At 39.4% G+C, this 229400-nt stretch overlaps 2 protein-coding genes across 6 annotated transcripts; one reads left to right on the top strand and one right to left on the bottom strand.

The window, feature by feature from the left end:
- Window positions 1-5471: 5471 nt before the first annotated feature.
- On the top strand, window positions 5472-106772 carry MFSD6 (major facilitator superfamily domain containing 6). 5 transcript variants are annotated; one of them, XM_057503715.1, is made up of 8 exons: window positions 5472-5684; window positions 26529-28140; window positions 58180-58277; window positions 85390-85551; window positions 86403-86501; window positions 87664-87944; window positions 89669-89693; window positions 89854-91892. In XM_057503715.1, the coding sequence occupies exons 2-8, from the start codon at window positions 26582-26584 to the stop codon at window positions 89862-89864; spliced, it is 2235 nt and encodes a 744-aa protein (XP_057359698.1). In that variant the 5' UTR covers window positions 5472-5684; window positions 26529-26581; the 3' UTR covers window positions 89865-91892. The 5 variants fall into 5 exon arrangements, 3 of the variants coding, with proteins under 3 accessions (XP_057359698.1, XP_036784062.2, XP_057359699.1); XR_005033189.2 differs by lacking the exon at window positions 89669-89693 and adding an exon at window positions 106598-106772 and having other exon boundaries at window positions 5483-5684; window positions 89854-90378; XR_005033190.2 differs by lacking the exon at window positions 89669-89693 and adding an exon at window positions 106598-106772 and having other exon boundaries at window positions 5483-5684; window positions 89854-90244.
- On the bottom strand, window positions 100270-123104 carry NEMP2 (nuclear envelope integral membrane protein 2). The gene is made up of 9 exons (XM_057503717.1): window positions 122730-123104; window positions 114097-114212; window positions 109215-109446; window positions 109006-109078; window positions 107511-107604; window positions 106567-106681; window positions 104768-104993; window positions 101939-102115; window positions 100270-101217 (listed from the first exon to the last, which is right to left on the bottom strand). Exons 1-9 carry the CDS (start codon window positions 122836-122838, stop codon window positions 101079-101081), a joined length of 1281 nt encoding a protein of 426 aa, XP_057359700.1. The 5' UTR covers window positions 122839-123104; the 3' UTR covers window positions 100270-101078.
- Window positions 123105-229400: the final 106296 nt, after the last annotated feature.

Here is a 229400-nt window from a genome sequence, read left to right on the forward strand (position 1 = left end):
TCAATTCACTTCTGCTTGAAAACCGCTTCTCTAGGCTTTAGCGACAACACCCTCCTGAGGTTCCCTTACGTCTATGACTGGTCCTTCCCAGTTCCTCCTCCTGTACCAACTGGTAAATGTTGGCCTTCTCAGGGCTTTCGCAGTATATTCTCTGGATGGTCCCCTTCATTCCCATGATTGCAAATGGCACCTGAGTGCTGGTGACTGCCACATGCAGCACTCTCTGTGGGCTTCGGACTCATATACTTACTCGCTCAGCTTCACTGGCACGTCTCAGCGGCATCCCCGAATTCCTATGCCAAAATGTGAACTCTTCCTTCTTCCCTCCAACCTGCTCCTCCCACAGACTTCTCCTGCTCAGGAAAGATGATCACAATCCACCCAGTTGCTTGAGCCAGAAACTTGTGAGTCATTCTTAACACCTCCTTTCCCTTGCCTCCCACACCCAATATATCACCAAGTGTGCTGATGTATTTCCAAAAACTCTCTCAAATCCATCTACTTCTCTTCATCCCACCAGTGTGGTCCAAGCCACTGTGAATCTCTCCTCTCACCAGTGGTTACTTTTAAATGAGTCTCACTTCCACTTTTGCCCTTTCTGTGCCATTCTCCACACAGAAGTCAAAGCGACCTTAAAGACACAAATCAAATCTCCTCAACATCTCTGGATGGATCGCAATGAATGTAAGTTAAAACGTGTCACATGACACAGTTTTCTGCCTGGTGTAGCTCCTGCCTACTTCTCCAACCTTATCTCTTGATATCTCCCCTTAGGTCGCACCTATTCTGCATCAATCACCAAAGCTTAGCTCTTTGCTGCCTCAAGGCTGTTCCTTCTGAGGAGAGGGATCTTTCTAGAGCCCCCCGCCATCTGCTACTTATGCCTCAGGGCGCAGTTCACTGTGACTTCTTCAAAGGGGCCTTCCCCAGCCTCCAACCTAAATTACTGTCCTTTATTTCTCTGTTGTATAGCACCTTGTTTTCTTCCTGAGGAAGACTGCTGGTTGACTCACCAACTCCACTCTCCCTTTCTTTTGTAGTAATAGAATTTAGCTGAGCATAGGGTCACATAGCTAGAGATCCTTCCTCTGCTCCCAGATGAGGACACGAGATTGTTGTTGTTAAGGGGATCTGAATGGATGTCATGTGTGCAAACACTAGGGCTTCCCTTTACGTCCTTAGGCTTATTCTCTTCCCATCCTGTGTGCTGGTAATGGCAAACCTGAAGAGGCCACCGAGGACCAGAGATGGAATCCATGTGCTGACTGGATGGTGGGGCCACACTATCAGCCTTGGACTGTCTACATGTAGACTATTATATGAGCAAAAATTTTTTTAATCATTTTTAACTGCTGGACTCTTAAATCTCTCTGTTCCAGTAACAGGGGTCTTAGCTGGGTTTTAAGTAGAGGAGTAAGGTCTACTGGTAGCACAACCAGGAGGCGCAACACGATGTGAATGGTGCCTATGGTCCTGTGCAATTCTGTGTGTCTGCAAATAAGTAACACGGTGACATGTTTTTAAACATTACTTCAGTAGCAACAGGGAAAATTAATTGGATGAGAAAACACATAGAGACAGAGAGAGGCCCTAGAAATGGTTGTCCTAAGGCAGAGCACAGATTAGATTAGCACAGAGCATGGATTAGCAGACCACAGATACAGAGAGAAGAGGCAAATTCCAGAGGTACTTTGAATGGTGGATTCCAGAGGGCGTGGCATTTGACTGGGTGTGGTAGACAAACTCATTGCTTCCTAGAGATACCCATGTCCCAATCCCAGGAATCTGTGAATATTTTACCTTACATGGCAAAAAGGACTTTGCAGATGTGATTAAGTTAAGTGCTTGAAGGGAGGATTATTAGGGGGAGCCCAATTTAATCACAAGTGCCCCTATAACAGGCAGGCAGCAGGGTCAGTCAGAAAATACAATGAGATGACTGATGCAGAGGATAGAGTGACATGCTGTAGACGGAGGAAGGGGCCATGAGCCAAGGAAGGTGAGTAGCCTCCAGGAACTGGGGAAGGCAAGGAAATGGATTCTCCTCTGAAGCTTATAGATGGAAGGCAGCCCTGTAGACAACTTGATTTTAGCCCAGTGAAACCCACTGTGGATATCAGGACTTGTAAGAATAAATCTGTGTTGTTTTAATCTGCTAGGTTTGTGGTAACTCGGTGAAGCAGCAATAAAAAACTAATACATTGGGGCAGAGGGTGAAAGGAGCGTGAAGTGCAAGGGCTTTGTAAGACTGGGTGGATGACAGTTTGGAAACCCTGAAGAGCAAGTCAGGGAGGGGCAGAAGCGAATGAAGTGCCGATGTGGCCCTTGGCTGGGTTTTAGTGGGGCTGGAGTGCCTGTGACCCCCTACTGGACACTTGTCTATATGGACCTGGCCCCCAGGAGAGAAGGTGCCCCAGAGACAGGCATCAGGGGGCATCCTCAAATCTTCTGTGACCAAAGCCGAGGGAGTGGTGAGAGCAATTACAGAAGAAAGAAAGTCCCAGAACAAAACCCAAGTGGAGCATACAAAGGGGAGAGACCAGAGAGGAAGAGAAAACCCCAAGGCTTGTGGGTCGTGGAAGTCAGAGGAAAGAAGAGTATCAGGAGGGCACATTAATAGTGTCCAAAGTTGATGACAGATCGAGAGAGGAGAGAGAATGATACTATTTGCATAAAAATTAATCCCCCAACCCTGCAAATGTGAATATACATGTTTGTGAGTATTTACATTAGCAAGGAGGAAGTGCTGGTTAAGAGCAAGGACTCTGAAGCCAGACCATCTCGGTTCCAATCTGGGTTCTATCACTTAGTTGTGGTGTGACCTTGGTCAAGTTACTTCATATGCACAAGTTTCCTCATTTGTAAAATAGGATAATAACAGTACCTATTTATATGATTTTTGTGAGGATTAAATAAATATCTGGAACATGACCTGAACTGTGCTTGGCACAGACAGGGTAAGTCCTATGTGTCAGCTGCTGTTACTATTATTATTACCTACTATAACTTGTTTGCTTTGTTATTTAAAAATAATCAATTCTGCCAAAGAAAATAAGAGAAACAAATGTTCTAAGGAGGAGAAAGGAAATCAGAGTAGAAGCATGTAGTTTGTGAAATGAAGTAAGCAGTGCATATGTGAACTGAACATAGAGAGGAAGGGCTGGAAGGTATAATTATCCACCAAATATTCTTGGTACAGTAAATACTCATGAAGCACACAAGACATTTGGTATTCAGGAAGGCTTAAAATGACAACACCAGGTGACACCTACACAGCCTCCATTTGTTCTTCACCTGAGAAATGCAAATAAAATCCATAGCTTCTTATCAGGCTCACTGGTGAGCTAGAACTATGGCCAACATACTTGCTCCTGTGTCTCTCAACAGAGAAGGCACCAGGCATCTTCAGTCTGCCGAGTCCCTCGCCTCACCTCAGCTCTGGTCCTGGCAACCACAGTGTCAGCACAGGAAAGGTGTGGTGATGCAGGTTTGGGAGAGCGTGGCAGGAGGGAGAGGAAGAGAGAAAGAGGGAGGCACAGGTTCCATGCATTCTTCATGAACTATACTGCCTGTTTGTACCCTAGCCTAGGTGTGTTAATCTACTCTTTTTCTCCCTGCTTCTAACTCTGCATTTTAAACTGACTCAATAAGCCATGTAATTTCAATATCTTAATTGTGTTTGAGCCTTTCTGTGCAATGGCCTCTGGGGTAGCCTGCCTGGCAGTACACCTGGAAGCTAATTCCCCACACCACACCCACTAGTTACCTCACAGTGCTAGGGAGATGTGGGAGGAGTGGCAGGGAACTTTCTTTATGCATGTTTGCATCTTCTTCTTAGTTACACTGAAAAGGGAAGGTGGCTGCCAGGAAAAAATGCCTGCCCGAACAAGGCCAAGCAAAACATTTTCTGCCATGTTGGCAGAAACACCAGTTTTAATCTCTAGGATGCTTGGGCTTCACTGTTGAAAGTGGTACTGCCTTTGAGCAGCTGTAGGTCAAGAATGATGCACCCCCTCCTCCCTAGTTCTTGAACTCCAAGTCAGACCTGAAGTCTGTTCACTTTCTTCCTTTCCTTTTTCTTTCTTTTTTAAAAGGTAGCTTCTTTAATAGCTGGGTTAGAAGAATGAAAATTCTGACAGTTACACGTAGGTGCTTTATGAACTGTTCAGTTCCAGATAAGGCAGTAGGAAGCTGTGCAAAGGCCACACCAGATTAAAATCTGTCATTCTCTGGGTGGGACCACCTTGATCTCTTTCATTTGAAACCAGCACTCATTGCCTTTAGCTGTTTTGGTTTTATGCATCCGTATTGCAAGTGGATTTATCAGGAGGCTAAGACAGCTTATGCTTCAGGGACCCTTCCTAGACTCTAGAAGGGCCCTACCAACTTAGTATTTGTAATTTTGTTTTCTTCTTCCTAAAGAGGGACCTCAAATCTTAAAGTTTCATGGCCTATAAAATTCTCAGAGTAAGATTTAGTGGTTAAGAGCTTAAACCCTGGGGATAAAAGACTTCTCTTCTTTTTACTATGTAGTAATTTTGTACAGGTCGCATTAAATTTCAGCCTCGATTTCCTCAGTTGCAAAGTGGGCATAATATTGCCTTTAGAATTACGACAGGCTTAAATGGTATTTAAGCAGTGCTTCAAAAAGAAATGTTCATAAATGTTAGTTGCCATTATTATTGTTGTCATTACCAGAACAAAACCATAAGCTCCATGAGAACAGGATCTGGCACTTCCAGAGCCCACCAGAGGCACACAAAAATAACTGAAGGAATAACACCTTTTACAACCAGCTCCATGCTCCCACGCTATATGCGCGTCTAAGCAGAAATACAACTTTACGTTCTTAGTGCGACACACATGACTACCTCTTCAGCAAGGTACCAGATGCTCAGTAGCACCCTCCCAATTTGAAAGGGCGCGTTAGTCTCTCCGTATCCCTCCATAGTGGGTCCCGAAATCTGTTATTTGCCTCCGGTCCCCCCGCCCCGGTCAACTGAGGGCAATCTGCCAAGTCCGGGATTAGAGACCCAGAGATAACGCATTTATAGCTTTAGCATTGTGCTTGCGCTTAATAAGCGCTCAAGAAAGGAAGGCTATTATTGTTGTTATTATCATCATTATTATTACAATTCCCACCAGGGCGGCCATCTACTCCCCTCCTCCTCGCCCGGGAGGTAGGCCTGCATCCTATGTCCGGGCGGTGGGGTCGGGGGGATGAGGATAGGGTCAGGACCTCGGCGTCTGCTTTCTCCTCCTCTGCCTCGTCCCCAGCAGGGCTGGTCCGGGGCTCCCCCGGGGCCGCCAGGGCGGGCGGGAGGCCGGGAGGAGCGGCCGCCGACGCATCCGCCGCCGCCGCCGCAGGAGGCGGAGCGCTGCACCTGGCGCCGGGTGCTCGGCGCTCTGCCCTGAAACGGGTCCAGCCGGTAGCGAGCTGCGGAGGCCCCGGCCCGGGGGGAGGAGGAGGAGGAGGAGGGCAGGTCGCGCCGGCGGGGGCGCAGGGCTTGCCCCACCCGGCTCGCATCCCTCCGCCGCGCCCCGCCCCGCCCCGCCCGCCGCAGCCCGCGAGGAGCGAGGGCCGCCCGAGATGGTGCGCGACGCCAGGACTGCCGCCGCCCCGCGCCGGGGGGAGATGGCCTCCCGCGCCCCGCGCAGCTGAGCGCCGCCGCAGCCCGCAGCAGGTGAGCCGGGGCCCGGCGCGCAGGGAGGGGGCGCGCTCGGCGGGGACGGTCGGGCCGCCCCCCCTGGCCTCCTCAGCAGGGGACCGGCTGCGCCGGGCCAGGGAGTCCCCTTCCGGCGCGCACACCTGCTGTCGGGGAACGGGGGCTTCAGAGCATCGGCCCAAAGGGAGGGCTTGTGTGGGTGTCTCCGCTCCCGGCCCCGGGCGCCCTCCTCCCTGCCTTCCCCCTTCCTCTCGGCTTCTGTGTCGACTGTCATCTTTGTGGGGCGCTGGGGGGTGACTGTAGCTGGCACCCCTGGCGCGCCCGGCGCGGGCAGCACTTCCGCAAACGTTTCTGGAGTAGGGAAAACAAAGGCGCTGCCCTAGGGAGCCCTCGCCCGGCGCGGGCAGCAGCCAGGAGTGGGCAACGCGGGGGTGGGAGGTTTAGAGTTGGGCCCGCGCCCTCTCTGCCCAGCTCCACTGCTGCCCTGTCATAAACATCCCCTAGAGGAGGGGAAGGCGAGAACCTCGGGACAGCTCCAGTGACAAGGACTTGGCCACTTAAGTGGTAAGAGGAGGAAATTGACAGCATCTGATTTCCCAGGTGAATAAATACGAAAAACAAAACCAACTCTCCCCAGGCCCCCCGCCCCACCCGCCTTCTGCCTTCCTAGGAGAAATTCCCCATCTTGTACTTTAACTTGTCCCTAGAGCTCTTTTGAGACAATAATGGAGTTACTGGCCCTCCTAGGTCCCATATATTCCCTACACAGCCCCCTGGAAGTTTAGACAGGGTGGTGAAAAATTCCAAATGCAACTTCCTCCCTTATTTGTTCCATCTCTCCACATGGACAGACAGGTGGATTGCTTACCCTTAAATGCCAGTTCATGGTGCATTTTGCCTCTCCCACACACAGTCAGAACCATAAACATTTCCTTTCACCCAAAAATATTTAATAAATATCTTACAGAGCTCCCCGAACAGATAAAATCTTGCCTATTAGTCACAGGAAACAACCTTAAAGAGTTGAGGTTCTAATTCCAACTGGTATTTAAATAATTGTCACATTTCCTGAGCCTCACATGTAAAAGGAGGTGGTTGGATAGTACAGTGGCCTAGTTTCCCCTAATTGTTCTAGAAGTTTAGGATTTTTATGGAAATCTAACCTCTTCAGTATAGGTGAATGTAAAGGGTGGGTGGATGTACAGTTGACTGAGAACATGTGATGAAAGCAGACATGTATTTATTAGATCCCTGGTATCTGCAGACCATCCCTTCCCTAAACCATGGGGAAGTAGCCAGCTAAAGGTGTATGTGTCATTGACGGCCTTGTGAAGTGAAAGGACAGGATAGGAGGCCTCTTCACTGGGAAGGTCAGCTTGTGGTACTTTTAAGCTGCTGATCCTTAACAGACATGGAAGATATTTTCAGTCATTTCGTGGTAGTCAGATGGCTTGTGTTTATGACAAGTGGTAAATAAGGTGTAGGTTGCTTAGGATGAGCCTTGGAACATTGCTACTGAGCCCGATGCAAGACACTCTGGGGGAGCAGGAGGACAGCGGATGATATTTCAGTAACGCATTAAGCTACCAGGCACGTTTGCAGTAATTTATTTCTAAAGCATTTGCTACGTCTATACAAATAAAGTAAACATAAAAACATGAGGGCAAACCAAAACACAAAGATACACAAACAGCAACGTTTGCAGGTGTTTGGTGGTATGAAGTACTGGACCACCAAGTCTACCATACATAGTTTCTGCATTGACAGTAATAAGGCATTTTTTGAGCATTTACTATATTCAAGACACCATCTTAAACACTTACTTCCTAAGTCTCTGTAGGGTAAGTCTTTTCCCCAGTTCTGTGGATAATGAAAAGGAAGCTCAGAAGGGCTAAGAACTTACACAAACCACATAATTAGTAAAAGGTGAAGCAAGATTTGACCCCTGTGTCTCTTGCTCCAAAGCCCCGGAAATCTCCACACAATGTTCCTCTCTATTCTGAGCCCATTAAACCTCACCACCTACACTGGTTTCTCTCTTTGTTTCTTGCCTTTGATGATTAACTTCCTACCAGTGTACATATATTACATATGTTATCATTATCTATGTAAAATAATCTATATATTGTGCACATGTATTAATGCTTATATATTTATCCATTTGTTCTCACCAGATGTGTCATTTTTTAGGTTGAAGGTTGAGTGCAAAAACTAAGAGAACCGAAGATATATTTAGTACTAGGCTGACAGGTTTTTTGTTAGACTTCTTTTGATATTCAGCACATCTTGATGGAGTAATCCCACTGTAGGAAAAGGGAGGAATGCAGTAAATGTAAATGTGTCTGTTTAGCTGCTCTGGTACATTGGTCTGGGGAAAAATCAGGAGATAGGAAGTAAAAAAAGAAAATGGCACAAGAGACTTGCATTCATATACTTCAGTCTGCTTGTGCATCCGTCTACCTTGTTGTCTCCAAACTGTTGACAGTGGCTACCTGAATGAAGTGGGGTGGGCTGAAGAGATGACTCTCCTTTTCCTTTATAAAGTTATGTTTGGGCTTTTAAAAAATTGCAACAAACGTGTTCTTTTATTACATAAACTAAAAAGGGAAATGAAAAGCATAGAATTGATTCACTTCATAAAAATCCAAAATAAGAAAGAAATTGAATGTGACTGAACTCTCTAATGTCAGAGAACTGAAAGGAGACTTGGGACCAAACAGAAAGGTGGGGTTCCGGAGACTGCAGAAGTAGGAGCAGAGGCTGATTGTCTTGATGGCTGGGTCTGGCCTTTTCTAGTAGATAGCATGTTCTGCAGCACCCCATTTTTCCTCAGTAAGAATACTTTGACACACACCCCAGTTTATTTGCTAAGCTAGAGCAGTAAGAATGTCTTCCTGGTCTTGCTGGTTAGTGGAGGCTGTCTTTGGAACTACGACTGTTTTTTACAAGGAAGGTAGGAGTAGGAGAAGTTAATTTACCTGCTGTGTCATCCTGGATGATTTTAGGTGTAATTATTTTTAGTAACAATTTGAGGAACAGCAGATTATCATGAAGTTAATCTAGTCTGATACAGATATGGTATATATTTATTATATACAATTCTGCTCATTGTTTTATGTAATATTTTAAAAAGTCATTGCTTAGAATCCTTAAAAATTAATACATTTCCCTGCTCAGACTTAGAAATCCAGGGGCAAATACATTCAGACTTTTCAAAACAAGAAAACATATGCTTCTTGTGTTTGGTACATGAAGGAAATCTGAACAAGATTGGTTCAGAATTAATGTGGTAGGCAATCCTGAGAAAAAGGTAATTATAAAATTATTTTTAAGAGAGATTCTGACAATTTTAGGTGTCATCTAACATTTCATTTAGAGTTCTAACTATGTTTTAGATAGAGGGAAATCTCAGTCTTTTGATTTAGGAAGCTCTGATGCTCAATAGGTTCTCTTTAAACCCAAATATCAAATGCAAAATCCTACCCTAGTACAAAGCCACTTTGGGCAAAACTTCTTTGCTCAAAGTTAAACTGAAGTGGCATTTTCCAGGGCACAGCATTTTGGATGCCTGGGAAAAGCAAACATATACATCTGATGTGAAATTTGTGTGGGGCAGTGAAAACACCTAATGTGTCCATCAGGAACATTCTGTTTGTGTGCTGTCTATGGCCACTTACTGTATTTCACTACCATTTTGGAGGGTGAGAAGGTCCTGTGTCATCCTGATTTGTTGTCCTAAATCCTGAATGACATGTTTTTTAGTACTTGGCCCTATTGTTGATTTTCAGTAACATTTGCTTTGTAGCTGTTTTTTGTTCTCCATATTTAGAAAATATTTACTATTTTGTAACATGGCATTGTCTAAATTAAGTTAGTTGGCAGAGTGGTTTTTGGAAACTATCAGTCATTTGCTATGACTTATTTATTGGTGCCAAGTCCAAAACAGAAAACCAAATCAAAACAAAACAAGTTTAAAAAAGGGCAATACCTACACCTTGAGCCTATGTATTAATATGTGTCTGCTGTAGATACTGCAACTCTGGTTGCTAGTTTGTGGCTCTACGTAGCATACAAGCACATACACACCCCTACCTTGGTGCCAACAAAAACTATCCCAAGTGTTGTGTGTGTTGAAAGTACCCTCTGTCTGCCTTAGTCCAGTGTCGTGCATGTGGCCGAGCCGGGGATGTGCTGATGATTGTGTTGATGGCGCTCTATTACATAATGACCTGGTGTCCTGCTGCATTTAGTATGTGGGGGATGGACCGGGAGAGAATAGGGCAGATGGGACAAAATCAAGGGTCTTAGAAAAACCGTATTTCAGAAGTATGAAAGAGGATTGAGAGGAGGGCTGAGACACCTTTTTTTTTAAACTTCGATGTTTGAGAAGGGGAGACAAAACCAGGGAACATTCTTCAAGTAGAAAACAGGAAAGTCCAACTTTGAAAGACTCTAAGGAAATGTTTTGATCTGAGACCAAGAGTAGGACTGTGGGGAGATGAGGAGATGGGGACATCATGAATCAGCAGTGGTGGGAGGGAGCTCTGGTGTAGCTTTGTGGAGGATAAAAGGAGACCTAGAAACAGGAACTGGTGTCTAATAAGCCCTATTTGTGTCAAGGGAAAGTGAGCCAGGAGCCTAGGCTGGTAGTTAGCTGCCTGTGTGGCTATGTACAGAGACCTCTACTGTGCTGCTGGGTCCCCTCTGCTCTCCATGAGGCCGCCTCAGCGTGGGCCCTGCTGCACCCTCGGAAAGAGCGGCGGCGTGGCCAGTGGACCCAGCGCTCCCACAGGAACTCTGAGCCCAGAACAGTGGAGGCGTGCGTCCCTACTGGCGAATTCTTCTCTTATAACTGCTCTGGGCACTTTTTACATGGTTAAGGCAGAACACACTTGGACTCAAGGTGAACAAGGCCTCTTTCAACAGAGAAATCCCAAAGCAAAAACCCAAACTCACACTAAATGTAAAGCAGAACCATAGGAAGTGACAGGCACACTGTCCATGACTTTAAAGAAATGCACTGGTCTGCTCCAGCCTAGTCACCTTCTATGTGCCTTCCAAATTCAACTTCAAGATAAATTCTGTGGGATTGTGTTTAACTAATGAACAAATGGAACCCATCACCTTTATGAGGGAGTTGGGATAAAAGACTTTTCGTGTTATCAAAAGGGTAAAAAGACACACATTTTCTTTCCTCAAACCGAGGTTCCCGGTCCTGTGTTTTGAAGGTGTGGTATATTTGAAGTGTGTCTCAGAGCCCTTTCTGTTGTTTCTCCTGGTACGCAGGATAAGGAGACAATTCAGCAACTTCTCAGGACCTTTTAGGAAGTCCAGGATCAAGGGTGTCCCAGTTGTCACTCAAGTACCTTGTATTTAAAATAACACCTTTTAAATATGTATTTTAACATTGATAAGTGCTCACTGAAGAAAATGCAGGCAAAGTACAAGAAAAAAATTTAAAGTAACTTCTCAGAGAAAATACCTGGTAGCATTGTGGCATTATTTTCCCTACGTCTTTTTCTAAAATGTATTTTGAATGCAGTGCCTACATGTACAAATATAAACTGTTATAATACATAGAGGTTTATGTCCTGCTTTTGTTCACTTAATGTGATGCATAGATCATGACATTTTCCCATATTCCATTTTATTTAATTTCTGTTAAATTCTATTAATTTTAACTTCTCCATTTTATGGATATAAGGTTCTATTTTTCTCTCATATGGATAGACTATAACTGCTCCCATTACTGATTACTTACTTTGTTTCAGTTTTGATTATTAAGAAAACTGCTGAGATAAACATCCTTACACTTAAGTCTTTGTCTTCTAGACAGGTTGGTTATACTTCTACTCCTAGTTAAGGAGAGTGCCTGTCAATCTTCATCCTTACCATTGAATATTTTCCTTTTCAAAAGTATTGGTGTGGCATGTATATTGAATTATTCATGGGCTATGTAATAAATCTTTTTCTGGAAGACTGAAATAGTAAATTGATAATAGAGATAGTTTTTCAAATGTTAATGTCGACTGACTGTGGCTCCCAGTTTCACTGCGGCCTCTGCTGGTGCTGACCTGGTCCCATCCTTTCCTCTCTCTCTCCTCTTCTACAGAAGGAGTTTGAAGACACCATTTCAATAGATTGAATCTGATAAATTTCCCAGGCTCCCACATGAAAATATTTGTGCTTATAGAGTCTCCCATCTGAGAAAGTACATGATGATAGCTAATGAGGATTACATTAACATTTATTAGCCAAAGAATGTATGATGGCAGCATCAATATACATTTGAAAATGAATGGAATGCTTGTGTCTGACACATTTATTCAGTGCTTTCAAAGACTGCTGGCAGTGATTCCATGACTCCCACAGGTTGCAATTTATTGCTCTGGAGGAGCATGTGCCGTGTGATTCCATGGCCACTGCTGTGCTTCCCTGGCTGAACAGGGGTGTGAGGGAAGCTCTGGGAAGACCTCTCTCTTGGGAGACTTGTTCTTGGCATTCCAGAGTGAAAAGTAGGAAGAATATCCCCTAATTGAACAGGTATGCACTCTCTAATGCGTAGGTTCTTTCAGCACTCTTGGTTCAATATCTGGGTACTGACCATTATTTGTAATATTATTTCAGTGGGGAAATGTTGTCTAAGCTTCAGCAGTTAAAGTACAATGAATGTTGGAAACCCAGTCTGTTTACTAACTTGGTTAACCTAAACATTTTCTTTGCCCTATCTGCCTCTTGACCTTTGTTAAGGAGAAATGACTATGCACTGGTTCTACTTTTACAAAGTTTCTGGGACCCCCTTAAATCCCTGCATTGCTTTCCTTCTTGACAAATAAATGCAGAGTATCAGTAACAGCATATTCAGTTAATTTCATTTCCTATTTTGAACATCTACTGGATTTTTTTTGTTGGAGAAACTCAAAAGATAGAAATTGAAAAAATGTTCTTTTTCATGCCATAATATATGAACTATTCCTCATACTGGGCTTGTTTTAAGACAGGAAGTTTATATGAAAGGTGGCTTTTGAGGCGTGCTTCAAATTTATACTAAAAGCTGTTGATTGGTACAGTATTTCATCAAAAGCCTAAAACAAATAAATAGCAATCTGTTTCTATGATGGCTGATATGGTCTAAGGACCTAAATTACAAAATTTGTATTGATGTTTCACTGTGTCTTCACAAAGTCAAAATGGAAATCCAATTGGCTTTTATTAATAAAGCCCCATTTAGGGCTAATGGCTATTGTCCATATACACACTCTTAAGAGATGAAAATGATTTGTTCCTTTTACCCTCTTAGCAGTTTTCAGGGAAATATGTTAGGATCTCAGGTCCTTTTTTCACATTTATTAATTTATAAATATAATTAAAATGTTCCTACAGGGGACTGTATTTTAAATGAATAGTTATTTATGGCCTGGAGATACTTAATTATCGTTCCAATCCATAATCCAACAGTGTTCTCCAGTGAGCCAGCGCGCTGCACAGCCCTCCCCCTGCCCTAGTTAGGCTGTGAAAGTGGAAGTGGATGTGAACACAATTTCACGAGCTTTGATGGGTAAAATGTTAACCTGATTCAGGGGTGGTGCCAAAGAATTCTAGAACACTCTCTTGGGAAGAATACTTTTGGAATAATTGCAAAATAAGGCCTAGCAAATTTTTTGAACTATACCTGGGGAATAAGATCACCACCACCACCACCACACCACCACCACCATCACCACCAAATGTTCATATGTTGCTTTTGAATTACTAAAATGCTTTTTCATACCTTATTTCATTTAAGTCCCAGAACCACTCTGTGAGTTGGTTGACTTGGGTATGTGTTTTTTTCCCTGTTTACAATGAGGAAAGGGATGCTCAGAGAGGCACTGATTTGCCAAAGCCAGGAAAGCAATCAGAACATCTCTCTGCACTTCCTAAAGTTAATCTCTCTCACATTACACTTTAGTAAAATATTTTATGTGATATTGCCATCAGGTGATTGTCAACAATAACTAAAATGAACTGGAAGCTTATAAGAGTGAAAGGCAGTATTCTAAGAACTCTTCTCTCAAGAAGTTTATAGGCTAGTTGGGCAAACAGAAAAAATCTATAAAAAAAGCAATAAAATTACCCATAAGCCCTATAACAGCTTAGGTGTTAGAGCCATCTCCAGACGAAGGGGAAGGAGGGAAATATTGCACGTTAATTCTATTTACAGATGTTATAAAAGATTGCATTAGATAAAATTAATAAAGTATTGTTTAAAATGATTCAGTTGCAGGCTCTTAGTACTTATAATTAGTGTTAAGACCAGGATACTGTAATAAAAGGTAAAATGTTAGGAAATCCTTAGTAGAGGTTGCAGAAGCAAAACCCTGCTAATCTGTTTTCCACACTGAAGCTGTAATGACCTTTGTGAAACACAGCCGTGACCAGTGTAGTCTTCTGTTTGATTCTCTTCGGTGGCTCTCCATTGCACTTAAAGTAGTACCTACAAGTTTTTATTATGTATCAGGCACTGTGCTAAGAGTTCAACATGCATTGTACTTTTTCATCCTCACAGCTACCCTAATGGAAAAGAGTTATGTTCCTCATTCTGTACATGAGGAGACTAAGACTCAGAGAAGTCAGTAGTTTACCCCAGGCCACAGAGCTAGGCAGTGACAGAGCTGTGGGTCTCTCATCCCCTACTCAGTAACCCCTTAACAGTGTGTAGGAGGCCCTTCTTGATGGGGCCTTCACCTGCTCCTCCCCTGTCAGTTGCTCTTACTCATCCTTTAAGACTCCCACAAGGCCCCACCTCAGAGATGCCTGTGTCACCTGTGCTTGCACCTGTCTGAACACAGAGCAAAGCATGTTGTCTCTTTTTCACCCATTGGACTTTGAGAGCAGGGACTGCATCTCATCATCATCAGAATTATTGATCACCAAGCATGCATCCCATCCAGTTGTTGGTGCTAAATTTGTATCTGTTGGATTAAAAAAAAGGAATGTCTTGTCTTTCCAGTATAACTCTAACGTGGTGTCTCTGCTCTTGCCTGTTGCCCCTCTGCTGCGTAGAGCGCTGTGTGCTCTGTGGCCCTCTTCCAGCCACAGGCCCTTTAGCCCCAGCATAACCTTTTAAGGATTGCTTACTCACTTTTCTTTTCCCCCATCCTGGAATAGTTTTCCCGTTCATCTTTTTACCTAAGGCAGATCCTACATATCTTTCAAGGTTCAAGTTAAGTCCCTCATCCTTTTGACAACCCCTATATGAAGCTTGGGCTCTCTACTCAGAACTCTGGAGGCACCCCATTGTCTGTAACTTTTTTGTTAATTCCAACAGACCTTTTTTCAATAAGGGTTGCTTTAGAATCTGCTAGACATTTAGCCAATGTTATGAAAAATAAATATAAGGTGAATTTTGTAACAGCTATACATACTGTAAGGGCATTAAGGTGTACACAGTTGAATGATTACTTTGGATTCTTCCTCTTCCTTTTGGAACATTCTGACATGGCTCCTTTGTGACTAAGCCAAATTATGAAAGAGTCAAAACTGGTTCTAGACTTCTCTTCCGTTTTTCATCTGACTTGGAATTTAAATCTTCTTTGTGTTTTGGGCACATCTCATCAACTATAAAGCAAGTCTTTGAGGCCCAAGACCAAGTTTTGACATCCCTGTCTAGTAGCTGCACAATACATTGGACACAGTACCTGCTAAGAGCACAGACTATCTGGATTTCAATCCCAGCTCTGCTACTTATTCCCTTTGTGATCTTGGACCAATTATTTACCTTCTCTGTGCCTCAGTTTCCTCATCTGTAAAGTAGGGAAAGTTACCATATCACTCCAGGGAATATTGCAAGGATTAAATGAGTTGGCTCATGTTAAGCCCACAGCAAGTGTTACTTAAATGCTGGGTTGCAATCAGTAATAATGGTACAATAATATAGCCCACCAAGCCCTTATTAAAATACAGTATGTTGTCAAGATGGGCAACTACAGGGTTTCCATTAATCACTGTATGGATCAGTTTGTCATCTAGCAGACAGGTTTTGAAGGGTCCACCAAGACTGGCAAAGATGGTGGGCTCTGGTTCCAGGGAGGAGTGTCAGCCTGAGTGGAATGTGGCTGACAGCACTCCCACTCTGGGAGTCTGTGGGTAGCGCTGAGTGCCTGGAGGGCTCAAGCCGAACACTGGAACATCAAACTGGGCTGACAGGACTAGAACCAGTTTTGACTCTTTCATAATTTGGCTTAGTCACAAAGGAGCCATGTCAGAATGTTCCAAAAGGAAGAGGAAGATTCCAAAGTAATCATTCAACTGTGTACACCTTAATGCCCTTACAGTATGTATAGCTGTTACAAAATTCACCTTATATTTATTTTTCATAACATTGGCTAAATGTCTAGCAGATTCTAAAGCAACCCTTATTGAAAAAAGATCTGTTGGAATTGACACTGAATGCTGTGCCTCTGAGGAATTTTTTCTGGAAAATTCTGGGGGTGAACTGAATGTTTAAGAGTGTTTGTGAATAGCAAGACTCTAAGGCTCATTTAGAGTGGTTTCTCTAATGTCTGTGCTGATAATAAAGGACAGCAGTAGTTACAGTCCTGCTCCAGGACTCACATTGCTCAAAACCATAGAGAATGATCAAAAGTAGTTGATGGTGTAGAACTAGCTCCAAGGGCTCAAAAAGTGGACGTCCCTGCTTTGTAGCTTTCTTCCTGGTCTCCAGGCAATACGGAGTTATGATGGCAGTGGTGCAGGGAGGTGCCCTTTCCGTGTTAGTCTCGGATTGTTTCCTCTCTGTCACTGCTGGTTAAGGTGCTTCTACATTATGGTGTTTGTAAATCTGGCCTTTGGCAATTATTCCAAATAATATACCTCAAATGATATTTTATAAAAGGGTTTCTTTCCCTTCAAAAGTTGAATCCATTTCCATGCTCACATTTGTGGATAACTCAATATATGTTTGAACAGTTTCAATTTAAATGCTTAATGAAGAAAACTATCAATTTTAACAAGAATGACTTCATCACCTCTCATCAATAATTCAGAAATTCCAGTCATTTGAATAACTCAGTGTGGGTATTGGTAGAATCTTTGCAGGTTTTAAATGGCTGTGTTACATTTTCACAGTAATGGTGTTGATTACTATCAGGGAGAGCTAGGTGAGAAAACTTCCCTGCTTTTTTTAAAAAATTAATTTTGTGTATAAAAATGTCTTCTCTCTTTTTTTTAAAGTTTCTTTTAAAAAATCCTTAAGACTTAGAAGGTTAAAACAAAATACTCGTTTAATGGGTTCATGCTGGTGAGCTACTTAATAGTCTCTTCTTGATTTGTAAACAGATTAAGTACCTCACTCAGCATATAAATAATTTTACTGCTCTTTGTACTTGCTTTGTCAATCCTTAGGCAAATTAAGTGTAATCTAAGCCAAGCACACTCTACTTTGAGACATATTTTAATTTTATTAAAATAGAGAGATTTTTCCGGCTGATTTGTTTCTTTTTGTCCCTGATCCTGTGTTTACACAGATGTTTACAGCTACACTTGGTTTTGCTTCTGAGTTTACAGTGTGATTATTTCAGTTCCTTTCATTCAAAATCTAAATATGACCTGCAAATATTGAGTCTAAACATTTATGTCCTGAATTGAAGTGACAAGTTTTTGTATTATTAGATTTGAAATTCATGTAAAAGGTACTGAGTGTTACAGGAACATTTCCTGTAAACTACAATGCATTTGTTGATATTTTGAGAGCTACTTAACATCTGGATTCAGTAACAAAGAGAAACCTTGCATAACCTTATGATAATCAAAAGTCATTTGAATAAGATGGAGAGGATAGACTAAACCCTTCACCACAGTTTAAATCAACATCCTAACATAAGATATTTTGCAGCTTTGAATTAGCATTTGGGTATCAGTTCTTGACTGTCACTTGGACAATTCAGGGGCTTACACCCTTTTAAGAGAACTTTGTGTCCTATTCTGACCTACTTGATAAAAAGATTCTGCAGTTGATATAAGGAAGATAATTAATTAAAGGCCACCTGATTGGAATTCATGCAGTCAGAATTCATTCTGTACCATTCTGAAAACTATTTGTAATCTGATAGAAAGTTACTAGTAAGCTGCTTTTATTTTCTTTTATAAAGACAAAGCCCATATGACTGCATATTTCCTTTCTAGTTTTGATTTTTATTTTTCAAATCAGTTGTGTGCAAAGTTTATAAGGGTTGTTTAAATAAAAAGAAAAGATTCAACACCATCCCTCATTTCCCCTCCCAGACACAACTACTTTTTCTTGTCTTTTAGGATATTATTTTGATATTCACCTATATGTTTTAAAATGAAATGCTTGTATTCTTTATATTTAGTTTTTAAATATAGGCATATGTATTATTTTCCCATTATGTTGGATATGGAGTTAAGTCTTTCCTGCCCCAACTTTTAATACGCATTCAACCTTCTCATTCCTATCTTCCCAATGTAGTCATGAGGCAATTTTGGGGGTCAGTCTAGTATTCTCTATTTATATTAGTAAGACCATCATCACAGCTGAGACATATATAGTAAACTAAGATTGTTTTTCTTTTCATGTGCAACTTTTTGTTTTCTAATTGTATGTGGTTTGCTTAATTTTCTGTGTACTTACTCCAATTCATCCCCAAGCTCTTCACCAGTTAAGTTTCTTCTCAGGGCACTGAGATGTGTTGGTATTTGTCAGTGTCATTTTGCTGACCAACTCTGTCCTGGAGCCTTCACACCTGCCCAGCTAGACTGGTGGTCCTTTGTGTCTGTCATCCTGGGATCTCCACTCAGCATCGTGAGCATCTTCCATTTGCCTCTCTCCCATGTTAGGGGCTCTTATTTCCTTTATGCCATGTCATACCCCTTTATGTCTTACTCTCTCTTGATTTATTGCCTTGTTTTGGTCATACACAACCTGGGGAAGAACAGGTACATTTTTTGAGAAATTGAATGTGTAAAATGTCTATTACAAACTTGAATGATAATTGGTATATATTCCAGTATTACTTTTGAGAAATCTGAAGCCATTCTGGTTCCTGATCCTTACTGTGTGATACATTTTATTCTCTGAAAGCCTGTGGGGTCATCTGTCTGTCTTAATGTTCTGAAATTGTGATGACCTGCTTTGTCTTGGGTCTGTTTTATCCATTATGTTAGGTGCTCAGTGGGTTATTTCAATCAGACACTTGCTATCTTTCAGTTCTGAGTTTTCTTGAATTTAAATAACTCCCTAATCTTAATTTTCTCTTGTTGGAGTTCCTGTTTTTTAGATTCCCGACTTTCTGGGTGATTCTGTAGTTGTATTGTTTTTTCTTTCCTACTTTCATCTCTTTTTGCTTCTTCATATGTTAATTTTTTTGTTGAAAATAATATATTTCAGTGATTTTTTACAAAGTGGTTGCATCCCTATAATAAAGACCCAGATTAAAAAAACAAAATTATCAGCACCCCAGAATCCCTTCTAGTCACTACTTCACCCAAGGGTAACTACTACCTTCACTTTTAAGATTGATCTTTTTATTTTGAGATAATTGCAGATTTACATACAGTTGTAAGAAATAACAGAGAGATAGCCCATGTGTGGGTAAAATCAATAGGCATTCATGGGTGGAAAGAAGTATGACTTTAGTGCATTTGCATCATTCTTTAGGGGTGGAGAGAAGTTCATCTCCATATCAGTGGGTAATTACCTGGGCAATGGAGGGCTTATCTGCACCTGAGAGGTGAGGGGGAGGGCCGGTTTTGCTTCTGCAGGAGCAGGAGAGAGAAATGGCCCCAGACTGCAGTTTGTAAGCAATAAACAGATTTAAAATTATTTCTCCCTTTGACTGATTTCAGTTTTAGAGATATTTTGCCCCGGGATTTCCTCTCCCTGGACTTACACCATTTATCCTGTACTCATTTCCCCTCAATGGTAACATCTTACAAACTTTAGTACAATAGCACAACCAGGATACTGACATTGATACAATCAAGATATAAAATATTTTTATCACAACCAGGATCCCTCCTGTTGCCCTTTTGTAGCTACCTCGACTTTTCTTCTGCCTCCCTTCCCTGATGAACCCCTGGCAATTACTTATCTGTTCTCTATTTCAATAATTTTGTCATTCCAAGAATGATGTGTGAATGGAATCATTTAGTATGTAATCTTTTGAGATTGCCTTTTTTTCACTCTGTGTGACTCTCTGGAGATTCATTTGGGTTATTGTATGTATCAAGAGTTTGTTCCTTTAATTGCTGTGTAATATTAACTGAGTATTTCTTTGAGTATTCAGCCCTGCCCTTTTCCTCCTAGCCTTCAAGGACCCAGATGACATTAATGTTTGATCTTTTGTTTTACTCCCACAGGTCCTTGAGGCGCCGTTAAATTTTTTTTTGTTGGTCTGTTTTCTCTGTTCATGTTGTGTAATTTCTACTGTTCTTCTGGTTCACTGATTCTTCCCTGTCTCTCCACCATTCTGCTTTTGAGTCCATCCATTGAGCTTTTTATGTTTCGCTTATATATTTTCCAGTTCTAAAATTCCCTTGTTTTTCTTTATATTTCTTTGCTGAGACTTTTGATTTCTGTACTTGAGTTTTCTGTTTTTCTCATTTGTTTCAAACATGTCTGTAATTGCTTGCTGAACCATTTTTTTGGTGGCTCTTTTATTTTATTTTTATTTTTTTATTAAGGTATCATTGATATACACTCTTATGAAGGTTTCACATGAAAAACGTTGTGGTTACTACATTCACCCATATTATCAAGTCCCCCCCACACCCCATTGGAGTCACTGTCCATCAGTGTAGTAAGATGCCACAGAGTCACTGTTTGTCTTCTCTGTGCTACACTGTCTTCCCCATGATCCCCTCCCCACACCATGTGAACTAATCATAATACCCCTCAATCCCCTTCTCCCTCCCTCCCCAACCACCCTCCCCCACCCCTCCCCTTTGGTAACTGCTAGTCCCTTGGAGTCTGTGAGTCTGCTGCTGTTCAGTTCCTTCAGTTTTTGCTTTGTTGTTATATTCCACAAATGAGGGATATCATTTGGTATATGTCTTTCTCTGCCTGGCTTATTTCACTGAGCATAATACCCTCTAGCTCCATCTATGTTGTTGCAAATGGTAGGATTTGTTTTCTTATGGCTGAACAGTATTCCATTGTGTGCATGTACCACCTCTTCTGTATCCATTTATCTGTTGATTGACACATAGCTTCCATGTCTTGGCTATTGTAAATAGTGCTGCAATAAACATAGGGGTGCATATGTCTTTTTGAATTTGGGATCTTGTTTTCTTCAGGTAAATTCCTAGGAGTGGAATTCCCTGGTCAAATGGTATTTCTATTTTTAGTTTTTGAGGAACCTCCATATTGCTTTCCACAATGGTTGAATTTACATTCCCACCAGCAGTGCAGAGGGTTCCCCTTTCTCCACATCCTCTTCAATATTTGTTGTTGTCTTTTGGATGTGGGCCATCCTAACTAGTGTGAAGTGATACCTCATTATAGTTTTAATTTGCATTTCCCTGATGATTTGTGATGTGGAGCATCTTTTCATGTGCCTGTTGGCCATCTAAATTTCTTCTTTGGACAATTGTCTGTTCATATCCTCTGCCCATTTATTTATCAGGTTATTTGCTTTTTGGGTGTTGAGGCATGTGTGTTGTTTATATATTTTGGCTGTTAAACCCTTGTCAGATACGTCATTACAATTATATTCTCCCATACTGTAGGATGCCTTTTTGTTCTGCTGATGGTGTCCTTTGCTGTGCAGAAGCTTTTTAGCTAGATGTAGTCCCATTTGATCATTTGTGCTTTTGTTTCCCTTGCCCAAGGAGATGTGTTCAGAAAAAAGTTGCTCATATTTATGTTCAAGAGATTTTTGCCTATGTTTTCTTCTAAGAGTTTTATGACTTCATGACTTCCATTCAAGTCTTTGATCCATTTTGAGTTTACTTTTGTGTGTGGAGTTACACAATAATAGTTTCATTCTCTTACATGTAGCTGTCCAGTTTTGCCAACACCAGCTGTTGAAGAGGCTGTCATTTCCCCATTGTATGTCCATGGCTCCTTTATCGTATATTAATTGACCATATATGCTTCGGTTTATATCTGGTCTCTCTAGTCTGTCCCATTGGTCTATGGGTCTGTTCTTGTGCCAGTATTTGGTGGCTCTTTTAAAATCATTGTTAGGTTTTTCTAGCATTCCTGTCACCTTGTTGTTGGCATCTGTTGATTGTTTTCTTCATTCAGTTTGAGGTCTTCCTGGTTCTTGATATGAAGCATGATTTTTTATTGAAACCTGGACAGTTTGGGTGTTATGTTTTGAAACTCTGGATCTTATTGAAGCCTTCTGTTTCAGCTGGATTTTTCTGACACTTCTCTGGCAAGTGAATGGGAGATGCTTACTGTCCAATGGAGGTAAAAGTATGGGTTTCCTACTTGGCCCCTGTTGACACCTGAGGGTGAAGGGCTGCTTGTTACTGTGAAGTGGAGTTGGGTCTGGCTCACCATCAGGTGCTGCTGGCTGGCTTGTTACTGCTCCCTGCATGGCTTCTACTGACCCTAGTTGGGAGCAGGGGGAGTAGTCTTGTTACTGCTGGGCGGTGGTGGAAGTCCGGACTACTAGGTCTCATTTGATACCACCTCAGTTGAGGGGCTGGGGTGCCCTGTGTAGCCTGGTGAGGGTGGGAGTCTAGGCTCCCCATTAGGACTTTCCTTTAGGGGAGAGAGTGGGGCCACAATGTTCTGTTTTGTTTTCCTGTGGTATTTGGTTGGAGAAGAGCAATTATTGTCTAAGTTTTCTGTTAATCTTGACTGCCCTTTCCCTGGTCCTCTGACGAGAGAGGCTTTTTGTTTTGTTTTGTCTGCACTTGTTGGTGTTTCTGAGTTCTTTAGCCTTGCTTGTCCCTGTGCTGTTCTTTGGGGTACCAGTGTCTGTAGCTTGCCTGCCTTCTCCTGTCTCCTCTTCCGAGTCTTCTGTGTTTGTTTTATATATAATGACCAGGATTTTCAGCTGTGCTTAGCGGGAGCAGGAAATTTCAATACATTGAAATTGCATGGTATGTGTTCTTTTGCTTCGTGTGTCTCTCAGTCCATATTACATTTGTGAGAATCATCCTTGTCATTGCATGTTGTTGTAGTTTGTACATTTTTGCTGCTGTACACTACATACTTCATTATATGCAGATAATAAAGTTTATGTGTTCTGTAACAGACAGGTTACCCCCAGTTCGGGGCTGTTAAAATTGTTCTGCTGTGAACATTTCTCTAGATGTCATTTGGTAAATATCACTATTTAATACATATCTAGAAGTTGTCAGAGGGTATATATTCAGGTTTAGTAGCTATTCCCAAACAGTTGTCAAAAGTAGTGTATCAGAATACATTCCCACCAGCAGTCTATGTCTTCCCAGTGCCCTATGTCTTCATCAGTACTTTGTATCATCTGTCTTGTTTATTTTAGCCATTTTGAAGGCATGTTGTATTACTGCATTGTTTTAATTTGCTTTCACTGCTCACTTTAATCAAATTGTGCATCTTTTTATATATTGATTTTCCATTTGTACAAGCTCCTTTGTGAAGTGCCTGTTCATGTCTTTTCCTCATTTCTCCTATTGGGCTAGCTGACAGTTTTCTACAGATTTTTAAGAGGAATTCTTTAGATATCTGGGTACATTCTTTTGTCAGATACATATGTATATATATAGCATTCACTCTCATCAGAATATCTTCTATACTCTTTGGCTTGCCATCTTGATCTTTAATGTTGCCTTTTTATAAATAGGGGTATTTAATTTTAATGTAGTCGAATTCATTTTTTTCTTTCTTAATGCTTGGTACTTCTTATGTCTTTTTCTATCCTAAGATCTTCAAGATACTTTTCTATGTTTTCTTCTAAAAGTTGTCTTATTTTCTACTTCTAGATATACAACCCATCTAGAATTGATTTTTGTGGGATGTGAGGTAGAGGTATCTGTTTATTGTTACTCTTTCTCTTCTTTTTCTAAGAAGTTGCCTCAAATTTTTCTGTCACATCTTCTCAATTTTTTATGTGTGCTCGTTTCCATAAAAAATTTTCCATAGCTCCTTCTCATTCAAGTGTTCCTTTTATTTCCCCTTCCTCCTCCTCCTAGTTTAAAATATATTACCCTATTTCATCTTTGCATTTATTTACCTATTTCTGAAGATATTAATAATATATTTAAGAAATATTTTTCTTCTCACATAACGTTTTTCTCTCATTTTGTTTGTTTGTTTCTTTTGGTTCTTCTGTGTAAGAGACTGTTCTCAAATGCCTTACAGTTTTTAGTGAGAGCTCACATTTAGTGGCAGGGCTGGATAACTGAACTCCTGTGTAGAGTGATTTGTTTGGGTTGTTTGGCTAGGAGACTTCAGTCTTAGAATCTAGAGGTCATTCCTCTTTGGCTAATCAGATTCTCCAGAGAAGAACATTCCGGTTTCCTTCCTGGAGGATGAAAGCCTTGCCAACCTCTGGAATCCAGTGAGGGAAGAGGTAAGAGGGCTGGGTACAGAGCTTGGGCTCAGAATCAAGGGTGCCCCCATTTCCATAGGTACCCCTGCTCTCAACTCAACCTGGAGCTCTATGACTAGAGAACCTGTTCTATCCTTTTCAGAGGAATAAAACCTCTAGTTGTTTGGCTAGTTTTGTGGAATGGAGAAGGGGATTGGGTGTTCTAAGTTGGGGTTCAGACTTTCATTCAAGTCTGTTAGCAGCACTGGTCACCCTCTCCCCCACCACACATATACTTGCATATAAATCTAATATGGCCAACACATAAGCTTTTGAGGGAATCTGAGTAATAAATTGTATTGGTTCTTGGCTTTCCCCACTGTCAACCAAGGTTTCAGTTCTCTCAGATTTACTAAGTTACTTAGCAATTGTCTAACTACAATCTGGCTTCCAGAAATTTTATTGCTATGATGTGCCTTTTAATTCTCCCACCTTGGATTATGACTTTAAAAATTATGTGTCTGTGTGTGCACACGTGCACGTATATCGTCATTTTAGTGGAGTTTAGGGATGGAGTAAAACCAAATGCACTCAGTGTGCTGTCTTCACCCAGAAGGTCACCTAATTTTATACATTTTACCAACAACAAATATTTCTTTCAAGTTTGAGCTCAGAGATGAAATGAATTTTAAAAATGAGTCCTTATGAAAATTATTGTTCTTATTAGGTGATGAAATGGAATTGGAGTTGCCGATTTGGATAGTTGAAGGCACTAATGATGAAAGGAAAGTGGACACTGAGGGAACTTAGCTGGGTAGCAAAAAACTGGATTTTTGGTTTTCCTTCAGGTTTTTTGGGGAAGAAAAGGTTTTATTTTCACTATTAAGAAAAATATGATTTGGGAACTCTACATAAAGGTGATGGTTGTACAACATTGTGAATGTACTAAATTTCATTGTATTGTTTATTTTAATATGGTTAATTTTATGTGAGTTTTACCTCAAAAAAGATAATTAAAAAACATAAACACACGAACATTTTCAAGGCTTAAAACTACATTGACACTGGCTATGGAAGGTAAAAGATAAACTGACTTCTTACACAGGCTTCATTAAGTTGTGTTTCTCTTATCTGCCTAGAAGCTATATAGAGATTTAAAAATATTTACAAAAGTGATTCTGAAAGACTTTCAGAAAGATATTCTTCATTTTGGGAAAAGGGAGAGCAAGATCTATTCTGGGTAGGGGGTTGGGAAACTTGAAGTTACTTCTCTCTGATATAGAAGGTAAAAGGAATTAAGTATTTAATGTATACACTTCCTATATCAGAGTATCTTTATTGCAATGTGACAAATCTTGTTGCAAGCAAGACCCCTGGACTCATTAATCATTTGCATAATGGATGAAAGCAAAATACTGATGGAATGTGACATAGCTTCCTATAAATTTATACCCTTGATATATTGCTTATCTTTCATATGAAACACCCTGTCTTGTAAAAAGGTTTAATAGCACTTTATTATCCAAAATATATTTGGCAGTTTAGTGTGGTGTATTAGATAGAGCATGTGGCCTGAAGTCATAATATTAGGGTTCCAGTCCTCACTCTGCCACCAAGTGATTCAAGCTCACCATGCCTCATTTTTCTCATTTGTAAAAGGGACACAATAATAGGGATATTGTGATAAACATAAATTAATACATTTAAAGACTTTTAAATGTTGTCTGGAACAGAGTAAGTGATTAGTACGTGCTTTTCTTCTGATGTTTTCTTAAACTGCAATCCATCAAAGCACATCTGGAGAAATGTATTTAATACAAACCTTGTAAAGACAGCTCCTTACCAGGGTTATCTTTGTTATGGGTACTGTAGGGACCAACTCCCATTGCAAACGTGTACTTGGCTCCCTCTTTCCCATTACATTTGTGGTTGTGGTTAAGAGCATGTTTCAATTTTTCCTCTAGAAAACAGATAGTTTTAGCTACCTTTGTTTTCTAAAAGTTCTAGATTTCATAGTGCAGATTTGTTTGAAAAGCCAAAGCAAGAAACTATACATATTATTTATTTTCAGTTCCTTATATTTGGCTTAGACATAATCCCTATCATTTGTACATTTTCCTTAGCAATCAGTGAGAAGATTGAGAATGGACCTGAGCTATAAACCTGCCATTAGAGGATGTAATTAGTCAGTCAGTGGCCACAAAGAATATTTGATATTTTGAAAGCTGCTTTTCTTGATCAGTATTGTTTGGCTGCAAGTGATAAATGGTGAGAATTCTCTCTCACAATTATTTTTAGCTGTAGTTTGGAACGCCTCAGTTTCCTGCAAGATGAAGATCTATATTTAAATGTTACCATTTTAATACTAAGCCATCATTTACATTTTACTTTACAGATCAGCAATCAAAATTTTGAAGGTCATAACCCTTCTGATGGTGGTGGTAAGCCATGGCGGCAGATGATAAAGTTGCCATCTTAACTGATGATGAAGAAGAGCAGAAGAGAAAATATGTGCTTGCTGATCCCTTTAATGGCATTTCCAGGGAACCAGAACCACCTTCAAACGAAACACCCACCTCCACAGAAACAGCTGCCATTCCTGAGGAGGAAATAGACTGGATAGAGAAACACTGTGTTAAAATAAACAATGATCTTCTCATTTCCAAGGTCTTTTATTTTTTCTTTTACTCTGCATACGGCTCTCTTTACCCGCTTTTGCCTGTGTATTATAAACAGCTGGGAATGTCACCAAGCCAGAGTGGATTGCTAGTAGGTATTCGATACTTCATTGAATTCTGCAGCGCCCCCTTTTGGGGTGTAGTTGCAGATCGCTTTAAAAAAGGCAAAATTGTCCTCCTCTTTTCCCTTTTGTGTTGGGTTTTATTCAACCTGGGCATTGGATGTGTGAAACCTGCTACCTTGAGATGTGTACCAAAGATTCCCCCAATAGCTCATCCCACCAATTCAAATCACCCGTTAACTATCCTGCCAACAAATTCTTCCATTATCTCTTCCACTACCACATCACCACAAATGAGGGAGAAAAGGAACCTGCTTCCATCCAGCTGGCCGCTGATATTAGAAACAGGACCCAATATCACAGAAAGTGTCATCTTTTCAACAGCTCCAAACAAGACCAGTGCACCCACTCTGCAGCCTCAGACAGATGAAACAACTGACCATCCTACGGACTTGACCTTGAACCCAAGCACCGCAACTCCGGCTTCCCCTGTAAATGTAACCAGGGAGACAACCACTACTGCTGTCACCACCACCAAATCGTTACCTTCTGACCAAGTCACTCTTGTCTATGATCAACAAGAAGTTGAAGCTATATTCTTGGTGATATTGGTAGTGGTCATAATAGGAGAATTTTTCAGCGCCTCTTCTGTCACCATTGTGGACACAGTAACACTCCAGTATCTGGGAAAACACAGAGATCGCTATGGGTTGCAGCGCATGTGGGGCTCCCTGGGCTGGGGCCTGGCGATGCTGTCCGTGGGCATCGGGATTGACTACACCCACACAGAAGTGCTCATCGACGGAAAAGGGTGTAAGCCCCCCGAGTACCGGAACTACCAGGTTGTCTTCATCGTCTTTGGGGTTCTCATGACCATGGCCTTGATTGTGGCTACCCAGTTCCGGTTCCGCTACAGCCACTTCAAGAACAGTGAAAACCAAGGCAAGGAGGTGGAGATCCCTCAGGTGGAGAGGAACAGCTCCACAGAGTCCTCTGAGGAGACACCAACCACCGCGAGCCCCTTGCAGGCCTTCAGCTTCTGGGACTTACTCCGGCTGCTCTGCAGTGTGCAGTATGGCTCCGTGTTGTTTGTGGCGTGGTTTATGGGTTTTGGTTACGGGTTTGTGTTTACCTTTCTCTACTGGCACTTGGAAGACCTGAATGGAACTACAACCCTCTTCGGGGTCTGCTCAGTCTTGAGTCATGTGTCTGAGCTGACAGCTTATTTTTTTAGTCACAAGCTGATTGAATTGATTGGCCACATCAGGTAAGGACATGCTTACTATTTCTGTCCCTCAGCAGTGGAACCTTATATTTTTATAGTTTATAGCTCCTTGTAGCACATTTGAGGATATTACAGTTTGTGTTGGGGCTAAGGTTGGAATGGGAATGGGGCTTTCTGTTGCTCTTTCTCCTTAAAATAGAAACAAAAGGAAGTAATAAACTTAGTTGGATTATCTAAAACAAAATATATTGCTGCTTCTCTGTATGCTAAGAGACCCTTACAGTAACGTTTTGATGTAGGAACACCAATTTAGTGAACCTTGAAGGGTCCACCTGTCCTCAGCATTTATGAAGGAGGCTGTAAGTAGATAAAGTGGGTTAGGTTTTTTCAGCCTTCAGTTATCCTCAGCTATTTGCTGCCACAGAGTTTGAATATATGCTGTACGAAAATGTCCATTATATTTAATAACATTGTGATGTGACAACCTAATCCCTAATCCATGATACTACATGGAGGAGATTCTGAGATAATTCTTTCCTGATTATTATGTGAGTCTCTGCAGTTTCATTTGCCATGAAGACAATGTGACATTTAAAATCTTTCTTCTACCTAAAATTTCCCCTGTAATCCTTTTAGTAAAAAAAAAAGCCTATGTTTCTTGTATAACCATTAACATTTGTCTGATGTTTGTGGAATAGTAGCATGCTTTCTTCAAGTCTTTCTGTTCTGTTATTGGTCCTAAAACGCAGAGCCAAGCTACACGTAAGCATTCTTACCTGTTAGAAAGTATGGCATGTTTGTCCCTAGAATTTGAAGTTGACATAACTGAAAGAAGGCAATTTGTGTGTGTGTGTGTGTGTGTGTGTGTGTGTGCGTGCACGCACGTGTGTGTGGTAATTTTAAAGTGTACTGTTAGAAATTAAAAAGGAGAAATAGCCATTGACAAGGTTTGAGAAACGCTAATTTCTTTTTGTTGACTTTCCCTTTTACTAACTGAAACACTTAATAACTTAATTAAATAATTTGATTTAATTTAAAGTTTCAACCTGGAATCCTTCTTTTCCCCCAGATAATTGTGAAAATTTTTTCTTGTTTGGTTTGCTTTTGCTTTGGGAAGCTGTGTTCTGTTGCTTCTCTTTCTCAAATCTTTGACCCCTTTGTTGTCACTGAACAAAGTCAGGCACTGTGTAGATGGTTCCCAGACCCACAGAGTCCCCAGGACACATTCAGTGGGATGAATCTGAAAAGAGTTTTGTAAAGCTAAGGACTTGGAATGCCCTTTGACCTTGTGCAGGTTGTGTTTGTGCCCTGGGCCGTGTGGACTGACCGTGATGCTTAGACACCTTCCTCCAGTCTGGGTATATGAGCGGGATCTCTCCTCAGCCAGTAGTATTTGTAACACCACAGTGGTTTATCCCCAGAAAGACATCCAGTTAGGTTTTCCCCGTGTGCGGAGTTCCCAGACGTCATGGTTTGATCAGTCAGTAGCATTAATTGAATGTTGACTCAGTACAGTATATGCATATAGGTTCTATTTTCAAAGAATTGTTAGGTACTTCCCACATGCTGAGAAAATTAGTTTCTTTTCTGTCTTTGTCTGAGGTATGTATTTTCATGATAAAATCCTAGCAGCCTTACTACTAATATTAGTAATTCCCTGAGTTTACACTTGTGTTTTTCTTCCCTGAGTATTAGTAGTTACTCATTACCTAAAAACCCGTGGCTTACTTAATCTTAATTTTCTAGTTTATGTACAAAAAGCATCTTCCTTTTCTTATTTAATGATATTATGGAGGAGAAAGTCTCTAGTGATTATATTTTTGCTCCCAAGAGCCTACTAGGATTCTATCAATTTGTAGTCATTAACCTCTTTTGGATTTTTAATTCTGTCCAGTAAAATACATTATCATAACTATTATCAAAAGATTCTGCAACCGGGATGTAATGTATAGCATAAGGAATATAGTCAAAATATTGTAACAACTTGGTATGGTGATAGCTGGTACTTAGAATTATCATGTATATAAATGTTGAATCACTGTGTTGTACACCTGAAACTAATGTAATGTAATACTGTGTGTCAACTACCCTTCAATAAAAAATAATTATCTAAAAAAAAAAAAAAAAAAAAAAAAGATTCTGATAGCTGTAGTGAGATTATGCTCACATATTCAGGAAGAATGACTGTTTCCTTTGGCAGGAATTTCGGGAGCCCAGTGCGGTGGTAGTGGCTGAGGGCTGGGGGTCTGAAAGTGTGGCGATGACAGTTTAAAACTTCACTGGAAGAATATCATACATTACGTAGCTGATGAAGAGAAATTTTGTTTCTGTGAATTCATAGTCTTTATGTTCTCCTTGTAGGATCATAAGGAGTGATCTATCTGTGGCTCTTAAGTATGCATGTATGTTTTTTCAATATTCTGTGACTGTCTTATTATTGGGAGTTGGTTTTAAGAATCAGCTCCACCAGAGAAATCGTAAATATCCTCATGTAGTGAAAAGTAGATTTTCTAAAAATTCTTTACATAGTTTCTTAATGAAGAAAAGTTTGTACCAGAAAACAGTTTTTTAAAATAGCATGTCCAGTTTCAAACCTCTTGGTAGTTTAATACTTCTACAGTTTGGGCCCAGTTTTTTAGGGAATAACCTATATATCCGTCTAAACACACACACACACACACACACACACACACACACACACATGCACAGAGTAAATGATTTCTGATTTTGACCTTGGATTTTGTCCTTCTCTGGAAAGTGTCCTCTCAGGCAAATAGGATAATGCTTAATATTTCCACTAAAAAAGTTAATTTTTTAAATTTGAAATCATAAGACTTCGGAATTTACAGCAAGTATATGTCTAGACTAATTTATGTAAAGATAACTGGACTACAGCAAGTATATGTCTAGACTAATTTATGTAAAGATAACTGGACTTCTTTAACTAGAAATATAAATGTACCTTAAGGATATATTTACCCTGCTGAATACTTCAGTAGTCATGAATAGGGTTGTATCAACATACATTTCAATTAATCACTTGTGAATTTGTAAATCATTACTATTTAATAGTAGGCCACCACCTATGTTATTTAACTTAAGTGCATTTACATTTTAAGAGGCACCCAAAATCTACTCAGTCAACTCTGGCCTGAAATTCATTCTTACACTCAAGGTCAGTTTTACCATGCAAATATCATCTGGAAGAAGAGGTAATGTATTAACTGTTATTGGCCATCAATCACTATTTAATAGTAGCTAAGTATCCAAATGAGCTAGCCAGTCAGTTTGGGAATAAGGGAAGTACATAGTGCAGATAGAGGAGGAACACAGGCTTTCCTGGTGTGACACTGCAGGAAGGCCCAGAACAGACAGCAAGATGGAGCTGGGCTACCAGCTGAGGACACATGGGAGGTAGGATATGACAAACATTTTGTCATTAGAGGAATAACAACTGGCTTTACAGGAAGGAGAAAACTTTTCTGTTGGGGTGATCAGGGAATGCCTCACAGAGGAAGCTAAATTAAGCTGGCCACTGAAGGATTCAGAGATCACATTTATGGCTTTTCGTTTTTTACTTCTTATCCTCTCCCTTGTTTCTGTCCACCTCTTTGTACCCTATTTGCTGACCTGGATCTGCTGGGTCCCAGATCCTCTCCTCATCCTGCATGGCAGGGTGCTGATTTCCAAAGGCTGCTTTTCCCATCATGCAGTGGTGGGAAAAGTTCAGCTGGCCTTACTTAGTTCAGCTCATGCAGTAGTTCTCAACCATGAGATTGAACAGGAGAGCTTTTAAAACTCTAAATGTATAGGCTGCACCTAGACAAATTCCATTACATTCTAGGGGTATATCCCATTTGTACTTTAAAAAAAATTTTGGTATCATTAATATACAATTACCTAAGCAACACTGTATTTACTAGATTCCCCCCATTATCAAGTCCCCACCACATACCCCATTACAGTCACTGTTCATCAGCATAGTAAGAGGCTATAGAGTCACTACTTGTCTTCTCTGTGCTATACTGACTTCCCTGTGCTCCCCCTGCCACATTATGTGTGCTAATCATAATGCCTCTTTTCCCCCTTCTCCCTCCCTTCCCACCCACCCTCTCCAGCCCCTTTCCCTTTGGGAACTGTTAGTCCATTCTTGGGTTCTGTTGAGTCTGCTGCTGTTTTGTTCCTACAGTTTTTTCTTTGTTCTTATACTTCACAGATGAGTGAAATCATTTGATACTTGCCTTTCTCCACCTGGCTTATTTCACTGAGCATAATACCCTCTAGCTGCATCCATGTTGTTGCAAATGGTAGGATTTGTTTTCTTCTTATGGCTGAGTAATATTCCATTGTGTATATGTACCACATCTTCTTTATCCATTGATCTACTGATGGACACTTAGGTTGCTTCCTTTTCTTGGCTATTGTAAATAGTGCTGCAGTAAACATAGAGGTGCATATGTCTTTTTCAAACTGGGCTCCTGCATTCTTAGGGTAAATTCCTAGCAGTGGAATTCCTGGGTGAAATGGTATTTCTATTTTGAGTTCTTTGAGGAACCTCCATACTGCTTTCCACAATTACATTCCCACCAGCAGTGTATGAGGGTTCCCCTTTCTCCACATCCTCGCCAACATTTCTTGTTGTTTGTCTTTTGGATGTTGGTCATCCTAATTGGTGTGAGGTGATATCTCATTGTGGTTTTAATTTGCATTTCCCTGCTAATTAGCGATGTGGAGAATCTTTTCATGTGTCTCTTGGCCATCTGAATTTCTTCTTTGGAGAAGTGTTTGTTCAGGTCTTCTGCCCATTTTTTAATTGGCTTGTTTGCTTTTTGTTTGTTGAGGTGTGTGAGCTCTTCATATATTTTGGATGTCAACCCCTTATCAGATATGTAATTTGTGAATATATTCTTCCATACTGTAGGATTCCTTTTTGTTCTACTGATAGTGTCCTTCGCTGTACAGCTTTTTAGTTTGATATAGTCCTACTTGTTCATTTTTGCTTTTGTTTCCCTTGCCCAGGGAGATAATGTTCATGAAAAAGTTGTTCATGTTTATATTCAAGAGAGTTTTGTCTCTATTTCTTTTAAGAGTTTTATGGTTTCATGACTTACATTCAGGTCTTTGATCCATTTTGAGTTTACTTTTGTGTATGGGGTTAGACAGTAATCCAGTTTCATTCTCTTACATGTAGCTGTCCAGTTTTGCCAACACCAGCTGTTGAAGAAGCTGTCATTTCCCCATTGTATGTCCATGGCTCCTTTATCATATATTAATTGACCATAAATGGTTGGGTTAATATCTGGACTCTCTATTTTGTTCCACTGGTCTATGGGTCTGTTCTTGTGCCAGTACCAAATTGTCTTGATTGCTGTGGCTTTGTTGTAGAGCTTGAAGTTGGGAAGTGAGATCCCCCCAGCTTTATTCTTCCTTCTCAGGATTGCTTTGGCTATTCAGGGTCTTTTGTGGTTCCATATGGATTTTGGAACTATTTGCTCTAGTTCATTGAAGAATGCTATTGGTATTTTGATAGGAATTGCATTGAATCTGTAGATTACTTTAGGCAAGATGACCATTTTGACAATATTAATTCTTCCTACCCAAGAGCATGGGATGAATTTCCATTTGTTAGGCCCTTTTAAAATTTCTCTTAAGAGTGTCTTGTAGTTTTCAGGGTATAGGTCTTTCACTTCCTTGGTTACGTTTATTCCTAGGTATTTCATTCTTTTTGATGCAATTGTGAGTGGAATTTTTTTCCTGATATCTCTTTCTCTTAGTTCATCATTAGTATATAGGAATGTAACAGATTTCTGTATATTTTGTATCCTGCAACTTTGCTGAATTCAGGTATTAGTTCTAGTAGTTTTAGAGTGGATACTTTAGGGATTTTTATGTACTATATCATGTCATCTGCAAACAAGCACAGTTTGACTTCTTCCTTACCAATCTGGATGCCTTTTATTTGTGTTGTCTGATTGCCATGGCTAGGACCTCCAGTACTATGTTGAATAAACGTGGGGAGAGTGGGCATCCTTGTCTTGTTTCCTATCTTAGGGGAAAAGCTTTCAGCTTCTCGCTGTTAAGTATGATGTTGGTTGAGGGATTGTCATATATGGCTGTTATTATGTTGAGGTATTTGCCCTTTATACCCAATTTGTTGACAGTTTTTATCATGAATGGATGTTGAATTTTGTTGAATGCTTTTTCTGCATCTGTGGGGATGATCATGTGGTTTTTGTCCTTCTTTTTGTTGCTGTGGTGGATGATGTTGATGGATTTTCGAATGTTGGACCATCCTTGCATCGCTGGGATGAATCCCACTTGATCATGGTGTATGATCCTCTTGATGTATTTTTGAATTCGGTCTGCTAATATTTTGTTACGTATTTTTGCGTCTGTGTTCATCAGGGATATTGGTCTGTAATTTTCTTTTTTTGTGGTGTCTTTGCCTGGTTTTGGTATCAGAGTGATTTTGGCCTTGTAGAATGAGTTTGGGAGTATTCCCTCTTCTACTTTTTGGAAAACTTTAAGGAGGATGGGTATTCGGGCTTCCCTAAATGTTTGATAAAATTCAGCAGTGAAACCATCTGGTTCAGGTGTTTTGTTCTTAGGTAGTTTTTTGATTACCAATTCAATTTCTTTGCTGGTAATTGGTTTGTTTAGATTTTCTGTTTCTTCCTTGGTCAGTCTTGGAAGGTTGTCGTTTTCTAGAAAGTTGTCCATTTCTTCTAGGTTATCCAGTTTGTTACCATATAATTTTTCGTAGTATTCTCTCATAATTCTTTGTAATTCTGTGGTGTCCATAGTGATTTTGCCTTTCTCATTTCTGATTCTGTTTATGTGTGTAGATTCTCTTTTTTTCTTGATAAATCTGGCTCGGGGTTTATCTATTTTGTTTATTTTCTCTAAGAACCAGTCCCTGCTTTCATTGAATCTTTCTATTGTTTTATTCTTCTCAATTTTATTTATTTCTGCTTTAATCTTTATTATGTCCCTCCTTCTCCTGACTTTGGGCTTCATTTGTTCTCCCTTTTCTAGTTACATTAATTGTAAGTTTAGACTGTTCATTTGGGATTTTTCTTCTTTTCTGAGGTAGTCCTGTGTTGCAATATATTTCCCTCCTAGCATGGCCTACCCTGTGTCCCACAGATTTTTTATGTTGTTGAATTATTGTTGTCATTTATCTCCGTATATTGCTTGGTCTCTGTTTTTATTTGGTCATTGATCCATTGATTATTTAGGAGCATGTTGTTAAGTCTCCATGTGTTTGTGGGCTTTTTTGTTTTCTTTGTGTAATTTATTTCTAGTTTCATACCTTTGTGATCTGAGAAACTGGTTGGTACAATTTCAGTCTTTTTGAATTTACTGAGGTTCTTTTTGTGGCCTAGTATATGATCTATTCTTGAAAATGTTCTATGTGCACTTGAGAAGAATGTGTATCCTGTTGCTTTTGGTTGGAGCGTTCTGTAGATGTCTGTTAGGTCCACCTGTTCTAATACGTTGTTCAGTGCCTCTGTCTCTTTACTTATTTTCTGTCTGGTTGATCTGTCCTTTGGACTGAGTGGTGTGTTGAAGTCTCCTAAAATGAATGCATTGCAGTCTATTTCCCCCTTTAATTCTGTTAGTATTTGTTTCACATAAGTAGGTGATCCTGTGTTGGGTGCATAGATATTTATAATAGTTTTATCCTCTTGTTGGACTGACCCCTTTTTCATTATGTAATGTCCTTCTTTATCTCTTGTTATTTTTCTTTGTTTTGAAGTCTATTTTGTCTGATACAAGTACTGCAACTCTTGCTTTTTTCTCCCTGTTGTTTGCATGAAATATCTTTTTCCATCCCTTTCCTTTCTGTCTGTTTATGTCTTTGGGTTTGAAGTGAGTCTCTTGTAGGCAGCATAGAGGCGGGTATTGTTTTTTTACCCATTCAGTGAGTCTCTGTCTTTTGATTGGTGCATTTAGACTATTTACATTTAGGGTGATTATCGATAGGTATGTACTTATTGCCATTGCAGGCTTTAGATTCATGGTTACCAAAGTTTCAAAGGTAATTCCCTTAACTATCTGATAGTCTAACTTAACTCACTTCGTGTGCTATTACAGACACAACCTAAAAGTTCTTTATTTTCCCTCCTTTTTCTTCCTCCCCCATTCTTGGAATGTTATGAATCACTTTCTGTACTCTTTGTCTATCCCTTGGGTGACATCTATTTAGCCTTAGGAATCCTTCCGTCTATAGGAGTCCCTCCAAAATGCACTTTAGAGGTGGTTTGTGGGAGGTAAATTCTCTCAACTTTGTTTTATCTAGAAATTGTTTAATCCCTCCTTCAAATTTAAATGATAACCTTGCTGGGTATAGTATTCTTGGTTCAAGGCCCTTCTGCTTCATTGCATTAAATGTATCATGCCACTCCCTTCTGGCCTGTAAGGTTTCTGTTGAGAAGTCTGATTGATGATAGTCTGATGGGTTTTCCTTTGTAGGTGATCTTTTTTCTCTCTCTGGCTGCTTTTGATACTCTGTCCTTGTCTTTGATCTTTGCCATTTTAATTATTATGTGTTTTGGTGTTGTCCTCCTTGAGTACCTTGTATTGGGAGATCTGTGGACTTCCATGGCCTGAGAGACTATTTCCTTCCCCAGATTGGGGAAGTTTTCAGCGATTATTTCTTCAAAAGCACTTTCTATCCCTTTTCTCTCTCTTCTTCTTCTGGTACCCCTATAATGCAAATATTGTTCCGTTTAGATTGGTCACACAGTTCTCTTAATGTTCTTTCATTCCTAGAGATCCTTTTTTCTGTCTCTTCCTTAGCTTCTCTGTGTTCCTGTTCTCTGATTTCTATTCCATTAACAGTCTCTTCCACCTCATCCAATCTGCTCTTAAATCCTTCCTTGGTTTGTTTCATTTTTGTTATCTCCCTACTGAATTCATCCCTTAGCTCTTGAATATTTCTGTGTAGCTCCATCAGAATGCTTGACTTTTATTTTGAATTCTTTTTCAGGAAGATTGGTGATTTCATTCTCACCAAGCCCTCTTTCTGGGATTTGAGGGATTTTAGATTGAACAAGGTGCTTCTGCCTTTTCATGGTGATGGGAGTAGTTGCTTGCGAGTGGCACGTGTGTCATCTGGGAGAACAAAGTCCCTTCCTGCTTGTTGGTCACCTTGCCTGTTTTCACTGTTTGTGCCGGTTAACCATGCACAGGGAGCAGCCTCTGGGTTAATCCCCTAAGCTGCCATGGGTGGGGTGGCCCTTGGTATGGCCTAGGACACTGGCAGGGGTTGCAGGCCAGCAGCGTGTGTATCTGCCGCAAGGCCAAGGCCCCATTGCACCTCCCGGTCTCTGCACCCATCTCTTCTCTCTGTGCCAGTCAACCATGCACAGGTAGCAGACTCTGGGTTAATCCCCTAAGCTGCCTGGGTGGGGCAGCCCTCGGGATGGCCTAGGGCACTGGCCCAGGGTCACAGGAGAGCGGCGTGTGTTCTACTATGAGAGCAGAGCCCCTTCGTGCCTCCCAGACTCTGCATACTTCTTGTTTGTCTGTGCTGGTCAGCTGCACGCAGGGAGCAAGCAGCCCCTGGGTCTGGGCCGGTTAGCCACATGCAGGGAGAAGCCTCTGTGTTAAGCTATGTGGTTGCTGTAGGTGGGCTGCTCTCCAGCTGGTCTGCAGCAATGGTGGGGACAGTCAGCTTCCTCGCAGTTTCCACCAGCGATGAAGGAATGGCAGGCTGCTTTTCGCTGTGAGGGGCCTCAAAGCTGCGTTGCCACCCAGGGGGATGGGCACCAGAAGTTCCTTAAAGTTCCCAGCCTGCTGGGCTGAGTGTGTCAGGACAGTTTTGTCCACTTGTTAAGCCCTTGTCCCTTTAAGACCTTTAAAGCTCCTGCTTTTCTTTTGTCCCAGGGCAGCTGGCTGTGGTAACCTGTTCTCAGTCTTAGTCTTGGATTTTGCTTTTCCGCTCCTCTAATATCCAGAGCACCATACCATGTGTGTCTGTGCTCCCTTTTCCGTGAGATGTTTGATTCTTGCAGATGTAGCCTGGCTGATGTACTGAATCTTCTGGTTGCTCTTTTAGGAATAGTTGTATATGCTGTATTTTCAAAATATATAACATAGTTTTGGGAGGAGATTTCCGCCACCCTACTCATGCTGTCATCTTTGGGTCTATTCCCATTTGTACTTTTTAAAGCTCCTGGTTGACGCTAATGTGCAGCCAGGGTTGATAACTACCCAGCTGTTGAGGGAGGGGCACATGTGGAGCATCATAGGGAGGGAGGAAGGCAAAAAATCCAGGGCATGACTTTCTCTCTCATGACTTTTTAGTTCATGGCAGTGTCTTACGTGAGTAGATGGTCTTCTCTTATCCTTTCAGTTGGTTCTTTGTCCTCAGGTGGTTTTCCTCATGCCTCTGCTTATCCGCACTCAGCTGAAGCCTGGAGGGGAACCCTCTGCAACTCTCCCCACTCTGGTATTCTGCCCTGCCCCCCAGATTCTTGGCTCTGTCTCAACCCTGGAGAGCTGTGTGCCTGTCAGGCAGTGTCTCTGGTGGCTGCTGTGTCTCCCCATGGCTCTCCCCACTGTGCGTGACCCTGAGCTCCGACAGGGCTGTCTCCCTTCACCTTCTGACCTCGAGCTTGTAGAGCCTGCCTGCGGTTCTCTCACCAGGCTCGTGCTTCTCCGCTCTTCAATTACGTCAATGCTGTCACAGTTCTGATTAAAATGTAAAGAGATGGTGGACCTTAAACAACTTTTTTCCCTTCTCACTTCTTAAGAGGATTATTTCTTCTTTAAAATCAACTTTTCCCACAATAAAAAAAATTTAAGACTTAATTTTCATAGTAAATTTGAAATTTTATACATGCTCTAAAGGAGAAAGTATCACTTTTTAAAATCAAAGCTCTGCATATTTGTTCTCTTTAGTTTAACAGTTATTTAGGCTTAAGAGTATCTCAGATTAATAGAATGTAGGGATGAGCACTAGAAGGATGGGGGAGACAAAAGGCCAGGTCAATGCTGGGATTAGGAACACAAACTTTATCCTAGAGGCAGCAGGGAACCATTGCAAGGTTCAGAGCAGAGAAGGGCCATGGATTTTCACTCATTTGCAGTGCAGTGGGAACTCTGAAGCAGGGAGCCCACTGAGAAGGTTCTTAGGATAGTCCAGGGATGAAGCGATACAGTCCCGAACTACCGCAGTAGCAGCAGAAGTTAAGGGAAGGGATGAATTTGGGAGGTAAAACTGACAGAATGCTTTGGATGGCAGAAGTAAAGGAGAGACCCTCACATTTCTAGCTTTGTATGGTGGTTCCCCTAAATCAAGTAGGAAATTCAGTAAGGAGACTCAGAACAGGGGGGAATCAATCTGAATTCAATGTTGGGTTTATTTAGTTTAAAGTCAAAACATCTGGATGGGAATGTCTAGCAGATAGTTAATTATTACAAACATGCAGCTTGAGCTCTATCCCTAAGTTTAGGGTTGGGGATAAAGATTTTGGACAGTTAAAACTGTGAACACACATAAGCTCAACAAAGAAACCTTGCTCTGGTAGAAAGGAAATAGGCTGAGGAACATCAATTATGGTTGTCTCCAAAATTTTATTACAAGTGTCAGATCTAATTGAAATGTTGGTCTGTGCTTTATTGATTAAAGTAAGTATCTCATGCTTAAGAATATTTTGTGCTAATGAGGAATTGCCTAGTGTGGCATTTACTGTAATCTGATTCCATATCTTGCTTCAGGAGGAACTGTCTTTCTAAGTACCCTTCCCGTACCATTGACTGAGCCAGCCACTCTCCGTGTTTATGAGTAGACTTAAGACATAAGCAAGGAATAGAAAAAATAAAGGGAGAGAGAATATAAGGAATAGAGAAGGAAAGAAAGGAAAAAGTTGCTCTCTCGAGATGGTTTCTTCCTGTCCTTATTCATGAAAGGTGGGGTGACATAATGGTTACAAGCATGGCTTGGAGTCAGATTGCTGGTTCGGAGCCTGGCTCTGCCATTTGGAACTGAGTGGCCTTGGACAATTTATATAATTCTGTAGCTCTGTTTTGTCATCTGTAAATTGGGATACTATTAATACCTACCTTGTAGCTTTTTTTTTTTTTTGAGGACTAAATTAGAAAATATGGCAGTTTCTTAGAAGAGTGACTGGCTTAAGGATTTCATTTGATTTTTTAAATTATCACTTTGTCAATTTACTGATACAGTATGTTGCTCATAACTGTAAGTCCCATTGAATCTGATAAAAATACAGTGACTTAGTACAATATCAGAAGTGTACAGATCATTACAGATGCAAAGTTAAGACATTTGTGGTTTTCATAATAACTTTCTCCCTCAACATCTTGATCAAATTGAGATTTTTCTCCCCCAATTTATGATGACTGTTAGATTGTTTATAAACTTGTTTGTCCCGTTTTTTATGGGCTTAGTGACTATAAGCCACCATCTAATAGCTGGCATAAATAATGACTGCAATTTTAGCTATTTATGCATGGGTAGATTTCGTTTTTCTATTCCTTTCCCCTCTTACCTTCAAAGACATTGGTATTTGTTTTTATAGGAAAAGCCTCTCAGAGCTATTTCAAGTATAGATTCTCATTACAATGGAAAAAGAAATGTATTACTATATTATTATAGCTACCAGGCTGACTTGTTAGTAACAGCACTACTGATAATTGAACTATTTATAGTTTAGAACAAAAGGCCATTATTGCAAGGTAGCTAGTGAATCTAGAGTGTTTAGTTATTGGTGCAATATTTATTTTGTTTCTCCTCCACCTGTGGTGGCTGGGTTGACTGAGGCATTCACTGAGTTAAAGAGATCAGAACTAGCTCCATATGAGCTCTTAACTTTTCTGGTTGCAGAAGTCCCCTCACCATCTCATGGGCAGAGGTGGTGGCCATTGAGGTGTGCACCAAATGAGTAAAGATGGCTTCTACGAATTAATTACCTAGATAACTACTGTGGAGACCAATTCAAGAGTCCATGGTAATGCTTAAACTGGACATTTCCTATGGCCTGAAAATTGCATAAGTTATATACCTGCCTGGAGAAACTTATGCGGAAAGATGTGTGTAAAGATGCTTACTTTCTTATGCAGATTTCTAACCATGTAAAAGAGGAAATCTAAATATCCATCAATTTGGTAATGGGTACATTCAATATGGTGTAGTCATAAGATGGAATATTATGCAGAAGTTAAAAGGAATGGACTAGATAAACAGTTTCAACATGGAAAGCTCTCAAAAATATAATATTGAATAGGAAAAAAGCAAGCTTCGGAATGATACACAGTTTGGTACATTTATATACATTTTAACAGTGCATTTCAAAAGTCATACATATTTTTATGGATACAATTACATGTATAGAAGGACATTTAAATTCAGAGAGGAAAAATACATTCCATATTCATTATTAGCCCTAACTGTCTGAATAGGACATAAAAGAAAGGGACTGGAATGGGAAACAAAGAAGACAAGAAGAACCTCCACTTATCTGTAATACTTTATTTCTTTAAGGAAATATGGCAAAATATTCATGATTTTCCATTCTTATTGCTAGATGCATGTACTCTCTATACAGTTAAAAAAATTTCTATTGGAAATAGTTGAAGCATAAGTCTACTTATATTGTATCAATATAATTATCCTGCTGTAGAAACCCGTGTGTGTGTGTGTGTGTATGTGGCTGTATAGCTGTATATGTTTTAAAGAGACATATCTAAATATATCAGGTAAACACTGAGATTTTGTGCCCCCAGTATGCACATTGCTCATATATTTTCCACTAAGTAGCACAAATATAAATGATTAAAAGTATACTTTATATAATTACCATGGCCTCACATTTCATTTCTTTCTCTTTAAAATGAAATCAGGTGCAAGTTTATAGTATCTCATTAGGAATGATATCAAAATGTACCAAACAACCCTGATTTGGGTAGTAATTATAATATTTCTTCATATGAAAGTAAATTAAGGTACCAGAAAGCCAAGTGACATTCCAAAGATCATAACGTTTATTACTGGCAGTAAGTCCAAGTATGGGTGTTTGCACCAGCTGGTTAATTATCTTGAGTCACACCACCATGTCAATTTATTGCCTTTTCTTGTACAAGTCAAAAACCTAAGTAATCTGGCTAATTCTACTTATTCATGGGAATATTTGGCAGACTGCAATGATATAATTTTGTAGGGTACTTTGTAGAGTGGATAAGAAAAGGCATTTTTTTTGAAATTTGTGTCATAGCCTACCTTTCCAAAGCCTTTCCAACTGCAAGAATACCACTCCATTCTTATTTCTTAAGTACTATGCATCTTTTCTTTGCCTTTTCTCTGCTGAAAACATCTTTGCATAGTAATCTATAAGCAGACAGTCATGTGTTAACTTTTTCTTTCCTTTGAAAGGATGACATGGAGATTAAATCTTGACATTATCAAAAAGGATAAACATTAGGTTACATTTACCTAGGGACTCTGTCCTTGAACCATACTACTGTGTGTGTCTGGCTGCTGAGTGCCATGAGGAATCCCCAGGGGTGGAGTACTGGTGAGGGCTCTTGGTTACAACTGCAGGATGTTGCCAGGCATTTCATTCCACTAAGGAGAATGAGAAGGGGAAGGGAGCAAATTGGTGGAGCTTGGACTCCAGTCATCCTGCCAAGCCTTGGTGGAAGTGTTGCATAGTCTGACAGCTATCCTGTTTCCCTTTATTCTTCTTTCTGCCAGTTTATATATATATATATATAGAGAGAGAGAGAGAGAGAGAGAGTGTGTGTGTGTGTGTGTGCATGTGCTTGGGTGTTTGACCCAGGTTCAAATCTCATGCTTAGTACATGTCTGACCTTGGATAAGTCAGCAGTTTAGCTTTGTTAAGCCTCAGGTTACTCATCTGTAAAATAATATTAGTAGTTGTATTTCATTGCATTATTGTTAAGATTAAATGAAATAATGCACAGTACATAGTAAGTGCTCAACTGTAAATAGTAGGCGGTGTTATTGCTGTTATTAACTTCTTCAACAAGTATTTATTAAGCGCACTGGGTGACAGGCACTTTCCTAGACCCTGAGGACATACTGAGTGGGTAATAAGGTGGACAAAGTTCGGTCCTCATGGGGCTACTGTTCTGTTAGGGCAGGTGATAAGCAGATCATTTCACTTCAGGTAAGTGATGTGTTATGTAAGACAAAAATAATGCAGGATGAGGGTTCCAAGAGTGAGTGGAGAGAGGATTTTGCTTTAGCTTGGATAGGCTGGGTGGCTTTTCCTGAGGAAGTGACCTTGGAGCAGTGTCCTGAAGAGGCCATGCAATGAAGATCTGGAGGATGGAGGAAACCACAGGCGAGAATGGCCTGAGGTGGGAGAGTGACAGATATTAGGACATCAGTGAGGTGGACAGGAATCTTGCAAGGCTTTGGGGATCACGGTGAGAGAAAGCATGGTGTTCTAAGAGCAGTGGGAAGCTGTTGGGAATTTGAGCCAGGGGTGTCCTGAACAGATTTCTGCTTTTATGTTTGTTTCATAGGTGTAAAATTCATCATCATTATTTATCTTGCCCTACTTTAGAAAGGTTCCATTTTACTTTATTTTCTGAATTTCAGAGAAATAAGTTACTCTTTTTTCTTGAGTCATAAACTGGGTGATTCATATACTGCCTATTGATTTAATGCCCTCCACTAATCCAGATGAAGGTTTGGGGTTTTTTTCAAAGCACTTTAAAATGACAGTTAAGCTATAGAATCTAGAGGATAAATGAAAAATGAAAAAACCTCCATCCTTAACAAAAAATGTAACAATAGGGAAATATTGTACAAATAATAATAGCTCTTTTTTACTACCATTTGAGTACTTGCTATGTGAAAGTGCTTACAGTGGCATTGTGCTAAATGCTTTACCTCCAAGCTCTCATTTAATCCTTTCAACAATCTTGTGAGTAAAGCATTGGTCTATCCATTTTAGGGAGAAGTTCAGCATAGTTAAATAAATTGCCCATGGTGATACAGCTAGTAAATAGCAGAGGTAGGATTCAAGCCAAGCCACTGAGACTCTAAAGCTCATGTTTTCTGCTACCTTAGAGATTTATAGGCACATTCTTAAATTGGCAAGTATTTTGTCCCTTTACACTAAATCAGAAAATCATTGTTGCCATTTCTAGTTTCTAGCTCACCAATAAAAATAAATGGAAATAATATTATTGTGGGCTTTACAAATGTATAGTTTTCATAAATATTTTCATTGTTATAATCATCTTGCAAAACAGTTACATTTTACTATATTCATTTTACAGCAGCTTGATGAGCGCCAGATTATCTTCTACAGTGGAAGCGATCACTGGGGGAGAGACCATCTTGACTTCCCAGAGTGGGGCCCCTGAGGACCTGCAGCAGGGGTTCACGGAGCCTCACAGGCTGCTGCTTGTGTCAGAGTGTGGGTAGTAAGGATAGAGAAGTGTGCTGCTATGGACTGAATTGTGTTCCCTCCTTACCTCAAATCCATACGTTGAAGCCTTACTCCCCAGTATGACAGTGTTTGGAGAGGGGGCCTTGGGAGGTGATTGAGGTGATTAAAGTTAGGTGACGTATGAGGGTAGGGCCCTCATGGTGGGATCAGTACCCTTACAAGAATAGACACCTGAGAGCCTGCTCTAGTTCTTTCTCTTAGCCACATAAGGACACAGTGAGAAGGTAGCTGTCTTGCCAGCCAGAAGAGGGTTCTCACCAGAACCCATCAGTGCTTTCTGATCTGGACTTCCAGCCTTCAGAACTGTGAGAAAACAAATTTTTGTTGTTTAAGCCACCAGTCTGTGGTATTTTGCTACATCAGCTGAGCTTACTAACACATGCATCCTAACAGATTAAGCAAAGAGAGCCTGAGGCAGGTACAGAGTGCTGGAATTCCCAAAGATTCCAAGAGTCAGAGGACACCAGAGTAGGAGGAGCCTGGGACCCAACATTGGGATGACAGATGAGTGGGTCCAGCAGTGGCGATTTTCTTGCATGTGTCTACATTCCTGGTAGCATGTACGTTGGTTGGTCAGACAGACCCATCATACAAACCTAGGAAGGGAACAGGTTTTCTCTGATTTGTCCAAGGTCCACTTTTCTAAGTTGTGTTGTGGAGACAGCCCAGGGTATCTGGCTTACGAATCTCATGCTTTTGTCAATATGTCATCAAAGTAGATGAAGACTAGTATCATTACTAATCAAATTACTATTGCTATTCCTCGTTCATTACTATTAGTGAAATTATTCATATTAAGTTATTCTGACTTCTGTTCATGAGATTTTATTAGAAGTCTAATATGTTCTAAATACAGGTAGAATATTATAGCAAATCTTTGTGAAAAAAGATTTTTAAGGTGGTGTGTTCATTAATTTTTTTGTGTGTGAAAAAGCACCTTTAAAAAGTTTCTCGATTTCCCTCAGTCTTATGAGCAGGGTTGGGGAGGCTCTGCTTACTGTGAAAAGAGCATGGGATTTGACAGCAGAAGACCTGCAGTTGTCTTGGTTCTGCAGTTTGTTTAGCTGTGAGACCCTGGCAACTTGGTTAACCTTTCAGGGCCTTGATTTCCTCAGCTGTAAAATAAAATTAAATTTCTGATAACTTTTGCCTTCCTATCTCAGAAGATTACTGGCAGGAATAAATAGGATACTAAGTGGGGGTAATGCTAAAGAATTGTAGAACATTATGGAAATGCTAGTATGGGAGATGGGTGTGGTGAGGGCCTGGAGCAGGTGAAGTCTCAAGACCACTGAAGTTGATGCTCTTTCTTCTTTAATATCACAAAAAAGAGGGACAGACATGGTTTGAACAAAATCTATTCAGTTAGAGTTTCCTGTTTTAAGAAAGAATAGAGCAAAATCTGTAGTCATAAAAATTTGTTAGTTGACAAGTTTGGGGCAGAATTCATTGTGATTGTATTTGCACTATTTTTTTCTTCCCTTGAAAAATCCATAACTTAATTTTCACTTTAGGAAAGATGTTGAGCATTGAGTTGGAAACACTGAATTAAGTTTGGAAACTAAAGAAAGTTCAAGAGAGACAAAGAGGGAGGTGACCCCAAAACCAGTGTTGCTCAAGTATTTAAGGCTCTTCACTGTGGGTTCTCTGGAGCCGCCTCAGGATGAACAGACAAGACAAGGGCTCCTTTCAAGCCCCTGGGATGAACCCACCTCCGAGACGTGCAGGTGCTCTAGAGACCTGCAGGGTTGATGAACACAGCCTGTGCCGGTGTGTGTGTGTGTGTGTGTGTGTGTGTGTGTGTGTGTGTGTGTGTGTGTGTGTGTGTGTGTGTGTGTGTGTGTGTGTGTGTGTGTGTGTGGTGTGTGTGTGTGTGTGTGTGTGTGTGTGTGTGTGTTGCTCCTCCCTATGTTTCTGCTTCTCACCTTAGATGGCTCCGGGGTGTGTGTGTGTGTGTGTGTGTGTGATGGCTCCGGGGTGTGTGTGTGTGTGTGTGTGTGTGTTGCTCCTCCCTATGTTTCTGCTTCTCACCCAGCCCAACCCATACAGTCAGCTTCTGATCATTTGATTTCAAAGTCTGCCTGTGTGCTGCACTCCACGTCCAGCCTGCATGTGGGAGCATAGATCCTGGCTCACCCTGTATCACACTTCTGGGGCTATCTCAGCAAAAATGTTTCTTGGCCCATTTCATCTAATAACACAACATTTTGCTTCTCCGTAAACTTCTCTTGTGATCCAGGATATTCTGTGTGATCCACAGCTGTCGGGTGGCATTTGCTTTTCTACTTCCCTCTTATCCCATTCCTCCTAATGATTCATCAAAGTTTAAAATGTTAACCATCTTCTGAAGCCAACTCAAACATATACCCAGCTTTCTTAATCCAAGTATACAGCTATTACCCAAAGCATAACTATACTAACGTGGCCAGACCCTGTCCCTGTTGGTACAATCCAGAGGCGTTTCTTCATGCCCTTCAAGCGTATGCCCTACCGTGCTGCCCATTGTGAAAACATGTTAATTCAAACTGTTTGTCTTGGCCTTTCATTTGTTATCAACCACTAGAAAAGTAAACAGCAATCTCTAGATAATGAAGATGAGTAACTCTCGTTCAGTTTGGGTAGTACAGAATGCTAACAGTCCCCCTAAGAGTGTGGCCTCACTCAGACCTCAGAAGCCCAGGGAAGCTGACTCCAGTATCACACTCTATTTCTGGTTCATGGAGGAAATGACACTTGAGTAAAAACACTGGCATTCTTTACCAAATTTTGCTTTCTTTTGAAGTTATAAGTAACCTTGGAGGTCATTTTTGTGGGCTGAATTGTGCCCCCCAAAATTTATATGCTGAAGTCCTAACCCCTAGGACCTCAGAAAGTGACTGCATTTGGAGATAGGGTCTTTAAATAGGTAGTTGAGTTAAATGAGGTCTTTAGAGTAGACCACAATCCAATATAAATGTGTCCTTAAGAGAAGAGGAGATTGGGACACAGACACACAGAGGGATAACCATGTGAAGACACTGGGAGAAGACAGCCATCTACCAGCCATGGAGGGAGGCTTCAGGAGAAACTATTCTTGCCAACACCTTGGTCTCAAATTTCTAGCCTCCAGAACTGTAAGAAAACAAATTCTGTTGTTCAGGCCTCACAATCCCCAGTATTTATCTGGGGATAATACAGATGTTAGTCCTAGCACGCCAGTACAGCCACATGGGCCTAGCTTCACCCCAGTTTAGGTTTCCATCCCTCAGATCCTTGGCAGATGGTTTCTTAGCCTTTGTTTGGCTACTTACAGTGATGTGGAGCTGGGCATCTCACAAGGTAGCCAAGATCTTGTGTCATTTGAGGTGATAGAAGACCTCACCCCAAGTCCCAAAGTGCTATAAGCAAAACAGAATGTATCGTCTGGCTGAAAAGTGTACTTGATGGCCTCCAGTGTAGCCTTAGCCAGGTCTCGGAGGCAGTCAGAGCCTGGGGCTTCCCATCTACTAGCTGTGTGTGCTACGAGGTAGGCTTCTGTCCTGGGCCTATGCTGTGGGCCCCAGGAGGGTCCTGGCTCTCATCTTCCCAGGATCAAGTCCAGCTGCAAAGAGAGAATGCCACATTCCTTTAGTTCCTGCTCAGCAGCTACAACAACCTTATCTATTGCACTGACTGTGCACATGTCTGACTTAGAGCTAACACAGCCCTCTCCATCTTCAGCAGCAAAGCCCTTCACATATGTGAATGTCCCTCCTACAGCTTTGGTTCCCCAGTTCCCTCGGATCCTCCCCAGCGCATCTTATCCTAGACCCTCCCTTAACATCTCCCTCCTCTTTCTTCTGGCCCCTTCCTTTTTCGGCAGTCATCTATTAGTTGTTACCACTTCCTGCTCTGGTTTGGCTGAGGCCAGGAGTACTGAGACTGTACCTCCTGTGGGTTTGGTTGTGGTGATCCTTCAGTCTGAATTTTGATGAACTTGTTTAGTTCCCTCAAATTTAGCTGAGGGTCAACTAAAATTCTTGAGGCCTTTTTCAAATAAATTACTATTCAAAATTTCAATGATTCTTGTCTGTAAATGACAGAATTTGTATTTTATGTATACCTCAGGTTATCTCACAAAAACTTTTAAACAAAATCATGGGATATGTGTGTGTGTATGCATGCATGTGCGTGATCATTTGACTTTTACCCAAATGGGAACTAAAATAACAAAACATTGTGTTTTTGTGTGGTTGGGTCCCATATTTTGTTTTAAACATATTTATTTTTCTACCTAACATATACACAACCTAAGAAAAAGTAGATAAACTAGACAACAGTGGAGAGATGTAAACATGGCCAGGAACCAGCATAGTGACCCAGCTGATGTTTACCACAATATGCTCTTAGCTTAGCCTACCAGTCATTTGAAGAAGAAAGACTTGAAGGCAGCAAAATGAACAATGACTTAAGAGCAGCAGAGACTCAGACTTCACTTTTACCTTTTCTTTTTCTAGCAGAAAAAAAAAGGAGGTGGTATTCATAGCTGCACAAAACACAGACAGCTAAATGAACATTCTTTCCCCCCCATTCGCTCTTCTAACATACAATGTGGTTCTTATGCTCTGTTTGTTCTACAAGGATGGGTCAGCGGCCAGACACACCTGCTTGGTGACAGCAGCTTGGTGGCGTCCAGGGTCCCTGTTGGTGATCCCCTCTGCTGGCTTGCTTGGGGTGCCACTGACTCTTTGAGCTTGGCGGCTTGGTTGCTGACACTTACTCTTCTAGTGAGATAGGCCTGTGGGTGCCTCAGAACCTTCTTATCTGCTTGTGCACATGTGTTGAGGAATCCATTGTATGGCACTTCAGGATGCCCCAAATAAGCAAACTGTAGTCAGCTGTTCATTGAACTCTTGCTGGTTCACATAAATTACTTATCATTTATCTTTGGCCATAGTCTATTAACATTAATAAAAAATGTTGCTAAATATGGACATCCATGTTTTAAATCATCCCAGTGTTCGGCCTCTTTTATACACCAATTCATTCTTTCACATAGCCATTACTTACCTATGCCATCATCAGGTATCTTTATGTACACACATGTATAATTACAATGAATATGTGTATAGTTTATATCTTGTTCACCACTATATTCCTGACACTTAGCACAGTGTGTTCAATAAATACTTGTTGAATGATGTTTTATTTAACATATACATATTTTTACTCTAGTCCAGGAATATTCATTGAGTGCCTACTATCCGTCAAGCACGGGGGATAAAACTGGGCCAACATAATATGAAATAGCCCCTGCCTTGCACGGAGCATACACTCAGGTTGTTGATGTAGTTACAACTGGGATAAAGGTTATGAGAAGAGGTGCAAGATACTGGGATCACATATAAAGGAATTGAATGAGATCTGAAGCAGGAGTGAGACTTCAGGTCACAGTTAGGGATGGGTGAGGACAGTGGCCCAGTGGGGCTATTTGGCATTCATGTCCCTGGAGGATGGGGAGGTGGGCATAACATTGTGTCAAACAGGCTACAAAAAAAAATGTTTTATAATAGAATTTTGTTTCTGTTAGCAGTTTTGATTCAAAGGTTTCCATTGTGTTACATATACTTTCTGATGATCCAAATGGGTCTTGGAGCAAACAAGCAATTTTAAGTCTATCTGTCTAGTTACTGTTTTCTGTCTGGAAAGAAAACAATAATGATAATGCAGATTATTTCATGTGCCTTTCCTAACTATTTGTAGGACTGTATTGTTTCCTCACACCCAATCTCACAACATATTCAAAATACAGGAATAATATTGAGTATTAGCTAGGATGTCATATTGTTTTTAAGCCAAAATAGAAACCCAGGTAATGATCCCTTCAGGTTGGAGAACCATCGGTCAACCATCATGCATCATTTATTGTGCCTATTTAGATTATGTTAAATAATGTTACTATAGATTCACTGAGCACTTGAGCAAGGCAGGCTCCTTCTGAGTACAAAGATAAAAAAGACGCCGTCCTTGTCTCCCAGGAACTCACAGTCTTTTGTGTGCAACAGTTGCAGACTGTTACAAGTACTTAATAGAAACAAAGGAACAGTGGGGAGATAGGATCAATTATACCTAGAGACATTTGGGTATGTTTCTCGAAATGGATGATGCCTTTCAAGCACAGGACTCTCAAAATCAGAAGTACCAGTGCCCCAGTGCACAGCTGTGTCTAAGAAAAAGAGAGGGTGTGTCATCAACTTTGCCACTTCTATGTAAGCACTTGCTTCTGAGCGTGGCGTACAGCAGCTCCTGCCACGTGTTGCTCAGGATGTATCTTTTCCTCCCTTTTTAAGCTGACCATAGGGAACATCTTCTTCCTAAAGTCGTCAGTATGAATTGATTATTATGCTGGAAATAAGCTTCATTCTTGGCGAGGAGGGCACTGGTTACACTGAACACTTACGTAAGCTCCAGAATCTTGACTGTGATTAGCAGCTGATGTCTACCTGGTCTAGACATCTGTAACAATATCTGAAGGAGTGTTTTTACTGACAAGTTTATATGGTCCATAAAGGATGATCTGGGAATAATGGAACCCAACTTAAGGATGAGGCCATACACTGTTTACCAGGCAGAAAACCTAAGCGGATTCATGTATGTAACAGACTATAGCTGTGCTCCAAGTATCTGGTATTAATGACCAATTGTTTCTTATTAGGAATTAGTGAAAATTCTAGCCAAGTGTGGCTGAAGAAATTTTCCAGGTGGTCTGTCACCTGTTTGAAAGGTTGCTTTCTGAATCTTGGTTTTTTGCTAGTCTGTCTTCCTCTCCCACTGTGCCCTTATGCAACACATCTGTGTGGTGTAATGTGTACCTCTTTGTGTGAAGGCCTGCAACACAGATCACACAGAGTTTTCGTCTGTTTGCAAATACTCCACTTCTGATTAATAAGAATCTTCACCCAGGGTATTTTTTTATCCATTGTTTTTTCTTCTTTGAGGAACATCTGTGTTTCTCCAATAGAGGCTTTGCAAAATTCTTGCTGCTAATTCCTCATTCACCTGAGAATGGGTTCTCTTTGCTGCTGCCCGTTTCTCACATCTGAGTATCGTAGGAAAATCCTTCTTCAGTCCTTTTTGCTGTTCATAACTTGTGTTGTCTTTGGAATAAAGAATTTCCAGATTGGATCTGGACTGGAAAAGTTCACCCATCTGTTCATAAATCCTTAGACTTTGATCCTTCAAATGCTTGCAAACACTGGAGGTTTTATGGTTAATCTTTTGTTCCCTTTCTTCCTCTGCCTGGGATGCTCTTCCCAGCGTCTTTGTCCACTTACTTCTAACTCAGGGGTCCTGGAACTCCTGGGGGTAGCTAAGGGCCTCTCTCCTCTGTGCTCCCATAGCACTTTGTGCATGCCTCTTAGAGTATTATGTTTAAATTATTTGCTTATATGTCTGTCTTCCCCCTAGACTGTAAGTTCCTTGAAGGCAAGGAGGATTTCTCTTCATTTTTATTCCTTTTGAATCCAGTATAGTGTATGGTATGTAGTGGTATCTCAATAGTGTTTATTGAGCAAATTAATGTTCACTGTGGTTTAAAGGGGCTCTCAAGGGGCATTCAACCATAGATGGTTAAAATTAGAAAAGTAGGGCATCACAACTGACAGTCTGTTAGGGGCTGCAGTATGACTGACAAATGCATCTACATTTTACATACTGTCTGAAAAAAAAAGTACCAGTTTTATTGCAATCAACAATTTGTCCTGCCAGTACTGTGAATTGTGGTTGTATAAGAAATTAGAATGTCATAAGCACTTTTTCTCCTGTTGTATTTGCTCAAGTACAGAATCAAGGTGTTTGACAAGTGATTTGGGTTTTCAATGTATAGTGTTTTCTGCAAAATTATTTGCTCCTTACCAGTTTTGTTCCTCTCTAAAGATTTATTCATACCAATTGCCTGTTCTAAAATTGCCTTTATCTCCTCTTTACTTTAATACTTAGTGATTTCCTGTTGTGAAATAGGAAAGCAATGATGTTTCAGGCTTTTTCTTTCTTTAATTGAAATATAGTACATACAGTATTATATTAGTGTCAGTTATACAACACAGTGATTTAACAATTACATAATTATGAAGTGCTCACCATGGTAAGTGTACTTAGCATCTGTCACCATACAAAGTTACTACAGTATTTTTGACTATGTTGCTTATGCTGTATTTGTCATGCCTGTGACTTTATTATTGGAAGTTTATACCTCTTTATCCCCTTCATCTATTTTGCCCAGTTCCCTACCAACTCCCCTTTGGCAACATTAGTTCATTCTGTATTTATGTGTCTATTTCTGTTTTTTTTTTTATTAATTTGTTTTCTTTTTAGATTTATAAGTGAAATCATATGGTATTTGTCTTTCTATGCCTGGTTTATTTCACTTAGCATAATACCCTCTAGGTCCATCCATGTTGTCACACGAGAGATTTCATTCTTTTTTATGGCTGAGTAATATTGCTTTGTACAGGTATACCATATCTTCTTTATCCATTCATCTACTAATGGACACTTAAGTTGCTTCTATATCTTGGCTATTTTAAATAACGCTGCAATAAACACAGGGGTGCATGTGTCTTTTTGAATAAGTGTTTTCATTTTCTTTGGGTAAATACCCAGAGGTAGAATTACTGGGTGTGTGGTATTTCTATTCTTAATATTTTGAGGAACTTCCATACTGCTTTTCATAGTGGCTGTACCAATTTACATCTCCACTGACAGTGTATGAGGGTTCCCTTTTTCCCATATCCTCCAACACTTGTTATTTCTTGTCTTGTTGATGTTAGACATTCTGACTGGTGTGAGCTGTTATCTCACTGTGGTTTTAATTTGCATTCCCCTGATGACTAGTGATGTTGAGCATCTTTTCACTTGTTCGTTGGCCATCTGTATGTCCTCTTTGGAAAATGTCTGTTCAGATCCTCTGCCCATTTTTAATCAGATTAATATTATGTTTTGGTGTTGAGTTGTATGAGTTCTTTATATATTTTGTATATTTATATATGTGTATATTTATACGTATACATCACTTGCAAATATATTCTCCCATTCAGTAGGTTGCCTTTTTATTGTTGCTGATGGTTTCCTTTGCTGTGCAGCAGCTCTTTAGTTTGTGGTAGTCCTCTGAGGTTTTTCATTACAGGTGTTCAATAGGTATCTGCATCTCACTGAGAGGCATTTTTCATACTATTCTTTTGTATTTCCAGATCTCACTGTATCCAAGAAAATTCTAGGACCCTGAACATGTGCTCTATATTCAGCATAAAGAATCTGATTATCCAGAAGATGATCTAGTAAAGCACATTATAAATTCCTTTTTATTAGCAAATCCTTAACTTCATGAGTGTGCATGTATTTGTTTGCTAGGGCTGCGGTAACAAAACAAATTTGTTACCTCACAGTTCTGGAAGCTAAAAGTCTAAGCTCAAGATGTTGGCAGGTTTTACTTCTTCCCCCTACTCCTTGGCTTGTCTCCTACCAGTGTGTTCACCTAGTCTCCCTTCTGTGCTTGTCTCTGTCCTAATTAATTTTTATCAGGACACCACTCATCCTGGATTAGGGCCCACCCCTATGACATCATTTCCCATCACTTCAGAGGCCCTATCCCATAACCAGTCACACTCTGAGGTACTGGGGATTAGGATTTAGGACCTCAACATATGAATTTTAGGTGGGGACAGAGTTTAGCCTATAACAGTGAGTAAATATGGCAGTTTGAATATCCCACTCAGATATTATAGAGATTCTTAAGTTGTTGTGACTATTCAATAAATACATGTCAGCTTTTTCCCTTTTTATAGCTAAAAATGCTGCCTTCCTTTCTGCTCACAACTTTCTCCTTGGTTTCTTGAAGCCACTGGCTTCCCCAGAATGTTTGGTGAGGAAGGAATTGCTAGTAGCGCTCCTCTCTTGGAATTCTGGGATAAATGTTTTGTCATAAAACAAAAGGTGACTTGGATACTTTTTCTTTAAAGTAATAAAAAGGCTACAGAATTTATTGAGAGCTTCTTTTGGATGACTCACTGTGTTATAATTATCACAACAAGCCTGCAGAGTAGATGTTGTTATCCCTACTTAATATACAAGGAAACTGACGCTTGGAGAGAGAAAGTGATTTGCCCTGGATACTTCTTATATTGCCTTTTCTCCTTTAAGGCGCCTGTTTGGTACTAAAGGACTATCAATTGTGAGATTAGAAATGTGGGAAAGTAGTGAAGGATATATCAAGCTCATAAGCACTCAACTTGGCAGCAGTCCAAGACTTAAGGGTCCCAGAAGTTATGGACTCCATGGAATTCTACATGGCAGAGATCTGAAGGCATAGCTCCATCTACCTCTTAAACTGGGCTGACTTGACTGAGTTACTTTTGGCCAGACCTTTGGACTGTGGCCTAGATTGAGTAACGGTTGTCTTGGTAACCCTGATTCAGAGGTGAACTCAAAAGAAAGGTCAGGATAGGTGATAGGAACACAAGGAATATGTATTACCAAAAATTTTTTTGATAGGATCATGGCAAAGTATTACTGGGAGCTGCTTACAACAACGTAGGCCAGGGGTTCCTTAATCTAGCTAAGTATCGGAATACCCTGGGAGCTTTCAAAGCACAGTGCCTAGGTTCCAGTCCTAGAGACTTTATTGAGAGTGGCATGGGCCTCAACATCCCACATTTCTTATTTTTAACAGTTACCTGAGTAAATCTGACATACAGCTAAAGTTAACAAGAACTGATGAGCTGGCCATAGACTGGCAACTACAGCCCATGAGCTAAATCTGGCCTGCTCCGTTTTTGTATGACTCCTAAAATGAGAGTGGTTTCTACACTTTGAAGTGGTTAGAAAAAAACTCACAACAATAAGTGTATTTTGTGATACATGAAAATTATATGAAATTTAAATTTCAGTGTTGACATAATTCAGATTTTACTGGCTATCCATGCTCATTGACTTCTGTATTGTCTGACCGCTTTCACACTGCAGCAGCAGAGCTGAGTAGCTGCAGGAGGCCTACGAAGTCTGAACTGTTGACTGTACGGCCCTTCAGAGCAAAGAGTTACTGACCTCTGAGTTAGGCTGAATTGAATTCATCAGCAAAGCTGGTTTAGAATTTAAAAAGGAGATGTAGGTTTGTGTAACGTGTGTTTATGTGGTACATTTTACATTTTAATTTCCCGTGCACTTTTTTTTTGTTTCCTAGCAGAGGGATCTTGCTTTATGGATTTCTACCAAGTTTGTTCAACACCTTTTTTATTAAACAGGAGTGGAAAATACTTTTTTCCTCAAAACATAAAAGGACAAAGAATATATTGTTCACAGAATAACCCAGACCTTTCAGTACTGAAGTTATCCTAAATCTCTTCTAATATGCATTTCCTACCCATCCCCACTCCCTTAACTCCTTTTCTGTCTTTCCCTCCTTCTTCTGTTCCATATTTGTGGTTAATACCAGCTGGATGCCTCAGAGCGTTTTCTTCCTTGATCTAGTGTTGGAAAAAGAGAACAATGTTTATAGGAATGATTTTAATATAAAATTACAGTTGAGCAAGATTAGAAAAATACTACTGATTGCCATTACCGTTTTCTTTCTTTTACCTTCTAGTTTTCATCCCTCTGAATTTAAGAAACAAGAAAACCATTAGGGTTAGGAAAATTAGCAGCAAATGGAACATAAAGGAGAAAGAGAAACCCCTCCCATCAGGCTGTGTTTTGTACAGAGAAGCAACCCTGTTTGTTCCAAACCAGCCTGTCCAGTTCAGAGTGAGAGAGATCATAACTTTATGCTTGGATGCACCACTTGAGGCCTTTATTTTGTTTTCTTATAATTTTGGTAATGGAGATTGTGAAGAGGAAAGCAAGAGGTTGATACATATCAGTTTTGTAAGCTTATGCTATCGTGGATATTTTTTAAAGTAATGAACATGTAGCAGTTGAACTGATGGTGTTGGGGTGATGGGTTTGCTCTCCCCGGTTCCTGTCCCGGCCGCAACAAAGAATTGAAGGGCAGAGACACAGCAGTGAAGAATGAAAGTCTTATTCGAATATACTCTGAGGAACAGGCTAGAGTCAAGGTAGATAAAGGCAGGTTTACTTGCTTGTCTGGAGTAGGACAGAGTGAAGACTTAATGCTTAAAGTCTGGAAAATGGAATGGAATAGCAGGTGACAAAGGCCACACTGGGAGAGCATAGAGACCAAGTGTAGTGAGTTGAGCAGTAAAATGTCTTTTGAAAATACACACTCAAAGAGAGAAGAGCGCAGGCAACCTCAGAGAGGATGAGGCGCACCCAAAAGCTGGGATTCTGTCTTTTAAAGCTTTCAAGAATGAGGCAAAGGTAAAGGGTTGGAGGCACAGTCCTGTTAAGTGGTCTCATCTCATGATTCTTTCTCTGCTGACACAATATGTCATTGTCTGTAGCTAGTCCTCTAGGTAATTCTGTAGGACAAACTGTTTGTTTCTAACATAGTGGCCACTCCCAAGTACTGGGAACACATCAGTTAAGACTGCTTGCCTTGCTTTAAGATAAGTCTTTGTCCTTATTATGCCAGTCTTGGCATTTTCAGGAAAATTAATCATGATGCTTGTTCCTTGTCTCTGCCCTGTCTCAGCTGCATTAGCTGGAGCAAGTCTCAAGGTCAGCCTAGATTCAGAGCATGTGGAATGAACTCACACTGCAAAGGGCTTGAGTCCTTTCTAGCTCTCTGGCTTAATCTGATTAGCCCCCTGAGTTCTTGGTGGGCCTCACCCTCTTTTCATCCTGCTCATATCTGTCTTTCTTCCTAACAACAGGAAAAAGTGTTTGATTTTCCAATAGTTTATTACGCATCACTGGATGGTAATTTTCAATGACGATGAAGAGTCTTCTTGTGAAACTGCTTGTTGTCTTGGGTATTGCAAGTGAGGCCACATTCATATTTACGTGTCCTATTTTGATCCAGTTCTTCCCCCATCATAGTGAAATGGCTACAATCCCAGGCATATTTACCCTACAGCCACCTGTAAGGAAGCCAGCAACATCATTATAGATGGCAATGTGCCCAGACTATCTTAAAAAGTATAGTCTCTGCTACTAATTAAGTTTCAGTAAGGGTAATGTTCACTTTTATATTAACAAGTGTTCTGAAAAGGCTGAAGGTAGATGTAAGTCCAGAGAGAGGAAATCCCAGGGAAAATACCTCTAAAACTGTTATCAGTCAAAGGGAGAAATAAAGTTTAAAACCCATTTATTGCTTACAAACCACAGTCCAGGGCCATCTCTTCTACTGTGGCAGAAGCAAGCCAGGACCTCCCCCTAACCTCTCAGGTTTAGATAAGCCCTCAGCTGCCCAGTTAATTACCCACTGATATCGAGATGAACTTCTCTCCACCTCCGAGAAATGCCTGTTGATATGCATATGCATTAAAGCGAGGTGAGATATTCTGGAAATATTACAATTTTACCTACAGTAGATATGTTAGAAGCAATCTTCTTATTCCTAAGAGTTCATGGTTAAATTTAATTGTCCTTTACCTTCCCACTCCTAAATTTGGAACACTGTCTGCTGGATGATGGATGGTTTGGGCTGGGGAAAAAGTGGGTAATATTTGCATGTTTTCTGTCTCATGATGGGGCCTCAATTATTTTTCTTTTTTAGGGTTCTGTACATTGGCCTGGCCTGCAATACAGCTCGCTATATTTATATTTCCTACCTGGAAAATGCCTGGACTGTTCTCCCCATGGAAGTTCTTCAAGGTAAGTTAACAGCAGGAATTAGAATTACTTTTCCACCTGACTGATCTATGACTATGTAAAAATTCAGTAGCCTTCAGCATCTGACTGACAAAGGAAGGGAGGACCCAGTCTTTATGATTTATGGAGTGGTTATTAAGGAAGAGGTGACATCAGGGGTGGGTGGTTCTTCAGTTACTCTGAGTGTTCTGTGTTTATTGAGCCAGACAAAGCTGGATTTGTCCACACCCTTGTGATTAAACAAAGAAAGAGCAACTCTGGAATAAATACAATTGTTAGGCGTGCACATCCAAAGGTGGTTTGTAATGTAAAACATTTTAGTATTTCTGTTTTTTAGGTTACTTAAACTTATTGAGAAAAGACTGTCATAATTATTTACATCTTTGGTTACTTTTATCACATCTACTGGTTTATAACTAAAGCTCTTTGGTCAAGCTGTTGTTACCCCATGAACCTTTTAAATCTTTGCTCAAATATCCTGACCTGAGTTCTTCTCTTTGCTTCACTGTTTTTCTTCAACATAAAACTGAAAAAAATATTTACGAGGCTCTTGCCATTTGACTTAACAGCAGTGAAAACATGGATTTCTGTTCAAGCTCATGGCCATGTTAGCTCATGGAGACAGACTATATCCTGAAAACTCCTGTTAATAGCTTGACTAAACCACTTCGTGGTTGGAATGATGATTAAAATAAAGGTTCAGGACAAGATCATTGGAGTTGAGATCTTCAGGGACAGCGCAAGTTCCTAAATCATTAATTGTACTAAATAGTCTGATTATATACAATTTCATTAGTTTCATCGACTGCCGTTGTAATTTTCTCTAACTCTAAGAATGCACATGCAGGACAGTCAACATAATTACTTATCATGATATCCAAAATGAAAAACTCACACAATTATGTATCTAAACAAAATATACAAAATGCAAGCTCATTCATCAAGTCCCATCGTGGCAGCCTACCAGAATTGAAAGAAGATATATTTATAAAAACTCAAATATATACATGATTTAAAGATGCTTTTCTCACGTCTGATGCAATGGTATAACTGGTGAAAGGAGATTTTGTTTATAAACATAGGGAAAATGTAAATTTGGTCTTAGAATAAGAAATTATTTGTAATAATCAGAACTCTGGAAGAGTCTTGAGGTGGGGCACCCATCTCACCATTGTGTCATTTAGGAATAAGAATGCACTAAATATGAACTGCAACAAAGAATTGTGCAATAACAACATATATGCAATGCAATTCTAAGATTTCTTAGCTCTAGTTCCTATTTTGTTATGTGAGGCCTGATTTAACTGCTGTATTTATTGATATGCCACTGTGCAGATTCCATTAAAAAAGGAAATTGGTATGCCTACAGAAAAGAAAGTATATTGCAATAATATGTGAATATACCTTTTTTCTCCTTTTTATTTTTTTATTAAGGTATCATTGACATACAGTGTTATGAAGGTTTCACATGAGCAACATTGTGGTTACTACATTCACCCATATTATCAAGTCCCCACCTCACCCCATTGCAATTACTGTCCATCAGCATCGTAAGATGTTATACAGTCATTATTTGTCTTCTCAGTGCTATACAGCCTTTCTCGTGAACCCACTACATTGTGTGCTAATCATAATGCGCCTTAATCCCCTTCTCTCTCTCTCCCTCCTGACCCACCCTCCACACCCACTCCCCTTTGGTAACTTCTAGTCCCTTCTTGGAGTCTATGAGTCTGCTGCTATTTTATTTCTTCAGTTTTGCTTTATTGTTATACGCCACAAATGAGTGAAATCATTTGCTATTTGTCTTTCTCCGCCTGGCTTATTTTGCTGAGCATAATACCCTCTAGCTCCATCCAAGTTGTTGCAAATAGTAGGATGTTTTCTTCTTATGGCTGAATAATATTCCATTTGGTATACCTATCACCTTGTCTTTATCCATTCATCTATTGATAGACACTTAGGTTGCTTCCATGTCTTGGCTATTGTAAATAGTGCTGAGGTAAACGTAGGGGTGCATATGTCTTTTTGAATCTGTGATACTGTTTACGTCAGGTAAACTCCTAGGAGTGGTTTTCCTGAGTCAAATAGTATTCCTATTTTTAGTTTTTGAGGAACCTCCATATTGTTTTCCACAATGGTTGAACTAATTTACATTCCCACCAGCAGTGTTGGAGGGTTCCCCTTTCTCCGCAACCTCACCACCATTTCTTGTTGTCTTTTGAATGTTGGCCATCCTAACTAGTGTGAAGTGATACTCATTGTAGTTTTAATTTGCATTTTCCTGATGATTAGTGATGGTGGAACATCTTTTCAAGTGTCTGTTGGCCATCCATATTTTTTCTTTGGAAAAGTGTCTGTTCAGGTCCTCCACCTATTTTGTGATCAGGTTATTTGTTTTTTGGGTGTTGAGGCATATGAGTTCTTAATGTATTTTGGATGTTAACCATTTACCAGATGAGTCACTTATGAATATATTCTCCCATACTGTAGGATGCCTTTCTGTTCTGCTGATGGTGTCCTTTGCTGTCCAGAAGCTTTTTTGGTTTGAAGTAGTCCCATTTGTTCATTTTTGCTTTTGTTTCCCTTGCCCGAGAAGATGTGTTCAGGAAAAAGTTGCTCATTTTTATGTTCAAGAGATTTTTGCCTATGTTTTCTTTTAAGAGTTTTATGGATTCATGACTTAGATTCAGGTCTTTGATCCATTTCAACTTTACTTTTGTGTATGGGTTTAGACAATAATCCAGTTTCATTCTTTTACATGTAGCTGTCCAGTTTTGCCAAAAACAGTTGTTGAGGAGGCTGTCATTTCCCTATTGTATATCCGTACCTCCTTTATCGTGTATTAATTGGCTGTGTATGTGTGGGTTTATGTCTGGGCTCTTTATTCTGTTCCACTGATCTTTGGGTCTGTTCTTGTGCCAGTACCAAATTGTCTTGATTACTGTGGCTTTGTAGTAGTGCTTGAAGTCAGGGAGTGTAATCCCCCCAGCTTCATTCTTCCATCTCAGGGTTTCTTTGGCTATTTGGGGTCTTTTGTGATTCCATATGAATTTTAGAACTATTTGTTCTAGTTCGGTTCTAGTTTGTTGAAGAATGCTGTTGGTATTTTGATAGGGATTGCATTGAATCTGTAAATTGCTTTAGGCAGGATGGCCATTTTGACACTATTAATTCTTCCTATTCATGAACACAGGATGTATTTCCATTTATTGGTGTCTTCTTTAATCTCTCTCATGAGTGTCTTGTAGTTAGGTTTATTCCTACTTATTTTATTCTTTTTGATGCAATTATAAATGGAATTGTTTTCCTGATTTCTCTTTCTCCTAGTTCATCATTAGTATATAGGAATGGAACAGATTTCTGTGTATTAATTTTGTATCCTGCATCTTCACTGAATCCAGTTATTACTTCTAGTAGTTTTTTGGTGGATTCTTTAGGGTTTTCTATATACAATGTCATGTCATCTGCAAAAAGTGAGAGTTTAGCTTTTTCCTCACCAATTTGGATGCCTTTTATCTCTCTGTGTTATCTGATTGCTGTGGCTAGGACCTCCAGTACTATGTTGAATAAAAGTGGTGAGAGTGGACATCCTTGTCTAGTTCCCAATCTTAGAGGAAAAGCTTTCAGCTTTTTGCTGTTAAGTATGATGTTAGTTGTGGGTTTGTCATATATGGCCTTTATTATGTTGAGGTACTTGCCCTCTATACCCATTTTGTTGAGAGTTTTCATCATAAATGGATGTCGAATTTTGTCAAATACTTTTTCAGCATCTATAGAGATGATCATATGATTTTTGTCCTTTTTGTGTATGATGTTGATAGATTTTCGAATATTGTACCATTCTTGCATTCCTGGAATAAATCCCACTTGATCATGATGGATAATCTTTTTGATGTAGTTTTGAATTTTGTTAGCTAATATTTTGTTGAGTATTTTTGCATCTATGCTCATCATGGATATTGGACTGTAATTTTCTTTTTTTGTGTGGTGTCTTTTCCTGGTTTTGGCATTAGAGTGATACTGGCCTCATAGAATGAGTTTGGAAGTATTTCCTCCTCTTCTACTTTTTGGAATACTTTAATAAGGAGGACAGGTTAGGTCTTCTCTAAATGTTTGATAAAACTCAGCAGTGAAGCCATCTGATCCAGGGATTTTGTTCTTAGGTAGTTTTTTGATAACCAATTCAGTCTCATGGCTAGTAATTGGTATGTTCTGATTTTCTGTTTCTTCCTGGGTCAGTCTTGGAAGTTTGTATTTTCCTAGAAAGTTGTTGATTTCTTCTAAGTTATCCAGTTTGTTAGCATATAATTTTTCATGGTATTCTCTAACAATACTTTGTATTTCTTGGTGTCCGAAGTGATTTTTTCCTTTCTCACTTCTGAATCTGTTTGTGTGTACACTCTTTTATTCTTGATAGGTCTGGCTATAGGTTTATCTATTCTGTTTTCTCAAAGAAAGAGCTCCTTGGTTTCATTGATTCTATTGTTTTATTCTTCTCAATTTTAGGTATTTCTGCTCTGATCTTTATTATGTCCCTCCTTCTACTAATTTTAGGCCTCGTTTGTTCTTCTTTTTATAGTTTCATTAATTGTGAGTTTAGACTGTTCGTTTGGAATTGTTCATCTTTCCTGAGGTAGGCCTGTATTGCAATATACTTTCCTCTTAGCACGGCCTTGGCTGTGTCCCACAGATTTTGGGGTTTTGAGTTGTTGTTTTCATTTGTCTCCATATATTGCTTGATCTCTGTTTTTATTTGGTCATTGATCCATTGTTTATTTAGGAACATGTTGTTAAACATCCATGTGTTTGAGGGCATTTTTGTTTTCTTTGTGTAATTTTTTTCTAGTTTCATACCTTTGTGGTCTGAGAAGCTGCTTGGTACAATTTCAATCCTTCTGAATTTACTGAGGCTCTTTCTGTGGCCTAGTATATGATCTATTCTTGAAAATGTCCCATCTGTACTTGAGAAGATTCTGTATCCTGCTGCTTTTGGGTGGAGTGTTCTGTAGATGTCTGTTAGGTCCATCTGTTCTATTGTGTTGTTCAGTGCCCCTGTCTCTTTATTTTCTGTCTGGTTGATCTGTTCTTTGGAGTGAGTGGAGTGTTGAAGTCTCCTAAAATGAATGCATTGCATTCTATTTCCCCCTTTAATTCTGTTAGTGTTTGTTTCACATATTAGGTGCTCCTATATTGGGTGCACAGATATTTATAATGGTTATATCCTCTCGTTCGACTGACCCCTTTATCATTATGTAAAGTCTTCTTTATGTATTGTTACTTTTTTTGTTTTGAAGTCTATTTTGTCTGATACAAGTACTGCAACTCCTGCTTTTTTCTCCCCATTAGTTGCATGAAATATCTTTGGGTTTGAAGTGAGTCTCTTGTAGGCAGCATATAGACAGGCCTTGTTTTTTTATCCATTCTGTAACTGTATGTCTTTTGATTGATGCATTCAGTCCATTTACATTTAGGGTGATTATTGACAGATATATACTTATTGCTATTGCAGTCTTTAGATATGTGGTTACCAAAGGTTCAAGGACAGCTTCTTTACTGTCTAATAGACTAACTTAACTTGCTTATGATGCTGTTTGAAACATAATCTAAAGGCCCTTTTTTTTCCTTCTTTTTTCTTCCTCCTCCACTCCTTATATATTAGGTGTCATATTCTGTACTCTTTGTGTATCTACTTACTGACTTTGTGGGTAGTTTATTTCATTTTGTATTTGCTTAGTAATTAATTGGTCTACTTCCTTTACTGTGGTTTTGTTTTCTCTGCTGACAGCTACTTAGCCTTAGGAGCACTTCCATGTATAGCAGTCCCTTTAAAATGCACTGTAGAGACAGTTTTTGGGAGGTAAATTCCTTCAACTTTTGCTTATATGGTAATTGTTTAATCCCTCCTTCAAATTTAAATGATAGTCTTGTTGGATAGAGTATTCTTGGTTCGAGGCTCTTCTGTTTCATATATCATGTCACTCCCTTCCATCCTGTAAGGTTTCAGCTGAGAAGTCTGATGATAGCCTGATAGGTTTTCCTTTGTATCTGACCTTTTTTCTCTCTGTGGCTGCTTTTTATACTTTCTCCTTGTCCTTGATCTTTGCCATTTTAATTATTACATGTCTTTGTGTTTTCTTCCTTGGATCCCTTGTGTTGGGAGATCTGTGCACTTCCATGACCTGAGAGAATATTTCCTCACACAGATTGGGGAAGTTTACAGCAATTATTTCTTCAAAGAGACTTTCTATCTCTTTATTCTCTCTTCTTCTTCTGGTACCCCTGTAATGTGAATATTTTTCCATTTGTATGGTCACACAGTTCTCTTATTATTCTTTCATTCCTAGAGATGCTTTTTTCTCTCTCTTCCTCAGCTTCTTTGTATTCCTGTTCTCTAATTTATTTTCCATTTACTGTCTCCTCTACCTCATCTAATCTCCTTTTAAATCCCTTGATTGTTTGTTTCATTTCAGATAATATATTTTTCAAAGTTTCTATCTCTTTCTTGAAGTCCTCCCTGAGATCTTGAATATTATTCTGTAGCTCTGTGGGCATGTTTATGATTTTTATTTTGAAATCTTTATCAAGAAGATTGGTGATTTCAGTTTCATTTAGTCTCTTTCTGGTGTTTGAGGGATTATGGTTTGTACAAGATCCTTTTGCTGTTTCATATTTTTGATGGTTTCTATGGAATAATACCTTTTTGTAGGCACTGCCCCCAGTGCCAAGACACTGTGCTCTTTGGAGCTGCCCAGGACCTGGCACAAAGGTGGGGTTGGGGGGGTTTCAGGGATGTGGCACCAGTGCCTGCCAGGAGGAAAGAGCTATTTCCTGCTTTCTTGCTGCAGTGCCTGCCTCCACTGCCAGGGCTAGAGGGCTGAGCACACAGGGAAGAGCCTCTGTGCTATCCCCCTCTAGCTGCTGAGGTGGGGCTGCCCTCCAGATGGCTTGGCACCATGCCAGGGGCAATAGGTGTGTGGACCAATGCCTGCTGGGATGAAGGAGCAGCAGGCTGAATATTGCAGTGGGTGGCCTCAGTCCTGTTATCAGCCAGGGGGATGGAGTGCCTGAAGCTCTTTAAAGTTCCCAACCTGCTGGGCTGAGTGTGCCAGGATGATTTTGTCCACCTGTCCTTTCTCCTGAGCAGCAAGCTCTGTGTAATCCTTGCCCCTTAAGCAGCCTTCTTGCTGTTGGGAAGTCTCTCAGAGTGCCCACCTTTCTCTTGTCCCAGAGCAGCCAGTTGTGTGTACCTGTTCTCCACAAGTGGCTGGAATCTCAGTCTAAGTACTCCACCAGTTTATGCTTTCCAACCTTTCTAATCTCCAGAGCACCATGTAATGTGGGTGCATGCTCTCAGAGCACACCTCCAGAGGTGGATATTTAGCAGTCCTGGGCTTCTACTCCCTCCTCGCTCTGTTTCTCTTCCTCCTGCTGGTGAGCTTGGGTGGGGGATTTGGGTCCTGCTGGATCATGGCTTTGCTACTTTACCTTTTTCTGGGAGGCCTTCTCTTTTTCCCAGATGCAGGCAGTCTGTTAGTCTTCTCTCAGGTTCCTTTTTCAGGATTAGTTGTATTTGCTGTATTTTCCTGTTTTTTATATGGTTTGGGGAGGAGATTTCTGCCTCACTTCTCATGCTGCCATATTTTTCTGCTCCCCACCCCTGCTTTTTCTCCTTTTAATTAGATGGAAAAGGACAGTTTGCCTAAGTGATACAAGTGAGCAGAAGAGAGAAACTTTTTAATGAAATGGTGGAAGAAACAGCACAGTGTTGTAAGAGGGGAATAAACAAATGCTCTTGTGAATTGAAAAACTCTTTTTTCCTGCTAATTTATTAAAGATATATTAAATAGCTACTAAGAGTCAGGCAGCATGCTGGGTGCTGGGAATGTGATTAAAGAAAACAACAACAATATATTAACTTAGGCCCCAATGTCTCACCATCTGTTCTGGAAGCCAGATGTGTAAACACATGATTACTACAATGTGTATTAGATGGAATTAGAAAAATGTGCCAAGTAACAGAGAAGGAGCTCCATGGTAGGAATGATTAGTGTTGTGAAGCAGGGAGTGAGAGGGTAAAGATACTATTAAAATATTCCTCAGGAAAATCACACATGAGCTAAATTTTGAAGGGTGAATAGGAATCCACCAGGTGGCCTAAAGAGAATGGGCATTTTAGCTAGAGAAAATGCCATAGAGCCAAATGCCAAAGCTCAGAGGTAAAAAGCAGAATGGCACCATCCAGAAACCTAAATGGTATGCCATGGCTAGAGACTGATAGATTTATCACTCCAAGTGACAGATCTGGGACATTTTTATGATACTTATGCATACCTCAGGGCAATCATCCCAGGATTTACGGAGCTCACCATGTTCTGAATTTAAACAGGAATTTTGCTTCCTTGGCAGGCTACAATTTATACCTCTGTGTTTCATTTTATTCTCATAGAAACCTAGTTACTGATCCGAAGCAAGTAAAAAAGGGGATCTGTAAATACAGAGTCTCCTTGTCTAACAGAGGGCTTTGTGACCAGTTCTACAGAGCCTTTTGTGTCTAAAACTATAGGAGACAGTTTCATTCCCTGGCAGAGTTAGTGCTGAGTATTTTTGGCTGTACAACAAAAACAAAATCTCTTGCCTTTGTTTGACCCATGCCCATCCCATGGAAAAAAAGTAGATTATCCATGTGGAATAAATCCTGTGACACAGGAATACACTTCTGACTGAAAAGGTTTGTTTTGCCAGTCTAGATTCCACCTTTACAAATGGTGTCCCAATGACTTCAGAGTCTGTGCTTAAGGCGGTTCTACTTAGGGTGCAGTAAATCAAGAATTGATGAGCCCCCTGTCATGATAGATGCCTCTTAATTCCTTGACCAGAATTGTTACATGATGATTACTAAAGATCTAATCTTAGGAAGTGGAGGACTGGGGAGTGGGATATTGGCTCTCATCATTGATGACCTTGACACTGAACAACACAAGCATTTCCATTCTTTGATTCCCAACTAGTGCCACACAAGAGAGTCGTTTTTAAAAATAGAAGAGGTGAAGTCTGTATCTTTATTCTGTCACCCCTTGCCTGATTCCCAAAACACCATGAGAACTAGTACCTCCTAATGAGCAAATGAAGAGATAAGCGATGTGCTTTATTCCACATCTCCCACTGCGCATCTCTTCCTCTTTGGCATTGCATGTAACTAATGGAAAAGGAGTCCTTATTTTCCTTTATTCCTTGGAGCTCTTGATCATCATTTCAGCACTCATTTCCTCAGGTCATGTTGGTAATAATTAGCAGACAGGAAGCAGATGAAGAGGCCCATAGCAAGGAGGCTATGCAGGTATCTGGGGATCAAGGTAAGACTGCCAGATGCTGTTGGAAATTGTGAAGCCATTTCTCTTCTGTGATCTTTCTCACATTTAGGCTAATGTTCTCTTGAAGCCTTATCTTTTAGCAGTTCAGCTACCATTTGCAGCAAATAAGTTGTTCTGTAGGCAACTGGTGGCACCATATTAAGAAGACAAATGTTTTGCCCACAAGGATTCTACAATTTATTTTAAAAAGAGACAGTGGATCTAAGTGCTTAGAAGCATGGCTGAGTGGAGTAGAGAGTGGATAGTTCATATTTCTCATGATCTCATTCTAAAAACCCTTAGGAATTTTCTCCTTTACTTTTGTACAAGAAACATTTAAATATTTATGACTGTGATTGGGAGTATACACTTTTGATGAAAATCATATTTGTTATGCTTTTTCCTATGTATTGGTTGTAAATCTTTACTAGACTTTATGATGATGTGGTCAAAATTATTCTTGTTATTAAAAATGTGTTTAAGGACAGTTAGGCCAGCCCTGGGCTGCTATGTTATAACTTAAGAAGTCTTTTTGAGGTATTTGATTTAATGGCTGAAGTGCTAAAGAGTGAAAACAAGGTCTGTGTCAGGTTCTTTTCTACAGGGTGCTCAAATCAGTGGGAACCGGGTTAAGATTTTGATGAAAAATGTTTTTTTTAATGTCACCAGGAGGGCTTGAACTGACATGTGTGGAGCTCTGCTTTCTTACTTAATTTGCGTATTCAGCCAAGAACCGTATGTTCCTTCCTCACATGTTCTGGAAGATCATGGAGAAATCATGAAAGGATCACCACGCAGCCTTTATTTGATGGTGGAAATTCCAGACATGATTCCAATCTGTTATTATCCATATTGGAAATTTTCTGTCTGCCTTAACCACTGAAACATATGAATACATAAGATAGACAAATGCTCTAAGTTTAGCATTTCAGCTGATAAATTGGCCTCTGAAACTCACTGGTGTTACTGTGAGAATTAATTTTTTAATTATAATAGTTTTTTAAATTAGAGCAATTTTCTTTGTCATTCTCATGCTTTATAGTTACTAAAAGTTCTTTTTTTTTTTTTTTTTTAATTATTTTTTATTGAAGGGTAGTTGATGCACAGTATTACATTACATTAGTTTCAAGTGTACAACACAGTGGTAGAACATTTATATACATAATTCTAGGTTCCAGCTATCACCCTACCAAGCTGTTACAATATCTTGACTATATTCCTTATGCTATACATTACATCCCGGTTACTTATTTATTTTACCATTGGAAGTCTGTCCTTTTTTTTTTGTGAGGGCATCTCTCATATTTATTGATCAAATGGTTGTTAACGACAATAAAATTCTGTATAGGGGACTCAATGCACAATCATTAATCCACCCCAAGCCTAATTTTCGTCAGTCTCCAATCTTCTGAGGCATAACAAACAAGTTCTTACATGTAGAACAAATTCTTACATAATGAATAAGTTACATGGTGAACAGTACAAGGGCAGTCATCACAGAAACTTTCGGTTTTGCTCATGCATTATGAACTCTAAACAGTCAGTTCAAATATGAATACTCATTTGGTTTTTATACTTGATTTATATGTGGATACCACATTTCTCTCTTTATTATTATTATTTTTAATAAAATGCTGAAGTGGTAGGTAGATACAAGATAAAGGTAGAAAACATAGTTTAGTGTTGTAAGAGAGCAAATGTAGATGATCAGGTGTGTGCCTGTAGACTATGTGTTAATCCAAGCTAGACCAGGGCAATAAAACATCCACGTATGCAGAAGATTTCTCTCAGAACAGGGGGGGTGAGGTTCTAAGCCTTACCTCTGTTGATCCCCAATTTCTCACCTGATGGCCCCCCTGCGACTGTGCCTGTCTTAGGTTGTTCCTCCCTTGAGGAATCTTACCCGTCTCTGGCTAACCAGTCATCTTCCGGGGCCATACAGGGAAATGTGAAGTTGGTAAGTGAGAGAGAAGCCTTATTGTTTGAAAAGGTTAGCTTTTTACTTCTTTGCATATTTATGCCCTGTGGCTTCTATGCCCAGCATTTGTCTTGAGGTATCTTTACCACTTGGAGGAGTTATGATACTCGGTAAATTTGATATGAGGCACGAATTCTATTTAAGGGTTGTAATTAGGAAGGAAGAAGAAAAGCTATAGAAGTAGCAGGCGGAAGAAAACATGGGAAGATTGATTATTTCTTTGACATATCTTCTTGTAGAGTAACTTCAGCATATATAGGTTTGAAGCTACTACTTAAATTGCGCACACACATTAACATAATAGGAGTATAGTTACATAACCAAAGCATATCTGTAATTACCAGCCATCTCCAGTGAAACCAAGAAAACCATTAAGGCACCTTAGGCATTTGTGAAAACTTATCTATGATATGGTGGATATTGTCCAACTGAACTTGAACAGTCTGAGAGAAATCAGACAAATTAAAACAACCCATTCCTGGGGACTGTTCACATGCCATATGTTCTTTTAACAGTAAATAGTCTGTAGTTGTAAGAGTTTGGAGCGCTACAATTTGCACTTCTCCAAATTCTTGGTTGAGTTCCAACAGTATAGATCCAGTCAAATTTGTTGTTTTACTGTATGCACAGGCCAGCTTAGATATCTCCTTCCTCATTCCCATGGCAAGTCCAGGAACTGGTGGGATGAGTGCATCTACAGCTGTAGCAGTGCGTGGATCTTTGTTGGGGTTTTTTGATGATCATCTTCTGGCATGAGTCTTCCAGAGAGTGCAGATGTAGGAAGTTCTTTTTCATATCGTATCTCAGTTCCTTTTCGGGGTAGCCCAATTAGGCTTTGATCCTCTGTATAAACACAAACAGACCCTTTGCCTACACTTTTATATGCCCTTTATACCCTGTGTAGAACTCGTTGGAGGTTACCACACAGGAACTGCCCTTTTTTTTTTTTTTTTGCTTTGTTTTTGGTATCACTAATCTACACTTACATGACGAATATTATGTTTACTAGGCTCTCCCCTATACCAGGTCTCCCCTATAAACCCCTTTACAGTCACTGTCCATCAGCATAGCAAAATGTTGTAGAATCACTACTTGCCTTCTCTGTGTTGTACAGCCCTCCCTTTTCTCCTACCCCCCCATGCATGTTAATCTTAATACCCCCCTACTTCTCCCCCCTTTATCCCTCCCTACCCACCCATCCTCCCTAGTCCCTTTCCCTTTGGTACCTGTTAGTCCATTCTTGAGTTCTGTGATTCTGCTGCTGTTTTGTTCCTTCAGTTTTTCCTTTGTTCTTATATTCCACAGATAAGTGAAATCATTTGGTATTTCTCTTTCTCCGCTTGGCTTGTTTCACTGAGCGTAATACCCTCCAGCTCCATCCATGTTGCTGCAAATGATTGGATTTGCCCTTTTCTTATGGCTGAGTAGTATTCCATTGTGTATATGTACCACATCTTCTTTATCCATTCATCTATTGATGGACATTTAGGTTGCTTCCAATTCTTGGCTATTGTAAATAGTGCTGCAATAAACATAGGGGTGCATCTGTCTTTCTCAAACTTGATTGCTGCGTTCTTAGGGTAAATTCCTAGGAGTGCAATTCCTGGGTCAAATGGTAAGTCTGTTTTGAGCGTTTTGATATACCTCCATACTGCTTTCCACAATGGTTGAACTAACTTACATTCCCACCAGCAGTGTAGGAGGGTTCCCCTTTCTCCACAGCCTCGCCAACATTTGTTGTTTTTTGTCTTTTGGATGGTGGCCATCCTTACTGGTGTGAGGTGATACCTCATTGTAGTTTTAATTTGCATTTCTCTGATAATTAGCGATGTGGAGCATCTTTTCATGTGTCTGTTGGCCATCTGTATTTCTTTTTTGGAGAACTGTCTGTTCAGTTCCTCTGCCCATTTTTTAATTGGGTTATTTGTTTTTTGTTTGTTGAGGCATGTGAGCTCCTTATATATTCTGGACGTCAAGCCTTTATCGGATGTGTCATTTTCAATATATTCTCCCATACTATAGGGATCCTTCTTGTTCTATTGATGGTGTCTTTTGCTGTACAGAAGCTTTTCAGCTTAATATAGTCCCACTTACTCATTTTTGCTGTTGTTTTCCTTGCCCGGGGAGATATGTTCAAGAAGAGGTCACTCATGTTTATGTCTAAGAGGTTTTCACCTATGTTTTCTTCCAAGAGTTTAATGGTTTCATGGCTTACATTCAGGTCTTTGATCCATTTTGAGTTTACTTTTGTATATGGGGTTAGACAATGGTCCAGTTTCATTCTCCTACATGTAGCTGTCCAGTTTTGCCAGCACCACCTGTTGAAGAGACTGTCATTTCGCCATTGTATGTCCATGGCTCCTTTATCAAATATTAATTGACCATATATGTCTGGGTTAATGTCTGGATTCTCTAGTCTGTTCCATTGGTCTGTGGCTCTGCTCTTGTGCCAGTACCAAATTGTCTTGATTATTATGGCTTTATAGTAGAGCTTGAAGTTGGGGAGTGAGATCCCCCCTACTTTATTCTTCTTTCTCAGGATTGCTTTGGCTATTCGGGGTCTTTTGTGTTTCCATATGAATTTTTGAATTATTTGTTCCAGTTCATTGAAGAATGTTGCTGGTAGTTTCATAGGGATTGCATCAAATCTGTATATTGCTTTGGGCAGGATGGCCATTTTAACGATATTAATTCTTCCTAGCCACGAGCATGGGATGAGTTTCCATCTGTTAGTGTCCCCTTTAATTTCTCTTAAGAGTGACTTGTAGTTTTCAGAGTATAAGTCTTTCACTTCTTTAGTTAGGTTTATTCCTAGGTATTTTATTTTTTTTTTGATGCAATTGTGAATGGAGTTGTTTTCCTGATTTCTCTTTCTGTTGGTTCGTTGTTAGTATATAGGAAAGCCACAGATTTCTGTGTGTTGATTTTGTATCCTGCAACTTTGCTGTATTCCAATATCAGTTCTAGTAGTTTTGGGGTGGAGTCTTTAGGGTTTTTTATGTACAGTATCATGTCATCTGCAAATAGTGACAGTTTAACTTCTTCTTTACCAATCTGGATTCCTTGTATTTCTTTATTTTGTCTGATTGCCATGGCTAGGACCTCCAGTACTATGTTAAATAACAGTGGAGAGAGTGGGCATCCCTGTCTAGTTCCCGATCTCAGCGGAAATGCTTTTAGCTTCTCGCTGTTCAATATAATGTTGGCTGTGGGTTTATCATAGATGGCCTTTATTATGTTGAGGTACTTGCCCTCTATTCCCATTTTGCTGAGAGTTTTTAACATGAATGGATGTTGAACTTTGTCAAATGCTTTTTCAGCATCTATGGAGATGATCATGTGGTTTTTGTCTTTCTTTTTGTTGATGTGGTGGATGATGTTGATGGACTTTCGAATGTTGTACCATCCTTGCATCCCTGGGATGAATCCCACTTGGTCATGGTGTATGATCCTTTTGATGTATTTTTGAATTCGGTTTGCTAATATTTTGTTGAGTATTTTTGCATCTACGTTCATCAGGGATATTGGTCTGTAGTTTTCTTTTTTGGTGGGGTCTTTGCCTGGTTTTGGTATTAGGGTGATGTTAGCTTCATAGAATGAGTTTGGGAGTATCCCCTCCTCCTCTATTTTTTGGAAAACTCTAAGGAGAATGGGTATTATGTCTTCCCTGTATGTCTGATAAAATTCCGAGGTAAATCCATCTGGCCCGGGGGTTTTGTTCTTTGGTAGTTTTTTGATTACCGCTTCAATTTCGTTGCTGGTAATTGGTCTGTTTAGATTTTCTGTTTCTTCCTGGGTCAATCTTGGAAGGTTATATTTTTCTAGGAAGTTGTCCATTTCTCCTAGGTTCCCCAGCTTGTTAGCATATAGGTTTTCATAGTATTCTCCAATAATTCTTTGCATTTCCGTGGGGTCCGTCATGATTTTTCCTTTCTCGTTTCTGATACTGTTTATTTGTGTTGACTCTCTTTTCTTCTTAATAAGTCTGGCTAGAGGCTTATCTATTTTGTTAATTTTCTCGAAGAACCAGCTCTTGGTTTCATTGATTTTTGCTATTGTTTTATTCTTCTCAATTTTATTTATTTCTTCTCTGATCTTTATTATGTCCCTCCTTCTGCTGACCTTAGGCCTCATCTGTTCTTCTTTTTCCAATTTCGATAATTGTGACATTAGACCATTCATTTGGGATTGCTCTTCCTTTTTTAAATATGCTTGGATTGCTATATACTTTCCTCTTAAGACTGCTTTTGCTGTGTCCCACAGAAGTTGGGGCTTAGTGTTGTTGTTGTCATTTGTTTCCATATATTGCTGGATCTCCATTTTGATTTGGTCATTGATCCATTGATTATTTAGGAGCGTGTTGTTAAGCCTCCATGTGTTTGTGAGCCTCTTTGCTTTCTTTGTACAGTTTATTTCTAGTTTTATGCCTTTGTGGTCTGAAAAGTTGGTTGGTAGGATTTCAATCTTTTGGAATTTTCTGAGGCTCTTTTTGTGGCCTAGTATGTGGTCTATTCTGGAGAATGTTCCATGTGCACTTGAGAAGAATGTATATCCCGCTGCTTTTGGATGTAGAGTTCTATAGATGTCTATTAGGTCCATCTGCTCTACTGTGTTGTTCAGTGCTTCCGTGTCCTTACTTTTTTTCTGCCCAGTGGATCTATCCTTTGGGGTGAGTGGTGTGTTGAAGTCTCCTAGAATGAATGCATTGCAGTCTATATCCCCCTTTAGTTCTGTTAGTATTTGTTTCACATATGCTGGGGCTCCTGTGTTGGGTGCATATATATTTAGAATGGTTATATCCTCTTGTTTGACTGAGCCCTTTATCATTATGTAGTGTCCTTCTTTATCTCTTGTTACTTTCTTTGTTTTGAAGTCTATTTTGTCTGATATTAGTACTGCAACCCCTGCTTTCTTCTCACTGTTGTTTGCCTGAAATATGTTTTTCCATCCCTTGACTTTTAGTCTGTACATGTCTTTGGGTTTGAGGTGAGTTTCTTGTAAGCAGCATATAGATGGGTCTTGCTTTTTTATCCATTCTGTTACTCTGTGTCTTTTGATTGGTGCATTCAACCCATTAACATTTAGGGTGACTATTGAAAGATATGTACTTATTGCCATTGCAGGCTTTAAATTCGTGGTTACCAAAGGTTCAAGGTTAGCCTCTTTAGTAACTTACTGCCTAACTTAGCTTGCTTATTGAGCTGTTATATACGCTATCTGGAGATTCTTTTCTTCTCTCCCTTCTTGTTCCTCCTCCTCGATTCTTCATATGTTGGGTGTTTTGTGCTGTGCTCTTTCTAGGAGTGCTCCCATCTAGAGCAGTCCCTGTAAGATGTTCTGTAGAGGTGGTTTGTGGAAAGCAAATTCCCTCAGCTTTTGTTTTTCTGGGAATTGTTTAATCCCACCGTCATATTTGAATGATAGTCGTGCTGGATACAGTATCCTTGGTTCAAGGCCCTTCTGTTTCATTTTATTAAATATATCATGCCATTCTCTTCTGGCCTGTAGGGTTTCTGTTGAGAAGTCTGACGTTAGCCTGATGGGTTTCCCTTTATAGGTGACCTTTTTCTCTCTAGCTGCCTTTAACACTCTTTCCTTGTCCTTGATCTTTGCCATTTTAATTATTATGTGTCTTGGTGTTGCCCTTCTTGGATCCTTTCTGTTGGGGGTTCTGTGTATTTCTGTGGTCTGTTCGATTACTTCCTCCCCCAGTGTGGGGAAGTTTTCAGCAATTATTTCTTCTAAGATACTTTCCATCTCTTTTCCTCTCTGTTCTTCTTCTGGGACCTCTATAATACGGATATTGTTCCTTTTGGATTGGTCACACAGTTCTCTTAATATTGTTTCATTCCTGGAGATCCTTTTGTCTCTCTCTATGTCAGCTTCTATGCGTTCCTGTTCTCTGATTTCAATTCCATCAATGGCCTCTTGCATTCTATCCATTCTGCTTATAAACCCTTCCAGAGTTTGTTTCATTTCTGTGATCTCCTTCCGGACTTCATCCCATTTCTCTTGCGTATTTCTCTGCATCTCTGTCAGCATGTTTATGATTCTTATTTTGAATTCTTTTTCAGGGAGACTGGTTAGGTCTGTCTCCTTCTCTGGTGTTGTCTCTGTGATCTTTGTCTGCCTGTAGGTTTGCCTTTTCATGGTGATAGGAATAGTCTGCAGAACTGGGACGAGTGACGGCGGGAAGGACTTCCTTTCTTGTTGGTTTGTGGCCCTCCTCTCCTGGGAGAACAGCGGCCTCTAGTGGCTTGTGCTGCGCAGCTGCGCGCAGACAGGGTTTCTGCTTCCTGCCCGGCTGCTATGGAGTTAATCTCCGCTGTTGCTGTGGGCGTGGCCTGGCTCGGGCAGCTACTCCAAAATGGTGGAGTCTCGTTGGAGCAGGAGCTGCTGGGAGGCTATTTATCTCCGTAAGGGGCCTGCCTGCTCCCTGCAGCCCAGGGGTTAGGGTGCCCAGAGATCCTGGATTCCCTACCTCTGGATTAAGTGACCCGCCCTGCCCCTTTAAGACTTCCAAAAAGCACCCGCCAAAACAAAACAACTCCCACCAAAAAAAAAAGAAAAAAAAAATTTTTTTTAATTAAAAAAAAAAAAAGTTTTTAATTAAAAAAATAAATAAATAAAAATTAAAAAAAAGGTGGTCGTTCGTTTTTCTTTATTCTCCGGTGCCAGCCTCAGGCCTCTGCTCACCGGTCTTGCTGCCCTGTTTCCCTAGTATTGGGGTCCCTATCCCTTTAAAACTCCCAAAAAGCGCTCGCCAAAACAAAACAGCAAAAAAGCAAAAAAAAAAAATGGTCGCGCGCTTTTCTTATGTCCTCTGTCGCCCAGCCTCCAGTGCCTGCTCACTGTTCTTGCTGCCCTGTTTTCCTAGTATCGAGCGCCCTGCACTCTGGCCCGGATGGCGGGGGCTGGGTGCTCGGCACCCCTGGGCTCCGTCTCCCTCCCGCTCTGCCTGCTCTTCTCCCGCCGGGAGCTGGGGGGAGGGGCGCTCGGCTCCCGCGGGGCCGGGGCTTGTATCTTACCCCCTTCGCGAGGCGCTGGGTTCTCTCAGGTGCAGATGTGGTCTGGATATTGTCCTGTGTCCTCTGGTCTTTATTCTGGGAAGGGTTGTCTTTGTTATATTTTCATAGATATATGTTGTTTTGGGAGGAGATTTCCGCTGCTCTACTCACGCCGCCATCTTCTGCCCCTCCTGCCTAAAAGTTCTTATATAACCTTTTCTTCAAAACAAATTATTTTGTCCACTTAGAATTCATTTTAAATGTCTTCTACTTCAAGAAACCTTTTCTGTTTATTGCATCCCACACTTAGGTTCTAAAATTTATGACTGTGTTACACAGTTCAGCACTTAATTGCCACCCACGTATTTTACAAATATTAGTTTTACTTGCTGAGTTGGTTTTAACTCTTAAATGCAAAGACCATGCCTTATACTTTTTTAATTCTCCAAAGAGATATGCACATAGGAAGATATACTATGTTTGTTGTTTGATTTTATAGTCCTAGTCCCCTGCAAAATGTGCTATAGTTAATATTTTCTCATTTTTAAAGCTCTTAAATAATACAGGAAGTTCTATCTCAAAAACATAAATATGTGAGGAAACTTTGAAAACTGAATTTTAAAGTTGAATCTTTAATAGCTTTTCTCATAGGGTACCTACCATCCTGCCATCCATTGCACATCTGTAAAGACATCAGTATATTTTAATCATTTACTTATTTATGCTCCTACCTCATTCTGTAATTTTTGAGGCAGCTCCTACCTCATTCTATAAATTTTTTAGGCATCTTACAAAAATATGCAGTGATTTGGAAACCATAAAGTGCTTAGGCTTGAATTAAGACTCTTATATTCCAACTTCCCTTCCTATAAACTGTGTCTTTGGGCAAAATGCTTAATCTCGATAAGCCTCAGACACTTGTGCTGTGAAATAGGTTGATGTGAATATTAAACTAATCCACTCAAAATATTTAGTACATTACCTGGCATACAGTTAGCTTTCAATAAATGTTAAATAATGTAAAATAAGAATAAAAGTAAAATAAGAAGTCAAATAAATAGAAATCAGGATCAGGGGAAATTAATTAAGAAGATTCACTCTGAGTAGTTAAATTGCAATTATATATCAAAGCCTGGCCATAAATGACTAGTTAGTGCACACTGTTCAAAAGTTATCTTTGAGTAAAATTTTTTACTGGCTTTGATATGAAAGCAGTTCTCATGTGGGGCTTCTTATGGGGAAGCACTGAGGGTGTAGTATATAGTTTGCCAAGTGTTGACATTAAATGCAGTTAGTTTGGGTGGTAGTCTCTTAAAACCTGCTAAGGTCCAAAATATATAAAGAGCTCATGTACCTCAACAAACAAAAAGCAAATAATCCAATTAAGAAATGGGCAGAGGATCTGAACAGACTTCTCCAGAGAAGAAATTCAGATGGCCAACAGGCACATGAAAAGATGCTCCACATCACTAATCATCAGAGAAATGCAAATTAAAACCACAATGAGATATCACCTCACACCAGTAAGGATGGCCAACATTCAGAAGACAAACAACAACAAATGCTGGTGAGGATGAGGAGAAAGGGGAACCCTCCTACACTGCTGGTGGGAATGTAAATCAGTTCAACCATTGTAGAAAGCAGTATGGAGGTTCCTCAAAAAACTCAAAAGAGAAATACTATTTGATCCAGGAATTCCACTCCTAGGAATTTACCCTAAGAATGCAGGAGCCCAGTTTGAAAAAGACATATGCACCCCTATGTTTATCGTAGCACTATTTACAATAGCCAAGAAATGGAAGCAACCTAAGTGCCCATCAGTAGATGAATGGGTAAAGAAGATGTGTTCCATATATATAATGGAGTATTATTCAGCCATAAGAACACAAATCCTACCATTTGCAATAACATGGATGGAGCTAGAGTGTATTATGCTCAGTGAAATAAGCCAGGTGGAGAAAGACAAGTATCAAATGATTTCACTCATCTGTGGAGTATTAGAACAAAGAAAAAACTGTAGGAACAAAACAGCAGCAGACTCACAGAACCCAAGAATGGACTAACAGTTACCAAAGGGAAAGGGACTGGGGTGGGGGGAAGGGAGGGAGAAGGGGGAAAAGAGGCATTACGATTTGCACACATAATGTGGGGTGGGGGGAAGGGGAGGGCTGTACAACACAGAGAAGACAAGTAGTGATTCTATAATATCTTACTATGCTGAGGGACAGTGACTGTAGTGGGGTATGTGGTGGGGACTTGATGTTGGGAGGAGTCTAGTAACCATAATGTTGCTCATGTAATTGTAGATTAATGATACCAAAATAAAACATAAGTAAGAATTAAACAAAAAACCTGCTAAGGTAAGCTGAGGGCACATGCCATCATGTAAAATTTATGAGAGCCCCCAACACATTGTTGTGTCAGTTATAGATCCCCCCCTTTTTATGCAACTCACATCTTTTTTTTTTTAACTTGCAAGGTGAAGCATATGGAAGCTCATAGAAGCTTCGTCTCCTCTGTCCATTTTTACTCATACATGCATGGGATTTGGAAGTTTCTCCAACCCTACCCAAGTACCTTTTATCCATAAAAGCTTTCTTCCTCATATCCCACCATGCAGACCACTTCCAGCTTATTTTTTCACTTCAACCATCCTTTTGCTCAGCTGCCATTATGTGTCAAGCTGTGTGCTGGGTGCTGGATGTATTTATTATCCTCAAGGAGCTCAGTCTGCTCCCCTTTCAGGTAAATCCTGCCCCTTTCCACCCAGCAGACTGTTAGGATTCATGATGGTTAAGGACGTGTTTTGTATGTCATCATATTCTCAAAGCAGAGCAGGGGCTCTGGCACTTAGGTGCTTGCTCAGTAAGTGCTGTTGAATGAATGCATGAAGGAGATTTTTGTGGTGCTGTACATTGGTGGATGTGGGAGCACTGGTCTTTAATAATACTGTAATTGTGCATGTCTTCTATAAAGCCTCTTTCATGGGACTTACAGAAGGATACTGCAGTTGCTACTCGGTCTTTTGCTCTCTGTGGGTCCTCTGCTATTTCTGGAGGGTCCATTGCTGTTGGTGCCCTGCTTTTGGCAGAGATACTGGTTTGCTGTTCACCTGCTGTTTCCTTTTCTTCATGGACACACAGCTGGACTCTATTTCCCAGCCTCACTTGCAGTTAGGTATGACCATATGACTGATTCTGCCCAGTGGAATGTGAGCAGAAATTGTGTCACTTCTAAACCCAGCCCATAAAATTTCCCATGTGCCGTCCTCTCCTCCCTCCTCTGTCAGCTGAATATTGGTACCCCAGGTAACCAGGTGTTGCAGATGGTATAGTCTCTGCAGCCTGTGTCCCTGAGTAGAACTACTACTCTTTCTGTCCTATGACCATTGAACTTTATATGAGCAAGAAAAGAAAATATCCAATGTGTAAAACCACTAAGATTCTGAGGTTTGTTTATGTGTTACACCAGCTGGAATTACCATAAGCAATACAGACTCCTTTTATTGCCTACCCAACAGAGGTCTTTGTTTTTTGTCCTTTTTTTTTTTTTAGGAAAGAATAGTCTGATTTCTACTAGGCTGATCTTTCAGAAGCTTTTTTTTATCCCAGCATTTGAAAGATACACCAAACTAATTGAAATGTATGATTTGGTCCATCAATGGAAAAGTTTTGTCACAATTGACTCAATGTACCAGTGCTAAAGGAATACTTATATTTTGTTCAGTGAGCACAAGTCAGTGGCAGAACAAGAAAAACAAAACAAAAAATCTACTTCCCCAATACACTGATTGTCAGTCCTCACCCCTCCCAGTCATTTGATATGATTTCCCTAAGCCAAGCAGCATTTTACAAAGAGCAGCTGTCTGCTCAGGATGATTTTTTTCTTGTTCATACATGCCGTTTATTGCAATAGAGCATTCTTGTAGGCCAAGACTGAATAGTCTTGAAATTCATGTTGCAGAATCAAATACCAGTGTTGAATATTATAAAGTAAAGAGTTATTAGGGACACACACAAAAAAAACCTTGATAATATGTATGATTTGAGCTCTTTAGGAAGGGCGGGGAAGAAGGTAGTAAGTATATACATTTTTAAAATTGAAAGATTGTTGGGCATGTTTGATATTATCAACAGAACCTCTCAAAGTAAATGATTACATTTATTATAAAGTACTTTCAATAGTTGTTATGAGGATGCGTAGTGTAGTAGTACTTAAGCACTGAAGTTCTGAACTTAGATACCTTGGGTTCAAGGTCTGTTCCACTATCCTATTTTCTGTGTGACTTTGGATAGGCACTTTAATCTCTGTGCCTTAGTCTCCTTTTTTGGAAATGAAAAGAAAAATAGTACCTATTACTGGAGAGATAAATGAGATATTCTAGATAAAACACTTAGTACAATTCCTGGTAGAGTATGCTGCTGTATTATTATTATTAATGACAAAAAATTAATGTTAATCATAATTATTTCTAATGGAGCTAGGTTACTCAAATATAATATATCCCCAAATAGTTAAGGTCTTGGCAGTAGGTGGTATGAAAATATCACAGTGTTTCGGTTAGGCCTAGAAAATCCCGAGGGAACCTGAAACGTAAAGCAGAAGTTGGAAGCTAAGTTTCTGTGACCTCTGTGGTCGTTGAGTCATTCATCATCAGTTAACATATGATGTTGAATTGCCATTCAAAAATATCAGTTTTGTGACAAGTAGCCAAGGAAGAGATAATACATATCACAAGTGTTAATTTGTGTGCCTTTGTTAATTATCAGTTAGAAGGTAACATCTTTTATTCTTACTATTTGAGCCACCAACTTGGTTATCTCATACGAAAGGCTTAAAAATTTGTAGCTCTAATGTAAACATATTTACCCATGCCACTGAATAAATTTGCTTATTTATTTCATTATAATAGGAAATCGTCATCTACTACTTTTTCACAGTTCTGTAATAAGAGGTAAAGAAAATAGAAGCATTTTCTTTTCCCAGTTTATGGTCTCCTTTTTAACTCCTAAATTTTACAAGGAAGTTGTTTCAGGTAGTATAGTTGTCAAGACTTCCTTCTTGTTTTACACATATGGAAAATAGTGGAGGGTTTTTAGATTTCTAGATGCCTTTATTTTTATTTTAAAATTAGAGGACCAGAACGTAACTCTAGTAAAAGCACTGGCAAGAGTTTCAGATTATTAATATGATTACTAGAAGGTTGCATATTCAAGTCTACAAATAAGAACTACAATTCCACAACTGTCATTTGTATACAAAGATGATGTTACCAGCACAATCCCTTCTTTAGTTTTGTTAGTTTCTTTTCTGGAAAGTGTATAAATTCTTCCATTTACATGATACTTTGAAATAAGGTATTTCACAGAAACCAATTTTAATTGTATATCTGCCCCGGAAAATGTTGTAGCATTCAGACAGAGTGGCTTTCATTTTGCTTTTAATACCAGAGAAAAGTTTTGTGTTTTTTTTACTCAATGCTTTACAATTTTTTCCTTTAGTTAATTCCCTAAGTTGCTTTAAGGACTATAGTTCCCAATTACCTAATCAGTTACAAAAAGCAATAAGGAAACTCTAGAAATCTAAGTACAGGGAATCTTTTACAACTGCCACTTAATTCCAGCCAACAAATTCTAAGAATAGCTTAAACACATAAGACTCAAAGTTTTAGAAAACCCTTAGAATTTTGGAAAGAAAGAAAGAGAGAGGGAGAGAGGAAGAAAGAGAAAAAGGAACCCTATGACTGGAAGATTTTATATGTGCCCAAGCCTTCACACTTAAGACAATAACTGCTAGAGTTATACTGATCTAGAATTACAGCAAAAAGTATCTTTGTTATTGTTTTGGCCACTTAAATACATAGGTCCACCTTTGTCTACTTGTAAATTCTGCAATTGATTGTTCAGACATAGATTTAACAATAGGTTTGGCATCACCCTTTACATCCATTTGATGTTTTCAAATCTTTGATGATTCATCTTTAAGAAATGATTTCCAAAATTTATGTTTTGGATGTTACTATTGAATCTAATTTATTCTGAATAAATTCATTTTATTTCTTGGAATCTTTTTTAGTTTTTTCTTAGTGTTAATGAAAAACTATGCATATCTGAAAAGAAATGGGGTTAGCATCTTCAGTAATATAAATGAAAATATTTAAAAATATTTCTCTTGTATACTGCTGTGTCAACATTTATTAATTAAGACTCTATCCAGGCATTATTCAATTCTGAGAAAGCTGGTATTACCTAAGGTACTGCAATTGTTTAGCCAGATAAAGAAAATACTTTATTTGACTTATATGGATATTAGTTTAAGTGTGTATGCTATCTCCAATCATCTAGAACATTTTTATAATTAAAAAAAAAGATAAGCCTAAGAAAAATTATTTTGATGTTCTCAGTTAACTATAGGACATATAATCTAATGTACCCAGTAAAAATAGTGTTTATTCTATTATGGATCTATTTAAATTAGATCTTCCCTGAAATAAGATTGCATTATATGCCAAACATTGTGAATTTTATCTTGCTGGGTTCTGGGTATTTTTGTATTCCTATAAATATTCTTGAATTTTGTTCTGGGACATAGCTAAATTGCTTGGATATCATATGATCCTTCTGGATCTTGATTTTAAAGATAACTTAGGTGGAACAAGAGCAGTGCTTAGACTAGGGCTGACTCTTTCATAATACTAACACAAGACCCTTTTGAGTACTTCACTGATCCCAGGAATCTTGAGTCTTCCCAGTATGGCTGGTTGAAACAGGTGCTATTCCCAGCCCTGAATGGGTTCTAAGTACAGTTTTCTGTAATGCTTTTGGTTGGTTCGTCCTGACTTTGGATAGTTTATATGCATGCTTTTGTTGATCTGTACTCTACTGAGTATTTGAAGAAAACTGTCCACAGATCTCTGAAGTTTCTTTCTGTGAAGCCCTCTTCTCTCTGGTACTTTGCCCTGGAACCTAGCTGCCTAGGTCTCCCTGGACTTTCAGCTTCGCCTCCTCACTTAGTGGGTGCCACTCTGTGCTCTGCAGCTTTCACACCCTAACCAGGCAGCAAGCTGGGACTCCCCATTGGTTTCCCATCTCTCAGAGATCATGGCCTTTGTTGCTGATGTCCAGTGTCTTGGGAACTATTTCACATATTCTGTCCAGTTTTTGGTTGTTTCAGGAAGGAAGGCAAATGCAGTCCCTGTTACCCCATTTTGGCTTAAAGAAGGCTAATGTCAGATTAAATCTAAAATGAATATTAATCTTTTAGTTTTATTTTCCAAAATATAAATTTAGAGTTTATGATATCATCTCAAAATGAAAATTTTTTCAAGGACCAAGACCATGAGTTAATCTAGGCAGAACCAGATGATTTCCTAATCCCTTCTAGCTATAAAATGTCTTGTGAAAATATCTCTTCAATACATTTAAAGTAATAAAGATTTAAATTTGCACAGTGCACAGTTGCTGTACATTGAAATAATGACCAAGTGTGTTTTTCATTTGTTATCTTTATCCTTCTCTCCATCCCAACAAATTGTGAAGATACAATAAAACTGGCAAAGAGGCATTATAAATGGTCTTTACATTCTTTGGAAAACAAATTAGAACTATGTATTAAAAGCATAAAATTGTATACCCTTTGAATTATTAACCCCACTTGTAGAATTATAACCAATGTAAATAATCTAAGATATATAATAAGCTATACTTCCAAAAATATTAATCATGGTGTTAACTAGAATGGAAAAAAATGGAAATAACCTTAATGTCAAAGTAGGTGCCCAAAAAGGGGTTAATATGCAAAATATGTATAGAACTCCTATAACTCAACAGCAGAAAAAAAATAACCCAATTCAAAGATAAGCGAAAGACTTGAATGGACATTTCTCCAAAGAAGATACACAAATCAACAATAAACATAAAGTCTCTCAACATCACTAGCCAGTAGGGAATGCAAATCAAAACCACAATGACAGATCACTTCATACCCATTATGATTACTATTATAAAAAACACAGAAAATAACAAGTGATAGTGAGGAAGTAGAGAAATTGGAACTCTTGTACATTTCTGGAGGGAATGTAAAATGGTGCCATTATTGTGGAAAACAAGCAGTCCCTTAAAGTGCTAAACATATTAATATGACCTAGTGATTCCACCTCTAGGTATATATACTCAGGAGAACTGATAGCAGGGACTCAAAAGGACACTTGCACATATACATTCATAGCATTCACAATAGCCAAAAGGTAGAAGCAACCCAAATGTCTATCAACATGAACGATCAACAAAATATTACCTATACACAATGGAATATTATCCTTACAAAGGTTGGAAATTCTGACACACGCTATGATATGGATGAACTTTGAGGACATTATTCCAAGTGAAATAAGCCAGATATAAATACTGTATGATTCTACATATATGAGGTACCCAGAGTAGTCAAATTCAGTAAGACAGAATGTTGAACGGTGTTTCCCAGGACCTGAGGTGTTATTATTTAATGGGTACAGAGATTCAGTTTAGGATGATAAAAAATTCTGGAGCTAGATGGTGGTATTACTATACAAGATTATGAATGTACTTAATGCCACTGAACTATACACCTAAAAATGGTTAAAATGGTAAATTTTATGTTATGCATATTTTACCACAAATAATAAAATATTTATCTTTATTAGGGGTGTTTGTATATCTAGTTGAATAAATAATACACATCTCAAAAAAAAGTAATGTAAGGAATGCTGATCAGACAATGCTTCCTGCTCTTTCTCCTTCCAGGAGTGACACATGCTGCCATCTGGGCAGCGTGCATTTCCTACCTCAGCGCAGCAGTTCCCCCTGAGCTGAGGACGTCTGCTCAGGGGATCCTGCAAGGCCTTCACCTGGGTCTGGGGAGAGGTTGTGGTGCCATGATTGGAGGCGTGTTAGTCAATTATTTTGGTAAGAATGGTTTTTGTTTTTCCCTTTCTTTGATGACAATTTAAGATTTTTCAGCAATATCTAAATAAACATCAGATTATTACTGAAGATTGTCAGAAGCTAAACTCTAGTATTCAAATTCTCTTCCTAGCTTTCATGGTGGTGGTAATTAGAAAGCAGTGTGCTTAAGTCATTAAGATGATGAAGGCCCGCCTGTAATGGCGCACACTCCTGTGACAAATGACTTAATGAGATGCTGTGCAGGTACCGCAAAAGAACCAAACAAATAGGCACATGTACTTCTGGTTTGAGAGAGAGTACCCAAACCTGCAGATAGTAATTCTAGAAGAAAGAAAACTCATCATTGTTAATCCATCATGAGATCTGACCCAGCAAAGTCTACATGCTGGCTTCAGTAATGTCACTACATCTGTGATAACATAATCCACCTGCCCTGGCAGATCTCCCTTACTGGAAAGACTGGGGTGGGGGTAGAGATGAGGTTATTCTGCTCCACAGATCTGTGGAAAGCGGGTCCAGGAATGTCAGAATTTATAGCTCTATTTGAGCTGTGCTGTTCCAACTACAGATTGATAGGGCCATTTAATAGGTCTTTGTAAGAGCATCATTGAATTTTATGGTGAATGGTACTTAGAAACAATCCTTTGTAAATGCAGTTTTAAAATTTGATCAATGACAGAACCAATACCAGCACTTGTGGTTTTCCCACTATATGAAGCCAACAACCATTTGCCATTATCTGGTCTATCCCAAGCTCTCCTGCCTTTGCCCTGAACTTTAGAACACTGAGTTTGGAGGAGAAATGTCTGAATTTCTTGGAATTACTTGAAGAGTGCTGTTTGTTTTCACAGGGGCTGCTGCCACCTTCCGAGGAATCGGCATGGCCTGCCTGGTGATCCTCCTGCTCTTTGCCCTGATCCAGTGGCTGGCGGTGCCAGATGAGGAAGAAGGTAAACATATCCATTCTTTCTTTATGGTTCTACAGGTTGAAGCCATGTGAAATTCTACACAAACCTCTAAGAAACCCAAAGATGGTAATAGAGGGCACAGCAGACCTACTTGTCCAGATTTTCTCAGTGGTGCACTGATGAACTCATGGGTACTACTGCTGGAGAGAAGCTACTACCTACTTGTTGAAGAGAGTACTGGTGGTTTTAAGTAGCTTGGGGTTTTCTTGTTTTTATTTTGTTTTATAGCCTAAGGTCTTGGGAGGAAGTATTGGTTTAAAATTCCTCTGGTACTCTAGGGATTTCAAATTTATATCGGGTACATATAAGGCTATACAGTAATTTTACTACTAGGGATAGGGAGTGCTGTTAATCTCTATGCTTTTACCTTCACTCGAAAAAAAAGTCTTAAATTTTAAATTTGAAGTTTTCCCTAAACCAGGCATGGCCTTCATTAAAATTGTTGTAGAGAAAGGAGGTTACATTAAATATAATGTATATATGAGAACAAGCTGAATCAACTTTTTAAAATGAAGAAAGCCTGCCAGTAAAATGCAAACCTCTTGCTCAGCTCTTGGGTCCTAGGACGGGGCTCATCTTTGGTGTCCTGTCCTCAGAGGAGTGTTTGCCTCAAGTACTTGAAATGCTGATGTAAGAGAAAGACTAACTTGTTACAGAAATCCAGAGGCAGATTTTAATGCCGACAAGTTATGCAGAAAGACAGACCAATACTGGTATTTCTTACTTGTGTTCTTTTATAATCCCAACTGGATCATTATTTCCTATATAGCCTCGGTCCACGCCTTCAGTGAAAGACCAATAAAAACAGCCGTTGTGTGGCTTTTCTTCTTTTGATGCTTAGCATTAAGTGGACCTAACACAGCATTTACTATAACCCATGCCCCACAAATGTTATATCTAAGTTAAATGAAAAACATATTTCATATTAAATGTAAGTTAATGTCTACTAAGCCCTATAAGGAGACCCTGAAAGATAAACATCACATTCATTTGCTCCATACCTACCCGAGTAAAGAAGTCCTTGATATACAATTTATTAATGTTGCCAAGCTCACTAGAATGGGCATATAGGATTGTCTGCTTATTTATGTATTTAAATATGTAGAAAACGCTGAAAAATGCTTTAACATGATTTTCTCTCCAGACAAGACAATGTTGGCAGAAAGGATTCCTGTTCCTTCTAGTCCTGTTCCCATAGCAACCATTGACTTGGTACAGCAACAGACAGAAGATGCCGGGCCACGCGTGGAACCCAGACTTCCACCCAAGAAAACCAAGCACCAGGAAGAACAGGAGGATGTGAACAAGCCAGCCTGGGGGGTCAGCTCCTCTCCCTGGGTAACCTTTGTCTACACACTCTACCAAATTAAAGAGATGATGCAGCTAACAAGGGATAGTCGTGCTTCTGAGATACAGCCTTTACAGGTAAAGTTCCTTTGTGAGCCTATCTTAAGTGGGCTGATTTGTTTTAATTATTCATGCAACGGGATTTATGGAAGATCTGGTGGGGGAAATAAACATGCAGACAAATAATTTCAGTTCTCTGTGACAAAGGCATTTTAGAGGTGTATACAAGGTTCCACAGGGGGAAAATTCTGCCTTAGGGAGTTCAGGAGCCTTCACATTTCCTGAGAGAAAGAGAATCCATTCTGATTTTGTGTATTTCTTTAAAATTTCAGTGTTGACAGATTCTGGATCCACTGAGCATATATGATTCTTGCCTTGGGGACCATATATATCGCTCTCTGTAATTCTAAAATTCTAGTGGGGACATTTATAATGGAACCTCAAAAAATATCTGATGAATTACTGAATTAACATGCTGAGCCACTGTGTGGGTCTGATAGGACATCTAGCTCAGTTACAAGTATGGTTTTGCTGGTGGCCTCATGGGAAAATAAGAAGTGTGATTTTTCTTGTCCCTCTAAGTGTGATCTCTCCTGAGTAAAGTCAAATCATATTGATAAATCAGGATGGGTAACTGTAACTAAAGCCTTTGGAAAATGATTAAATGTGACTTGTATGGAAAGCTTGACCAAAGTAATGAGTCCACTTCCTTGTGTTTACATTACTTCCTTTTACTTGATAAAATCATGTCAGCTCTCTATCTAGAGTAGCTTAAGAGGACACATAAGGAAAACAAAGACTTGCGGAATTTGGGTAATTTCTTCTTAGGAATTTTGAACTGCCTTAATTAAATTTATCACAACTTTGTAAACTAACATATAATATTTCTGTAATTTAAACCAAATCTGATTCTTTACTGATAACCACAATGCATTCTGGTCCATACAGATCCTATTTATTTATCAAGATTATAAACTCAGACGTGTCCCTGTTCGATCAGCAAGGAGAACATGAGGGAGGGAGGAGTCTCTAAGAGGGAAGCAGGAGGAAGGATGACATTCTGCTGGAATGGCGTTGTTTTCATTACTTTGGGTACTCGCCCTCATGTTAGGCTTAAGTATCATTAAATTTGTTTTTTCTGGTAATGTTAAGATTAATAAAAATTGGTTGCTATGGCTTAGTTATTCTTATAAAGAAGTCATACAAATATTTTTTTACATTTTAGAATCAATCGCAAAAATAAAACTTTCCTTTGGTGCTCAGCAATTTGAAGTGATAGGTACTAATTCAGAGGAAAACCCATTTTAAAAAACATGTTTCCTGATTTTAATGTGGTGTGGAGTGTGGCAACATGGCATTTTACAGACATGCTGTGGGTATGTTCTAGACTAAATGTGTCCTCACAGTTACTTACAATTAGCATATTAATTGCTTGTTTATGTTCTTTTCTACATGGATGAGCTTTAACTTTTAGTGTATACTTTATCCCAAATATACATCAGGACTATTACATTCAGGGCATCTTTTCCTGGCCCTGCCTCTGCGGCGGCGAACGCCCTTCTTCCTGTCAGACAAGGTGCCTTCCAGCTCCTTAGTTCCCAGGTCTCCGCAAATGGCCTAGGTTTCAGTTCTGTGCTGTTGCCCAGTGACTTGCCACAATGGCTGGGCGGCGCGGGGGTTCAGTAAATACTCGCTGATGTAAACAATTTGTTTTCCCAGTAGTGACGATTTGGTAGTAATGTTCCTTTATCCACAAGACTCCTCTGCTTACAGTGTTTGTGTTTTTCATGCGGCTTTGGCAGTTGCACATAGGAAGAGAGATGAAAGGTAAGACAGTCTGTCCTTATTCCTCTAGTGCTTGTTCCCTGACGCGGTCACTTTAGGATGATCGCACCATGTTTCCTGTATCTTACTTGAAAGCATGTAAAAAGCACTGGACTTTTTTGCTAGTCCTGACTGTGAGGTAACTCCTGTTTTCTCCTTCCAGGGCACCAGTGAAAATCGGGAAAATTCTTCAGCTGGTGGAGCCCAGCCTGTCCCATGTGAGACTCACTCTGACCCATGTAGAAACCAGCCATCCCCTCAAGCAGCAGCATCTCAGATGCAGAGCAGCCCTGCCCACCCCAGTGTGGAGCAGCATGTGGAGGAGAATGAGGACCAGCAGGCTCAGCCTGCTGCTGGGGGACACTGAGGGCTCCCATTCATTTCACACCCTGCATGGGACCAGGCCCCTCTGCCAGGACAGAGAGAGAGGCACCCTGAACCCAGGACATGCCTCATCTTGAGGAGCGTAGCACCACACACACTTCTAAACACCTGAACTCATTAACATGGAAACACGCACACCTAGGAGCTACAGTACACATTGGCAGAAACAGGTAAACTTCCATGGTCCTGCTGGAATGGGAAGGGAAGTGGAGTTCATGAGGACTTCAGATACTTGGTTGGTTGGGCTGAGGACTACAGGACTTTTTCACAGTGCAGCAAGAGCTGAAACCAGCAGTTACACTAGGTAAGTGGAGGGGCAAATAGTGTTTCAAGGTGAATGTTGATGTAACTTCCCTCTTCTGATTATTTATTCTAATTATTTGGTTCTTAATGTAAACAGAAGAAACAGAATACATATGTAATTTTGTCCTGAAGAGTAGTACCATTTAATAAATTACAGAACATATTTAAAAAGTAACCAGATAAAATTTAGTAGCTTACATGCTTTTGTTTCAAAAACAAAAAAAAAGGGAAAAGTTTCATCAGAAACTTGGCATATCTCTAGCAAATATATTTTTCTATGCATATGGTATACAATGAAAATGGTCAATTCTTTGAGCAGTAAAAGCTATTACTGACTACTGCAATCTCAGCTAAGCTTTAAAATGCCTTTTGTTTTAAACGGGCTTTAAGACCAGAGGAGGAAATATTTAAAATAAACCAACCAATTCAGTATCCTATGGCTTGATAGACAAGGGTTTACTAAATTTTTCAAGACTGTAAATAGCCCCCATCACTATTTACAATTTTAAAGTGATTTGGGCTCTAATTAGCTGATGGGATAAAACTAAAAGAAAAAAAAATCACTGAATTCCTAAGGGTTTCTTTAATTAAGCAGTACTATTTACAAATGACAGTATAAGATTTAAGTGCCTGGGGGAGGATTACAAATTTTTTAAATTACATAATGAATCAGTTTTTGTTTGGTTTTTGGTGAAGGGAAAAAACTGGTGAATAGGAAACCAGGAATGGAAAGGACAGGAATAAGAAGTAACTATACTTTTCAATGACTAAAGAAAGAAATCTCAGTATTTTCTTCCCCATAAAGACACAAACACTGGACAGTTCAGATAGGGGTATGCTACTGTACATATTACAGTTACAGTCAGAACAATGGGTGGTGAATCACACATAAAGTTTGCTGCTAAAAATGGGAGCTGAGGATACCAGAGGGACTTGGGGAAGGGCTTTAGTAAGAGAAGACTGCTTTAGCTGACTGAACTATGGTGTGTATAATAGCTGTGGGTGAGCACAGAAGAGAGGAAGAAAAAAGCAGAGTTAAAAATGAGCAACTCACCTTACCCTCTGACCCTGATTAGACAGAATCAGTTGTAAAGTGAGGGCTTCTCCATGACACCACACTCTTGCCCAACACTGCATCTAGGAGAAGAAATTCTGCACTTGGATGTCTAGCTTTGCCACAAAACACAGCTTAAAAGTAACAGGAAGAAATAGAATTAAGCAAATAGTTATTTTTGCACTTGAACTGAAACGTACTGTACTGTAAATTATCATGACTCATTTTAAGTGACCTTTAAATCAGATGTATTTATTATGCTCATGCAATTATAAAAATAAAGAAAGATGACAGGCTGAACCTCACCTATGAATGTACAGTATGTGGATTTGTGAAACTGTAGGAGTTCAAAAACTTATATTGTACTTGTGTTTACAGTTCTGATTTATTCCTTTGAAAAGCCTGCTGTTTTGGAAATGCACAGTTAACATGTTGAAATAAAAATAAATACCATTTTTAAATATTTCTTAAACGATAAAGATGTGACCAAATAAAAGTCCTTTACTCTGTAATGCATGAGACCCAATTCACAGGCCTTTGTTATGAAACATTTACTGTGAGAGCTGATTCAATGATGCAGTAATTTCCAGCCTTTTAGAGCAACTCCTTCATAGGTTTGTAGACTTTGTGACTTTTTCTTCCTGTCCTCAAAGTCCCATATGCCATTTAAAAAAATACTGAGGAGAATCTCAAATTAAATATTGAGAATTTTATAACCCCACTTGAGATTTCCTGGAAATCTCCAGGGCTGTCACAAAGCCTGGGCTGGTGACATCATTGACTTAATGACTAATTTAATACTCTTTTCCCTATGATTATAGAAAAAGTCAGTTACCCCAGAGTGCTGAGCTTGTGTGAAACCAAATGGATTAGCTGCTAATAAAAAACTATTACTCAGACTTAAGTAGAATTTTAGATGATTATAACACACATATCTCCACTAGCCAGTAAATTTCATGAAAAACCTAAGCAACTCATAGGAAGAACAATACTGCTTTACTGGCTTATTCTTCTTGCCATGGGTTACATGGAGTAATTGGCAAGTGCTTCCCTCTGACTTGTAGTTGCTCCGGTACTGCGGGGGCTGGGCTGCTGGTGGTGTGTGGACCATTACTGAAGCAGTACTCCTTGAAGCAGATGATCCTGGAAAAGGGGAACCACATCCATGGTTACTGGGTGGTGGCTGTGTGCTGGTGAGATTATCTCTGTCCTTTCAACGACCCTATTCGGTACATGTCACTGTCCCCACTTTACATATAGAATTAGTTCCTATAATAGGAACTTCTGTTGGAGGATCCTGGGGCTGAGTTTATGCTAATAGTACCAAGGTCACAAAGCCAGGATTCAAATTCAAACTCACTTGATGTCAAAGCCCAGGTCTACACAGCACATCCCCTCTACCAGGGGAAGGGGAAGCCATTCCTTGCCTCTGTTATAGTAGAACAAGCCATAAAGCAGCCCTGGCCTGAATCCTTACTTTGTGTGTCTGATACTTGTATGTCTGTGGTTGTACTTCCATTAGGGTTTCTAGATATTCCCAGATACCTAGAAATCCAGTACCTTCACTCCTGGTGTTCTGTTATTCATGAATGCCAGACCCCTACACTCTGGCGGTGACTTGAATGGTTTGGCAACGTGGCAGAGGAAACATGAAGGTTGGCAGGGATGCTGAAGATGAGTGTCAGGGCAGCCGGGAAGAGCAAGCAGACATAGCCACTGCTCCGCATCCTGAGGGAATGGTTTTGTGGAGCAGCCCTGTCTGGTAGGGTAGCCATTAGCACAGGTGGCTATTAAGCACCTGCAATGTGACTAGCACATCTGAGGGCTTAATTTTTCATTTTAAATTTAAACAGCCTCATGTGACTCGTGGCTACCATATAGGACAGTGCAGGTATACAGGGAGAGATTATATCTCTTTGGGGGAATCTTTGGGCCTCAGTTTCCATATCTTCACTGTGAGAGGCTAGATCTAAAATTGTTACTCTGTGAAGATGAGGGTTTGCTGTGACAGAGATGACTATAGGGAGTAAGAGGTGATTTCCATCTAGAAAGTCTGTCCTTTGGTGCCTGGGGACATGCAAAAGCTGCTTCTGAAGCCCCAAACCATTCCTGTGTCATTTTAGCAGAACTCTAGAAGACATAGCTGAGAATTCCAAACCATAGTGCAGGTGGGAAGAGGGACACAGAATAAAGGGGTGAGAGAAAGGGGGACTGGTTTCTCAAATCAGAAAGTAGCTTATCTTATGTGAGGACAAATAATGGCTTAACAAGAGACAGTAACTGGAAACTTGTTAATGTCTAGAATGGAAAAGAAATGAGCCCATCCAGGTGGGTGCCTACCACTTAACTCCCATCTGCTTCAGGTGGTTAATGCAGGGCTACTTGCCCCCGTCACTCCAGCAAGTTTTTAGATGGCAGTGCAGTGACCATGTGGCGTTCGGGTCAGGAATGTGGGCTCTGGGAGTCCCACTGTGTGGATCTGAGTCCCAGCTCTGCCAGTAAGAATTAAATATATACTGAACCTCTCTGGGCCTCAAGGCCCTCCTCCATGAAACTAAGGTGATTACAGTATCTGCCTTGCAGGGTTTTTGGTGTTTAAATGAGATACTTGACACACAATGCACACTCCGTAAGATTACCATGGTTGTTGAGCACAAACAGGTCATGTGAGAGGACTGCTGTCTCGCTTCCCCAACCAGGGTCTAGCTCTCATAGTATTTGTTAACATTTAAATCTAGAACCATATTGCATTTGCCCAAACTACAGTGCTATGTTAAATATGTTTGCTATATCTAGGAAGCTATACATTCAGTTCCAACATGCATTGTAAACATTAGTGGTTGGAGATATAGGTTGGTTAAGGGATAAAATTAAGCAAAACGTAAATTAAAGAGGATGGGAAAAAATGAGAAGTAACAGTGACAGTTCCATAGTGTGCGAAGGCCACAGAGATGGAGATGTTGTAAGACTTTTGTTCTATAATTTAAAATTTCTTTTTCTTCTAAGGGATGTAGATAAATGTAAATAAGAACTTTATCACCACTTAACAAGTTATACACCATGCTCTTTCCCAAATAGTCAGCTGAAGATGCTCTTCTTTTCTATTATAAACTTGTATTTTATAAAGGTGAGGAATTTTTTTGTTCCCTGAAAAGATCAATGGGGTCTCAAAAAATAACATCTAGGCCAGTGCAAAGTGTGGTCATGGGCTGGTGCTGTCTATATCAACAGCTGCTGGTGTGTGACAAAATATAGAAAAATAAGCAATGTGAAATGTGTCAGGCAATGACATTACTATGACATCCCAACACATAATCACTGAGCTTACATTCTGTATGTCTTGGATAGGGTTGGAGGGAACTGTCTCAGAGGTGGCATGTCCATCGCCCTAGAGGAGGCATGTGCATCACATCAGCAGATGTAGTCACCTCAAGTGGATTGGCATGGGACCACTTCCTCGACTACCTTTTTTTAAAAGATGGTAATAAAAGTAGGGCATAGGCCCTGACACATTGGGGCACAAATTCTGATTCACCACTTTATATATGTCCTTCAGCAACTTTTTCATACCTTGAGTCTTTCCTCATCTGTAAAATGGAAATAATGTTAAATCATGTTACAGAGCGATTATAAGGTTCAAAAGAAGAGGCATAGCAAGTACAGCACCTGATGGATCGCCAATAAATGCCGGCACTCTCCCACTTTCTCCTTTTGATCAATGCCACTTTGGAAATGGATCAAATCTAAAACCAAACAGATCCACCCAAATTATTTAAGCAAGAAACAAAGAGCAGCTATCCCACTGAATGCATCTTCCAAGATTTATCCTGGCAAATACATACCTACCAAAGTATCACATTCAGAGACCTCAGCAAAAATATGCAAAGTTACCTTAAAAAGATAACTAGACTCCTAGAGCATAAAGGAGGGGGTGGTCTTTGCCAATGGACTGGGTATCTGATCACATTGGCAAGGCTCACTTCATTGTGGAGAGGGGGTGTGTTTGCATTGGACTTTTTGGCCTGATGAGATTAAACATGTGAGTTATAACAAACTCCTTCTCTTTCTGGGTTTGAGGTGAGTCTCTTGTAAGCAGCATATAGATGGGTCTTGCTTTTTTATCCATTTTGTTACTCTGTGTCTTTTGATTGGTGCATTCAGTCCATTTACATTTAGGGTGATTGTTGAAAGATATGTACTTACTGCCATTGCAGGCTTTAGATTTGTGGTTACCAAAGGTTCAAGGGTAACTTCTTTACTATCTAGCCATCTAACTTAACTCTCTAGCTATTATAAACACAGTCTGATGATTCTTTATTTCTCTCCTTATTCCTCCTCCTCCATTCTTTATATGTTAGGTATTCTATTCTGTGCTCTTTTGTGTTTCCTTTGACTGCTTTTGTGGGTAGTTGATTTTATTTTTTGCCTTTAGTTAGTATTTGGTTGGTCTGCTTTCTTTGCTGTGATTTTATTTTCTCTGGTGGCATCTATTTAGCCTTAGGAGTACTTCCATCTAGAGCAGTCCCTCTAAAATACCCTGTAGAGGTGGTTTGTAGGAGGCAAATTCCCTCAACTTTTGCTTGTCTGGGAATTGTTTAATCCTTCCTTCATATTTAAATAATTGTGCTGGATACAGTATTCTTGGTTCAAGGCCCTTCTGTTTCATTGCATTAAATATATCATGCCATTCTCTTCTGGCCTGTAAGGTTTCTTTTGAGAAGTCTGATGACAGCCTGATGGGTTTTCCTTTGTAGGTGACATTTTTTCTGTCTGGCTGCCTTTAAAACTCTGTCCTTGTCTTTGATCTTTGCCATTTTAATTATTATGTGCTTTGGTGTTATCCTCCTTGAGTCCCTTGTGTTGGGAGTTCTGTGGGCCTCCATGGTCTGAGAGACTATTTCCTCCCCCAGTTTGGGGAAGTTTTCAGAAATTCTTTCTTCAAAAACACCTTCTATCCCTTTTTCTCTCTCTTCTTCTTCTGGTACCCCTATAATGCAAATATTGTTCTGTTTGGACTGGCCACACAGTTCTCTTAATATGCTTTCGTTCCCGGAGATCCTTCTCTCTCTCTGTGTCAGCTTCTCTGTGTTCCTGTTCTCTGATTTCTATTCCATTAATGGCCCCTTGCACCTCATCCAGTCTGCTCTTAAGTCCTTCCAGAGATTGTTTTATTTCTGTAATCTCCCTCCCTACTTGCTCCTTTAGCTCTTGCATATTTCTGTGCAGGTCCATCAGCATGGTTATGACCTTTATTTTGAATTCTTTTTCAGGAAGATTGGTTAAATCAATCTCCCCAGGCCCTCTCTTGGGGGTTGTCTGTGTAATTCTGGACTGGACCAAGTTTTTCTGCCTTTTCATGGTGATAGCAGTAACTGTAGGCAGGTAGCATGTGTGTCAGCTGGGAGAACAAAGTCCCTTCCTGCTTGCTGGTTGCCTTGACCTTCTCCACTGCCTGTGTCAGTTACCCACACTCCTGGAGCAGCCTCCGGATTAATCCTCTAAGCAGCTGTGGGCGGGGTCGCTGTCAGGGTAGCCCAGAGCCCTGCAGGGAGTGGCAGGCATGCTGGGTGTGCTCTCCTGTGAGAGCAGCGCCCCTTTGCGCCTTGCCCCGGTTTCTTCTGCCTGCGCAGGGCAGCTGCACACTGGTGGCAGCCTTTGGATCTGGCCTGGGCGGCTGCACACGAGGAGGAGATTCTGGGAGGCTGCTGGGGGCGCGGCCACTCCTGGGCCACCGCTGCCGGCTCGTGTGGCAGCTTGCAGGCCACTCCGCCGACTTGGGCGCACGCAGCCACTCTCAGGCTACTGGGCCGCTGTGTCGGGGTCCACACCAGCTGGGGGAATGACTGGTAGGCTGTTTATCGCCGTGAGGGGCCTCAGAGCTGTGCTGTCTCCCAGAGGGTTAGGGTGCCTGGAGTTCCCCGGGATTCCCAGCTGCTGGGCTGAGTGTGCCAGGACAATTCTGTCCAGCTGTGAGGTCCCTGTCCCTTTAAGACTTTCAAAAAGCACTCACTTTTCTTTTGTCCCAGGGGAACCGGTTGCAGGGACCCGCTCGCAGATTTTGCTTTTCTGTTTCTCTAATATCCAGCACACTGTGCACTGTGTGTCTGCACTCCCGGTGTGGATTACTAGAGCTGGTTGTTTAGCAGTCCTGGGCTTCTACTCCCTCCCTGCTCTGACTCCTTTCTTCTGACTCCACATGCCAGGAGCTGGGGTGTGGGGCACTCGGGTCCCGCCAGGCTACGGCTTGTATCTTACCCCCTTCGCGAGATGCTGAGTTCTCGCAGATGTAGAGGTAGCCTGGCTGTTGTACTGTATCCTCTGATCTCTCTTTTAGGAATAGTTATATTTGTTGTGTTTTCAAAAATATATATGGTTTTGGGAGGAGATTCCCGCTGCCCTACTCATGCCGCCATCTTGGCTCCCCTCCTCTTTCTCTTTCTGTTCAAGCAACTTTCGTACAATTTGATCCTTATAAATGTCTTCTGAAGAAGAGAGGATCTGCTGGGTGTATCAATTCAAGTGTTTTTATCCTTATGCCAGTTACTTTTTTGGCCATCAATCACTATATGGACATACCATATGAATTGGCTGATGTGAGACAGGTCTTCTTATGGTACAATGACAAAAATCAAAGTTCTGAATCAATAAGGCCACGAGTTACACACCCAGATGGTTAATTTATCAATGTCATACCATCAAGGAGGGTTTCTCACAAGGCAGCTTGCTTCTAGAGTCACCTAAAGATAAGTCTCTGTCTTATGGCAGCATTCTTCAAAATTCCACACCCCTTACATTATCTATGCATAGGATCCTTCTTTCAGTTGTACACAAAAAGCTCATTTGAAAAACTGTACTTCCCTAACCCTGGAGAATGATCACACAGAATAATCCTTCCTATTTTTAACATTTGAGGGGTCTTAATCCATGTTTAGATATATTGGTATAACCCATCACTATTCTAAACCTCTTAAAATCTAAAACCTTTTAAATTTCTAGTTTGAAAAAGGTCATAAATTCAAATATTGTCCTAAATGCCAAATGGAGACTCCCCCGGTAATTCAGCCACGACTATTATTGGCAAACTATACAACTAAATCACAAAACATTTTTTGTGATGTGTAAAATGTGTTTTAAAACCTCTTAAAAATAACATTTGAATGATACCATTGTTTAAGCATGGCCACCTACTCTACCTCTCACCCACACATTCTGGTGTCAAATAGTCCAACTTGCTAACAACAGTAAGCTTTTGTGAGGCACTAGCATAAGCAATAATACAACAAAGGGGTCTGTTATGCTCGTAACTGCACACCTAAGGCAGTGTGAAGCACAAAGCCAACCTTCAACCACCTGTAAAGGGCAGAGCTGTTTTACTGAATGGGCATTTAAACACTTTATAAAGGCCTTTAAATAAAGAAAGAAAGGGAGGAGGGAGAAAGACAAGGGAAAAGAGAAAAAAAATCTCTTAGGAGAATTACCTGTATCTTAAAGAGGATTAGAACTGTGATCAGTGCTGTAATAAACCCCAAATCAAATGAACACAACAGAAATACACCAAATATATCACAAGTAATGCTTTTAATTGTTTACCTTCTCACAGTACTCATATAACAGAAATAGATGAATTCGTGATTTCCCTAAAAATAAACATGAACAGCAATATCCTGGAAGATTGATGCTCTATTCTCTTTCTTTCACTGTGTGTGTTGTGATGGTTAGTTACCCTTGGTGTGGCCCACTGGGGGCTGCCGCCTCTGGTCCTCAGCACCTCTGCCCCGTACAGGTAAGGTCCAGTGGCCGTGTGGGCTGGGCTGGCTCCTAGAACTCCAGCAGACTGTTCACACGTTCCTCGGACATACGGTTTTGTAGTACACAAACTGCCACTTGGGGGGTGACCATGGTGAGCATAACCATTGACATGCTGCACATTTACAATATATCACCAAGAAATATTTTAAAAGCATTAAACTATAACAAAAATGATGTTAGAACTGTCTGCACTTACAAAACAGTCATAATCATCAAAGAATGGAAGATACTTTGATTTAAATCAAAGTCTATGCTAAAGCACAGATTAAATTTTGTGCGTTCACAAAAATTGCAAAGCTCTTAATGTTAAAAGATGCCTGGCAAAAACAGAGACCTGTAAAATACTGACACACTGTTTCAGTGAGAAAAGCAATATAGAAAGTTCCAAATTGGTATAACCACACTCTTAGTCAACAATTTAGAAATACTACTGAATTTGGCTCAGGAAAGCAGTGCCTAAATTCTTGATATGTCCCTTCTCTGTAACCCTTCTTCTAGTAAAAGAACATTCTGTATTCTTTTTGCCTCTGTTCCTTAAGATCCATCACAGCAAAAAAGCCCGAGTTTCACTCTTAAAGAGAATCAGTTCAGCAGTACCTTAACTCTTGGACTGTCTGCCATGTTCAGATCTTAGATCTATGTTTCAGCCTCCTTTTCTCAGGGTCAAAGCTCATAGTTCTTCATTTCACTCTGGAATTTAACATTGTGCATCAAGAAAAAATGATTTGTTCTCTATAAGAAAGACCACAAATCTGTTTTGTAGGAAACTGTTACAAACATACATAACTAAACAATTTTTAAAATGGACCAGCCAACTCAAAATGTCACAAAAGGTTTAATGCCTTCAATTTCAACATACAAAAAAATACAGAAAGTAATTCTAATTTCTAATCCTTACATATCTCAATAAAAGTCTTATCAAAACTTTAATCTTAGGAACTAAATTTCTCTTCTAGTTATCAAATAGCTAGTTATCCATTATTTAAAAAAATTTTTTTTTAAAGTCCCCAGTATCTGGAGACTCCCGGCTGTAAGGAGCTGGCCCCCGGCTTGCCTCTAGAGGCCTCTTTTACCTGAGTCATAGGAAACACCAGGGCAGGAGTTCTGGCACCAGTGCTCCTTCTAAATAGCTCTGTGGTTTTGGGTAAATTATTTAACCTCCTTAAACCTCAAATCCTCCATCATTAGCATTTTCCAAACATATGTTCTAAGGAATATTAATTTCATGAAAATGGGTTCTGTGGTCAAATTAAGTGGGAAACTGCTGCACACAATCTCTCCTCTCTAAGAGATTCTCAAGAGCATTAACATTATTAAAGGCTTTGAGAACTCCTGCAGTACGTTTGTTTAACTTTGTATCAATCTTAATTGGCCTCAGAATCCCTTTACTGACTGTATGAGCATTCTGTGGACTGTAATTGGGAAAACAATGGTCCAGCACATATCAGGTCTCTCCCAGCATTTACACTGATAACATGTGGGAAGAGCAAGGCAGTCTTTTGACACTGGTTCTGGGCATTAAGAAGGGACTTAATATCCTGGTGTTGACAAGGCATCTATTCATGTTAACTGTCCTCTTGTGATCCACATGATTCTTTTGTTCCTAATGAAAGTCTTCATTCAAGGAAAGTGGTAATGACTCACAGAATCTTGGTTCCCTACAGTACACTAAGTAGCAGAGCTGGCCAAGAATAAGTTATCTTCAGTATTTTGGTTTTCCCTTACAGTATGACTTGATTTTTCTCCATAGCAATTCTTTTACCACAGTTCCCTTTAACAGTTCTGTCCAACTTTAATAGGATCCCTGCCCTTTACCCACATCCTTGTCCAGAATGATGTCAATGTGCAGGCAGACTGTCAGTCGTCAGGTTAAAGAGCTGTTCTTCCACGAAGGCACCCCCAAGACCATATTGTTCTTCATGTAGACTAATTTCTTCAGTTGACAAGTGGCTTCCTCCAAGAACAAAGTCTGCAAATCTAATAAGGTTTTTTTTGCTTTAAATAAAATTGATGTTATCATAGGAAGGTTTATTTGGAAGATAACATGTTCCCTTTCTACTTAGCCCCTTTAATTAAGTTTGACTGTGTGTCAATAGAAGTTGGCATTTACACAATGAGTGTAAAAATGGGAATGGCTTATGTGATCCTTCCAGATATATTTGGTGAAAGGGTAGAGAAATACGCAGACTTGTAAGTGCCAAGTGCTGCCAAATTTACCCCCTCCTGTTTTCTAATTCCTTCTTCTCTTTCCTACTAGCTTAGATTTATTATTCATTCATGATTTTAATCAATACTTTCCCCCTTCAATCTACGAAAGCACTGTTTTTGGATAAAGTTATGAAAAGGAAAGCAGTAAGGGAAAAGATATTGGGGCAAAGATGTCTTTCTTGGTTAACTTTGAAAATTATTTTCCACACCAGTAGAATGAGAAGCCAGCAATACATCCCATTCCACCTTTCTCCTTCTCATATGGAAGTTATCTTTATGGCCTTCCTTATCAAATGTTATCATATTTATTCTGACATCAGCAGTCTGTGCAAGTCAGAACACTAAATAAAAAGAACCTCTGACAGCTTCCACATCATCTGTTATCCAGGGAGGTAATCTGTTTCTGGTCTGAAGTATCTGTACCGAAAGCATCGTATTTTCACAATAATTCTAACCCAAGTTGTGGTCCAAGAAGCTGAGCAGGGCTTACTTTTTTGGAGCTTGGAGTCTGGAGACAGCCAGCCACGATGGGAAGTCAGGACTGCGGCAGGCCTGGCGCAGCTCTTCCAGGGCACGGGTTGTTTCAGCATCGACCTGTTCCCTGTATTCCTCTTCAGTAAGATACTTAAACACCAGCTTTTCTGAGGTAAACCATTTCTTCATTCTCCTAAAACATGCAGCACTTGGTTGCTAGAGTCCTGGTGTATTTGGTTGTACAATTCAACCCTTAAGATTGATTAAAACTGTATTTCTTAGACAGTAACAGTAATACTGTTAACTTCTTTTATATCACACCATATTTTTTCATATTTGTTATCATGATCAAGATATACAGAACATGCAGTTCAGGCCCAATGGTACATTCCCTCTCTTCTTGGACCACCCTCAATAATGTCTTTAGGAATTTGAGGATCAATTTCTGATAGAAAAAATGTTAATTGTAATTTTTTCCTCAGTGACTTCTAATTACACAATCAGACAATTAAAAGTATGGGTTCTTTATGCTTGGCCTGCTGATTATCTTGGGCAGTGAGAAGCAAGCCTCTCAGGTGTCCTTTTAAGAAGACCTGGTAAAATCAATCGCCACTTACTCTGGGCAGAAAGCAGGAGGATTTGTGGGATATCGCCTCCACCTAGTGGTGGTGATTCTGACTAGTCCTAGAGAGAGACAGTAATATTATACAAGGGTCATTTACAATACAATAATTACAGTACAATAATTCATAATTCTTCCTTTGCTAGAGGCTGAGGGGCTGATGATTGGAAACTTTTTTCCAACCAGGAAAATCTTAAAGGGAAGAATTTCATAAAAATGGCAATGATGACAAGATTTTAATACATGTTATATTTATCAATGAGTTTTTAAAAATATTTTCAGGTGGTTTAAAATTTATTTTAACTAGAGATTCCAAAATCTGCATGAGCATCAGAATTACCAGGAGGTGTTTTAAACAATACTGTCTTGAGGGTTGGGACCTGAAAAATCTTTTAACTTGTAAAGACAGCCTGGTGGCTCATGAGCTGGATGAGGGAACCACTGATATTATTTCTTTCTTTTTCTGAATACCTAGCCTGGTCTCCCTAGGGGAAAACCCCTAGCTCCAGGGCAGAAGACTGGAGCATAGTCCTGGCTTTGAGGTTTACCCACTAGTCAACTGGGGCAATTTCTGAACAGTTCTGGGCCTCACTTTGCTCATATGAAAAAAATGAAAGCCATTAACATCTACCTCATGAGGTCACAGTACAAAGTGAATTTTTTTGTGTAAAGTGCTTGGTACAATGAGTGGCCTAGAGTAAGTGTTCAGTAAGGATAATCAAAAGAATAGTCACTGTGTATTATTAAAATATCCTGAAATAGCTCTTTGCAAAACTAGAAAGTACAATAAAAATCAAGGCATTATTTCTTTGGTTTATTGGTTAACTTACATGTTCCTGCTTTATCCCCTCATGTAATTCTTCACATAACTATTCACTAGCAAAATGAAAAGTTGAGGAAGATACTATATAATTAGATCATTATGTTCATGTTAGCAGAATGTACAAGTACAAAAAAGGGCCGCTGTACAGATGACAGAACACACTATGCCCTTGGCAGGGCAGCTGGATAGCTAGTGTTTAAAGGAAAGAATTCTAGCCTGGCTCCCTCTAACCACAAGCCTGGCAAAGGACCAGAGGCCTGGAGGATGTGGCGCAGCCAGTCTCCTGGCAGAGGGACCTCTGGTAATCCCAGTCACTGCTGGCCTCTGACACAGGGCAGAAGCAGCAGCCAGCAGCAGCCCCTCTGACCCAGCCCTGCTGCCTTTCAGCCCCACCAGCATCCTCTGCAGAGGGGACCAGTCCTGTCACTGGTGTGTTTTTAACCTGTGACATTGGCATATCCACAGCACCAGATCCACAAGCTACCAGTTACCACACAGTCTCCTTCCTCACAGCCAAGTTTACTACAAACATATTTACTAACTCCTTCTAGCCTTGGTCTCACTGTCCTGCCCCAGGCCCTCTTCACTTCTTGCCTGGACACTGTGATGTCTGATGACTGGTTTCCTGTGCCAGGGCCTCCCCCTTATATCTACCCTCTGGGCCAGAAGAAAGATGGGCCACATCCTGCTGCCCAATGAGGTTCATGGTCTCTGTTTCGATTTTTGCTTGTTGAATTTATTTTTATATTCAGATTGGTTGCCAACATTTAAAAATAATAAGAATTCACATTCTAATACACATTTCCAGTTTTTCTAGAAAACCAAAAGATCTGACAAGGCTGCATACATATTCCCACATGGCAACAATCAGCTCAAGCTGGGAGGTAAATGCCCCTTTTGATGAGGCTGCACTGCAGAATTTCCCAAAGTCCTCCTGATCACCCCCTGCCTTACCCCTGCTAACATCACTCTCTGAGTAACTGTTGGGGCCCCAAGCATTTGGATTTATAACCCTATGTAGACAGCAGTCAGAGAGGGCTGACCAAAGCGCATTATGGTTACCTGCCTCCACTGTGCACAGGGTCAGGCTAGATTCCTAGCACAGCCTGTGATTTCAGGCAACCCAGGGCCCAAGTAAATCTGCCACTAATTTTAGTGAATTCTGGGTGAGCTGTAATTACCTAGTAACTGGTGGTGCTTCTAAAAGGTTAACGAAGAGTGGAAATGGAGATGGGATCAGAAGCTTAAGTTCTCTGTCCTCTCCCCTTCTCAGAGGGAAATCTCTAGGTGAAACATAGTTAATTATGAGATTAAATATGACACATCCAAAAAATTTCCCCGAACAGTAAATAAAACCAGAGCTCAATGTCAGAGTGACATGGAATAAAAAAGATACGCACCACCTCATATATCTAAATGCTTTCAGTGGGTAGCGCAGACTCCTGGAGGAGAGGAGGAGCATCATGACTGCATAGGAGAACCAAGGCGCGTTGACACTGGAATGGATCAGAAGCAGGGCGAGGAGCTGCAGTGTCCATGTCACAAGGTTTATGCTCCTCTTGTCAACAAGGGGCCCATGGTTATAACAAACGGCAAAGCTGAGAAGTCCAACTACCAAGACATAGCCTATAAAAGCAGAAGAATGTAAAATAATATAAACCTGAACTTGAAAATTTATGCGAAAATTCTGGCAGAGCCTTGATGTAGAGCTAAGAACACATTAGAAAACCTTTGTTTTCTTTTTGTCCAATGAAGGTTGAAAAACATATAAAAGGCTACATATTCTTTCTATGGGAGATACTAGACTGACTTTTGTAATAAATTAAGGATGTGTAATTATAAATTATTATGATATATTAAGTGTATTTGTTTTTTAGCCCAGAGTCCTAGGTGGGTACCTGTAATAACAGCTGCTTTGGTCTGGAAAAAGCCTGAGAGTATGTCCCACTTGGCTATAAATTCTACTTCTTCTTTCTACTTTCTAGTCACAAAAGGCAAATGTAATTTTACAGTGGAGGGATTAGGCTGCACCCTCCTACTCCAGAGCTCAGTTCTAACATCATGAATGGAGGGGTGATGAGATACTCTGCACCTCCCATTGCAATCCAATGTGAGGTGCCCATCTCCTCGAACGCATTCCACCACGAGTTTCATTTCTACCTAAGCAAGCCTCAAGATCTAATTTCCAGGTTAGGAAATACAGGAGAGAGAGGAACAAGTTAGATTAAAAGAGCAATCAAAGAAATTCCGAAAGTAGGATATTCTATAGGACAGTTTCAGCATGCCACTGTGATGAAAAAGGAACTGTTATGGAGTAAAAGAAACTCACCAAACAACAGATGCAAAATCTGGTTCAGGACTCGACTCTAGCTTACAGAAACCAATTGCCAAGGACACTTAAGAAATGTGAACATGGCCTGAGTAATAGATGATTTTATGTAATTACCAATTTTTTTAGATTTAAGAGTTATTTAACTAAGAGGAAAATGCTCTTGCTTTTTAGAGATGCTTAGTGAAGTATTTACAGGAACATGCCGTAAGTGTAATCTACGTTAAAAATTAGCATAAAAAGAAAAATGAGTTAAAAACATATAATCTTCAAATAAAACAAAAAATGACTTGCTTTTGTTTAGGTAGTTGAACTTATGTGATTTGGCACTAAGGGGTTAGGAGAAAATAAATTCTCCCATACTCCATTATTTCCCAATTAAAACATTTTTTTTTTAAGTGGTTGATTTGTTAAGATGAAACCAGGAAAAACCTAAGTGGTTTCTTAATAGCCTCTCCATTTCTGAAAAGTCAGGTTTTCATTAGTCATTTATATTCAGGATTTCTCTCCTTTCATACTGAATACATTAAGACAAACAAATAAAGAGTCATATTTTGGAGAAATTTTTCATTCCAAGTTAGATGTGGTAGAGCTTAACCACAATTCAAAAGCATATGCAGTCAAAAGGGACAAATGCTTTTTTGCTCTTTTGATCCAACAGTATAGAAAACTAAGAATACTATCATAGAAAAACAGCATAAAGTGAGATCTAGTGAACTGAAATCACCAACTATAGAAAAAAAATAAAGTATTACTTTTAACAGTACTTCTCCTTAGTTCAAAATGAAAATTTGGATGCTGGAGAGATGCATGTCAAATGAAGGCATCTAGTAGTACTTTTCAGCTTCACCAGTAATAGAATTTACCTACCTAATACATATATTCTGTTTTCATACCACAGCCACTTCAAATCTTCTATGAGCCGGCACACAGCATAGACTGAAGCAAGCCAACAACCAATCATTAAAGCCCAGAAGGTGCTGTACTGTGGGTGAAGGAAAATAAATGATTTTTAGTACATTTGCTCTTGTAAAAATAGAAGTAAATAAATAAACCCTTTGTATTAGAAACTTCTACATCAAACTCCATTGAAGTCAATCCAGGATACTCTAGAGTCTCATTAGAGGTGTGCTCCGTGAGGCAGCGGCACTGGCTACAGCTGGGAGCTCCCTGGAAGGCAGACTCTCAGGCCCCCTAGCACTCCTGAAGGAAAATTCGCATTTTAATAGGATCCCCAAGGAATTTGCATATACATTTAAGTTGGAGAAGTACTGTTTTAGAGAGTAATTTATTATCTGAAAATAATGCTAGTGTTGTAAGCTTTAATCAGAGTAACTTCAACATTATCATTCTGAATTAATACTTATTTATCCACAGCTAAGAGTAGGGCATTCTTTTATTGAAGGTGTTTTGGGGAACTAGTAATAATGAAGAATTCCCCAGATGATGAAATGCTGTTATTCAAGGCCCCAGTGGTTCAGCAGGGTGACATTTCTCAGCTCTGCCAAAATAAGAAATTTCCACTCAGCACAGAATCAACCCCCTGTCACTCATTAAAAAAAACATATTACCTAGAAAATAAAAGGGTCTCAAATAAAGTACCAACAAAACTTAATACTTAACTAAACTTGTATATACTAACAAATAAAAATAGAATCTCTAGGAAAAGATACATTTTAAAGCCAATTTATACAATGTAGAAATACAGTTTGAATTATGAACTCTCATTACCACCTTGAATTAATTTTGATCAGTTTTTCTTATCTGTGAGACACAGTTTCCATTTTGTTTTCATCTGTATTTAGTATGCCTACCTTAGTAACGAACCTCTTCACCAGCAACAGAATGAACACTAATGTCATCAGAACACCTAGCATGGTCCCAAAAGAGTAAAAGAAAACAGGGCTCCTGTCAAGACAAGCAGGTAAAAGTTATTTAAATGCCAACTAACCCCTTTAGTATTAGAAACATTTAACCTACACTGAAAATTATATAACTTTATTAGGTCATCAGAACACCTAGCATGGTCCCAAAAGAGTAAAAGAAAACAGGGCTCCTGTCAAGACAAGCAGATAAAAGTTATTTAAATGCCAAGTAACCCCTTCAGTATTAGAAACATTTAACCTACACTGCAAATTATATAACTTTATTTGGTGACAGGAAGACACTTAGACCTATTGTGGTGATCATTTTACAGTATATACAAATACTGAATCATTATGTTGTACAACTGAAACTAATATATAGTCAATTATACTTCAATTTAACAAAAAAACATGTTTAAACTGATGACAGGAGCCAAAAAGAATACTAAGAAGAAAAACTTAGATTGCAGTTTTAATTATATCCTATATTCTCAAAATATGAAATTTTACTTGAAATTGTAGTATGTAGCTTGCTACTAACTTAAAACAAAGTGTCTGAGTTATCTTCTATGTTCAGAATTTGATCCAACAATAATTATCAAGCACCTATCATATAGCACACATTTGTCTAAGTGTTCACTTGCATTCTGAAACAGTATTACAGCACTCTCGAAACAGCTATCTGTGTCTATAAATTTTACTAGGGAGAAAAATAAGGCACCAAGAAGTTAAAGATCTTCCCCAAGTCACTATCTGTTAATGGAGGATTCAGGCTTGCAGCCCAGCTCCTCTGACTCCAAGCTTTACTCCTCAAACTCTGGAATCCATGTCTGGTTTCTGAAAACCATGGATGACATTAAACATACTTTATTACTCTACAAGGAAAGTGAGAAATATTAAGCATAGCAAACTATTCTTAAGAAGTAAAACATTATTGGAGATTCCTTTTTCATGAGGGAAGTTGTATTAAACAACATATCAGGATAGTACATTTATCCAAAAGTCCCATATTTATTACATTCAACCCCTGCATGAGAGCCACAGATCTTGGAGGCAGTTCAAATGTAATGGAGCATAAGGCTCTATGTGGCATCAGAAAACCTGAGTATAAATCTCAGCTCTGGTAAGAAGTAGACATGTAATGATGAATGTTGGTTTTCTCATTTATAAAATGAGAACAATAATACAGAGTTCATACAGTTAAGAAAAATCAAGTAAAATAAATTAATCTATATTAATATGTAATACAAAATGGATGTCAAAGCATTCTGTAACATATACAGACTGTTACTAGTTTTAAAGGCCTTTCAAGCACTTCCCTCAGACTTCGTTTGCAAAACCCAAGCAAGAACTACAAACCAGTGTGGAAATATTTAGCATAGGGCTAAAAATATCCATACCCTTCTTTCATTCACAAAGTTAAGAAAGTAAAAATAATACTTACTGACTCAAGGTCTTTGCATAAAAGAACAGGAAAACTCCTGATACAAACATAATGAAGAGTTTGAAATCCACAACTAGAGTAAAAAATGACACACACACACACACACAACAAAAATTTAGTGTCAATGTCAAAGAAAAAAGGCAACTGATTGAAAAGTCACTCCAGAAAAACTGAATCCAGAAAGTCAAGTATGATAAAAACAAACTTACTGTTTCGATCCACACTTATTGTATAGATAAATATCTTCGTGACAGGCTTCACAGAGAAGCACACAGTCTGCCCATATGGATTGATGATTATGGTTATTTCATTAGACTCCTTCAGTGTCCAAAAGTTATGAATCACACATTTGATTAAAGATAGAATGGTTTCTGGATACTGGCAATTACGTCTTTCTGTGATATGTACAATACTGAGCAGGCCTGAACTGGTAATTTTCATCTGTAAAATAAGAACAAACAAATCCATAAACACAGAAGTTAAAGCTTTTCATAATAAGCTTCTTAAAACCATGAACAGAGGAGAAAAAGAGCCCACAAAGGTTGGGTAAATATACATGGTAATGCTCTCATCCCAGGGATAGACCTACAAGTCTGTTTAGTCCACACATTGGAGCACAGACCCTTGAAAGCATTGTCTTTCTTCCCCTGAATTGTGGCTGTTTTAACAACCACTTCTAGCAAGTTATTGTGGCCAACAGACATAGAAAAAGGCTGAGACAGAAAGTAATAGGTGGTAAACTATTTGGCTATGAACACAATGAGAGTAGGGTTTATACCTCTAACATTTTTTACTGTGACTGTCAAAGAGCATTTCCTTCTGGGATCACCCACACACATGTCATTCAGGCTTCTCTCACCATGCCTCCTGCAGAAGGACCAGAATCCATTGGGAGTCCTATGCAGTCTCCCAATAAAGCACAAGCTACAATGGCAAGCAGATGCTGACAACCCAGGGATCATGAAATGCCAGCTGGGCCACCTTTCTTGGTCCCTCCCTATTTCTCTTTGTCCAAGAGTAAGGCAAGCCTGAAAAGGGAATGAGTGCACCAGCTTTGAATCCCAGGCATCAGGTGATAGCATTGACTGTCCATCTACCTACCCCTTATTTTGGTCTTGGCTTACTGTTGCTCTTTCTTCAATAGTACTTCCTGTCATACTTCTCAGGGTTTCCATATATTCAACGTACACACCAAACTCCTACCAACACCCTGGCCTCAGTTCCCTGAACTCCTCTCTTCTCACGCTCTTATCCTCCACCTCACCTCAGCTAATCACTCTCACAGTCACAGCCTGGGCCCTGTCAGGGCCAAACTGCAGCCCCTCTACAGGTCATTTCACACCTCCCCCTAACAAATCATCACCCCTTATATTTCCAAGAGTGCCCTTCCAGCACCACACCTGACCCCAGCAAGCCTTTGACCCCACCATGCATCAAGCATCTTTCCCATGCTCCTCACCCTTCTTATCCAGCTAAATTCCATGGTCAGCAGTATAAATCATTCCCTTCCAGGTACCCTTCACTCCTTGCACTCCTCTTATTTGTCACATCCACATGCAAAACTCAATTCTCCATCTATTCCACCCTTGCATTTCTGCCACTGAATGTTCTGGAGAAACACAGTAGTCTGACTTCAAACCCGACCATGAAAATGAAGTCAAACCTGAAGCTGCAGGCACTTCTGCTGCACACCCCTGCCCAGTCACTTTCCACTTTCCTCAACAAGGTTTCACCACTTCCTTAATACCCAACCACCTCCCACCTCCTCACCTTTGGCTGATGATCTTGCCTGCTTCACTGGAAATGGAAGAAACCAGACAAGAATGTCGACCAACTCCTATCCCCATATCCACCCACTCACCCGTCAGCATTTGCAGGCACATGCTCTGCTCCCTGCCCGTGGGGTGGAACTTCCTGCTGCAGAGAGTTACATACTCCCCGACTTGTGCTCCAGGTCTCATGATCCACCTTTGCCTACTCAAACACATCCCACCCATACTTCTTCCTTCCCCCCTAGACCATTCCTATCAGCATCCAAATATGTTGACATTTTTCCCATTTAAAAAAGAAAAGGCCTCCTATTGACTCTATTTCCCCTCCAGCTGTCATCCCTTTCCACACTTCCCACTGCAATGAAGTTCTTTTAAGAAGTTGCCAATACCTGCGGCCTCTAGTTTCTTTCTTCCCACTTTTCCTTTAATTCTCCTTTTAATCCTCTTCAATCAGGCTTTCATGCCCAACAGGCTGTCCGTGACAAGGTCACCTGTGGCCTCCATGTTGCTAAATCAAATTTGGCACTGCTGAACCCTCCCTTCTCCTTATTCCAAGTTTTTCCTGGGGCTTCCTGGACATCTCTTTATTCATTTGTTGCTCCTCTCTCTTCTCTGCTGGCCCCTCCCTCCTCCCTGACCTCTTAATGTAAGACTGACCCAGACTCAGTCATTAATCTTCTTTTCTCCATCTAAATTCACTTCTTAATCTCATGGCTTTAAGCACTTCTATAAATATGTACTGCTGCTTACCTTTGCAAAGAGAAACAGAAAAGATGTACCAGAAACGAGTAAGACCTACTACCCACAGGGTTGGTTAGGAATTGGGGGAGGAATGAGAGGAGTAACATCTCTCTGAGAATACCTTGTGTAGAGTTTTGATTTTTCAGCCATATTAATACTGTACATACTAAAAAATAATGATACTAAAATCAACCAGGATGGTTGATTTGGAAATGAAAATGGTAATAAATAAAACAAATGACACAGAAATAAATAAAAATGTATTTCAAATGAATAAAATACTATATTGAAGGGGGGCATAGGTGGAAATGAATTAACCCAAATAACGTTTGAGCATAATATTTAGACTACATACCCTCAAACTAAAAACAAAATACAAATATTGAACTCTTGTGACTACGCTTGTTTTTCACAAGGGTATTTTTTTTTAGTAATTCTGAAATTATTTTCAGTGTATTCTAGGTTTAGGCAAATACATCAATATATTGAGGCTAAGGGGAACCAGGTTTCTCGTTACCAGAGAAAGAAGTTAAAAATATGGCGAGGGGGGAGATGAGAATGATCCCAGTGGTACTGGAAATATCAGAACTCCTGGTTTTCAATAGATAGAAAAGAAATAAGATATGTGTAAAGTGTATGCATATGTGTGTGTATACACATAAAACAATGATATCCCCTCAGTAATAAACACACCTACTGAGACAGGGACCATGGGCTTAGACAGAGTAGGGTGAGCACCTCCGGAAAAAGCAAGGCAAGATATTTACAGTCGAAGCAATGTAACAGTGTAAAGTCCCTATCGAAATTCTGTGTTCAGCATTATGCAACGTCAAGGTCACACTAATTCTCTAGGGTAAAGATACTAGACTAGGAATATAGACATCTTCAGTGAGATCAGTTAAAGGTCAAAAGGCCAGGAGCAACTTGGCCTGGAAGGTTTGAGTGTTCTGCAAGGGTATCTCAGCATAACCCGTGACTTCACTGTAAACAGCCCTAGCAAACAACCACCTAGCCCACCTTGAGAGCAGGGCAGGTGGTACACGTCTACACCCTAAGCCCTCAGTTCCCAAAAGTCTTCAACTGCCTATAAATGCCCTAGACAACGCACCACTTCAGGCTCTCTTGTCCCCTCCTGGCGTGAGCCAGGAGCTCTGTCCTCTCACTGTATCTCTCAATAAATGCCTCTGGCCTGGCTCTCCTACCTTGACTGTTTGCTAAGTTCATTCTTCGACTCCGCAAACAAGAACCTTGGCATCACTACAATGGAATGCTCCTTGGGAAAATGTATGATTCCAGAGCTGGGTCTAAAAAATTATAAACAAGATAACCCTAGAACATATTGTTTGCCAAAAGGTAAAGAAGTGTTCAAATGACAGGCACAAGTTAAAAGGACACAAGAGCTAGCTTGAAGGAGCTCCTACTGGCCAAATCTATGACAATTTGAATATCAAAATGGATAATGGATTGTAATCCACTGAATGAATTGGCAATACATGAGACTATGCAGATATAAATAAATTGGAGAAGGAAAAGCTCTTAAGAAGAATGCCAATGAAAGTAGAAGGAACAATGGAATTAGAAAATCACCATTTGATAAATCATGATGATGACTGATTCAGGCAAGTATCATCCATGGATGACAAAGCTAGGGGGTCAAAGTTTGATGAGGCACAGGGTACCTACAGTTTCAAGTTACTTCCACAGATATTCATTACAGAGGGGAAACGAGTCATTTTCCAGTGGTAAAATTGTAAATTGACAGATACCAACTTAGCCAATGATCAAAGTGGTATATGTTATCAGTAATGGCGCAAATCAACTTTATGTGCCTTCTGACATGCTGTCCTAGCTGTTTCCTCAGGCTAAAATGCTCTTTTCTCAGATACTCTCTTGGTAACTCATTAACTTCAGTGAAATCTCTCCCAAATGCCACCTCACTGAGAACTACGTTGACCACTCTTTTTAATACTGCAACTTATGCCCCACCTCCCTCATTCCACTTATCTTACTCTTTTCTTTTTTCATGGCACTTATTTGTTTTATAATTTTCTTTTCTATTACATTTATGGCTTACCCCACCCCAAGTATAAACATCACAGGAGCAGGGATCTGTTTTGTTTACTGATGTACCCTAAAAGCCTAGAATAGTTCCTGGTACTTAGTGAGTGCTCAATAAATACTTGTTAAGTGCTAAATGAAGGAAAGTACTATGCTACTGAGAGTAACTATTACCTCGGCCATATGCAAGATTGGCAGTAACTCCAGGATTTCTATACAGAAGGCTTGGGATAGCAGTTATTTTGGAAAGTAGGAGAGTGTTGTCTTGGGCTGTGTTTGAACAGCAAGCACACTGTACTCACTTAGATACTGTGTTGATGTGAGTGGTTTGGAGAAAAGCTGCTGAAGAGAATGGAGAGTTTAATATCCCACACACACATACCCTCCCCTTGAACTACTGTGTGTGATCCAAAAATTTTTTTTTCCTATTGATACACAGCTCTCCATCATACAAAAGCTCCTTTCTATTCTACATTTTAATTCCTTGTTCCAATGACATGATTTAAGTGTAGATTCTTACCTGTACAGTTGACCACATGTATTTCCACTCCATTTGGGAATTTTGATTGTAGCAATAACAGTTTGACACAGAAGTTTCAATAACATCCATCTCCTTCAGAGCTGTACACTTTTGAACTGAGAGATGGAAAAGGGAATATATTTCCTAAATATTTAGTTTCCCAGAATCTTCTCTTTTTTCTCTTTTTTATTCACAGGGTTATTGGTAGCCATTTTTACACTCTCTGACCAATAAATTCTTCTAAATGGCAATTATAGTCCTTCTCTCTTTCCAACCTAGCAGGCGACAGACAAAAAATTACCATCTAGGGCCAATACTCTTGTGACATATGGAGGGTACTATAAGAGCATAGCGAATAGGCACTTCAATCTTTAAGAAGAGGGCAAGAATTGAGGACAGTTTCTCAGAAAAAGGAAATGTAAGTGGAGTACTGAAGGATAAGTCAGAGGCAAAGGGACAGAATTCAGGGGTGGGGGTGGCCAATATACCGTGGAGATGAGGTAAATCATGGAAGTGTTTCAGTCATTCACAGGATGGAGTGTAGAGGACATTTCAGTGCTTGCAGCTAGAGAAGCAAGCAGTGGTTACTACTACACTAAGAAGTGTGACTTCAGCCTGAAATCAGAGCACTGAAAAATTTTAGCTTGGTCTCAAAGTCTCAGTGGGCAAGCTTAACACCCAAAAGGATTTAGCCGAAGATTTCTGTAAGGATGTGGCCAGGGTTTGCGGTACTAACAATAAGGCACTGTGAAATTCCCAGGCACCAATAACAATAGGAAGCCTTGCCTTTAATACCCCTAGGCCTGAAATGGCAAAGGGAGGAGCTGATGTTACTGAAGAGACTGGAGCAAGGAGAACAGTTTAATGGAATGCAATCCCTACCAGGACATCAGTGGCATGGTGGGCTGAGGGTACAGGTACATCAACCCCTCACTCCTGCACTCCTTTCAGTTCCCTTCATTGGTTGAACCCAATGCAAAGCCAGAGGGCAAAGAAGTACAGGTAACAGGATCAGAGAGATCAGCTTCCAGGAACTGAGCAGGGGAGGGAAGGGCAGAGAATGGATCTGCAGGAACAGAGAATATAACCAGTTCAATAAGGATATGACAGAAATACAGTCATGTTTTAGAAGGAAAATGCAGTAAGTGATGTGAAATTACAGCATGGAAGAAGACTGAAAGCAAAACTACTGAGAAGCCTACTGAAGTAATCTAAGCAAGAAATGAACTAAGTAATAGGGAGGAAGAACAGATTAAAGAGCTCTTAAGAATGGAATCAACAGACTTTGGAGGTTCATTAGATTAGGGAGAGCAAGATGATGAAGTGAGGGTTCTAATGAGCCCTTCACCCTGAGAAGGAATACTGGAGAAGACATAAGCTTGTGTGGGGAAAGGAGCATGAGTCCAATTTTGCACACTGGGTTTTGTTTGGTAGAACTAAGTGAGGATGGATTAGCACATGAGAAATTTGGCTGGATGTAGATACATGTATGTGTTAATGTATGTGCATGTATGTGTTATGTATATCAATAATAAATATTTATATATATACAAACAACACAATATAATACACAGAGAAGGAGACAGGTCCTGTATTACAGAGGGTAAATGTGGTAACTGCCACAAGAAAATTATAAAGTAATGGGATTCATTTTATTCTGCAGCTATTGCTATGTTTGAATTTAAAATGAAGTAAGATGAAAGTAACAAATTCTTCTGGATCCAGGATAGGGTGTCACCACCACATGTGTCAGTAGATAAGTTACAGGGAATGCTTATGGATACACAGAGAAATGGGCCTTATACCCAGCCCCTGACCCCTCTAAGGAATGTGTAGTCACCTGTTTCTCCAGAAGAACTTGAAATGAAGCTAGAAAACCTGCCACACCAAAATTGGGGAAGGATTGGGTAATCAGTAAGTTAGTCAACAATTACTATCCACTTAGGGAATAATGCTGAATAAGCTCAGAGAGGTTCCTGCCCTGGCTAGAAACATCCTTACTGTTAACCTGGAGAAAAGTGTAGACTGACTTGGGGAAAAAACGCTGTGAATGACTACTACCTCCAGAAATACAACTGCATAAAAGCCACAGAGCTACACAAAACAGAAAATTACACGAGGATCCAGGACCTTCCATTGTGACACTGTCAAATTACTTAGTCTTTACTCTTCACATTGTGAGATGCATGTTTTTAAATACACCAGCACATTTTCAGAGTTTGAGAATCTGAGATGCAAATACATCTCAGTATTTTTATAGCCAGTACCATAAAAGGAGGTGCAGGTTGGCCCTCCCCTGGAAGAAAGAGGCAGTCTCAAAATGGCAGTAAAGGAAGCTCTAAAGGCACTACATTAAATGTAGGACACTAAAAATTTTAAAATGCGTTCCTGTATGGCCTGTTTATACACAAGACCAAAAGGAGAATGCAGAACCGGTGCTACCAAAACACAAAGCAACCAAAGCTGAGATGCATTCTTGGATCTACCTGAGATGCAAATGACTCCTGGCCAAGGGCTGCAGAAGGAAGAGGGTACTCCTGGGACTCCCAGCAGCTGGCTGGATAATGTCAAGGAAGGCAGTGTACAGCCTGGAAGAGCCTGAGCACTGCACTGAGAACATACTAAAACATATTAAAAGCCCTCAGCTAGTGAGTGGGTGGGATTAGGAGGCCTGTGGTCTCGCCTTTCCGTATCCCACGTTCTGCCTCCTCAGAGACTCCTGTGGCATCTCTGGGCAGGAGCTAGGTTAAACCGGACAGCTAGAGTTGAAGACTTTATATTGGAGGTCCTCAATAATAGAACAATTCCTGTCATTGGAAAGCAAGCGCATTCCAACAGGCAGCTGACGAGCAGGAGATCTAAGGTCCACAGTCCCCAGCACCCCAGACCACTCTAAGAACATTAACATCCAGCCAGTTCTTTCTTCATAGTTACTCCTAACACTGCATGTGTGCTCAAAGCTAGGGGCTCTTCTTATGGGTGGCCCTAGTGCTCCTCCCTGCATCTCCTTTCCTAGTGGCCCCATTACTTTGAGGGCTGAATCGATTCCGGTAAGAACAGTGAACTACCCTCTGGTTAATGCTCTGAGGGAATATTCTTTTACCACCTTACGGGGCATGAGCTTTGCAAACAAATGCACCCTCAAATGAGGTTTTTTTTCTATTTGGTCCTTAGACTATCTCCTAAATCATTTGCTATCTGTAACTCTTAAGAGCAAGATAATGCAACTTAAGTACAGTGCAAGAGTTAGAATTTAGGAGTAAATGCCTCACTGTTGCCCCGTCTCCTTGCACTTGGATTACTGTAACAGCCTTCTAAGTAAGTCTCCCTGCTTCCAGAATTGCCCCTACAATCTATTCTCTAATCAGCACACAGATCTTTTAAAAACATCATTACCTGCTCAAAACCCTCCAAAGACTTCTCATCGCACCCATAACAAAATCACCCTCCCTTTCAAGGACCCAGGAACCTCTGACCTCTCTTCCACTTTCTCTTGCTTAGCTGCTCCAGCCCTCTCATGTGGAGCCACCCCTGCCTCGAGTTTTCCTACCTGCTTGCTATTTCTCCACCCGCAACCCACTTCCCCCAGATCTTGCTTCTCTGGTAATTTATGTGTTTGCTCAAACGTCACCTTCTCAGGAAGACCTTCTCTAATCCCTTTGACCCACTTTCTCCTCATTCTGCTTTACTTTTTCTTCATATTACATTATGTATTTATTAGCTTCTACTCTGTCTCTCTGTGAAGATCCTGCAATAAACCTGACTTCTGGAGAAGAGTATTTCTGGACAGTTGTACACAAACTGCTAAGACAAAGCACAATTATTTACATTACCAAAGGATTCGAGTCAGGGTTACCTTAACCAATGAGATCCCTCAGGTTCATTTTAAATGCCACTCAATTTATATTCAATTAATCTAATTTTAGGACTACATATATTATATAAAAAAGGGATAGCTGTGTATCACCTTTAACTAATAAATTTAAAATTACTCCTTTGTAGTACTTAAGTCATTTATTAGGGACATAGCACAGTCATTACTGTATCTCTAGCACTTACACATTTGCCTTTTGTGCATGTGTAATAATTCCAGAGGATTAGTGGGCTGTTTGGGCATGTGTCGCCAAATCATTGACAGCCTGCCCAATCTTTGTGAGAGCCTGGCCAGTACTGTAAAAGAAAGTGCAGGCTGGCCCTCTTGAAGCAACTTGATGTAACAGGCCACCCTGTACAGCCTGTGCCACTGCCATCCCACCTACAGAACCCACAGGCTCACCTTCCCCTTCCCCTAGTCTATCATCTGTACCCTTAACTAGAGGGTTGAGAGCTATAACCCTTAATCTCTCCCCTGGGCTAGTGGCCCTCTTCTTTCTCCTCCCCAGATAGAGAAGGAAGGGTAGAAACAAGAGCTGGCAATACGCTTGTTTTTGTTTCGGTCATGTATGGCACAGCAGCGTGTTCTGTGTAAGGAGCCAACCCGTGAGAAGGGAGGAATTTGCCCTGGGTTTCTCCTCCATCTTCAACCAGACGAAGGGAAGTACAGATGGAGGTAGGCCCTGACTACTGGTACCATAGAAACACTGCCAAAGCATGCTGCAAAGTGTCCCTCCCTGGAATTCTCCAGAATGGCCTCTGGCTTTTGAGGTGAACTTGATGCTGAATTACACAATACATGAGACACTGAAGACAAGGTGTCAGCATTTCATGGTATCCTCTGGCTGCCCACATTGTTATCACCTCTCCTGAGGTGGATGCATTTCAATCAACCCACACAATAATTCCTAAATGTCTAAGGAACAAGAAATTTACAACCACAAGAAACCACAAGCCTAGTTCCAAGTGAATTCACCTGAAGCTTAAGCCATGGGCTAGTCGGACTAGGTGTAAGACAGTGATGTGTGACAATAAAAATTGTTATCGCTGCTGGCCTACCGCCTTCCTAGTCAGAACCAGATCTTTTAATCTTAGATTGTTTATAAAGGTTATGTCTTTCCTAGGCATCTCCCCCCTTAAGCAATCTTATTCTAGAGACATTTCATTGTTCAGTTTTTGCTGAACTCCACCAGAGGGTGGGAAATAGGAAATGTAGCCAGCTTGGCTGCTTATCTGAATTCCATCACCTGTTCAAGCCCTGACACTGAAGTCTGTGAAGCTGCCTGAATGTCTGCAGATGTCATTTATTCATGCAGCCACAGTCCTTGCTGGTCCATTCTGCTAGGATAGACCTTCCTGGTGGGAGATGTAAGCAAACCCAACATGTCACAACAGTATCAACAAAATCCCCTTATAATGCAATCCAGAAAATGAAAGGGAATTTCTAGGGATTCATAAAAATGTAATAATAATATAATCATTCATTTGGTCAGAAGAGAATATTTACCCAGGGGAACTACTGTTTCCATTTGAGACTGAAATATGTCTCCACTCTGGAGGATGCCCCATAACTGAGGTATTCACTTCCTCAAACCTGATTCAGATCAGGACAAAGAGCTGCAAGCGTGGGCTATCCCTGGTCTGCCTCATCTCCAAGCAGTTAGGAGAACCTAAGGGACCAACCGTGAAAGCCATCCTCACTACGGCGACCCCAGCAAGGCTGCAGCGTGGAGCCATGAAATAAACATTGCCTTCCTGAACTCCTGCACTCCTCAGCAGCTTCTTTTGATCCTGCAATAAACCTGACTTCTGGAGAAGAGTGTATTTCTGGACAGTTATACACAAACCACTAAGACAAAGCACAATTATTTACATTACCAGAGCATTTGAGTCAGGGTTACCTTAACCAATGAGATCCCTTAGGTTCATTTTAAATGCCACTCAATTTATATTCAATTAATCTAATTTTAGGATGAATTAATCTAACATATATAAAAAAGGGACAGCTGTGTATCACCTCCTTTAACTAATAAATTTAAAATTACTCCTTTGTAGTACTTATGTCATTTATTAGTTTTCCTAAATGTATAAGGATATATTTAAGTGTTTAGTCATACATAAAGTAAAAATATTCACTCAAGACTTCAGAAAAGGTCAGGTAATATTTTAGTAATGTTTCTTCTGAAAATTTAACCTTACGTGGCCCTCATATGGGAAAAAAATATCTTCAGATGAAACTATAGCAGGATAGTAACATCACTTTTTAAATTAGACTGTCATTTTCTCCTTTTGGCCTATAACTGCTTTTCTTTTGGGACAAGTAAGTGGAGAGGATTAAGAAAAACAATACCCCAAACCAATAAACTTTAACTCCTGAGAGTTCAAAGAGAGAAAGGATTTTTCTTGGTATTATTTTGTAAATTCACATTTTCAGAAGAGTTAGTGTGTAACATCAAAGTTACACAGGTAACTTACTTTAACTAGTTTTGTTTTTTTAACCTAACTTGAATACAAATATTGTTATTTAATTTTTCCAAGAAACATGCAGAGAGAATAAAACTGAAAGTAGCGCAGGCTAATGCACATTCAGGTCTGATTTTAACTATTTTGTTCTCCACAGATGAATCGAAAAGCTATGGTTTCAAACAGCCTATTGCTACAGTTCAAGCCTAGGAATTCACTGCAGTGGCTTGAACCTCATCTTAGGACAACACATGGTTTCTAGGGACCTCACCCACTAGTTGAAACCTATGAGTGACTCTCGACTTAAAGTTTCTCTTCCTATCAGCCAGACAGCAACCTGCCCATCCTGTGTCAACTGCCTCTGACTTTCCTCCAAATAAGATGATAGACAGCTGGCCTTGGTCTGGATGTTTTCCATTCCATGGAAGGGTGTGTATGTTCAAGACAGAATTTTAGAATAGGAAGCATCATCTAATCCAAGCCCCTCACATTACAGATGGGCCTTATTTTCCAAAAAGAAACACCAGCTCTTTGATCTCAGGATTCCTATAAAACTGCAGATTTTTAGAGCAGCAATGATTCTCAGACCTAGTCTTAATCCAGAGGTTCCAACACCAGAGACATCACTGGCAGACCACAGGACAGAGGATGTTTCAGAGCGCACATTGTGAAGCCTGTATGGAATGGCAAGTGTCGCTATAAAGGTTCAGAAGTTGCCACTTTTCTTAGCTGTGGACTAAAATTTTATCAACTTAGTGGGCATCTTGTATGTCTTAGGCAGAACAGAAACTCTGAGAAGCATTTGTGTATGTCTTTGATTAACAAAATAGAAAAGTTAGCACTGTTAACGTTCAGTGTGGTAACACAAAAACTTGAAAAACATCGGGTTCATTCAGGCAAATAAAAAGGTGAGGAAAATACTGGAAAACACTCAGCAATAGAACATCTTCATTTTACTGATGAGAAATGGGTCCATAAAGATTATTTCGCCTGGACCAAGGTAATTCTATAAGTGGGTGGCTGAATGTAATGACTGAACTCCAACCCAAGGTTCTGGTCCAGGGCTACTTAAAATTTCTGGCTGCTGCCACACACAAAAACTTAGATCTTTCTTAGATCTCTGATTTATTTTTTCATCAGTGTATGCTGGTTGTATTTCTCACTACTATACTAAGTTTTTGTTTCCTCAGCTGTAAAACGTACATAAGTGCTACTTACCCCTACAAGGAGTAGTGTGGGTATTAAATAAGATAATGCAATTAAAGCACTTTGAACACTGCCTAGCACAACGTAAACACTCAACAAATGTCTGTTCACTGAAAAATGTTATAGAACAGTTCTCCAAGGTACAACTCACTGCAAGATTTCCATGAGTTGGCAGCTCTGGCAGAATCCTGATAATTGCCTTCATCCTTAGACAAAGAACCCTGATTTTACTGGAGGTGGGGGCTGTGACAGCTATACACCACATTTGGTTGCCTCCCCTTGCAACCAGAGGTGGCCATTAAGAGGAAGAGAAGTTGGTGGGCAAAGATTAAAGGATATGTTTTAAAGGATTGTATGGGGAAAAAAATGAAATAGAAATGTCAGGCTCATAGGAAATTAGTAGTTCTGTAGTTGGAATTCCCTACATGCCCTTCTGTGCCAGGATTTTGTAAGCACTCCACAGATGGCCCATAGTAACACTAAAAGCCACGATTCCTTGTTTCCTATGTTACCAGGCATGGGGCACATGTTAAACAGCACAATAATCCTGTGAGATATTACTATCCAGGTTTTATATGTGACCAGCAGCCTGGCTCACTCAAGGTCACAGAGCTATTCAGGGATGGGGAAATTTTGGTCTAACTCTAAAATCAAAGCTCTTGAATCCAACGGAAAAGCTAGATAAAGAAATATGAAGGTTTTCAACATAAATCGATATACTATACAAAAGCCCACTGATGAAAGTTGGGAGACTAGGGTCACCCGTGCCAGGTGACTTAGCTGTGCGATCTTGAAAAAAATCAAACATCCCCGAGCTTCTGTAAAACCGGGGGGGTGGGGAACTGGGCCAGACTTCGAACTTTAGAGACGAGGGGAGCCCAAGCAGGGTGTAAGGGAGGTTGGGCCCGCCCTGGGTGCAGGTCGCGCCGGCGGGGTGAGCCTGACGCGGGGCAGGGGTACGTCCACCAGCTGCCCGTGCCCTGCCGCCCCGCGCAGGGTAAGCGCCTCGGCGGCCACGGAGAAGCGGCGGAGCCCGGGAGCCGGGGGGCCTCGAGTGCGTGCGCGCGCCCGCAGGCCGTGCCCGCGGTTACCTGACAACGCGGCCACAGCCTCTTCCTCCTGGCGCGTCGCGCCTGCGGGCAGTGTGGCCAAGGGCGGCAGCCAGAGCAGCAGCCACCATGGCCCCAGGGGCGGCCACATGCCACCCGCGGCTCAGCTCCGCACCGTCGGGCGGCGGCCCGGGCCCCCGGGGGCGGGACAGGCCGACGGAAGCAGAAATGGCGGAGGGCCGGGAGGAAGCCGAGGGGCGGCGAGGGCCGCGCACGACAAAGGCGGAGGCCCCGCCCCCGCGCCCCCGGAGGAAGCCCGGCCGAGGCCGCGTGCCGCCCCCGCTAGAGCGCGCTCGGCTTCTGGGAGGGGCCTGTCTTTCCCGGTGGCAGGTGCGCCCGTCCCCTCTGGGTGGTGAGGGAGGTGGTGGCTGGAGGGGGGGGTGGGGGAGGTGGTCACTCCCCTGTGAATTTTGCCTACACTGCTTGGCTGGGGTAACCTGCGGATTTTTAGGGTTCAGTTCTCAGAGCTCCCATGAGTGACAGCTCGTGAAGGGGAAGGACCTTAGGCAACACTCTTTGTATAAATAAAAGTCAGTTCGTTTTTCCTTTTGTTTGTAATAAGCAGTAGCAAATTGGCAATTTGGTTGCTTAAATAACAATGTCTTGTACGTCTAAACTCATAAGCACCATATTTTGATATGAAGAGAATGTAAAACCTCGCCAATATAAAATCCCTTAAAATTAGCTTGTTTTAAAAAACAGGTGCAGAGAACAGAGTTGCCAGAGAAAGGGGTGGCGGAGGCGGGACAAAATGGGTAAAGGTGTCAAAAGGTGCAACCTTCCAGTTATAAGATAAATGAGTTCTGGGGATGTAATGTACAGCAATGGTGAAAAAAGTTAATACTGTAAGGTATATTTGAAAGTTGCTAAGATTTAGATCTTAAAAGGTCTTATCACAAGAAAAATAATTTTGTAACTGCAAGGTGATGGATGTTGATTAAACTTATTGTGATGATCAATGTGCAATATGTACAACTATCAGATCATGTACACCTAAAACAGTATTATATGTCAATTATATCTCACTAAAACTGGAAAAAAGATACCTTGGGTGGCCTCAGTATTGATAATTGATATAAAACTGGTAGCCTAAAATATGTTACACTGTCCTTGTTGTCAGAATAAGTTCTCTTCAATTAATGGAAACCCACTAATGTGATTCAATATTTCATGCTAAACATTTACTAGAACCAAAGTTCATTTCCTCCTTTCTAATTCTGGTTTCTGTTGAGGTATTTCAGAGAACTAAACTGTGACAGAAATCATCCTCTAAAAATAGCTAAGCCTCATTTTCCCTAAAGGTCTGAGTAGGGCTCACTAGACTTTCCTTAGCCTCGGTAAGGTTTAACCAACTGACTGCCAATCACTGGCACCATGTACACACCCATATATGGGTTTTAGAAAGTTCAGAAATCTCCTTGTAAGGGATTCTGCAGGTGGATGATTTTTACAAATACGGTTATTACTTGAACTCCCACCTTGTCTGACCCTGCAGTCTCCAGAGAAACAGCAGAGACCCTCATCCTGATGTGAGGTGTGCACTTGCCCCTGGCACAATGGCTTTTTTTCCTAACCACATTCATTTAAATTTAATTTTGGATGACACTATGAAAAGTGGGTGAAAGAAACAGGTAGATTTTTGAGTGACAAATGTGTTTTTTGCACCTGTATCTGATAGAAAAAGAGCAGGAAGCAGTGTATTAGATTAATGTATTAAATATTTAAAGTGTGATTCATGTAATATTTATTCATATTCTTAATAAATATCTGTAAAGTAGCTAAATTGAAACACCACATTCCTCTCTATACTATAGTAATAAATATTTTTCAGGAGATAAATTTTTTAAATTAACGTATTGATGTACGATCTTTTGTTGGTTTCAAATATACAACACAGTGGTTCAACAGTTACCCATATTATTAAATCCTCACCCCCTCGAGTACAGTTACCAAGATAATAGGAATCTTAGGAAATGATAGTTCTAACATTGGGGGACAATCATGGAACCCTACCTAATATGGAACTTTTGTCTCACATTAAAAACCTTAAGCCACTGGGGGAGGGTAGAAAATGCTATCACCAACAGGGCTATGGCAAAGACTGCTGCTTCTGGGGAGAGGCAGAAGTACAAACTCCCCATCCCTAAGGGAGCAGCAGGAAACACTGGAGCTTAGTGTCCTGAGCTGAAAAAAAAGAGAAGTTGGCTACTGCTAGGGGACCCTCTCTCATTCAAGACAACCACACATACAAGGCAGGATTTGGCAGCAATGGGAAAGAGAGGCAGAAAATACTGGGAAAGCCCCACCTCTAAGGCTCAGGTACACAGGACCTGCCTAAGACCCAGGCTGGGCCAGGAATATGGAGACCCCTCTTGCCCCAGCACAAGCCAAGCACCAGTAACGAGCAACAACAGTCTCTACTGAGGAGGAGAAAGCAAGGGGAGAAATCCCTCTGTAACACAGGCATGGAAAGACTGCTGAAAGCTGAGGGAGACTGAGAAAAACTCTGAAGTGCTTGAGGCCCCACACTAAGTACAAGGTAATAGAAGAATTTGAATCCTGTGGTAAACCAAAGGTAGTAATAAAAATAAAACCCAAACTTAGCTCAAGTTCTGAGTAGGTTGTCTCAGTCACCCACATTATTAACCTGACAGAAGAAAAAGCATGCCCAGTTCTGGGTATAAATATTATTTACCTCAGCCTTTACTTCTCTTACATATGACATTCATCATTTAATCAAAAATTTTAAGACACTCAAAAAAGCAGGAAAAAAAGTCCATTAGCCCAGAGCTAAAGCAATCAACAGAAGCAGATTCAGAAATGACCAAAGTGTTGGGACATGGTTAATATGTTATAGGATCTAGTGGGAAAGGTGGACAATATGTGTGAATATATAGGGAATTTCAGCAGAGAGATGGAAATTACTAAAAATGTGAAGTGGAAATGGTACAAGTCAGAAGCACATTATTGGAGATGAATTCCTTCAATGGGCTTATCAGAAGATTGCACATATGAATAGATTTTTAAATGATTTATCTGATAAGGAGTTAACATCCACAATATATAAAGAACTCATATGACTCAACTACAAAAAACAAACAACCTAATTTAAAAATGGGCAGAGGTCTTAACAGACATTTTTCCAAAGAGGAAATACAGATGGCCAACAGGCACATGAAAAGATGCTCCACATTGTTAATCATGGAGATGTAAATCAAAACCAGAATGAGATATCATCTCATACCAGTTAGGATGGTGGCCATTAACCAACAGACAAGAAATAACAAGTGTTGACAAGGATGTGGATAAAATGGAACCCTCCTACACTATTGGTGGGAATGTAAATTGGTGCAGCCATGGTGGAAACCAGTATGGAGGTTCCTCAAAAAATTAAAAATAGAAATACCATATGACTCAGCAACTCCAGTTCTAGGAATTTACCCAAAGAAAACAAAATCCCTAATTTGAAAAGATATATGCACCCCCATGTTTATTGCTGCATTATTTACAATAGCCAAGATATGGAAGTAACCAAAGTATCCACCAATAGATGAATGGATAAAGATGTGGTACAAATATACAATGGGATATTACTCAGTCATGAAAAAGAAAGAAATCCTGCCATTTGTGACAACATGGATGGACCAAGAGGGTATTATGCTAAGTGAAATAAGCCAGGAGGAGAAAGACAAATGCTGTATGATTTCACTTATTTGCGGACCATAAAAACAAAACAAAATGAACAAAATAACAGTAGACTCACAGACACTAAGATGTGACTGGAGGTTTCCATGCAGGAGAGGTTAAGATGGGTGAACTGGGAGGAGTAGAGGGATAAAAGAGCAAAATGTTCTCAATCATAATATAAATTAGTCACGGGGATGGTAGTACAGCATGGAGTATATAGCCAATGATTCTGTGACATCTTTCTTTGTTGACAGGTGATAATTACACTAGTTGGGGTGAGGATTTAATAATGTGGGTAACTGTTAAACCACCCCGTTATATACTTGAAACTAATATTAGATTGTATATCAACTATACTTCAATAAAAAAAGAAAGGATTGGAATAGCTGGGAAAAGAACCAGTGAACTTTAACAAAGGTAAATAGAAAATTTCCATACTGAAAGTAGAAAAGAATTTGTTTTAATATTAAAGAGCAGAGCATCTAAAATCTGTGAGATAATATCAGGTAGTTTAGCAAATGTAATTGGAGTCTCAGAAGGAGGGGAGATATATAATGAGGCAGGGGAAATATTTTAAGATAAAAGCTAAGGATTTTCCAAAATTAATGAAAACATAAGTTAAAGAGAAAATCTTGAAGACAGAGGAAAGTGACATATTGCAAACACAGAGATAAAACTTAGAGAACATTTCTTGTCAGAAACCGTGTAAGCCAGAAGATAATGGAGTAACATCTTTGAAGTCGTGGAAGAAAAAATACTATTAATCAAGATTACTATACCTAGTTATAGTATCTTTCAAAAAATGAAGGCAAATTAAGCTTTTTTTTTCATTTCCAGCAGACTTTCACTACAAGAAATATTAAAATCAGTTCTTTAGGCAGGAGAAGCATGACAGCAGATAGAAATTTGAATCTATACAAAGAAATAAATAGCTCTAAAATGGTAAAACAAAGTAAATACAGAAGTTTTTATTATTTTAATCACTTTAAAAGCTAATCATCTAAAGCAAAATCAGTACAATTCATTTATATGTGGAATCAAAATGAATGATAGCACAAAGAATGAGAGGAAAGAAATGGAAGTATACTGTCATAAAATTTTTTCACTATACATAAAGTGGTAGTACTTGATGTTAGACTGTTATAAATTAGATACATATTGTAAAATATTGTAGAATCCTTTAAAAAGAGGTATAACTAATAACCCAATAGTGGAGATAAAGTAGAACAATAAAGTAATCTAAAGCAAAGAAAAACATTTGGGAAGAGGATGAAGAACAAAGAACAAATAGACAAATAGAAAACAACTTAAAAGATGGTATATTTAAATTCAACCATATCAATAATTACATTAAATATAAATGTGCACCCTGATTAAAAGGCAGACATTGTTGGATTGGATAAACAAACAAAAGCGTATTCATATGCTATTTACAAGAAATACACTATAAATATAGAGATGTACTTTAAATAGGTCAAAAAGAAAAGGATGGAAAAAGATAAGCCATACAAATACCAATCAAAAGAAAGTTTAAGTGCTATATTTATTTCAGACGAAGTAGACTCCAGAACAAGGAATATGACCAGTAATTGAGTAGGTCTAGGGAGGGCCTGAGATTGTTCTGCACTTCTAACGAACTCCCTTGTGGTCTGAGGACCACACCTTGATCAGCAAGTGCTTAGAACATTCGGCCCATAGCAAATTATGAGAATGAGGGCAGGTAGGAGTCCAAGATCAAATAGTTTGGAAAAAACGGCTTACTGCATTACCCTCTCAGATGTTCACAATGACAAATAGCATATTAAATACTTAAAAACCCCACAGTAAATAAATTTGCAAAAGACAGCCTCTAGGATGCCTTCCAATGGTCCTCTCTATTTCCTGGTATTCATGCCCATGTGTAATCCCCTCCCATTGAGTGTGGGTTTAGAAGTTTTGCCTTGCTTCCAAAAATGACTACTATATGGCAGAAGTGCCTAGTTGTCACTTCTAAGATTAGGTTATAGAAAGACTGTGGCTCCCATCCTGGGTGCTCTATCTCACTCCCTCTAGGATCACTCTCATGCTGTGAAGCAGTCCTCTGCAGAGACCCATGTGAATGAGCAGATCTTCCCCAGTAGAACCTTGCGATGATTGTAGCACGGGCCAACACTTTGCCTGCAGCCTTGGAGAGCTCCTGAGGCAGAACCACCTAGTTAAGCTGCTCCCATATTCCTAACCTTCAAAAACTATAAGTAGTAAATGTGTATTATTCCCACCTGTTAAGCTTTAGAGTAATTTGCTATGTAGCAATAAATAGCCAATATAAAATTAATTTAACCTTCCCTACCTGGTGTTTAGGTCCAAGGATTGGTTAGTTTTTATCTTACTGATGCTGTGCTGTTTCCATAATAATCTCTCTTAGTCTTGAGGAATTCTGGGTGAGACATTTGGTTTGTGTATATACTCAAACCAATCCCAAGAGGTTCTTTTGATGGATAAAGCTAACCCCTAGCCCTCATCAGAAAGGATGAACTGTGCCGCACTTATCTCTGTGAGTTATTAAAGTGACGTGTGGGTGACCACCAAAATTTAAGCCTTACAATTAATTACTTTTCCCAAATAAAATCTACTAATATCCCATGCATACACAGTTTCAAAAACACTGCATTCACTATTTAGTAAAATCTTTTTTCAAAATCAAATTTCAGCTGTATTAAGAGCTTTAAAGAACTGAGGCCAGAGTGTTAAGGTTGTTAACAGGTGAAGACCTAAGTTTTATGGTGATAATGACAATGAGGGGGAGAAAAAAAAGACACTAGGGAGAAGGAGAAATACAGGAAGGCAGAATCGGGAGTGTGGTCAGATTTAGGAAGACTCATAGGCCCTTTGACATCATCATGGAACACTGCTTCCTTTTCAGAAGAAGCAGTTGGGATTAACAAACTGTGATTATTGCAATCTATTGCTCTTAAGGTACACTAGCATGTGTGCCTTTTTCTAGGAGATGAACTGTACTGATTAAATAAACCAAAGCAAAGCAAAACCCTATATAAACAAGATAGCTGCAGAATCTTCTGTTCACAACCTCCTGGGAGATTATGCAGGCTTGCTTTCTATCTTTCCATTAGAAAATAGAGAAAAACTTTGCCCACCAGTGGGCCTGTGAGATGAAAGAAAGTTGTAATTGGGGTCACCATTAAACATGCTCAGATTATGTAAAACAGTCATAACTGGATATTAATACTAGCCCATAAATTTCTACACCAAAAGAGATGATTGAGGGACAGAATTCACTGCCTCTTTGAAGAAGATGCCCAATTGTGCGTACAGATCTTAGACATAGATTTTTGGCAAATAGCCTTGTCTATATATAAGACAGAATGAAGCACTGCTTCTTGGGGCATCTGGATCTCATACGTAGTGAAGAAGTTGGCATTCTTGTCAGAATGCTAGCATTGTAGGTAATAACTTAATATTTAGCATTGTAAATGCAGATTTCCAGGACATTCCCTCCAGATTTTGTTTCTGGGGGAAAGCCCAAAATGTGCTTTCTTAATATGTGCCCCAAGTGATTCAAAAGCATTAGGACTAAACTTTGAGTTTTACAAGTGTGATGCTTGACACTAAGTAGTATTTTGGACAACTTTGTAATCACAGCTAAAATATTGTGTGTGCATTTTATGCAATTCATTTTGCTATAATATGGGTATATCTATCAAAAAATTCCCAATGTATAATAAGGAAATTTCTTAATATTACTTTAGTGACCTGAGTTGTTTAATTCTGTTCGACTATTTCCACATGGTGTGAAATGGTTACAATTCAGTTTTTAGCCTCTGCATTTTTATTTCTAGAGTTCTTGCTCCTCATAGCTAATTAATTTTCTATAATTGTCATAGGGTTATAATCAGTAATGAATCAGAAGTAAAATTTAGCTCATGTGAGAAATTACTTAGGAGCTTTCACCTGGTTTTTAGATATGTAGAACATTTAATCAAATGAAATAGAATAAAACTGGCAAAGTTCTACTACTTTGGGTTCTTTCAAAAGAAAGGTTTAGTCTATTACTGCAATGATAGCTGTCAAACCATAGAGCATAAAGAGGCTAATGCCTTCATTTCTTCCTTTTAAAACTTCTTTACAACTTTAGAATTTTACATATCAAGGGAAAAAAATAAGCTGTTCAAGAGTGCTCCATAAAGAAAAAGAATAAAAATAGAAATTGACTTGTTGGATCATGTTTTTCTTAGCATATTTCACTTAGGGAATATTTAAATATTGACTTACCCTATACTACTAGATCAGTAATTTTAATAACAATTTATGTCAAAACTAAAAGGTTGTTTTTCAGTATGAATAAATGTTGGGAGGGATTAGAATAAATATAATTTATAAGATAGATACGTCCTCTATACTAAATTGTTAAAGTCCTTGGAAAAAAAATAATTTTCCAAATTAAATTCAAGTCTTTCAATTCAAATTGAGAGTTGTGGATCCTTTAAAGTAGTGGTTCTCAAATTCTGGAGTGGGTAAGAGCCCATCTCCAAAGATTCTTATTCAGTATGTCCAGAATATGGCTTGGGAATCTGCATATATGCTTGTAAGGCAAATAGTCTTTGACCATATGTGTTAGTGATGGGAAAAAATATTCAAAAGTGATTGATGATGAGCTGAGGGTGGCTGGAAAATTTTATCTGTGAGAAAAGATTGATGTACTTGGTTATTCGGAAAAAAAGAAGGTTGAAGAGTTACGGCTTTCTGTAGGATACAGAAAACTTGCTACCAGTTATTTGCTGTTTTCAAAGAAAAGAAAAATAGGTTTAAATTGCAGTAAGCTTAGAATTGCACTATATGTTTTTCCAGCACTGGGACCCTAGCTTATCTCCTACATGAACACCATCCAATCCCACCACTCTACTTCACTTGATTCCTAAAAAATCTCTGTCAAAATTTTCTACATACCCTTAGGAAGCGTTTTTCTTAATCAGCTATTCTCTACAATGTAGTTCTTTTTCCCCCACCAGAATAAGTTCTATTAAAATGATTATAATGAAAAAACTATGAAAGTCTTTTTTCTATAAGGGAAAGTTTATGAACTGCTCTAAGCTATTTTTTTTACTTTAAGTTATTTAGCTGCCTTTATTAGTCATTTATTGACAATGAAAAAGATTTGCTTATGATTCAGGAGCTCTTTGATTCAGTTAAAACAGGGATTTTCTCCTCTTGTTTCTAATTCCTAATCACATACTTTAGAATGTCCCCAGTGGTCACAGTCTATCCAGAAAATTCTTCAATCTATTTTCTTTCATGTGTTTTTGGAAAGCTCTCAAATATTTAAAAACATGACATGTCGGTGCTGGGAAACAGAGATAAATATAACAGAGTCTCTGATTACGTTCTTCTGCTTGTATATTCTCTCTCACCCCACCCCTTTTAAGTCAGATCTGAATAGCCTTTCTTTCCAATATTTCTGCTCTTTGTATTCTATATTTGGCTAGACTCACATGTATTATGGAGTTGTTATACAGATTTTTGACTTTCAGGATGTTATTGTTGATCATAGGAATGGAAAGAAAGTGTAAGCAACTGTTAGAAAGTTAAAATGTTTTATTTATAATAAAAGTAATATTTTATTTTACGAAGAAAATTGATAAGAGAGTCTACCTATTCTGATCTATTTCTATAGCAAAATTGTAATTTCTAGATTAATCATACCTCAAAGGAGGTTAGGGAAAGTAGAAAGTATAAATCAACTAATACAATTCTAAGTTCTGTTAATGTTATTAATCATATTTTGCCTGTAAGTCAATATGACTAAAATTATATTTTTGCTTGCAGTAAGCAAAGTTCATAAACTAGATGAAAAAGAACAATTATTATTTAGTACATTTCATAACTCCCCTCTGTCATTTGCTTGCCATGATTCACAGGCAAGAAGTCTATTGACAGGGTCAAGAAGTCTTCCAGCATGTATTAGTTAGGATGTTTCCAAACTGTAAGCAACAGAATTTCCAAATAAAAGTGTCTTAAACAATGAAGACACTATATCACGTGGAAGTAACTCCCAAGGCAGGTTGATTCAAGAACTTAAGCCAGCTATCAAGGTCTCAAACTATTTTTAGCCCTTTATTCTACCACTTTGTTGGACATTGTCCTTTAGCTTTTCTCCTCATAATCGAAAGAGGTTACCATTGCCACTGCTGCTGGGTCCTCACACAGCTGTGGCCGAAGGCAGAGGGCACTAACTCCCCTTCCTTCTCTTCAGTAGGGAAGTAAAGCCATTCTTAGAAGCTCTCACCGTCACCCTCTCAGCAGACTCCTTTGCTTGCCCCTTAGGAAGTGACTAGCCCATGTCTTTGCTAAATGGGGTGGAGTGAGTGTCTGGCATTTTCAGCATCCATGGTGGGAGATGATTTCATACAAGTGAAAATTAGAATAGCAATAGACAGGGGAAAAAAATCACTAGGGTGACATTTTTGACAACTCCCAAAACCTTCATAGGTGTCTGAAAATGGTAATCTGAAATTTTATGCTGACTTAATAAAGGAGTTTTATTGATTATTCTAACTTTTGATAAATGTTCCTTTTTTAAAATTTACACATTGACTCAGAATGGGAGTTTCTTCTTTACCAAGTATGCATTTTTCCTTCTGTTGATCTTCTTTAGTAGCTTTACAAAACATTTTTATTTTAAAGCATTCAATTTCCTAAATAGCAAACATTGTCTATTCTAATAATGATAGAAAAGAAAAATTGGACAAAGGATCATGGATTATAATGGGGACAGTAAGGAGACAGTAATACAAATGGTAGAAAAAGAAAAAGGCAGAGAACAAAAGGAAGGGTGGAGCAGAATGAGCAGTGACTATTCTGGATGGTCTACTGTGAGAGAGATCAGTTAACTAGGTCACTTGCCACTTGGAATGATGGGCAGGATAAGGCATTAGGACACTGGAGCAAATAGAAGGAAAGGGGAGGAAGTTGATTCCCCTTTTCAGGCATGCATTCTGCAGGTTAGAATTTGTCCTAACCACATTGCAGGTGTGGCCCTGGAAATGCATGTTCTTATAGTTGGCACTCCTTTTTTTTTTCACTTAAAGATATTTGCCTAACACTGATGTTTAAGATAATCCATCTAAATATTTAAGACTCTTAACTTCTCCCAGCAATAATTAAAGCAAAAAGGTTAGAATAGGCCAAGGAAATTTTTAGGTTCTGAATTTCAAAGGGCCAGAGCTTCCAAGTGATTGGAGCTTTGTAAAGATTTATTCCTCTATGTAAAATCTAAGCCCCCTTAGAGAAAACAGCTCACCTAATCCACTAATATTTCTTGCATTTATTTTAGGATTAAGAGATTACTCTTCTTGCCTTTCATTTCACCATTTAATCTGGTTCTTTATTGTCTTTTCCTAGTTTTCCCTCTTTCTAATCTTTACTAGGAGTAATAATCACTGGAAATAGTATAGGTTCTTTTTAATACCTTATCAATCTTGAATAATATACATGAGAAAATCTTGTTGAAATTCTCTCTTTTTGTGATAGGTATTCTTTATGTTATATAGGTTTTTTATTACTTTTAATCCTTAATATTCATTGTAAAACAAAAGATTTAGAATGCAATATTTTTAAAAATGTATACTCTGAGTTATTATAGGACAAACATTCTTGTAGCCAACACCCAAATCAAGAAATAGAATTTTCCAGCTATTCCAGAAGATCTCCATAAACTTCATTTCAATTTCAAAGTCCCTCCCACCCCCCAAAGTACCCACCATCCTGATTTTCACAGTAATCATTTCCTTGCATTTCTTTATAGTTATAGGACCCAAGTGCACATCCACAGACACTATATTTTTTGCCCATTAAATTCTTTTGGATATGTCTTTTAAATTTCCCTCATTCTACAGATTAACCTTCCCACTGTTTCTCTTCCTTATGGTTTACATATTGAAGAACCCAATTATTTCTTTTTCACATTAGAATACTTTTATAAGGAGACATATCCCTTCATCTACCATTTGGTTACTCAATGGTATAGTTCACGTAGAAAAGCTAGGATAAGTGTTTGACTCTTTCCCTCTATTTACCAGTTTTCAAATGAATTAATTAGTTCCTTATCCCCTTCTGAAAGTGACCAATTCTTTGTCTGGAAAATATTCCACATATTTGGTAAGGCTGCAATCAATAGCAATTACTGTCATTTTTTTTTAGCTCAAATTGTCCTATCTTTGGCTAGTAGGACTCTCTTCAAGTTGACTTCTGACATCCTTTTGATGTAGCCATTTTTGATAACTTCCTTGATATTTGTCTCAGATGTCCAGGTTCATCCTGTATGTGTCCTGCCCCAGATATGGAATTAGTCATGTTTCCAAAAAGTCTGATTTTATTTCAAGACTATTATCTAGGTGCTAATGCCTATTGCCCCTGGGATGGGTTATTGTTTCTGAGCCTTTTCAGTGGCAGAACTAGGAAACCTATCTATCTATTGAGAAATACACATATAAATATAATTTTATAGATAAAATACCTAATGATTATGTTGATATTTACAATTAAAATTCAGGACTACAGGGTTTTTTAGTAAGCTCTTTTTATACTTTTACTACAGCTGCATTTCTTTTTCTCTGTAATAAGATCTCTGGTTCTCATACAGTAAGTGACAGAATTAGTAACTCATAGTTACTCATTTACATTATTCCACATTGTACACAATAGGCTCCAAATAACAATATAAGTATTACCATCACCAATATAAGCACAAAGAATAGCTTAAGATATTTTTTCATGTTCTCTCCCCACTCTCACCCAGTTTTTTATAGTTGTACTATATCTACATCATGTGGGAATATACTCTTTACATGTTATACTTTCTTAACTCTCATTTAATATTAGACCTTTGGATAACTGTGTTTTAATATATACCACCAGTCTTTGTACTGATGTCTCTCTAATCATTCTGGTTGTCTAAAACTCATCCTTTACTAGATTTTTCAGGAAGGACTAATGAAAACAATATTCTCTGAGTCCTTGCATATTGATAACTTGTTCTATGCCTTTTATAGTTGAAAGTCAGTTTTGCAGGATATAAAATCCTTGGTTCACATTTTATTCCTTTGTGTGTTTTAAATACATCATAAGGTGTATCTGTCCAAAAAATAAAAAAACAACCTGATGATAATCTAATTTTCTTACCTTATGAGTCACTTGGTAGTTTTGACTGACTTTTCCAAAGTTCCTTCATTTAACTAGAAGTATGTCTTGGTGTTGAGTATTCTCAGCTGCATAGTGTGCTTTTCCGTATATAATTTCATAGCATTTTTTATTTAAGGAGAGGTCTCTTTAATTATAATTTTTAGTATTTGTTTTGTCCCCTTGTTCTGTGTTTCTTTTACAAAGATTCTGGTTATTTGTGGCTGAATCTTCTTTGTCCATCTTCAATATTTGTCACTTGTTTATGCATTTTTTAAAATCTTTTTTTATTTTAGGAAATTTCCTCTTTTTTATATTTTATGTTCTTAAGGCATAATCTGTTTCTTATGTTTGCTCTTGTGTTCCTTCTAGTTTAGTGTCACTTCTGAAATGATTTTTAAAAAATTCCTAATTGTCTCCTGAGTTCTACCACCTCAGTGGCAGAGTTTTAAAAATTTAATGTTTTCATTTCATGTCTTGTATCATTTTCTCAATGTATTTTAGTTTCTTTTGAGATAGAAGGCTATAGCTTTGATTTGTTCTGTGAGCATATCTTTCTGGTATAGGGATATTATTTTGCTCACTATTTTTCTTAGGAGTAACTTTGCAAGGGATTTGGCCTCAATACTTTTCTGTTGCTCATTTTTATGTTAAAATGGTCTACCAGAATTTTTAGTGGGATATATGGTTTTGAGTAGCTTTTTTAACTTCACAAACTCCTTTTCATGCAGAGTCAGGAAGGGTCAGCTTGCTTTATGAGATTTCCTGGTTCTGTTCTCGTCCCCCACTTTTATCTGGGCCTCCTCTATCTGTTGTTCTGTTACCTCTGTCTAGCAGAATTTTGATTCCACTCTCAGCATTTCTCTTCAGTGTGACACTCTGTCATGGAAGGGAGTGCTGGCAGGTCATTCTCTAAGAGGGAGCTCATAGGGCCTCAACTGCTTCAGCACCTTCAGTTTTTGTAACAGATCTGTTGCGCTCAGTCTGCTGGATTGGGCAAAACCTATCCACACGCTTCCAGTAAAGAGGTGTTGCTATTTTGTCTTCTACCCTTCTCAATTCTGTCAAAGTCTGTCAAGTGTCACTGTGTCTCTCTGCTTTTCCTGCTCAGATACTGATACGATTCAGGTCTTAAGGCTGATGGTGGTTTGTCCTCACACACTTGTATTTTGAAGCTGTGTGGATGCCTTGTAACCTAGTGTTAGTGCAAATGTTGTCCACAGGTCTTTGCTTTTGCTGAATAGTTGGTCTGCGTATTTACAGAGGGCTCAGCTTTGGAGAGATCCCTGTGCAGCAAGTGGGAGAAGGTGGAACCTGCTGAACCAGCTCTGTCGGTCACACATTTCTCAAGGACCCATGGGGCCACAGGTCCTGCAGGCAGATTTCTCTCATCACCTGGTTAAGAGCCTTGCCTAGTACCTCAGAGCCTGTAAGTGACACAGAGGCATTTGAGTCTAGGTTTGCAGATTCCTGACTTGTGGTTTGCTTTCTCTTGCTGGCTAACAATAGCTTCAGCAACATGCTTTGTGTAATCTGCAGCATATGGTATAGTTCTACATGGCATCGCTATGCCTGCACATTGCTGAACATGAGTAGCTTAGAATCATGGTAGATGTGAAAGGACAGTCAGTGTCAGCATTTCTGGTGTGGTGGCAGGCTTCTCCAATGTTTACTCCCCAATACTCTCAGCAACAGAGAGATGAATCCTGTCCCTTATCTCCAGGGCATTGTTCACTACATTCTAATATTTTACCTTAAAATACAAGCAAATTTTAAATTCTACTTTGCAATATGTCTATACCATTTAAATACAAAAAGAGTATTTTCTGTATCTGCCAGCAAGTAAAACTGCTGTGATAGGGAGACCTAGACTGTTTCTCTAGTGGCTCTTAGTACTTTCTGGCATATTACCATGCACTCCCAAAATGTTTCCCAGTTTGAAAGCATGTAAGGAAGTGGAGAAAAGTAGGCTGTGGCTGTTATGGGAGTTTGAAGGTTCTGCTAAATATTTGGACTTCATTCTGTAGACAATGAGGAGCATGTATTGGTACAATATTGTTACTTTAGTATTATAAAAACTCACAAATCTGAATCATTTATATGAGAGGTATCCAGAGAATTTAGACACTACATTAATTTTTCAAATGGAACAGAGCTATACTCATTAACAAGCATTTTAGTGCTTCTTCCAGGAGGATTAGGAGGTGTTATTGGACAGGAAGAGGAGGGGAGGTTACCAGAGCCCATTACCAACATTTTCCCAGGAACATGCACATCCTTTCCCCGAGGCCAGATTCTCTCTGTTCCCCTCAGTACTATTCATTCTCTTTCAGTCTGTCCCCTTCTCTCCCAGGATAATTTATTTCAAGTAGGACTTTCTCCAATCATTTTACTTGAGAAGGCTTAAGACGTAGGAGAGGGTAATCTCTGTCTTGAACCTTAACCCTCTCTCAGAGAACACTTGAGGGCAAAGCGTAGTATGTGATGAAGATCATAGGTACTAGATTGCTAGGATTGCCATGCCAAGTACCACAGACGGGGTAGTTTAAATAATAGAAATTAGTTTTCTCACTGTTCTGGAACCTAGGAGTCCAAGGACAGGGTGTCAGCAGGTCGGTTCTTCTGAGGTCTCTCTCCATGGCTTGGAGCTGGCTGATGTGTTCCTGTGTCTTCACCTGATTTTCCCTCTTTGTATGCCTGTGTCCTAATTTTGTCTTATAAGAAGACCTACTGAATTGAATTAGGGCCTACCCATAAGACCTTATTTTAACTTAATTATCTCTTTAAAGGCCCTATCTCCAAATACAGTGACAATTTGAGGTACTGGGGATTAGGATTTGAACATATGACTTTTAGTGGTGACACAATTCAGCCCATAGCACCATATATGTTTATTTCTTAAAAATCAACTACAAGCATTCATATATATTCCACAAAATAAATGCTGAAACACCAGTATTACAAATAATACCACAGCTATTCTCATAATGAGTTTAGTTACTTAATTGTATTATGGATACAATAATGTAAGTTTCTATTTCAGTGTCCCCTGGAAGTCTTGGAAGCTACCAACTTCAGTTTTTAAGAGTAAGGGGGTTTTAGTTTTTATTTTACTGCTGCCCAACTGCTTCACCTTGCCCTTGGATATCCTCAACACACAGAACCTTTTGCATGAAAAGCTAGTTTTAAAAGGGTAGTTATGGGACTTCAGGAAAAGAGAAGAGAAAGATAATAAATCTTTGCTTTGGGATTCTCTGGGCTGACTGAAAAGAGAAAATCCAAACAATCCTTCCCCTCTGTGGGAAGTTCTGTAAGAAGCAAGCCCAGCAGATCTGAATTAGGTCAAAGGGAAAGCACCAGCTGAGACCAGTAGTAGTGGGGCCTGAACTCCTCAGCGAAGCTCTGGTCTGGCAGTACCACTGCGAGCCAGCAGGCTCAGTCCCACAGAGGCCTAAGTGTCTCCGCCCCTCTCCCAGCTGCCCACAGAATGCCCGGCAGCACCAGAGTGGGCTCTTGCCAGTCTATGTCCCGCTGGGCCTCCACATGCCTCCCTCTTGCCTCTCACCTCCCAGAGAAGCTATGAAAACTCCCCAGCTTCTGCCTCTGAGCTTCCATGTCACTTATTCCAGGAGGCTCCTGTGGTGGAGGCCAGTGCCCTTGTATCCCATCCTTGCTTGCTAAGTGATTGATTGATTGATTAATCAAAATTTATAGACTCCCCACCCCATGTCTTAGCCAAGTCCTTTTCATCATTCCGAGTTCTGTTTACTTCTTCTGTAAATGTGGTTGTTCAAGATGATCTTCATGATCCCTCTTTGCCCTAATGTTACATGAATCTGTGCATCAGTTTCAGACTTTGATGCAGTTATTTTTTTAAGTCCCATGTGCATTTACAAAAGAAACAATATAAAGCCTATGGTTAACAGGGAAAGAAAAGTACCTCTTTCTCCCTAAGGATTTAAGGCTTATTTTAGATGGAAAATTTAAGCTCACCTCAACCACAAGTCTTTAACTCATTCCTCTGCTGTGCCTTGGGCCACTCTTATTTATGGAAGCAACTCTGAGATCACTCTTAAAACTACATACAAGCTGAAACATTCTTTGTCAATGACACTGGCAGGTTCACCATGAATTATCAGGCTAAATAACACATACATAATTCTGAAAAATATAATTTTAAAAATTCTGAATGATTATCTGTGAGATGGCATCATCAGCAACGGTTTTGCTTTTTAAAATTAGAATTGCTAATGAATTGTTTTCTAATGTATTTTATATAGTCCTATAGATATTTGCTTAAGACATTCACATTTGTGAAATGGCTTTGTGCTGTTTTCTCCTCTCGCCCTCTCATCACCCACACTTACCTGGATTCCTCCTCCTTGTTGACTCACAGCCCAGCCTCCTCCCACACAAGCTCAGTGACCTGGCACCCACCATTCATCCTCTCCTTTGTTCTCCCACAAATCCACCCACTCATCTTCTCTTCTTCACACAGGTAGACATTTTCACACTCCCACTACTCACCAGCCAAAGAACAATAATGGCCTAGAGAGGAAGAAAAGAATCATTTTTCCAGTGACCATTGTCTTTTTTAATTAATAGGCTCTATCCACAAGTGAATAGCTGATAAATAGTTCTTTTATTCTTGGATTACTTTTTCAAAACTCGTTCATACACAATAATTGGATTCTCTGTTTTTTGAAAACTACTAAAATGTATGTGTACTTTGAGTGCTGTAACTTTTTTTTCAGTGGAAACAGATGCTCTTATTATTTGTCCAAATTGAGATGTTTTACTCACATTTTGAAGTGAATGTACACACCAATGAGATGCTGGCTTATTGGGATGCTTATTTGTAATGACAATATCTGTGCTATAGCTGAAATCAACAGGCTCTCTGTCAAGACCAATTGGCTGTGAATTATGCTAGAGCAATTCCAGAGCCAAGACCAGAAACAAGGGCCAGCCCACTCATCACAGCTCTGCCAGGACCTCCCAACTCTGTGGGGCTGGACCCAGGACAGGCAGAGAGGCTAAACTCTAATACATGTGCAGTTTACAGCTACCAGAAAGGCCTTCCCCAAATCACTCTCCCCCTCATGTTGCTATGCCTAAAATTCCAGCTTTAGAGAGTTATTCCTGAACCTTCTCAGTATTTAAAGCATGAAGAATTAGAAAGATGTTGCTGGAGTTTCTTCTCATTCATGGAACTATTTTTCTCTTTTCAAGGAGCTCAGATTATATGCCACACGGTGTGGACAGAATCTATTCTACAAATCCACTCTTTCATAGTAAGTATGAGCATCATAGTGACTTTGTGTTGGTATGTTTTTTGTTTTGTGGTTTGGCTTTCTCAGTTACAACTGTGTGAACTTGAAGGAAGGCTGGGACCAGTACTCTTCCTCATTTCTCTCTCTGAGAGGTAGGACCAAACTGAGGTGTAGTGGCATGGCACTCAATTCAGGATTGGAAAATTGTTTTCTATCCTTGGTAATTTACCTTCATCACTAAGTTTAAGGGCCAATTTTGTTCTACTTTATATCCACCAGAATTTGACTCTTTATTTTGAATATAACTATGCTTTCTTTTAGATTTCCACAATACTAGATCTGCTGTCTTATATATTTATCAGTTTCTTTCTTGTACTGTATTTAATCTCAGATCTCTTCATTGCACATAAGGACTTTTAAGTTAGATCTCACTTAAAGCAAAACTCCTTGCATAAAAAAGCCCCTCCCATTAAAAGACGCAAGCAAGGAACAAAAGCAAGAAACAAAAACCTCTCAGCTTATTTTGCAGCCACAGTGCTGATATGACTGCCACCAAGTTTTTAGTTGCTGGCTTCTAGCTAAAGATGGTAGAAGAACACAGGCATATATCCCCTCTGGGTAGCGACCAGAAGACTTCAGGGGTTTGAATGGATGAGACTTCAACAAATATTTGGTGAAAAGAGAATGGAGGAGGGTTAGGGAAAGAAAGCTGCAATCTAAAGTGTGTGCAGTGGGGGATGCTGAAGAAGGCAAGGTATTTCACCTTGAAGGTCCTCAAAGAGGTTTAGAACTTGGAGTCACCAGATTTGACAGAATGGGGTGAGGTGTGGGGTGTAAAGCATGAGATAACTTAAAAGTCTATATATGGTGCAGTCGACCACTCTAGTACCCCAAGGTTCAGAAATTCAGCAGCCCAAGGAATTGCTCCCAAACTCCCTTTTGCTCCAGGAAGAGATGGGAGGTTTATTTCCTGGAGACACTCAGAAGGACAGGCCTGGGCATCGGAGAAATCAGGTATGATGGAATACATGGATAAGGCATGGGGATGAAAAAAAGAAGAGAAATGAATTGGAAGTCTACATTGAGAATGGTTGGTTTATCTGTGCTCTCTCTCTGCCACACTATCAAAGGACTGTTAACCAGGCAACTAACCCCTAGGCTTGTGTTTTTGAAACTGGGTTATGAAATCAGTTATGATTAGTGGATTATGAAATCAGTTTAATGGGTCATAACCAACAGTGTCATGGGTTGGGCTCCCCAGGTAGCAGAGTGTGAGGCAGTTAAGAGTCAGAATGTTTATTAGGGCATGCCCTTGGGATCAACAGAATTGGACAAGAGGAGAAGGGAGCTGTGATTCAAGGCCCAGTGACCTCTTTAGCCAAGCCCACGGGAGTACTGAAGCTAGAATGGCTCTTTGAATTGTCCTAAGTCAGGCTAAGATGGCCAGGCCTTTATCCTTTATTTGGAGATGAGGTCTTTAAAGAAGTGATAAAGTGAAAATGAGGCCCTCAGCATGGAGTCCTAATCCAGTGTGACTGTTCTTGTAAGAAGAACAAGAAACAGCAGGAGCATGCATACACACAGGGAAGGCCATATGAGGACAAAGCAAGAAGGTGGCTATCTGCAAGTGAAGGAGAGGCCCCAGGAGAACACCAACCTGCTGACACCTTAGTCTGGGAGGTATAGCCTCCAGAACTGTGAGAAAAAACATTTCTATTGTTTAAGTCACCCAGTCTGTGATACGTTGTTTTGGCAATCCTACCAATTAATACATCCCCCCTCACTGGATGTGGCTATCCCAGGACATGTGACATTGGGCATGGCTGCTCTCTGGACTGAGGCAGTCCCAGCAAGAGCTAACAGCTGAAGATTGCCCCCCAGCAGTGCCAACAACTGGGGCAACCAGTCTCTTATTGCAGGGGATTTAATTGGCACATCACAAGGTCCATCACAAATATTAAAGAAAGGAAAGTTCAATCGATCAGATAGAAAATATCAGAGTGCATGATATGTAGAAATAGTAAATATTGTTTCATGAAGCATTTTTGCCTTCGTATATATATATATACATACATGCAGGTGTATGTGGACTGAGATGTGGTGGAAAATCATTTTTTACTGTCAAAACGTTTAAAAGACATTTCCCTAGGCAAGAAATTAGAGGAATGTTTTCTGAAAAAGCTAAACAGACCCAGAAAAGAAACAAAAGGTTTTCCCCATCAACCAGGCCCCATGCACTCACACAGAGTTCCTAATCAGCTTTTTGGCACCCTATTCTTAAAAATGAATGGACAGAAAAAAAAAAAAAAAAAAGAAAGAATCAAGAAATAACACCAGGCATGTAAGACAAACTCTAACCCAAAAGAGAGGACTAAATATGAAAAACAAAATAGAATACAAGAGGAAACTATAGAGATGTAGAGAATAGACGAAAATACCATTTAATGCTAATTTGTAGCCTCAAAAATTATGAGAAGATTTGTATATATAAAATAAAAGCAGAATGCTACAATAAAAAGACAATTTAAAAAACAGGAGAAGGCTCTTAGCAATTAAAAACAGAATAATAAAAATGAAAACTTCAGTTGAAGAATTGGAAGATAGAGTCAAGGAAATCAGCTGGAGATAGAACCAAAAGATGAGTAAATGAACAGTAAGAAAGAAAACACACTTAAAATTCAATGCAGGAGGTACAATATCTGAGTAGGAGGAGCTCTGGAAAGAGAAGTGGAGAGACAATTATATAAGACAAGTTCCCAGAACCAGTAGAGGCACAAGTTTCAAAACTGAACGTGTCAACCAAGTAAGTACTCAGCACAACAAATAAAAAAGGGCATATCACTGAGAAATGTTAGACCAGTGGGAATAATAATAGAATCAAAAGCTTCCAGAAGAAAAATGAACGAGTCTTTATTAGAAAATAGGAATCAGAATGCAGCACACTTCTCAACTACAGTTTTGGACTCCATAAAGCAATGGGGCAAGGCCGTGAGAATTATGAGGGAAAATTTTTTTTAAAACTCAGAATGCAATACCTAGCCAAACATTCAATGAAGTGTGAGGGCAGAATAAAGATATTTTCTGACATAGAATTCAGAAAGTTTACCTATCATGTATTTTTTGTAGGAAGCTACCGCAGGACATGATCTAAAAAAAGAAGGGAAAAAACAAGAAAGAGGAAGAGATAAGATCCAAGAAATACGAGATCCATCACATCTGAGTTGAAAACAGAATCCACAATCTTTGCAAAGGTGATTTGAGCACAGGAGCTCTGCAAGAAGCCTGGAGAGCAACAAGTTCAGACATGCAAGGCTTCAGGGCACAGGGCTTCAGGAAATTTTCCCCAAGAAAATAAAGAAATGTACAGAATGCTTCATGAATTTAAACATATTGAGAGATTTACATTTCTGGAGCAGAGTAGGGAATTAATTTTTGACAAGTACATAGAAAAGTATGCATATAAATAGAATGAGATAATCGTCAATTCCAGGGAAGACAAATTTGTACCAAGACAGGCAATGTGATCATAGTATATTGCATGCCTCAGCCTAAAATAATATTCACATCATCTTAATTTCATAAAATCTGAATGTTAATGGGAGAAAAACATTGTGATGTAACAATGTTAGGAAAACAGTAGGAGGGAATAAGAGACTAAATCCATATCTCCCATAGAAGATATTTATAGGTAATATCTGGAACTTGAAAAATCAAGAAATAGCCGTTACAGATATGAAGATAAATACTAAAAGAAATGGCCTTTGCGATGGCAAGCAGAACTAGAATTTGCAGGTTGTCCAGGAAAGGGGGCTGCTCTTTTTCTTTTAGACTTTGAAGACGTATTTGGCTTTTTAAACTGTATTCATTTATAAGTTAGATGAAAATATAAATATGAGTGATGTTCATATTTTCAGTGTAAACATGAACACTGAAGTCATTTCAAAAAATATTTGACGTGAAATATGAAATGCCCTTTGTGTAACCTGACTAGCCTTGCAATGAGTTCATTTTTTTAGCAATAAAGTTCAATACGTAGTTTACTCACTTTTCTCAAGCTTTAATGATTTTGAACAGGTTCCAGATTCAAATTTTGTCTAATAGTAATTAGAACCAATCCACCCATTGTGGAATGCCATTAAATGGTGAGTGGTTTAGGAATGGGGGATTGAGAAACCGACCTCCACATTTCTTGGGGTATGCAGACCCCCCTGGATCAGCAAGCAGTCTTTGGCCAAGAGCAGTCTATTTTATGCAGTACTATATGGTTTTTATGATTTCTCTTTGAGTGTCATATCATGAAAAAGGTTAGGAAGCACTGCCTCAAATAGATGCCATAAAAATCCATTATAAGGACTAACAGCCACTGAGGTAAAGTTTTTTCAATTGCTTCCTTATTAAATTTATATAAGAGAAGTAGTTAAATTTGTATGTCTTTAAATGACTTTTTGATGTTCCCAAAATTTTAATGGAAATTATGTAACATTAGGTTTATGTATGAGTTTGGATTATTAAATCCAGCTACAAGTAACTTAATAGAGACCCCAAGGTAAGTCATTTAAATAATTAGATCATTACACTATCCTATAAAAAGAATTCTGGAGAAAGCTAGCCCAAGGCTAGCACAGTGGCTTCTTCATCAAAGATTTGGCTGCTTTCAGCTTTTGCTCTTATATTGCTGAAGCCTGAGTCTGAGTTCAGGGAATGCAAGCCAGCACACCCACAGCCAGAAAGCAGAATGGAGGAGGAGAAGGGCATGCCTTTTACCTTTTATAGAGACTTCCCAGAAGTCACCATCCTATTTCCATTTAGGTCTCTTGAGAAACTAAGTCACATGACCACACATCTGCAAGCATGGTTGAAAACTGGGTTCTTTTAGTGAGGTGGCAATAAGTCTATCTTAAAGTAAGAGTTTGATTAACTTGAAAGGGGAGAATGAATATTTGTAGGCAAGCAGCAGTCTTTACAACATGTTTTAGTAACTTCTGTAATTCATTTCAAATAAAAACAATCTGTCAGTTATTTCTGTATGCTGCTAGAAGGCTGACATAGCATTAAAGAAAACCAGTTAACAAATTCATTATTTAAAGTCTTGATTGTATATTTTTTGTTGGATTAATGATTTATGATTAAGGCAGTGTAGTTAGAAGTTAAAAACTCTGATTCTGAAGCAGACAGCCTGCCTTCCATTAATTAGTTGTGTGACCTTTAGAAAATTGCATAAATGCTCTCTCTGTGCCTCAGGTTTTATTTTTTTGTAAGGTGGAGATAAAAAATAATCGTATCTATCTAATAGGATTTTGGAGGATTAAATGCATTAATACATGTAATGTATTTAGAATAGTGTCTAGCATACAGTAAGTGCTCAACAAAATGTTAATGTATCTTTTACTTGAATTAAAATATTTTCCTTTAAAATCACACGTAGCTGTGGTAATCTGATTCTCTATTAAAAATTTCCAAATATGCAATATTTTCCTGGTGCCTATAGTCAAACCATAGGGCTTTACCATGAGTTAATAGATATTATGTTCCATAGTAGCATTATGAAAGGAAAAGGGGTTAGGCATTGGTAAAGTTGAACAATAACTGGTTTGTCTGTTTTTCCCTTGCTTTCTCCCACTTCTTCCTTTTAATAGACTGTACTGCTGATATACATCCCCTCCCTCCCACCCACCCAAAGTCTGACAGTCTCCTATTGCCCCAGGGCTGTACAAATTCTTGGTATCTCTACTCCCAGCACTGCAGCATGCCTAGACCATCCATAGTCCATCTCAGTCATGCTCTTTAATAATTTCTGGCTGTTCATAATTATAAGTGCCTAGTTTGGAACAAAAATGTGTATTTCTTTATTATTTTCTGGGTTTTTTTCCCCCAGGTTTTCCTCAAACCTCTCTGCAATTAAGTGATGCTCTATTTTCCTTTTGGAAAAGCAATAGTTAAGTGAAATTTTGATGATTAATTGTATTAAAATTATAGCTAAAACACCTTTCTTAAATAATAAAAGTTATATTAAGGAAGTTTTAGAAAAAATAAAAAATCCATATTTCCATTAACATTTGGCTTTCATCTTTGGCCCTAAGGCAACTGCTTCAGTTGTTGCCGTTCCTTTTCTAGAGGAAGGCAAAAGTAAGGCATGGAAAACATGTGCCTCATCACTTTTCTGGGCAAAACTGGGAACACACACTTCTTCAGCTCACTCTACTGACAAGAATTTATCAAATGGCAATACCTGGTTTCAAGAGAGGATGGGAAATATGGTCTGTCTCTGGGAGTCCCTGTGCCTGGTGAACACTGCAGGTGGAGGGTCTTGTTACTAAAAGGAGGAAGGAGAGAACAAATATGGATTCTGTTAGCAATCTTTGTAACACAAATTCATCACATAGTTGCAATATAGTAAAAACAATTTCATTTTTTTTTTTTACTTAACATTATATAAAAAGCTTTTTTTCATGTTGTTATATTGTCTTTGTAAAGCAATAGCTTTGTAATAATTTGTTAGTGTATAATCAATAAATTCTTTAACTCTTCCTATTGATAATAGGCTATAATAACCTATGATAATGTAGATCCTTTCCACTTCTGTTATAAACAATGTCACGACAGACCTTTCCTTGAGTAAATTTTTTTAATCTTCTTTGGATGATTCCCTTTGGATAAGTTCCCAGAACTAAGATTACTAGGTCAAAGGGTATGTGAACAGTCTATGATTCTCAATGTTTTTGTTCTAAATTGGTTTCTGAGAAGGCAGTACCATTTTGTTCCCAGAGGAAATACGAACTTTTTTTTTCTATGAACATGGGGAGGGAGACATATTCACTTATCCTTGTAGGTAGAATATTTTCAGCTTTTCAGGTCTGGCTGGAATGATAAGGAGACAAAACAAGACTTGAATTTGAATCTCTTATTCTTCCACTTCCTAGCTACATAGCTCTAGGCAACTACTTGCTCTCCCTGTGCCTTAGACTCCTTATTTAAAATTCAGGATAAAAATATCACCTTCATAAGGTTATGTGGTAATCATTAAGGTTGTTGACAAATACTCTGCTTGATCACCTTCCATATACATGTTAAAAAAGTTATTCCCTGTTCCTCTGAAGACACGGTCATGTGACTTGCTTTAGCCAGTGAAATGGAAGCAAAAGTAACATGTCATCTTCAGGCATATCTTTTAAGAATGTGTGTGGTTTGCCACATTCTTTTTCCCCTTTGCCATGTGATTGGAAGTACTTCAGATCATAATAGCTCTTTATTTATTTATTTATTTTTTAAATAATTATTTTTTATTGAAGGGTAGTTGATGCACAGTATTACATTACATTAGTTTCAAGTGTACAACACAGTGGTAAAACATTTATATACATAATTCTAGGTTCCAGCTATCACCCTACCAAGCTGTTACAATATCTTGACTATATTCCTTATGCTATACATTACATCCCGGTTACTTATTTATTTTACCATTGGAAGTCTGTCCTTTTTTTTTTTTTTTGTGAGGGCATCTCTCATATTTATTGATCAAATGGTTGTTAACGACAATAAAATTCTGTATAGGGGAGTCAATGCTCAATGCACAATCATTAATCCACCCCAAGCCTAATTTTCGTCAGTCTCCAATCTTCTGAGGCATAACAAACAAGTTCTTACATGTAGAACAAATTCTTACATAATGAATAAGTTACATAGTGAACAGTGCAAGGGCAGTCATCACAGAAACTTTAGGTTTTGCTCATGCATTATGAACTATAAACAGTCAGTTCAAATATGAATACTCATTTGGTTTTTATACTTGATTTATATGTGGATACCACATTTCTCTCTTTATTATTATTATTTTTAATACAATGCTGAAGTGGTAGGTAGATACAAGATAAAGGTAGAAAACATAGTTTAGTGTTGTAAGAGAGCAAATGTAGATGATCAGGTGTGTGCCTGTAGACTATGTGTTAATCCAAGCTAGACGAGGGCAATAAAACATCCACGTATGCAGAAGATTTCTCTCAGAACAGGGGGGGTGAGGTTCTAAGCCTCACCTCTGTTGATCCCCAATTTCTCACCTGATGACCCCCCTGCGACTGTGCCTGTCTTAGGTTGTTCCTCCCTTGAGGAATCTTACCCTTCTCTGGCTAACCAGTCATCTTCCGGGGCCATACAGGGAAATGTGAAGTTGGTAAGTGAGAGGGAAGCCTTATTGTTTGAAAAGGTTAGCTTTTTACTTCTTTGCATATTTATGCCCTGTGGCTTCTATGCCCAGCATTTGTCTTGAGGTATCTTTACCACTTGGAGGAATTACGACACTCGGTAAATTCGATATGAGGCACGAATTCTATTTAAGGGTTGTAATTAGGAAGGAAGAAGAAAAGCTATAGAAGTAGCAGGCGGAAGAAAACATGGGAAGATTGATTATTTCTTTGACATATCTTCTTGTAGAGTAACTTCAGCATGTATAGGTTTGAAGCTACTACTTAAATTGCGCACACACATTAACATAATAGGAGTATAGTTACATAACCAAAGCATATCTGTAATTACCAGCCATCTGCAGTGAAACCAAGAAAACCAGTTAGGCACCTTAGGAATTTGTGAAAACTTATCTATGATATGGCATAATAGCTCTTTAAATGAGCCCTAGAGTAAGTATGGCACACAGCAGAGCCCTAAGCCAACCTGTGATAGACATATAAATTGAGTAAGAAATAAATCTTCAGTTTTTTTTAAGCTACTGAGACTTTAGAATTGTTTGTTATGTGGTAACATAACCTAGCCTATCCTGATTGCTGCAGGTTTTCTCAGGATTAATAAAATAATATGAATAAGATGTTGGACCAATGAGAGAGCCTCAATTAATGTCATTTCTGATAATAATTACTGCTGCTCATTCAATGTCCTCTATATGTCAAGCATTTGTATTGTATACATTATCTCTAGTCTTCAGAACAACCTTGCACATTACGTAAGCCTCCATTTTATAAAGGAGAAAAACCAAATCGAGAATAGTTGGTGGTTTGCCTAATGCCATCCAGCTAGAGAGTTACAGAGCTGGCATTCAAATATGGTGCTTTTCTTTCCGTCTTTACCTTTTTTCCCTTGCCTTTAGAGCTTTATGGCATTGCTTTTTTATTATTTACATCATTAAGTGAATTTCTTTGTAACATTTCTTTATGAAAGTCACAAAACCTCTATTTTCTTAAACCTGTTGTAACATAAACAGAAATTTAACCAAAGGTATAGTAGTTTGTTATTCAAGCTCCTGCTTGTTACCCAGAAAAACTTCACAAACTCAAGTACCTTTTACATTTTTATTGGCTTGAATATATCTGAGAGCAGTTAAGATTTATATACTTGGGGGATAAGGGGATTAAGGATGGTGGAATAGGAAGGCAAGATGGAAACTTCCTCCAAAAACACATAAAAGAGGAAAATACAGCAAATGCAGCTAGACCTGAAAACAACCTGAAGACTGCAGAACAGACCCCCTGCAACTAAGGAAGAAGAGAGGACCACGGAGAAAAGGGTGAGGTGTCAAAGCCAAGATTAAGTGGTAGCCAAGCCCTACCCCTATCCCAGCCTACAGGCAGGAGAAAGAGGAACAGAGCAGAGAAGGCATAGGAGCCAGGGGTGTTGCACAACTGGTCCTGCAGATCTGCTCCTGGAGCATGAGCCCACAACACATTGGGTTCTGGTGATTTGTGGACATCAGTGACAGAAGGGATGTTCTAGGAGGATAAGACTCCAGTCTGTGTAGAGGGCAGGAAAACTCCACCAGTCCCGAGACCCAAAGCAGAGGAGGCAGTTTGAAAGACTTGCCAGCAGTGGGAGGGATACTAGAGGGGTGAGGATTGGATGGAACATTCTCCTCAGGAGAAAGGGCAGGTAGAGGATACCTCCTCAGCCCTTCCTTGGCCCAACAATTCAGCAAATCTCGGGAGCCTCATATGTTCCATCTCCCTTGCTGGCAACACAGCCCTGAGGCTTCTCCCTGTGTGCGCTGCTGGAAGCCAAATGACTTGGCCTAGTGGCACCATCAGACTTCACTGCCTGGCAGGCAGAAGGAGACTCTCCCAGCTTCCTTGGCTGGGAGCCCAACCAGAAAGTTGCCTGCAGGAGCCACCACCAAGAGCTCCTTCCTCCCTGTGGGTGTCCAAACCCAGTGCAGTGGATCCAGCTGGGGCAGAGCTGCACATTGGTCCACACACTCCATTAACCCTGCAGCCCCACCATTGCTGCAGGCTAGGCAGGGCCCCACCCACAGCGAGTTCTACAGATTCCTGAGCTGATCACCAAGGCAGCAGCTCAAGCAAACTGCCTGCCCAGACTGAGACAACTACAGATGTCAGACAGATAGGAGGCCCCGCCCATGGACACCAACATCTGAACCCCAGCAAAATAGAACTAGGCACTAGAGAAGAAGAATCTTGAGCTTCTGGGCACCATAGCACATCTTCTTCATAAAGCTATTACTCTTTAGACCAAGAAGCAGAGCAGAGGTGTCTAACACAAAGGAAGAAACAAAGGAACCCGGAAAAATGAATAGGCAGAGGAATATGATCCAAACAAAACTACAAGACAGAACCACAGAAAGAGGGCTAAATGGAACAGAGATTAACAGTCTTCTTGATAAAGATTTCAAAATTAAAGTCATAAACATGTTCATGGATTTACAGAAAAATATTCAAGATCTCAGGAAGGACTTTAACAAAGATGGAAAACTTGAAAAAGAGCCACTCAGAGCTGAAGAATATAGTATCTGAAATGAAACATACAATGGAGGGATTTAAGAGGAGATTAGTGCAGGTAGAGGAGACAGTAAATGAGGTGGAAATTAGAACAGGAAGACAAAAAGGCTGAAGGACAGAGAGAAAAAAGGATCTATAGGAATGAAAGAATGTTAAGAGTGCTATGTGACTAATCCAAATGAGTTATTCACATAATAGGGGTAACAGAAGGAGAAGAGAAAGGCAAAGGAATAGAAAATATGTTTAAGGAGTAATTGTTGAAAACTTCCCCAATCTGGGGAAGGAAATAGACACTCAGGTCATGGAAGTGCAGAAATCCCCTAACAAAAGGAACCCCAGCAAGACAACACCAAGACATATAATAATTAAAATGGAAAGATCAAGGATAAGAAGAGAGTGTTGAAAGGAGCCAGGGAGAGAAAAAAAGAATTGCATATAAAGGAAATCCCATCAGGCTATCACCAGACTTCTCAACAGAAAATCTACAGGCCAGAAGGGAGTGGCATGATATGTTTAATATACTGAAACACAACGACCACCAAACAAGAATACTCTACCCAGCAAGACTGTCAGTTAAATTTGAAGCAGGGATTATACAATTTCCAGGTAAACAAAAATTGAAGGAATTCACTACCACTAAACCAGCCTTACAGGATATGTTAAAGGCACTGCTGTAGATGGAAATGACCCTAAAGCTAAATAGCTTTCACCAGTGAAAGTAAACCCACAGTAAAAGTAATAGACCAATGAATTACCAAGCAAATGCAAAATTAAAACAAAACAAAAGAAGTAAAATCGACCACACACAAAATCAGTCAAAGGATATACAAAAAATGCAGATTATGACATCTAATATGAAAACTGGAGGAGGAAGAAGAGGAAGGGAAAAAATCGTCTTTAGAATGTGTTTGAGATAGAGTAATTAGCACTTTAAGATAGACTAGTATATAGTAAGGAAGCTATCCTTGAACCTTTGGTACAAAACTGAAGTCTACAATAAATATACACACACAAAAATAAACTAATTGAAAAAAAATAGATAAATCCAATTACTACACTAAAGAAAATCATCAATAACAAGAGAAGGGTATAAGAGAGGAAGAAAGGAACAGAGAAGTGCTATAAAAACAGAAAACAATAAAATGGCAATAAGTACATATCTATCAATAATCACCTTAAATATAAATGGACTGAATGCACCAATCAAAAGACACAGAGTGGCAGAATAGATAAGAAAACAAAAGTCATCTATATGCTGCCTACAAGACGCTCATTTCAGACCCAAAGACAAACACAGACTAAAAGTGAAGGATGGAAAAAGATATTCCATGCAAATAATAGAGATAAAAAAGCAGCACTGGCAGTACTTGTATCAGACAAAATTGATTTCAAAACAAAGAAAGTAACAAGAGACACAGAAGAACATTACACGATGATAAAGTGATCAACCAACAAGAGGTTATAACCACTATAAATATCTATGCACCCAAAATAGGAGCACCTATATATATAAAACAAATAGTAACAGAATTAAAGTGGGAAATAGACTGCAACACATTCATTTTAGGAGACTTTAACACACCACTCATATTGATAGTTCAACCAGACAGAAAATAAATAAGGAAACAGAGGCACTGAACAATAGATTATATCAGATGGACTTAACAGATATCTACAGAACATTCCACCCAAAAGCAGTAGAATACACATTTTTCTCAAGTGTACATGGAACATTCTTCAGAATAGATGACATACCAGGACACAAAAAGAGTCTCAATAAATTCAAAAAAATGGAAATTGTGTCAAGCAGCTTCTCAGCCCCAAATGGTATGAAACTAGAAATAAATTATACAAAGAAAACAAAAAGACCTGCAAATACATGGAAGCTAAACAACATGCTTCTAATTAATCAATGAATCAATGAGCAAATTAAAATATAAATCAAGCAGTACTGAAGACAAATGAAAAGAAAAACACAAAAGACCAAAATCTGTTGTAGGTGGCAAAGGAAGTTCTAAGAGGAAAGTACATAGCAATACAGGCTTACCTCAAGAAACAAGAACATTCCTAAATAAGCAGTCTAAAATCATTACTAAAGAAACTAGAAAAAGAAGGTCCAAGTTAATAGGAAGGATATAATAAATCAGAGCAGAAAAAAATAAAATAGAGAAGAATAAAACAATAGGAAAAAAATCTATGAAACCAGAAGCTGGTTCTTTGAGAAAATAAAATAAACACCTAGCCATATTTATCAAGAAAAAAAAAGGATGTGCACACATAAACAGAATCAGAAATGAAGAAGGAATAATCACAATGAAAACCACAGAAATACAAAAAATTAGTAGAGAATTCTATGAAAAATTACATGCCAATAAATTGGACAACCTAGGAGAAATGGGCAACTTTCAAAAAAATCCAGGCTTCTGAGACTGACCAGGAAGAAATAGAAAATATGAACAGACCAATTACAAGTGAAATTGAATTGGTAATAAAAAAACTCCCAACAAGCAAAACTCCCAACAGATGGCTTCACAGCCAAATTCTACCAAACATTTAAAGAAGAGTTAATACCTACCCTTCTTAAAGTTTTCCAAAAAGTAGAAGAGGACGGAATACTTTCAAACTCATTCTATGATGCCAGCATCACTCTAATACAAAAACCAGGCAAAGACACCACAAAAAAAAGAAAATTACAGACCAATATCCCTGAAGACCATAGATGCAAAAATACTCAACAAAATATTAGCAAACCAAATTCAAAAATACTTCAAAAAGATCATCCATCATGATCAAGTGGGATTTATTCCAGGGATGCAAGGATAGTACAATATTCATAAATCTGTCAATATCATATACCAAAAACAAAGATAAAAACCACATGATCATCTCCATAGATGCTGAAAAAGCATTTGACAAAATTCAACATCCACTCATGATAAAAACTCTCAACATAATGCATATAGAGGGTACATACCTCAGCATAATAAAGGCCATATATGACAAAACCTCAACTAATATCATCAGTAGCAGCAAAAAGCTGAAAGCTTTTCCTCTAAGATTGGGAACTAGACAAGGATGCCCACTCTATCCACTTTTATTCAACATAGTACTGGAGGTACTCGCCACAGCAATCAGACAACACAAGAAATAAAAGGCATCCAAATTGGTAAGGAAGAAGTTAAACTGTCAGTTTTTGCAGATGGCATGATATAGTACATAAAAAACACTAAAGACCCTATTCCAAAATTACTAGAACTAATATCTGAATTCAGCAAAGTTGCAGGAAACAAAATTAGTACACAGAAATCTGTTGCATTCCTCTATACTAATAATGAAGTAGCAGAAGGAGAAATCAGGAAAACAATTCCCCCTTACAACTGCATGAAAAAGAATAAAATACCCAGGAATAAACTTAACCAAGGAGGTGAAAGACCTATACTCTGAACACTAAAAAACACTCATGAGAGAAATTAATGAAGACACCAAATTATGGAAACCTATCCTGAGCTCATGTATAGGACAAATTAATATTGTCAAAATGGCCATCCTGCCTGAAGCAGTTTACAGATTCAATGCAATCCCTATCACAATACCAATATCATTCCTCAATGAACTGGAACAAACAGTTTCTAAAATTCATATGGAACCACAAAAGACCCCGAATAGCCAAACCAATATAGAGAAAGAAGAGCAAATCTGGGGTTATTATGCTCCCAGACTTCAAGCTCTACTACAAAGCTAATCAAAACAATTTGGTACTGGCACAAGAAAAGACCCATAGATTAATGAAGCAGAATAGAGAGCCCAGATATAAACCCATGCTGTATGGTCAATTAATAACATGATAAGGGAGCCATGAATATACAATGGGGAAATGACAGCCTTTTCAGCAACTGGTGTTGGCAAAACTAGACAGCTACATGTAAGAGAATAAAACTGGATTATTGTCTAACTCCATATGCAAAGGGAAACTCAAAATGGATCAAAGACATGATTTAAGTCATGAAACCATAAAACTCTTAGAAGAAAACATAGGCAAAAATCTCTTGAACATAAAAATGAACAACTTTTTCCTGAACACATCTCCTTGGGCAAGGGAAACAAAAGCAAAAATGAACAAATGGGACTACTTCAAACCAAAAGCTTCTGTACAGCAAAGGACACCATCAGCAGAAAAGAAAGGCGTCCTACAGTATGGGAGAATATATTCATAAGTGACTCATCTGGTAAGTGTTTAACATCCAAAATATATAAAGAACTCATATACTTCAACACCCCAAAATCAAATAACCTGATAAAAAAAATGAGCAGACACTTCCCCAAAGAAGAAACAGGATGGCCAACAGGCACATGAAAAGATGCTCCACATCACTAATCATCAGGGAAATGCAAATGAAAACCATAATGAGATATCACCTCATGCCAATTAGGATGGCCAACATCCAAAAGACAAGAAACAACAAATGCTGGCACAGTTCAGAGAAATAGGAACCCTCCTACACTGCTGGTGGGACTGCAAATTGGTGCAACTGCTGTGGAAAGCAGTATGAAGGTTCCTCAAAAATCTAAAAATAGAAATACCATTTGACCCAGTAATTTCACTCCTAGGAATTTACCAGAAGAAAACAAAATCCCTGATTTGAAAAGATATATGCAACCTTATGTTTATTGCTACACTGTTTGCAACAGCCAAAATATGGAAGCAACCTGTCTATCAATAGATGAATGGATACAGAAGATGTGGTACATATACTCAATGGAGTATCATTCAGCCATAAAAAGAAAAGAAATCCTGCTATTTGCAACAACATGGATGGATCGAGAGGGTATTATGCTCAGTGAAATAAGCCAGGCAGAGAAAGACATATACCATATGATCTTACTTATTTCTGGAATCTAAAACCAAAGCAAAATAGAAGGAACAAAACAGCTGTAGACTCATAGACACAGAGAAGTGACTAGTGGTCACTGAGGGAGAAGGACTGGGGTGGGTGGGGTTGTGGGAGGAGAGGGGGATAAAAGGGCACAATATTTTCAATCACAATATATGTTGAACAAAGGGACTGCTGAACCAATGTGATGTACATTTGAAACCAACTTAAGATTGTATATTAATACTTTAATAAAAATTTAAATAACTAAAATTGAAAAAATTTTACAGGCTTATGAAAGGAGAAAATAGTTTCAAAATTAGAGTGGAATGAGTTAGATTAGAATGAGTTCAGTGAGATTATGGAAATTCTCAAATGCATCATTTACTGTCTTTATTCCTTTTTATTAAAATATAATTCACATATCACATACTATTCAACCACTTAGTTACAATTCAATGGCATTTAGCATATTCACAGAGTTGTGTATCCATCAGCCCAAACAACTTTAGAGTATTTTCATGACCCCCCAAAAAAATCTTCACCCCTTAGCCATCACCACATGCAACCTCCCCATCCAGACCCCACCCTGCCCCTCATCTCTAGGCAACTACTCATTTATTTTCTGGGCTCCATTTTTTTAAAGGTATTATTGATATACACTCTTATGAAGGTTTCACATGAAAAAACAATGTGGTTACTACATTCACCCATGTTATCATGTACCCCCCATACCCCACTGCAGTCACTGCCCAACAGTATAGTAAGATGCCACAGAGTCACTATTTGCCTTATCTGTGCTACACTATCTTCCACAAGATCCACCCCATACCATGTGTGCCAATCATAATACCCCTCAATCCCCTTCTCCGCCCCCCTCCACATTCTCCCCTTCCCCTCCCCCTTGGTAACTGCTAGTCCCTCCTTGGAGTCTGTGAGTCTGTTGCTGTTTTCTTTCTTCAGATTTGCTTCATTGTTATACTCTACAAATGAGGGAAATCATTTCATACTTGTCTTTCTCCATCTGGCTTATTTCACTGAGCATAATATCCTCCAGCTCCATCCATGTTGTTGCAAATGGTAGAATTTGTTTCTTTCTTGTGGCTGGATAGTATTCCATTGTGTATATGTAGCACCTCTTCTTTATCCATTCATCTAGGACACTTAGGTTGCTTCCACATCTTGGCTTTGTAAAAAGTGCTGCAATAAACACAGGGATGCATATGTCTTTTTGAATCTGAGAAGTTATATTCTTTGGATAAATTCCTAGGAGCGGAATTCCTGGATCAAATGGTATTTCTATTTTTAGTTTTTTGAGGAACCTCCATATTGCTTTCCACAATGGTTGAACTAGTTTACATTCCCACCAGCAGTGTAGGAGGGTTCCCCTTTCTCTACATCCTCGCCAGCATTTGCTGTTCTTAGTCATTTCAATGCTGGCCATCCTAACTGGTGTGAGGTGATATCTCATTGTGGTTTTAATTTGCATTTCCCTGATAATTAGTGATGTGGAGCTTTTCATGTGCCTGTTGGCCATCTGAATTTCTTCTTTGGAGAACTGTCTGTTCATATGCTTTGCCCATTTTTTAATCGGGTTATTTGCTTTCTGGGTGTTAAGACGTGTGAGTTCTTTATATATTTTGGATGTTAACCCCTGTTGGATATGTCATTCACAAATATATTCTCCCATACTGTAGGATGCCTTTTGTTCTCTTGACGGCGTCCTTTTTTGTACAGAAGTTTATTAGTTTGATGTAGTCCCATGTGTTCATTTTTGCTTTTGTTTCCCTTGCTCGAGGAGATGGGTTCAGGAAGAAGTTGCTCATGCTTATATTCAGGAGATTTTTGCCTATGTTGCCTTCTAAGAGTTTTATGGCTTCATGACTTACATTCAGGGCTTTGATCCATTTCTAGTTCACTTTTGTGTATGGGGATAGACAATAATCCACTTTCATTCTCTTACATGTAGCCATCCAGTTTTGCCAACACCAGTTGTTGAAGAGGCTCTCATTTCTCCATTGTATGTCCATGGCTCCTTAATCATATATTAATTGACCACATATGCTTGGGTTTGTATCTGAGCTCTCTAGTCTGTTCCATTGGTATATGGGTATGTTCTAGTGCCAGTACCAAATTGTCTTGATTACTGTGGCTTTGTAGTAGAGCTTGAAGTCAAGGAGGATAATCCTCCCAGCTTTATTCTTTCTTCTCAGGATTGCTTTGGCTATTTGGGGTCTTTTGTGATTCCATATGAATTTTAGAACTATTTGCTGTAGTTCATTGAGGAATGCTGTTGGAATTTTGATAGGAATTGCATTGAATCTGTAGATTGCTTTAGGCAGGATGGCCATTATGACAATATTAATTCTTCCTACCCATGAGCATGGGATGTGTTTCCATTTATTGCTATCTTCTTTAATTTCTCTCATGAGTGTCTTGTAATTTTCAGAGGATAGGTCTTTCACTTCCTTGATTAGGTTTATTCCTAGGTATTTTATACTTTTTGATGAAATTGTGAATGGAATTGTTTTCGTGATTTCTCTTTCTGCTAGTTCATCATTAGTGTATAGGAATGAAACAGATTTCTGTGTATTAATTTTGTATCCTGCAACTTTGCTGAATTCAGATATTAGATCTGATAGTTTTGGAGTGGATTCTTAAGGGTTTTTGTTTACAATATCATGTCATCTGCAAATAGGGACAGTTTAACTTCTTCTTTACCAATCTGGATGCCTTTTATTTCTTTGTGTTGTCTGCTGTGGTGAGGATCTCCAGAACTATGTTGAATAAAAGTGGATAGATTGGGCTTCCTTGTCTTGTTCCTGATCTTAAAGGAAAAGCTTTCAGCTTCTTGCTGCTAAGTATGAAGTTGGCTGTGGTTTTGTCATACATGGCGTTTATTATGTTGAGGTACTTGCCCTCTATACCCATTCTGTTGAGAGTTTTATCATGAATGCATGTTGAATTGTGTCAAATGCTTTTTCAGCATCTATGGAGATGATCATTTGTTTTTAGTCCTTCTTTTTGTTGATGTGGTAGATGATGTTGATGGATTTTTGAATACTGTACCATCCTTGCATCCCTGGAATAAATCCTACTTGGTCGTGGTGGATGATCTTTTTGATCCTTTTTTTTCCCCCTCACTATTTTTTTTTATTTTGGTATCATTAGTCTACAATTACAGAAAGAACATTATGTTTACTAGGTTCCCCCTTCACCAAGTCCCCTTCCACTTTTAAGTTCAGTTTCATAATATTTTGTTGAGAATTTTGGCATCTATGTTCATAAGGGATATTGGTCTGTAATTTTCTTTTTTCACCATATCTTTCCTGGTTTTGGTATTAGGGTGATGCTGGCCTCATAGGATGAGTTTGGAAGTATTCCCTCCTCTTCTACTTTTTGGAAAACTTTAAGGAGAATGGGTATTAAGCCTTCATTAAATGTTTGATAAAATTTAGCAGTGAAGTTATCTGGCCCAGGAATTTTGTTCTTAGGTAGTTTTTTTTATTACCAATTCAATTTCATTGCTAGTCATTAGTCTTCCTACCCATGAGCATGGGATGTGTTTCCATTTATTGGTATCTTCTTTAATTTCTTTCATGAGTGTCTTGTAATTCTCAGAGGATAGGTCTTTCACTTCCTTGATTAGGTTTATTCCTAGGTATTTTATACTTTTTGATGAAATTGTGAGTAGAATTGTTTTCATGATTTCTCTTTCTGCTAGTTCATCATTAGTGTACAGGAATGAAACAGATTTCTGTTTTGTTTTTTTTTTTTGAAAAGAGTCTCATTTTTATTTTACATAGAAATCTTCCCCCCATCACCCTCATTCCCCACCCTGCTCGGCCCAGGCCATGCCTGGCAGCAAGGCAGAAGCAGGCAGAAGCTGCCTGAAGAGCCCCAGCACTCTGGTCCATAGAGTCAAGGGAAGACCCTGTTTTGGATGGCCAGCAGCCCACCCGTCTGGTCGTGGCTGTAGCGAGTTGTTTTCACTACCACAGGAAGGTGTCCAGCTTGGTCTGGGAGGGAGGGTCTGGGAGGGAGAAAATTTAGATTTTCTGTTTCTTTCTGGGTCAGGCTTGGAAGGTTGTATTTGTCTAGAAAGTTGTCCATTTCTTCTAGGTTATCCAATTTGTTACCATATAATTTCTCATAGTATTATTTCAGAATTCTTTGTATTTCTGTGGTGTCCATAGTGATTTTTGCATTCTCATTTCTGATTCTGTTTATGTGCGTAGAGTCTCGTTTTTCTTGATAAGTTTGGCTAGGGGTTTATCCATTTTGTTTATTTTCTCTAAGAACCGACTCCTACTTTCATTGCTTCTTTCTATCGTTTCATTTTTCTCAATGTTATTTACTTCTGCTCTAATCTTTATTATGTCCCTCCTTCTACTGACTTTGGGCCTCATTTGTTCTTCTTTTTCTAGTTTTAGTTGTGAGTTTAGACTGTTCATATGGGATTGTTCTTTCCTGAGGTAGGCCTGTATTGCAATATACTTCCCTCTTAGCATGGCCTTTGATGTGTCCCACAGATTTTTCAGTGTTGAATTATTGTTGTTATTTGTCTCCATATATTGCTTGATCTCTGTTTTTATTTGGTCATTGATCCACTGGTTATTTAGGAGCATGTTGTGAAGCCTCCATGTGTTTGTTGATTTTTTTTGTTTTCTTTGTGTAATTTATTTCTTGTTTCATACTCTTGTGGTCTGAGAAGCTGGTTGGTACAATTTCAGTCTTTTTAAATTTACTGAGGCTCTTTTTGTGGCCTAGTATATGATATATTCTTGAAAATGTCCCATGGGTGCTTGAGAAGAATATGTATCCAGCTGATTTTCAATGGAGAGTTCTGTAGATGTCTGTTAGGTCCATCAGTTCTAATGTGTTGTTCAGTGCCTCTGTCTCCTTACTTATTTTCTGTCAGCTTTATCTGTCCTTTGGAGTGAGTGGTATGTTGAAGTCTCCTAGAATCAATGCAATGCATTCTATTTCCCCTTTTAATTCTGTTAGTATTTGTTTCACGTATGTAGGTGCTCCTACAATAAGTACATACCTATCGATAGTCACCCTAAATTTAAATGGTGTGAATGCACCAGTCAAAAGACATAGAGTCACTGAATGGATAAAAAAACAAGACCCAACTACATGCTGTCTACAAGAGACTCACTTCACACCCATAGACATGCTACTGTGTTGGGTCCATAGATATTTATAATGGTTATATCTTCTTGTTGGACTGGCCCCTTTATCATTATGTAATGTCCTTCTTTGTCTCTTGTGACTTTCTTTGTTTTAAAGTCTATTTTGTCTGATATGTGTACTGCAACACCTGGTTTTTTTCTCCTGATTAGTTGCATGAAATATCTTTTTCCATCCCTTCACTTTTAGTCTATTCATTTCTTAGGGTGTGAAGTGAGTCTCTTGTAGGCAGCGTGTAGTTGGGTCTTGTTTTTTTATCCATTCAGTGACTCTATGTCTTTTGACTGGTGTATTCATACCATTTACATTTAGGATGACTATCTATAGGTATGTACTTATTACCATTGCAGGCTTTTGTTTCCTGGTTACCAGAGGTTCAAGGATAACTCCCTTAGTATGTAACAGTCTAAATTAACTCACTTAGTATGCTATTATAAACAGAATCTAAACGTTCTTTTTTTCCCCCTCCTTTTCTTCCTCCTCCATTCTTTATATATTAGGTATCATATTCTGTACTCTTTGTCTATCCCTTTTTATTACCTCTGGTGACAGCTATTTAACCTTAGGAACACTCCAAAATACACTGTAGAGATGGTTTGTGGAAGGTAAATTCTCTCAGCTTTTGCTTATCTGGAAATTGTTTAATCCCTCCTTCAAATTTAAATGATAATCTTGCCAGGAAAAGTATTCTTAGTTTGAGGCCCTTCTGCTTCATTGCATTAAACATATCATGCCATTCCCTCCTGATCTGTAAGGTTTCTGCTGAGAAGTTTAATGATAGCCTGATGGGTTTTCCTTTGTATGTGGTCTTATTTTTCTCTCTGGCTGCTTTTAATAGTCTGTCCTTATCCTTGATCTTTGCCATTTTAATTATTATATGTTTTGGTGTTGTCTTCTTTGGGTCCCTTGTGTTGGGAGATCTGTGCCCCTCCATGGCCTGAGAGACTATCTCCTTCCCAAGATTGGGGAAGTTTTCAGCAATTACTTCCTCAAGGACACTTTCTATCCCTTTTTCTCTCTCTTCTGCTTCTGGTACTCCTATAATACGAATATTGTTCCATTTGGATTGATCACACAGTTCTCTCAGTATTCTTTCATTCCTAGAGATCCTTTTTTCTCTCTTTGCTTCAGTTTCTTTGTATTTCTCTTCTCTAATTTATATTTCATTTATCATTTCCTCCACCAAATCTAATCTTTTAATACCCTCCATTGTGTTCTTCAATGATCTCCATTCTAAATTCATTCCTGAGTTCTTGAATATTTTTCTGTACCTGAATGAGCATGTTTATGATATTTATTTTGAAATCTCTTTCAGGAAGATATATTAGTTCAGTCTCACTTGATCCTTTTTCTGGTGTAGAGATTTTGCTTTGAACCAGGTTCCTTGGACATTTCATATTTCTATGTGGTGCCCTCTAGTGCCCAGAAGCTCTCCTCTTTGGAGCTTCTCAGCCCCTGGAGCGATGTTGAGGGTTTCAGGGGAGTGGTGCTGGTGCTTGTAGGGAGGAAAAAGCTGTTTCCTGCTTCCAGCCACTATGCCTGTCTCCACCACCAGAACCAGTGAGCTGAACACACAGGTGTAAGCCTCTATGCTTTGTGTTTGTAGCTGCTGTAGGCAGGGCTTCCCTCTGGCTGTCCTGGAGTCAGGGCAGGGTTTGCCAGTTTGCAAGCCAGGTGTGGGCTGGCCAGGAGGAAGGCGCAGCAGGCTGCATATCATGGTGGGGGGCCTTGGAGCTGTGTAGCCAGCCAGGGGGATGGAGCACCTGAAGATTGTGAAAGTTCCCAACGTACTGGGCAGAGTACAACTGGACAATTTTGTCTACCCATCCTTTCTCCTGAGCACTAAGCTCTGTGCAATCCTTGCCTCATTAGCAGCCCTCTCGCTTTTAGGAAGTCTCTCAGACTGCCAGCTCAGGTCAGCCGGATATGAATCCCTGTTTTCCACAAGCAGCTGTAATCTCAGTCTCTCCAGGTATTCCACTTGTCTTAGCTTTCCAACCCCAGTAATAACCAGAGCACCATGCAATGTAGTTTTGTGCTCCCAGAGCAGATCTCCAGGGCTAGGTGTTCAGTAGTCCCAAGCCTCCCCTCCCTCCCTGCCCCATTTCTCTTTTTCCCACCAGTGAGCTGGGGTGGGGAAGAGCTTGTGTCCCAGTGGGTCACGGCTTTGGTACATTACCCTGTTCCGTGAGGTCTGTTCTTTCCTCCAGGTTTATACAGTCTTGCACAGAGTTCTTTCCTGTTGCTCTTTCAGATTTAGTTGTATTAATTTTACTTTTGTATTATACGTGGTTTCAGGAGGAGGTCTCTGTAAGTCCAGGGAAAAGAAATCCCTGGGCTAATAACTCTAAAAACCGAAATCAGTCAAAGGGAAAAGTAAAGTTTAAAATCTATTTATTGCTTACAAACTGCAGTCCAGAGCCTTCTCTCTTTCCTGCTTCAGCAGAAGCAAAACCAGCCCTTCCCCTCCCATACTAAGTGCAGTCCAGGGCCATCTCTCTCCTCTGCTCTGGAAGAAGCAAGCCAGTGAGCAAGCCAGCCCCCTTCCCTTAACCTCAGGTTCAGACACTCCCTCAATTGCAAAGGTAATTACCCATTGATATGGAGATGAACTTCTCTCCACCTCTGAGGAACGATGCAAATGCCCTAAAGCCATACTTCTCTCCACCCTTGAGCGCCTGTTGATATGCAGATGTACTAAAGCCAGGCAAGATATTCTGGAAATATCTTGTGGAAATTTTACCCACAGTCTCTGTCTCACCTCTCACACCACCATCTTTAATCCTCTTTCTGGACTCCATCTGTTTTTATGGTGGCTCCCAGAGTGTCATTTTCCCACCATCGCAAACCAATGGGTTTTCCTCTCTCCCACCCCAGCTCCACTCCCAGCTTTGCAAAACTTTGTTCAATACTTTTAACTCAAAGCTCAAATTCTGAAGTAGTTCATTTAATAAACTAATTTCCTTTTTTCCAAAAATTTTTTGTCTAAAATCTTTTTTCCTAAGACTCTACTAAATCTAGAATTTCCTCGCAGTATATAATACTAAAGATTAAAAAATGTATGTTTTTTTTTTAAGCTCTTATCGTTCAAGGCCTGATGATCTAGTTTGTGGAGCTTTCAGAATCTTTTCTTCTCTTTCATTGTTCTCTTTTGAGCCATGTCACAGCTCATTAGAACCTTTAAGGCATTATATAAACTAGTCAAATAGATGAGATTACATTAAAATTGCTCTCTTATATGAGTCTGGTTTTTAAAAAGGGTTCCTTAGGAGGATGGCAGAAATTGAGTATTAAAAAGAGTATCAAAGATCATCTGTGAATTTTACTGGCCCATATTAACAATTACTGTGGAAATTTTTGATTTACCTTTTATAATGCTCATTGACTTGGAAAACCATTAACTTGTTGAATCAGGTTTTACTTATTGCCATGAGACTCTTAAATTATCTGAACCATGTTGGAAACAATGATTTCTAGAGGTAGTACCAACTTCTAGCATTTGTTGATAGAAGGTAGTCCTGATGTTAACAGATTTTACTGATATTAAATAAAACAGGAAGCAACAAAATGCAGCTAAGCATTAAGAGGATGGGAGAGATGAGTCATTCCTTAGAAGGAAAGAAGTTAATGAAACATGTGAATGATTATGCATCCCTGAAGATGGTATTTCTACAACATACTGAACTGAAGGCAAATTGACTAGTTTGTGGGGAGTCTGGGTCTAGTCACTACATGTGCTGTGCTGACTTGTTTTCTGTGTGTTTTGGATACGTGTGGTGATAGCAACCTGTTAGTCTTATCCAGTTAGTACCTGTAAAACTCAGTACAATGATAAGTAAAGCCCAGACATGTGAGGTTGAATAAGCAGATCCTAGATCCATGTAATGTATTAACAATGTTGAGCAATTATGGCAACGAAAAAACAGTGTTGATGATCAAGAATGTTTAAAGGATGATGGCTTAATATAAGAAAAAAGCAGGTACTTTATAGGTAAAGAGGACATGACATACCTTTCTTTTTCTTCTTTTTTTAATGTATAAAATATCTTTATTTTTTAAATTCAAGAATAATTGACATATAATATTATGTAGTTTCAGCTGTCCTCCATGATGATTTGGTATTTATATACATTGCAAAATAGTCATAACAATAAGTCTAGTTACTATCCATCACCACACAGGTTGTTACAATATTATTGACTATATTCCCTATGCTGTATCTTTGCATTCCCTATGCATTACCTTTTTGTTATTCAATGAGCTTTGCAAATTCTGATTCTGCCCTAATTGTAACTGCCTTGTTCTCATGAAGTTTACCTTCAGCAAATGTTTATTCAGCAACTTCAAAATTATATCATAACTGACTGGGCTAGAAACTGTGAGGGATACAATATAGAAATGACAGGAGTACTGGCCTCAAGACTGTGTAGAAAAGCACAGACTGTTTTGGGGAACCAACGAGTCTGCTCGCAGACTACTACACTGGTGGGGGCAGGGAAGAGAGTTGGAAAGGAGTATAGGACTCAAACTGGCAGGTTCTTGCACACCAAATTTACTTTAGGACTTTTTTCTTTGGAAGGCAAGGACTCACTGGACTCACTGATTTTTTTTCTTTTAAAAATGAAAAGTGATAAAATTTGTTCCTCTTTATTCACATATTTTTTGTCCTATTGATTTCTTTTTTTACATGGTAAATTTTTAGTGACAAAATAATATTATTTTACTTGTTTGTTTAATGTCAAATGCAATGTGGGAGGCTATGCTTAATGTTTACCTATGCAAATAGCAGCTGTTATAAAAGAGTCACGTGTTCTTTGTATGGAAGGAATAAACGACTCCTATTGCTCTTAATTTTTATTTAGCTAACCTATCGTCTGCCTCACCAAGGAAACAGGCAGCTATGGCAAACCATTTGCCCAAGAAGACCACTTTTAAACCCTGATGAAGCTAGTAGGTACTATGGCGCATGGAAATACGGTAAGCTGATATAATCTGTATTTTACTGACTCAGCATTTTGTCAGTCAATGTTATGTCTATAGGAAGATTCTAGGAGATTAGCATATATCTAAATTACATAAAGTTCTGGTTAAACATAATTAATCTTATTCCCTTCTTTCCTTTATGTCCTCTATGGAGCCTCTGAGCCCTGAGTAACTTGCCGTAACAGACAGGATATGAGGGATGCCACCACAGACACCATATTGTAAGGGCATCTGAAGAAAGGACAAGAACACAGGGTTAGAGGAAAGAGGAATGATAGTAACTATTCTAGAGCCTGCATTGGTTCCTCCAGGAACTTAAAGAGGGAAAACATGAGTTTTTGTAGTTTCCAGAAATAGAACTGACTGCCAGCTTCTCTCCATTCTGTGCCTCAGCCTAGCTGTGGGAGAACTGGCATGCACTGTACGCAGACTACTTTCCTGCTTGTGACAGCTCCAGATCATAAATGTGCAGAACAAGATTACAATTCCAGCATTCCCAGGCTCAGGGAGCAAAGTGGGGTGGGCTGGGATGAGGTGAGAAAAATCATAAAATAAAACAGAGGAGATAATGAGAAGAGGAAGTAAGGGCTGTAGATATGATACCAAGTTGCTGGGAGAAGGCCGAGTGGAGGAGAGTAAGAGGACATGAGACAGAAAGCCTTTTGCCGCCAGGGTGTGTGTCTGAAAGATATGTGGGTGTGTTTGCACAGGAAGTTGTGGGGGCATGTGTGTGTGCAGAATGTATGACTTTAGGGAGGGGTTTTATTGATGTAAGAGTGGGAGGGTGTGTGCAGTAGGGTGTGGAGTGCGGGGGTGGAGAGGAAAAGAGTGAGGAGGGAGGGAAGACTTTCATGGAGTGCCAGGAACACCCATGTCACAAAGGAAAATTGCCAGCTGCCACAGAGTCAAATCTCCTTTGTGGGAATAGATCAGCTCCCCACAGTGGATTCTGGCCACAGATCCTGCCCTAGGATGTTTGCCAGATGCTTGACCCAAGAAGGGAGGGACACAGTTTCTGGATTTTTACCACACCCTGATCCATGATCTTTCCCAGGGACTGATAATTTTGCCTACGTATTATCATAGTGTTGGTCATAGAGCAACATTTCTTGGCAATTTAGTGAATAAAACTGTAAATTAGAAAGAAATACTTTCTAGTCGTGTTTTTTTCATGTGCTTTTTTGATGGCCTTTGGAACCTTACTATAATATTTCTGTGTCTTGGTTTCCAGATTCCCTAGTAGCAAGAAAGAATACGTCAACTAAGGGAAACATGGTGTAGAATTAATAATTGCTATGAATAAATAATTATAAAGATCAGTAGATGACACATTTTGGTCCCATATGAGAGAGAATTTCTACTAATTAGAATTGTTTAAAACTAGAAAAGACTGATTATGGGTAAAACTGCAGTATTTCCAGAATCTCTCACCTGGCTTTAGTGCACCTACGTATCAATAGGTGTTTCCCAGGAGTGGAGAGTAGTAGCCCATCTCCATATCAATAGATGATTACAAGGGTGAAGGGAGTGAGGGCATATCTGGATGGAGAGGTTTGGTGGGGTCCCTATTTGCAGCTGGGTCGCTTGAGACAGGGGTGAGCAGAAGTGGACAACTACTTGTAAACAACTAATGGATTTCTCCCACTGTATTTCTCCCTTTGACTGATTTTCCTTCAAAGGTTATAATCCCCAGAGTTACATTGATGTAGGAGGAGTTATGTGTCATGTCTTTAGAAGTATTTAAACAGAGAGAAGAAGACCAGTTTTTGGGTATTTAGGGGGAATTTCAGCAGCAAATAAGAGGTGTACTCAAGATACCCTGAAGAATTATGCAAAATCTCTGAGATGTTATGATTCTAGGACTGTACAGTGCTTTGTAATAGAGAATTATTTCAAATATTAAAGTACCTTAGCTATGAAATAATCAAGATATTAAATGACCAATTAACAAAGAATGTCACTTTATGATTAGCACTCGTACTGGATAGGCTGTATGTACAACATTTAGACACAAAGAAAACTTGAGGCCCAAGCCTTCTACAGTAACCCCCAAACAAGCTAAATATAGAGAAGAACATAGAGCTACATACATATAAATATGTCCCAGGGAGCCATATTAAAAAAAACAGGCTAGAACTCTTTATTAGTCATTCCTGAATAGCCTCTATTTCTGAGCAAACCAGTCCAACTTTGTGTAGCACTGAAAGAATGCTAGAAATTTTCTTTTCAGTGATAAAAACTTTCAGATGTTTGTAGACCACCCAGGTTAGATACAAATTATGTGCTTCTTTGAAAGATGGTACAGAAATCCTCAGAGCTTCCTTAGCTTTTCAAGTTCTGTTGATAAGGTCTCTCAATTTTTAATATCCACTTTAATCACCTGGAGGCTTATTAAAATGCAGATTCTGATTCGGAGGCCTAAGATTCCATAGTTCTAAGAGATGCTGATGGTGCTTGTCCACTGACCACTCAAAGAAGCAAGGCTGTAGATGAAAGCTTTTGGGAAATTCTGGGTACTCACCTATTTTCCTGGGCAAGGCACACAATGCACCAGGTAGGTAAGATTCAATACTATCCCATCCATGGAATCACAAAATTAGTAGTATAAAAGGAGTAGAGACTTGTGATGTCACCTAAAAAAACAGTTTGGCTCTTTTCACTGACCAAAAATGTATTATGTGAGGGAATATGAGATCTGATGTGGGCTGGTTGGAGTCTCCTATGGATAGTGATAATACAGTGAGTGTAAATGTCAGAGACTGCCTGGGAATTCTAGGTGACACGGTCAAGAAGATGAAGTTTGTTTTACTCCTCTTACCTACTCTTCTCCGCCTTCTGGAATCATGCTATTCCCTAAGAGGAATCTTTATCTTTCCTCTTAGGACTTTGACCTCAACTAATTGTTTTAATATCTTCTAAGGAAACAGATGGTAGAGAATTTAGGATGTGACCTTTCCCAGGAAACTCTTTAATAAAGACTCCAGATTTTCAAGACAAAAAAGGCTAACACTCTACCAGTAAAATGTCAGCCCTGTGACAGGTATAAAAAGATATTAGGAGGACTTGCTTCAATGACTTTTTCCTTCCTTCCCAGACTGACCTTAGTCAGGATAAAAGGAGAGGGGAAGTGGTAGTGTTGGAAAGAGTTCTAAGAAGTGTTTCAATCCCGCTGTAACTCATCAGGTTTGAGAAGATCATAGGATGAAAGTCTTGGTCCAAAGGAAGGATATTTGAGGACATGAATTAGTTAAGGTTGTTAATTGTTCTGTTAATGGTTACTTACTTACTTTGCATCAATGAATCAGAAATAATTGGATTCTTCCCTGTTTATCACACCTCAGAATAGAGGTAGATAGTAACTAATAACTATTAGATAATAACAATAGTAACTAGTGTTATGCCATATATTTTAAACTATACTCTAAATGTAAAAATCATTTGCTTCAAAAATCCACAGCTTAACTCTCCAGCAGTATTGTCCATCTAGAACACAACTACAAACCAAGAATTATGCAAAAGTTTCTAAAGCAGGCAAAATTGATGGCATCAAATTCATATATTAAAACTCATAGAGCTAAAGTTCTTAGTATTCATATTCATATAACCAACATCGCTCACCTAATGTTAGTGATCCATTACCAAAATTCAGATGTTCTACATGAAAAAAGCTGACTGGAAGCGTATTATTTTAGGTGGGAAAACTGATGTTATACATCAGCCCTAAAACACCAACAAATTTCTTAAAGGGTAAAGAAAACACAGTAAAATGTGTACAGTACATGTTGCAATGTAAGTTGACTAAACAATGCTTCTTGACTAACAGCAATGCTTGCGGACATCCTTGTTAACTGCTGCTTTGTATGCAGCCATGTCCTTTTTAGTCCCAGTGCCACAGAAAGTTATCTTTGTTGACAATGTATGATTCCTAAGTGTGTGTACAAGATTCTAACTTACCATCAACTATGTTTCTTTTCCCACATATTGCTTTTTTAAAATGTTATATTGAGTTCTGAGTATGTAAGTACACATTTTTTCCATAAAAGCATCAGCCAAAATTGACGTATTGAGAGAGAGATATGTTCTTTGAGATAGGGTGTCAAAAACAAAGACATGTTCTATGAGAAAAATGTTAACTGGGGAGATGTTTGTGACATATGTCTAGTGGTATGCTGGAGCTCACTTATACTGGTTCACAAGAGCCAACTGTTAAATTTTCAGGAGTTTAGCAAGCTGGTTGATATCACATTGGTATCTTGAAATTGGCCATAGTGGGAGTATTTATACCACAAAAATAGGCAAATGGTACAAATTGGGGATTCCCCCACCCCAATGAGAACTGGTTGTTAGGCATTTATCAGCTGAGCACCACCAAGTAGGCCCTGTTGTATTTCCTCAAATGTAAGATATCATTGGTTGTTGGATGTATTATAGTATTTGAGTAAGGATATGCTAGATTTATGTCACAGTAAAAGCAATCCCAAACAGTGGCTTGCACAAGGAAAGTTATTCCATGCTAAAATGAGGGTCACTTGGGGCCTCTGCTCTTTAGTCACTCAGGAGCCATATGCTGATGAAGTTTCCATCATCTCTATAAGAGCATTCAGGGTTTATTGTGGCAAGAGAAAAGCTACCTGGAGATTATGATCGAGTTTCCCCATGCTTTCATCCTGAAATAACCCAAGTTACCATCCATATCTCTCTGGGCAGAACTAGTCACATGTAACAATCTACTTACAAATACACTGGAAAGTATGGGGAACAGATCAGATGAGCACCACTTTTCCAATCACATACACCATTATTTTATGTCTTTAAGGATAAAAAAATCACTGTCAGTTAAACCATGAATGAAGGCTTTCTTATAACATAGAATGAATTATTTGGACATAGATTTTTGAAGTCACTTATTCTTTTTGCATACCAAAGTGGGTAAACTAACCAAAATAAATTGATTAAAACTATTCTTTTAAATTTCTGCACATTTAGAGGCTGGGTCTTCTGAATCACTTGCACTCAGAGTCACTGATATTTTTGGTTTCCTGCAGAGTATTAGACACAGTGATACCAAGCACATTTCTGAAAAGTGCTCCATTATTGCCTCTAAGACTTTCTTCCAAAGCACTGTTTACCCAGTGGGAAAGGTTTAATTCTAGAGCTTTATGGAGTCTACTTGAAGGTGTTCATGGAAGGTTTTCACTACTACCTCAAATGATGTTCTGTCTGGAGAAGTGCAGTTGTCCACTCAGGCCCTTATGGGAACAACTAAGTCATTATCCTTTCACCGAGCTTTTTGTTTAACAGACTACTTTCTCACAGGTGTAGGCAAGTGTGTCATGAATGCTGCTTGCCTGAGTGTGACTGTGAGAAGCCACAGACTATAAGAAGTATCTTGATTTCAGAGATGTGGAAATGTAAAAAATAAATAAAATAAAATAAGATGTGTTTTAAAATCTATTAAATATTATACTTACCTAAGGGGAGCTTGGATGGAAACTGAACCTTGAAGATTCTTGAAAACTTAATGGGAAGAAGGGGGAGAAAAGCTCAGTGTTCTAAAAGCTGTAGGTAAATTTTTCCTCCCTAGAGATAATGGCTAAGATTCACCTTCAGGGCAGATTATTCTTTTATTTTAGAAAAATCATCAGAATGAGTCATTTGGGTGTTCAAACATAAGTAAAGGCCTTGTTCTGAATTAGTGATTTTCAATCAGGGTCACTGAGTTGCTAAACATCTCTGTATTGTAACTCAACAACTAATGCCTGTTTTGTAATCTACAAAACTGCATCTCTGCACTTTGTATGTCTCTTAGATAAATATTTATTTTCTTCAATGTGTGAATTTAGACTATGTTGTGCCTAAAAATTATAGCTCATTTATTTAGAGATTTGTGTGTATTCCTGTTCAAAAGCAAAATCTGGAGATTGTGTGAAGGATGAGAAGGCAAGATCTGCATCTCTCTTGCAGACAAAGCATACAAAGAACTGGACTTAGTAGGCTCAACCAGGCCTGGTTTGTTAATGCTTGTGGTCTGTATTAGGTTGAATAATCTAAAATATATTGATGTTATACTGTTATTTTGACGCATTATTCTACAGGGAACCATGGGACAGGTTCATGATTCTAGCGGTCTTTCATGTTAGGAAAAGTAATAAGAAATTTCAGCTTGTCAATAAATGATGATTAGGTAAGTGGGCCTCAAACTGGAGGGAGGAAACATTTCCCCCCCATCTGTGGAGCCAGGCTGTGGGCTTGTGCTTGGAGTTGTGGATACCTCTGACCTGCTCCTATGGTTGATAGAGCTGGATAGGGATAGAACTAAGCAGGCATATCCTTGTGGAAGACTCAGAATGGGTCTGAGCCTCCTGGGTTCAGGGTTAAGCTCATCTGGTCGTCAAATCTAGAAGTAGCACCATAATGTATTTCTCATTGAGGTTTAAAACTCCTCAAACTTTGGAGTTTTAAAAGTGGAGCCTGGTCTCTGGGGGCTGTATTTAATTAAGGGAAGGTCTATTTCACAGCTGAGATGACATGACACAAAATAGAGTAGGGCACTTTCTTCTGAAAGAGGTGGGAGCTGCATATTAGGAGTGAAAGGGTTTTTTCTGCAAGCTCCCTCACAACATTGAAAACAGAAGCCTGAAAAACAGGGGAGGAGATAAAAATTTTTATTTAGAGGAAGCACAAATCCTCAAAGAAATGAAAAGAATAAGCCATGATAGCTCCATGGGATCAGGTTATATTAAAATAGTGCCACATCTGTGCTGATGCCCCAGGCCCTAAGATATCAGCTCAACTCTGATGTTTGTCATAACTCTAAGTGCTCAAAAAAGATTGGCAGACTTAGTTTTACAATCATATAGAAGTTCAAATCACCACTGAGACATATTTTTATACAATATGTAGTATAAAGAAAATACTTCTGATATAGTAGCTTAAATATTCAGTTATTTGGAAAACTTGGGCATTGAGGTTGCTGATTTCCCTGAGAAACCCGGACAGCCAGAAATTTGCTTGTTCAACTCATGGCACTGGCACGATGGGACATTTTGAAAACAATCATGGGATTTTCCCTGACAGCATTTGGAGATGTTCCCTGTGTGTTTCTAACAATGCTCTAGCAGCTCGTATGAATCTAACAAGCCTGAATTTATCTAAATCTTTCTTTATCCTATTTATATTTGTGGACTACGCAACATCTTGAGGATAATGAGTTCCATATGTTTACTACCCACTGTATAAAGTAAATGCCATCTTTTATTTATCTTTAAACTACTTTCATAGAATTTCAATGGGTGCCCTTGAGTTTTAGCATTCCAGGATTTGAGGGTGTTCTAACTCCGGGGCTGCAGCTAGCATAGACAGGGCTTTATGCAGGTGAGGAAAAAGCACCCCCTCCGGGCACTCAGTTTAGGAATGGGTGCTCCTTCTGTCGGTCAGATGCACCCTTGTGTCAGATGCATGGCTCGGTGAGCAGGGCTCATCTTGATTTCAGTCCCAGGCTGGCTTTCCTCCCCACCTCCTTACCATGCCCTGGGGCAGGTGTCCCTGCAGGATACAATCCCTCACCATGTGGGTCCTTCAAAGAGTTTGATGTATTTTGATAAGGTACTCTCTCAGGTATCATCTTTGAAAGGGATTTAGTCTTCCTGCTAATTCCTAATTTAGGCCTATGGAGCTTTCTCTGCCTTTTCTGAGGTGTGGGGCTCAGGCTGAGGAGCAGCACAGCTACTCACTGGCCTTTCCTCAGGACCCTCCTGAGCCAGGGGCAGCAGGGTGTTAGGCTTTGGGGTGGCCACAAAACAGGCCAGAGGAAACAGTCAATAATGAACTCTATTTCTCAGGTTTCAAATGAGATAATTCAGAGATGATCATCTTATAATCATAGTTTAGATTAATTTGCCCGAGACCCACTATCTGCTTGTTGCCCTGGTAGAGAGTTATTACTTTTCTATCCATTTCCTAGTTTGATAATGTCTCTCTTCACTTTATCTTCATTAGCTCAGAACTGTACCACCTGTATCTAACACCTTTGAGATTCAATTATTTCCTTTCCAAAAATAAATTCAAATCTTAAATAATACAAGAACTAGCAATAATATAGGGGTAATACAACTTTTAAAAAAATACTGAAGATCATGAGTTTTTCCCCTGTCCTTTAAAAGAAACTTTAAGCCTGTTCTTTTTAGATATATTCATCTGGCCCAGTGCCTGACACTTGGTTGATATTCAATGAAAGAATGAATGACTGGATTCTGCTTAAAATCAGTTTTATTTTGGTTTTGTTTGTTGCTATATAGATGCAGCCTCTGTTGTAAACATTTGCAAGGCCCTCATTCTGCTTGTTCTGCTCGGTGAACACTGGAATGCTAATGATGCATGAGTTACGTGTTAGATCCTTTTCATATGTTGGATGCAACACTTAGTCATCCAGTGAAATTTAATTGTTCAGCTTTCTTTTGTTCCTGGTCTTTGTCCCCATATTTAAAATATATCAAGTATTTCTAAAACTAATATTTCAATTTCAATGTTATCTATAGATAAAATGAATACATATTTTTCTTTCATCTACTACAGTAGGGGTTTTCTGGGGGAGAAACATTGTATACCAACCTCAACTAATAGTGGTGGCACTTAATTCCTTTCATGCTCTTCATGAAACATTTTCTCTTCAATGGAGAATTCTGCCATTTTCAAATGATTTAATTAAAAAAATTTTTAAACATAAAAAGAGTCAATAGTAAAAGGAACCCCCAGACACCCATCATCCTGCTTCAACAATTTTTGACAGCTCTTGAATTTAATCTAGAGTTGTTGTTTTCTTTAACCTGCCTTGGCTTCTGCTGTCCCTTCTATGCCTGAAATTCTTAGGTTCTTTCCCCTCTTGTGGGAGACTGAAAATTTATTTATGTAGTCACAAGCTCCCAACATTTCCATATATATATATAATCCACAGAGTGACATGAGCTGTGGACGCAGTTCCTAACCACTGTGTGTTTGAATGCCATTGCTGTATAGTTTGTTGCTGGGTATTTCTCTATGCCAATGGAGACAGTTCATGGGTCTCTCGTATTTCTGCAGACCTTGTGAGTGAAGCACTGATGCGCCCTTTGTTCCTTTAAAAGGATGTTTTTATGGGGAAGAGCCTTGAAAGTGAGAGGTAGTGTCTTTCTCTGGAGCAAGAGGCAGGCATACATATTAACCATTATAAAAAGATTCTGGTTGCCTGAGCTCAGGGTTCTTCTCCTGTAACACAACCTGCTGCCTGGGCAGACGTCTCCTGATCTTATTCTTGTCACCTTGTGGGAGCTGAGGCTTGAGATACTGGTGTGAAAATGCTGGTGCTCTGGCTGTTGCCATTGCTGTGAATAATACACTTCTTCATTTCTGACCGAGAAATCTCAGGGTTTCTACTAGTGTTCGTGAAACTATGGCATGTTGATTTATTGGTTTGCAAGTAGGGTAAATACCAGGACTTTACAGTTCTTGACAGTTTGGGCAGTGGAGGTGGGATGCTGACAAAGTCACACATTCTGGAAGAGGAAGGGTAAGTGCCTCATAGGCCAGTTAACAGGATTTGAGGGAAGTCCATGGGAAACAGTGGTGAACTGACTAAATTTTATGGCCAGCCGGGAAATAAATGGGTTTTAGTTTGTTTGTTTTTACTTTACTGCTTGTTAATGACAGGGAATTGGGAAGGTGGTGGCAGGCAGGGTATCAGACAGTAGTTTCAGAGAGTTGCCTGACCAGTGCCCTGCTAGTCGCTAACTCTCCTCAGGGTGGGGGAACTTCCTCACTAACTGAGGGGCCAACCTCAAATCTGTGCCATTGTAACAGCCAGTACTAAAGATTCATCCTGGGGGGCAGAAGGTCCTACTCTTACTCAGACAAGTTATAGAGACACACATCCACACTGAGCCTGAAAGGAAGTAAGTGCCACCACTATGGGCCAAAACCAGACAAGTCATGGGAGCTGTGACTGGTCCTTCAGGATGAGGGGTGTGTGTGTGTGTGTGTGTGTGTAATGCTTATTAAGGAAGAATGGCAAAACCTGGAGTTTTTTTTATAGTTCAAACCCTCCTGCAATCTATAATGCTAACTTTAGATCCACTTGGAGGTGACATTAAAAGATCTCAGAGTATATTTGCAGTGGATCCTGACTGTTATAAGGCAGCACTGGCCTTCTTGGGGAGACTTTTCTGAGATAGCAAAACTTCTGTGGTGAAGCACATACAAAGCAGTGACCAGGATCCAGGCTCTTACAGCTCTGGACTGGGCTTTCAGTATTGATGAATGGCCAGGGGAAAAGGGTCTCTCTCTACCTGCTCTAAACTCAGCCACATTAAGAAGAAACAATTAGAAGTGGGGGCCAAGATTTCCCTATACCCAAGGAGGACTGGAAGCCCTACACATCCATCCCAGTAAGCTGGGAAATCCTGGAGTGAATAAAAACTTTTATGGCTCTGTTGGATACAGGAGTCAAATCACGAACTCACCTGGATGTGTGGAAAGAAGAGGCAAGCAAGCAGATTCAACCAGTAGGCTTTGGGCAGGGCTTGCAGGGGAAAGGAAGGCAGCCTGATTTTGTGGGTGGTGCTTCGGAGCCAATTCAATGCACTGTTTTGCTGCTTTACACATTAACGTCAATAAGAATGATACTTATACTTCCCTGTCCCCTATGTGCCAGGGAGGATTCTCCCCAGCTGAAAACAGCCAAATGTAGAGAATGCTAATAAGATGTATAAGCATTTTTAGTGATGCCTAGGGAATTTAGGTACACATAGGGGAGCACTAGAAACATACTGGAGGCCTTGCCATGCCAGTGATACTGATCTGGATCTTCAAGTGCCCATGGTATGGTGTGCCTGCCATCAGCCTGTGAAATGGACTCAGCTACAGTCACAATGGCTGGCACAGCCGGTGTCTGGGAGCAACAACTGAATTAGTTGCTAGTATGTGTGTCAGCATTTAGTGAGTACCTCCACCCTCTGATGTCCAAAGTTTTCATTATGTAGGTAGTGTCCTGTTGATGGGCAAGTTCTGCCCTCTAAGTAGAGACTCAGGTCAACCACTCTGACTGCAGTATTATCATACAGCTATTATCAGAGGTGGCTTATAAGCCCTGACAAAATTCAGGGGCCTACTGACCAAGTGAAGTTTCTTGAAATTATGTGGGTGGATTCATAAACCTGAATTTCTCTGGCAGTCAAGGAAAAAGTGCTGTTTCTTTGACCCCCTAAAAGGTGGCCCATTGGACACTGTGTATTGGAGACAACATGTGCCTCACTTGGGGATTCTAGTTGGTTCTTTATAAGGATTAACTTGAAAATCAGCATCCTTTGAGAGGGACCCAAACCAACAGGCTGCACTGGAGGCTTTCTGTAAAGTTTTAAACATACTCTCTAATTTGGTGACCCGTAACTCTAATGACCCCTCTGAGCTACAAGTCTCTGTGACTGATGATTTTGTTGCTTGGAGCCTCTAGCGGAGGGAGGCAACCTCTACCCAGAGATGCATCCTTGGGGCTTTAGAGTCACTGCCCCCTTGATGCAACTACTGACACTCCTTTTGAAAAGTAGCTATTAGCTTGCTACAGTGCTCTTAACCAAAACTGAATGCCTGACCCATAGAAGCCTTGTGACTCTCCGACACGATATTCTTATTTTGGGGTGAGTCAACTCAGATTCAATGACTAACAAAGGGGGGTGGTCCCAACAAGGTTTGCTTGTCAAATGAAAATGGTATATTCAAGAATACAACCAGCTTGGCCTCAGCAACATCTAGGCTTTACATGTAAAAGTGGTACCTATTTCTTAGGGGGAAACTCTTATCTGCCACCATGCCAAATGAAGCGAAGTCAGTGGATCTACAGGGCCCTCAGTTCACAGTAGTTTTCCTAAATTCCTGAGACTGATTATTCTGTTAAGCTGAAACCTGGTGGTATTCACTGGGCTGCTATGGCTGTTCATCTTCAGGGCCAGTGATGCAAAGCAAAAATAATTGAAGTTGCACCACTTAGTGGGCAGAACTCAAGGCTATTCTCATAGCTCTGGACAATATTATCTTTGAAGAGCTTTGTTATGTTTTTTACTGACTCCAGAAAATTAGAAAATTTAGGAGTCTACTCTGACCATTCCTAGATAGGAAACTTTTACTTTTCTCTTAATGGCAACCCCAGGCCAGCCTGGTTGGTTTACCTACTATTGCTGTGAATAATAAACTGTCCTTTGTGTATGATTTTTTTTTTCTTACCAGAATATATATGAAACTATGGCAGGCTAGCTTGTCAGCTTGCAAGTAGAGTACAATATTAGACTCTTCATAGTTCTTCACACTGTCGCCACACTATACAACAGTCTGGATTGTGAAACAACAGTCACAACACAGAGTTTGGCAGAAATGATACTCACTTTTCACCTTTCTGCCTAGTGCTGTTGAATGGATAGGGATAATTCTGTTACATGCCCTTATGGGCTCAGCAAGATTATACTGAGAACATTTTAACAAAAAATAGAAATGAGTAGGATTCAGGCACTATTTGTTCCTTTTATATTACCAAACAGGGGAAGAAACTGTGTATTTTCTTTGCCAGTTGCCTCATATTTACAGGGTCCAGGGTGTGATTACCTATAGGAGAGTGTGCCTCTTAATGACCTTTCCCCAGTAGTGGCACAACTTGTACAATAAATAATCTAATTACAGTAAAGATCATACACATCAAACCAGGTTTGCCTAACTGATTCTAGTTTCATTGCTGATAGCTATGAATATGCTTAAAGAATTTGCTGTGAAAGCTCCTCTTATGTTTACTATTGTGATCTAGCCTCCATGCAGTGAGATTATAGTTCAGGAGGTTCCTGATATTGTAGGGATAATGCTAGTTTACACTATGTGTGTGTGCTTACACACTTGCTGCCCTTTAGAATCTTTTAATGCACTCCAGCCCAGGCAGAATGAAAGAAATGTTTTCTTATTTTTTAAGAAAGGTTTCTGCAGTTACATAAAGTATAATCTCAAAAAGTCTTTGGTCATAGTATTAACATGTGACTGTTCTGACCTGCTGTGCTTCACATGTCTCCACATATGTGAAGTGATAGTGGCTGCTCATGAAGACCTCAGAAGGCTTTGGGGCCTGGAGACTGAAGAGAGCTCAAAGATAGATCTGGAAATGGTCATCAGCAACTGGACTGTGACCCATTACGGCTGTTAGGGAATTTGCAGATGATTCAATAAGTATTTATGGAATGCCTACTACCTGCAGGTAATGCACAAAGAATAGACAGATGCTAAAATGTTTGCTCAAGAAAAGCTGTTAGTCTAATGGAGGCAACCAGGAGAAGGCCTGAAACCAGTAATTACTCTACATGTGAAATGTATACAAGATGGTAAATGGGATTACAGGGGAGAGAATGATTAATTCTGCCTTGGATTAAAAAGGAAAGTTGGAAGTGGAACGTGGTTTTGGAGTCCACTACTGCGCTCGGGAGTGTTGCCTATAAGCCTGTGTTCTGTGTACCAAGCTCTCTAGAGAGAGGTACAGGCAAAAAGTTGGGCTTTGGAGTCACACAGCCCTGGGTTTGAATTTTGGCTCAATGCTTAACAACCACTTATTAGTTCTGTAACAGAGTAAAGAATTTAACTTCTGTCAGGCAAGCCTAGGCTTATCATTAAAATAGGAATGATGATATCACCATATTGAATTATGAAGATCAAAGGAAATAACCGGTCTAAGGTATACACATAGCAGGTGCTCCATAAATGTTAGTTTCCCTTTCCTCTTGTTCTTCACTCCCACCCCTGTATGGAGTGATATAGAAAAGCCAAGTTATCAGTTTACTGGGAACGATCATTTGGTCATTCTTTCAGGGATTCATGGCAGATTTCAGAGTTATTTGGAATTTGAAAGCCAAATAATTGAGTGAGTATAGGAAAAGGAGAAACAACAATAATAATAACACTTTTTCTTGGTTGCTTTACATACATTCTCTTTTTTTTAACCTCAAAAAAAAACCTGTAAGGGAGGTCATGTTTCTCCCATACTGTAATATTCAGCATTACTTAATTCATTTTGTTTCATGTGTGTGTTACCTTTCATAACCCTGAGATAGGCATTTTTTTTTAACTAGTAGGGCTCCAGTACACTGCAACTGGATGAGAGTAGTTGGCTATAGCCACCCAGTACAGATGGAGTAAAAAGGCTTGTGTGTAAAAGTTCTCAATTTATTTAGAGCTTCATATATTTTCCATATACATAATATATTTATTTATTTATACTTCTTCATTAAGAGTAATTCATTCAAAATGTAAGGTTTCTCTAAAATAACTGGTAAAGAAAACAAATCTATGTTACCTTTCAGTTTCTTATCAGCATATCACAATGTTATGTTAACTTAATGTTATACAGCATTCATGCATTCATGAATGTTCCTTTATTGCTTGCCCTGAATCCTAGCTGGGGGTCAGAACTCTCCCAAGGCTTGGGTATGGCCCTAGGGCTTTGGAATAGATTAGTATCAAAATAGTTTTTCTCTCAGTTGGCTATGCATCCCATTTCAGACAAAAGTGCACCGAAGAGGAAATGTTTGCTTGTATTTTAAAGCCCCTGAGCAGTCCCCAAAAACATCTGCCATGCCCTAGCTTCTCTGCTGTAAATGCTTTCTTTGGTTTCCACAAAACTCTTTAAATAGCTTAGGGCACCGAATAAGTAGTTACAACCAAAAGACCCTAAAATACAGCATAGCTCTGAAAAGGGGGAAGTTATTTTTTCTCATGGAATATAGATTGAAGGGGAGCGTTGAGGTCAGCCAGAGGGCTGTCCCATGAGGTCACTCAGGGAAGTATATCCCCCTGTCTTGTTGCTTCACCATATCCCACGGTAATGTTCTCATGCCCTGGGGTCAAAGCTGGGTTGATCCATGTCTGAATTTTGGCCCAAGGGAAGAGTGAAGTCTTACCAAGAGGCTGCGACTTTAAGGAGTTAATCTAGATGGTGCACACATTACTTTATTTCCCAGTGGTCTTCCTAGTAGCAAGGGAAGCTGGGAAATGTAGTTCATAACTAATGGCCCTGTGTCTAGCTAGAACTCAGGGAGTTCTATTACAAAAATAGAACAGTAAAAATACAGATATTTAGCAATTTCAGCCATACTTCATAAGACAAGGCTGAAAGAATAGAGTAGCTATGTAGTGGAAAAGCATAACCTCCCACCACCTTTTTAAAATATTTTGTCCCCTGTCAGGAGGTATTCTCTCATTTAAACTTTTTAGTGCCTCTCCCTCACTATCATCCCGATGTGGCAGCTTCTAGCTGTGTTCTCAGCAGCACCTGACTGGCCTCTCTGTCTCTACTCTTGACTCCCCCAAATCTACTGTTAATAGAGAAGCCAGAGGGGTGTTTATCAAATGTAAACCAGACAATATCACTTCTTTACTTAGAATTCACTGAAGACCTTTCCTTGCAATAAGAATCAAATCTAAACTCCGTATGAGGTCTGGAAGGCTGCCCTACTGGCCTCTGCTTTCTCCTCTTCCTTCTCTATATTCTGCCACTATCTTCTGTCGTTGTTCCCCTTTAAATGCACAAGCTTGTTCTCCTCTTGGGCCTTTCCCTATTGCCATTCCTTCTGTTTGAGGTTTTATCTTCACAAAGATGTCTCCTTCTGACATTCAGGCTTTAAGCCAAATAACCTCTTCAGAAAGGCCTTCCATGAACATCGCAGCTAAAGCAGTCCTACCCTCCCAATCACTATCTCCCACACATTACGCCCAAATATCTCCTTCATAACATACATCACTACTACCTTTGTTTACTCTATTTATGTGTTTGTGTAAACTCCTGGAGCCAGGACATTGTCTTGTCCACCACTGCATCCAGAGCTCCTAGCAGCTATGAATGCATAGCAGGCACTCTGAATTATCTGTTAGCCAACAGATTTGATCTCTATAAAAGAGAATATTTATCTAACAGCTATTAGCATAGGGTCTGACATATAGTAGGTATTCAATAAATATTTATTGATGAATAAAACTTGCTACAAATTCCAGCAAATCAGAAACAAGGATTGCCATCTGAAAAGGCTTTACATAAACATTTTGTGTTTAGTTAATACTTTTCTGAATATTGAAGAAATCAATAAGCTTTGCAATATATATATATATATATATATATTTGGCATATCAATGTATATGAATATACAAATGACAGTTTGACAGTTTTAGGTCCAAATATACTCACCCAACCTTGAATATATATAGTTGGCATGAAATCACTAAGCATAAAAATGTTGTGGATGCTTACAACTTTTCAAAAAAAATGCATTATTTAAATTAAAAATAGATTTTCTAATTTCCAAAAGAGTTTGTAAAAGGAATTGGGAAATTTAGGTTAAAATATAAGGGGGGGAAGAAAGGGGAAAAGCATGCATATAAATATCAGTCTTTCATGTTTTCAGGCTTTTTTATCCGTGGACGAAGGTGCATGCTGTGTTTCCAATTCAGACTTTGCCCAGTTTCCTGTATGAGTTTGGTCAAGTCACTTCCCCTCCCTGAGCCTTCATTTCCTCATCACCAAAACAAATCAAGAGAGAAAAAAAGCAAGCAGCCAGCACTAGGATGCCATGTAGCCCCTCTAAGCAGTACAGAACGTCCCATCTAGCTTAGCATTCTGTGATTATTACTGTTAAAAAATGTATTGTGTTATTTGAACAGATTAATTATGAGTCATTTTTTTCTTTTGAGTTTTTGTTTGTTTGAAGGATGTTGGTAGGCAGTTTTGCTAAATGGCCCTTTATTGGCTTAAAATTTCTTATTTGGTATCTACCAACATGCCTGACATTTCTAGTGCCATCAGTTGTATTTAGAAAACCTCTGATGCTGGTTGAAGTTTTAGTTGAGCCACAACTCCTCAAGTGGGTTTACCGTGGATGGTCACTATTCATAAAAGGTCACTGCAACTTCCCTCAAGAAGACTGTGGTAAAGAACAGCCATTTCAGAAGTTTAGCCAGTAAGACAGGGGGCTGGACAGGGAAAGAGAAGTGTGCTATATGGTTTTCAAGAGAGAAAAGGTACTTGCCATAATTGGTCATATAAAATTATGCTGAAGTCCTCTAAATTTTGTGAATGCTAAAGACTCTGTTACTATCCACAAACAACCCTCTGGAAAGGAAACACATTATCTGAAAATTTCCTGCTGTTCTGCACAAGGGTTTGCAAGTTGAGAAGGAAAAACCAACATTCAACTAAAAGGGATGGCCTAACAAATGCCTACATCACAGTCATTGTTAAAATATACAGTAAAACTGTCAGGGCAGAAGGAAAAAACCTCATGGAAGCACCCATACAGTAGTCTAGAATCTCAGACTAAGGCCCAGCCATAATTCTACTACCTTAAAGTAAAATCAACAATCCCTCTGATTGTTTACAACGCTCCCTTTAAAACTTGAGGAGTTGGGGTGGAGCGAAGAATAAAAAAAAGTCCTTTCTGAGCTTGCCTCACATCTAGTGTGAAAGTAGAATCCCCTTACTGGCACTGCTATCTGTAAGGTTTATGTGGGTTTCAAAGGGCCTTTAGAGTTCAAGTACAGATATATTCTACTTGTTGTGTGCCTATATTGCCACATACACACACCTTCACCTTCCCACCCCCACCCCCACGTTGCTCGCTCCATTTATGCCCAGGTCATGTATCTCTATCTCTGAAGTATCGGTATTTGGGGCTGGATGATTCTTTGTTGTGAGGCTGTTCTGTGTGTTGTTGAGTGTTTAGTAGCACCCCGGCCCCACCCTCCAAATGCCAGTAGCACCTCCTCTCTCCTCTTACCTCTCCCAACAAAAATGTTTCCAAACATTGCTAAAAGTCTCCTGGGGGACAAAATCTCCTTTGGTTGAAAAATCATTGCTTTAAGCTGAGATGAGGAATTTCAGTGAGGGGGAAGAGAAAACTCAGATAGTGAGGAAAATGAGGCTTTCTCTAGGACCCATATATTTACTCTCGAAGTTACTCTATTTGTGGAAGTTATTAAAAGATGCTTACAAGTGTTTTTAGGGAATTGATTTTATTCCAAACAAGCCAATATTATAAGTATTACTTTAAACTGTAACTTATAATATGTGTTTTCTACAGAATGTCTTAATGGATTCAAGAGTGTGTCCTGAACAATGTTATTGTTTCATTCATTGTTCTCACTCCTGGCACTGCTGGCCTTCTACTTGTAGTAGCATCAAGCCATGTTTTGCTTTCTTCTCCCAAACTTTACAACCCACTTTGGTACACTGTGAAAATACATTTTAGCAGAATTTAACATATTTTTTTACTGCAATTCTCAAATTAAAGAACCCACTTTGCCTACTAGCTAAGAGAACAACTATTTTTAATTTGAGGCATAGTTACCCAGATCCATTTCACCATGTTGCCACATGGGCTGAAAATACTTTGCTGCCAGCAAATTGTAGTTTGCCTACAACACTGACCTTACCAAACAACCTTATGCCCAAATCTCATATCTTAAGAGTAACTAGGAATCAATATACCTTGATCTGAATCTTAAGGACACAGCCTTATTCAGTATTTATGTATTATCTTGACTTGTATTTTGCCCCTAAGGAATAAGAAAACACTACAAATTGTGAGGGCTTTTTGTGTGTGTTTGTTTTTTGGTGATAACACTCCAGGTCCCCTCCTTCTACAATTTATTTCAACCACCATTTATTGAATACCAACTGTAGGTGAGGATTTGTGCCAATTTTAAGCAGATTTAATTTTCACAGTAAAATCAGATGTATTTCCTTTACAACTGTGCTGTAATGAATCTTTCTCCATTATTTTGATATTAGTAAAGATGAACTACCACAAAAGTTATTGGTTTCTCCATCTATAAACGCAGGGTAAAAATCAAGGAATAGGAGAGAGAGAATCCACAAAAGGTAGGTTGGGTTTTTATAAAGCCAAATATCTTGCGTTGTAAGATTAAAATATGTGGTGAGAAAGCTGTCTCCTGTTGCATTACAACTTGGCATCAAGTGGACAAAAAACAGATACACTTGGGTGAAACTTTTATTTTTGCCTGGATAGATAGATAGCAGGCCCAGGAGAATGTCACAGGCAAAGCTCTTGAAATGTCTACAGTTTCAGATGAGTTCTAGAAAAAAATGTGTGCTTCTTGGCCTACAGTTGTTCATATTTTTCCATATTTGCTACTTATTTATTAGTAATATGTTAAAAATCAGTAAATAGGAATAGCATAAACATCACTAGTGTATTTAAGATTTTTAACTTTAGTTCTTACTCTGAGATTTTGTGTCTTTTATGTTAGGTGCTGGGTCTCTAATCTGGTGCTGATTTTCTTGGCTGTGTAGGAGTTATGTAAAATTATCCAACTGATATAAGCCAGGTGTTCACAGCTCTTTATGCATCAGGGACTGAACTGGAAGCTTTCCAAGAGTAGGTGTCTGTGACCTATAGCAAGCATGACAACGATGGCATGTGGGCCTATTTTCAGTGTTCCTTAGGCAAGCTGTCTTCACAAATTCACCAACCTCCTTAAAGCCACCCCGCTTTCCCAATCCCAGTCCCATTCCCCCTCCCCAGTCACCAGGGAGAACTGCCTTTGGCAAGAATATCTATGGCCCCTTCCTACACCAACATGAAAAGTTTTCTGTGGCACAAAGTTTTCTTCACATTCTTCCACTGCTGAGCACCATCCCTGCTGCTGCTGTGTGTCACCTCTTACACCTCTAGCTGGTCCAAGTGGGACAAAGCATCTAGAACCTTAGAAAATTACTTTTCAAAGGTTTCCAACCTTAGCTCCATATGTCACAGAAAACAGTACAGTCACCATCTTTAGTAGGGTTATTTTAAAAACATCCTCTCTTGCCCTTCCTCTCATTATTTTCTTTTTATGAGGTTTCTAATTCTTGTTTCTTGATTATTCTTTTCAAGGAGAGAGAAGAAATGGCTAAAAAACAATGAGAAGATTATTGGAGAAGGAAAGGAGATTTTCTAAAAGAGGCTACAAGGGTGGGATTATCAGCATTAGTTTTAGAACAAGTCTGGTACTTCTGGAACATAAATTATTTATTTGGTGTAGGACTGTTTAGTAGCAATCATGGAGCCACCAAGTGGCTAGAACCTAAGCACTGGGTTCCCAGCTCTGGCAGCCAGCATTCCTGCCCTCCTGTCACCCACAGCTCTAGCGCCTTTCTGTGAAGGCTGCTCAGGACTGAGGTGCTCAAGAATGAGGAAATATAAACAATTGTTATGTGCTGAATTGTGTCCTCCCAAATTCGTATGTTGAAGTCCTAACTCCCAGTATCTCAGAATATGATCTTATTTGGAAAGTGGGTCCTTGCAGATATCATTGGTTAAGATGAGGTCATACTGGAGTAGGGTGGGCCTCTAATCCAGTAAGACTGGGGTCCTTATAACAAGGGAAAATTTGAACACAGATAGACACACAAGAAGAAAACCATGTGAAGATTGGATTTATGCTGCCACAAGCCAACGAACTATTAGAAACTAGGAGAAAGGCTGGAATGATCTTTCCCTATTGCCTTCAGAGGATTAAAGGCCTGCCAATCCCTTGATCTCAGACTTCCAGTCACCAGAATTGTGAGACAATAGATTTCTGTTGTTAAGCTATTTAGTCTGTGGTAATTTGTTAAACAGGCCAAGGAAGCTAATACAACAATGTAGCAATGATGGAGCTGTCCTGGTCTTCAGGAGTCTCCCTGAAGGGGTGCTGGCTTGTTGGGGCTAAGAAGTTTGTGTACAGTCTAATCCAAATATCTAGTATTTGTGGGTATTGATAATAGACATGTATATGTAAGGATGTAAATAAAAATACATACAACAGTTTCTAAACAATTCCATGAAAATAATAATTGCTAAAGCTACTTGTTAAGGTACTTAATCAAACGATAAAAACCTGTGGTTTCTTGGGCTTCTTAAATGTCAAAGGATCTATATCTCCAGCTACTAGGATAATTCCAGGAGCTGACCACTCCAGGTCACCTCCTTCTGTAATTCACTTCAACCAACATTTATTAACCTGACTATGTGCCAAGAATTCTAAGCAATGGTAGTAGAATAAAGCATCAGACACAACCCCAGCCCTTAAGTAGCTTGTCGACAGTAGCTAGTAAGGCATACTTCTGTAAGAATCATTCATTAACCTACAGGGGATTCTGTCCACTTATATCTAGGAATGTTTAAGACTCTTAGTTATAGGAGTTAGAAACACAATTCAAGCTGGCTTAAAGAAAAACACAGACAAATAAAACTCTGGGTATTTTGAGGGTGAAAATATGACTTAGTTAGTGCATTAATCAGGTTTTCCAGAGAAAGAATCAATAGGAGAGAGAAGGAGGGAAGGCAGGGGGAGGGAGGAAGGAAGAGGAGGAGAAACAGAGAGAGAAAAGAGATTTATTTAAGGAATTTGTTCATGTGATTATGAGGCAATTTGTAGGGAAAGCCAGCAGTCTGGAAATTCCGTAAGAGTTGATGTTTCAGTCCTGAGTCTGAGTTTTGGAGGGAACAGGCTAGAAACTCACGCAGTGTCTGTATGTTGTATTCTCGAGAACTCTTTCTGAGGAAACCTGTCTGCCCTTGAGGCCTTCAACTGATTGGATGAGGCCACCCACATTGGAAGGGTAATCTGCTTTACCCCAAATCTACTGATCTAAATGTTAATTACATCTAAAAAAATACCTTCAACTAAACTTCTAGACTGGTATTTGACCAAACAACTGGGCATCGTAGCCTAGATAATTTGACATAAAGTTAGCCACCAGGGGCAGAATGGACCCAGGGAGTGACCCAGAGTCATCAGGAACCCAACTTCCTTGGACTGACCCACCTGCCAGCCCATGCCCTGGTTAACCAGCCAGGGAACTTCCTGGCTGTGGCCAAGAATCAGAAGAGAGGCTGCTCTCTTACAGAAGGATGCTGAGCAGGCATCAGGGTCTGTTCAATTAGAAGGATCCCACCAAACAGGTGTAAGGGGTAGAGGAGTGCAGTTTTGAAGGAAAATAAAACATTTTGTGTATATCCAGTCCTTGGGTACTTTAAAGTGGGAAAGAGAAGGGAGAAAGAGAAAGGGAAGACCCTTGAGAGAAATGAACGGTTCTTGTTGGAATGTCCTGTATGTTCCTGCCACTGGAGGTGGACAGTTACTTATATCAATGGTCACACCAGAGACCATATGCAATTGGAGGGCTTAGATCTCATTAGCTTGATTTAAACTACCTTTGAATCTCATGAAATTTTCCTTTGAGGAAAATTTAGTTTTCCCATTGATTTAAAGTAAGTAATTTCTATTCCTTGGAACACAGAATTGCTTTTAATTATAAATGCATGACATTTAAAATTACTTAAATACAAATATTTTTACACCAAGGGGTGTGGAATATGGGGTGTGGGATGTGGGGATGGAAGCAATGAATTTTTTCCTGTGCAGAAACCCTGATGGAAAAATATTTTTCCTTAGTCATCGTTCTGAAAATCATCTCTCTCAGGATGCTTGTTATTTAAAATTAAATGGAGTTGGCATTTGGAGATTTTTGAATAATTTAGCTGGCCTTGTTTCAGTGATTACATAATGGTTGCAAATGGGTCAAGGCCCCAGTCATGTCAGGGAATTAATAAATGTCTGTTTACATCGTCATTGTTCATCTGCGTCCTCAACCCTCGCCTTCTGTTTCCACCTCCATGGCTGCTACCTGCACTTCTCTCCACCCTGGAAGCTCCTTGAGGACAGACTGCTTCTATTTGTCTTACTCCCTGACATACGGCATATGATGCATCAGTGCGTGTTGAGTTGCACTGAATATTGATCTTTGGGGAGCTAGGCATTCAGAAAAGTAGAGAGTGCTAGGATAGAGTAAATTCTCAGTGAACAAAGCTCCTTTGGAACAAAGTTGACAACCTTATAACAACAACAGTTAAAATTTTCTAGATTCACAGCTGCCATTGTTGGCAGTTGCATACCACAAAAATTTTATATGTAGCTAATGTCTGTCAAATATTGGAAACTAACTCTAAGCTAAAATCTGAAGTGTGTTTTCTATGTCCCTGCTCTTCACTCTTCAAGTTTTTTCAAAACTTGCTTTTTTAACATCCTTCCCTTTTCCCTATTTAAATTTCCCTTATTTTCATTCCTTCCTCTTATCAAAATAGGAAAGAACTTCATTTTTAATAATTTTTACTTGTAAATTAATCAACTGATTTTAATTTGGAACTAATGAATTTCATTCCATTTTTTTCTCCTTTAAAAAATGACAGAATGGTTGTACTCTGAAAGAAAATCCAAACATGAATAAGCAGTTGGTGACAGCCCTTCTGTCCACCTATAGATGCCTCCTTTCTTTTCTCCCTCGTTTCTGCTTTGTTTTTTTGCTGATGGGTGGGAAAGGGGCACAGATAGGGTTAACCTGAAGACCAACCCTAACAACCCAAGATTTTAATCCCTTGATGGTGACTAGAGGGCATCAAACGGAAAAGATGGTCATGGTCTTTTTCCTGCCCTCAACACCTACTTCTGGGACCTGAACAGGGGCTTAAAGCTCCATTTCTCTATGGATTTAAGTCCACCTTGTCTTACCCAAGCCACTTAGGCAAATAGTCTCTTCACTGGCTCCCTTTTCTCTATTTTGAACATGGAAAGGCCAGTTCCCTCTCCTAACTTTAATCCAGCTCTTTCCATCCATGAGCTTTAATAAAAACCACCACATGCCAACTCAGTCCATTGTTAGGAGTCTGCAAATATTATTGCTAATCTGAATAAAGCTGTGCAGGACAGGTTAATATTGTTTCCATTTTACTTGTGTGTTTCAGAGAGGCTAGGTCACATCCCTAAGATCACAGTGCTAAGTGGCCAAGTTAGGATGCTTGGGTCTCTTCAGCAAAAAAGCCCATATCTATTTCCAGATATACATTAATCTTGTCTGATAGTCTGGCATTCATTTTTTTTTCTTTTTTTTAATTAATATTTTTATGCTGCTACCTTCCTAACCTGACACCTTGGATTACATCTTCATGCCTCCAATACTATTTCTGCCCCCACCTCAATGTGTCCTGGGTACTTCACATTCCACCGGACCAAATCTGAATGCAAAATGCTCCTATGTTCCCAGTCGTTCATTTAATCAAGTTAGTTGCTTAAACTAGATACCTGAGACCCTTGAGTTTTCCCTTTTTCTCACTCTTTTTAAAAAACTTCCTGCCAAGTCCTATAGATTCTTTTTCCCATATACACATAACCCTACATATATAAAAATATAGTACAGATGTACCCCCTGACTCTCATTTTCCATTTTGTAAGAGTTCTAACTATTCTGTCATTTAAACCTTCATGTTGCCATCAAAATATTTTTTTCTAAAATACACATTTAATTATGTTTAAATACACTCTCTTGCTTTTACATCCACAGGATTAAGATCAGAACTCCAGGATGGCATAGAAGGCCCCTCACAATCTGTTCCCATTCCCACCCCACTGTTCCCTGCCACCACTCTGACTCCCTGCCCTGTTCCTGACCTACATAAGTCCTTTGAGTCTGCCTTTCCACCTGCTGAACGTTTCCTTTTTCCACGTGGCCATCCCCTATTCACACATTAAATCCAAGTTCCAACATCAGTGCCATTGTAAAACCCTCTTTCGTTTCTCTGGAAAACTTGGTCCCTCTCTACTTCCATAGCTGTTGATAGATACCTTGATTATAAGAACACATATCACTGTACTTGGAGTGTCTGTTGCTAGGGTACATCTCAACCCCACTAGAGTGGAAATTCTATGTGGGCAAGGATCTAGTATGGTGTGTGAGTTGAGACATTTTGCACTGTCTCTGGCACACAATAGATCCTCAATAAATATGGTTGGGCTGAATTTAATTGAATGTATCTGAGGAACAAGGGTGTCATAATGCTCACCTTCTAACCTTGTGCTTGTGATATAAATACCTACTCACAGTTAAGCTAAGGTCTGAGCAAGATAGGTAAGATTTCAAAGTTTGTCTTTTCTGTCTCTGATCTCATCTTTTTTTGTGCCTTTTTCTTACCAGCAATAGCCTCTCTCCTCCCTTTAGATTCCCAGTGAATTACATTTTTGCTCTGTCCCTTTCTCCAAATCAGTAAGGATCTGGAATCATCACTTATATAACAACTGAAACTCCCCACTGTGTTGCACTAGCTGGGATCCTGGGCAAGTTCTTAACTTGTCTGAAATTATTTCCTCATTTATAACACAGATATGATAATACCTCTTAGAGTTGTCACAGAAATTTAATAAGAAACTCAAAGTAGAGCATTAGCACAATCCCAGTCACAACATAATGGTCCAACTTATGTTGAAAATAAACTGCCTTATTTATACCAATATGCTAATTCTTCCCAGTGCATTTACTTTAAAAATTGCTATTTAATTGTGGAATGAATTATCTCTTATTAAAGAAAACTATTTGTTCAACTACTATCTACTTTACCAATAGTGCCTTCCTTAATGCCTAGCTTCACACCTTGGAACATAGGAAAAAAGCCTGGATCCCAGCACTGTGATAAATCCAGCAATACAGAGGCTTGCACATGAAGTGTTTCTGGCGTTGAGAGGAAGGCACTTGGCACAGCCTACTGAGGGAAGCTGAGGGCAAGTTTTCTAAAGAAGGGTTCACGAGGGGTGGAATCAATCAGAGGAGGGCAATCATTTTGGAGGAAACATGAGCAAAGGTCAGAACATGACAGAAGTCAGACAGGGTTTGACAGGACCGAATAAAGGACAAGTCATTTGGTGCAGCTGTAGCTTAGGTATGCAGTCAGAGGGGGTGCGTTGGAAAGATAAGCAAGTGGCCAAACCCTCAGGGGCAATAGCAAGTGGTTGGGAAGGCGTGGGCTGGGGTTCTTCTAGACCAGTAAATCTCAGCTGTGTTTGCATACTGGAATCACCAGGAGCTCTTAAAAATACCAAAGCCAAGATCCCTAGACAAATACATATAAATTACTACAGGTAGAACCAAAGCATAATTTTTTAAAGCTCCCAAAGTTACTCTAATATGCAGCCAAAGATGAAAACTGCTTTATAATCTAGCCCCAGAAGTTACACCAACCCAAACTTGCCTGCAAAGGCAACTTAATGTGATGGAGGTGGAGGAATGAGAGCACATCTGATCCTACACCTGTATTTTCTTAATTAATTTCTTATTGTGGTAAAATTATGTACATAACATGAAATTGATCTTTTTAACCATTTTCAAGCATACAGTTCAGTGACATTAAGTACACTCACATTATTGTGCCTCCAGAATATTTTCATTATCCCAAAATGAACCTCTGTACGCCCTTAACACTAAGTTCCCATTCCTCCCTCCCCACAGCCTCTGGCAACCACCATTCTATTTTCTGTCTCTATGAATTTGACTATTCTGGGTATGTAAGTGGCATCATACAACACTGATCTTTCTGTGACTGGCTTATTTCACTTGGCATAATGTTCATCCATGTTGTAGCATGTGTAAGAATTTCCTTCCTTTTTATATTGAATAATATTCCATTGTTATGTATATACCAAATTTTGATCCATTCCTCTGTCTACAGGCATTTGGATTATTTCCACCTTTTGGCTTTTGTGAATAATTCTGCTCTGAAAATGGGTGTAAAATATATGTTGAGTCACTGTTTTGAATTCTTTAGGATATATACCCAGAATTAGAATTGCTGAATCATGCATTAATTCTACTTAAATTTTTGGGGAAACTCCCATACTTTTTCCACAGTGGCTGCACCATTTTTACATTTCCGCCAACACACAAGGGTTCCAGTTCCTCCATATCCTCACAATTACTTGTTATTTTTTGGTTTCTTTGTTTTTATTTTTTTATATAGCCACCCAATGGTTGTGAAGTGATATCTCATTGTGGTTTTGACTTGCATTTCTCTAATGATCAGTGATGTTGAGCATCTTTTTATGTTTTTATTTGCTTCTATATATCTTCTTTGGAATGTTTATTTAAGCCCATTTTTTAACTGCATTGTTTTTTTTTTGCTGTTGAATTTACAAGTTCTTTATATATTCTGGATATTAATTCTTTATCAGATACATGATTTGCAATATTTTCTCCCAATACATGGGTTGCCTTTCTACTCTGTTGATAGTGTCCTTTGATATACAACAGTTTTTAATTTTGATGAAGTCCAATTCATTAAGTTTTTCTTTTCTGTCTTTCTTTTTCTGTTGCCTGTGCTTTTGGTGTCATAACCCTGTGTTTCATAGATGCTCACACTTGGTTCCCCAGGTCAGCATCCTCAGGGAGCAGACTGAGATGAGGGTGTAGTGTATTAGGCAGTGGTCTTGGCACCACCACCTGGAATGGATGGGAAAGAACCATGAGCAGAGGGAGCAGTTGGACTAAGGGAAGCCTCCACTGTCACCCCAGTGAATTCTGAAGCTGAAAGGAGCTTTCAGAGATGCCTTTTGTTGAGATAAAGGGGAAGGCCTTCATATTTGACCAGTGATTGGTTACGGGGTGTTACAAGAGGGGGCTATGATCAGGGCCAGGCAGCTCTCTTCAGCCCAGGCAATTCTAAAGAAGGCCGACAGCTGAGAGCTGTTGACCACTAGGACTCGCAGCGTCTGGGGGAACAAGGCCAACAACTCCGGAAGGGGATCTGCGTGACATAGGGCATTTTCCACTACAATCCCAGAGATCTCCTCTTGTTTGCCTCAGTCTCCTATTGCGAGGGTGCCATGGACACTTGACTATGATTTACAGAGAAATCGAAGGTCTCCAGGAATCCCCAGCCTGTTCTTTGTAGGCCCAACCCCTTCCTTCCCTTCTTCAACCTCCATTTTGCCATCCCTGGTCTCTCTCTGCCCCCCTACAACACAGTGACATTCCTGTTGCGCTTCTGTTGAAGGCTGCAGTCTAATGACATGGCCCAGAGTTCCTGTCACCTCTTTAGCCCTTCATTGCTCAAGATACTCTGGAGCAGGAAGGGGAGCAAAAAGCAGTTTCCCAGATCCTAGAGTATGGGTGGATAGGATGAGGAAATAACAGAGGGATGTTGGGATAAAATATTTAGGCACAGAGAACCTCAGGCCAGGAGCATGTGCTCGGTTACTGAGAGGCAGATATTTAATCAAATAAGCATGTACACAGTGAGAAAATTAAGAAGAAAAAGGATGATGGTTGAGTAATACTTGGCATTAGGGATAAAATAAATACAGACCTTGGTTTTATATGCTGAAGAAATTACAAAAATGAGAAGAAAAAATACAGTTATTATGTCTAATTATTATGCAGAATAATTCAGTATATAATAAAATGTTAAAATTTAAATGTGTTAAAATTAAATTCTACGTTAAGTTGTATCTGATTGGAACAGTAAACTGTTACATACAAATATGGGGCTTCCACAGTTGTGGTTCACGTAGCATGGAGGTCTTCTCACAGACCCAGAACATCAGAGAACGCTCACTGTCGCACATCCTTCTGGACTGAAAGAACTGAACTTTCGGATCTCTCCGATACATAATCCACGTGCTGAGGTATTAATCCTAAACTCTGAGATTTACTTCTCATAAAAATTTTTCCTTAATAATCCTGTGTACTGTAATTACATTTTGTGACTTTTTTCTAAAAGTAATTTTTAGAATATTTGAATAATTGGATTTATGAACATTTCAATTCCTAGCCCTTAGGTAATCCACTTTACGTCAGTTTTAATTAAAGTCTATGACTCAAGAGCTTTATGTCATCTGAAGTCAGGCTTCATGTAGAGGCTCAGTAGTCTGGTTTTTTCTGAGACATATTCCTGGGAAAGGATGATCTGTTTGGAAATTGATTAGGGAAATCCAGATGGAGGGACAAAAAGTGGATTTTATATTCTTCCTTTTCCTTTTCTAGTCATATGGTTCTAAGGATACCAGAATTTCCCCTAGCTCCTAACCTACCACATCCCATCCCTCTCTTGCCCCAAACTAAACTACCTCATCAAAGAGATAAGGAATATACATTGATTGAAAAACATTTCACGTGCATGCAATTTCCATTTGACATCTATTTTATTTCTGAGTGTCTTCTCTATTTCTTATTCTGACCTTATTTGTCTGCTCTGTATCCTCAGGTAAAGAGAACATAAAGTTTCTTGGGGGAAATTTTCTCAGAATAACCCCCCCAAATGCAAATTCTTTAGAAAATAGCAAGACTATACCTTTTTAAAAAACAAGTTTTCACATTTCCTTTAAGCTAGAGCCTCAATTCTCTTAAAACAGGCATATGGGAATTGAATTATTTCTTTGGTTGCAGTAGAGTCTTTTTTATCCTTATCACCATGATGATTGCTATTAAGTCTTTAGCCTACATTTTTATTATTTGGTCTTAGAAGTGGTTTTTAAGAGTTTCATGATCATTTCCTTAATTGTTTCCATTTTTCAGGCTTTTACTATGACATTAGCTACTGTCTTTTCTTTAAACTGCCTGAAAATCAGGACTTAAATTTTGTTATCAAGTAGCTAAATGGAAAATCCCTCTCTTGGGAGTCTTAGGGAGGCCACATGAGAAGCCTCCAAAGATATGCTGTCTCATCATAGAGCTAGGTTAGAAGCCAAATATTACAGAGCTAAGATAGAAGCCCAAGATCTGAGCAGGTTCTTCACTTTGCTCACAACTTATCTGTGTGATAGGTAACTCACCAAGGCTTTAGAAAAATCATCCTGCCTTTCCAACTGCTTTGCCTCATTGTTTGCTCAGTGTGGCCAAAATCACAAATCAAGTCTCATTTCCTTTTTTGTCTATCAGTTCTTTACCTTTAGCCAGGTGTTGCAGGCAGTTCCTTAGTCCTCAGTTTCTAGCAATTCTTGGACTCTTCAGACCAGCATGGAGCATTACAAATATATCTTTCATAGAGATCCATGGCACTTCACCCAAACTCCCCCACTGAGGCCCAGAAAAGACATAGTACTGTGTGACTTTTCATGTATCCTAGCTCCTTTTTCATCTCTCCTTTCCTTCCTTCCACCAAGCAAGAGTTATTAGAGAGAGATAGATGATGTCACCTTTTGACAAAGGAGATAATTCCCAAATACCTAACTCAGTGATTGGGTTACAGTTTCATCTGAAATTAGATTGTTCTTTTAAAATTCTTTTTATCCCTATAATTATTGTCTAAAATGATGAGAGCTGATGGAATAGAAATAAGGGAGGAGCAATTTCTCTTCTATCAGAGGTAGCAAAGCTGGTTCTTAGTTTAGAGCAGAATTGGTCTTGCTATTAAGAATCATAGCAGCCCATTTTGTCCCTTGGCTCTGAAAGCACATAAGGCAGACTTAAGATTCTTTTTAATGTTATGCTTTTCTTTTCAGATTGTAATTGTCATACATAAATATGTATGAGCAGAATCAAACCAGGGGTTTGTGCAGGGTCAGTTCCAGAAACAGGGGATGCATGGTGTTTCTATTCTGCCATTCATGGGGCAGCCGAGGGCAGTACTTACTGGTCCCTCAGCATTTCATAGAGCTAAAGACACAGTGAACAAAGTTGACAGTGACAGATGAATAGTGGCCACTGGGGAAAATGGCAAACTCCTAGGCATTAGGAAGTTGGAGAACAGTTGGAGAATAGAAGTTAAAGAAGAGCACCAAAGCCAAACTGTGTTTTCCCTGGCTGGGACTGTTTTTACTTTGGTGGCCAGTCCTGCCACTAGCATTGGCTCTTGGACCTCAGCTTCTTAATATTACCACTAGCACCTTCACAAGAGTGGCAGCTCTTCACACTATAAACTGATGATGCATCATCATTGTCATCACCATGACCATCAAATCAGCAATTCTTTTTCTAGGATGCAATGCAAGTCCTAATTTTCCAGATTCCCTAGAAACCAAATTCTCATTTGGAGTTGAGAATGTCTTTTCTTCTTAGGAGTTTGTTGAGATAGTTTTCTGGGGTTGGCACCTTTACTGACTTCCTGCAGCTTATTTTATATAACATCCATGGCATATGTGTTATTAAAATTTGTGCACAAATGTACTGTATTTTGTAAGCATTAGGAAAGTATGGAAATAAGCTATTAATTTACTTACCACAATCAGTTATTTGTTCTCATGTGGTAGGAGATAAGAATGTTTGGAGGACCGGAAAGGAGAAATATAATAATGTTCCTTCTGCAACATGCAGCCTTTTCTAGAAAAAATAGATAACCTGTATCTAGTGGGCATTGTTTCCACATCATCTTATGATATTTAAAAGGTCATGAAAGTAGAAATAAATTACACAAAGAAAACACAAAAGCCCACAAACACATGGAGGGTAAACAGCATGCTTCTAAATAATCAATGGCTCGATGACCAAATTAAAACAGAATGAAGCAATACATAGAGACAAATGAAAACAAAAATTCAACATTTCAAAATTTGTGGGATGCCACAAAGGCACTTCTAAGAGGGAAGTATATAGCAATACAGGCCTACCTCAAGAAACAAGAATAATCCTAAATAAACAGTCCAAACTCACAATTAAAGAAACCAGAAAAAAAAGAATAAATGAAATCCAAAGTTAGTAAAAGAAGAGACATACTAAAGATCAGAGAAGAAATAAGTAAAATAGAGAAGAATAAAACAATACGAAAAAATCAATGAAACCAGGAGCTGGTTCTTTGAGAAAATAAACAAAATAGATAAACCCCCTAGTCAGACTTATCAAGAAAAGAAGAGAATCTACACACATAAACAGAATCAGAAATGAGAAAGGAAAAATCGCTCCACACACCACAGAAATACAAAGAATTGTTAGAGAATACTATGAAAAATTATATGCTAACAACTTGAATAATCTAGAAGAAAAGGACAACTTTCTAGAAAAATACAACCTTCCAAGACTGACCCAGGAAGAAACAGAAAATCTGAACAGACCAATTACCAGCAATGAACTGAATCGGTAATCAAAAAACTCCCAACAAACAAAACTCTAGGACAGATGGCTTCACATCTGAATTCTACCAAACATTTTAAGAAGAGCTGATATTCATCCTTCATAAAGTATTCCAAGAAGTAGAAGAGGAAGGAATACTGCCAAACTCATTCTATGAGGCCATTATCACTCTAATAACAAAACCAGGCAAAGACACTACAAAACAAGAAAGTTATAGACAAATATCCATGATGAATGTAGATGCAAAAATCCTCAACAAAATATTAGCAAACTGAATTAAAAATACATCAAAAGGGTCAGCTATCACAACCAAGTGGGATTTATTCCAGGGATGCAAGGATAGTATAATACTTATAAATCAATTTGAAATATCATATATCACATTAACAAAAAGAAGGATAAAAACCACATGATTATCTCAATAGATGCTGAAAAAGCATTTGACAAAATTCAACATCCATTCTTGATAAAAACCTTCAACAAAATGGGAATATAGAGTACATACATCAACATAATAAAGACCATATATGACAAACCCACAACTAACATTTTACTCAATGATGAAAAGCTGAAAGCTTTTCCTCTAAGATTGGGAACAAAACAAGGATTCCCACTCTCACCACTTTTATTCAAAATAGTACTGGAGATCCTAGCCATGACAATTAGAAAATGCAAAGAAAAAAAAGGCATCTAAGTTGGTATAGAAGAAGTTAAACTCTTACTATTTGCAGATGACATGATATTGTACATAGAAGACCCTAAAGAATCCACCAAAAAGTACAAGAACTAATAACTGGATTCAGCAAAGTTGCAGGATATAATATTAATACACAGAAATCTGTTGTATTCCTATATACTAACAACAAAATAGCAGAAAGAGATATCAGGAAAACAATTCCAGTTGCAACTGCATCAAAAAGAATAAAATACCTAGGAATAAACCTAACCAAGGAGGGTGAAAGACCTTTACTCTGAAAACTGTAAGACACTCATAAGATAAATTAAAGAAGACACAATAAATGTAAATCTATCCTATGCTCATGGAAAGGAAGAATCAATATTGTCAAAATGGGCATCCTGCCCAAAGCAGTTTACAGATTCAATGCAATCCCTATCACAATACCAACAGCATTTTTCTTTCTTTCTTTTATTTTAATGTTTATTTATTTTTAAATTTTTTATTAAGGTATGATTGATATATACTCTTATGAAGGTTTCACATGAAAAAACAATGTGGTTACTACATTTACCCATATTATCAAGTCCCCACCCATTCCCCAGTGCAGTCACTGTCCATCAGTGCAGCAAGATGCCAGATTCACTATGTGCCTTCTCTGTGATACACAGTTCTCCCCGTGATCCCCACACCATGTGTACTAAACATAATACCCCTCAATCCCCTTCTCCCTCCCTCCCCACCCACCCTCCCACACACCTCCCCTTTGTAACCACTAGTTCATTCTTGGAGTCTCTGAGTCTACTGCCATTTTGTTCCTTCAGTTTTGCTTCACTGTTATACTCCACAAATGAGGGAAATCATTTGGCATTTGTCTTTCTCTGCCTGGCTTATTTCACTAAGCATAATGTCCTCCAGCTCCATCCATGTTGTTGCAATTGGTAGGACTTGTTTCTTTCTTATGGCCGAATAGTATTCCATTGTGTATATGTACCACCTCTTCTTTATCCATTCACCTAGGACACTTAGGTTGCTTCCATATCTTGGCTATTTAAAAAGTGCTGCAATAAACATAGGGGTGCATATGTCTTTTTGAATCTGAGAAGTTGTATTTCTTTGGGTAAATTTCAAGGAGTGGGATTCCTGGGTCAAATGGTATTTCTCTTTTTAGTTTTCTGAGGAACCTCCATATTGCTTTCCATAATGGTTGAACTAGCTTACATTCCCACCAGCAGTGTAGGAGGTTTCCCCTTTCTCTGCATCCTCGCCAGCATTTGTTGTTCTTAGTCTTTTCGATGCTGGCCATCCTTACTGGTGTGAGGTGATATCGTATTGTGGTTTTAATTTGCATTTCCCTGATGATTGTGATGTGGAGCATCTTTTCATGTGTCTGGTGGCCATCTGAATTTCTTCTTTGGAGAACTGTCTCTTCATATCCTCTGCCCATTTTTTAATTGGGTTATTTGCTTTTTGGGTGTTGAGGTATGTAAGTTCTTTATATATTTTGGATGTTAACCACTTGTTGGGTATGTCATTTACAAATATATTCTCCCATACTGAAGGATGCCTTTTTGTTCTGTTGATGGTGTCCTTTGCCGTACAGAAACTTTTTAGTTTGATGTAGTACCATGAGTTCATTTGTGCTTTTGTTTCCCTTGCTCAAGGAGATGCATTCAGGAAGAAGTTGCTCATGCTTATATTCAGGAGATGTTTGCCTATGTTCTCTTCTAAGAGTTTTATGGTTTCATGACTTACATTCAAGTCTTTAATCCATTTTGAGTTTACTTTTGTGTATGGGGTTAAACAATAATCCAGTGTCATTCTCTTGCATGTAGCTGTCCAGTTTTGCCAACATCAGCTCCAACAGCATTTTTCAATGAACTAGAATAAATAGTTCTAAAATTCATATGGAAACACAAAAGACCCCAAATACCCACAGCAATCATGAGAAAGAACAAAGCTGGGGTTATTACGCTTCCCAACTTCAAGCTCTGCTACAAAGCCACAGTAATCAAGACAATTTGGTACTGGCAAAAGAACAGACCCATAGATCAATGGAACACAATAGAGAGCCCAGATATAAACCCACACATATATGGTCAATTAGTAGTATATGGTAAAGGAACCATGAATATAGAATGGGGAAAAGACAGCCTCTTTAATACCTGGAGTTGAGAAAACTGGCCAGCTATATGAAGAGAACTGAAACTGGATTACTATCTAACTCCATACACAAAAGTAAACTTGAAATGGATTAAAGACCTGAATGTCAGACATGAAACCATAAAACTCTTAGAAGAAAACAGGCAAAATCTCTTGAACATAAGCATGAGCAGTTTTTTTTCCTGGACCCATCTCCTTGGCAGGAGAAAAAAAATTGAAAATGAACAAATGGGACTACATCAAACTAAAAAGCTTCTGTACAGCAAAGGACACAATCAGCAGAAGAAAAAGGCAACCTACAGTATAGGAGAATATATTTGTAACCAGTTTATCTGAGAAAGGGTTAACATCCAAAATATATAAAGAACTTATGTGCCTCAACACCAAAAAAAAACAAACAACCTGATTAAAAAATGGGCAGAGGACCTGAGGAGACTTTTCTTCAAAGAAGAAATATGGATGGCCAACAGGCACATGAAAAGATGCTCCATATCACTAATAATCAGGGAAATTCAAATCAAAAACACAGTGAGATATCACCTCACCCTGGTAAGAATGGCTACTAACCCAAACATAATAAATAAATACTGGTGAGGATGTAGAGAAAAGGAATCCTCTTACACTTTTGGTGGGAATGTAGATTGGTGTAGCCACTGTGGAAAGCAGTATGAAGGTTCCTCAAAAATCTAAAAATAGAAATACCATTTGACTCAGTAATTTCACTTATAGGAATTTATCAGAAGAAAACAAAATCCCTGATTTGAAAAGGTATTTGTACACCTATGTTTATCACTGTACTGTTTGCAATAGCCAAGATATGGAAGCAACCTAAGTGTCTCAGATGATAAATGGATATAGAAGATGTGGTACATATAGTCAATGGAATATCATTCAGCCATAAAAAGAAAAGAAATCCTACCATTTGCTAAAACATAGATGGATCTAGAGGATATTACGGTCAGTGAAATAAGCCAGGTGGGGAAAGGCAAATACCATATGATTTTACTTATTTGTGGAATCTAAAAACAAAGCAAAACAGAAGGAACAAAATAGCAGTAGACTCATAGACACTGAGAAGTGACTAGTGGTTACCATCAGGGAGGAGTTGGAGTGGGCAGGTGGGGAGCAAAAGGGAGATAAAGGGGCACAAAAATTCTCAATCATAATATAACTTGGTCACAGGGATAGTAGTACAGCATGGAGTATGTAGTCGATGATCCTGTAATGTCTTCCTATGTTGACAGACAGTGACTGCACTAGAGGAGGTGAGGAGTGGGTAACTGTTGAACCACTGTGCTGTATATTTGAAACCATATAAAATTGCATATCAATGATACTTCATTTATAAAAAAGGATGTGAAGTCCCAAAAGAACTTTAAGATCTCACTAGTTTTAATAACTCAATCCTCAATCAATTCAATCCCATCAATGGCATTTAAAGAAAGCTATACAGGGAACTTTTCAAACATGACAAAAGTCATCTACCAAAAGCCCACTAAGTAAAAACTCATACATGATAGTGAAAGGCTGGATCCTTTCTCCCTAAAATAAGGAAAAAAGACAAGGCCATCCATTCTTGGCACTTCTATTTAACACTGTACTGGAGGCTCTAGATAGGGTGCTTAGGGAAAGAAAAAGAAACAGAAGGCATACAATTTGGAAAGAAAAGAGTAAAACTATCTCTATTTATAGATGACATGATCTTGTACATGAAAACCCTTAAGGAAACTACTAAAAAATAGTAGAACTAAAAAACAATTTTTAAGATTGTAGGATATAAGTATCACTGTATTTTTATATACTAGAAATGAACAAAGTGAAAATGAAATTAGAAAACAATTTCATTTACAGTACCATCAAAAACAATAACATAAAGATAAATTAAACAAAATAAGTAAAGGATTTATATATCCCAAACTCTAAAGTCTCACCATAATAAAGCAAAGAAGAGCTATGGATTGGATGACTTAATATTATTAAAATCGATTCCACAGTTGATCAGGGGATTCCACAAATTTACCTATAAATTTAATGTAATACAAATCTAAATTTCAGCTGGGTTTTTTTACAGAAATTATCTCAAATTTCCTTTTTCAAAACTTACTACAAAGCTATAGTAATCAAGAAACTGTGGTAATGTCATAAGAATAGACATATAGATCAATGGAATAGAACTCAGAGTTCAGAAATAACTCCCCACATTAATGGTCAATTGATTTTCTATAAGGCAGCCTGCCAAGACAAGTCAAGGGGACAACTGGATATCTACATGCAAAAGAATGAAGTTGGATTCTGACCTGTATTGTGTAGAATAATTACTTCAAAAATAGATCAAAGATCTAAGTGTTAGAGTTAAAATTACATAATTATTAGAAGAAAATAGAGGAATAAATCTTTGTGACCTTGAATTTGGCAAAGGCTTCTTAGACATGACATCAAAAGTACAAGCAACAACCACAAAAGAAGGTAAGTTGGACAGTATCAAAATGAAAAACTTTAGTGCTCACTTCAAGAAAGTGAAAAGATAACCCATAGAATAGGAAAAAATATTTGTAAATCACATTATCTGATAAGGAACTTATACCACAAGATATAAAGAACTTAAAATTAAACAGTAAAAAGATAAATATTCCATTGAAAAAATTGGCAAGAGACTTAGACTTGAATAGTTATTTCTTCAAAGAAGATATACAAATGACCATCAGTCACATGAAAAGATGCTCAACATTGTTTGTCATGAGGGAAATGCAAATCAAAACCATAATGAGATATCATTTCACACCCACTAGGATGGCTATCATCAAAAATCTGGACAATAATGAGTGTTAGTAAGGATGTGGAGAAATTTAAACTCTTATTCTTTGTTGGTGGGAATGCAGTCACTTTGGAAGACAGTTTCAGTTCCTCAAAATAGAGTTACCATATGACCTAGCAATTCTAGTCATAGGTATACATCCAAGAAAATTGAAAACATATATCCACACAGAAACTTCTACACTAATATTAATAACAGCATTATTCATAGTAGCTAAAAAGTGGAAACAACCCACATATCCATCGACTGATGAATGGATAAACAAAATGGTATATCCTTACAATGAAGTATTATTCAGTCATAAAAAGGAATAAAGATGGATGAACCTTGAAAGCATTATTCCGAGTGACAGAAGCCAGACACTAAAGGTCACATAGTCTATGATTCCATTTATTAAAAATGTCCAGAGTAGAGAAATCCATAGAGACAGAAAGTAGATTTATAGTTTCCAGGAGGTTGACGGAGGGGTAATGGGGAAATGGTGACTGTTAATGAGTACAGACTTTCCTTGTGGGGTGATGAAAATGTGGAATTTGTGCTGATCGTTGAACAACTGTGTGAATATACTAAAAACACTGAAATGCACACTTTGAAAGGGTAATAACTTTAGTGTGTGAATCATGAATTACATCTCAATAAACTTGTTATTTAAAAAGAAAAAAGAAAAATAGAGAGCTATACAGAAACTACTCTGTGATGGTTTATGTAGCAGCTTCATTGATGTCAGGTATTAGCATTCATTAGCTTGTGTCTAGTTGTGCTTTTTTTCTCTTTCTTTTCCTTCCTCCCCTCCTCCTTCTTTCCATTTAAAAATTTTGAGGCTTCAGTTCAAGTCATCCAGCCAAATAGATTCTCAAACATGTGTTTCCAACATATCTGTGTCCACGACCAAATTATCCTGACTTAGTAGGAAATCATGATCAAATTCATTTTAGTTCTAGATTAACCAAAAGGGGGCCTCAAGGGACCCAAATAACTCTCTTTTACAAAGATGGTAACATGTAATTATTAAACTGATGATAAGTCACCTATAGTGCTAGTTTAATATCCTGAAAATAATAATCAACTTAAAAGTTAGACTGAGTAACAAATGGAATGAAACACAAAGACTTTCAAATGTACCCTGAGGTATGACCTTTTTATTAATTTATTAAGAGTGTATAAAAAAGAGTTGTGCCTATGATTGTACAATAATTTTGGATAGTTGTGCAGCACCCTTCTTTTGAATTGCTTAGAATGCTTTACAGCATTTACTCAGCAATTGTCACATCTTGCGGATGGCAAGTGTGCTAACAAGTGCAGGATAACTGCAGGTCAGACAACCACGGGACACAAAGTTATCACATGAAGTCTAGAGCACAGGTAGGTGTGGAATCCAGATGGTCCATCTAATAATGCCTCATCCACATTTGACCTAAGAGGTGTCCTCTTAGATAACCTCTCTCATCACTGATGATTCTGAGTTCTAATTATTCTGAATTTTCAAAATGTGCCTGCCATATTTTAAGCTGATGGTCAGCATCACACAATATGACTATTTTTGATGATAATAAAAATCACAAGGCTAATACTTCCTGAAAAAAACCTGGGTTAGATATTGAAAATTGGGCCTCAGGTTTGGTTTTTCTTTATTTTTTATTCATTTGATTTCCAGAAAAGCATAGGAACACTGTAAGTCTATAAATAATATTTTTAAATGGATTAATATCTACATTGTTGTATGGCATATAATTTGAGAATTTTAGAAGGTCCTGTAAGGCAATAAATACTTCTTTTAGATAGCAAAAATAGAGAGGATAAAAGTATAGTTTCACTAACATATTTTGGACCCCAGTTTCCTCATTTGCAAAATACAAGTTTGAACTAACTGATAACTTAGATCCCATGCAGCTATTTGACTTGGTGATTGAAGTATTTTCCCTGATCAGCTCAGAGCTTGGGCAGAGAGTAGAGTGATAACATCCATCTTATTTACCAATATATTCCTTCCCCATGCTTAGCACAGTGCCTGGCTTATAACATGTGCTTAAAAATATTCTTTTAATAAACAAATGTCAACAGTACTTTGTTTTGTACGGTTTTCTTTGACTGTGAAGCACTACAGTTGAAGTTAAATATATCATAACAACCCCTCCCAGGAATATATCTGTCTATTGGTAATATGTTTTTATTTTTCCAGATTTCTTTCATTCCTAATTTACTCTGACCATTTGCAAAAGGATATTAAGCTTTGAAGATTTCCAAACACCTCTGGCAAGGGAATTTCTACAAGTGACACATGTTTCTTACTAAATTCTAAAAGGCTATTTATATCTGCAGTGATTTGGCATTTAAGAAATAATAACATATTCATATTACATCAACACTTATCACATTGCTTTTTCTTTAAAAGTTCTTTAAAATTTTTTCAATATCTTCTCTGGTTTTATTTCTCTCATTACCATTTGTTACCAGTGGTAACTCTGTTCTTCCTATCGCCAGTACCCCTACAGAAAAGTTAAAGGAGATGACCTATTTGTCCTTGATTTTTGTTTCCAAAGATCCAAAGAACAGGAACTTCTTACAGAATGCATATGCTTAAGGGGCATCTGTCTCTGCCTTTAACTTGACAAAAATAAAGTAATAAAGTTATGTGTGTCCTTAACACATTTGAAAGCCAGAAATAGATTTAGACGTACATTTTTCAATCTGTGTGCCAACCTAATAAGCAGAGCACAACTGACTGTGGAGGCAAGGGCTCCCCCCACCTGCTCTTCCTCTGCAGGGCCCGGGTGTCCGCGGCCTGCAGCCCCACCAGCTGCTCCCTGGGCATCTGCACTGTCTGGGGCTGTTGAGCCACCTCTGGTGCCTGGATGTATTAAAATCATAGTAGCACAGTGCTTTAGAGCTCAGTGACTTTGGATTGTCACCTTTGACAACACCAAATTTTTGCAGGTTATTTACTTCATTTTAGACTCTTCACACTTCACTATCCAGAAGGGCTTGGGGATTTCACTGGGGCCAGCAGATTTTGCTACAATAGCAGGGGGAAATTCAATCTCCTTTTCTTATTCCTCTCAGAGCAGAGGTCAAGAGAAGTGTCCCAGGTGCCCAGAGAGATGGGACTGAGCAGGGAGGCCCATCTGTTACTGCTCTTCACCCTTCAAGGAAGGAAATTGGAGAGACTTTTGGGAATATAGAGCTCAACAGTATAATGTGGTTTTAACTAGCAATATATTCAGTGCACATTTTTTCCTTAGAAAATACAAAATATAAAATCAGTTCTGTAATGCCTATTACTCTAGTCTCTGTTATTACTCAATATCACAATATTGAGTAAAAAGTGTCCCCCTTGTCTGAGCTGGGGAGATCAGAGTCTCTCCTGCTGGAGTTTGGAATTGAGACAGAAATGCTCATCTCAGTCTGTCCTGGTTTCTCAACAGAAAAGATGTGCCCTGGGGAACTGTGGATCAACAGTGTTAGGGGCTATGTGCTTCGAGGCAGTGAAAACATCTGTGAGAGAGGGAAAGAAAAATAAACCTACAGAGAGAAAAGCTGAGAGGAGGAGGAGAGAGAGAGCATACTTCCTGGCGCCCTACCGGCTTCCTGGCTCTTGGTTCTAGTCCCTCAGGAGACAGAGCTGTTTCCACCCTTGGCCTTAAGTTCCCTTCATTATATGTAACAAAAAGTCTTTCCTAAAATACTGACTTCACAAGAGTTCAGACGACAAAGCACAAACATAATCCTTTTATCAAGCTCAATTGTCCAAAATCTCAAGAACCTATACTACAGTCAAGAACGCAGAAGTAATCATATGACATATCCAAGTAGTAGAAGGCATGCTTTTGGTTCAGAATGATGCAGAGCTTCACTCCTAGCCGTGCCTGACCCTGACAACTATCCCCTTCTCAAATAGTAGTAATTCACCAAATATTTCCTGGGTAGCTGCTATATGCTTTGTTCCAGGCCAAATACTAAAGGTTTAAAAGCCATCAAGACAGAGCCCATGCCCCCTAGGAGGTTTTCAATCCAGTGTGGAAGTTAGGTAAGTAGAGTGTAGCATACTTACATGATGAATGCTGGTGAAAAAATTCAGTCTTTCTTAACATTGCTCTCAATGAAAACCTCAGTGTTGATTAAGAGATGATAATACTTTGCAGATTTTATTTGTTTAGTATTTCAAGAGGTCAAGCATGGGCATCAGCTACAAAAATCTCAAGAATTTTTAAGGTATGACTAACTTAAATTCTTTCAAAGATATTGGATGAATGTTGCAGAGTTCTAGATGAGCAAGGAATTGTGTTCCAAGATGCTTACAAATCCAGCCAGATGAAGTAGATTACAATTTAACTTGTGTGGGTAAAATTGTTAACATTTCCAGAATATCTCGCCTGGCTTTAGTACATCTGCATATCAATAGGCATTCAGAGGTGGAAAGAAGCATGGCTTTAGTGCATTTGCATCATTCCTCAGGGTGGAGAGAAGTTCTTCTCCATATCAATGGATAATTTCCTGGGCAAGGAGGGCTTATCTGTACCTGACATGTGAGGGGAAGAGCCAGTTTTGCTGCTGCTGGAGCAGGAGAGAGAGATGGGCCAGACTGCAGTTTTGTAAGCAATAAATGGGTTTTAAACTTTATTTCTCCCTTTGATTGATTTTGGTTTTTAGAGGTATTTTGCCCCAGGATTTCCTTTCCCTGGACTTACGTCTGGCGCAGTTGGTAGGGTTCCTCTGAACCTCAAATCTGTTATAATGGGTGTGATCTTTGGGAGGGCTGCCCCAAGAAATGATGGGGAGAAGTGGCACTGGTGCCGAGGGACATGTGTCTACACTCATGTGGTCGTGGAGGCACCACCACTGCTGCTGGCCACACCGACCCCAGTCTGTGGCCTGAGCCTAAGGCTACTGCTTCTGCCACTGCTGCTGCTTCTGCTGCTGGCTGGAGCCTGGTCACAACCATGGAAAGGAGCAGAGGTCTGGTACATCTTAATAGAGAAGCAACTGGCAGCTGTGTACCACACCTTGCTGGCTAAGGAGCCCATTGCCGGAAAAGCTCCAACCAAGGTAATAACCACCTATCCCATTGTGGGGTGGGTGAGAGGACTGGAACCAAAGGCTATGGACTGGTGTGGCACAGACATCTACCGTATATCATGTGACTGGCCATTTGCCTTTGGTATCCCCAGGGAATAATGAAGCAGACGCACTGGCCCAGGTGTGCTGGCTAAAAGGAAAGCCTGCCTCTGTTATGGCCCAATGGCTATATCAGCGTTTGTTGCACGTGGGGCAAAAGACAATGTGGGCTGTAGCCCACCAGCGGGGCTTGCCACTGACTTTTGAAGAAGTCAGCTGATCCCAGAAGGAGTGGCCTGCACATTGCACAGATCAGCAAAAACCACCAAGAGGGGCCTGGAGTGTCTCTTTGCTGCCTATGGCTGGTCGCTGGTGATTGAGAGTGATCAAGGCACTCACTTTATTGGACATGCATTGCAAGGATGGGTGCAGCAATTAGGAATAAAATGGACATGGCCCTGGACATTTTGACACATGGACCGGTGATGGCTGGCTCTTCTGGCACCTTGGGGAAAGGGCCTGGAAGCTGGCTTCCTGTGTATTCCTGGAATAACAGCAAAGTGGCCCCCCTTACAATCACGTTTATTTGCTTCTATAGTCCTTGTGTCCTGGATGCGCCCCCTGGCTGCAGCTGCTGTGTGACACTGGAATGGACTAGCTTTGGACTTAATCTGCATGGGACTTTGAACCTAGGTGAATCCTCTGGCTTGAGAATTATGACCATGTTGCTGTTGTCAAGAAAAAAAATGTTTAAAGAGAGGCTTGACTTTGTCTAATGTTTGCTAAAAGTTTTGTGAGCAATTTAGCATGGTTGTTAGGAATGAGTAAACAAGTGTAGAAACATATTTTGTGTTTAGAGATTGTGATGTAAAGCACATTTACTTAATCTGCATAGGCTGAATCCTCTGGCTTGAGGATTATCAAGATTTTATTGCTGTTGCTATTGTATGTTATTAAATTGGTTGGAAGAGGGGGAACAAGTAAATTGTAAGGCAAGATTTCTGGAGGAGTGGCCTGTGGGTAAAATTGTAGTATTTCCAGAATATCTCGCCTGGCTTTAGTACATCTGCATATCAATAGGTGTTCAGAGGTGGAAAGAAGTATGGCCTTAGTGCATTTGTATCATTCCTCAGGGTGGAGAGAAGTTCTTCTCCATATCAATGGGTAATTGCCTGGGCAAGGAGGGCTTATCTGTACCTGAGATGTGAGCAGAAGAGCCGGTTTCGCTGCTGCTGGAGCAGGAGAGAGAGATGGGCCAGACTGCAGTTTTGTAAGCAATAAATGGGTTTTAAACTTTATTTCTCCCTTTGACTGATTTCAGTTTTTAGAGGTATTTTGACCTGGGATTTCTTTCCCTGAACTTACAACTTGCTTCCACTGGTTGTGTGGAGTGGGTCATACAGTATACCAGCAACTTGGATATGATCATGTTGAATTTTTGACCAGGCTCTTTACTTACAGTATCGTAAAGTCCCTTTTGCTAAGGAATAAACTTTATTTAGACACTGTCAGAAACTGGTTATAACATCAAGTGATTTTATAAGATTAATGTACAGAAATCTTTATATTAATATTTTTACTTTTACATTGCTTATCCATCAAAAATCAATCATATGTTCTACTTTAGGATTAATTTGATATTTGGGATAGAATTTATAAAAGTAACCTCTATCGGATTATAAATTAACATATTTATCACATAATATATGGATAATATAGACCAATATTATATGACCTAATCCACAAAACCATTTTATTGCTATAGTCATAACTCTTATTTTTATAATTATTTTCTTAGATCATTACTTGCCCTATAGCAGAAAGTCTAATATAGACTCTCTATGAACTCTCTAAAGACTTTAGGGATTTAGTCCAAAGGAGGACAAAGTGACTTATGTTTCCAGTGCCAGGTCTAGAGGGAATTGGTCTAGAGGGAAGATCTAGATCCTTTTATTAATGCAAAGTCCATGCTGTGGGAATGCTCATGCTGGTTCTGGCCCCTTCTCAGACATGGTAAGTTCTGACCTGGGACTGTGAAGTTATTAGCTCTCTTAGAATCCCTTATATACTCACATGCTGGGGCAGGATGGCTGGGCCCTAAGGAGCTTGCAGTTTGGCTGTGTGGTATATTTCCTCCAAGAATGCTGAGGACCTTATCTTTATGCTGGAACATTAACTTAGGTTTTTCCCTTTCCTAAAGATAATTTTATTTCAGCGTTTCATTATTCTTTTCTGAAAATGGGCTTTGGCCAGGATACTCTGATAAATCTCAAAAACAACAGAGTAGAGTATTTGTCCTACATTTTCCAGGTGGCCAGAGCTCCATACTCAGATTGCCCAGCTATTTCATCAGGGATCAACTTTGTGGTCACTGTAATGTGTGGTAATATGTGGCCACTCTAGAATATGTTCACTATATAAAACATTACAATGAAAAAATTCAAAATTACCTATAATCTCAAACATAGATAACTACTGCTAATGTTGTAGAGAATAATTTTTTGTCCTAACTTACATTCCGAACTCTCTCTGGCACCATTTTCCCCTACCCATGCTTAACACTATAATTTGGACAAGTTGCTGTTCTTTGAGCATTTCCTACTTTCCCTACCCATTTTATTTCCTTTTCCTGGAATGATTTCCTCACTGTTTTTGCCTGTTGACATCTACTTCTTTCAAGGCCCAGATCAAATGTCACTTCTCTCTTAAAGGCATTCTGATCTCACCTCTTGGTAGAGGCTCCACCTAACCCTATCACAATCTGTACCTCTCTAAAGTAACTTACATTATGCCCTTGTTCTTGTTTGTTTTGTTTTGTTTTTTGCAATAGTCTAAACCTCCTGATTAAATTGCAGGCTTGAGAATAATTCTTATTTGAAAATAAGAATTTTGTTTGACTCAGCTTTTCATCCTCCATGTCAACTGGTGAAACGTTTTCCTTACAAATAGTACATACTCAACAAATATCTGTTGAAAACACAGGTATGCACCAGCAATAGAAAGATGATGTATCAATTTAGTTAGCTTGGTCAAATTCTTTAGCTTTAGTAAAATCAAAATGATAAGTGTCAAGTGCCTATTACATGTAAGATACCAGATATTCACTATTTCAAAATTTTCTTAAATTTATTTGGGAAAAGTTCAAGTGTGAAAAATTATAAATAATAATATAATAAATACCTGTATGCCCACCACTCATATTAAGAAAACATTATCAATATAATTAAAGCCCTAAAATAGAGGAAAAGATTGTGGCATGAGTAGTGTGGTGGAAATCTCCTCCCAAAACCACATATATTTTGAAAATACAGCAAATACAACTATTCCTAAAAGAGTGACCAGAAGTAAGAGTACACCAGCCAGTCTACATCTGGGAGAAGTCAACATCTTATGGAAAAGGGTAAAGTACAAAGCTGTGACTTGGGGGGTCCCAAGCACTTCCCCCACCCCAGCTCACTGCCATGAGGAAAAGAATCAGAGTGGGGAGGGAGTGGAAGCACAGTACTGCTAAATGCTCAGTCCTAGAAATCTACCCTAGGAGCACAGACCATTGCATGGTGCAATCACCAATATTTCTGAAAAAGAAATCGAAATAAAAGTCATAAGCATGCTGATGGAGCTACAGAAAAATATTCAAGAGCTCATGGAAGAATTCAGGAGGGAGATAACACAAATGAAACAAACAATGGAGGGACTTAAAAGCAGATTAAATGAGGTGGAGGAGACTGTTATTGAATAGAAATCAGAGAACAGGAATACAGAGAAGCTGAGGCAGAGAGAAAAAAAAAAAGATCTCTAGGAATGAAAGATTATTAAGAGAACTGTGTGGCCAATCCAAATGGAACAATATTCACATTATAGGGGTACCAGAAGAAGAAGAAGAGAGAAAAAGGGATAGAAATTGCCCTTGAACAAATAATTGCTGAAAACATCTCCAGTCTGGGGAAGGAAATAGTTTCTCAGGCCATGGAAGTCCACAGATCTCCCAACACAAGGGGCCCAAGGAGGACAACACCTAGACATATAGTAATTAAAATGGCAAAGATCAAAGACAAGGACAGAGTATTAAAAGCAGCCAGAGAGAGAAAAAAGATCACCTACAAAGGAAAACCCATCAGGTTATCATCAGACTTCTCAGCAGAAACCTTCAGGCCAGAGGGGAGGGGAAAGACATATTCAATGCAATGAAGCAGAAGGGCCTTGAACGAAGAATACTCTATCCAGTGAGACTATCGTTTAAATTTGAAGGAGGGATTAAACAATTCCCAGATAAGCAAAAGTTGAGGGAATTTACCTCTCACGAAGCAGCTCTACAGTGTATTTTAAAGGGACTGCTCTAGATGGAAGCACACTTTAGGCTAAATAGCTGTCACAGAGAAAATAAAACCACAGCAAAGGAAGTAGACCAACCAAATACTAACCAAAAGCAAAATTAAATCAGCTACCCACAAAGTCAGTCAAAGGATACACAAAGAGTACAGAATACACCTAACATATAAAGAGTGGAGGAGGAAGAAAAAGAATCATAACACTGTGTTTATAATAGCATAATAAGTGAGTTAAGTTAGACTGTTAGATAGTAAAGAAACTGCCCTTGAACCTTTGGTAACCACGAATCCAAAGCGTGCAATGGCAATAAGTACATTTCTATCAATAATCACCCTAAATGTAAATGGACTGAATGAACCAATCGAAAGACACAGAGTTATAGAATGGATAAAAAGGATGACCCATCTGTATGCTGCTTACAAGACACTCACTTCAAACCCAAAGACATACACAGAATAAAAGTGAAGGGATGGAAAAAGATATTTGATGCAAATAATAAGGAGAAAAAAGCAGGTGTTGCAGTACTTGTATCAGATAAAATAGACTTCAAAAAAAAGAAAGTAACAAGAGAACATTACATAATGATAAAGGGGTCAGTCAAACAAGAGGATACCATTATAAATATCTATGCACCCAAAACAGAATCACCTACATATGTGAAACAAATACTAAGAGAATTAAAAGGGGAAATACAATGCAATGCATTCTTTTTAGGAGACTTCAACACACCACTCACTCCAAAGGACAGATCAACCAGACAGAAAACAAGTAATGACACAGAGGCACTGAAGTAAGGACATTAGAACAGATGGACCTAACAGACATCTATAGAATATTCCACCGAAAAGCAGCAGGATACACATTCTTCTCAAGTACACATGGAATATTTTCCAGAATAGACCACATACTAGGTCACAAAAAGAGCCTCTGCAAATGCAAAAAGGTTGAAATTGTACCAACCAACTTCTCATATCACAAAGGTATAAAACTAGAAATAAATTATACAAAGAAAACAAAAAGGCTCACAAACACATGTAGGCTTAACAACATGTTCCTAAATAATTAATGGATCACTGACAAAATTAAAACAGAGATCAAACAATATATGGAGATACATGAAAACAACAGCACAACACTCCAACTTCTGTGGGATACAGTGAAGGCAGAGGATAGTATATAGCAATCCAGGCCTATTTAGAGAAGGAAAAACAATCCCAAATGAACAGTCTAAATTCACAATTAATGAAACTGGAAAAAGAAGAACAAATGAGGCCCAAAGTCAGCATAAGGAGGGACATAATTAAGATCAGAGAAGAAATAAATAAAATTGAGAAGAATAAAACAATAGAAAAAAATCAATGACATTAAGAGCTGGTTCTTTGAGAAAATAAACAAAATAGATACCTCCTGGCCAGACTTATCAATAAAAACAGAAAATGTATACACATAAACAGAATCAGAAATGAGAAAGGAAAAATCACTAATGGACAACACAGAAATCCAAGGTATTGTTATAGAATACTATGAAAAATTATATGTTAATTTCTTCTGGGATAACCTAGAAGTAACAGACAACTTTCTAGAAAAATATAACCTTCCAAAACTGACCCACGAAGAAACAGAAAATCTGAACAGACCCATTACCAGCAATGAAATTGAATCGGGAATCAAAAAACTACCCAAGAACAAAATCTCCAAACCAGATGGCTTCACCACTGAATTTTATCAGACATTCAGAGAAGACATAATACCCATTCTCCTCAAAGTTATCCAAAAAACAAAATAGGAGGGAATACTTCCAAACTCATTCTATGAAGCCAGCATCACGCTAATACCAAAACCAGGCAAAGACACCACAAAAAAGAAAACTACAGACCAGTATCCATGATGAACATGGATGCAAAAATACTCAACAAGATATTAGCAAACCAAATTCAAAAACACATCAAGAGGAGCATGTATCATGATCAAGTGGGATTCATCCCAGGGATGTAAGGATGGTACAACATTCAAAAATTCATCAACATCATCTACTATATCAATAAAAAGAAGGACAAAAACCACATGATCATCTCCATAGATGCTGAAAAAGCATTTGACAAAATTCAACAACCATTCATAATAAAAACTTTCAACAAAATGGGTATAGAGGGTGAGTACTTTAAAGGCCATATATGACAAACCCACAGCCAACATCATACTTAACAGTGAAAAGCTGAAAGCTTTTCCTTTAAGATTGGGAACAAGACAAGGATGCCCTCTCCCTACTTTTATTCAACATAGTACTGGAGTCCTAGCCATGGCAATCAGACAACACAAAGAAATAAAAGGCATTCAGATTGATAAGGAAGAAGTTAAACTATTACTATTTGCAGATGACATGATATTGTACATAAAAATCCCTAAAGAATCTACTCCAAAATTACTATAACTAATACCTGAATTCAGCAAAGTTGCAGGATACAAAATTAATACACAGAAATCTGTTGCATTCCTATATAGTAACGATGAGTTAGCAGAAAGAGAAATCAGGAAAACAATTCCATTCACAACTGAATCAAAAAGAATAAAATACCTAGGAATATACCTAACCAAGGAAGTGAAAGACCTATACCTTGAAAACTACAAGACACTCTTGAGAGAAATTAAAGAGGACACTAATAAATGGAAATTCATCCCATGCTCTTAGGTAGGAAGAATTAATATTGTCTAAAAGGCCATTCTGCCTAAAGCAATCTACAGATTCAATTCAATCCTTATCAAAATACCAACAGCATTCTTTAGTGAAATGGAACAAATAGTTCTAAAATTATTATGTAACCACAAAAGACCCCAAATAACCAAAGCAATCCTGAGAAGGAAGAATAAAGCAGGAGGGATTATGCTCCCCAACTTCAAGCTCTGCTACAAAGCCACAGTAATCAAGACAAGTTGGTACTGGCACAAGAACAGACCCATAGACCAGTGGGACAAAATAGAGAGTCCAGATATTAACATAAGCACATATGGTAAATTAATATATGATAAAGGAGCCATGGATATACAATAGGGAAAGGACAGTCTCTTCAACAGCTAATGTTGGCAAAACTGGACAGTTACATGTAATAGAATGAAACTAGATTACTCTCTAACTCCATACACAAAAGTAAACTCGAAATGGATCAAAGACCTGAATGTAAGTCATGAAACCATAAAACTCTTAGAAAACATAGGCAAAACTCTCTTGAGTATAAACATGAGCAGCTTTTTCATGAACATATCGCCTCGGGCAAGGGAAACAAAAGTAAAAATGAACAAGTGGGACTATATTAAATGAAAAAGCTTCTGTACAGCAAAGGATACCATCAGTAGAACAAAAAGGCATCCTACAGTATGGGAGAATATATTCATAAATGACATATCCAATAAGGGGTTGACATCCAAAATACAGAAAGAGCTCACGTGCCTCAACAACCAAAAAGCAAATAATCTGATTAAAAAATGGGCAGAGGATCTGATACTTCTCCAAAGAAATTCAGATGGCCAACAGGCACTTGAAAAGATGCTCCACATCTCTAATCATAAGAGAAATGCAAATTAAAACCACAATGAGATATCACCTCACACCAGTTAGGATGACCAACATCCAAAAGACAAACAACAACAAATGCTGGCAAGGATGTGGAAGAAAGGGGAGCCCTCCTACACTGCTGGTAGGAATGTAAATTAGTTCAACCATTGTGGAAATCAATATGGAGATTCCTCAAAAAAACTAAAAATAGAAATACCATTTGACCCAGGAATTCCACTTCTAATTTACCCTAAGAATACAAGATCCCAGATTCAAAAAGACATATGCACGCCTATGTTTATCACAGCACTATTTACAATAGCCAAGAAATGGAAGCAACCTAAGTGTCCATCACTAGATGAATAGATGTAGAAGATTACACACAGTGGAATATTATTCAGCCATAAGAAGAAAACAAATTCTACCATTTGCAGCAAAATGGATGGAGCTTGAGGGTATTATGCTCAGTGAAATAAGCCAGGTGGAGAAAGACAAGTACCAAATGATTTCTCTCATCTGTGGTGTATAAGAACAAAGAGAAAACTGAAGGAACAAAACAACAGCAGACTCCCCGAACCCAAGAATAAATTAACAGTTACCAAAGGGAAAGGGACTGGGGAGGGTAGGTGGGAAAGGAAGGATAAAGGGATTAAGGGGCATCATGATTAGCACACATAATGTAGGGGTAAGGCAGTATAGCACAGAGTATACAAGTAGTGACTCTATAGCATCTTACTATGCTGATGGACAGTGACTGTAATGGGGTGTGTGATGGGGCCTTGATAATGGGGGAATCTAGTAAACATTATGTTTTTCATGTGATTGTACGTTAATGATACCATAATAAAAATAAATAAATAAAGTAATTAAAGCCCTAAGAAATAAATCCTGAACACATCTCTTTCCCTTTCCACTATCTGAGCCTAATCCTGATCTTGGGGGTACTCTTTCCATGCACTTATTTATATTTTAATCATATCACACATGTATGTCTAATGTGTGTTTGCTGACTTATTCAAGAAAATTAGATTCTGCTATAGAAAATAAGTGAAAACAGGAAGAAAAATAAAACTAAGAACCCAGGCAAATAGCTTATTAGACAGGCAAAATTTGTAAAATATGTTAAATAAGAGTAAGTTAGTAATCTGTGAGATACATTAGATATGAAGTAAGTAGAGTATTTGTGTAGTAAACATAATTATAAAACGATGGAAAGAGCAAGAGACAACTAATAGTCATGATACGCTAAATATACATGAGGCCATGAATCACCAAATATTTATGACACACTGAAGATACATGAGGAATATGAGCCACTTGCTATTAACAAGGTCTTAATTCAATCAACCATTGGCTTCTCACATCCTCTGCACAAGGGATGCAAAATAAAATCCATAGCTGCTCCTCAAGCTAATTGGTCATCTACAGCTAACCGCCAGATGCACTTGATCCCAAGCCTGTAGAGTAAGTGTGTGTTTTGACCCCAGGCACCTTCTGAACTCTGGTCCTTGCAAACATACCCCTAGCAAGGAAGTGAGAGACATGACTGAGGATTCAGGTAGTGTCATCTTTCCACCCTGCCTACAGCATATTTTAAATGTGTTAACCCAGCCCATCTCTTTCACCTTGTTTCTGTTTGTTTTCAATTAACTTAATAAACCATATAAGACTTAAACATCTCATTTTGGTTTGCAAACCTTTTTGTTCTGTGATCTTTTGGATAACATGCCTGTTATTGTACTTACTGACTTCCATTGCACAAGGTAATTTCCCACACAATAATAATATTTACAAGTTTTTAACCTGGATATAAATGGCATCATACTGTACATTCATTTGCAACTTGTTTTTTTATTCAACATCATCTTTGTGAGATTCTTCCAGGGATGTATGTAGTCCTCTTTGTTTTCACAGCTTTATCCACTGTATGAATATATCACACTTTATTCATGAATTCTTTGATGTAATGCAGGTTGTTTCCAACTTATTACTATTGCAATCAATGCTGCTGTGAATATTCTTGTACATATCTCCATGGGCACATGTAAGAGAATTGCTCTGAGAATATACCTAGGAGAGCAATTTCTGAGTCAAAGAGTATGCATATCTTTAATTTTCCTAAATATTGCCAAATTGCTTTCCAAAGTAATTGCTCCAATTTATACTCTTACCAGAACTACATGAGTCCCTATGTTCTTAATCCTAGCCAACACTTTGTGTTGTCAGACTTTAAAGTTTTTGCTGATCTTATGAATGGATGCTGAAAGGAAAGGAGTGACACACAGCAGCAATTCACCAGAGAATTCTGCTTTATTAGGGAAAGGTGCTGGGTTATATAGGAAGGGGCATGAGCTGATTGAGGTGTCACTTCTACGGGGCTGGTGGCTATTGGCTAGGTGCTGGGATTAGAGGGGTGAGGGGTGACTGGGCTTCAGGTGGTGCCGGCGGGAACCGAGGACCCGGAAGAGAAGCAGGAAGTTCGCCATCTTATGGGTGGGGGCCCTTCATTCCCCCCTTTCTCCTCTATGGGGTTGTGGACGTTGCTTTCTCTCTGAATACTTCCTGCTGAATGGGGGCGGAGAAGGGAGTGAGGGCTTGAGGATCGGGAGGAAAGGGTTGATAGGACTCCCCACAGTAAGGATGAGTAGATGTGGGCTTCTTCAGGTTGGAAATCAATGAAGGTTCCCTGTAACCATAGGTCGAGGACTTGTTGATTCTAATGGTGCCAAGAGGATACGGGTGCCAGAAGCCAGGCGTCTGCGGCCATTGTTTCCAGGAACAGTTTCCAGCGGAGAGAGGGGTCCATCTTAGCGTGTGGTGAGGAGGTCACGTGAGGGTGAGGGATCTTCTGTGGCTAAAAGCTGGTAGTTCCTGAGTAAAAGCTAGTTGAAAGTTTGATTAGAGATTTTACCGACTTGGGTTTGATAAACTTTACAAGGCAAGAAGAGACAGGTGAGGAGAATGATTATTATAGGGCCTGTAATGGGCCAAAGCCAGGTAAGGAAGGGGTTTGTTAGTATTGAAGAGAATGGGTTGGAGGAGTAATGCTGTGGGTACCGGGAGTTACTCATGTAGTGAATGGCGCAAGACCAGTAGGGGCATCTCCGTAGGTGTCTGGCCATCGCCTGCAACAGGCTTGTTTTTGGTCATAGAGGAAGCAGAGGTAGGGAGAATAAAGGTAGCTGCTAGTGAACACTTCGGTGGAGGGAGGAAAGTGGAGGTATAAAGGCTCGGAGCAGCCTTTCAGAGGCCAGTTTGATGTGGCAATGAGGGCAGTAATTTTTGTTTGATGCTGTGTGTAAGTCTGTCTGACTTTGAATCTCCATACAAAGGAGGCTGGGGTGGCGGGGAAGACAATAGGAATGAGGAAAAAAGCACGAGAGAGCAAGGGAGCAGTAAAGGAGGAAAAAGTCATGATTCGGGTATGGATGGCAAAGGGGGGTGAATGGGATTTTGGAGGAAAGAGGACAGTAAGGTCAGGAGTCTGGAGGGAGGGAGAGTCTGTAAACTTTTGTAGGTTAAGAGATCCTTTAGGTGATGTGGGGACAGAATGGTAAGGGGTGCCCCGAATGTCAGTTTATGAGCTTCTTTCTGCAAGAGCTGTCCAGCAGCTAATGCCCATAGGCAGGGGGCCCATCCCCAACCTGTGGGGTCTAATTGCTTGGAAAGATAAGCTACTGGGGCAAAGGATGGGCCATAATGTTGGCCTAGGACTCCTAGAGCTTGACTGGACCTCTCATGAATGTATAATGAGAAGGGCTTTGATAAATCAGGAAGATGGAGAGCTGGGGCTTCCACAAGGGCTTGATGGAACTTAAGGAAGGAGTGTTGAGGTGAGGAGGATAATGGTTCTTCAGGGGGGCCCTTGCTGAGGTCGTATAGGGGTCTTGCCAACAGGGATAAGTTAGGGATCCACGCTCTAAAATACCCAGCCAGGTCTAGAAAGGAAAGGATTTCTGTTTTGGTTTTGGGAACGGGCAGGTCAGAGAGGAGCCGTTTTCTGTAAAAAATCTTGGGAGGAGGGGTCCAGAGGGATAGGAAAAAAAAAATGCGTCCTTGAGATCTAGACTGAGAAGTGGGAGGCCGAGGCAGGGATCCGTGATAAAAGGGTGTATGGATTTGGAACTAAGGGATGGATAGGGACAACGGCCATGTTGACGAGGCAAAGGTCTTGGACAAGGCGGAAAGATCCGTTGGTTTTTTTTAACAGCTAATATGGGGGTATTAAATGGGGAGTGAGTGGGTCTGAGGTAATTTTTGTTTAAAAGATCTTGAATGATGGGTTGGAGGCCTATGAGGGCTGAAGTGGTTAGGGGGTATCGGGCCTGACAGATATACTGAGAGGGGTCATGTAATTTGATAGAGGCAGGAGGACATAGAGCCATGAAGGGGCTTGTAATGTCCCAAACTTTGGAGTTTACAGGATGTATGAGGACGGAACTGGAGCTTTCATTGGGTAGAGGGGGGTCATCGGCTATGAGGGCCATCAGAAAGTGAGTACTGGGGGCTGTGGGGGTGGATATAGTTATGGAAACATGGAGGAGAGAAAGGATGTCCCGTCCTAGTAAGGGGATGGGACACTGGGGCATAACCAGGAAGGAGTGGGAGAAAGGTATGGGATTGTCCTGGATTGTGCATAAAAGGGGGAGGGTTTAAAGGGAAAATCTGTTTACCTCCTACCCCGACTATAGGAGTAATGGCAGGCGTGGTAGGGCCCCGGTATTCCCGCAAGACTGAGAAGGTGGCTCCTGTGTCTAGGAGGAAGGAGATGGGACGACCGTCTACTATTAAAGCAACCCTGGGCTCCTGTTTGGTGATGGAAATGGTCGGGCGAGAAGCCCCCGGGCCCCGTCAATCCTCTTCTGCCAGCCCCACTACGGCAGGCTTAGGATGGGGGTTGTTCGTCCAGCCTCCCCTTCGGGTGGCTGGGCAATCAGACCCCCAGTGGCCCTTTTTGTGGCATCTGGGGTATGGGGTGGTAGGAGATCTGGGGGAGTGGCATGCCCTTGACCAATGTCCCTCTTTTCCACACTTGAAACAAGCTCCTGTGGGGGGCTTGTTTGTAGAAGGGCGCCCAGGTTGTGGTTTTATCAGCTGGGCCGACATTTGGGAATTGGCCTGACCAGCCTTTTGTTTACGGCGTTCTTTCTCCTCCTCCCGGTTATGGAAGACTTTAAAGGCCACTGTTAGGATCTCAGTCTGTGGGGTAGCGGGGCCCTGTTCTAACTTTTTGAGTTTAGCTTTAATGTCGGGGTAGCTTTGAGCCAGGAAGTATGTCATAAGGACATGTCTTCCGTCAGGCGTTTCTGGGTCCAGGCTGGTATACTGTGATAGGGCTTGAGGGAGTCTGTCTAAGAACTCGGAGGGAGCTTCCTCACTCCTTTGAATTATGTCTTGGAGCTTTTGAAAATTGACTACTTTACGAGCTGCCTTTTTCAGACCTGCTATTAAGCAGCAGGCGAAGATATCTCGAGAGCGGAGACCCATGGCGGTGGGGGACTGAAGGGTTCTGGCTCAGTCTTTGCGGGAGAAACAGGTGATGGGGGCAAAGACGGAGGAGGCTCCTGGGACTTAGTTAGAGGGGGGCTGAAAGGCTCAGGCTTGATCTGCAGGGGGGTGAGGTGGGGGAGGAGATGGTGGTGGAGGAAGGGGGAGGGGCTGTTGTAGGGGAGGAGGGGGAAGGGAGTGGGTGGAAGGCTTCTGCGGGGGAGAGACGGCTTGCAGGCTAGGAGAACTTGGGGGGAGGCGAGGGGAGGAGGAGGTGGCGGCGGCAAGGGGGGCGGGAGGAGGCGGAAAGCTTTGGTATAGGGAATCTCCTTCCATTTTTTCAGGCGCTGGCAGAAGTTAAAGAGATCGCGAGTGATGTTAGGATCAAGAGTTCCCCCTGCGGCCATTGGTTGTTATTGTCTAGGGGGCATGTCGACCAATCTTGGGAGCAGTATTTGCGGAGAAGTTTTGGTTTTATATCAGGCGTCAGGGAGAGGGTGGCTAGATGCTTGAGCAGGCATTCAAGAGGTGAACTTTCAGGGAGGGATGAGGAGGCTCCCATGGCTAAAGGACAGAGAAGGAGACAAACAGGGGAAGACGAACGGAGACCCTCGGACTGGGAGCAGACGGCAAGGAGACAAAGGGCGTCCCCGATGACCCTTGGGGGTCTGCGGAAACTCGTATACGAGTCGGAATTTCTTAGGAAGTGTGGGTCGTCACCCAGACTCTCTAAGAAGGCAGAGTGCCGGAGTCACGAGGAACCTAGTACTAGGAATTTTCAGCAGAAGGAACGAAGGAGGAGGGGGGGGAGCGTTCTCATCCGCAAAGGAGTCACCTCGTTTATGGCTGTTGGAGGGGGGCCTGAGGGTCCGCCGCAGCTGTGAAGGCCTAAGGCGGGGAGAGTTCCCTCCTCGTCCCCGAGCGTCAGGGCCTTGCCGGACGATCACGGTCAATGGCGCTGCGATAGCTCGGGGATGAGTGGCCCACCTCGGGGGAAAACTTACCCAAAGGCCAGAGAGGAGTGGTGAGTGTGATGAGCCAGCGCCGGAAAAAGAGGACGAGGGCAAGCTGCTGCTGGTGTCGGGGGGAAGACGGGGCCCAGTTGGGGTCTCCCGTCTCCCGGGTTTCGGCACCAATGAAAGGAAGGAGCGACACACAGCAGCAATTCACCGGAGAATTCCGCTTTATTGGGGAAAGGTGCTGGGTTATATAGGAAGGGGCATGGGGTGATTGAGGTGTCACTTCTACGGGGCTGGTGGCTATTGGCTAGGTGCTGGGATTAGGGGGGCGAGGGGTGATTGGGCTTCAGGTGGTGCTGGCGGAAACCAAGGACCCGGAAGAGAAGCAGGAAGTTCGCCATCTTATGGGTGGGGGCCCTTCAGATGCACTCTGGTTACAAAGAAATAACTGTGGCAGTTAAAAACCTTATGGCATTTCCTTAGTACTTCAATTATGGAGAAAAAATCTGCAGATTTTGCATCATATTTTTGGACTTTTCCATTCTCTGTTGAAGGCCAGTCAAAGCTTCCCCTTTCTCTTTCCAATTGTAGAACACCAAAGGAAAAACAAACTTCGCAACAAAATTTGTCATTTTTTCTCCATAGGGATTAGTGTTTGGAAAAATGACACATTGACTGCTTTATGTCACAAGAATATCCCTCTGATTATAAAGGAGCAGAAGAAAAATAATTTAGCTGTATCCACACAAGTCATTCATCAGTAAGCTCATGCCATAATGGCAGTGGATCAGTAACTGAACAACTATTACTCATAGGCTGAGAATGCACTCATTAAAAGAATTCTAGAAAATTGTTCTTTGTTCCAGAATATCTATCCCAGAGGCTTCTTCCATGCCTTAAATTCAACTATTAGAAATTAATGTAATGGGGTCAAAAATTTTCATATTTTAAGAAACCTCCCAAAGAAAACATCTCAAAAATTCATTTAGTAATTATAAATCATTAGCCTCTTATTGTCACCTCTCTTTCAAAAGCACAAGTTCTATTAGATATAAGACAGATGACACCTTCAGCTTCTTCCTCTTCCTAATCCAGTACATTTAGATAGGCAAATTTTTGTTCTTAATTTCTTGCTTAAACCTTTTGGGTGACTTTCAAACAGCCCTAACAGTTAGTTCTCCAAGTGTGATCTAGGGGTCCATTTTTGGCTTCATATCTACTAAAAAAATTGTTTAAAAGTTGTAGATTCCTGAGTCCCATCCCAGGCCTACTCAATCTGAAAGTCAGTGTGTGAGGCCCTGGTATTATTTTCAACAAATTACCAAGGTTGATTTTTTTTTTTTTTTTTTTTTTTTAGATAATTATTTTTTATTGAAGGGTAGTTGACACACAGTATTACATTACATTAGTTTCAGGTGTACAACACAGTGATTCAACATTTATATACATGATAATTCTAAGTACCAGCTATCACCATACCAAGTTGTTACAATATTTTGACTATATTCCTTATGCTATACATTACATCCCGGTTGCTTATTTATTTTACAATTGGAAGTGTGTACTTTTTCTTGGTTGTTGTTGTTAGGGCATCTCTCATTTTTATTGATCAAATGGTTGTTAACAACAATAAAATTCTGTATAGGGGAGTCAATGCTCAATGCACAATCATTAATCCACCCCAAGCCTAATTTTCGTCAGTCTCCAATCTTCTGAAGCATAACGAACAAGTTCTTACATGGAGAACAAATTCTTACATAGTGAATAAGTTACATGGTGAACAGTACAAGGGCAGTCATCACAGAAACTTTTGGTTTTGCTCATGCATTATGAACTATAAACAGTCAGTTCAAATATGAATACACATTTGATTTTTATACTTGATTTATATGTGGATACCACATTTCTCTCTTTATTATTTTTAATAAGATGCTGAAGTGGTAGGTAGATACAACATAAAGGTAGAAAACATAGTTTAGTGTTGTAAGAGAGCAAATGTAGATGATCAGGTGTGTGCCTGTAGACTATGTGTTAATCCAAGCTAGACAAGGGCAATAAAACATCCACATATGCAGAAGATTTCTCTCAGAACAGGGGGGGTGAGGTTCTAAGCCTCACCTCTGTTGATCCCCAATTTCTCACCTGATGACCCCCCAGCGACTGTGCCTGTCTTAGGTTGTTCCTCCCTTGAGGAATCTTACCCGTCTCTGGCTAACCAGTCATCTTCCGGGGCCACACAGGGAAATGTTAAGTTGGTAAGTGAGAGAGAAGCCTTATTGTTTGAAATGGTTAGCTTTTTATTTCTTTGCATATTTATGCCCTGTGGCTTCTATGCCCAGCATTTGTCTTGAGGTATCTTTACCACTTGGAGGAGTTATGATACTCGGTAAATTTGATATGAGGCACGAATTCTATTTAAGAATTCGTTGTAATTAGGAAGGAAGAAGAAAAGCTATAGAAGTAGTAGGCGGGAGAAAACATGGGAAGATTGATTATTTCTTTGACATATCTTCTTGTAGAGTAACTTCAGCATGTATATATTTTAAGCTACTACTTAAATTGCGCACACACATTAACATAATAGGAGTATAGTTACATAACCAAAGCATACCTGTAATTACCAGCCATCTCCAGTGAAACCAAGAAAACCAGTTAGGCACCCTAGGCATTTGTGAAAACTTATCAATGATATGATGGTTATTATCTAACTGAATTTGAATAGTTTGAGAAAAATCAGACAAATTAAAACAACCCATTCCTGGGCACTGTTCACATCCCATATGTTCTTTTAACAGTAAATAGTCTGTAGTTGTAAGATTTTGGAGCGCTACAATTTGCACTTCTCCTAATTCTTGGTTGAGTTCCAACAGTATAGATCCAGTCAAATTTGTTGTTTTACTGTATGCACAGGCCAGCTTAGATATCTCCTTCATTCCCATGGCAAGTCCAGGAGCTGGTGGGATGAGTGCATCTACAGCTGTAGCAGTGCGTGGATCTTTGTTGGGGTTTTTTGATGATCATCTTCTGGCATGAGTCTTCCCGAGAGTGCTGATGTTGGAAGTTCTCTTTCATATCGTTTCTTAGTTCATTTTCGGGGTAGCCAAATTAGGCTTTGATCCTCTGTATAAACACAAACAGACCCTTTGCCTACACTTTTATATGTCCTTTATATTATTGTGTAGAACTCATTAGAGGTCACCACATAGGAACTGCATTTTTTTTTTTTTTAATCATTAATCTACACTTACATGACGAATACTTACGAATACTTTGTTTACTAGGCTCTCCCCTATACCAGGTCCCCCCTATATACTCCTTTACAGTCACTGTCCATCAGCGTAGCAACCTGTTGTAGAATCACTACTTGTCTTCTCTGTGTTGTACAGCCCTCCCCTTTCTCCCACCCCGCTATGGATGCTAATCTTAATACCCCCCTACTTCTCCCCCCCTTATCCCTCCCTACCCACCCATCCTCCCCAGTCCCTTTCCCTTTGGTACCTGTTAGTCCATTCTTGAGTTCTGTGATTCTGCTGCTGTTTTGTTCCTTCAGTTTTTCCTTTGTTCTTATATTCCACAGATGAGTGAAATCATTTGGTATTTCTCTTTCTCTGCTTGGCTTGTTTCACTGAGCAAAATACCCTCCAGCTCCATCCATGTTGCTGCAAATGGTTGGATTTGCCCTTTTCTTATGGCTGAGTAGTATTCCATTGTGTATATGTACCACATCTTCTTTATCCATTCATCTATCGATGGACATTTAGGTTGCTTCCAATTCTTGGCTATTGTAAATAGTGCTGCGATAAACATAGGGGTGCACTGATCTTTCTCATACTTGATTGCTGCATTCTTAGGGTAAATTCCTAGGAGTGCAATTCCTGGGTCAAATGGTAAGTCTGTTTTGAGCATTTTGATGTACCTCCATACTGCTTTCCACAATGGTTGAACAAGTTTACATTCCCACCAGCAGTGTAGGAGGGTTCCCCTTTCTCCACAGCCTCGCCAACATTTGTTGTTGTTTGTCTTTTGGATGGCAGCCATCCTTACTGGTGTGAGGTGATACCTCATTGTAGTTTTAATTTGCATTTCTCTGATAATTAGCGATGTGGAGCATCTTTTCATGTGTCTGTTGGCCATCTGTATTTCTTTTTTGGAGAACCGTCTGTTCAGTTCCTTTGCCCATTTTTTAATTGGGTTATTTGTTTTTTGTTTGTTGAGGCGTGTGAGCTCTTTATATATTCTGGACGTCAAGCCTTTATCGGATGTGTCATTTTCAAAGATATTCTCCCATACTGTAGGGTTTCTTTTTGTTCTATTGATGGTGTCTTTTGCTGTACAGAAGCTTTTCAGCTTAATATAGTCCCACTTGTTCATTTTTGCTGTTGTTTTCCCAAGGTTGATTTTTTAAAATTCTTTTTTACAATTGAGAAGTATGATACACTTTAAGAAAAGTACTTAAAACATACATATGCAGTTCAATTATTACACTGTGAACATTCATATAACCAAGACCTAGAACAAGAAAGAGAGCCTTGCCAGCACTTCAGAAGCCCCTCATGTTCCCCTTCCAATCACCCCTCTCTTCCTTAATCGTAACTAAACTGATGTCTAACCGTACCAGCTGGATTCTTGCACTCACTGAACACGAGAACTACATTACAGCAAAGGTATGAAATCCACACTGCTTAGTGTGTCATATAACGACACCGCATAATTTGGTCTTTGCAACCTCACCTTCTGCCTTTGCCCTTTTCACATATTCTCAAGTCACTTGGAACCAGTTATGTTTCATTTTATAGTTACTACCCTAATTCACTGCTCCTGCTTCATGCTGTTTCACTGCCATGTACTTGCTGGGAAATGCCTGTATTTTCTAAGTCTTTCTATTAAATTTATCCTTCAATACCAATTGTTACTTTCTTATAAACCTCATGACTTTTACCCCTTTGCCCCATCCAAGGCAGAACTCTCCATTGTGTGACTAAGAACAGCTCCTATGTGAAGCAACTATTCTCTATTTCCCTTTCTAGACCAGGAATTAGAGAAGAAAAATAAATGTTTTAAGTTCTCTTGAGCATACAGGCTGTGTGTATCCCTCAGTAGTTGCTTAATTGTTGAACAAATAATCTCCAAGTACAAACATCTGTGGAAAGGCAGCACACTGCAGCATTAACACCTTCAGGTATATTTGGATCAGATCATGTTCATCCTTGTTAGGAAACTACTCAGATACCAGAACACTGGGTTCCTGAGAGGGAGGTGAAAGCAAGTGAAGGAGGTGGGATGAAATGCAAAGGGGGAGGTGGGAAGCTAGAGTAAGGTTGCCTAGATCTCCAGAGTAAGGAGCAATCAGATTGCTCCAGGCAGCACTGGCGGACCTGCTTCTCCTGATCCTCCCTTCTTTCTCAGGACACTAAGCTGTCAGACTACTGTGCTGGTGTGAGAAGACTAGACCATTCTGACTTCTTTGCAATACCTTTTCTTGCTCTTAATTGCCCCCAGACTGTCCATCTGTTTCTGAGAGTCCATTCTGCTTTAGAAATGCCACCTTATAAGTAATCTGCCTATTTCTTGACGTTAGCATACAAGGATGGTGGAGTGTTCAGTTCTTTAAGACTCCTACCCATCCATAGTATGTGTGAGTAGGAGAGGAGGGTGACAACAGGACACACAGTGGAGCCTTGTCTAACTGCCCTGGTGCTCAGAGGATCTGGATCATAAGCATCTGGGCAACCTGCCAGAGGAACCTTCGCAGCAATGTAAATAGGCCTTATGCAAAGGAACCTTGACTGTTAGGCAAACTGA

Source organism: Manis pentadactyla, chromosome 6 (assembly GCF_030020395.1).
Source record: "Manis pentadactyla isolate mManPen7 chromosome 6, mManPen7.hap1, whole genome shotgun sequence".
NCBI classification, from domain to species: Eukaryota; Metazoa; Chordata; class Mammalia; order Pholidota; family Manidae; genus Manis; species Manis pentadactyla.

Coding starts and splice junctions, on each gene's coding strand:
- MFSD6 (XM_036928167.2), top strand. CDS start 26,582: ATGGCGGCAGATGATAAAGTTGCCATCTTAACTGATGATGAAGAAGAG. Junction 86,502..87,663: donor GGTGCCAGATGAGGAAGAAG/GTAAACATATCC, acceptor TTTTCTCTCCAG/ACAAGACAATGTTGGCAGAA. Junction 87,945..89,853: donor CTGAGATACAGCCTTTACAG/GTAAAGTTCCTT, acceptor TTCTCCTTCCAG/GGCACCAGTGAAAATCGGGA.
- NEMP2 (XM_057503717.1), bottom strand. CDS start 122,838: ATGTGGCCGCCCCTGGGGCCATGGTGGCTGCTGCTCTGGCTGCCGCCC. Junction 109,079..109,214: donor AATAAGTGTGGATCGAAACA/GTAAGTTTGTTT, acceptor TTTTTACTCTAG/TTGTGGATTTCAAACTCTTC. Junction 106,682..107,510: donor TGAAGAGGTTCGTTACTAAG/GTAGGCATACTA, acceptor CTTCACCCACAG/TACAGCACCTTCTGGGCTTT.